General features: G+C 44.7%; 4 protein-coding genes across 13 annotated transcripts in view; all 4 read right to left on the reverse strand.

Annotated features, from left to right (window-relative positions):
- Positions 1 to 85,849, reverse strand: part of LOC124046352 (rho guanine nucleotide exchange factor TIAM2-like) — a 106,528-nt gene extending 20,679 nt beyond the window's left edge. Inside the window, exons 1-17 of one of the 8 annotated variants that reach the window (XM_046366644.1) lie at positions 85,629 to 85,849; positions 53,927 to 54,047; positions 52,034 to 53,188; positions 51,799 to 51,834; positions 45,533 to 45,998; positions 43,915 to 44,078; positions 40,767 to 40,991; positions 37,592 to 37,777; positions 37,193 to 37,339; positions 33,416 to 33,472; positions 26,039 to 26,206; positions 23,181 to 23,285; positions 22,966 to 23,044; positions 22,735 to 22,824; positions 22,372 to 22,605; positions 14,929 to 15,032; positions 1,654 to 1,839 (exon numbers count right to left, since the gene is read on the reverse strand). In XM_046366644.1, the coding sequence (XP_046222600.1) occupies positions 1,654 to 1,839; positions 14,929 to 15,032; positions 22,372 to 22,605; positions 22,735 to 22,824; positions 22,966 to 23,044; positions 23,181 to 23,285; positions 26,039 to 26,206; positions 33,416 to 33,472; positions 37,193 to 37,339; positions 37,592 to 37,777; positions 40,767 to 40,991; positions 43,915 to 44,078; positions 45,533 to 45,998; positions 51,799 to 51,834; positions 52,034 to 53,182 (3,396 nt within the window). In that variant the 5' untranslated portion in view covers positions 53,183 to 53,188; positions 53,927 to 54,047; positions 85,629 to 85,849. Of the gene's footprint in view, positions 1 to 1,653; positions 1,840 to 4,175; positions 4,440 to 7,958; positions 8,401 to 14,928; positions 15,033 to 22,371; positions 22,606 to 22,734; positions 22,825 to 22,965; positions 23,045 to 23,180; positions 23,286 to 26,038; positions 26,207 to 33,415; positions 33,473 to 37,192; positions 37,340 to 37,591; positions 37,778 to 40,766; positions 40,992 to 43,914; positions 44,079 to 45,420; positions 45,442 to 45,532; positions 45,999 to 49,045; positions 49,287 to 51,798; positions 51,835 to 52,033; positions 53,189 to 53,926; positions 54,048 to 60,541; positions 60,673 to 67,928; positions 68,074 to 85,628 lie in introns of those variants that run through there. The other 7 variants (XM_046366646.1, XM_046366645.1, XM_046366647.1 and 4 more) reach the window with 7 other exon arrangements.
- Positions 85,850 to 101,838: 15,989 nt separating this feature from the next.
- LOC124046353 (SR-related and CTD-associated factor 8-like) lies at positions 101,839 to 144,236 on the reverse strand. Of its 3 annotated transcripts, XM_046366653.1 has the most exons (21): positions 144,060 to 144,077; positions 142,559 to 142,642; positions 135,473 to 135,557; positions 114,316 to 114,360; positions 114,013 to 114,174; positions 113,605 to 113,755; positions 113,277 to 113,404; positions 112,642 to 112,824; positions 112,422 to 112,501; positions 111,610 to 111,709; positions 111,372 to 111,503; positions 110,646 to 110,758; positions 110,301 to 110,497; positions 109,658 to 109,758; positions 109,261 to 109,374; positions 108,872 to 109,028; positions 107,662 to 107,822; positions 106,128 to 106,266; positions 105,962 to 106,018; positions 105,578 to 105,790; positions 101,839 to 105,426 (listed from the first exon to the last, which is right to left on the reverse strand). In XM_046366653.1, exons 5-21 carry the CDS (start codon positions 114,136 to 114,138, stop codon positions 103,256 to 103,258), a joined length of 4,323 nt encoding a protein of 1,440 aa, XP_046222609.1. In that variant the 5' UTR covers positions 114,139 to 114,174; positions 114,316 to 114,360; positions 135,473 to 135,557; positions 142,559 to 142,642; positions 144,060 to 144,077; the 3' UTR covers positions 101,839 to 103,255. The 3 variants fall into 3 exon arrangements, with proteins under 3 accessions (XP_046222609.1, XP_046222608.1, XP_046222611.1); XM_046366652.1 differs by lacking the exon at positions 135,473 to 135,557 and having other exon boundaries at positions 144,060 to 144,236; XM_046366655.1 differs by lacking the exon at positions 144,060 to 144,077 and having other exon boundaries at positions 135,473 to 135,554; positions 142,559 to 142,609.
- A 157-nt stretch (positions 144,237 to 144,393) lies between these two features.
- On the reverse strand, positions 144,394 to 154,412 carry LOC124046355 (interactor protein for cytohesin exchange factors 1-like). Its single transcript, XM_046366657.1, is given in 12 exon segments — positions 144,394 to 146,070; positions 146,249 to 146,439; positions 147,010 to 147,364; positions 147,549 to 147,667; positions 147,822 to 147,883; positions 147,981 to 148,052; positions 148,301 to 148,374; positions 149,564 to 149,689; positions 149,691 to 149,734; positions 152,170 to 152,209; positions 152,877 to 152,930; positions 154,243 to 154,412. Coding segments are annotated over 12 exon segments (1,443 nt in total). The 5' UTR covers positions 154,348 to 154,412; the 3' UTR covers positions 144,394 to 145,869.
- A 6,887-nt stretch (positions 154,413 to 161,299) lies between these two features.
- Positions 161,300 to 221,586, reverse strand: LOC124046354 (connector enhancer of kinase suppressor of ras 3-like). The gene is made up of 13 exons (XM_046366656.1): positions 221,183 to 221,586; positions 191,141 to 191,304; positions 178,285 to 178,487; positions 177,493 to 177,580; positions 170,315 to 170,356; positions 168,601 to 168,720; positions 168,401 to 168,460; positions 167,525 to 167,593; positions 167,167 to 167,313; positions 165,249 to 165,382; positions 164,424 to 164,617; positions 164,209 to 164,295; positions 161,300 to 163,595 (listed from the first exon to the last, which is right to left on the reverse strand). The coding sequence occupies exons 1-13, from the start codon at positions 221,241 to 221,243 to the stop codon at positions 163,294 to 163,296; spliced, it is 1,671 nt and encodes a 556-aa protein (XP_046222612.1). The 5' UTR covers positions 221,244 to 221,586; the 3' UTR covers positions 161,300 to 163,293.
- Positions 221,587 to 223,363: the final 1,777 nt, after the last annotated feature.

Raw genomic sequence — 223,363 nt, forward strand, 5'->3', positions numbered from 1 at the left:
GACCTGGGCCCTGACAGACCTGGGCCCTGACAGACCTGGGCCCTGACAGACCTGGGCCCTGACAGACCTGGGCCCTGACAGACCTGGGCCCTGACAGTAAATCTCAGTAAGACCAAAATAATGGTGCTCCAAAAAAGGTCCAGTCGCCAGGACCACAAATACAAATTCCATCTAGACACTGTTGGCCTAGAGCACACAAAAAACTATACATAACTTAGCCTAAACATCAGCGCCACAGGTAACGTCCACAAAGCTGTGAACGATCTGAGAGGCAAGAAGGGCCTTCTATACCATCAAAAGGAAAATAAAATTCGACATACCAATTAGGATCTGGCTAAAAATACTTGAATCAGTTGCCATTTATGGTTGTGAGGTCGAGGGGTCTGCTCACCAACCAAGACTTCACAAAATGGGACAAACACCAAATTGAGACCCTGCATGCAGAATTCTGCAAAAATATCCCCTGTGTACGTAAAACACCAAATAATGCATGCAGAGCAGAATGGGTAACCAGATGAAGAACGGCAACCAGTGAAGAACAAACACCACTGTAAATACAACCCATATTTATGTTTATTTATTTTCTCTTTTGTACTTTAACCATTTGCATGTCGTTACAACACAGTATATATACATAATATGACATTTGTATTGTCTTTATTCTTTTGGAACTTCTGTGAGTGTAATGTTTACTGTTCATTTTGATTGTTTATTTCACTTTTGTATATTATCTACTTCGCTTGCTTTGGCAATGTTAACATATGTTTCCCATGCCAATAAAGCCTTGAATTGAGAAAGAGGGGCTAGAGAGAGAGAGAGAGGGGCTAGAGAGAGAGAGAGAGGGGCTAGAAAGAGAGAGAGAGGGGCTAGAGAGAGAGAGAGAGGGGCTAGAGAGAGAGAGAGGGGGGCTAGAGAGAGAGAGAGAGGCGCTAGAGAGAGAGAGAGAGGCTAGAGAGAGAGAGAGAGAGAGAGAGAGAGAGGCTAGAGAGAGAGAGAGAGGCTAGAGAGAGAGAGAGAGGCTAGAGAGAGAGAGAGAGAGGGGCTAGAGAGAGAGAGAGAGAGGGTAGAGAGAGAGAGGGTAGAGAGAGAGAGAGGGTAGAGAGTAAGAGAGAGTAAGAGAGAGTGAGAGAGAGAGAGAGAGAGTGAGTGAGTGAGTGAGTGAGTGAGTGAGTGAGTGAGTGGTGAGTGAGTGGTGGTGGTGAGTGAGTGAGTGAGTGAGTGAGTGAGTGAGTGAGTGGTGAGAGAGAGAGAGAGAGAGAGAGAGAGAGAGAGAGAGAGAGAGAGAAAGAGAGAGAGAGAAAGAGAGGGTTGTATAGGACAATCAGCCGACTGACACAAATGAAGACAGACGAGGTGGAGATCATGAGAGGAGGTCCTTAATGTGCTCTGAGAAAAGGGGTGAGATGGAAAGTTGAGCTGTACAGGGCCTCTGAATGATGAGCCTATGTACTGTAGAGCATAATGAAACAGGCTACTGCTGTGCGGTAGGTAGGGCCTTCTTTGTTACTCCCCATGACACCACAGAAATAGATCATGTCTTGTTACTCTTCAGTGGCTTTGCTTTCCTATGCCCTGTCTCTTTATCCTGGCTCAACTAAATAGACTGAATTGGGAAATTGGCCATTATCTTCAAGAACTAGAAAAAGGAATGACCTTGACGTAGGACTTCTCTGTGTCCACCAGCTCCTGGATGACCTTGCTGAGCCTCTCGGTGGAGCTCATGTGTCGGGGGCAGGTTCTGAGTAGGGTGGGCTCGGCCCCTGGGTTTGGGGGATCTTTGTGGCCCTCCATCAGGCCCCCGGAGCCCTCTTGGAAGGTGTGGTACAGCGTCTCCACGCTCTGCAGGGGGCGATAGAGAAACAGAGTGGTTAGGGACCACAGGAGAACAGTAACATGTAGACACAAAGCTTATTAGGATCACAAGGACTTTTGTTAATACATCAATCGAAAAACAATATCCCCATCAATCAGCACAGTAATACGGTATCAGACAGAGCTGTCATCGGCTCCTGTAGCTCTATGTTTCCAGGACTCACAGGCTGCTCTCCACTGCGGAGGAGCTGCCAACATGCCCTGCAAAACCTCTACTCAGACCTATCGCGCCGTGTGTGTGTGTGTGTGTGTGTGTGTGTGTGTGTGTGTGTGTGTGTGTGTGTGTGTGTGTGTGTGTGTGTGTGTGTGTGTGTGTGTGTGTGTGTGTGTGTGTGTGTGTGTGTGTGTGTGTGTGTGTGTGTGTGTGTGTGTGTGTGTGGGGTCCAGTGAGTGTGCATAGAGACACTGCAGGAGAATGCGTTTTTGAGTGAGAGAGACGCTGATTGTTACACAAGCAATTCTCAGAAAATACCCTATCTGTCACCATCAATATTGCACAGCAACAGCGCAGATACATTCACACACACACACAAACCAAATCGATTAACAGCCCTCACAGTAAAACAACCCAGCAGAACCCAGATAGTGTCTAAAACCCAGTGTGGCCTATACCATAGAGACAGGGGACAAATCAAGTCCTCTATTAAGCTAAGCCAGTAGTTCATCAGGTAATTAGAAACCGGGTGGATTGAGCCCTGAATGCTGATTGGCTGAAAGTTGTGGTATATCAGACCGTTTACCATGGGTATGACAAAACAATTGCTTTTACTGTTCTAATTACATTAGTACCCGGTTTATAATAGCAATAAGGCTCCCTCGGGGGTTTGAGGTAGTTGGCCGATATACCACGGCTAAGGGCTGTATCCAGGCACTCCGCATTGTGTCATGCAAAAGAACAGCTCTTAGCCGTGGTATAATGGTCATATAACACACACACACACACACACACACACACACACACACACACACACACACACACACACACACACACACACACACACACACACACACACACACACACACACACACACACACACACACACACACACACACACACACACAGGGCCTTATTGCTTAATTATAGCATGGTTACTCAGGAGGGTGCCAAAGCAGCTTCCATACTAATCTGTAGAGAGGACAGAACTAGGCAGCACTATGGGAGCAGCATGGCTATGGCAGGGGTCTTGGGGCAGGGGGCTGGTGGCTCAGGCCCCCACTGAGGGGAATGGGATTCAGGCTAGGCTTGGCTGGCCTCTAGACACGACCACCCAGCCAGCAGCTCTGGGTCTCCACGTGAGCTAGGATAATTAAGCTGACCCACTGTGTTAACACACTGAAGGCTGTACACTGTAGATACACAAAAGAACAGACGCAGGGCAAGCATCGGCATCCACAGACACACACACAAGCTCAAGCACACACACTGAATGTAGTGAATATGTTTCACCCACACACTAACACAGACCAAAGCTTCTCCATATTGCAGCTGAAAAGGCTATGAGACTGACTGAAGGATAACTTGTTGACATACTAATCAGATACCCTGCGGCAGCTTCAGAGGCAAACTAGCCTCACACAGACGGATAACGTTATTTTCTGATGCCACACTCACAGGCGCACACACACAGAAGGATTCTCCCAATCTCGCAGCATGACTTTTCAGCAACTTAATACGGGCGACCTGTGAGAACGACTAGGGGGGGTATGACTCAGAAGTCTCCCTGTCTCACACAACAATCTGACCAAGTCTGAGCCGAACGCCTGACGGCCAACCCAAATATCCAATCAATTAAGATCCGCGAACAGGCCGCTCGGAGAATGGAGAGGGAGGCAGCAATGCACCCGGAGAATGGACAAGCACATCCGACAGTGCTAGTCTCAACACTCCCTCCCTATTCTGCTTACGCTGCTCCCGCTACATCTGGGCTCCTCTCACAGTTTTAGCGCTTATACTAAAGCCCACTTACACAACACAGGGAACGGACTGTTTTCTTCTGATTAAACAACCATGAAGCCTGTGGGGATTCTAAGAAGAATTATCTAAATCCTATCCTGCCAATTAGCCCATCTGCTCTCCCTGTTGTAAAGCCAGACATCTCCCTCTCCCCATGAGGAATAGTTTTAACCTCTCTGTCACAACACCTACAGCCCTAAAACATGTTGAGCCCGAGGTTGATACCCATCGCCACACTTAAACAACTAGACAGTGAAAGGCTAAACCCCACTAATGCTGTCCTTCCCTATTCGGATGGTCATTTCTACTCCCATGGCAAAAGCCTCTCGTCCCTCTCTGTCCTACTCACCATGAAGAGTAGTCTGTAGAGGAGCCTCCAGGCTGCTGTGGCCTGTCTCTGGGTCCTACAGGCCAGATTACAGCCTTTCCTATGCAGCCTACCTGACCTGCACGCTGGCATCACGGCTGGACTGGACCTGACCACTAAAATGGCAATTAGTTGTTCTTGACTGGACAGTACTAGATAGTCCCAATCAGATCCTCACGTTCAGTATTCCCACACTCCGCCTCTTCCTCATTAGTGACTGAACCCCCGTCTGTCACGTCGTCTTCCTCCTCCTCCTCCTCCTCCACCAGGCCAGGAGAAGCCTCAGTCTACAGAACACCTCACTCTCCAGGGGCAAGGGGCCATTTGATGGGAGCTAGCCATTGATCCTGAGTCTAGAGGTTCTGTGAGCGTAGGCATTTGACTAAAAACTGCTGCCCGCACCAATCTGCATATCTATCAATCAGACGGCCGGACCGAGCGGACAGTGCGAACGGAGGGGAATTCCTCCCTCGCTCTCTTTTTCTTTCTGTCAGTCTCTCTCACCCCATCTCTGGTCCACGTGACCCTTGTCAGCTTCCAGAGGGTATAATGCAGAGGTCAGGCTGCCAGTGTCATGCTGCCACAGGCCTGAGGCCTGGCCTCCCAATACATCAACACAATGAGGACTCTTCTGGCCCGCAAGCCTCACTGTTGCACTGTTACACGGTCAGGAACAGCAGTGTCTGTTCAATAGGCCAGAGGTGGTCCTCGAATGAACAATTGTTGGTGCTTTTCAATAAAAACATGAGTCCAAACCTATGTTAAGAAGCTATGCTTCCTTGTAAACAACATCATACTGAGGGGTGTCCTGCTGCTGGGTCTGCTGTTTGCAGACAAAGCCGAGTGACAACTAGCTGATTGTTCCAAATCCAATCCAGGACTGGAAGCTTAGGCCTGTGTGGGCAGACCATTCCAACACAACAACACAATTAACTAGCCTAACTACGGTCTCAGTATAGAAGCAACATATTCCATTAGATTCCACTACGTCCCCACCCCTTGAAGTGAACAGCATTCTCAGAACGCAGCACAAATATGTGTCTTAAAAAGGTGTCGGAATGTCTGAAAGTGTGTGGATAACTGCACTGAACATTTAACACTGGAAACAGTTGGCTGATATGTATTTGGGTATTGTTCATGTGAAGTCCTAGACGTGTTGACATGGGAGATGTCAGAAGGAGCGGTTTGTGAAGAGGAGTCGTTTGTGGAGAGATTATCGCTCCTGCTTGACGTGTCAACAGTGCGATTATCCAGTCTGGTATTTTCCACCCACGGGCAAGGTGTCATTCACTCACACACACACACACACACACACACACACACACACACACACACACACACACACACACACACACACACACACACACACACACACACACACACACACACACACACACACACACACACACACACACACACACACACACACACACACACACACACACACACACTCTCTTCTGCTCCCTCATACACCCAGTGGCAGCCCAACACACCCAAGAGGCTCCTAATCCAAGGTCAAAGGGCCTCCACTGACATCATATTCAAATAGTACGCAAATACAGTGAGGTTAGAAACAAACCCCGCCCAAAGAGAAACAAGAGCTGTCAAACAGTGGAGTGACGCCGGATACTGTCCATTCTCCCGTATCTCTGCCAAACATTAAAATAGAGTAATTAAAAGCAAAAGGCTAAGCCTACTTTAAGAGATGAATCGCTTTCAAATTAAAGAAAAGAATCCTCCCGGCGCCAAAAGACTCTCTTTAAGAAAATAAACAATCCCAAATGGAAAGTCTAAAGTATAAAGCCAGGGATAAAATATGGGGTGTCCCTCGGGCCGGCTCAGCCCATTGCTCAAAAGAGAGTGTCCTGTCACACCACAGTAAGGCTCTAACAGAGGCTGATTCATCCCTCAGGTTAGGCCTATTGTGCAATGTTGCCATCTACTTTTTAAAGCTCAATAAATAAAGAGAGTTTCTCATAAATCAAACAGGGAGGGAGGGCCCCAGTCTTCTATTCCCATTATACGCTTTCTTTTTCATTCTAAACAAATATTATTCCACCGGTTCTTCAGAGTGCATGGAATACTTCAGAGAATGTCGGAGACTTCAGAGTGCATGTTTCATGATAAGTCCCCATAGGGGTGTGAGACAAAAAGCATTACCCCCCCCCCCCCCCCCCCCAGATCACATCAATATCAAATGACAGCAGAGGAACAGTAGCATAGCAGCAAACCACTTCCCTCAACATGAAACCAGGTCCAATCAATTGAAAGCAGTCGGGAGCAGTCAATGATGGGTAAGCCTTCCCCTAGCCACATGACCTGGTGCCTGGACAGAACATGTAGCTGGGTGATAGCAAACACTACCTACCGCTGGTCCAGAAACCTGCCACAGGGGATGTCTGAGGACATCTGACTGAACATCAGGCTACGGAAAGGACAGACTCGGATATAAAGCAAAAGCATAAAAAAAGAAAAGCCAAGTCAACCCTCCAGAGACAGGCTGGACAACCGGTGGACTGAGTACAATAAATAATACTAGCGAGTGAGAAGAGTGACACAGTGACTCAGTTGTAGCAGCACACCCTCAATATCTACTGCAGTATGACAGTGACTTGACCATTTCTCCCATGCGGAGCTGCTACATGTACTGTATACAACATACTTAACTATAAACTGGTTGGTTCGAGCCCTGAATGCTGATTGGCTGACAGCCGTGGTATATCAGACCGTATACCACAGGTATGACAAAACATTTATTTGTACTGCTCTAATTATGTTGGTAACCAGTTAATAATAGCAATACGGCACCTTGGGAGTTTGTGGTATATGGCCAATATACCATGGCTAAGGGCTGTATCCAGGCACTCCGTGTTGCGTCGTGGCTAAGAACAGCCCTTAGCCGTGGTATATTGGCCATATACCACACCCCCTCATACCCTGACTACACCGCTCGCGTTGCAAAATAAATGTAGAAATCTATGTTATTCAATTACTGCACCCACACTGCTCCTGCGCGCCAACGAGCGTCTGCGTTGCCAAGGGTTCAAATAGAAGTCCTTAGTATTTCTGACGCAGATCGCGCTGCAAGTCCTGCCTCTCCCATCTCCTCATTGGTTTATAGTAGCAGGTACCCACGTGCCATCTCTTCATTGGTTATACCCACGTGGGAGATTGAAAGACAAACTGTGTTGCCGGTTGATGTGGTAATACTATGAAAGTTTAGATGCCAATCACCATATAAGTTCAAAGATGAAAAGGCCTGGAAGGAGGAGAGATGACTAGAAACGAGTCGGTTGACCGTTTTGTGTGTGGATTCATTGTCCGAGTAGAGTACCTTGTGCATTTCAGGTAAAATAACAACTCAATGTTATATAGGACAAATTAGCTAACAGCAAGCTAGCTAAATAGGACTAATTATCTAGCAAGTGCAAGCTAGCTAGCTAAATTGACATAAATATTTAATGCATTTCGACCTGTCCCCAAATGAATGTAATTGGTTCGGAGTTTGTTTTGATATTTTAAACTGCGTGTCGTGATCGCGTTTGGTGTAGGGGAAAATTAATTTATACATGATGGCGCACAGCCGGTTTGGTTTTCATGTCAGGCCTTATTGCTTAAATTATTCATTAGTAGAGGCAGGTTGGACAAACAGGGACGTGTCAGCACATAAAAACATTGACGCCTACTAACACTATGTGACCTGTCCTAAACATACTAACTAAAATAAACCTGGCCAAACAACTAGAAAGGACAGTGTTGGGTTACCAGGAGTCCAGCGCGTGGGTCGGGTACTGTAGGTTTCTCACAGGCCACACATCCAGCCATGTCGTCCAGCAGCAGGTCCAGCTTGTCTTTAAACAGCTGTCTGAGGGTGAGCAGGGCCGAGCCCAAAAACAGATCCTTCTCCTCGGCCTCACAGCCACCTGACCAAAACCAGCACATGGCCAAAATGGAGCACAGGGCCTGGGCTGGGGACTGGTCCCTGATGAACAGCTGGATCAGGGTGGTGAGGTAGACGCAGGGCCTGGCCTCTTCCTCCTGCTCCTCCGCCACCGTCCCCCTCCTCCTCTCAGCAATCAAACCTCCATCCGGCCCTGAGCCACGGTATAGGGCTGCCATTCCAATGCACACCAGCTCGCCTCTTCTTCTCCTCCTCCGGCGAGCCCTCTTAAGCCTCTCTCGATAGGTCTATCCCTCCTCTCCCTCGGTCTCTCTGCATTAGGGCCGCTCCAGACGCTGGGGCAACTTCCCAGCAATAAGCCCAGATTATTAGGCTAGTCACAGCCATATGGTGACTGATAGACTTAGTCATCATCACCACCACACACTACACCCCCTCCAATAGGCAGGTCCTGGAGGAGGGACTGGGGACGTCGGAGTTTCCCAAGGAGGAGGTAAGTAGGTGGGAGAAGTTTAATGAGGCTGTAGGTCTTTCTAGAGTCCATTGGTCTTTGCTGGCTGTTGTGGTTCAAAAGATGTAAAGAGGAGAGTAGTAATAACGCAGTAACTGGAGAGCATGTCTCACCTCTCACATTCAGACAGTTTAAATAGGTGATGAAAACGCCCTTCTTACATTCTTAGCCTAGAACAGAGCAACGGATTTCTTAACGGGTATAGCAGCCAAAATACACGCTGCCATTTACAGTACGCTGCCCACTCAGTTCCTGTAAGGACCATTTGTGGATTTCCCACAATCACTAAATCATTGGTGAAGCAAACCAAGTGATTGGATTAGGGCTGACCCCATTTAGTGGTTGATTGTTTGGTTGGTCGATAGGATGTTGGTTGACTGAGATTTCTTTAGTCGAGCAGTAGAAAACAAATCATGGTGTACAAGACACTGGTCTGATTGGCGCCTGTCTGAGTGGACTGATCCATTGTGGAGACCGTGGGGGTGGCACAGTCCATCACTCTAAGACATGTGCTACTGAAATTGTATATGGTTATATTACGCAAGAACAATGGTGCAACAGAAATGGCTGTAATTATGTTGCAGCTTCAGCAACACGGACAGCCCTGTACACACTGTTGATGTGTGGTGGTCGCTGCAGCAGGGAGGAGAGGGAGACAACACTATACACACTGTTGATGTGTGGTGGTCGCTGCAGCAGGGAGGAGAGGGAGACCACACTATACACACTGTTGATGTGTGGTGGTCGCTGCAGCAGGGAGGAGAGGGAGACAACACTATACACACTGTTGATGTGTGGTGGTCGCTGCAGCAGGGAGGAGAGGGAGACAACACTATACACACTGTTGATGTGTGGTGGTCGCTGCAGCAGGGAGGAGAGGGAGACCACACTATACACACTGTTGATGTGTGGTGGTCGCTGCAGCAGGGAGGAGAGGGAGACCACACTATACACACTGTTGATGTGTGGTGGTCGCTGCAGCAGAGAGGAGAGGGAGACAACACTATACACACTGTTGATGTGTGGTGGTCGCTGCAGCAGGGAGGAGAGGGAGACAACACTATACATACTGTTGATGTGTGGTGGTCGCTGCAGCAGGGAGGAGAGGGAGACAATGGGTGCTAGTCACAGTCACTCACTGTCTTTTTTTAACACAGTGCAGCAAGTCTGAGCCCGGCCCGGCACAATCAAATCAATTGCGGTCGGACTCCCTCTAGTCATTTGTGTGTGTAAATGATTGAATCACACAGTGTGCTTAGAGCATCAGACAAGCTCAGTGAATAGAGCTAAATGTGATTAAAACACATAGGATGTGTCTATATGGAAAAATGGGACAGGCCTACTTTCGATATTGGCGGCGAGCGAGGCTACAGTAATGGAAGGATGTGGTTACTGCTCTATGCACTGTCAAATCCCTCTTAGTTAAGGGTTGGAGGAAGTTAAGGAGCTTACTCTACTCAGCCTGTTGGCAAATGGTATGTGTAGCACAACAACTTCACGCCATCACCAGCCATTTCATACAGTTGTACAGCTCCTGTTGGGAGTTATGAGGTTTACTACACACCCTCATGGAGCTGGAAAAACTATCACGAGGACTGTGCACTGGAACCTAACGCACTGGAACCTAACGCACTGGAACCTAACACACTAGAACCTAACGCACTGGATCCTAAAGCACTAGAACCTAACACACTGGAACCTAACACACTGGAACCTAACACACTGGAACCTAATGCACTAGAACCTAATGCACTAGAACCTAACGCACTGGAACCTAACGCACTAGAACCTAATGCACTAGAACCTAACGCACTGGAACCTAAAGCACTAGAACCTAACGCACTGGAACCTAAAGCACTGGAACCTAAAGCACTGGAACCTAAAGCACTGGAACCTAAAGCACTGGAACCTAAAGCACTGGAACCTAACGCACTAGAACCTAACGCACTGGAACCTAACGCACTGGAACCTAACGCACTGGAACCTAAAGCACTGGAACCTAAAGCAGTAGAACCTAACGCACTGGAACCTAACGCACTGGAACCTAACGCACTGGAACCTAACGCACTGGAACCTAACGCACTGGAACCTAACGCACTGGAACCTAACGCACTGGAACCTAACGCACTGGAACCTAACGCACTGGAACCTAACGCACTGGAACCTAACGCACTGGAACCTAACGCACTGGAACCTAACGCACTGAAACCTAACGCACTGGAACCTAACGCACTGGAACCTAACGCACTGGAACCTAAAGCACTGGAACCTAACGCGACGTCCTAAATAATAAGGTGACTGTCCGAGGCAACATCATTCCATATGGAGCAATGTGATGAAAGAAACATGGTAGTCTAGTAGCCAATGAAATGCTACTGGTCAACTATCCAACCTCACAAAGTCCAATAAGAAACATTACACTGGTATTAATGACTACAACAGCCTGGTGTTACAACAAAATGTGGTTTAAAAAGAGTTTTGGTTGTGTCATGGTGTTGATGTATACAGTGTCGCTGTAGCAGAAGTATCTAGGTGATATTCTGTGATATTCAGTGTCAGCTCCCTTAGTCAGGTGTGCTGCTGCTGTGTGGGCTGGCCAGGGTGTCAGTCTGCTCCAGGCCATGGGACCTACAGTACCATACTACCGGGGGGGGGGGGTCCCCAAACAACAACAACAACAACTTGGCAACATGGCAGTGGGGAACCTCATCTAGTGTCAGAGCACTAGGGTAAATACTGAGTTAACTGTGCTTTGGTAGCAGCTGCTCACCGTTTTAATATAAGAAAATTGGAAACCACTAGACCAATTAATCAAAGTCAGTCAGTGTTCCGCGGCAGGCGATTACATGCTGTGACAAGAGGCTTGAAATGAGTCTTTCCTTCCCATCCATCTCCATTCAGTCACAGGCTGGCTGGCAGGCTGCGGTGGGCACTTATTCTGCCTGAAACACAGGTGATTTTCTACCCATTGACTAGATTGTTTTGTTTCCACTCCGGGGCACAAACTGACTCCGGTAGTGAGGCGAAATTCCAACCGTTCTTGACAGCTATCAGATTTGCCACAACAAAATCTCACAGCGCTCGCTTTTACTGCATGGTACCTATTTGTCTCAGTATCTCTCGTTCACACACGCATGCAATTGTACAAACACTCCTCCCCACACACACACACACCTACCACTTACACACACGCCCGCCCGCACAGCCTCCGGTACCTCTCCGCTGGTACGAAGACAAACACTGTGTCCGGTGCAGCAGCAGTCAGAGGTACTGCAGTGCAGATCCCAGTGCAGCGGGACTCATTCTTGTCACTGGGCAAACAGAGCGAGAGCTGAAGAGCCGGTCTTCTCTAATCCACCTCTTCACTGACCTCAGACCTGCTATTACAGAGACTTAACAGAGCCCACTGGGACATACCATGCCTATATGGTTTAGTGCATAGTATCACTGTAATGTCTAATGGAACAGTGTATATAGGGGCATTACATAGGGAACACATTGACAACCTGTTGTCTACAAGTGGTAGACACAGGGGTGCAGGCAAATGGTCAGCCTAGATATTCACTATTTCCAGCCAGTGTTTACAGTCTCGAGAGGGAGATTTTTATGAGCATCAAACAGCATACAGATCGTTCTCTCTCCTCTGAGCTGCAATGTTACGTTTCAGTCCACTGAAGTGAGGATCATTAAAACCTGGCCCTCCAGATGACTGGTCTCATTAATGCAGCCCTATAATAAAGCTTGGCATAGATACTTTTCCCCATCTCTAAAATCGGTCGGTTTTATTACCATAATGCAGAAAGCTTTCAAACATGACGCATAAATACACTCTAATGACTTAAATGAGTTATTATTCACATATATTTTTTTTTTAAACTGACAACAACAAAAACTCCCTGGGACAAAAATAAACATCAATTGAATCATCACTGGACAGCAGCCATTTGCATACTTACAGTAGGAAAAGTGGAGCTGTGATGAAAGCTGAGGTGCACTAGCCGTCACCTCGGTCTATTCTCCCTCTATGCCAGGGGTCGAGCCAGAGAGCTAGCAGAGGGTCAGGCTTTCAGGTTCAGTACAATGCCTCTGCTGCTTCTACTGAGGGCTAGGACCCGGCATGGCCAACCCTGACTCTGTCATTAAAACTTCCTGCTATTCTGGGTGTCTATCTAGGGTGTTGGGGCCTCAGACAATGACAGAGTGAAGGTTAGTAGCAGGCAGAGGGAGTGTTGACAGTATGGGCGTTAGACTGAGACAAAGGGCCTCTCTCTCGGAGTGTGACAGTAATAAGCTGTCTGTAGACTGAGGCCAGCGTAATTATATAGAGATCTTTAAGGGTGGTGCCAAGACTTCTTCAGCCCCGATGCCACAGCTGTCCCTGATGAGGGGTTCCAAGCACACATTTATATATGCACAGCTCACACACTAATTTGCACACATATATACTTTATTAGGTACAACCATCGAGTACTGGGTCAGACTACCCTTTTGCCTCCGGAACAGCCAGAATTCTTCGGGGTGTGGATTCTACAAGGTGTGGCGTTCAAATGTTGCTCATTTGGTATCAAGGGACCTAACATGTGCCAGGGAAACATTACCCACACCATTACACCACCGCCACCAGCATGTACCGTTGACACCAGACAGGATGGGTCCATGGACTCATGATGCGTACTTCAAATTGTGGCTCTGCCATCAGCATGACGCAACAGGAACCGGGATTCGTCGGATCAGGCAAGATTTTTCCACTCCTTAAATTGTCCAGTGGTGGTGATCGCGTGCCCACTGGAACAGCTTCTTCTTGTTTTTAGCTGATAGGAGTGGAACCTAGTGTGGTCGTCTGCTGTGTAGGGTCCCAAAGACCCTCCCCAATATTGATTAATGGGACCTTAAGATTCATATGCTTGTACTGTTGCTATGTGTCTGAACTCTGCCACTATACTTTGCACAAGCCATCTGTATTAGTCTTTGCGGTTAAGCCCGAGCTGTTGCAAGAGTGTGCTAGGCGTGTGTCTGGTTTTGACATTTTGATCTTGGGTGACAGTGGACAATGCTAATGAATTCAGAGAAGCTACTGTCCTAAGTTACTTTATAAAAAGGTAACCTCAGCTTATTGCTGCACAAATACATTGACGTAGGTGATCACACCACCAGGGAGTGAGCACGTATATAATCAGCTGTGCCCCTTGGTTGGTTGCAGAACTTACTGAGACATACGCGCCGAATTTCTATTTTCAACTTCTGTCTGCCCATTGCATTAATAAAGGTCTGATTGATTGACTTATTGTCTGATATTGTCTGATTGATTGACTTATTGTCTGATATTGTCTGATTGATTGACTTATTGTCTGATATTGTCTGATTGATTGACTTATTGTCTGATATTGTCTGATTGATTGACTTATTGTCTGATATTGTCTGATTGATTGACTTATTGTCTGATATTGTCTGATTGATTGACTTATTGTCTGATATTGTCTGATTGATTGACTTATTGTCTGATATTGTCTGATTGATTGACTTATTGTCTGATATTGTCTGATTGATTGACTTATTGTCTGATATTGTCTGATTGATTGACTTATTGTCTGATATTGTCTGATTGATTGACTTATTGTCTGATATTGTCTGATTGATTGACTTATTGTCTGATATTGTCTGATTGCTGATTTCCCCAATAAGCCAATGATTGACAAGGAACCTACCCCGACAGCTGCAATAGCTTATCCTATCCACTGTGGTACTGTGCCGTTACTTGCCCGTTTGTGGCACACCTGTTAGTTTGCAGGATTCGTGCCATTCTCTTTCGACCTCTCCCATCAACGATCTGTTTTCACCCACAGGACTGCAGCTGACTGGATGTCTTTTGGGTTTGTCGCACCGTTCTCTGTAAACCCTAGACACTGCCAGGACACCGGCTGTTTCTGAGATACTGGAACCGGTGCACCTGGCACCGATGATCATACCACCCTCAGAGTCACTTCGGTCACTCGTTTTGCCCATTCTAACGTTCCATCGAACAGTAACTGAAAGCCTCGATGCCTGCTTTATATCGCAAGCCACAGCCACGTGACTCACTGTCTGTAGGAGTGAACCATTTCCGTGAGCGGGGCGGTGTACCGAATAAAGTGTGTACATTAGTAACTCTTTTTCAAAATTGCTTGGGGCCTGTAGTGTGTTGGTTCATGTTCTCAAAGCTCTTGATTATTCTATCTCCCCCGCTCTGTCTCTAGAGCTCTCCGACTTCCTCTCGGTATGTTTATGCCGACTCATTGAACCCAGTGTGGGCGGTGCCAGCGGGCGCAGCTTTCATTCAATCTTACCTTGCTGTGTTGTACGGCCCTGTGGCTGTGGCGGGAGTGTTGTAGACGATTCTCCAGCCCAGAGCCTAGGGACTCACCAGGGACCTCTGGCACCAAAGAGACATCTGAGGAGAGAGAGACACAGCAATGTTCAGTGTTTTTTCAAGGGTTGACCATCTTGGCCAATTCATACAAGCACTGCTAAGTGCTGTTGTCGTCGAGGCTAGTCCTGTCACACACCAGTTCCCCTGAGAGGGAGAGATGTTTACAGTTCAGCATCTACTGACCACAGAACAGAAACACGTCTCTAGTAACAGTATACCACGCCATCATAGTTGTCCACGGGTTAGAAGGAAGCATTCTAACAACCGTCACAATAAACATCACAGAGAAGAAGTCTTCCCACTAGTCAGACAAGAAAACAAATCCTCTAGTTTGTTAGACGTGGTCTTAGGAGAAAGCTGTTGATAATATAGTCTTGTTGTATCTTTCCTGAAAATCCCATTTTGGGAAAGGGCTCAGCCACACGCTGCTCCTGGTTAAAAAGGCACCTGGCTGGATTAACTGGGGCTAGATCGGATTACAGTTACTGGGGCTGGTAGGGACATCTACCCTCCCTCCCTGTTTCTAACAAACTCACAGGCTTGTGGGAAATCAACTCAGCACATGAGCACAATCAACGGGCTTGACCTTTTCATTGTATTCTGGGAGATAAAGACTTGGTTAACACTTTACTTGACACCCAGCGTCACAACACGTTGGCACAGTCATAACCAGGTCATCATATGTCATAACAGCTGACATAACATGGTCATAACACTGTCATGACATATATTTAGACCTGTCATGACATATATTTAGACCTGTCATGACATATATTTAGACCTTTAGACCGATATGTACGGCTGGTTATGACACCTACATAAGAGTGCCAAAACCCACCACACATGGCAACAAAAAAAACATTACACCATAGCCTATTTGTCAACACTATGTTCATGTTATATACAATTTTCTGAAATTGACCATATTAAAATGAATGTTATTGTAATTGTGCACACATTGATGTCAGACACGCACTAAGTAAAGTGACACAGGATGGTCATAATGCTTTGACAGTGTCATAAAGTGTATTTCCTGTAAGCTATTTAAAATATGATGAAACAAACAGGACTGTAAAGAATTCGTTACAACAACAACAGAGGACTTAAGAAGCAACCTAAAAACGAGAGGAAACGTCTTGGCAGGGAAAAAACATTTGAATAAACGTTGGTTTTAACCCTCTTATATAGGTGTTATAACCAACCGTGCAGTGTATGTCACAACAGGTGTAAATATATGGCTGATGACAGTGTTACAAACATATTATTTCAGGTTATGACAAGTTATGACTGTTATAACCCTGCCAAGCACATCTCAAGTCAATATAACATGTCGCAGAACATTTCCAATACACACCAGGGGTGCAGCCTTCTACTATAGAGTGATATAGCGTGATGTTGGCACACTCCAGGATGGTTCAGAGTTTACCTCTCATCACCCTCATTAGCCTGACTGGGATAGCACCCCCTCTAGAGGTAGAGGAGGAAACTGCACCCATGTTGCTGGCCTCTATCTCATCTCTCACTAGTGTGTGTGTGGGGGGGGCACTGTGTAAGATGGTTTTTATCTTCAACTAAGTGATAAGCCAGTGGCTACACAGTTTTCGGTAAATTTTACTGCATGTCATCACCAGTCCTGCAGTGTGAAGTGTTGCCTGTGGTTTTGGTTCAGGATGTTGTCGTGACAAATGACTGTATTTAACTCTCTCCAGTACAGTGGTTTTCAAGTAGTTGACGGCAAGATATTTTATATTATAAATATTCCGCAACCACGCAAATGGTGGTCCGCAAGAGCTTTTGATGGGGATTCGGTGGTCACCAGAACGGAAAAGGAAACGCTTATCTAGTACAAACTGTGAGAACTCAACACCCCAAATACTCGAAAGAGAAACCTTCTCAGGTCTCATACTCAGAATAAATGAAGCATAATGACATGAAAACCCCATCTGTATAAATAGCATGGTGAGAAAATCCCTCATATTTAACTTGCTGCATGGAAATTCATCCTAATTTCACTATCGAGCAAAACTACACAGTGTTCAACGGATTAGGAAGTCTTCCCATTTCATATACTGACCAGGTGTATCCAGGGGAAAGCTATGATCCCTTATTGATGTCAGTTGTTAAATCCACTTCAAGCAGTGTAGAGGAAGGGGAGGAGACAGGTTAAAGAATGATTTTTAAGCCTTGAGACAATTGAGACATGGATTGTGTATGTGTGCCATTCAGAGGGTGAATGGGCAAGACAAAACATTTAAGTGCCTCTGAACAGGGTATGGTAGTAGGTGCCAGGAGCACCGGTTTGAGTGCGTCAAGAACTGTAACGCCATTGGGTTTTTCACGCTCGACAGTTTCCCGTGTGTATCAAGAATGGTCCGCCAACAAAAGGAAATCCAGCCAACTTGACACAACTGTGGGAAGCATTGGAGTCAACATGGGCCAGCGTCCCTGTGGAACGCTTGACACCGTGTAGAGTCCATGCCCCGACGAATTGAGACTGTTCTGAGTGCAACTCAATATTAGGACAGTGTTCCTCATTTTTTTTGTCCACTCAGTGTAGAAAGACTATAGACTGAAGCATCACCAGCAAAAGAAATGACACAAACTTCATTTCCAGTCTATAACAGACACTTCTTTAAAAGACGTGATACATATAGATGTGTGGCAACAAAAAAAACATGTCCATTTACTATGATACCCTTACCTTTGAAAGTATCGCCAACCAGAGAAGTGAAATGTTGTGCAATTTAAAAAAGACCAAAGCCTGCTCATCCAACTGTGACTGTCCCAGCTGGCTGCATTGGTAGAGCATGGCGCTTGTAACGCCAGGGTAGTGGGTTCGATCCCCGGGACCACCCATACGTAGAATGTATGCACACATGACTGTAAGTCGCTTTGGATAAAAGCGTCTGCTAAATGGCATATATTAGGTAGGTTTTACTCCAGAACACTGCCTCACCGTGTCAGTCCTGGAAACTACGCCTTCAATACAGAGAACATCAGTAATACTCCACCTTATCACAACACTGCCTCTCTCGCCTGAACACACGTGTTCCAGGCCTTCCACACCTTTTTTGCTGCGGACTTCGGTCCACTTGACTCTGAAGGGCCAATAGGGCTGATGGGTTCTGAGGAAGTATTTGACTCTCAAAGCAGGAAGTCTGTGGTTCATTCGCAGGGCGTAAGTGACAAACAAGATCATCTAAGTCCGCATCTCTACAGACATAAGCAGACGTAGGGAGGACTGTGTGTGCGGGTGAGAGTGAGAGAGTGTGAGAGAAATGTCAACCAAATCCTTTGTTAAATGATTGATTTGTTTCCTTTTAATATAATGTTTAAAATGAGTTTGTTTTGTTGATTGTGTTTTGTGTATGTTTATGTTTGTCTGTGCAATATGTGTCCTGCTGTATTTTACTCGTTTTATGTCGTATTCATTTTTTTTGTCCTATGAAATTGTATATACAGAGGCAAGAAAAAGTATGTGAACCCTTTGGAATTACCTGGATTTCTGCATAAATTGGTCATAAAATGTGATCTGATCTTCAACTTAGCCACAATAGACACAGTGTGCTTAAACTAATAACACACATAGTACTGTATTTTTCTTGTCTATATTGAATATATCATTTATACATTCACAGTGTAGGTTGGAAAAAGTTTGTGAACCCCTGGGCTAACTACTTCCAAAAGCTAATTGGAGTCAGGAATCAGCTAACCTGGAGTCCAATCAATGAGAAGAGATTAGAGATGTTGGTTAGAGCTGCCTTGCCCTATAAAAAAACAATCACAAAATGTGAGTTTGCTATTCACAAGAAGCATTGCCTGGTGTGAACTATGCCTCAAACAAAGGAGATCTTAGAAGACCTAATATGAAGAATTGTTGACTTGCATAAAGCTGGAAAGGGTTACAGAAGTGTCCCTAAAAGCCTTGATGTTCATCCGTCCACAGTAAGACAAATGTTATAAACTGAATGTTCAGCACTGTTACGACTCTCCCTAGGAGTGGCTGTCCTGCAAAGATGACAGCAAGAGCACAGCGCACTAATCTCATTGAGGTTAAAAAGAATCCTAGAGTGTCAGCTAAAGACTTACAGAAATCCCTGGAACATGTTAACATCTCTGTTGAGTCTACGATACGTAAAACACTAAACAAGAATGGTGTTCATGGGAGGACACCACGGAAAAAGCCGCTGCTGTCCAAAAAAAAACCATTGCTGCACGTCTGAAGTTCGCAAAAGAGCACCTGTATGTTCCACAGAGCTTCTGGTAAAATATTTTGTGGACAGATTAAACTAAAGTTGAGTTACTTGGAAGGAACACAACAACACTATGTGTGGAGAAAAAAAGGCACAGCACACTAACATCAAAACCTCATCCCGAATGAAAACTATGGTGGAGGGAGCATCATGGTTTGGGGCTGCTTTGCTGCCTCAGGGCCTGGACAGCTGGCTTTCATGGACAGAAAAATGAATTCCCAAGTTTATCAAGACATTTTGCAGAAGCATGTTAGGCTATCTGTCTGCCACTTGAAGCTCAACAGAAGTTGAGTGATGCAACAGGACAATGACCCAAAACACAGAAGTAAATCAACAACAGAATGGCTTCAACAGAAGAAAATATGTCTTCTGGAGTGGCTCAGTCAGAGTCCTGACCTCAACCCGATTTAAAATGCTGTGGAATGACCTCGGGAGCGGTTCACACCAGACATCCCAAGAATATTGCTGATCTGAAACAGTTTTGTAAAGAGGAATGGTTCAAAATTCCTCCTGACCGTTGTGCAGGTTTGATCCGCAACTACAGAAAACGTTTGGTTGAGGTTATTGCTGCCAAAGGAGGGTCAACCAGTTATTAAATCCAAGGGTTCACATCCTTTTCCACCCTGCACCGTGAATGTTTATATGGTGTGTTCAATAAAGACATGAAAACGTATAGTTGTTTGTGTGTTACTAGTTTAAGTCGACTGTGTTTGTCTATTGTTGTGACTTAGATGAAGATCAGATCACATTTTATGACTAATTTATGCAGAAATCCAGGTAACTCCAAAGGGTTCACATACCTTTTCTGGCCACTGTACATGGCTCCAGTGGAGGCTGTTGAGGGGAGGACGGCTACCAATAATGGCTGGAATGGAGTCAATGGAATGATATCAACCACATGGAAACCTCATCTGTGATGTGTTTGATACCATTCCAGCCATTATTATGGGCCATCCTCCCCTCAACAGCCCCCACTGGAGGGCTATCTTGAACAAGAGACACTGGTCTCAATGGTGACTTCGTGCTAAAATAAAGGTAAAAAATAAAATAAAAAACATGGTGTGGTAATTTCATACCAAAAACAAATTTCCACAGAACCCATCAGCATTTTTCTGATATTCTGGCATCATTTCAATTATGATATCACACTGGTGGAGAAAAGCAAGGCAGGGCAACAGCTTGCCGATAGACTGTTTCCAGAGAACGTGTTGGTGGCACCCACACATGCTGACAGTAGGCTCAGTCCTCCCACACAGTAGCTGCCAAGTCGAAGCAATTCTGTGGAAGTATGACCCTGACTCTCTCTCACCGGCCACCTGCCACAGCCAGGAACACTTGCAGTATGTTTACTGCACTCAATGAACAGTAGATGCAGTATACAATACTAAGCCAAGGTCAACATCAATGCACTATCAGTCTGTCTGTCTACTGTGATTGTTGGTGACAACCCAGCTTCACAGTACACCAGCTGATGCTGAGCTCCATCACACAATTGATGCCAGTTCTAGTAACTGTGTTAAGATCTGTGAAGTGATGCATACCAGCCTTTTGGCAAAGACACAGTACTGGGTGTGTGTGTTAGTGAGTGGGTACGCACAGTTGAAGTCAGAGGTTTATATACACCGTAGCCAAATACATGTAAACTTCGTTTTTCACAATTCCTGACATTTAATACGAGTAAAAATTCCCGTCTTAGGTTAGCTAGGATCACCACTTTATTTTAAGAATGTGAAATGTTAGAATAATAGTAGAGAGAATGATTTATTTCAGCTTTGATTTATTTCATCACATTCCCAGTGGGTCAGAAGTTTTCATACCCTCAATTAGTATATGGTAGCATCACCTTTCAATTGTTTAACTTGGGTCAAACGTTTTTGGTAGCCTTCCACAAGCTTCCCACAGTAAGTTGGGTGAATTTTGGCCCATTCCTCCTGACAGAGCTGGATTAACTGAGTCAGGTTTGTAGGCCTCCTTGCTCGCACACGCTTTTTCAGTTCTGCCCACAAATTTTCTATAGGATCGAGGTCAGGGCTTTGTGATGGCCACTCCAATACCTTGACTTTGTTGACCTTAAGACATTTTGCCACAACTTTGGAAGTATGCTTGGGGTCATTGTCCATTTGGAAGACCCATTTGCGACCAAGCTTTAACTTCCTGACCGATGTCTTGAGATGTTGCTTCAATATATCCACATAATTTTCCTTCATCATGATGCCATCTATTTTGTGAAGTTTATCCAAAAAGTAGCATCTATTTTGTGAAGTTTATCCAAAAAGTATGATCTTTGTCCCTGTGTGCAGTTGCAAACCGTAGCCTGGCTTTTTTATGGTGGAGCAGTGGCTTCTTTCTTGCCGAGCGGCCTTTCAGGCTATGTCAATACAGGACTCATTTTACTGTGGATATAGATATTTTTGTACCTGTTTCCTCCAGAATCTTCACAGGGTCCTTTGCTGTTGTTCTGGGATTCATTTGCACTTTTCGCACCAAAGTCTCCTTCCTGAGCGGTACGATGGCTGCATGGTCCCATGGTGTTTATACTTGCGTACTATTGTTTGTACAGATAAACGTGGTACCTTCAGGCGTTTGGAAATTGCTCCCAAGGATGAACCAGACTTGTGGAGGTCTTCAATTTTTTTTCTGAGGTCTTGGCTGATTTCCTTTGATTTTCCCATGATGTCAAGCAAAGAGGCACTGAGTTTGAAGGTAGGCCTTGAAATACATCCACATGACATCATTTTCTGGAATATTCCAAGCTGTTTAAAGTCACAGTCAACTTAGTGTATGTAAACTTCTGACCCACTGGAATTGTGATACAGTGCATTATAAGTTAAATACTCAGTCTGCAAACAATTATTGGAAAAATGACTTGTCATGCACAAAGTAGATGTCCTAACTCACTTGCCAAAACTAAAAACAAAACTGTATGTATGTATGTATGTATGTATGTATGTATGTATGTATGTATGTATGTATGTATGTATGTATGTATGTATGTATGTATGTATGTATGTATGTATGTATGTATGTATGTATGTATGTATGTATGTATGTATGTATGTATGTATGTATGTATGTATGTATGTATGTATGTATGTAGGCCTTCTCACCTGTGCTGGACTTGGCGCGGTGGTGTGTGTCCAGGAAGTCCTGCAGCAGCTGTGATTGGTTGAGAAGTGGGGTCGGGGTCGAGGGACCAGAGTTTAGGGGTGAGGTGGACACGGCTTCCCGTCTGAGGGTCAGCTGGAGGGTCTGCTCCGAAAACAACATCTGGATCAGACCCAGGTCCAGAGTGGACACGCCTCGACCGTTCAGAACCACAATCTCATCATCTGGTCTCAGCCCTGGGAGAGGAACGAACACAAAACAAACACAGGAAGAAATAAGGGCACACTATAATTACACAGTACCATCGAGATACGCATGAACACTTCAATATGAATCATGTTGAAGTCAAAGTCAAGTGAACATACCTTCACTAAAGGCCAGTCCATCAGACAGCACCTCACTGACAAATATGCGGCTGTTCCTCTGTCCGTCTATGTGGCCTGTCACAGCAAAGCCTGACAACAGAGACGAGAGAAGAACGATGGTTCGCAGGGTGCAATGACCATAAGTAATTACATACAGCCAATTATTTATAGGATGTCTGTGGCAATGACACACATACGGTTCCCTGTCTGCTAGAGAACAACAACACTCACCAAAGTCCCCAGTGCAGGCAGGTCTGGTCATCTGCAAGGTGAACACATTCAGCAGGAACACCTCAAGCTCATCATACAACTGCACAAAAGAGGGACAACTCAGCTTAGAAAGCACAACTCCACACGTCAACTGGTGATGTTAAACACAACTTCAACAACGTTAGTGTTCTATGCATTTCCAGGGAAGTATTATGCTGAATAGTGTGTTTTCTCACCAGGTCATGTAGTAGTTCGCTTGGTGCAGGGGTGCGGACCTCTACGTTCTGGGCCAAGCATCTGTGTAGTCTGAGGCAGTGCAGGCTAGGGTCCAGCTGATTCAACTGTGACAGGAAAACACTGTCAAGCACCCTGAATGCAGCAATACACAGCAAATACAACTAGTCTAGGCCAGATACCTGGTCTCATGTGACATGGGATGTCTTCACTTACAGCTCCAAGGTGATTAAGATGAAGTGGCATCGAGTATGACCTGTGGAATTAATAAAGTGTGTGTGTACATGTGTCTGTGCTGTGTGTAGGGCTGTGACAATACCAGCGTCGCGAAATAGAAAAAATGAAAACACGGTCCTTTAAAAACCTGCTGTATAAATATTGTGTGCTTTAGCTTGGAAAACAAATGTGACTCTGGATTTATTTTTTATTTCACCTTTATTTAACCAGGTAGTCTAGTTGAGAACAAGTTCTCATTTGCAACTGCGACCTGGCCAAGATAAAGCAAAGCAGTTCGACACATACAACACAGAGTTACACATGGAATAAACAAACATACAGTCAATAGTACAGTATAAACAAGTCTATATACAGCATGTGCAAATGAGGTAGGATAAGAGAGGTAAGGCAATACATAGGCCATGGTGGTGAAGTAATTACAATATAGCAATTAAACACTGGAATGGTAGGATGTGCAGAAGATGAATGTGCAAGTTGAGATACTGGGGTGCAAAGGAGCAAGATAAATAAATAAATACAGTATGGGGATGAGGTAGATTGGATGGGCTATTTACAGATGAGTTATGTACAGATGCAGTGATCTGTGAGCTGCTCTGACAGCAGGTGATTAAAGCTAGTGAGGGAGGTAAGAGTCTCCAGCTTCAGAGATTTTTGTAGTTCGTTCCAGTCATTTGTAGCAGAGAACTGGAAGGAGAGGCAGCCAAAGGAAGAATTAGCTTTGGGGGTGACCAGTGAGATATACCTGCTGGAGCTCGTGCTACGGGTGGGTGCTGCTATGGTGACCAGTGAGCTGAGATAAGGCGGGGCTTTTCCTAGCAGACGCTTGTAGATGACCTGGAGCCAGTGGGTTTGGTGACGAGTATGAAGCGAGGGCCAGCCAATGAGATCATACAGGTCGCAGTGGTGGGTAGTATATGGGGCTTTGGTGACAAAACCGATGGCACTGTGATAGATTTTGTAAATGACATCGCCAAAGTTGAGGATCGGTAGGATGGTCAGTTTTACAAGGGTATGTTTGGCAGCATGAGTGAAGGAGGCTTTGTTGCGAAATAGGAAGCCGATTCTAGATTACATTTTGGATTGGAGATGTTTAATGTCAGTCTGGAAGGAGAGTTTACAGTCCAACCAGACACCTAGGTATTTGTAGTTGTCCACTTATTCTAAGTCAGAACCGACCAGAGTAGTGATGCTGGACGGACGGACAGGTGCGGGCAGCGATTGGTTGAAGAGCATGCATTTAGTTTTACTTGCGTTTAAGAGCAGTTGGAGGCCACAGAAGGAGAGTTGTATGGCATTGAAGCTCATCTGGAGGTTAGTTAACACAGTGTCCAAAGAAGGGCCAGATGTATACAGAATGGTGTCATCTGTGTAGAGGTGGATCAAAGAATCACCCGCAACAAGAGAGACATCATTGATATATACAGAAAAAGAGTCGGCCCGAGAATTGAACCCTGTGGCACCCCCTTAGAGACTGCCAGAGGTCCGGATAACAGGCCCTCCGAATTGACATACTGAACTCTATCAGAGAAGTAGTTGATGAACCAAGCGAGGCAGTCATTTGAGAAACCAAGGCTGTTGAGTCTGCCGATTAGAATGTTGTGATTGACAGAGTCGAAAGCCTTAGCCAGGTCAATGAATACGGATGCACAGTACTGTCTCTTATCGATGGCGGTTATGATATCGTTCGGATGACAATGTTTATTTCCAACAATAGGGCTGTTTTCCTAAAGAAGTTAAAAATCATCTTTGTGTCTCCTTGCCATGATACTAACAAGTATCGCAATCCTGGTATCGTCCCGGCACAAGAAGTGTGGGTGAGAATGAACTAGCTAGCCATCCACTCTGTCACACACCTGAGAGAGACAGAGTGAGGGCAGGTGAGTGTGCCAACACACAGGTCAGAGAGTGCAGTGTGTGTGGGCCGGGAGACAGACGGACAATGAGACAGAGACGGCCAGACAGACAATGAGACAGAGACGGCCAGACAGACAATGAGACAGAGACGGCCAGACAATGAGACAATGAGACAGGACGGCCAGACAATGAGACAGAGACGGCCAGACAATGAGACAGAGACGGCCAGACAATGAGACAGAGACGGCCAGACAATGAGACATGAGACAGGCCAGACAATGAGACAGAGACGGCCAGACAATGAGACAGAGACGGCCAGACAATGAGACAGAGACGGCCAGACAATGAGACAGAGACGGCCAGACAATGAGACAGAGACGGCCAGACAATGAGACAGAGACGGCCAGACAATGAGACAGAGACGGCCAGACAATGAGACAGAGACAGTAAACATCTGGAACATTCTACAGAGTTCTACAATGGGCATAACAATAAATAAATACATGAGTGTGTCACAAATGGCAGCAGAGTGTGGGTTGGTCAAATTACTCACAGATTGGAGCTTTTAACATGATTACATTGACAGAGTGTCGTTTAAAAAATAAATAAAAGCAGGGTCAATAAAAGCAAGGCATAACCTAAAGTAAAAGCTTCTCTCTTAAGTGCCTCTATTCAAATCAAAGATATATCTGCCATAATATTAACACTCACAGGGCTTCGTTCTGGGAACGTGAACATCATAACAAAATCACTTCTCTGTGACTCTCACCTTGCAGGCTAGGGAGACGACATCAGCCACTGTATGGTCTCGTCTCATAGGCACTTGGATGGCGTGGCTGTCGGGCATGTACACACAGGTCAGTGTTTCTCCACTGCTCTCCCAAAGGCCACTCTCGGGGGGAGCCAGAGAGTAGTGGTTGGCCAAGCTGTCCAGTCTCTGAAAGTAGAGAGATGGCGGGAGAGAGAGGGCAAGAGAGAGAGAGAGAGGGCGAGATGGCGAGAGAGAGGGCGAGATGGCGAGAGAGAGGGCGATATGGCGAGAGAGAGGGCGAGATGGCGAGAGAGAGGGCGAGATGGCGAGAGAGACGGAGAGAGGGCGAGATGGCGAGAGAGAGAAAGAGGGCGAGATGGCGAGAGAGGACAAGATGGCGGGAGAGAGAGAGGGCGGGATGGCGGGAGAGGGCGGGATGGCGGGAGAGAGAGAGGGCGAGATGGCGGGAAAGAGAGAGGGCGAGATGGCGGGAAAGAGAGAGGGCGAGATGGCGGGAGAGAGAGAGGGCGAGATGGCGGGAGAGAGAGAGGGCGAGATGGCGGGAGAGAGAGAGGGCGAGATGGCGGGAGAGAGAGGGCGAGATGGCGGGAGAGAGGGCGAGATGGCGAGAGAGAGGGCGAGGTGGCGAGAGAGAGGGCGAGGTGGCGAGAGAGAGGGCGAGGTGGCGAGAGAGAGGGCGAGAGAGAGGCGAGGTGGCGAGAGAGAGGGCGAGGTGGCGAGACGAGGTGGCGAGAGAGACGAGGTGGCGAGAGAGAGGACGAGGTGGCGAGAGAGAGGGCGAGGTGGCGAGAGAGAGGGCGAGGTGGCGAGAGAGAGGGCGAGGTGGCGAGAGAGAGGGCGAGGTGGCGAGAGAGAGGGCGAGATGGCGAGAGAGAGGGCGAGATGGCGAGAGAGAGGGCGAGATGGTGAGAGAGAGAGGGCGAGATGGCGAGAGAGAGAGGGCGAGATGGCGAGAGAGAGAGGGCGAGATGGCGAGAGAGAGAGAGAGAGAGGGCGAGAGAGAGAGGGCGAGAGAGAGAGAGGGCGAGAGAGAGAGGGCGAGAGAGAGAGAGGGCGAGAGAGAGAGAGGGCGAGAGAGAGAGAGGGCGAGATGGCGAGCGAGGAGAGAGGGCAAGATGGCGAGAGAGAGAGGGCAAGATGGCGAGAGAGAGATAGGGCGAGATGGCGAGAGAGAGAGAGGGCAAGATGGCAGAGAGAGAGATAGGGCAAGATGGCGAGAGAGAGATAGGGCGAGATGGCGAGAGAGAGATAGGGCGAGATGGCGAGAGAGGGTGAGAGAGAAAATCAGTCAGCGGACAGATCAATAGGCTTCTATTAAACCGATGCAGAAACTGGCAGTGACTCAAAGTTCAGTGCAGAGATGTCATGCAATTAGCCATTTAGACATCGCAGGGTGGAGTCGTTTCATATAATAACCATCATAATGATGGTGGACACAAGAGGATTGATTACAGGGGGCTATTGGCAGAGTTTGCGAGGAACGTGTCTAGACGGGCGACATCTGCACAGATCTACAAAAAGACCTAGCATCATCATGATAATAATAGCCCCATTTAGTTCTAAGTGCCATCCAGATGATTTCATGTTTAGTGACGGATTAATGGCTGCCTTTACAGGCTCTTTCCAGGAGACCATCTGAGGCCCTTAGGCCAATTATTCCCTATCCACATTAACAATGAGGTTGGGGTTAGCATTAATGCTGGGTTGTGTCCTGCCACTGGGCCTCAGAAGCTGCAGTATTTGGCTTTTGGTTGCGACTCCATGTCTCTGAAGGGAAAGAGATTGTGGGCGACGCCACAGTAACACCACAGACCACAGCTGCTATACAGGCTCCACAACGCGAAGAACCACTCAAACATGTTTCAAAAGTCACAACGAGATAGACATTTCCAGTTGCTATGGTAAGGTCTGGAGGAGAGAGGTGGAGGTCTGCCACTTGGAGAGCCAACAGAGTGGTGTGTGTGGCTCCTGGATGCGGTCTGTCTGTCTGCTGGTGTGTCACAGAGGAAAACCTTGGGAGACATTCTCCCCCAGAGACCTGACTGGGAGACTAAGGTCTCTTTGACTCGGTCTATGTTTGTCGGGCATGTTTGTCTAACCCTAAAATAGTCTTTATCCCCAGGTCCCAACAAGGGACAATTTTCCTTTTTTAACTATCCTTGTGGGGACTTTTGGGGATTTCACACACACACACACACACACACACACACACACACACACACACACACACACACACACACACACACACACACACACACACACACACACACACACACACACACACACACACACACACACTGGCTTTCTGACCAAGGTGGCTAGAAAAAAACAGTCATTGAATTTTCCAACAACATGTCCATTTGGAAAGAATAACCTGACAGAACACTGCCAGCATAAAGCCTACCAATGTTTTGGCCAATGTGTTGCTCAAACCTTTGGGTAGACAAGCAACAGAGAGCTGGTTCTTCTACAACTTTCTGTCCTCTCCTGTGGGTTAATGAGGCCATGTTTATACATTCAGAGAGAAAAACGGGTTGTCATGGCAAAGGTTGCATAACATCCACCCTGTCTGTCTGTCTGTCCATCTAACACGGTGTGACTGGAAACTAAACGTTCAGTTGGCGCTTGGTGACCAGTCTGCCTCTTCACCTCAAGCACAGTAGCTGCCGAGTGACTGTGCACTCATTCATGGCCCCAGGCAGGGTTGTAATGGCCTGGTCAACTTTCCACAGGCCAAGCCAAGCCTCAGCATGCATCAGCCCTCAATGTGTGTGTGTTTGTTTGCAAACCCAAACTTCAGTATTTCCTAACTTAAGAGGGGAAATCATTTCTAGCAGCCAACAACCATCCGGTACCTTCTAAAATGGAATCAAGAGTAATGGACACTTCATGTCAGCGCTAACCACCACTCCAAAACACTTTCAACTCTGAACAGTACCTTCTAGCAACAGGCGAACATACAAACACTACAGCTCGGGCAAATCTTCGTGTAACATAGAAATGTACAATTTTTTTTAAACAAGAGGAAATGTATTAACTTCTTATGGATAGGGGGCAGCATTTTCGTGTGTTTGGATGAAAAGCGTGCCCAGAGTAAACTGCCTCCTACTCAGTCCCAGATGCTAATATATGCATATTAGTAGTAGTATTGGGTAGAAAACACTCTGAAGTTTCTAAAACTGTTTGAATGATGTCTGTGAGTATAACAGAACTCATATGGCAGGCAAAAACCTGAGAATAAATCCAACCAGGAAGTGGGAAATCTGAGGTTTGTAGGTTTTCAACTCAGCCCTTATTGAATATACAGTGGGATATGGGTCATCTTGCACTTCCTAAGGCTTCCACTATATGTCAACACTGATGAAGATCATCAAAGGTAAGTGAATATTTATAATGCTATGTCTGACTTATGTTGACTCCAACATGGCGGATATATTATTGGGTTGTGTATGTCATCTGGGACTGTACTCAGATTATTGCATGGTTTGCTTTTTCCGTAAAGCTTTTTTGAAATCTGACACAGCGGTTGCATTAAGGAGAAATATATCTTTAAATCTGTGAATAACACTTATTTTATTAATGTTTATTATGAGTATTTCTGTGATTTGACGTGTCTCTGTGCAAATTCACGGGATGTTTTGGAGGCAAAGCCAAATGTAAACTGGGGTTTTTGGATATAAATATGAACTTGATCGAACAAAACATACATGTATTGTGTAACATGTTGTCCCGGGAGTGTCATCTGATGAAGAATATCAAAGGTTAGTGATTAATTTTATCAATATTTCTGCTTTTTGTGACTCCTCTCTTTGCTTTTTGTGACTCCTCAAATCGCTGTATGCTTTCTGTGACTAGTTGCTGACCTAACATAATGTTATGTTCTGCTTCGCCGAAAAGCTTTTTTGAAAGCAGGGAGAAGCTAACATAACCGGCACTTCCTTACCTCTGACCTCACATGCAGTAAGGTGGCGGTGCTCACGGGTAACAAAGCGTGGCAGAAAAGGAGGGATGGGGGCGGCAACAGCACAGCGGCAGAGGAAGGGGGTGAGAGGTCAACTACAGTACAACAGGTCAGAGAACTGCTGGTTGAATAGAGGCGGTGACAGGTGGAACAGGGGCATGGTGGGGGAATTGGGGTCAGGGGGATCTCACAGGACTGACATGGTCTGTCACAGTCTCTGGAGAGCCAAAGATTTGTACAGGAGCACCATGATGCCATTCATTCCTAAGGGATACAGGTGATGAGGGTTCGCTGGCAGCCACCATCAGAGCCCTCCATATCCCTCATCAACAAGCTGAAGCTCCCCCCGATTTGCAGCATTCCTTCCTAGCCTGTTTAAACAATGTCAACACATCACCAGCCTGTTGAGACAGCTGTGGAGAAGCCCATCTCATAAAAGAACATAGCCACACCCCCCCCCCCCCCCCCCCCCAATCCACCCAATCCTTCAGTGGGTTATGAGAGTTGGAGATGATTGATTAATAGAACCATTGCTGAAATGAAGATCCAGAAAGACCCCAAAACGGTAGAGAACAAGTCAAAGCCATCAAACAGGAGACAGTGTGTTGACTGGATAGAGAACAGAGAGGCAGGTTGAAATGCAAATGGGGCTGGCTCGTCTCTTCTCTGAGCCATTAGATCATAAATCTCTTCAGAAATTAAAAATGGCCTCTGGGAAAGACGTGTCCTCATCCAACTCCCGGGTGGAGGGGGAAACGGGTAAAAGATTGTAACACTTTCCCAACAACATTGAAAGCTCGTCTTGAAGAAAGGCCACCTTTGTCCCTTCTTCAGCCACATCCTACTCTGTGGCTGGGTGGAGCATTTGGTGTTAGAGGTGGCCATATGGTTGTAACATTGGCCACATTCACCCTGGTCCGCTACTCTCTGACTCCATCTCAATGCAGAGCTTTGTGTCCAGAGGGGTGACGGGGGAGGCTGCCGCACAGATATACTGCTCTCGCCGTGTGTTCATTGTGACCAGACCACCCGTTTGCATGTCAAACTATCTGTCCCATAGATCCCAACACATTCAGGACAAGTTGTTTTGTATGGATGAACAGGGGTGCAGAAGAGCTACAGACAACAGAGGTACAGTTCTATCTGTGTGAGAGAATTCTAGACAGTATTTGGAACTGCCTGACAACAGGTGTGTTACCAAAGGGGGTTTACAGTTGCATCTACATTATGTTAGCGCTCAGATAGTGAGAATTTGTGGTATTCACTCCCCACTTCCACACTGAGAGAGCTTCTCAGCACTGTCTCGCAATACTTTAGAATGATCACCTTGGTGTTGTAAAGAGGAGCCCCTAAATACACCACCTGAACAAGTCTGGAGGTTTAACCCCCAGCTGCTTAAGGCGTCCGCATAATTCCTATCCCAAACAGTTCGGGGGGGGGGGATTCTTCAATAAGGTCTTCGTTGGCATTCAACGAGAGACGATTCCTTTTTTTTACATTTTTCTATTGCGCGACTAAGATCTCTTTGGCAAAATGAATGACAGATTTCTTGAGTTATCTTAGATTAATTATGAGTATTTTGAGGAGGTATATACTAGCTACAACACCTGAAACCCCACCTCTTTAAGGAATACCTAGGATAGGATAAGTATTCCCTCTCACCCCCCCCCCCCCCCCTTTAAGATTTAGATGCACTATTGTAAAGTGATTGTTCCACTCGATGTCATAAGGTGAATGCACCAATTTGTAAGTCGCTCTGGATAAGAGCGTCTGCTAAATGACTTAAATGTAAATGTAACATCTCAAAAAATTGGCAAACATTATTATTGGCTGCTTTTTTCTTGTTTTTCAAGCGAAAGTCTTAACCCTGCTGTGTTCTAGTCAAATAGGACCGATTTACAAGTTTTCTCTGAACTGTCATAAAGTCCCATGACTTTGTCCACACAGGGCATCTGAACACACAAAATACATTTGGATGATTTTCATTACATTTTGGGTGTTTTATTTAACTTTTGTACACCTGTGGTGTTCCCAGTCAAAAATGACCGGTCATTAGAAATGAATGAGTGAGACTACAATTAGTGTAGAACATTGAGTTCAGGCACATGCCCATTCATCAGATGGAAACACTTCCTCTCCCAGACCCCCACATGCATGTGTGTTTGAGCACAAACACACACACCCCTCAGTCCCCTTCTTGGCTTCCATGGCAACCCCCACGGGAACCTTTCCCCAATAGAATCTTCCCCCACGGGAACCACGCCTGCTGGCATTCTCACAAACAATCGCTGCATTGTTTCAATAATATATAGAACTTTTCTCGCAGCTTTGGTACATAAAGCTTTTTAGAGGCCTTGCTCACAATTCATTCTGTGGCAGCACAATGACCAAGCGATATACTGTATGTGAGGCTCTTGATCAATCTTTGATCATGACTCTGGTGAGGAGGAGAGAGTCCTTGTTAAACTTTGACACACAGTAGTCAGTGATAAATAGCGCAATATGTTATAGTCTAAATAATCCATACATTATGCTTTTTTTTAAACTCAAAAACTAGTTGTATGAGCTCAGGTCAATGAGGCCTACAGGCCATAAATAGCAAATAGAAGTTCAAAACTTATCAACTTAAGTTGATAAAAGATCTAACACGACATTAGGTGATAATATATGTATTATTATGGATTCATAATCAGCTATAATGGGTCGGTCATTTTGGACCGGGAACACAGAATGAATTAACATGAAACGAACACAACAGGACGGTGAGTATGCGAGGACACTCGTTCGGTTCGGCTAGGCACCAGCCCAACTCCAGCACGCCTTTAGACAGCGAGGGGTAGAATGTCAGCGTGGGCTTCTATCGGACACGGTGTCTAAAGGTTACTCGTGGGTAAGACGCTGAAGGTGACCAATTGGTTCCGGTAGGTTAAATAACTCACTTTAGAGCTCTATGATCTTGTCTTTGTATCGTATCTCTTCTTGTGGTTTATGTTCCCCCTTAGAACCACTGGGGTGCAGGTTTTTCTCCTTTTGATGTCCAGAAATGGCAGTCGAGTTAGACCACTGCAGATGGCAATAGAGGAATCTCAGCTTTCATCCTGATCACGCCCTACGTGAGACACGACATGCAGGCATGACCCTTAACCCCTGACCTGTGATAACACCTGGGAGAGGTTATCACGCGGCTTGCCGTCGTAATTCGTATCCATGAAGCTGGCTGAGACGCATCATTCTCCTGTTCCATGTTTCAGCCATATCACTTAGAAAACCTGGACGGTAGACGATCAGTCAATGACCCAGAAGATTGTTTGACACCTTGTTTGATATCTAATCCGAAGCAGGCATCAAACATTTTTTTTTGGTGTATTTTAACATTTTGGTATCCATATTTCTGAAAAGGGTCATAGACTCACCTCAGAACTAGTGTGTGGGAGGCAGAAGGCCTGTCCGCCTTCATCACTTTCAAAGATCTGCAACGAAAAGAAACACGCATTGACTTGACTCGTAAAAAAAATCCCCTCAGTCACCTATTAAAACAGCAGTGGCCCATAGCAGCAGACGTATTACAAAGACACACACACTGTTATTATGTAGCTAATTAAAAAGTGAGCCGTGAGGGCCCGGGGCTTTGATATCATCCCCACGGAGGACGGAGCAGAGGCACACGGCAGTAATAAGCAGTGTGGAGATCCAGAAACAGGACCGAGGATAATAAGACTGGTGTGTGGCAGGAAGAGAGATGAAAGGAGAGACCGCCCACCAGGGCAGAGAGGGGTGTGTGGGACACCTCTCCCTCTCCAGACCCTTTACTCTAGCTCTGGAGGGGGGGGGTTATACATTAGTAAAATATCCCTCGTCAACATCAGATTTGAAACTTTTCTGTTTACACATACCACCCCAACAGATCCACAGATGACGCAATCTCTATTGTACTCCACACTGCCCTTTCCCACCTGGACAAAGGGAACACCTATGTGACAATGCTGTTCATTGACTACAGCGCAGTGTTCAACACCGTAGTGCCCTCAAAGCTCATCACTAAGCTAAGGACCATGTGATTAAACACCTCCCTCTACAACTGGATCCTGGACTTCCTGACGGGCCTCCCCCAGGTGGTGAGGGTAGGCAAGACATCTGCCACGCGAACCCTCAAACGGGGGCTACGCCTCTTCCCCCTCAGGAGGCTGAAAAGGCATGGGCCTTCAGATCCTTCAAAAGTTATACGTCTACACCATTGAGAGCATCTTGACTGGCTGCATCAATGTGTGGTATGGCAACTGCTTGGCATCCGACTGCAACGCGCCACAGAGTGTATTGAGTACGGCCTCAGTCCCTGCCACCCAGGACCTCTATACCAGGCGGTGTCAGAGGAAGGCCCTAAAAATTGTTAAAGATTCCAGCCACCCAAGTCATGGACCGTTCTCTTTGCTACTGCATGGCAAGCGGTACCGGATCGCAAAGTCTGTGACCAAAAAGAACAGAACAGTTTCTACCCCCTTATGCACACTCACTGGACCCGACCCACACGCCATACTCTGTTCATTATTCAATTCATCCTGATTGCCTAGTCATTTTTACCCCTACCTACATTTACACATTACCTCAGCTACCTCGTACCCCTCGACATTGACTCGGCGCCGGTAGTCCTTGTATATAGCCTTGCTATTGTTCTTTTATTGTGTCGCTTTTGCTTTTGTCGTACTTTGTAACTCATGGTTGGGGAAGGGCTCTTAAGTCAGCATTTCACATTAAAGCCTCCACGTGTTGTATTCGGCACATGTATCAACTACAATTTGACCTGGACAAAGCCACATTCAAAGCCTCCACATGTGAGTGCATCTATTAGAATACCGTAAATACCCCAGTATGTAGACAAACAAAATTAGGATAGCAATTCAAATTATACAGGAACTTCTCATCTAAACCATGTTGCACATCACGTTGCACACTTGATTAATGCAAGGATTCACAAATGTGTGGCTATTTTAAAAGCCTTTAATATCTTTCCTGGGACTAGTATGTGTCGTCAAAGTTGTGTAGTTAGCCCTCTAAGGAAGGGTGAGTCTGCAGGTTCAGAGGGATGACCAATAACTATTCTACTGTACTTCAACCTAGCTAAACCTAAACACTCAGCCTCGCGACAGATGAGACTCGGATGAGAACATGGCCTCTCCAGACAGAAAGCAGTAGTAGTGACACATACAGTACTCCACTGACCTCTGTCTACCTAACCCATACTGAATGCAGCACAGAGCAGGCCCTGTTACAGTAGGTGTAATAACCACGGGTTGACTGTTGTAAAGCCAACTCCGTCTAGAAGTCTTAAACCTCCTCGGCCTTGTCTACTACAGCACCTAAACCCTGGCCAGGTAGCTTCTAGCGTAAAGCTACACCCTCTTGTCTAGCAGAGAGAGGAGAGGAGAGGGCCTGTCCTGTGCTGAGGGAGAGGTTCTGATTTTGGAATGACCAACCAGAGTAAATTGGATTTGGGCTTAGTCAAGGGAGATGACTCAATGTGACGTCCACACTACTCCCAGCCCTGCCCACACTACCCCCAGAGCCCTGTCCACACTACCCCCAGCCCTGTCCACACTACCCTCAGCCCTGTCCACACTACCCCCAGCCCTGTCCACACTACCCCCAGAGCCCTGTCCACACTACCCCCAGAGCCATGCCCACACTACCCCCAGAGCCCTGTCCACACTACCCCCAGAGCCCTGCCCACGCTACCCCCAGCCCTGCCCACGCTACCCCCAGTCCTGCCCACGCTACCCCCAGCGCCCTGTCCACACTACCCCCAGCCCTGTCCACACTACCCCCAGCCCTGCCCACACTAACCCCAGCCCTGCCCACACTACCCCCAGCCCTGCCCACACTACCCCCAGCCCTGTCCACACTACCCCCAGCCCTGTCCACACTACCCCCAGCCCTGCCCACACTACCCCCAGCCCTGTCCACACTACCCCCAGCCCTGCCCACACTACCCCCAGCCCTGCCCACACTACCCCCAGCCCTGCCCACACAAGACAGCAAATGTACCTGGGGTCATCCTTCTACAACCCCTTTGAAGCAGTCACTCTTAACAGGAATCAACATCATAGTGGAGCAGAAAAGTATCCCAACTGGAGAGCTACGCTTAGGAGGGAAACCTGTGAAAAATCGTGGAGCTGTTTTAATATTTAGTGGACTTACACAAACCATCTGTTTGTCGCTGCAGGGCCCGGTACAGCAGGCTGCAGTTTACCACATATGGCTTTTAATAATTCATGTTACATCACTGCTTCAACAAGCCGTGTGACACCTCAGCCTTCTGCGCTGTGAAACCAAACTGGGTCTCATTAGCTAACCTGCTAGAGCTTCCAAACACACCCTAAACAACATCATATAACACCACACACACACACACACACACACACACATATACTGTAGCCCCCCGCAGAGGGGGAGGGGTGAGGAGCAGGAAAGACCCTGCTGTTGGCATTAAGGACACATGGCCTCTTATGAAGAGGACTAAGGAGAATCAGGGGCAGGAAGTTAGCAGTGTCTACAGTTCAGATGGGTGCTTTATGTTGCCTACAATCACAGACACACCAGTCAGTCAGCTCCAGTGACAGCCACGACACGGCAGGAGAAACATTTATGAATCGACAAAGTGAAGCCTCCCTCACAGAAGAATTACACCAAGGGAAAGATCGTAGTGGTGTCCTCAAAATATTCACCTACTTCGGTCTAGGAACCACACCATTATCTAAAATACATGGATTTTCCTAATAGGCTTGATCATGGGAACCAGGTCTTTTTCCTGGTCTTAAAATAGACCACCTACTGTACTGACACTCCTGGGCAGTACCTTCAGGGTAGAGGGGGGTGGACGGACATCTACATCAATAAATAATGAACCTGTGTGGAAGTGTAATTACTAACCTGAGAGACTTAAATCCCCCTGTACCTGTGGTTGAAATGCTCTCTGTTTACATAAGAGTGGATTATGCACTTAATACTCAGAGAAAAATATGAGTTTAATGAACAAAATCTTATTGATGGGGGGGAAAAGTACCCCGGGGCCACATTTGAACTTTCTCCAAGAATTGTGAGAAAGTCATGATTTGATTTCCTCGCAGGAGTGTTATTGACTGGGCCAGTGTGTGTGTTCAGTGTGTGTGTTCAGTGTGTGTGTTCAGGTACTGTACCTGTTCTGTAGACGGCCTCTTGTCGCGGCCCTTCTTGGTGAAGTTGTCGAGGCCTTTGAGGGAGGAGAAGAGGCCTCTCTTGTTACGTGATCTCTGGCTCAGGGACATGGAGCGCCGCCTCAGTGTGGCCTCATCCCTGGAACAGATCTGACGACATAACACACCGTCAGCACGAGGATCGAACGCAGCAGCTAGACTTACAGCAATCAACCTGCTTCAACTTCAGTCTCCTACAGCAATTTGAGAGTTTACACCTTAACTGAACATCTTTAACTACTGTAGAAAACCTTTCGCGCCAGACCAGACTTCTAAACGACAAACTCTGGTCAACTAGAGTACTTTCTATATCATTTGGAGAGACAGCCCTACCCCTCAACCTTGCCATATGAAGGGCCTCACCAGAGCGTGGAAGGAGGACACAGAGAAGATACCCAGGCGTCCCAGGGCGGTTTTGGAGGGCCGGCTGGCTGCAGCTAACAGGCTCTTGGGGTTGGGCAGCTCGCCCCCCTGCAGGCTGGCCAGGTAACAGCGCATCCTGAACAGGTCCATGTTAAACTTCTCCAGGTTCTGCTCCCACTGCTGGATCTGTCGGGAGAGCGGGACGGAGGAGTGGTGATAAGGGACAGTTGGAGAGGTGGGGAGATGAGAACAGGGAGGGAGGGACAGTTGGAGAGGTGGGGAGATGAGAACAGGGAGGGAGGGACAGTTGGAGAGGTGGGGAGATGAGAACAGGGAGGGAGGGACAGTTGGAGAAGTGGGGAGATGAGAACAGGGAGGGAGGGACAGTTGGAGAGGTGGGGAGATGAGAACAGGGAGGGAGGGACAGTTGGAGAGGTGGGGAGATGAGAACAGGGAGGGAGGGACAGTTGGAGAGGTGGGGAGATGAGAACAGGGAGGGAGGGACAGTTGGAGAGGTGGGGAGATGAGAACAGGGAGGGAGGGACAGTTGAAGAGGTGGGGAGATGAGAACAGGGAGGGAGGGACAGTTGGAGAGGTGGGGAGATGAGAACAGGGAGGGAGGGACAGTTGGAGAGGTGGGGAGATGAGAACAGGGAGGGAGGGACAGTTGGAGAGGTGGGGAGATGAGAACAGGGAGGGAGGGACAGTTGAAGAGGTGGGGAGATGAGAACAGGGAGGGAGGGACAGTTGAAGAGGTGGGGAGGTGAGAAGAGGAGGGAGGGACAGTTGGAGAGGTGGGGAGGTGAAAACAGGGAGGGAGGGACAGTTGGAGAAGTGGGGAGATGAGAACAGGGAGGGAGGGATAGTTGAAGAGGTGGGGAGATGAGAAGAGGAGGGAGGGACAGTTGAAGAGGTGGGGAGGTGAGAAGAGGAGGGAGGGACAGTTGAAGAGGTGGGGAGGTGAGAAGAGGAGGGAGGGACAGTTGGAGAGGTGGGGAGGTGAAAAGAGGAGGGAGGGACAGTTGAAGAGGTGGGGAGGTGAGAAGAGGCAGGGAGGGAGGAACCGTTGGAGAGGTGAGAAGAGGGAGGGACAGGCAGAGAGAGGAGATAGGGAGGGGGAGATAGTTTAGGGTGCATTCCATCAAACTGGGATTGCTTACAGATGTGGTGGTAAGGGTGGGGGTGGCACAAGCTGCCGCTGGGTGAGGGCAGGGTATTAAGGTTGATGATAGTGAGGGGGGGTTGTGGAGCGTGTATGTGGTGTGTGTGTGTGTGTGTGTGTTTAATGCAGTCTCTCTTATTCTCTGCAATAAAAGTCATGGAAGGGAGATGCCAAGCACCAGACCACCATATAACCCTCCCCCTAAATACACACAGCACACTCACCAACAAGCACACGCACAGAGAATGAACACATGCCCTTTAACACTAAGTATGAGAGGGTGCTTCTTTTGTTAGCTTCGGAGGTTCACTTTAACGAGAGAACCGTGGAGTTAAACGACTCTCTATATAATTGACTTTAATAGTGCTGGTCTGAAGAGAGTTCATTTACAATACAGAACAGTATGGAGTCCTCCCGTGAAGGCTGATTCACATTGATGGCATTCTTCATGGTTGGGAATGACTTGGGGAGGGGAGCTGTCTGAGCCTAGAACATTCCACCATGACATCAACAGGACTGCAAAGACCAACAATGAGCCTGCTGCACAATGCTGTGTGTTCAGACAGCGCTAACACACATCAGCCCAATGACATGATCAACATCATGCCCTTCAGGAGCCAATGTGATCCTGGTGTACAGACATCTCGTGTATGGGCATGTGTCATTAATATAGTGTCATCCAAGGGTCAGAGTCTGGGCAGGGCTGTCCTAACCGTCATGCTTGGTACATCTGCTGAGATAACCCTGTATCCCCATGGCTTCTCTAAAGCCATAATGGTGTATTCTGGGGGACAGGAGAGGATACACATGGGGAGACAGGCGGATTAGGGTTTGATAGTTGATACTGTTTAATATTGGACACTGCACCGTCACTAATGGAAGCGCCACACTCAAATGTCTGATTGATTCTGCCAGGCAATGTTAATCCGTCATCGTATCAAAGAAGCATGGCCATTATCGGATTGAGAATCAGAGAGAGGTATGTATGTGTGTCTCTGTGCAGCTGGCAAAACCTGGACTAAGGCAGAGAGACGCTATCATCACAGTGAAGGCATGCTGCACCCATCTGGCTTTAGAGAAATCCTACCTAGTCTCTATTTAGTCCCATATCAGGCCCATTAAAAAAGGCAGGAATGGGCCTTCCCTTAGAGATACAGCCTCCTTTGATGTTCCTCTGCAACATCTTTTCTCCCCCCCGCTGGCACTGATTTTGAGAAGGGGGAGGGTAAACATCAAAGTGCCCCTTGTTGCACCCCCTGCCCTCTAACCTCCCCTCATCAACAGCCGTGGGCTCCCGTCTCGGGGCCTAACCCCGCCCTTTCCCCTCTGACCCTATCATTGGCTCCAGAGTGCTCTGTCTCTCTGTCCCGAGGTGCCGCGATAGCTAACGTGGAACAGACACTAAGTCAGTTGGGAAGACAGACACTGCCCTCCATGTCATTCCCACGAGCCATTCATCTTTTTCGCGTTTTCAGATGTTGAGCTCTCATGTCTTGCTGTGGAAGTAGATTCCCTATGAATCTGATATATACTCTTAAGTAGGTGGGGAGTTGATAAGCTAATCTTTAGCCATCGCCGTTACATGTACAAGACAGTTTTAGCTGTGGGGAGAATCAGTGATTGGTTCTGGTTTCTCTCCTCAGACAGGCTGTTTACAGGGGATAACGCATGTTGAGAGCCCATTGTACACAACATCTGGATTCCCAATATGATGCAATGGGAAGAAGCAGCCTGCCTCTTCTCTCCCCTGAGTATGTGTTTTGACGGCCACTAGCTACATATAGGCCACTTCTACCGCTTCCAGAAATAAGACGACATGGGATTTTAGTCGCATGGTGTGATTCACGTCACATATTTTTAGGGCTGCTAGATTCCCAACAAAACAACCTTAACAGAACAGGACATTAAAACAACAACGAAAACATGTTTCTTTCAGGGACACTAACCAATACTTCTCTGTGACACCACAACACAATCGCTATAACAACCGCCGATCCTCATCATCCTCCTCACCTGGTTCTCGATGGCCTTCCTGTTCTTAGGGTCACTGACGATGGACAGCTGCAGCTCAGCCATCTTCTTCATCTTGCCGTCCATGTCTACCTTCTGCAGCAGGCCTCTGATCTGGCTCCTCAGCAGACGAAGCGTGTCCTCCTTCCCATGGCGCTTAGCGAACAGAGAGGCACTGGCAGAGTGGATGGCTGTCACCCAGTTCTCCATGTCTGTCTGGTTGCTGGCCTGACCACACAGAGGTGAGGGTGGGACATTAGACGATGGGAGGTATGAGATTAGACCATAAAATGTACAAACTAGACTATTACGGTAAAATAATCTGTTCTCAACGGTTATGCGATGGTAAGAGCACTGCAGGACGCAGCCATAATAGTGACGTCATGAACGACGTGTTAAGGGTTGGGGCTCTAAATCCGGATGATTGACAGCTATAACGCATATTGTGTTCCTATACTCCTCACGGCATTTCACCACAATATCACATTTCCCCAATCTATGGGATAATACGTAACTTCAGTCAATACAGTCAACCTATACAAAAATGACCAGAGGACATGGTATGAAATCTGCTAGAAAGCTGAGGGAGGAGTGACTCGTGCAGGACACAATGAGAGAGAGAACACAGGGTTCTACAGTGCTCCAGTTTAAACCGCCAGTGGTTTCCTGACCTCTTAAGACTCCAGAGAAATGTTAAGTCCACTTCACCATTTTACTAGCTTTACCCCGAACACCACAACTGGGATTTCATGCAATACACTCAGAAAAAGCTCAGAAACGTGAGAGGGGAAGAAAACTACCGGGGGGTGGGGGGGGGGCAAGTCAAGGCCTCAAGAATCTCTGTATCCAACAGAGAAAATAAGGTCAGGGAGTCAGATGCTCTTCAAAATATGAACACAAACAGAAACCTTCCAGCTGGAGTTGAAATCTTCTCCATATAATCATTTACGAGCTAGAATCATTAACTTGAACTACTCGATTATACAGCCTAAAACTACACAACAAGTGTGTGCGAGTGCGTATGTGGGTAACTACACTTGTAAAACATCTCCGTCCACTATTATACAGCCTGATTATGCTGAATAGCGTGTTTGTTCGCCTCACACTAGGGATTCATACTTTCCTGAAAATCTACCAAATTTCAATACCGGGAGCAATTCATATAAATATATTCATATTTCTCCCGAGAGTCACGGGAAATGCAGCAAAAACCGGAAGTGCACATGTACAGCTTTTAAAACCAAGATGCCAGAGCTCTCGGAATAAGAGGGGCGCGGCGCCATCTTGTCGACCTGGCTGCGCCGCTATGTAAAGGTTTCAGAGCAAATTAAACTGATATTTAGTCATTACAGAGTAATTATCTTTGTTCGTCAATGACCTTGTTGTGAATTATGAAACAGACCATTCAGAAATTCTGAGCGTTGACATGTTTCCTCAATTAATTCAGCGCATTTCTAAGACTGCATCTCAGTGCAAGAGGCATCACTGCAGTACAATTGGCCCAGCGCCGTCCGGGTTTGGCCGGGGTAGGCCGTCATTGTAATTTGAATTTGTTCTTAACTGACTTGCAGAGTTAAATAAAAGGTTCTTCTTTTATTTTTAAGAAAAACAATTTGGCAGAAGGTTCTCTTGACACAGAGCGCTTCCCGAGTACAGCGTTGTCAAAGCATACACACGTTGTAACAGCAGTCAGAAAAAAAGTGAAATGGCCAACGCATAATAGACACCGCCAGACCGCACATGCAACCAGAATGCAGTAAATTAACCCTTCAGGAAACCTCTACTGTATAGACTATAAAAGGAGGTGTGCCTCTTTGAGCTGACATTGTGACCCTTCAGACAGTACCCAAAATGGAAGCCTGCTAGATAACCTCCGTCAATATGGCAAAATATAGATGACGATTATACATACAGCAGATCTGCTCATGAATAACGGGGAGATGAAGAGTGGACATTTAAATATCAAGGTATCTTAATGAGGAACAACTCTTGTTTTAAAAAGACCCATTCCTACTCCCATAATACGGTTGGTTGATCGCACATTCTCTACCGACACTCTCATACGGGCAGGAAGTACGAGACAGTGCAGAGAAGTGGGAGAAACGTTATCGCGGTATTTTGAATAGGCAAGAGACAGGCTTTGATAATACAACCTATGGAATAAAAAAATAACGTTAGGAATTTTCATACGAGACAGGAGTCAGGATTTGGGGCTTCAGTGGGATTGGGACTGCTCAAAGAGGCACACATACTTTTATAGTCTATACAGTAGAGGTTTCCTGAAGGGTTAATTTACTGCATTCTGGTTGCATGTGCAGTCTGGCGGTGTCTATTATGCGTGTGCTGTCAGTTTATGGCGATTTGGTGTGAAGTAAATACGCTAAAGGCTTCCATGAAACAACCTGTTTGGATAATGTACATGTTTTTGCTAATCTGATGCTGAGCATGTTGTGGATTTGCATTCTTTCTGACATTGGGGGAAATGTTCATTTGCCGGGTCTTGTCCTTTTATTTTTTTCCCGGGAAATGTGAAGAGTTCCCAGGACAGTGCTGGAATCCCAGTTACCCATGTTAAATCACAAAATGACACAGTCAGTGTAATCTAGCAGCAGACAAAAACCACTGTGGACACGTCACCAGAACACGTTCCGCTTGACTGGCCAAGCAGGAAGAGGCTATCAAACCAGGTTAGCTGCCACAGCAGCACAAGACACACGTTCCTTTCAGGGTACACAAAACATTCCCCACTAAGTGACAGCTTCTGCTCCTTAATTGTGTGTTGAATTAGCTGGAACACTTAGCTTGACAGGGAGCCGAGCAGAGCGATGGGGGAAATCCGACCGTCAACACCACGACGTGCTCAGTGAGCTGACGCCGAGCTAACGCCACGCAGGCAGTAACTGTGGAGGAGTGACCAGCTGGACTGAGCAATGCAGTTCAAACAGTGGTGGTATGACCTAGTGTGACCTCTGTGAGCACATGGCGACGTACTGTATGTATACAAAACACATGGATTTTTTCCCAGAACAGACAGTTTAGCATCTACAAGCATCTACAGCTTCTCCGGCATCTCCGTCAATTGGGGTAACTACTGTTGGCAACGACAGTACTTTGTTCAGTTTGGAGAGTGAGGTAAGTCGGCACGCATCACCTGGAAGAGGTAGACATCGCCGTAGTTGTTGCTGAGACAGAAGACGTTCTCCTTCTTGGGGTGCTCAGGAACGGCCTGGACGATACTGTCTTCTGCGAACAGGGCGTAGCGCGGAGACAGCTCCTGCTCTGGAGAACCCTTCCCATAGAACAACAAGGTACAACCTGCAGGGAGAGGAAGAGGATGGTTGTTAGAGGGAGGAAGACCACACCTCAGAAGAATGACTTCTAACGGTCATTTATTTGTCTCTGCTGATCTTGAGTCATTTTACAGTAGAGTGGAAGGAAGGCTGAGGGTGCACATACCCATTTAGCACCTGGTCTGAGGTTTACCCATTTAGCACCTGGCCTGAGGTTTACCCATTTAACACCTGGCCTGAGGTTGACCCATTTAGCACCTGGCCTGAGGTTTACCCATTTAGCACCTGGCCTGAGGTTGACCCATTTAGCACCTGGCCTAAGGTTTACCCATTTAGCACCTGGCCTGAGGTTGACCCATTTAACACTTGGCCTGAGGTTGACCCATTTAGCACCTGGCCTGAGGTTTACCCATTTAGCACCTGGCCTGAGGTTGACCCATTTAGCACCTGGCCTGAGGTTGACCCATTTAGCACCTGGCCTGAGGTTGACCCATTTAGCACCTGGCCTGAGGTTGACCCATTTAGCACCTGGCCTAAGGTTGACCCATTTAACACCTGGCCTGAGGTTGACCCATTTAACACCTGGCCTGAGGTTGACCCATTTAACACTTGGCCTGAGGTTGACCCATTTAGCACCTGGCCTGAGGTTGACCCATTTAGCACTTGGCCTGAGGTTGACCCATTTAGTACCTGGCCTGAGGTTTACCCATTTAGTACCTGGCCTGAAGTTTACCCATTTAGCACCTGGCCTGAAGTTTACCCATTTAGCACCTGGCCTGAAGTTTACCCATTTAGCACCTGGCCTGAGGTTTACCCATTTAGCACCTGGCCTGAGGTTTACCCATTTAGCACCTGGCCTGAGGTTTACCCATTTAGCACCTGGTCTGAGGTTTATCCATTTAGCACCTGGTCTGATGTTTACCCATTTAGCAGGTAAATACACCAGAATAATTCCCTGTAAGCTTTTAGGATAGTGAAGAATCAGTCTATGGTAAATGTAATGCACAGGCTATGTAAAGGAAACCACATGAAGCTGCTGTCCTCACTTAAGTGGTATGTCTGTACTCTCTTTAAGAGAGAGTTTTACTTAAACCTGTCCTTCTCCTCTGTCCCCCAGCATAAATTACATTTCAGTTGATGTATTCCATGATACAGTGGTCATATCAACTGGACCTGTAAATTGGAATACCCTCTCCTCTCCTCACACCTTTAACTCACCTTTCAATGTGACCCAACCTAGAGAGCATCAAGCTCCACTCCATTTCAGTCAGCTATTCAAGGTCCAATTAAATTCTGACCGACTGGACCTTAGACGGCAATGTGCCAAACCCTGTTTCCCTCTGCTCACCCACCCCTACAGTACTCGCCTTTCAGGGTGACCCAGTACTGTTTCCCTCTGCTCACCCACCCCTACAGTACTCGCCTTTCAGGGTGACCCAGTACTGTTTCCCTCTGCTCACCCACCCCTACAGTACTCGCCTTTCAGGGTGACCCAGTACTGTTTCCACTTCCTGCGTGTGACCATCTCCAGCTTCCTGTCCTTATGCAGGGTGAGGAGGGGTTTGAAGGACAGCCAGCCGGCCCTGCGTACCACCCCCTGCTCCTTCTCAAACAGCAAGTCCAACTGCTCCAGAGAGCCCCCTGCAGACTCACTGCTGCTCTCCCCCTCTTCTGTCCCCGTAGATGGGTCTCTCCTTTCACCAGCTCCCCCTCCTCCACTACTGCCCTGTCCAGTCCCTGTCTCCAGCTCACGCATGAAGTTCTCATAGATGTTCTGACGAAGGGCATCGTTGCTGTGGTGGAGAGCCCCTGCCGACTGGGCCCGGGAGGCCCCCACACCGCCAGGGTACCACAGGCTGGATACTTGGGAGGGAGAGCTGGTGTCAGCTGTCAGGCCATCCACTCCACTGTCAAAGACCTCGCTGCCATCCTTATACCGGGGCTCCTGGAAGCACATAGATAGAGGGAAGAAGAGGGTAGGGAGAAGGGGTGGGACAAGGTGAGAGTGAGAAGAGGGTAGGCAGAGACGGTGGGAGGAGGTGAGAGTGGGGAGAGGGTAGGGAGAGAGGGTGGGATGAGGTGAGAGAGTGAGAGAGTGAGAGAGTGAGGAGAGGGTAGGGAGAGAGGGTGGGATGAGGTGAGAGAGTGAGGAGAGGGTAGGGAGAGAGGGTGGGATGAGGTGAGAGGGTGAGGAGAGAGGGTGGGATGAGGTGAGAGAGTGAGGAGAGGGTAAGGAGAGAGGGTGGGATGAGGTGAGAGAGTGGGGAGAGGGTAGGGAGAGAGGGTGGGATGAGGTGAGAGGGTGAGGAGAGAGGGTGGGATGAGGTGAGAGAGTGAGGAGAGGGTAAGGAGAGAGGGTGGGATGAGGTGAGAGAGTGAGAGAGTGAGGAGAGGGTAGGGAGAGAGGGTGGGATGAGGTGAGGGTGAGGAGAGGGTAGGGAGAGGGTGGGATGAGGTGAGAGAGTGAGGAGAGGGTATGGAGAGAGGGTGGGATGAGGGAGAGAGAGTGAGGAGAGGGTATGGAGAGAGGGTGGGATGAGGTGAGAGAGTGAGGAGAGGGTATGGAGAGAGGGTGGGATGAGGTGAGAGGGTGGGATGAGGTGAGAGAGTGAGAGAGTGAGGAGAGGGTGGGATGAGGTGAGGGTGAGGAGAGGGTAGGGAGAGGGTGGGATGAGGTGAGAGAGTGAGGAGAGGGTAGGGAGAGAGGGTGGGATGAGGTGAGAGAGTGAGAAGAGGGTATGGAGAGAGGGTGGGGATGAGGTGAGAGAGTGAGGAGAGGGTATGGAGAGAGGGTGGGATGAGGTGAGAGAGTGAGGAGAGGGTATGGAGAGAGGGTGGGATGAGGTGAGAGAGTGAGGAGAGGGTATGGAGAGAGGGTGGGATGAGGTGAGAGAGTGAGGAGAGGGTATGGAGAGAGGGTGGGATGAGGTGAGAGAGTGAGGAGTCCCACAACAAAAACACTTAAATTCCTGAACCTGGAATTCTGGCGACTAAAGGTCTTGAGACTGAGACAATTTAATTGAGTCTGTGAGGGCACCCTGGTTTCCTGACCCCAGTAGAACACTACTTCATGGGATTGAACTCTTTCTCTTTCAGGGGTAATGAAAGCCCACCTGCACTCCAATAGATTGCAGCATCTGGTCTCCCCTGGCAACTGGGTTGAGTGCACTTCAAACACAGTGTTCTGATGCCCTTCCCCAGTCCCTCGCTCAGTCTACTCTCTTCCTCCCGTTTGTCCGTCAGTCTCCCTTTCCCTCTCAGTCTCCTCTTTCTTCCAGCAGTCTCACCTTTCAGGGTGACCTAATCACCCCTTTCCTACCACGTCTACCCCAGCTGATTCTCATAAGGACCTGGACTGGACCTAAGAGGCTGGCTTGGAGGGCGCAGTGCGCCCCTAAACCACAGCTGAGCTCTGGAGCCCAGCTGGAGGGGAACAAGAGCTGGAATTAGTCCTGATTTGGGTTGACTCGTTGAAAAGGGGCTGTGATGCTGTGATTTGGTGATATATGAATCAATGAGCCAACTGGAAGCTGTGGGTGATTAAGTGGCCTTGGTGAAACAAGAGCCCCAGACAGGAACAGAACAAGGCCAGGGTGGGCCCCTGAACGGTCTCTGTCCTGGACTCCAGAGTCACCAGAGGGCAAAGAGACCCAGTGAATGTGTCAGCACGAAGCTATAAAAACTCTGAATGGCTCCAATTAAACTATCCAGAGCTCAGTTGGAAACATCACGCTCCAACATTTGCCCATGAAGAATTCACAGTTTGAGTCAGAACACTGAAAGAGACCATTTATCTCTAAAAATATCCCTCTGCTCATTACTAATCTGTCCTGAAGGCCAGGGTTGCCTAACGCCTACACAGGACACACATTTGAGGTAAGGTGGAGTTTAAAGGAGAATGGGGGTTTGAGTGTTACTCAGATTGACCAGGGTTTGTTGGAGAGTTTCTCATGGACCTATGAAGCTGCGCTGGGAACCAGAACAACTTCAAATCACAGTCCTCCATAAGCCCTCCTCGTTCTCACTGAAAAGGTCAACAAGTTCAATAGTGCAGGGAAGCTGTGAGTCCTAGGTCTCTTCCCAAACCCAACACATGGCAGGAGATTATTAGGGTTTAGGTGAGGTCTAGTAGTTTAGAGTGAAAGCTTTACCCCCAACGTGGGTCAAACCCAAATTAATGAGCACATATCCTTCTCTGTGCGTCAGGGAAGTCCTTTTACCTTCCCCGATTTCCTTTGTCAGACCCTAATGAACGAGCACCTATCCATACAGAACATGGACTGGCTCTCTGGAGAGCAGGACAGGGTGGTGAGTAGAGCCCAGAGCAGCTCCACCATATCTTAATCACCATGACAACCTCATCACGATGAGTGTGTTGGGGTTTCTAAATCTTGAGCTGGGACATATTTTCACTGCAACAGAGATTTAAAGTCTTACAGCAATTATCTTGGCATTGTCTGAAAAGTGTGTTCAAGTTTAAAAGAGCTATTGAATTGGTGCATAATGTTTGATTTAAAGACAAAGTCACAGAGGGCCACGTTTTCGAGCAGTTCAACTAATTTGGAAAATTTTACAGCGCGCAGTTTTAGCAATTACCTACTTAGCCTTTGTTGCAGAAAATATGACTATTGTGGTTCCATTTATGGGGCTAAATGCTCTAAATAAGCTATTGCAGATCCATAACACAGATTTACACAAACACACTATCCAGTGATTTGGCATACAAGTCATGGTTATTCCTATCCTGTACAAAACAGCCTGGTGTCCTTCTACAGGTCCAGTTCTCAGTCGTCTGACCCATGCTGCAACACTGAACTATACGTCATACAGACCTGCTGTAAACTGGTAAATAACATGCCATTTCAACCAATCACACAACAGCAAATCACCTACAATGGCAAGCTATGCATCCAACACATGGCATTTAGCATATTCCCTCCATCAGCATGGGGTTAGCAACAACACTAAACTGACATGATCTCTTGTACCCACCCAGACGTAGTCATGGAATCTGCAGACCCCTTGGCTTCTCATCCTTCCTCTCGGTTTCATGCCTTACTCTCCGTTAGACGACTGCCTCTCTAGTCCCTACACAATGCACCATCCGCGTTGCAAATTTCATTTTGCGGTACCCTGTGGTTTTCAGTCCGCAGACAGCTGGTATTGTGGTCCTCGGGACCGGGGACGACGTTGTGTTCCTGGCGAGACCACACCGACCACTGAGGCACATGGCCCTGGTTAACCAGTGACAGTCCCCAGCCAAGAATATGCCAGAGAGTTGCTTCCTCTTCCCCCCTCCTTAACAGGACACTAACAGGGTTGGAACACTGGTCTGTGCCAAGCACATAATAACCATATTTTCCTGTGGAGCTACAGACATTCATATCTCAAACAGGGAAATTCCAAAGGAGACTAGACACACCTGATGCAGCTAAGGGGGTCCCGTGTGGCTCAGTGTGTTGAGGATGGCACTTGCAATGCCAGGGTTGTGGGTTCAATTCCCACATGGGGACCAGTATGAACTAAGAACCCGGTCACCAGTTGAATGGTGTTTCCTCCGTCAGTGTTGTGGCTGGCTTCCGGGTTAAGCGTCCGGGTGTTAAGGAGCGCGGTGTCATGACGTGGCCCTTTCTGGGTATAGATTGTGGCTTCCCCCTCTCTCCTACGCCCAGGTTCTGTTATCTGAGGTCGTAAATTCCTGGCGGAGACTCTCTCCCAGTTTCATGCAGAGTTTCACAGTAGAACAAAGGAACTCCCGCCAAATTCTACTACATCACAGAATTTGAGAACTGAACAATATCCATATTTTGGAGAATGTGTAAATTGCCGGTGGAGAAGCCAGCTACGACCCGGTCCATTTTGTTTCATGTTTGTGACCTCATGAAAGACAATACAGCCACAATACCATAACTCTGTTTATACAGGTGCCTCAGTTATGAGGTTTGCATCTAATTCTTGTATAAAATGAATGAGTAAAGATTAAACTATTTGTGAAATGACGTAATGGGATGTTAAACCTTTAATGTGAGAGAATTGTAATTCCCAATAAAGTTTAACTAAGTCATTGGCCCACCACCGAGAGCACAGACATGATCTGGCGTCATGGAACCACCTTTTCTATGGTTACGAATAAAACACCCTCCCCAGAAAATCATCTTCAGACTGAGCAAACCCACAGAGTGAGCTGTGATTGCGAATAGTTATTGAATTCCTAAACATACCACGTGGAGCATTGGCTACACGGCTGGAAAAGATGAAACTGAGACTCTCGATCCATACAGAATAGGAGCAAATCTTAGGTACTAATTACTAGTCTGCAGCTAGAAATGATGTAAACCTGGAATGCGAATACCGACAACCGCCGAAACACCTATTCTATGAGAACATTTCTGAATGGTACTCTGAAGTATCCATTCTAACCACGAAAGAGCGAGCGATTCGGATGAACTCTCCAACAGATGGACTGACGATTCCAACAGAGATCACAATGACACATGGGCGTAAATATATATTGATTGCAATTATTCCCGACTGAGTGAGTGTTCATGTGCAAAGGATTAGCATTTCAATTAATATAATTATCAACTGTGTGTAGTGATCCCTTTTGTCTTTCCCACTCTCTCAGTCCACACCCACTTCCCTTTGTCCACCAAGCCGTCATATCGGCTTAGCCCACAAGGGAATCATCCCTATCCTTGTAACCAATATCTACTGTTTGTTTATGCATTTCTGTGATTATTTAGTTCGTAAATACATGATTAACCAATTGGTGGATGATTCATAGTAAAGTCTGGGTTCGTGCAGATAACCAACAATTTATGACGTTTGGAATGAGACTGACATGAGGTATAAAATAATTCATTAATAGAAGACTAATTGATCAGATATTAAAATATCTGAAGAGTTATATTCGGAAAATTCTAACTTTGTAATCTGAAGATTTTCCGTGGTGCCCCGACTTCCTAGTTCATTACATTTACATGATTAGTTTAATCACGTAATAATAATGACAGAGAATTGATTTGCTAAAATAACAGTCTTCACTTTTAATGATGCCAAAGACACGACAGCGGTTAGGCGGGTCCTGTTTCAGAGGACGAATCAAAATATATACCACAATTATCAAAAGAGAATGTCCTTCCTGGGGGTTCGATGAGAAGAAAATCTTGTAAAACACAAGAGTCGTCGAGGTGAAAACAGAACAACATGCTGTGCTTCTGGTTGCTGCTCTAGAATATTCTCCCTCTCCCCCTCTCTCTCTCCCCCCCTCTCTCCCCCTCTCTCTCTCTCTCCCTCTCTCTCTCTCTCTCTCTCTCTCTCTCTCTCTCTCTCTCTCTCTCTCTCTCTCTCCCTCTCTCTCTCCCTCTCTCTCTCTCTCTCTCTCTCTCTCTCTCTCTCTCTCTCTCCCTCTCTCTCTCTCTCTCTCTCTCTCTCTCTCTCTCTCTCTCTCTCTCTCTCTCTCTCTCTCTCTCTCTCTCTCTCTCTCTCTCTCTCTCTCTCTCTCTCTCTCTCTCTCTCTCTCTCTCTCTCTCTCTCTCCCTCTCTCTCTCCCTCTCTCTCTCCCTCTCTCTCTCCCTCGGGGAGTTGCAGCGATGAGACAAGATCAAAATTAGGGAGTAAAAAAAAACAACATGTAAATCTAAGGCAATACCTCTATTACAGACTACAGTTGGACTACATAGAGACTAGCAATATGCTATGGCTACAGAACTAACTGCAAACAAAGCTGTACTGGTTGTACATACCAAGCCATGAAGATAGTTCATAGATCTGTATACACCCTGTGAAGAACATCATTAGTTTAGAACCTGAGCGGAAGTGTTTCCTTGCCACTGTCGCTTCCGTTTGCTCTTTGTGGGGTTATTTACTTAGGGACATTGACAAATGTTTCTGAAAAAAACTTCACAATTTTGAATGTAGATCATTTGAGCTGTAGGATCCTGACCTACACAGACAAGCCCATACAACAGCCCCACTCACCTGTGTCTTCCTCTTCTTCCTGCTAAGACTTCCAGTCCAGTCGCTGAGGCGTCTCATGCGACTTCTGACTGCGCCAGAGCCCTTCTTCAGGGTGGAGCGCTCTCCGCTGGGCCGGGCCTTACGGCAGGGCAGGGTGTAGGACGAGTACTGCCTGGCCTCCGGGCACTCCTCCTCAGTAGGCACGTCCAGGGCCGAAACAAAGGAGGCCCGGTGCTGGATGTGATGGGGGGATTCCCTGTACTGGGCCGACAGGTCCTTAGCCGTGGGGAAGGTGGCAGCCATACTAGGGTCCCTGTAGAGATCTGAGATGGACACTAGGGGAGACTGTTGGCCAAAGGCCTCTAACTGGTCAGCCCCACTGTTCCCCATAGTCCTACTGGGGGAGCAGGTCTGGTCCTGGTCGCAGAGGTCCGCACTGTGCCCCCAGGGCGAGTCGTACCAGGACCCCTCGGAGCTCAGCGAGCTGCCCTTGCTGGTCCTGGTGGTGGAGGTTGAGGCTGGCTGCGGAGCTCCGTGGTGGGCCTCGGGCCTCCTGCTGCTGCCAGGAAGGCTTGAGGTGGACTCTAGGGTGGGGGAGAATTTGAGCAGCTGCACCGGCCCAGAGGCCTCGTCCAGAAGCAGACCACTGTTAGTGTTGGTGAACTCCACCCTCAAACTACCATCCTTCTTGATGACCACCCTGGGACTGCTTTGCTCCTCCAGCCCCTCACCCTCTCCTGGCATCCTCTCTGGGTTCCTGTGTCCGTTCAGAGCATGGTCGTTCAGCTCCCCTGATGCTCTACTGTCCAGGCGTCCACTGCCTTCAAATGGGCAGCAGCCATTCTCAGACGGGAGTTGTGAGCCGCCTCCTGGTGGGGAGTCATGCCAACGACGGCAGTTTGGACTGCCCTTCACCCCCATGGTGACATAATCGTAGTGTCTGGTGACGTACGGTTCTCCTCTCCTCTGCGGGGGGGAGAGGCAGCCTCGGCCAACAGTCCTGGCTTTGTAACCCGAGCCCCCTGGCCCACCTTTCCACCACGTATGGGGGGAAAGAACCTCCTCTTTGGTTGAGCGGAACTTTAGTGAGTAGGGTTTTTGTTTCCCGGGGAGGATTAAGCTGGTGCCCTTGGGCCCCTGAAGGCTGTATTGGCTCTCAGAGTTTCCCATTGCGATCTGGAAGACAAAGGAGACCAATTCTGTCAGAGATACTATGGAAGGCAAGGCAGACATGTGTTGGGTGACATCATTTCAGGTGTCGTCACACTGCTGTGCTGAGAGCTACTGAGCTACTGTAACTCCGATTGGCCATGGTTGAGCAGACTCGTTCCAAATAGACATTACCACACTACACTTACCGACTAATGATTCCTATGGGAAGCCATCAGTCACGGACTAAGTTTAATCGGATAACATCTGAGTGAAAAGACCAAAGAAAAAGGCATAATTGCGCAGGAGAGCATCTAATAATTACAAAAGACAGCCTGTTCTTTTTATTTTAGACATTTTCCAGGAAAGGTACCAAGGCGGCACCAGCGCCAGTGTGACCAACAAGCCTTCATGGCTGTTATGTGTGAAATGACTTCCAGGGAACCTCAAAGGGCTTTAGATTCGGGAAGGATGGGGCATGACCAGCCATCTGAAGGGAGTGAATCAAAGCACTGTAAGGTGCGGTTTGAGACATAGAAAGGCTTGATTTGACAACTGCTTGTCAACTGTCATGTGTTACTGAAGATAGCTACGGCTCACTTACTGTAAAGTCGCTGCATTATCAGTCTAGTTGGCAACACTACAATAGCTATAATCTTCCACTCCCTGCACTGCTTAAAATGTACTAAGTGACTTACCTATAATCACTACCACTTATAGAAGCACTGTTAATATCTCTGATAGGAGACAGAACGGTAGACTCACCTGTGTGTCCTACAGTGTCTTGTCAGAGTGTGGCCTTCCAGCGGGCATGGTGGTCCTGAACTCCTCCGCTCTCAGACAACTCAGACAACACTATGTCCTCCTGCTGCACAGCCAGGATCATCTGAGGGACACACAAAGGAGAGCGCTTGGGATTAGTGACTGGGTTATCGCTATGCCAACACAGATTTGTTAACTGCCTGTGACAAACTCCCATGTTTGATGACAGGTGTTGCAATTAGGGCCGAGTCCTAATCCAGCCGTCGGGAGAGGACTTTGGTCTTTCAGTGGTTAAGAAGAGGACACCCAAGCTTTGATCAGAGGACTACTCTAAAGTAGGGCACTGAGGAGCAGATTCACTTTACAAAATCCTCAATGTCTGTTGACAAGAGGAATAACACTTGCCCTGCATGCATGGCATACAACACACCAAAATTGAATTAGTATCTACAAACTTTAGCTGTCAAAGACAGCACAAAAATGACACGCTTCCATGTGTTAGGCTCAAACCTGCACCCGGTTTCCATCACAGTGAACCTAAAAGAGCCCAGATCTGTGCTGCTGTGCCATTCTGGGTCTATGACTACTGTAGAAACTCACTCCTCCCCTCTGACTCAATGCCTCCTTATATCACTCTCCAAACTAAACATTATTTCCAACTCTGCAGAACTCAATGACGTCTTCTTTGATCAGTTGGGAAAGTTTTTGAAAAGCTGACTACAGTTTGCCCCGCTGTTTATTTTTAACACTGGAAATCCAGCCATTTCTTTTTGCGCCCCAACAGCCAAATATGTCCAGGGGCGGATTCAGAAAAACATAAACCGCTGCAGAGCTTTCTTACTGTAGTTATGGGCACAGCTGATGAAAGAGCACAACCCTTCCAGTATACTATTACACATCTACATGCGTGTAGCTCACAGTCCAGGAAACAACTGGCATGATAGCCATCCTCCACTGGTGTAGCAGCACACGTACAGCCTGTGTGAGAGGACATAGTGTAAATACCCTGCTGCCAACAGACTAACCCCGGGGATGAACTGATCTGTGGCATTACTGCTCTTTATCTCGCCTTCCTACTACACGCATGTACCTTGACTTTAGTGACCTTAGAGTCAAGCAGGGGATAGTCTGCTGAATGACTAGATGTAATGTACAGCATATAGGCTGAGGGTAAATGGAATCCAGAAGCTCCAGCTTGAGGGTAAAGGTGGTATTGTGGCAGAAGACTGATGTCACAGTCATAAAACATTTTTGGGGGGTATCTCTGACCTTTCCAATGTGTTAAATCTTGGACATGAAGTCTTGGTTATGATAATGTATAATCAGGTTTCTATGAAGCGGGTCAGTCTGGCACAAGGTTAACAGTTTAGCCATGTTTGTTTTTATGTATATATACAGATACATACATACATGTATGTATGTATGTATGTATGTATGTATGTATGTATGTATGTATGTATGTATGTATGTATGTATGTATGTATGTATGTATGTATGTATGTATGTATGTATGTATGTATGTATGTATGTATGTATGTATGTATGTATGTATGTATGTATGTATACAGATGTACATACATACATACATACATACATACATACATACATACATACATACATACATACATACATACACATACATACATACATACATACATACATACATACATACATACATACATACATACATACATACATACATACATACATACATACATACATACATACATACATACATACATACATACATACATACATACATACATACATACATACATACATACATACATACATACATACATACATACATACATACATACACATAGACACACACATATTATATATTATATATACACATATATACATACACACAAAAGTATGTGGACATCCCTTCAAATGAGTGGATTTGACTATTTTCAGCCACACCTGCTGCTGACAGCTGTGTAAAATCAAGCACACAGCCATGCAATCTCCATAGACAAACATTGGCAGGAGAATGGCCTTACTGAAGAGTTCAATTTGGTACCGTCATAGGATGTCACCTTTCCAACAAGTCAGTTCATCAAATGTCTGCCCTGCTAGAGCTGTCAACTGTAAGGGCTGTTATTATGAAGTGGAAATGTCTAGGAGCAATAATGGCTCAGCTGCGAAGTGGTAGGCCACATAAGCTCACAGAACGAGACCTCAGAGTGCTGAAGAGCGCAAAAATAGTCTGTCCCACAGTTGCAACACTCACTACCGAGTTCCAAACTGTAAAGCTCGCCATCATTGGACTCTGGAGCAGTGGAAATGAGTTCTCTAGAGTAATGAATCACGCTTCACTGTCTGGCGGATGAATCTGGGTTTGGCGGATGCCAGGAGAACGCTAGGAGAATACAGTGCCTACTGTAAAGCTTGGAAGAGGACTAATGGTCTGGGGCTGTTCTTCATGGTTCAGGCTAGGTCCCTTAGTTCCATTGAAGTGAAATCTTAACGCTACATCATACAATGACATTCTAGACAATTCTCTGCTTCCAACTTTGTGGCAACAGTTTGGGGAAGGCCTTTTCTTGTTTCCGCATGACAATGCCCCCGTGCACAAAGCGAGGTCCATACAGAAATGGTTTGTCGAGATCGGTGTCGAAGAACTTGACTGGCCTGCACAGAGCCCTGACCTCACCTTTGGGATGAATTGGAATGCTGAATGCGAGCCAGGCCTAAATCGCCCAACATCAGTGCCCGACCTCACTAATGCTCTTGTGGCTGATTGGAAACAAGTCCCAGCAGCAATGTTCCAATATCTATTGGAAAGCCTTCCCAGAAGAGTGGAGGCTGTTATATCTTCTGTTATATCAGAAGAGTGGAGGCTGTTATATCAGAAGAGTGGAGGCTGTTATATCTTCTGTTATATTAGAAGAGTGGGGGCTGTTATATCTTCTGTTATATCAGAAGAGTGGGGGCTGTTATATCTTCTTTTATATCAGAAGAGTGGGGGCTGTTATATCTTCTGTTATATCAGAAGAGTGGAGGCTGTTATATCTCCTGTTATATCAGAAGAGTGGAGGCTGTTATATCTTCTGTTATATCAGAAGAGTGGAGGCTGTTATATCTTCTGTTATATCAGAAGAGTGGGGGCTGTTATATCTTCTGTTATATCAGAAGAGTGGGGGCTGTTATATCTTCTGTTATATCAGAAGAGTGGAGGCTGTTATATCTTCTGTTATATCAGAAGAGTGGGGGCTGTTATATCTTCTGTTATATTAGAAGAGTGGGGGCTGTTATATCTTCTGTTATATCAGAAGAGTGGGGGCTGTTATATCTTCTGTTATATCAGAAGAGTGGAGGCTGTTATATCTTCTGTTATATCAGAAGAGTGGAGGCTGTTATATCTTCTGTTATATCAGAAGAGTGGAGGCTGTTATATCTTCTGTTATATCAGAGGGGTGGAGGCTGTTATATCTTCTGTTATATCAGAAGAGTGGAGGCTGTTATATATTCTGTTATATCAGAAGAGTGGAGGCTGTTACATTATACGAACTCCATATTAATGCCATGATTTTGGAATGAGATGTTCGACGAGCGTCCACATACTTATGGTCATGTAGTGTATTACAAACCGCTGCTAACCATCACCAGCTATAAACGTTCCCACATCTTGTACAGAGACACTGGTGGCAATGATACTGAACTTGACTTCAAGTGAGAGTAAACAGAGCAAATAAGACTCTGGCATCTATTCTCATGAGAAATAACAGAGTGATAAAAGAGACACTTGTTACAGAGATGGCACCACTGGGTCAATGGAAATGTGTCTGCCAGGAGGAGGCTGTTCTCAGAGCAGCTTTCCTGACAGAAAGTGTTCTCAGGGTTGCCAAGTCTAAGGCCTTTAGCTCTGACAGATACAGTGAGAAGGGTTGCCAAGTCCAAGACATCTAACAGCCAGAATTACCAGGGTTGCCAAGTTAAGGCCAGAGGCCACGTGTCCAAGGTTAAGAGCCGGCAGCGGTCGGCCACTCCACTAGGCTAATAGTCCCTGACCTGCCCTCCACAGCATTCTGGATCTGTGGGAAAACCAAAGCACCATCTATCACGGACGGATTTACAATCCCACTTCCATAGTCTCATCTCCCCCCTCAGACTTTCTCTCTGATTAGCATTGACAACGATTAGCCCCTTGAGTTTGAAGTAGGGAAATGGCTCCAAATCCCTCAAAATGAATTAGGAGAACCTAAACAAAGGCTGTTCGGGAGCAAATAGACACATCCCGCTGGCGTGCTGCAAGAGTCAGAAGAAAGGCTGTCACAATAGCTACCCCCAGTTCCTTTCAATGCTTTTTCTGACACAAAGCTAACGTCTGACTGTTTATTCAGGTAAGGCTGAACGTTTGAAAGGCTCAAAGCCAAAAAATACACACATTCATGCAGACGTCAACCTGCTGATGTGGGCTGAACCGGAGCATTGTAACAATGTTTTGTGAGGGGAACACATTTTCCTTAGCCACAGCACTGAACCCCTGGCCGAGGCTCTGTGCTCCTCAACAGCCCCTCCGATAGGCCATCTGTTCAGGCCCTCCCTCCCCCAACACCCTGTGACCTGAGATTCTCCTGCTAATGGCCCAGGAAGACTCCCACGCCTCTCCCTGTTCAGTCTGACAGCGTGTCTCAGGGATGGAGCCTTGGGCCAAGTCAGTGAGGACACAATTCCACAGGGTATAAACACTACATAGTTATGCTGTAGAAACGAGTGGGAGGGGGTGTAGTAGTGGGGTGTCTATGTCATCACTGAATTTTTCCTTCATGAGCAAACTTCATTTCCTTGAGACAGGAGCCACAAAGCCCCCATATAACTCCTTACAGACATCTGCATGCCTCTGCAATCTTGCGCACACACACACACACACACACACACACACACACACACACACACACACACACACACACACACACACACACACACACACACACACACACACACACACACACACACACACACACACACACACACACACACAGCCAAGTCTATATCAGGAAAAACCCCTCCTGTCCTTCAAGGTAAACTTGAGAAACAAACCCTCAGAAAACCCTAGACACAGCAGTGTGAAACATGAGGCTGGGTTGGGCCTTCCTTGGAGGACACAGCCCCAGCACTACAATTCCATGCTAGTGGAATTTTTTTTAACCCACTAAACTACAGAACCCTAGAGATTAGGAACCAACCCCTTAGCATTTCTCAAAAGGCTAGGCATAAGTGGACACAGACACGTGAGGTACAATATGAAATCCCAGCATGAAGAATGCATCTGCATAGCCCTATCAGGGGAAATGATTGATCCATCAGAAGCAGACAGACAGCTTGGTTTCGGCTTCAATCTGACATGAAGTACACTAGAAGAATACACAGGTAAAACTACTGTCTCATTAATCATTTAGAAGGACACAATGGATGTATTGAAAAGGTTTCGGGTCTCATGAACTCCATTGTTCCCTCAGACCCATACCGTTGTCGATTATTATAACTAGCTATCCAGCTCTCCTTCAGGTTACCTTTCCCTTCTGTCAAATTAGTACCCAGGGGACTTCTCCTTTCTCACTTATCACCTTCCTGTGGCACAGAGCCTAGCTTAATGCTTAGCTAACTCTTAAAGGAGCAGTACAGTATAAATTGATCCCACATCTGTTTTAGAAGCAGGAAAACACTGTCCGAGAGTGAGACCCACTCTCACCAGACAAATTCACACGGACTGACAAAAACCGGAAGTAAACATTAAAAGTCGGTAGAATGTTGTTGGAAGGTGGAGGTCTGACTCACGCCTGAGCTCTGTCATACATGAATACAGAGGATCCTGTGGACATTCAGTCATAAAGGAGGAAACAAAGTCTGTGGATCAGAGTGCAGGCATATATTACCATTGTGGTAGATTGTACTGTATTGCCAAAGCCACTGAGCATCAATCCAACTGCTTGTTAGTGTCTTTTGGGCTTTTTCATTATACATTTAACAAAGGCCTTCTTCGATGTGCTCTGATCCAAGAATGACATGACGCCCTACAGAGATATTGCGGGAGCCATTTCAGAATCAGACAAATGCCAAGAGAGTCAAAACAGTTCTTAAAAACAATTCCTAAATAACAGAGCACTGAGTATACCAAAAGCCAATGTTGCCAACTTCACTATAGGATCTAAATCATGGGCTATGCGACAGACCAGAAACACCACAGAAAATGTCAAATAATCCATCGTAGCAAACAGCAGCAATAATCAGTGAGCCTGACGGACTCGGCTGTGAATGAATATAATGCTGGCAACAGTGAAAGGCAAGGAGTTGATAACGAGGTCCCCCTGTGGGAGAGAAAGGTCCCCTTACATAATAAAGCCCGCTGGGGTCTACAGTAACAGAGCTAGAAGAGTTGTAGCCTACACTACAGCTGTAAACATGCCAACATCCCTAAACAGTACAATAGACGCCGTGTTGAAGTCTGTTCGTACACAAACAAAGCACCAGACACACAGACCTGTCTACACCTGTGCACCTGGATTAAAGACAACCGTAGTAAAAGGTTTTTCCCCCTGTTTTATCTTAATCCTAGTAATAGAGCAAACAAAGGGAAGGATGAAATGGAGAGATAAAAACAACCCTTACCTCAGTCCAAAGCTTTAATCTAAAAGCTCTTTGAAGAGCAAAGCAAGGAGAACCTAGAGCGCTCTGATCTTAAAGTGGAGTCAATGAAGTCAGCCTGCCGGTCTTAAAGTGACACGCACACACACACTGGCTGAGGCACATGTGGAAACTTCCTCTGCTTCCACCCAGCTTCTAGGCACAGCGAATCGTAATCCCCCAGGGTAACGCGGGGCAACCGAGCGAGGTGAGGAGGCGGAAAAGTGCTCAAGCCAGCCTCACTCACTCTCTCCAGTTGGAAGTTAGGACCAGATATGTTTTATTTAGTATAGGAACACCCTCAGTGTTGTTTCTCCTTTCGCCTGCTTTTCCGTTGGCCACAGCAGAGGATGCAGGAACTGAAAAAGAAAAAAAAGAAAAGCCCAAGGCAGTTTTCCATGGGCACTAGATATTATTGGGCGAGACAAGTTGGCGTGTGGAGCTGTATAATGCCTGGGAGGCACCAGGGAACGCTGCTATGACTGGGGCTCGTCTGACCCAACATACCACAACAACCCCAAGAGAACATGGTGATAGAACGCTTTGAACCCAGGCTGAGGAGATCCGTCAGAGCAGAAACAGAGAGAGGAGGAGGATAAAGACCTCCGCATGCTTGGGTTGGCACCTACTGGAACTCGGTTAGGTGAACTGAACGAGTGTGCTCGCATAGTCCCTTAAAAGATATTCGCTTGACAAACGATCTTAAGATGCCTCAAAATAGTAAGAATTATTTTAAAAGATAATTGAAGAAACCTGTCATAAATTGACATTATCACAGAGGAGATCTTAGTCCCGCAATTTTACATCTAAGATGTTTGGTGCACTATTTCTCGAGTGAAAACTGGACAATGAGTCTTCTATCGTTGAATGACAACAAACACTTCATTAAAGGATATCTACTGTTGACCAATGACAGTCGAAAGGGCGGAGACTTCGGCTACCAAAATGTGTCTTGCCACGAGAAAAAAAGGTAATGTGCACGAACAGCCAGAAAACCCTCGCTGAAGACTAAAAATAACAAAAACGTCACAAAATGGTCATAATACACAGAGTACAAAACAGTAGGAACACCTGCTCTTTCCATGACAGACTGACCAGGCGAAAGCTATGATCCCTTATTGATGACAGCTGTTAAATCAGTGTAGATGAAGAAGAGACAGGTTAAAGAAGGATTTTTTTAACCTTGAGACTTGGACTGTGTATGTGTGCCATTCAGAGGGGGAATGGGCAAGACAAAAGATTTATGTGCCTTTGAACGTGGTATGGTAGTAGGTGGCACCGATTTGAGTGTGTCAAGAACTGCAACGCTGCTGTGTCTTTCACACTCAAAAGTTTCCCGTGTGTATCAAGAATTGGTCCAACGCCCAAAGGACATCCAACCAACTTAACACAACTGTTGGAAGCATTGGAGTCAACATGGGCCAGCATCCCTGTGGAAAGCCTTTGACAACCTTGTAAAGTCCATGCCCCAACGACAAATTGAGGCTGTTCTGAGGGGGAAAAGAGGGTGCAACTCAGTATTAGGAAGGTGTTTTTTACACTCAGTGTACATGCACAAACTGTTACGAACTACTTATGATGGGAAGCATGCGGAAGCCTTAAAACAGATAGAAAAACTAAGGCCTGGATGAAGAGAAGGAGAGGAGGAGAGACGAGAAGGAGAGGAGGAGAGACGAGAAGGAGAGGAGGAGAGACGAGAAGGAGAGGAGGAGAGACGAGAAGGAGGAGGAGAGACGAGAAGGAGGAGGTGAGACGAGAAGGAGGAGGAGAGACGAGAAGGAGGAGGAGAGACGAGAAGGAGAGACGAGAAGGAGAGACGAGAAGGAGAGGAGGAGAGACGAGAAGGAGAGGAGGAGAAATGAGAAGGGAGTAGTGAAGGGAGACGAGGGGGTTGGGTTGAATAGTATGCAGTCAGAGGGCCAGATCTGTACCCATTTTAAAAAGCTAATTAAGGTGAATGAGAAAAGGCACAGAGACAAAAGTCCACATTCATTCCCCAGGAATCAACGTCTCTGAAACACAGACCAAATGGTGTGCTTTCCTGGCGGGTCCAAATTGTGACCACCTTTCTAAAAACACACATGCTCCTCTACACAGAACCTTCGTTGAAACTGGCCCATTGAGAAAGCCACAGCACAGCAGGGCCAGTTGCTGGTCTGAAGTATGCCAGACATTTCCAAAGGCTGTTCCTTCTTTTCCCCACCAGGTTGTGTGAGCCACTCCTTTATTTTCCAAGTACCGACAGGAATAGAGTGACCTCTGGTGCTCAAAACAAATGCATTGCTTAGATTTAAACCGCACAGGATTTAAACCGCACAGTCAAATTGATGTTCAGCAGGTAATTAGAAGCTAGAAATGTTTATCACATGACATCAGAAGCCAAACGTTGCATCTCATTGTGTCGTTGTAGTCCGGTGGCTAGCTAGCTAAAATAGTCCCTTTCCCAAATCAGTCACGGGTGGAGATAGGGATTTGAACTTGTGGTTTTGCTTAATTCTTCATGCTGGCCAATGATTATAACTGTGATTCTGATCAGCCACGGGTGGAGATAGGGATTTGAACTTGTGGTTTTGCTTAATTCTTCATGCTGGCCAATGATTATAACTGTGATTCTGATCCAACCATAAATTCATACATTGTGCCCCTGGCCTGAGAAGATGGAAGTTCAACATGTACAGAAGATAGAAGTTCAACATGTGCTGTAGCTAATGCTAATGGTAACTAGCTGGCCTGGCGCATCGTTGCCCATGAAGTTAGGCTAGCAAGACAACAAAAACTAAAAGCGTGAACTGAATGACAGAGTCATAGACAGTTTAAGCAACATGAAAGAGGATGGCATTGGCATTTCTCTACAAGTAGGGTGAGTCAACATGTTTTTTCTATTTGCATGCGCACACTTAAAAATCAGTACCATGGACAGCCACATCATATTTAGCTTACAGTGATTGGACTAAATTGCTTATGGTCTTTTCTTTTTTTAGTTGTCACGGTATTAGACTAAGCAGAGGTGATTAGATGATGTTGAAGTTGAAATGTTTTCTTATTGACAACTCTCCTTGGTTCTAAATCAATAGTTTAGTAGTTCGAAAATGTCGGAAACATTTTGTAGGTCATGTGACTGTTTGTTAAATGCAATATGTTTTGTGGACTTCACCGGACTGAGGTTGCGCTCCGGGTTTTGTGATGAAACAAAGGTGTGGTTGAATTTATTCTGCCACTGTGTCTTCTTATTGTCTCGGCTTTAGGCCTATAGATCACAGTGTCAAGGCATACGATCTAACAGGTTATAGAGCAAACAACGCAATTATCACAATACAGAGGTTGTAATATGGCTTTTCCCCCCTGGCTTGGCTTCCCTGGTAATTTACCCACGCCACCGCTACTGTACTTGAGACCAATCAAAATGATTTGTGAAACTCTTACAAATGCCAACATTGTAACCTAATATTTCAGAAAAGGATCCACTAATGATGCTTGTAGTTGGCCCATTGTCCACGAATAGCTGTAAAAGAATAAGCTGTTCTTGGCCGGCTGCATGTGCAAGAGGAGTCAGGTTCACAATGTTGGCAACAGTAAGAGCAGCATTCAGAGGGTCCAAACAATGTCAGCAGCATAATGGCCCTCGTGGACTCGTCTGGGAAATCTCAAAAGGCTTTTGTAGAGGCTTTAGAGTGGAGGGGGTTAGCCAACACACTTTCAGAGGCAGAGAAGCAGAAAGAGAGACAAAGAAAGGAAGGAAGAAAGAGAAAGATCATACCAGTGACAGTCAAAACACACATCCAGAAGCATAGAACCATAATGAAAAGAGTGTGAGGAAGGAAGCGAGAGCAGCATAATACATATTCACACAGAGCAGGTGTGGGTAGTTCCGTTGAGCTCAATGAAAGGACTGACCATAATTAGGCTCAATTAACAGGCTGAATGAGCTCTGAGGGGGCAGGATCTCATCGGGGGATAATCTCTCTCCCCTCTCCTCTCCTCTCAGACAGGAGCCTCGTGCAACGTACATCCACATGCCATTTGGGCTGACTCCTACTCAGCACCTTGACAGATAAAATCCTTGAAAAGTGCAGAGGCACATTGTAGTACATAATGATAGTAATGGACTGCATTTATATGGCGCTTTTCACTAGCTAGGTCTAAAAGTGCTTTACATAGCAATGGGTTTGGGCGTGCAGGGCTGGGAGAGTGTGAGGGCCGATGTTTGGTGAACTGTAGGGTTAGTCCTTTCACACACCACCCTGATAACGCGTCCAGTGATACCCCTCAACCCGTGATAGCCTCCACCGTTCAATCCTCCCGCTCAGTCAGAGGAGACACACTACCGGGACAAAACTGCAGCATTTACCACCCACCATCGATGACCTTCCCCCTCTCCTCCCCTCGCGCTCTATAATCGCCATAGTAGGACCAACCCGGCTTGCCCTCTCGTCCCACACTGAGACAGTGAGTGAGGGTTAAGGAAATTAGGGAGTGAATCACGGTTTCGCTCTATCCAAACTGTCATAAGGAACCAAGAGAGAGCAGTATAGATGCCGATGCACGAGTCTTCTGGTGATGCTTTTGCCAACTTAATTCAGACTTCCCAGGTCAGTGTGCTCCAGGAGACAGGACCTAGTAAACGGTAGACATTTTCATTTAGGGGATTGTGTAATGGCAGTTCATGGAAAAGCCGTCAAATTAATTTCACACCTCATCTCAGCCCCATTGATAATGTCTAAACCTCCCTGCAATAAACTATCGGCTGACACTGAACCCCATGGGAGAGAGAGAGAAAACAGAGAGAGAGAGGCATTAACTCAGCATGCTAATAACCCAGTGTCTCTCCCCAACACTGTGACAGATGCATTCTGGTAGCTGGGCGCCATTTGTAATCTGATGCCATTGATTATACAGCTCGTGGGGGGATTTGAGTAGCAACACCCAGCGGGATTGAAATATTCACAACATGGAATATTTGATGGAAATTACAGCTTTGGAGGGAGGTAGGATGGGAAGATATGGGAGAGGGAGGGATAGAGAGAGTACGAGAGAGAGCGAGAGAACAAAAGAAAGTGAAGGTGGAATTCAGACCCCATGATGTCAATGATCCAGGGTCAGAGTTTAGAGGTCAGGTCTCTTGTTCTTGTCTAAACTGAACTACCTCCCTCCTGTCTCTGGCCATGTTGGTCTGGCTCTCCTCCTGAGAGGAGGATGTCGTCTGTCTGCTAGCACCAGGAAGACAAGTGGAGACCGATGAATCTCAGCACATCCTGACACTAAAGCTCTCCGATGTGGACAAAGCAACTTAAAACCCAGGTAATTCTACACTATCAATACATTTGGGATGAACAAAGCACAACCACTAAGAGTCATCATATGTCCCTTTCTCGGGGCCATGTTGTGAGAACTCTATATTACCTCCCTGACTTCTCCTACTGTCTGTTAGCTCTCCTCAGTTATACCAAAGTGGAAGCAGTAAGCCCAGATCGACAGCCTGATCAACCTCCTTTGTCAAGTCCCCTGTCAGATCAGGCCCCAGTGGAAGGAGTCTACAAAGAGCTGCGTGTCAGAGATGCTCTCGCCCCAGAACTACTTCAAGGCAGCCTGTGTGTTTTCCTCTTCACTGACAGAGACGGTACTAGACCCGAAGTCGGAGCTGGGAGTAAACAGCACATCTACTGCCATGTTCAGTGGAGAGAGAGCCTTATGATCCGCCCAGGAGTGTCACTATCCATTTAGCATGGCTTCTGTCAGCAGTGTGTGTGTGTGTTTAGCAGAGAAAGGGAATGCTGCATGCATAGAAAATACACACCTTCAAAGTTGCAATCAATCAACTTGATTGATCAAAAACAAGTGTGTGTGTGTGTGTGTGTGAAAAGTTTAACCCCCCAAGACAACCTTCCTCTGTCCATTAGGCAGCTTAATGAGGACTGAAGCTGATGGAACACTGATGTACGCCTGCCGTTCTCCTGCTGTGGGAAGGAAGATGACACCCTAAGACACTCAGAAGAGAAGCTGTGACATGTTTAACTCTCATAGTTCGAGCTGGAAAAGACACACCTCAATCTCATTATCGCTGAGGTCGAGGTGGGAGCCGACACGACATCCCTCCCATGGGATAGCAGTGAAGCCACAGGCTCCATGGTCTAGGTCTGAGGGCTCTCCTTGCCAGAGAGCCAGCTAGGAGGCTAGAGGGGCCCAGGGAAACAGTTCTCCACCCATCACTGTGGGGCTAGCCCAGGAAGACACGGCACGGCTGTCAAACACGCCAGTTTCCTCCTCTACAGGGTAGATGGGAGCTACAGAGGCTGTAGCAGATGCTCACATCCGTGAGATCAGCTTTCCTTCAAATCCTCAAGGTCAACTTCAAACCCAAACAGCCGTATCCCCAGCCCACACCGCCATCCCGCTCTTCCCCGCCCCTACAATATAACACATTGGGCACGTGAGTCGTGCTGGCGGGGTGTCTATAAACTGTTCTCTGGTCTTTCAATTGAATCGGGTTGACTGGGTGTCCGGCGTATGTAGGAAGCCCAAAGGACAGGTTGACGTTAACTGTTCCAGCTCCACTGTGCCAAGTGGGTCCATATTTTGCCTGTAGGTTTCCAGTAGGAGGTTTCTGTTCCCTTTTTGAGGAAAAGGAGTGACCATTTTGGCTCTAAATAGAGCCAGAGTCAAGCCACACAGACATTGAATCACTAAAGTCACTATTTGATCCAATTCACCACGGGCTAGATCACAAGCTCCCCAGAGGCACCAGGTTATACGACTTGGACACACGAGCAGATGGTAAATAATTTAATTGAATTAATAAAAATGGGAATTGATAAATATATGAATGACAATAAAAAGTAGTGCAAAGGCAACGAAAGGATCAATGTCAGAGACCCTTCCATGTCCGCACTACGCGGTCTCGATGGGCACTTGTGTAGCTCTGACCGTGGCATGCCTGGGAGTCGCCCGGTCTGCTGTGGCTGTTCCACACGCATATAATGGAACACACTTTAGGTTCTCTCAGAGGAGAGGGCAGGGATGTAACTAGATGGCTAGCGGTGTTCTGACAGGGTCTACATCAGAGCCGTGTAAACAAAAGGCCAGAGACAACCCTTTACAACATAAACCATCCATCAGGACTCATTTAAGCTGTTTGGAGACCCCGACATGCTGCGCCTGGTCTACACCACTTCTGGAGTACACAAACAAACAGACACACATAAATAGCCTACACACACACACACGCTAAATGAGTAGACGCCATGGTTAAAGTGGTACGATGTAAACAGAACTCTATACCACCCAGGAGAGAGACAAAAGGTCACGGAAATCTCCACTGTAGCTGAGCTTATGTCACAAATAAGGACTTTGGTTCCGAGAAGTGCAACTGACAAACCTGCTGTATGCTTCCGTTCTGTTCGCAGCAGGATAAGACCTGCCTTTGTTCTCGGGAGTTGTACGAATTAAGTTGTCATTTATCCCTGTGCCGACCACAATAACGATGAGCGAGGTATGCAAAAATATGTGTTAAACGAGGACAGTTAAACACCATCAATGAAGCAAAGTAGCCCTGTGTCATTAAAAAGGTGTCTCTCTATATTGCGGTTCAAAGTCCAGTGTACCTGGTAGATGAACAGATACAGGCTGGACTATAGGCATAGGTCAGGAATGTGATCCACTCTGCCTGATCATGCCAAAGGCGTGGAATGCGTGATGGCCAGGAGCCAGCCTCAGTCCATCTGTACACACGCTTCAGAGAGCTGAGCTGACTGAGGAATTCTGCTGACCACACCGGAACGTCTCTCTGAAGAGAGGTTACCCTGCCTGCAAAACAACTCTCTCCACACGCCAACGGACGGGACACTGACTCACAGCAATTGTGTGTTATGGAGAATTTTCCAGAATAGTTCAACGAATGCCTTCACGTTCGCAATCCATTGACAAGCTGCTGACTTTGATACCAGATGGGAGGACCAGGACTACGATTCCCTCATTGCCATCTCATTATCTGTAATCAGTTGGATTGGACTTTACCTCATTCCACCTGGTCATAAACGCACAGCTGTGAGTGGCTATTCCATCCAGGTTGTGGGAGCCCCTGGTTGTATTGATATACAGAAGGCTGGTTGGTAACAGTCTGAGAAAAGGAGGCCACACTGGACCGTCCCACAGAGGAGTGTTCAGCTCAGCCCCACGAGCAGAACAGCTTGACCACCTGCAGAGCTATACAACAGATGCTCCACGTCCAACCAGCAAAACAGATTACTTACAAGAACTGTGTCAGGGTCAGCCTACAAGCTATACACACTGGTACTCATGCAATGTTATTTACTTTCGCTGTGTGTGTGTGTCCGCGTGTGCACTTTTCCTCAGGCCTCTTCTATTCAATTTGAAACACATTTAGTCTCCTCTGTGTTTCATTTGGCAGAAAGGTCATAAAACCAATCCAAAGAGCAGGGCTAAAAATGACTGTTGAATAATTATCACTTCCAATGTCGACTTATGTGTATTTATTAAAATATATAGACGCCCTCGAAATATAACCCAAAACAACTGCTATTCGGCAAACCAGCAATGGGATCAATCTTAGAGGCTGAAAAGGACAAACACAGGCAAGCAAACACTGACACTAAAAAAAACACTTACACCAGTTTCTCTGAGTCTGGGACAAGGCAAGTGTCGGCTGATTAGATTTAAACCACGGTCAAACACAAGTCTTTCATACTCTCAACAGAACCTATCACTCCAAAAAAAGGGCGACAATGCAGCTGACGTAGCGGACGCAGAACCAGACTGGCACTTCGGCTAGGGGGTAAAGCACTAGCAGCTGTGCCACATGTGCAGCCCTTTTACTGACGCGATTGAATTAAAGCCGATGCCAAGCCCATTATTAACCCAGCCATGAAGAGCCCAAAGAATGTCAGAGACCCACACTCGTTAGGCAGCCATGCAAGGCCTCTGACGAGGAAACGCACGCTAATATCACCACGAGGTTGAATACTACGAGACAGCGGTGCTTAGGGAACATTTAGAGGACAGCTAAAATCTTAAGGCAAGTCAAATATACTAATTTATAGAAATGAACAAATCGGATGTCGTATTACTGTGCTCTGGCAGATGCTCTGGCAGTCTGGCAGATGCTCTGGCAGTCTGGCCTGTCTGTGGCATGTAGAGCACGCTGCTAATGGTCAGGCAGATGCTTCAGCCCTGGAGGTCAGAGGGGTCAAGCTGATCCTTCATAAGAGGACAAGGGGGGTCTTTATTCTGCGCCTTCATTCCTTAATCTGGCGTGGGGGGATACAGAACACTTTCTGTTTGGCTTCTCACAGGTGGGCAGATCGAGAAAGCAACTGGTCCGTCACTAACCAGAGAGAAAGAAAGAGACAGACACTCTCTCTCTCTAGCTCCAGGTTATCTACCCCTAGACTAGCCTATAGCGTGTTCTGTCATCCAGCCTCGGACTCGTCGACTCCTGAGAGGGTGTTGAATAATGACAGGAAAATGCAGGAAATAAGAGAATTTGATGTCACTGGAAAGCATACACACGGCCAAACATCAGCCAGGACAGCAGTACAGTCCAACTCTGCAAGCTCTAATAGTCAGTCTGACACACACTGTGGTATGCCTACAATGTCTAAAGTACAAACTGCCTGCATTTCTAAGTTTCTCTATGTTGATGAATGTGTGTGATTGTCTGATGCAAGGCATGTTGAGTGAGCGAGCTCCTACTGTGGAAGTGTAGCATAGAAAGGTGGTGTGTGACTGTGTTATAAATATGTAAGCACAGTTGTAGCAGATCTAAAAGCCCAGACACTTGGCAGGGAGGGGGGTTAGCCGTGAGAAGCCTGTGGGACTACAGGATAGCATAATTAGCAGAAACAGGCAGGCCTGGCATTAAACCATCCCCCAACGGATGAAGAGTAACTCTCATGGACTTTCTCATCGCCATGTCAGATATAGCTCCCAAGTGGCACTGCATCGCAGTGCTAGAGGCGTCACTACAGACCCTGGTTCGATCCCGGGCTGTATCACAAATGGCCGTGATCGGGGGTCCCATAGAGCGGCGCACAATTGGCCCAGCGCCGTCCGGGTTTGGCCGGGGTAGGCCATCATTGTAAATAAGAATTTGTTCTTACCTGACTTGTCTAGTTAAATTAAATTAAACATTTATAAAAATAGCCACCTGGTGTATAATACATACTCTGAGTGCATTAAAATGGCTTCTCCGACTATCTTAGACCAGGAGGCTCTGCATTAACAGCACTCTCTTACATCAAACCTCCAATAGATGAAGGTAATAATGAAGGTAATAATGAAAGTGATGAAGAGAGCGGGAGAATGAAGGCAGTAGAACAGACAAACCAGAGAGAACATTCCAGGAATCTATAATGTTTGCTTTGGACTGAGGCTACAGCTAAGGAAACCCTAGTTCCTGGCTTTTCACTACACTGTTATTATCAGTAAATGGACATGGATATGAAACTATTTACTGTAAAATATCATTGTTAGTATGAAAAAGAACCACAAGTTTCCAGCGAGGCTGACCTCTCCACGCGAGCAGCTAACCACAGAGCCTGCTGCTTTTCCTCCAGTGTCCTGCCCAGCCCGCCTGCTTCTACTGAAAACACACAGCCAGCCTAAATTAGCCCTCAGGAGTCAGACTATCGGCTACAGAATGACTTAGAGGGACAAAAATAATACCTCATGGAATCATTCCATCATAATAAGATTCTGTGCTTGCCAGTAATAAACATTGGATATCAGATAAAACGGGCAAATCTGTACAAATAAAAATCTGTCTGCTAACTCCGCATCACAGAGACTACTGAAGCCCAAGCTAAGATTGACAGAAACAAGCCAATGCCAAAACATATTAGGCTATATTTCACTTAAATGAAGACTTGCCACACCTAGTACTGTCAGACATCCATGTCTCCTCTCCCAGACAGTTCCAGCTGACATCAGGCTTATGAGTCGCCTGATAGGGTGTGTTCCATTAATCACTGATCTCATCCAACTGTGAATAAATGATTTTACACAGCCAGGAGTTGAGTCACACACATTATAATGTGAAGATGAGATGAGCACTTAACTAGTAAACATTAGGGCTGGGAATTGCCAGGGACCTCACGATACTATCACTATACTTTGGTGCCGATAATATGTGCATCGCAATTCACGATTCTATATGTACTGTGATTCGATACTGTGGTTTTATTGCGATTGGATGTTACAAAATATTTTGCTCACCATACGTCTGCTGCAGAGGGACAAGAAAGAGCTTAGACCAGTCATGGAAATAAGATCGCTGAAAACAAAATTGGCTCCCTAATTTAAAAAGATGAGAACAAGCTATGAAGGCAGGTACAGCCAACTAGAGTTAAAATAATACTCTGATATTGTCAAAATGATATGTCATCAAAAATAATCCCGATACGTAACTGTATCAATTTCGTCCCGCATCTCTAGCAAACCGTCTGCTGTTCATTCACAAACACATCTGGGACGGCACTGCAATCGAGTAAGGTAACGAAAGGTAACGAAACACACACAAGATCACAAAATGGAAGAACTCAGAAACACACAGAATGAAGGACGTTTTTAAGCATAGTTGGCAATGGAGTTTCCATTGAGAAACGCAGGATTGAGGAGACCATAGCCATACGGCTAGATGACAGCCGTTCCGTCGTCATAGGGGATGCCCATGGTAGGCCATAGGGTTTTACACACAGTTCCTATTATTCAGTTGGGTGGAGTGCAGTTAGACGCAGTGCCACATAACACAACATGTGCTACTGCTACCGCCCCACACACTCATCTCTACCACTTCTGAAGAGAGGGTTTCTCTCACCAGAAGAAAAAACACACATGGTCACACACTTCTCCAATGGCCAGCAGTTGCTTAACTGCACACAGGATATGCCAACAAAAAAAATCATTCGCCTGTGACTCAATCCTTCCGTTCCCCAAGAGAGCCAGGCTAAACTGAAGGCACTGTGCCCTCGCACCCCCCCCCATCCAGGCCGGCCCATCTGGAGCTGCCAACAAAGAGCCTGTTGAGTGTGGACCAAACCACGAGGGACTGTGAGAGATGACCCGCAGCCACTAATCCTAAAGGGCAGCAGAGTGTCAGGCCTGGGCAGAGAGAGGGGTATTACATCACAAATGCATGGACACCAACTAACTGCAAGCTTCTCGGAGAGGTGAGCATTCTGCTCTTAAAGGGACAGTGGCTGGACTGAGGAGTGGAGGACAGTCCATAAAGGAGCTTCTCAGAGAGGTGAGCATTCTGCTCTTAAAGGGACAGTGGCTGGACTGAGGAGTGGAGGACAGTCCATAAAGGAGCTTCTCAGAGAGGTGAGCATTCTGCTCTTAAAGGGACAGTGGCTGGACTGAGGAGTGGAGGACAGTCCATAAAGGAGCTTCTCAGAGAGAGGTGAGCATTCTGCTCTTAAAGGGACAGTGGCTGGACTGAGGAGTGGAGGACAGTCCATAAAGGAGCTTCTCAGAGAGAGGTGAGCATTCTGCTCTTAAAGGGACAGTGGCTGGACTGAGGAGTGGAGGACAGTCCATAAAGGAGCTTCTCAGAGAGGTGAGCATTCTGCTCTTAAAGGGACAGTGGCTGGACTGAGGAGTGGAGGACAGTCCATAAAGGAGCTTCTCAGAGAGAGGTGAGCATTCTGCTCTGAAAGGGACAATGGCTGGACTGAGGAGTGGAGGACAGTCCATAAAGGAGCTTCTCAGAGAGGTGAGCATTCTGCTCTTAAAGGGACAGTGGCTGGACTGAGGAGTGGAGGACAGTCCATAAAGGAGCTTCTCAGAGAGAGGTGAGCATTCTGCTCTTAAAGGGACAGTGGCTGGACCGAGGAGTGGAGGACAGTCCATAAAGGAGCTTCTCAGAGAGAGGTGAGCATTCTGCTCCTAAAGAGACAGTGGCTGGACTGAGGAGTGGAGGACAGTCCATAAAGGAGCTTCTCAGAGAGGTGAGCATTCTGCTCTTAAAGGGACAGTAGCTGGACTGAGTAGTGGAGGACAGTCCATAAAGGAGCTTCTCAGAGAGGTGAGCATTCTGCTCTTAAAGGGACAGTGGCTGGACTGAGGAGTGGAGGACAGTCCATAAAGGAGCTTCTCAGAGAGGTGAGCATTCTGCTCTTAAAGGGACAGTGGCTGGACTGAGGAGTGGAGGACAGTCCATAAAGGAGCTTCTCAGAGAGGTGAGCATTCTGCTCTTAAAGAGACAGTGGCTGGACTGAGGAGTGGAGGACAGTCCATAAAGGAGGCGGTCTCTTTCTTTGGTCTCGTACCTTTAACAACTTTCGGATTGAGTGGCTACAGATTAGGAGCCACCGTCTCAAATGACAGCTGAATGTCGACAGACAGGAATTGCCCGTCATATACTGCACTGTGCTACTATACACCACACACACACCTGTTATGTACTGTTAATGTCTACTCAACGATGGTTGTTCATCTTTACTGTACTGTTATGGGAAGGACGGTTCAGTGATCATCACAGGCCTCATATCTAAATGAAAAGGGCACAAAGCAGAGCCTTCTTAAATAGTGACCCGGCAGTGAACCCTCTCTGGCTAGACAACTAAAATGTTAAAATATGGCATTTTAGAAAATGGAAGCACTTGGCTGTCCTCGATAACATCATTTGAGGGTATGAGATTCATTAATATTGCACCAACGGCTGGGTCAGTCACAATCAAGGTAGGCCTAACACCCAGGGTCTGCACGACCCTCCACTGCTGGACACCAACAGAAGGGGGTGACGAGACCGACGATGACGAGATTCACCCCGTTGATTCTGTTTAAAAAGGTAGCACCCTTCCCATCTCTGTTGATCTGGAACACAAATCACTTGAGATACAAGAGCCATCAATTACATGAGAACAATTCCTGCGGTGGCTGAAATGAAGTGGAACACTATGAGCAGGTGAACTGTGTGCATTGCAGAGTGCAGACTGAAACATATTCCGTGTCACACAGTAGCACTACGAACGTAATCAAGAGGAGAAACAAAACATCTGTCTCCACTCCTCCAGACCACCTTGTCCCGTCTCAGCTCAGCTGGTACGGACTCATTCATTCCTGGAGAGGAACTAACTAAATGTTCCCCATTCGCACCTGTAACTGCTGAGAAAATAAACCCAGCCGAGGGTCGAGCAGGGTGGGTCGATCAGGCTGGTATGGATGTATAGAGACCATGAGCCAACCCGCTATGTCCTGCTAGCCAGGAAACAGTGATATAGAGTCAAACCGTCTTATGTAACGATTCTAGAAAAGGCCAGCCTTGGGCCTTGGCACAGACAGTGCATGCTGGGGTGTTCTGGCCTGGGTGGACTGCGTTGAGAAACACAGGATGGGGCGAGTCTCGTGACATCTGGAGGGCACAGACAGACACACCCACACAAACACACATTAACAGCTCCCGTTTCCCATGAATGCCTCTCGACATTTCTAACAGGACGTTGCGTTTGTAAACCAAAGCAAATCTAAACCAGCCATCTACGCAATCATTGTACCTGAAGCTCCTCCGATGCCAAACAGGCTCCCCTACAGCGGCTGAGCTTCAGGCCAAACCAGGCATAAAGACAGTATCTCTCCAGGAAACATGACTTTGATACATTTTGCTTCTTGATTCAATTCTAATTGAGCGAATTCAGTGTTTTGGATTTCAGGGTTGCTGATGACCGAGAGCAATCAAGGCCTTCGCTGTTTACATTGGTCTGATGCCAAATGACTGAATGACAAAGTCTGAGACTGGGGGTGGAAGGAGCTCTCACTCCTGCATCAAACTAAGCTGCTAATGTGAGAGAGTGAGAGCGGCGTTAATGAGGCTGAAAATGCATCTCACATTCCACACAAGTGCTGCTGCAGCCAAGCTCTCAGACAGTCTCCACAGCTCTTCATTTCTCAAAAAAAAAGCCAGAACCCTTGAGCCGGAGACTCGCGCAAGCTGTTCTGCGTGGTAGGTGACTGACAAAAGAAAATCAAGTGTTTATCATCAACCCACATCAGTAGCTTTTACACGTGAAAGTTTACTGTGGTCTGTTTTTTTACTAGAGGTGTCGGCTGCTCTTAGCCCTGATGGTGGAGATAAGAAAGGGTGAGTCGGTGGAGATCGGTCATCAGAGCCTCACTGATGAGCAGGTAGGAAGAGACTCATCCGCATCCATTACATAGAACAATACTGGACAATACATAGCGCCTAACGGAGCCCTTCAGCCAATAGCGTCCCAGCTGTGCTGTGTTTACTCTTCCAATAGAGGTAGATGGTCACTGGGGCCTGGTGGCTACTGGAGGGTTCGGCTAGCTCAATCACAATTACCATTGTTGTGCTTGACTGGTAAAGTAGGTTAGGAAACAGGGATGGGGGTGCACACTATGGCAACTACCAACTGCCTTTCTTCCTCCCATCTGGACTAGTGTTCATATGTTTAGATATTCCCTGACACACACACACACACACACACACACACACACACACACACACACACACACACACACACACACACACACACACACACACACACACACACACACACACACACACACACCTGGCAATGACAAGTATATGCATGCAGCGGGTATCACACCTGTGTTAGTGTCTGTGCTGCTCATTATCTGTATTACACCCCTGGCTGTTACCCGTGGCCCTCAGCACAATAACGCTACATCACTGATACCATGTGGAGCTGACAATACAGGGGCTCAGTCAGAACTGCAGCTTGTGCAGCAACCTGAAGTCCCGTTACGGAGGTAGGGCTTTTACCAAAATGTACACCTTATCTCACACACACTGCTGTTATGTTAGCTGCCACTCCATAGTCTATAGCCTTGGCTTGGGATTGAGGTTTCAGGTGATCTACCACATTATGACAGGTAATGGATGGGAGGGCACATAGATGAGCATTTGTGATCCTCTGTAAATGTAAAGAGTCCTGCTGCAGGATAGAGGACAGGCAGGTATTGAAGTAATCCTGAGCTTCGATGAGCTTAGGACTCGACACGGACATCTCCACTCCGTGACAAGACTCAGGAACCGTCCATCTTCTGCACCATGAGGCTTAACCTTGCGAGCTCACTTGGCACGTCGCTTAAAACCCTCTACTTTTTTTTAACCTTTATTTAACCAGGCAAGTCCGTTAAGAACAAATTCTTATTTTCAATGACGGCCTAGGAACAATGGGTTAACTGCCTGTTCAGGGGCAGAACGACAGATTTGTACCATGTCAGCTTGGGGGTTTGAACTTGCAACCTTACCTGTTACTAGTCCAACACTCTAACCACTAGGCTACTCTGTCGCCCCCTCATTCGATCTTCGTTTCCCCATGCAAGAAGCCCACTTCAATTTGAACGAACACATTAACATTGTATATAGACTGCCCATTTTTTTCTACTGTGTTATTGACTTGTTAATTGTTTATTCCATGTGTAACTCTGTGTTGTCTGTTCACACTGCTATGCTTTATCTTGGCCAGGTCGCAGTTGCAAATGAGAACTTGTTCTCAACTAGCCTACCTGGTTAAATAAAGGTGAAATAAAATAAAAATCTCCTCAAAGGCTTCGATCTGTAGCCATTTAGGGGTGTCAACCTGGACATGAATAAGCCATGGACTATTCAGCTGGACACCAGTCCCGCTAACCAACAATAAGCTTGTGTAGTAATGGATCAAATACTGGAACAGATTGCTACAGACATACTTGGGGAAATCGTTCATTGTAGTCATGTCTCAACGGTCTGACCAATGAACAAAATTAAATGAATAGATCCCTAGTCCCAGGGCATCTGGCGCGCAAGGCCTTTCGCAGAAGTGATTTTAGGAAACAACTGGGCCGTTTCACAGACGGATATTAAGCCTAACCCTCGAGTGAAAAGCACTTTTAAATCTTAAATTGAAGATCGAAATCTTACAAGAGAGACTTGATTTGAAAGGGCTTTTCAGGCCAGAAGTCGGATTAAATCTGGGTCCGGACATCCGCCCCTATGAGTGAGCCAATGACAAACTATGGTTTGGTGTCCTGTGTCCTTTTCGCGATGGGAGGGAGCCAACGGGACAGGAAGTGGTGGTCGTGCCAGTCATTTGCCTGTCAGTATGGTAACCAGGCCGGTGGTGAAGTCCCTGCCAGGACACTGTTGACACCAGCTTGAACTCACCTGCTTTTAATAGCTCTACTCCACACACAGCTGCCCAAACTACATGCACATCACTCTTCTCCCATTGCCTCAAAGGCCAAATATAATTCCAGCCACAGGGGCAAAAAACAGCAATACCGTGCCATTATGCTTGTCCATGGTAGCCAAGCAGCTCAAGTAAGTCAGTACAGTGGTCCAATCGTGTAACACTTGAAATGGCCTTGAATAGACCATCAACAATAGTGGAGCAGAAAAACAGGGTTGTTTTCCATTGTGTCAGAGTCCGGATGTACAGCAGAGAGAGAGGGAGCTTCTGTGGTTCCCCTAACAGTGCCTCTACCTACAGACAGTAAAAGGCCGTGTGGAAACGTGACAATAAGCACAGATATTACCAACGCCTGATAAGTCCCAGCCAAACACCCTTATATGGAGAGAAATGTGCAGAGGGAAGGCATGAAACATTTGTGCTTCTCTGAGAGTTGCACTTCAGAATTAACGATGGGCAGTCGCAGCACACAGCCTTCCAAATGGCTTATGGGGAGGAGAACAACCATGCATCAAGATGTCTAGCTTGACATGGACCTAAAACACTAACTGTTGGAAGTCCATAGCTCCTTTCCCTTTGGCTAAATAGGTTCAGTCTAACAGATTATACATACATGAGCACACTATGTATTAGGAAATAACTTGAGTAAAATGCTTGTTTTATTTATCTTATTGTTCCATAATGTGTCAACACGGATTAAGTGAATTAACTTGAGCGATGAGTTGCAGATGCCTCGAGACCATATGTGCCATCCAGCGAGAGAGTAACATTACAGCCACACTTTAGAGCCTCTTTGAACTACACGACTTGGACCGACAAACTAGGTCCAGGAGAGATACTTGTGTAGTGTAAAAAGACATAGCTAGACTCAAATCTCTCTTTAATAGATGTCTCGCACACTACTCTGGGAAATATCCACACATTCGTGAATCGTTGCATTAATCATGTGTGCAACATGTGCAGTATGGTTTAGATGAGAAGCTCCTGTATAATTTGAATTGCTATTCTTGTGTTTGTCTATATTCTAAGAAACACTACATGGCCAAAAGAATGTGGACACCTGCTCATCAAACATCTCATTCCAAAATCATGGGCATTAATATGGAGGTTACACTTTACAGTTGGCACTATGCTTAGGGGCAGGCAGCGTTCTCCTGGCATCCGCCAAACACAGATTCATCCGTCAGACTGCCAGATGGTGAAAAGAGACCGTGTTTCCACTACTCCAGAGTCCAATGGCGGCGAGCTTTACACCCCTCCAGCCATCGCTTGGCATTGCGCATCTTAGGCTTGTGTGCGGCTGCTCGGCCATGGAAACCCATTCCATGAAGTTCCCGAAAAACCGTTCTTGTGCTGACGTTGCTTCCAGAGGCCTTTGGAAGTCAATAGTGAGTGTTCCAACCGAGAACAGATGATTTTTACATGCTCCTCGCTTCAGCACTCCTTTTCTGTGAGCTTGTGTGGCTTACCACTTCGCGGCTGAGCCGTTGTTGCTCCTAGGTGTTTCCACTTCACAATAACAGCACTTACATTTGACTGAGGCTGGTCTAGCAGGGCCAAAATTGGACTAACTGACTTGTTGGAAAGGTGGCATCCTATGACGGTGCCACGTTGAAAGTCACGGAGCTCTTTAGCCATTCTACCGCCAATGTTTGTCTATGCAGATTGCATGGCTGTGTGCTTGATTTTATACACCGGTCAGCAGCAGGTGTGGCTGAAATGATCATTTGAAGAGGTGTCCACATACCTTCGTATATAGTGTATTTATGATATGCTAATAACTGCACACACATGAAGCAGGAATGTGGCTTTCACACCACAGGCAAGGCTAGTATAAACAGAAAAGTAGGGCCTCCCGGGTTGCGCATAGGTCTAGGGCACTGCATCGCAGTGCTAGCTGTGCCACCAGAGACTCGGGGTTCCCACCCAGGCTCTGTCGCAGCCGGCCGCAACCGAGAAGTCTGTGGCACAATTGGCCTAGCGTCGTCCGGGTTAGGGAGAGTTTGGCCAAGCGACTCCTGTGGCAGGCCTGGCGCAGTCCACGCTAACCAAGGTGGGCAGGTGCACGGTGTTTCCTCCGACACATTGGTGCGGCTGGCTTCCGGGTTGGATGCGCACTGTTTTAAGAAGCAGTGCGGCTTGGTTGGGTTGTGTATCGGAGGATGCATGGCTTTCGACCTTCGTCTCTCCCGAGCCCGTACGGGAGTTGTAGCGATGAGACAAGATAGTAGCTACTAAAACAATTGGATACCACGAAATTGGGGAGAAAAGGGGGTAAAAAAATAAATAATAATAATATTTAAATAAACAGAAAAGTATAACTGATGTTGAAGAGAGATAGATCTCACTAGACATATTTTACTCATGTAAATCCACCTTTACTTTGTCACTGGTAAACAAAAGACAGCAAATGGTAGGGGCAGATGCGAGGGGAACACATCCCATTCTTGAAAGGTCACATCGAGAGCGCGAAAATAACACAATCATATGGTTTGGTATGTTTCCATAAAGAAAATCAAGGAACTCTGTCCATATCAATTCTGACTGCAGACCCTATTTGGGCAGTACAAATAGAATGCAATGTTCCTTGTGGTCACACATTTCTCTGCTGTAAAAAAAAGATGATCCGCATGCCTGGGTCTTTGTGGTTTTGTCTCTAACTCCACGGTGGTGTTAAAGCCCTCTGAAAGAGTTGGCCCCTCATGACAATAACAACAATTATGTGAATGAGCATGTGCTGTGTAAAGAACGGCAGGAAGGGGAGTAGAGTAGAGTTGCCTGCTGAAATATAAACCCCTTCAAGTATACAATCAAGAAACATTTTTGGATAACAGTGAACTGCACTCCATTTCTGGACGATGTTCCTTGGACAGACATTAACGCAAGCTTCACAACTTCTAAATAAGCATCGAGGTCCCTTCTGTAGTTGATCTTAAATGCATCTTTGTGTGAGTGAGGGTGCAAACTCAATGAGCAAATGTTCAGTGCCAGCCAGGTGAGTTCTCTACCGTGGCAAACAGTACCAATGCTGCTTCTCAACTAACACCAGTGTTACGGCGTCCGTGGCAAACAGTACCAATGCTGCTTCTCAACTAACACCAGTGTTACGGCGTCCGTGGCAAACAGTACCAATGTTGCTTCTCAACTAACACCAGTGTTACGGCGTCCGCGTGCTTCCCAGCCGAAACTATTTGGATACATACATTATGACAACATTTTGTGACGTTTTTGTTCGTTTTGGACTCCGGCAAGGGGTTTTGCAGCTGTTCGGGCACAATTTTTTTTCTTGCAATTGTGTTTCCATTGATAGGGCTGACAGTGTGGACTTGTGAAGAGCAGAAACAACATCTGCATAATCACAACGTATCAGTGGCTTGGCTTGGGCCCCAAGAGAAAGCAGATCTGCAGGAGCCATGGCTCACTGAGACACGGGTGCCAGCCCACGTAGAGGGAAACAGAAACGTCTGAGCCTTTTGGGTAAAATACTGAGGTAAAATCCTGTATGGAATGCGCCACAAGGACTCATAACTCCACAGGAGACTTCAGACAGACAAACACCAGTAATAAGCAGAGTCTCCCAGTAAAACATTAGGCTGTGGTTTAATGAAACCCCTTCTCTAGGCAGCAGCATGTAGCACTGAGGGTGTGTGACAGTCAAACGGACACCAGGTTGCTGGGTTGCCATGACAGAGAGCCCACTGCGCCAAAAGGCATGCCTGGCCCATCCTCCAGTCCCTGCTTTCTGCTCCTGGGTGTGTTTGCTCTCGCCAGCCCTGCACTACAGGGTTCCAGGGGCCCTTTTGTTGCCTCTCTGTGGCCCCGGAGCACCTCGACAGGGCGACAGCCACCATCCCAGTTCCCCAACATCAAAGACAGAGGGTAAAGGCATCCGCAGGCTTCCCAGCCGAAACGGTTTGGGAGAGTTTGTGCAAATATTATGAGGACATTTTGTGTCGTTTTGGACTTCGGTAAGGGTTTCTTCGGCTGTCCAGGCACACACAAAAAGCCAAGCCGACGTCGGTAGCTGAAGTCTTCGCACCTTCGTCTGTGATTGGTCAAATGTAGGGATTAATAATAAGTCTTTGTTGTCATTCGTTGAGAAATACTGCACCAGACATCTTAGATGCATGTAAACTTGCACGACTAAGACCTCCTCTGCAAAACTACTATTACCGCTTTTTTCTTGTTTTTCCAAGCGTCCTTTTAAAAGAGTGCATACGAGCACACTTGTTCGATTCTCCTAGCCGAGTCCGGCTAGTCACCAGCCGAACTGTAGCATGCAGACGCCTTAAAATCAACCCAAACAACTCACCGAGGAAGGGAGCAGGCAGGCCCACTGAAGTTTACGGTCACGCTGGGCTCATTTCTGGCCACATAAATCAGCGAAACAAAAACGGAAACAATAAACACCCTCTCAGAATAATGTCAGCTACGTGTTGAACATCCCCGGGCCTTTCATAGTCACAGGTTGATGCATTTGCACTGATCTATTGGGGGTTTGTTATGCATAGCAGAATGCCCAGTGCTTGACTTGGTTTTAAATCGGTGCCGGTACTCACTGTGGGTGGCGGTACCGTTTTTAGTGAGGTGCTGGAACACCATACAACTTCTGAGCTAATATCCTTTAAGAGGTGCAGGAACTCAAGCCTTAGAAAAATTGAGGTATCAGCACTAACAGTAGTTATTTTAGCTGTTCTTGTCATAATATGGACTTGGTCTTTTACAAAATAGGGCTATATTCTGTATACCAGCCCTACATTGTCACAACTCAACCGATTAGCTCAAAACGCATTAAGGAAAGAAATTCCACAAATTAACATTTAACAAGCAACACCTGTTATTTGAAATGCATTCCAGCTGACTGCTGAGTAACTCATGAAGCTGGTTGAAAGAATGCCAAGAGAGTGCAAAGCTGTCATCAAGGCAACGGGCGTCTACTTTGAAGAAACTCAAATATAATTTGGTTTGTTAAACACTTTGTTTGGTTACTACATGATTCCATGTGTTATTTCATAGTTGTATGTCTTCACAATTATTCCACAACTAAGAAAATAGCAAAAAATAAAAAACCTGGACTGAGTAGGTGTGTCCAAACTGTTGTGAGCTCCTGCCCAAGGCAAGCACTGAGAACGCCATTGCATGGAGCCTAATTATTTCAATGCAGTGAGTGTGTGTTTTTTTTTTATGTAGATAGAACTGACTATGGGCTCCTCAGGTGGCATTTGATCATTATGAAGGCCTACAGCAAAGCATCCACTTAGCAGCAGCAGGATTGTGTTATAATGTTAGAATCACATAAGAACACAGCATAAGAACACATCATAAAGCCACGGCAAAATGTGTAGAATTGCAGGAAATTACAGCATCTTGAGAAAGTATTCAGACCCTGTGACCTTTTCCACATTTTGTTACGTTACAGCCTTATTCTAAAATGCATTAAATAAGAACATTTCCTCAGCAATCTACACACAATACCCCATAATGACAAAGCGAAAACACGTTATTAGAATTAAATGTCTTATTTACATTAGGTATTCAGGCCCTTTGCTATGAGACTTGAAATTGAGCTCCGGAGCATCCTGTTTCCATTGGTCTTCCTTAAAGTGTTTCTACAACTCCATTGGAGTCCACCTGTGGTAAATTCAGTTGATTGGACATGATTTGGAAAGAAGCCCACCTGTCTATATAAAGGTCCCACAGTTGACAGTGCATGTAAGAGTAAAAACCAAGCCATGAGGTCGAAGGAATTATCCGTAGAGCTCCGAGACAGGATTGTGTAGAGGCACAGATCTTGGGAAGGGTAGCAAATCATTTTTGCAGCATTGAAGGTCCCCAAGAACACAGTGGCCTCCATTCTTAGATAGAAGAAGTTTGGAACCACCAAGACTCTTCCTAGAGCTGGCCCACCCGGCCAAACTGAGTAATCGGGGGAGACGGGCCGTCAGGGAGGTGACCAAGAACCCGATGGTCACTGACAGAGCTCTAGAGTTCCTCTGTGGAGATGAGAGAACCTTCCAGAAGGACAACCATCTCTGCAGCACTCCACCAATCAGGCTTTTATGGTTGAGTGGCCAGGCGGAAGATACTCCTCGGTAAAAGGCACATGACAGCCCGCTTGCAGTTTGCCAAATGGCACCTAAAGATTCTCTGTTCTGTTGAAACCAAGATTGAGCTCTTTGGCCTGAATGCGAAGTGTCACATCTGGAGGAAACCTGGCACCATCCTTAGAGTGAAGCATGGTGGTGGCAGCATCATGCTGTGGGGATATTTTTCAGCGGCAGGGACTGGGAGACTAGTCAGGATCGAGGGAAAGATGAACGGAGCAAAGTAGAGAGAGATCCTTGATGAAAACCTGCTCCAGGACAACGACCCTAAGCACACAGCCAAGACACCGTAGTAGTAACTTCAGGACAAGTCTCAAATGTACTTGAGTTGCCCAGTCCTGAGTTGAACTTCTCTGGATCGAACATCTCTGGAGAGACCTGAAAATTGCTGTGCAGCAAACACTCCCCATCCAACTTGACAGAGCTTGAGAGGATCTACAGAGAAGAATGGAAGAAACTCCCCAAATACAGGTGTGCCAAGCTTGTAGCGTCATACCCAAGAAGACGAGGCTGTAATCGCTGCCAAGGTGCTTCAACAAAGTACTGAGTAAAGGGTCTGAATAATTATGCAAATGTGATATTTACTTTATTTTTTATAAATTTGCAGACATTTCTAAACCTGTTTTTGCTTTGTCATTTGTCATGGGGTATTGTGGAGATTGGTGAAGGGGAAAAAACTCATCCATTTCAGAATAAGGCTGTAACCTAACAAAATGTCAATGGGTCTGAATACTTTCCAAAGGCATTGTAGCTAATTCTCTCAGCCCCATGTCAAAATGTGTAGAATTGCAGGAAATTAGCTTTAAAACTGCAATTTTAATATCAGCCCCATGACAAAATGTATAAAACTAGCTTTAAAACTCTAAAATAGTATCTCTGTCCATAGCAACAACAACAAATTTGCAGGAAATTAGCTTTAAAAAAATAAAATGTCTCTTCGGCCAGGATGATGGCCTCTAAAATGTTTGGTCATTGACTGCCATTATTTCAATGCAGTTAGTGTGTTTCGCTACAGTCGCAATAACATCTGCTAAATATGTGTATGTTACCAATAAAATGCGATTTGATTAACTATGTCCCCGGCTAACTTTGCCACCAGTGCTATAATTAAAAATAAATAAATAAAAACACATTGAAGTTTGTCATAGGATTTAAAAAATATATATCCATCTAGGAATAATTTGGTATAGACCCTTAAGTGACTCAAATGATGCATTCTAAACCACACGAGCCAAATGATGAATGTAATCCCTCCTCACCCTAAGTTTTAGATGCACTATTGTTAAGTGACTGTCCCCTGATGTCATAAGGTGAATGCACTGGAAGCAAATATAGAGACCGTCTCAGACACATCACCAGTGATTCAACGTTTAGTTCCAATGAGAACGACCAAAGGGGTCAAGAGGAAAGTACACTGAGGAAGGACACTTGCACACACTTCTACGCAATCTTGTGAGAGAGATCACCACCACATTACGTTTAAAATAGTCCCTTTCAGGTTAACTTGGTGAGCAGCTAGTCTAACAGCTGGTAGCTAATGCACAAGTAAGTATAACGCTTTGTTTGGGTACTGCTGCAACAGCTATAATGGGCACAATTACAGTACTTTGGTTTCCATAAAAGTTAACAGAATTATTTTCTAAAATTCATTTATTAATAATGCAACTCAAAGAAACGCAATTCAACGAAATATTAGCCTATCGTGTGTTTACTGTGGACGATGTGGAGACGCGCACGATTGCCTAAATGAAAGAAGTCGCTCCTTTTACAATTGTAAAATAAGTTCGTTGATCAACTTACCGGTTTACAATATTGTCAAGAGAAGACTGTTCTTAACTCCCGTTGAATAGTGTTCCGTATTTTGCGTAAACTCATAAACAATGGCTACACTTAGTGGTCTATGTAATTTGTCTGATAACACCAGCGCTGTCTCCGGGTCTCACCCACCGTGGTCCCATGCTTTCCAACGCAGTCTAGGTTACGAGTCACTGCCAACGCCGAGATAGTGGACTCCTCCCAGATGTGGAGGGACTTCACCACGCCTCTAGCTGACGGACACCAGACTTGACTAGACTACCAAGCGAAGTCATGGAGCAAAATGTACAATTACTTGGAAACGCATGCATCTCCACTTTTATTCATGGTTTCTTTTGATTTATTGATGTATTTTTAAACTGAAAGTACTTGTCGTAGTAATAAAGGCTACTTTACAGCGGTCTATAGACCCTAATCAGAATCCAGCAGACTGAGCATATTTTCAATATCCTTTTTACAGCTGTGTCTTGTCTGTCACGAAACATTTGTGTGATCAACAGATAAGCACACCAAAAGGAAACAGACAGGTTTTTTTCACGACAAAGAAGATAGATAAGGCATGTTATGTGGCTGTGACTCAGGTAAACTGCATAAGTGGGCCTACAGCAGCAGAGCACGGGTAGTAAACGCTTGTCAGATAACACTACCAGAGGGACAGGTATTGCTGGTATCCCATACTCATAAACATGATCTGGCCTTGTGTTTCATGTTCTGCTGTGAGCCACGACTGCCACCAAACACACACACACACACACACACACACACACACACACACACACACACACCTATGGTTTGCCTCCCCCCTCGCAGCCACAAGTACTGTAATCTGCACATCATATTTACAGCAGCTATTGAGGGCTGAATGGAGATGTTTATCTGTGGCTGGTCTATTGTTCTGGCAGATACTGTATAGCTCTGCCCTTTAATGTAGGACCATCATCATTCTGCACACAGCTGCCAGGGGGGGGGGGATTTACATGACTATACAAAATGCCCTCTGGCTAATAAACTAACTAGATAATGTTATTCATTTGATATGATTATGCCCGTCAAAGAAATCCAAAAGGATTACAATATGTTAACATGATAAATTGCTAAAAGGTTATATCTGAATACATACAATAAAACAAAATGTAGTTCTGTTATTCGGTGTAATACACTCACTATATAATTTGGCTCAAATAGGACCAGTTTTCTTAAATACAGTCATAGAAATCTTGATGTATATATGACAGATAACGGATGTTATAATAAGTTAAACATATATGCAGCAATTGATGTGACACAGATCCCCATATGTGTAGTGTCCTGTAATCCGTTCCATTCTGGACAGTGACATGCAGAGCCTTTGTCTGCTGTCGTCTGGCAGCTTTCAGGAGAGCTCCTGGCTGCTCACAGTCACCCTGCATCTCATTACCTCTAATAGGCACTGACGGACATCCTGTCTCCTATCAGGCCCTTTTTCTGTCCCCAGATAGTAACACTGTCCTGGTCTGGACAAGGTTGAGCCTGTGCATGTCCCAGTCCAGGCCAGCTAGACCGTTAGTACTCACCCTACACGCACAGGCACACACCTCTGTCTACCCTGCCCAGCTATCAACCTTCCCTGTTTGAATTGAGGCTGAGACTTGAGAACGACTCCGGTACAGGACATTCAGTCCCACCATTCACTTCCGGCATTAGTTTCATCTCCAATTCTGGCTACTGTAATAATAGGGTCGTCAGGGGGGAGCAGCCCCCTGCTAAGTGATTTTTCTCACCCTTCCCTTCTCGCCAGTGGCTATTGTACAGTGTGATCCAGTTATTATTACCCACTACTAGACTGTAGTTTGGCTGTTCACTGTCTGTAATTGCCATGGTAATTTATCATGTGGTGTGTATAATAGGGTAGCTGGGGAAAATGAGTGGGCTTTGTCTGGTGCAGTCTTTGTGGGATAAAATGTGCATTTGAGTATTTGTTATTTAAATGCCCTTTTCTGTGTATTTGAGTATTTTTTAATACACAGCCCAAAACAAGTACTTATGAGTCTTTTTCATGTTTTTTTGTTGTTGTAAAAAACAATTTGTCAACCAAATTGTATTTGGAAGTATTTTCCAAATACGTATTTCAAATACCTGTGTTAAATGCAAGGGAGTGTATTTGAGTCCATATATTTTAGTATTTTCTTTCCAATACTTTCCAAGTATTTACATTCAACAACTAGTTTTTTTCAAATATAGTTTATCTGAATACTTGTTTGTGAAATGCATTAAATGAATTGAAATACCAGAAATAGTATTTGAACCCAGGTCTGGTGTGAGTGAGTCTACTGTATGACTGTAATCAGACACATAAGTCACTCACCACACCCAAAAACAACTGGTTGCCTGGGTCCCGTTTCTAAACGGAGCATTCTGTATAAAAAGCCCCTTCTATATACAACCTCTGTGCATCTGCGGTATACTACAAATGACATTGCAGAGATTCCTAGCTTAGATTACAACAATACAAAGTCTGTGAACGCACTCAGGGGTGCGGTGTAAAAACCGACCCCTTTGAAATGCCTTTTACATGTAATTGACCAAGACAGGTCTTAAATGCAGTCCCATTAATAGAGCATACAGTCTCCTAATGTGCCAGCTAACTAGGAATCAATGGTGACAAATAGAGAAGTGCATCAGAGCATCTCGTCGACAGTGACATCCAAGTACAGGACAGTTAAAAGGGTTAGGACAGTATCTGTGGTAGATGTCCTTGTAAGTGACATCCAAGTACAGGACAGTTAAAAGGGTTAGGACAGTATCTGTGGTAGATGTCCTTGTAAGTGACATCCAAGTACAGGACAGTTAAAAGGGTTAGGACAGTATCTGTGGTAGATGTCCTTGTAAGTGACATCCAAGTACAGGACAGTTAAAAGGGTTAGGACAGTATCTGTGGTAGATGTCCTTGTAAGTGACATCCAAGTACAGGACAGTTAAAAGGGTTAGGACAGTATCTGTGGTAGATGTCCTTGTAAGTGACATCCAAGTACAGGACAGTTAAAAGGGTTAGGACAGTATCTGTGGTAGATGTCCTTGTAAGTGACATCCAAGTACAGGACAGTTAAAAGGGTTAGGACAGTATCTGTGGTAGATGTCCTTGTAAGTGACATCCAAGTACAGGACAGTTAAAAGGGTTAGGACAGTATCTGTGGTAGATGTCCTTGTAAGTGACATCCCTTATTGTGTTTGGATGCTGTCAAGGTCTGACATATTAAACTGTATGGACTTAACCTTTATTTTAACTGGGAGTCAACACTGAGACCGAGGGCCTCTTTTCCAGGTAAGCCCTGTGTGCACGATACACATCGAGATACACATTTAAAACTACAGAAATACTCAATAAGCAGGATGAGTGTGAACAGGAAACCCCGAGACCTGATGGGCCTCACGGGTGATATAACTGTACTGTAGTCATCGCCGTGTCACTACTGAGAGAGATGGGGGGAGAGGACGTGTTCCTGATACGGATACCCTGTGCTCATGTTGTGGGAACAAAAACTAAAACACAGGAGAGACAGAGCGAGAGAGAGAGAGTGAATGATTGTGACTGCTCCCCTAGTGACACAAAACCACAAGTCACGTTACTGGTGCAGATACAGTAGTGATATTTGTTTTTTTATAGGTTTGATGGGAATGAGGTAACCTATTGACCTGAGGCACACTACAGGCTTGGAGCCCGTGATCTGACTAGCGATACCCTCACACCGCAAGTCATGCATTTGTGTCAATGGAAGGTATGTGGGAGGTTGGAGTTATTCATGAGAAGCTCAAGTTGTAATGTAACCCTTGCGGCTTGTGTCGAGATCTCAAAGCCCCACTACATTATCAAACACATGATATCGTCCGTAGAGGGAACATTTGTAGTAGAGGTCCCCTGCTGTTCCAGTGCAACATTGCGGGGAACCAATAGTACATGACTTTGCCACTGACGCTCTTGAAAATTGCCCGTCGGAAAAATGCTGTTGGTCTTTGCCGTTAGACCATCACAGTCTGGCAGTGGCACACAGTAGCAGGTCAGACATGTCCAAAAATGGGAAAATAAAATATAACGTTTGGTGGTCAGCATGATGTGTGGCCATGACATCACTCGGTAATCTAAAAATGTCCTGAAGACCATGTACAGTAGTGGCCTTTCCGATTCCCCCTCAGCTAATATATAAGTCAACATTAACACTGTAGCTTCACCGAGGCATGTAGACATCCAAATATAACATTTTGCATGAGAAAGTCTTCCGTCTTGAAATAAGGGCCATTTGTGATTCAGAGAGAGACTGCAGAGCCCAGAGAATGTTACTTCAATGAAAGCTAAATCATTTGAAGCCTTTTAAATAGCTGGTGCCTTAGATGTGTCAGTGATAGCTTGAGAGTTGAAATGACTAGCTTATCATGTTAACCTACTTCTAGTTCCATGACTCATTGTATAAACCCAATCATTTATTAGTTCACTGGAGTCCATAAGGGGCTAGTGCAACAGGTCTGGTACACTTATACAGTGTCATAGCCAATATTGAGTTAGTAGAATGTTCATAGCTTATAGTCAACAAGAAATATAGTGCAAATAAACAGTGATTGGGAACTGAGGTTACGTTATGTCAGAATTGGACAAGCCTGATTCCAATGAGCTAAATTCCATGAACCACTTAGGAGCTTAATATGATTTAACATATCAGGCATTGGCACAATTATGCCCTATTCTAACGCTGTAAGACCAGCAACAACCTAAACTTAACTACCTTAAAAAGGCTATTAGGTTTGAAAATGAAAAACAGCCAAGACAGTGATTTGCACAAAATGAAAATATGTATGACGTAAATAGAGCTCTTCAACTGGATAGTAATGAGTGACTAAACAAAAGAAATGGCCCGATGTAAAGTGCTGCATTGATAGAATTCTGACTTCCGTTTTATGACAGTATGTTTTGTTGTTGCAAGCTAACACTCCACACCCCCATTACCCAGAGTTCCTGCTAAGCACCACTTTCACACCCATACAAAATGAGTAGAGCAGAGGCCCTGCTAAGTTACGTTATTAAAGTAATGCGCTGTGGCCGTTAATTTCCCTTTCACTAATGAAGAATGAACCAAATCCCGAATTCAGAGTCAGAGGCGATGGAAAAGAGTCAGTAATGATAACCTCCACATGCCTGTCTGTCACGGAGACCGATCACCTCACAGACATAGGAAATGACTGACTGACCAGGAGGAGCTAGTTGTTAATATGGCAACAGCATGTCGCTAAAACGATCTGACACGGGCTAGCCTGTCTCTAGCCTGTCTCTAGCCCGCATGTTAATAGGCATTGCGGGGGTGTCCATGGCAACTGTGTTTACAGTCCAAAAAAACTTTTACACCAACAGGTTTCAGCTGCATCCGGGTACAGAAAACAACAATTTAGATAATTACAGGCTTATTGTAAAAGGTGTTTAAACCTAATACAACTATGTCTTCATACCAATTCTTACCTATTTATTATGCTATTAATAGATAATGAATGTGCTACACGAGGCTCTGAAATGTTTTCATTCAGGCTGTGAAATCTGCTAATCTTCCCAGTGGTGGAGCTGCTGCGCTGGCCCACATTGGGCTGTCTGACTCAGTCAGATGATAAGAGTGTGTGTGTCTGGCGCTAAAGTCTCCTTGAGAAGGGCAAAGGACGCGACCACTCTCCTATCCTCTGACCGACAGCCAACAATAGCAGCGAGGGTCTGCGGCTACCACTGTGTGGGATACTCACTCCAACCCGGTGTGTGTGTGTGTGTGGTTATCTGGGGGTGCATGTTGAGTTTGGACATGTGTGTATGCTTCTGTGCATGGATGTAGAAGAGATAACAGGACAACCTGTGTATTTTATGGCCACTGCAGTAACCTATTGCATCCCTTTCCCTCATGTGGCACAGAGCTTTCCCTTCCAGTAGCATTGGCCCTAGCAGCTTGACAAATGTCTACTCTTCCCTCCCAGCCAGGCCTGACCCGCTCTCCTCTCTGCCCCCCTCACACAGTTACTCTTATTGGAGGCAAGCTCTCGGACGGCGTGTGCCAGGTTCATGTTTCTAATTTTCACCAGCCAGGGAATGGGGTGGGGGTGTAAGGAGGGGTGCAGCAGGCAGACAGACGCCCGGGCAGAAACCTGTTTATTCATGCATAAGCTAACCCCCACCCCTCTCCACTACCGCCTCCCTCCTCGTCCTGATCGATACACTAGGCAGCCCACGCAGAGTAAGTCCCTGTTGTCAGGCCACCTGACTGGGACAAGGAGCGTCTGGTCGTAAATCGACCTGTTGAGGAGGGGAGAGGAGACACTATGCAGCATCAGCACTACTCTAATATGCCATCCCATTACTCATCTGGCATCTCATTTGCCGGGGTGGAACATGCATAGTTTTCCACATACATAGTGCATGATGGGAGAAAATGCCCCTGGGGATGGAGTAAGGCTGAGAGGAGGGGAGAATGCGGCAGTGTGAAAATACATGTTTTTCAATCCTCCATACTCTCTAGGACATAGACTTTCTTCTCTGGCTTGACGGTCTCTGGCATCTGCTCCAGATCAGGCCCTGTTCCTTCCTGTCACAATACCAGCCACGGGCCCTGACCGTCACAGAGGCTGTTGATTCCTCAGCCCTTGAGAGATGTCAGCCCCAGTCCTCAGAGAGGATGGAACCAGGGAAGCTCCTCTATTTAGTGGATACATTTCTGAGGCCTCGTTAACGGACGACGGACATTTCTAGCACTCCCAGTCTCAGAGCTCATTGGAAATGGATACTAAATCTAAATCAGTGTGAAGGAGGGAGAAGGAAGCCCAATCAGATTAAATATGGAGGGGGAAAGGGTTCCCAGGGGACCCCAGATGCCCGCTGGCCATTATGAAACATAATCATTAATGTTTCATCCCCATCAGTGGGGTAGAGGAGCCCTCATGGGCAATATTGACAAGCCACACACAGCAGATTGGAGCACGCCACAGGAGGGGGAGGTGGTTTGAAGCACTCCACATGGGGTTAACTCGTGAGCACGACATTTGATTTCCTGCTTCATGCGAGCGCCGAGATTGAGATATGGCTTTAATTGATTGGATCACAAGGCAGGCTTTTCTCCTGAAGACGTCTACACACTGAGATTCAGGGTTCCCAAATCAGACTGAGTTAGCTGTCCATCCTTCTTGGAGCAAAAGTATTTTCCTGTTTGAACCGATTACACAACACGCAAAGATAATGACTTTCAACTTAGAACCTGGAATTGAGTATAAATAATTTGATTTTGCATCAGTAACCTCAATGTGTTTATGAATCAAAACGACTCCCGAGGTCGTTGATGTTGACGTTTTTAAAGAGTGTGTGTTTATGCTGAGTGAAGTCCCATTCCCACGAGGCAATCTGCTCCGCCCCCTTATAAACAAAACAGCAAAAAGGCACTCCTCCAGGGCTAATCACCAGTTGTGTGTTTTATGTGAACGCAGTGAGGGAAAGGGACAACCTCTGACGGGGCTCACACAGACATTCCCTAATGGAAACAATGAAGTGTTATTCTCAGAGGCTGCTGAACCAGGTGGCATGTCCTGAGGCACTGTTAGTCAGAGAGTATAACAATCAGTTTTTACAGACAGTTCCTTGACAGACTCTTGGTGTTCCGAGGTCCTTTGTTGGATATGTGTGTGTGTGTGTGTGTGTGTGTGTGTGTGTGTGTGTGTGTGTGTGTGTGTGTGTGTGTGTGTGTGTGTGTGTGTGTGTAGGACTAACACAAATGTCCTGTGGCTCGTCAATCCCTCTGTCAATCTTGCCCTGCAACATTTGAGGTTTAGAAATTCCCAATGTTCATGGCTCCTGTACTGCGCTGTTGAGCACTTGCTTGCTTACTCAGCATCTTCCCACCTCTCCATCCCTCGCTCCCGTCTTTCACTCATTCCCTCGCTCTCGGAGCACGTTTAATAAACTCCCTACCCCTGTGCCTGCAGAGAGATATGATCGAGAGAGAGAGGGGGGAGGACTCAAAGATTGGGAGTGCTTAGCTTGTTAAATGTAGTCTCCTTGACTGCGGTCACCTCCCTGCTCCTTTCTCAGAGTCCTCTGCTCTTCCACCCTGAACCTGCTGAACTCTCAGGAGGGGTGATGAACAATGAACTCTAACCCCAGCCTCTCCCTAAGACCTGCCTGTCCGTTTCAGACAAAGGACAGGACCGCAGAGAGGTGGTATAATAAGACGGACAGCCTAACTGGTATTGGAGAAGCCAACCATCCCTGACAATGTCACCTCTCTGTATCTGTCTGGCATACAGAGGACAAGGTCGTATGCAAATAGCTGAGATATGGGTTCACTGATATTTCCGCAATCCATGCACAGAAACAGATAGAAGGCTGTCCCTAACAGTGAATGTGCACACGTGTCTGGAGTAGTAGTAGTAGTAGGGGTTCAAATTGTGGTGACTGAAATATTGTATTCAGGCTGTGAAAGCAGGAGTTTACATGGTCACGTCTGCTAACAACCCCCCCCCGTTCTGCAAACATCCTACGAGACTGATCTGCAAACAGAGCGCTTCTCTGAGATTGTGAGCTGTCTGCATGCTTCTGCTCAGAGCTTTTTAAAATATTTTTAATTGAACTTTCATTTTCCAAGAGTAGCTGACACTCAGAGCAATATCAAACTGCTGCTCAACTTATTCACTGTGTACTTCTGAATGTACGATTCGAGCCCTCTTCATTTAAATGACTGTTCTCGGTAACTAGATACTATACCCATACTAATTTGATGAGACGGTAAAGAGCATGAATCTTGACTCAAATACCTTCCTCCTTTGTCTGTTAATTTGCCATCCCAGATATATATTGCGGTAGGTGAATCTTTGACTGGTCTTTAACTCGGAGCAAGGTGAGGTGCGGACGGCTCTGAGGGCCGTGAGGTGGGGCCCTAGCCAAGCCTGCTGTGTGTGATAACAGACCCTATCCAAGTCCTCCTGGAGACAGCAGTTAAACTGAGTCCCATAGAGGGAATAATTACTCTGCCAGCCTCTGAGCTCAGATGGAGATTCCACCGACGGCCCTCAGTGGACTCTCTCTCTCTCATGCACTGAGGCAGCTACAGATATGCAGGCTGATTTCAGTAAAGATATTCTGGGCGGCAAGGAATCGAGATTCTCCCTATTAAACCGGTACAATCTGTATAAGAGGTGAGCATAGCAGATTTCCAACACTGTCCGTTTGTCACACACAAGTCACGACTGAAGAACAAAAAGGCCACATACCGGTAGATGTGACTGCAGTAGCCCCACACTGACCCCTGATGGACAACTAGTGCACCTACACTGTCTTCTACACTACAAATCACAAAAACTGGATTCTCAATCCAAGGTCCTCATACTCCTGTACCGTAGACGTCATATGCTCATTAGTACAGCGAAATAAGGAAGAAATAGTATTTGTAGATCTCTGGAACAGAGATGGAATTATGAAGAGATTGTGAAGAGGAGATACGGTGATTCCTCCTCATGCAAAAGTTTTTTAAAAACTATTTGCAAAACAACCTACTGCAGTCTGTGTTCCAAAGACTAATGAAGTTCCTCACAACAGGGAACTTCTCTGCCTTAATCTAACCCAACAGATAATCACCTCCACCTGGGTACCACTGCCAGCTAGGGAAGGAATGACTGCTGTTCCTGCTCCACTCCTTTTCATTCTGGTGCCAGTCTCCCCCGCTGAGTACTCCAGCCTGGCAGAGGTCGGCCTCTGCTATGCCCCTCTGGGCCTGTGTGGGGGTTGTGTGTGGCATGTACCCACTTGGCACAGACCAGACACCCTGGCTGGTTGGCACTGGAGCTTCGTAGGATTCCAGTAAAATGAGCGGTCTATGGCTCTGGGCAGAAACAGGCTCTAATATACTGTAGGGATGGTAATCAAGGACTGTCTGAGGCTTGACATAGCATGGAACAGTATAGCCAGTATAGCCACATTCATACATTCCCACGCTACGTTCTTATTTACAGACACCATCTCCCTCCTCCCTTAATCAAATGGTAAAGGAGGGCCTGGGAACCAGTAGGCCTATTTCATTAACACCTTTGGCTGCGTTGGTTATACTTCAGACAACAAAACATCTTAGTTCCCCACGTTTGAGATGACCTTCAAATCTCTGTGTTTTATTAGTTAGGCCATCTGTGAATGCCAGTGATTCCTGAGGGACACAAACTGAATCGCATGATCAGGGCTGCCGTTTTCCAATAACTGTTAGTGTGTTAGTTCCCATAGATGTTAAAAACTTGTATTGCAGTGTGATGGGAGGGCTGGCTGGCTGGCTCTGTGTGTTTAGTGTGTATAGGCCTGTGTTTGTGTGCATGCATGTGTGTATTACTGTGTGTGTGTGTTTGTGTGCAGGGCTCTATAGTCCAACCATTTTGGTTAAATATGCTCCTAAATATTTTAATGTAAGACCTGATAATTTTTATTTGGGAGCACCAGTGCCCCCCTCCAATAATTGATCTAATGATTAGGCTTCCCTGTACAGTAGTTTCCGAGTGCAAGAGAGAGAAAAAAGTGAGCGCAGATCAGTTAGAGTCATGGTTAGAGTTAGAGTCATGGCTCCGAGGTACCGGTTTGGCTACTATGGTGCTGAAATGGACAGAGCTTTCTAAAGGTGCTGATTAATTCAAAGCATTTGACGCATATGCATATTAGTGCCCAAGCCCCCAAAGAAAGCCTGAATTAAAACATTATGGTACCATTATACAATAGCTTCGGTAAGTATTCAGACCTCTTGACTTTTTCCACATTTTGTTAGGCAACAGCCTTATTCTAAAACTGATTAAATCCCCCCCCCCCTCATCAATCTACACACAATAGCCCATAAGCACAAAGCAACAAACAGGTTTAGACATTTTTGCAAAGTTATAAAATACTGAAATAACACTTTTACATAACTATTCAGAACCTTTACTCTGTACTTTGTTGAAGCACCTTCTGCAGAAATAACAGCCTCTAGTCTTTTTGGGCTTGTCGTTACAAGCTTGGCACACCTGTATTTGGGGAGTTTCTTCCATTCCTCTCTGAAGATCCTCTCAAGCTCTGTCAGGTTGGATGGGGAGCGTAGCTGCACAGCTATTTTCAGGTCTCTTCAGATATGTTAGATCGGGTTCAAGTCCGGGCTCTGGCTGGGCCACTCAATGACATTCGGAGACTTGTCCCTAAGCCACTCCTGTGTTGTCTTGGCTGTGTGCTTAGGGTCGCTGTCCTGTTGGAAAGTGAAACCTTTCCCCAGTCTGAGGTCCTGAGCAGGTTTTCATCAAATATTTCTCTGTCCTTAGCTCTGTTCATCTTTCCCTCGATCCTGACTAGTCTCCCAGTCCCTACCCCTAAAAACCATACCCACAGCATGATGCTGCCACTACTATGCTTTGCTGTAGGGATGGTGGCTGGTTACCTCCAGACGTGATGGTGGTTTCATCAGACCAGAGAATGTTGTTTCTCATGGTCCAAGAGTCCTTTAGGGGCTTTTTGGCAAACTCCAAGCAGGCTGTCATGTGCCTTTTACTGAGGAGTGGCGTCCATTTGGCCACTCTATCATAAAGGCCTGATTTGTGGAGTGCTACAGAGATGGTTGTCCTTCTGGAAGGTTCTCCCTTCTCCCTCTCCACAGAGGAACTCTGGAGCTCGGTCATAGTGACCATCTGGTTCTTGGTCACCTCCCGGACTAAGGCCCTTCTCCCCCGATTGATCAGTTTAGCTGGGCAACCAGCTTTGGGAAGAGTCTTGGTGGTTCCAAGCTTCTTCCATGTAAGAATGATGGAGACCACTGTGTTCTTGGGGACCTTCAATGCTGCAAACATTTTTTGGTACCCTTCCCCAGATCTGTGCCTCGACACAATCCTGTCTTGGACCTCTACGGACAATTCCTTCGACTTAAAGGCTTGTTTTTTGCACTGATATGCACTGTCAACTGTGGGACCTTATATAGACAGGGTGTGTCTTTCCAAATCATGTCCAATCAATTGATGATCAATGAAAACAGGTTGCACCTGAGCACAATTTTGAGTCTCATAGTAAAGGGTTTAAATATTTGTCTGTTAATTTTTTATAAATTAGCAAACATTTCTAAAAACCCGTTTTTGTTTTGTCATTCTGGGGTATTGATGGGGGGACGACGACTATTTAATCCATTTTAGAATAAGGCTGTAACATAGCAAAATGTGGAAAAAGTCACCTGGTCTGAATACTTTCCGAATGCACTGTACATAGCCTTCCGAATATTTTGCACGGCAGAAAAACAAAAAATACCATATATTTTATATTTTCTTAAAACTGCATTGTTGGTTAAGGGCTTGTAAGTAAGCATTTCACGGCTAAGTCTACACCAGTTGTTTTGGGCGCATGTGACAAATAACATTTGATTTATTTGGTACATAATTGGTCGAATGAACTTTTTTACCAACTAGTAAATCACCTTTCAGTGTGGAATGTATTATTATGTATACTGTATGGACTGGGATAGCTTATTCTACACTGAAACGTTCTATCCATGAGGCTGGGAGAGAACACCGTAGCACAATGCTATTGGTTCATTGATTGTACTTAGTTGGCCTACAATAGTGATTTTTTATTTTATATAGTAATAGGGTCTATTTAACTTTTATCATCATTAATAGGCTGAAACATTACCTTACAGAATCTCACCACTGCATGTTTCCATCGCAGAAGAATATTATATATTTTTTTTATATTGTTCACGCCACAAAAAAGGTACCGAATCCTGGCAAATAGGTTCCGGAACGCAGCAGTCTAAAAAACAGAGGTACCGAATCCTGGCAAATAGGTTCCGGAACACAGCAGTCCAAAACAAAGGTACCGGATCTTGTTCCAGCAGGATCTGGCTCAAAATAGGCACATGTATTTCAGAAGTAGCTAGAATTCATAGCACTAATATAGGCTGTGTCAATCAATTAAAACGATTGTTTCTGGTGCTCCTAAATTGAATGATGTGCGCCTAACTTTAAGTCAGTGCTACCAATTAAACATGTTAACTTATAGCCCTGTCTGCTTTCTGTGTGTGCACTGCAGCCTCCTCTCCTCCACCCCTGAAGCCAGATGTTGGTTTACTGCGTCTCAGCTTGCATGTCCCCTGCTGGGAAGTAAGTACTGAACAGACCTGACTGCCTGGATAGATACAGTAGGTGGTGGGAGGAAGGATTTAGTAACCTCTATGACTCTGTACAGATTTCATCTTCGCAACTCAGGTGCAAGCCTCTTGAATGAGAGGACAAGCCCTGGTCATGATTCCATAATTCATCTGCATTGACTGACTGAGTCGGAGGTAGAACAACTACTGTAGTAGGTTGGATGCTGCATCGAGATACACTGCGAGTAGCAAAGGGCTGCTCTTTTAACTTGGCTGCTATACATGTTTACAGTTGAGTCATTTGGCAGACGCTCTTATCCAGAGCAACTTACAGTAATGAGTGAATACATTTTCATATTAGTTCGTACAGGTCCCCCGAGGGAATCGAACTCACAACCCTGGCGTTGCAAGTGCCATGCTCTACCAACAGCCACACAGGACCGTCTCTCAGTTGGTAGGGAATGTATACTAGAATATATATATATATATATATATATAAAAAAAAAATATATATATATATAAATATATCAGTTATAACCTACAATAACTAGGCCTAGAAATCTATGAGACAGAATATGATTAGCATGTATCTGGGAAACACTACAAGCTAACTATAGTCAATAAAGGATGTTATTTCCTGCCATTAAACAGGGGGAGATGTGCTCAGACAGAGAGAGCTCTGCTGACTAAGCACTTCCTTCAGCCAGGCACAGAGCGCCTTTCTGGCATCGCTGCGGGCTGGAGGAGATGCGGCGAGCAACACAGCACCCCCCCCCATTCTCTCTAGCCTATCCCTCCTCTCTTTTTGTTCTGCTATGCGGCCGTATGGCAACAGCAATATCCAGATGGCTGGTTTATGCGTATCTTCTGAGGAACAATCCTCTGCCATGTCAATAAGACTTGTTGCACTACGTATGTAATGTGCAGCGATGAGAGTGCTAGGTCAGCATATTGCCTCAGTGCTGAAACGTTTAACCGTAAGTACTGAGACATGATGTACAGGGTGGAATTGACCTTTAGATAGTGCCTGACAAGGTCCTTGATTGGGCCTATTGAATTTCAAAAATGTCAGCCATGAAAACATGTTCTAAACTCAATTGAATATATAAAGAAAACTAATGGCTGAAGACTCACAGGCGGTAACGTACCTTTATTACAACGTATTAAGGCGGCAATTATCCTTAGAAAGGTATGATTAGGAAAGTATGAGTTGGTTCCGTAAGGAGAGTTAAGGGTTCAGATATAGTGGTGGGCTGTCTTCTGTGTTCCATCGTGTTCCAACTGTCTTTCGCCCCTCCAGCCTGCTTTGTAGGCCAGAGGTTGAATGCCAGGGGGTGTAATGGTGTGTTCACTTGAACTCAACGAGTGAACACACAAACTCAGGATGCAGACAGTAAACTGTGGTCCACCCTCCCCATCTCCCAGAGTGATCAGCCAAACTAAGCCTTACCATCAAGGCTCCCAGCTCTGGGCCCGGGTGATATGTGGGAGAACGTGAGGCTCCCAGTAGAGAATATGCAGGGGATAAGCTTTTAATTCAGTGTCATTGGATTAATGCCAGTGACATCTATAATTTCACAGCCTTAACTAATAGGAAGGAACATGGGCTAGTTGTCAATGCAGAGACACTTCCTGGAAGTCGAAACAACCAAGTCACATGATGAGAAGTGGAAGCACTGGCAGGTGGAATCTTCAATGAACATGGATTAGAATAAGTTCTGGAGGGGAAGAGTGACCGACAAAAACCGTTGACCACTTAGAGAGATTCTGCACCATTCTAAAGCCAGGCATGAAGCCCGTAGATAAGTATGTATTCTGGTAGGGCGTGAGAAACACGGGTGAAGTTGAAGAGGACAAGGACGGGAGAGCTGTAAGAGGTGCCGAACACAATCGGACCTACGGTGGCAGGGATTTCTACCCCGGACAGCTGCTATGTTGCTTCATCAGTAACATTCCTGACCATCAAGACAAATAATGCACAACCATCAAGTCCTGGAGCTGTGGATCCCTTGAACACAAAGCCAGAGAATGTAACACCAGCAAATGGACACTGTGATAAAAACGGCCACCCCTCCTTCGATTGCACAGTCCTATGCACATAGGGAGAAGGGAAGAGGGAGACCAAGTAGAACCACCTATAGCCCACCCGACGGAGAGAAGACAGCTTCCAGCGAAGAGCCAGCAGGGCAGGAACGCAAGCAGCAGAAGCCCGAAGACAAGCAATCTGAGAGAGACCAGTCAGTCATCGAACGAGAAGGAGCGTGAGAGCACAGGGAAAGACTATTTTGACATCGCTTCCTATAGTGAATACACCAGCAACTCTTTTCTTCCTGAGAGCGAGGTTAACATAGGTGAATGGTACACCAGCAACTCTTTTCTTCCAGAGAGCGAGGTTAACATAGGTGAATGGTCCTCCAAAGGGGACCCAGAAGGAGTCGGAGACATTGACTGGGACGTTCAAATGGAACTAAAAGGGAGAAGACCCATTTAAATGAAAGTTGGAAGGGGTGAACAATGGAATATATAGATTGTTATATTCCTTAAAGGGATACTTCCCTTTATCTACTTCACCGGAGTCAGATAAACTGTGGATACTATTTTTGTCTCTGCATGTGGTTTGAAGGAAGTTGCGCAAATAGTAACTAGCGTGAGCGCAATGAATAGAAGTCTATGGGTATCTTATACAGATACAAGTTTATCTGACTCCAGGGAAGTAGATAAAGGGCCTCGTTGCTAAAATTGTGAAGTATCCCTTTAAAATCAATTATCTTTTATTATTATTATGAAATGTAAATGTACTGTATTGATGTTAATCACTTCTTAATCCCAAAAACTAGCTAAATGAACAAAAACTAAGAATCTAAAGCTTACTGAATATGAAAGATCTTTTTTTTACACAAAAAAGTAAGAACCACAGATGATGCAAAGCAAATATCTATCTCATGAAAGAGAAAATAATCAGAGCGCTGTGAGTTAAAGCTGATCTTGTTCAACACAAAGATGATGGTGTGTGGAAACGGGGTCCCTGGTCTCTAACTTGGTCCCGATTAGGATTTACCACAATAAGAAGAAAAAATATATATGCTGATGTACCTTACACTTTATTCAACTTCACAACTCTGTTATAACATTTGCTTGTCTGATAAATTCAGACTACTGAAACGTTCCTGGTAGTATAGTGTCTCAACAGAAATGCACTGAATAGTATGGAGAACAAGACAAAGGAGAATAAATGGCTACAGGCCTGCATGCACACAGCTATGGAGTAAACAGACTGGTTGGTTCCCCCTACACACAGGCTAAGCGCTGTATAGACTGGCCAGCTTTGATCACACAGACAGACAAGGGAGATAATTGTCTGTGTTACCAGCTTGATGGACAGACTGCCGTCTCCCTGAGGGGGCTGTACAGTCTCAGGAAAATCAAAGCAGCACTTTGAGCACGTGTGGTGTATTTGGAGGCATCATGCTGAACAATAATCAATTCAAAAAGGCACAATCCGATCCCGAATAGTCACCCACCCAACAAAAGCATAGGAAAGTACAGAGTGAGCAGAAACTAAGTCATAAACAAATGAATCCATGGTCGCAAACAACAAACTAAAGAGCGGTGTAGATAGAATAGATTGATGTCAAAGCACTGGCACGTGCCTGACATCCTGCCTGACTTAATGGGGTACGACAACATCAAGTCAATGGCTTTAACTACTGCAGTGACACAGCTGTTTGTATGTCACACCACCGCAAAATGCATATAGCGTCTGTGTAAAACATGACTCCACTGGTCCTGGGTCAGAAAATACACTCCTAAAGCATGTTAACAAACAAAGCATGTTTATTTCAAACTAAAACAGAATGCACCCAACATCCACCCTCTTATTTTGTTACGTTTTTTGACTTTGTCCTTTGAATTCACTGCATTATGATGCACAAATCACAGACATTTATTTTAGGGATAACAGGTCATGTTTTTAATCTTTTAGGATGTTCCTTTTTAGAAGCAATTGTACTGGTCTCACTGTACGTAGGCTATATTCTGCTTATAGACAAGAAGCATATAGGACACCACAAAGGCATTCATTTAAAACGTTGCGGCAGCATCATTTAAAAGAAGAGACAAAACAGGCCAGCGACAGCTGTTCTCAAGTATTCCCTCATCTGGATTCAATCCATTGGAAACAGCCAGGATCCGTACACTCTTCCATAGGAAGGTCAACGCTCTTTTTCTCATTTACAACATTTTGGCAAGCAATTTTCATTAAAAGTTCACCTTGCTTAAAATCGTGAGGGAGGCATAAAAAAAGAAAAAAGAGAAAACAAACAAAAAAAATCACCTACCATTTAATCAGCTAGCGAGCCATCTACTGAAGTACACGTTATGTGAGAGATAAAATCAATTGTTAGGTTATCAGACAATATTATGTGAAATACTACTCAGGGTCCATTGGGTTGCTGACATGAGTACAGAGAAGAGACAACTTTACAAAATTATCTTTACCTACTGAGTGATGATTGTCCCCTCAGTGTCTGTTTTCTCTACCACTGGCTGTTTCTCAGCTTCCTCCATCGGCTCACTCAGTCCATTGTCTACATCCTTTGTGGAGGAGCAAGAGGCGACATGCTGCAAGGGATGCTGCTGGTCCAGCGGCTCCGGCAGGCATTGGGGCTCCACGGGGCTGTGTGTGAGGACCAGTGACATTGACAGGGCAAGATTGGGGGACGGGGTAGTGGTGGGCTCAGCCACTGCGTCAGTGTCCATCCTCGACCCTGTTCCATTGACCCACCGAGATGGAGGTTCTACCATGGGTTCAGGTTCTTTCATAGGTTCTTCCTGAGGTTTCCCTGACTCGTTGGCCCACCGGGGCTTCTCTGGCTCCCCCTGGGTGTCAGTGATCTCCTCTGGGGTGCGGGGGGCCTGTGGGGACAAGGCCTGGGGTGGGGACTGTGCACGTGATGATGACTGGCCCTGGGGAGAGGACTTTGTCTGGAAAGGGAAATGGGCAGGGTGCAGCAACTGGGCCTGAAGGGAAGCCTGGTTTTGGGGTGGTGACTGGTTCTGAGGAGAGGATTGGGTCTGGGGTGAGGACTCAGACTTGGGGTACACATGTGTCTGGGGAGAGGAATGGAATTCTGCCTGGGGCTTAGGACCGGGGCGAGCTTCATTCTTGGCTTGAGTTGGAAACTGGGTGAACTGGGGTGGAGCTTTAGGTGGAGACTGGGATGACTGGTGAGAGGTTAGAGGTGGAGACTGGGATGGAGCTTGAATAAGAGACTGGGATGGGGCTTGAAGAAGAGACTGGGATGGGGCTTGAAGAAGAGACTGGGATGGGGCTTGAAGAAGAGACTTGGTTGGGACATGAGATGTTGACCGAGTTAGGAGAGTTGGAGTTTGAAGCAGACCCGGTTTAGTTAGGAGTCCAGGTTTAGGTTGAAGCTTGGACTGTAGTTGCAGCAGGGCCTGAGGTTTGCCTTGGGTCAGGGAGAGGGTTGGGGTCAGGGTAGGAGTAGGGAGCAGGGGTTGTGGTAGAGGAAGAAGGGGTGTCCAGGCTCCACGCTTGTTACGTTCCCTCTCACGTTCCCTCTCCCGATCCTTCTCCCTCTCCTTTTCACGCTCTCTCTCCCGGTCACGCTCCTGCTCTCGTTCACGGTTGCCACGCTCACGGTTGCCACGGTCCCTTTCTCTCTCGCGGTCCCTCTCCTTCTCACGGCTGTCTCTCTCACGCCGGTTGCCATTCATCTCCTTCCTGAAGTCAAAGTCCCTGTCCCGTTGCTGCCTGTCCCAAGGGCGCCGGCACTCATCCAAGTCCTGGGGCATGTTAGCATCAGTGAACTGTGCTGCAGCATCAACTCCACCACGACTCCACGCCGGGCCCCCTCCAACACCACCAGGACCACCAGTACATACTCCTCCTCCTACCCCTCCTACTGATCCAGCGCGGTTCTGGTTCTCAAAGCGGTTGGGAAAGTTCTGCCCTTGGTTAGGGCCAGGGCGCAATTCCTGGAAGCCCTTGGAGACCGCGGCCGGAGAGCTGCGCATGTCACGCTCATCAAAGTCCCCTCTGAGTGGCCCCCAGCGACTCGAGGTCTGGGGGGTGAAGCCGGCGAGGGCCTGAAGCCGCCCTGCCACGCTGTCTCTAGCTGGCTCTCTCACTGGGGTCTGGAGCAGGGCAGGTCTGCCTCCGCCCAAACCCCCACCACCAGCTCCTCCACCCATGGACTCTCTGTGCTCCAGGGGAGGGGTCCTCAGTAGGCCTGTGCTCTGCTTCTCCTGGGGCGGAGGGAAGCGGTAGTCTTGGTCCCCTCCCTGCTGGCTATCGTCAGCTCCAGAGGAAGGCTCCTCCTCAGCCTTGGACATGCTTTCGTTTGGGGGGTTGGGCCCCCGGTTGAAGGCCTCCTCGGCCCTGTTGAAGCGTTCCATCTGGGAGGCCGCTCTGGCGCGTGCCTGGGCATGGAGGGACGCTTCCAGGAGGCTCTGTTGGGACAGGCCCTGCTGCATCAGGAGGGGGAACCGGGCACCGGCACCCTGGAGTATAGTAGGCCGGAGGTCCAGCGGCATCAGCCCAGGCATCCTCTGGCCAGGCAGGCCCTGCTGGTGCAGGGGGTGGGGAAGGGAAGCTGAGGGGTGCATCCCCAGAAGACCCATACCACGACTCATTGCATTCTGCATACCTAGAGAAAGAGGAACACTAAAGATTATTTAACAGTAAAAAGCAGGTCTTATCAGTGAAGTCTTGAGAATGTGAGAAGCTTTTCAAAAGTCATTAAGAACAAACAAAAGAAAGTCAAAACTTTCCTAGGTTATTGTTTGGTATCCTTTTACCTTGCAGTACTAACTCTGCAGCTGCATCCATGCCGTCAGCAGATTGGCCCATCTTGTCATTGGCTGCTTGCTGCGTCTGGACTCCAGGTTGAAGCTGGTTGAAGACCCCTTGTCCAGGGAGGGCAGAGGGCATGAAGCTCCCCGGGATAGTAGCTCCGTATGGGGAGTCCTTCATGCTGTCCTGAGCCTGCGACATGGAGGCCGGCACCAGAGCTGCAGGAGCGGGACAGAACATATAGGGCAGTATCTTTAAAATAAATCAATTATGTTTAAATAAAGCAAGTCGCTGGCTTCTTACAACAATTTAGGCAATATTTACTCCAAATGTAATGCATGTAATGACTTTTGACTTCTATAGACTCAGTCAGGTCATGCAGAACTTACATATAGGAGCTGAGCCCATGCCTGCTTGCTGAGGAACACCTGCTGTCTGCATGAAACCTACGGGAGGGAGAAACAACACCCCATTATCTGGATTTCTAAACAATATATACATATTCTTTAATTCAATACTCTTCACTGGCAGCTGCATCCGACTGCTGTGTTTTACCTGGAGGAGGCTGGGAGGCGTTGAAACCCGCTCTGAGGAAGGGGGGCAGGGGGCCATAGCCTGGCGGGGGCATCGCCATGGAAACAGGGAAGGATGGAGGCACAAGACCCACGGCAGGGACAGCCTGAGCCACAGGGAGCTGAGAGGGAACAGACAGGGGAGTTTAAACTATTGAAATGAGGGATGAGATGAACATGCAATGATGCGCTGTGATTCCTGTAACATCGTTTAACAATCAAATCACAGAATGTAGAGGAACAATAGTTTCCCACTGATAATCAGGTTAAGACCAACACTGTGAAAAAATACAACAGCAACATTAAAATGCTCTGGCTGTTGAGATGTTATAGCTGACTGACGAGTTGAATAAGGCCTTAATAAACCTGTGTGTGGGTAGGTATGCATGTCGGAGCTTAGTAGCAGGGATGAGCATTTGAAGTCATTTCACTATTCAAACAATATAATATATATTTTCGGTCGGTTTCAGCAGAAGGATGGGGAGGGGTGAGAGAGAAGCAGGGGTGTGTGGGTGAGTGAGTGAGGCGCCATACTGGTTAGACAAACTTGTTCTTGCCATAGGTTATCATACCATCTGATGGTGCGCCTGTCTTGACTGCATCAAATCACTGTAAAATAGCTAGCTAACTACAGTAGCCAGCTAAAGTACAACAGTTCCATAGGAAACAACGGCCTACCGGTTGGTTGATCATTGTAGCTTACCCCTTCTCATTTAGCCAACTTAAATCCACCATTTTTATTCCCGTTTGCGTCGACTAGATATCTCCCACTTCACTTGCTACACATGGAGCCTCTGACTCTAGCGCCACTGATTGACCGACAATAACAACAAGATAAAAGTGTGTGTGGGCTGCCGGTGAGTCTTTATGGGGTGCACTCATTAAAACTATCGTTTTATACAAATGTCATCGTCTGTCTTTCTAGGCTATATAGCAATGTCACATATTTTTATACGTTTATTTTTTAGACAATGTCACTTCATTGTTAAAATAGGCCTATATATTTGGGGTATTTAGTAAATCGAATACCAACGTCCGTTCAGATATTTGAATAACCAGGCATATCCCTACTTAGCAGACACAGATTAACTCGAGGTGAGTTGAATACTAATTACCTAAACACTCCCCCCACCTACTGAGCCAAACCTTCTCACGAGGCCCACCCAAGAACAAAGAAACGGGCTGGGTATCCTGCATTCCCTCAACAACCCCATCACAAAGGAGTCAGGAAGAGAAACCTGAGGCCACTCTAAACACTTGAGGCTAAGCACCCCACAGACAGGGCAGGCAGCTAGCACTAACCACAGGAAGACTATGGTGTTCAGTTTCACACCACTGACTGGCCTCATGGTAGACGCTTAGTACAGAGGAAATGGTAATGTGAGGAGCCTGGTAAATTCCACCCTCTCACTCACTCACACACACATTTAAAGGATGATGAAAGCAATGCACAAAATAACATATTTATGCTTAAACGTTGAATGTTAGTTATTGTTAGATCTCTGAGGTTTGGGTACCTGTACAGGCATCATGGAGACCTGTTGGCTGAAAGCCTCCTGTTGGCTGAAAGCCTCTTGGTGGGTCTGTTGGGTGTTGGTGGCTGTCATGGGTTCAACACTCACAGCCTGGCTCACAGCTTCCTTCATTGGCTCTGGCGCATTCTTGGCTGCTTCCCACTCTACAGTTAAAATAAAACAGAGGATTAGAGAATGAGATTGAATGTACGAGACTTGAATGTTCGTTTTTTGTTACTTTTATTTCTTATCCGTATATTTTTTAAACTGCATTGTTGGTTAGGGGCTCAGTAAGTAAGCATTTCACTGTAAGGTCTACCTAAACCTGTTGTATTCAGCGCATTTGATTTGATAGTCACATCTATCCTGGCCTGCTGGGGTCTATTTATCCAGTGTCATGTTTCTCTGTGGGAAGTCCTTCTCTGATAAACCCAAATCGTAACAAAAATAAGCAAATGCCAGGAAATATGTTTAGTGTCAAGAGAGTTAATGTGTGTGGGTGAGAGAATGTGTGTCTCCTGTTTTTTTGTGTGTGTCCAGTGTGTGTGGGTGTGTATATCCAGTGTGTGTGTCCAGTGTGTGTGTGCGTGTATATCCAGTGTGTGTGTCCAGTGTGTGTGTGCGTGTATATCCAGTGTGTGTGGGCGTGTATATCCAGTGTGTGTGTGCGTGTATATCCAGTGTGTGTGTCCAGTGTGTGTGTGCGTGTATATCCAGTGTGTGTGGGCGTGTATATCCAGTGTGTGTGGACGTGTATATCCAGTGTGTGTGGGCATGTATATCCAGTGTGTGTGTGCGTGTATATCCAGTGTGTGTGTCCAGTGTGTGTGTGCGTGTATATCCAGTGTGTGTGTCCAGTGTGTGTGTCCAGTGTGTGTATATCCAGTGTGTATATCCAGTGTGTGTGGGCGTGTATATCCAGTGTGTGTGTCCAGTGTGTGTGTGCGTGTATATCCAGTGTGTGTGGGCGTGTATATCCAGTGTGTGTGGGCGTGTATATCCAGTGTGTGTGTCTAGTGTGTACATCCAGTGTGTATATCCAGTGTGTGTGTGTGTATATCCAGTGTGTGTGTAGTGTGTGTGTGGGCATGTTTATCCAGTGTGTGTGTCCAGTGTGTGTGTGTCTTTTGTTTGTTTATAAGTCATCTCTAGTGTTGATCCTGCGTGCCCTATATGACAGGGCATCAGCATGTAGCCTGCTGTGTCTGCTCACCGGCGTTGACAGTCTCCTGGTCGATCATGCCTCCCTCAGCAAAGCCGTCCAGGTCGTCCAACTTGACCTTCTCCCAGGGGATGTAGGTGACCCCCAGGTCCATGTCCCAGAACTGCTTATACTCCTGCTTCACTCCCTTATTCAGCGCCCACGCAATCTGAACACACACATACATACAGAACATATCATTGTCAGGGGATGCATAAAAGAGCAGAAATATTGAGGCTATTTGAGTCCCAAAAGGAGAGTATAAGATATGTACCAGCTGGGTTGCTATGAGGTGAGTGGTATGGTAAGTGAGAAGCCCAATCATTTAAAAACATTACACACACCTCGGCGGCATGGTATAAAAATGAGCAGGAACTGTAAGGAAATACAACGGACTTCACCTTGATGATCTTGGAGACGACCTTGAATGAACCAGTGCTGAGTTTCTGTCTGGCGCAGTAGGCATCCTGTCTGTGGACCATACAGATGTAGGCACAGCCACGAGGAGGGATCATCTATAGAAGGAAAGAGATAGAGGGATGTAGATAAAGAGTGGATGAAAGTAAGATGGTTAGGCAGTTAATAACCCACAGTAAAGTCAGAATTTGCTAATAAAAAGTGCCTGCTCTGGCTTACAGAGCCAAGTTAGTCCTTTAAACTGGACACAGTTGTGATGATTCACATTTCCTCAGGTCAGAGGTGACAAACGCCTGCTAAACCACATAACGAGCAGAGGTTAATGGAGTCAACTCAGGCTCACTCGGAGACGGAGAGAGAGAGAGAGGACACTCTACTCACATTGATCGACTCAATCTGACCAAACTCTTCAAACAGGTTGGTGAGGTCCTGCGGACTGGCCTTCTTGTCCACCTGTCCCACCCACAGAGTGGTGCTGCACACTGAGGACAAGGTAGAGAGGAGGTGGTGGCTTAAATCATTAAAAAGGTGGTAAGTGTGCACCAAGTCTGGAACCAACAGGACCCTGAACATATTCTACCCCCAAGCCATAACACCGCTAAGTAGTTAACCAAATAGCTACCCGGACTATCTGCATTGACCCCCCCCTTTGCACTGACTCTTTTTGATCACATACCTGCTGCTACTGTTTATTATCCATCCTATTGCCGTACCTATATGTACATATCTACCTTAATTACCTCGTATCGACTCGGTACTGGTACCCTGTGTATCTAACCAAGTTATTCTTACTCATTGTGTATTTTTCTATCATTTTTTCCCCTCTGCTTTGTTGGGAAGGGCCCATAAGTAAGCAATTCATTGTTAGTCTACACCGGTTGCTTACGAAGCATGTAACAAATAACATTTGAATAAAATGGACATTTCTATGATTAGGGCTACACAGAAACAGGGTAGGAGTTATTAGTCAAGGTGAAAGGGTCAGTGAAGAGGAAAAAGGTGCCGTATTGAAAGCTTGTATTACCACTGAGAAACCTGGATCGGATGGGAGGCAGTCCTTTCTTCTGGCGCTCTTTCTCTCGCTCGCGGGCTTCTTGTCTCTCGCTGGAGTAGGACCGCGACGACTTCCTCTTCCGCTCTCTGGAGCGTGACCGCGACCGCTTACGGTGTTTCCGTTTCCGAGAGCCTGACCGTGATCTGGACCGTCTCTTCCTGGGAGATCTAGAGTAGAGGGTTATTCTGAAGGTAATTGTGATGCCAGTAGTCGTGGTAAGATCAACATGGATGGTGGTGTTATAATCTGCGACTCTGCAAAGTGTCTCAGGTACCCTTATGGACTGTTTCTCTCAGATTGGGTCCCTCGACTCACCTTGATCGTGACCTAGAACGTGTTCTTGACCGCGTGTCGACCGTCTTGGACTTCTTGTCCTCTGGTTCGAAGCGCTCTTCCTCCATCTCTGGCCCGTCATCCAGGTCCATGTCCTATAACACAGGCATCATTACAACGGAGCTCTACTTACAAAGACACCAGTGCTCAAACAATCGCAGAGATTATTTATTTATTATATACACACACACACACACACACACACACACACACACACACACACACACACACACACACACACACACACACACACACACACACACACACACACACACACACACACACAAAAGTTTGGACATACCTACTCATTCAAGAGTTTTTTTATTATTATTTTTTTTACTATTTTCTATATTGTAGAATAATAGTGAAGACATCAAAACTATGAAATAACACATATAGAATCATGTAATAACCTAAAAGTGTTCAACAAACTTTGGGGAATGCCAAGTGTGTCCAAAGCTGTCATCAAGGGAAAGGTTGGCTACTTTGGAGAATCTCAAATATAAAATATATTTTGATTTGTTCAACACTTTATTGATTACTACATGATTCCATATGTGTTATTTCATAGTTTTGATGTCTTCACTATTATTCTACAATGTATAAAAATAGTAAAAATAAAGAAAAACCCTGAGTATGTGTCAAAACTTTTGACTGGTACTGTAAATATCTGTTCAGCCAAAGTCAGTGAGGGAAACAAGGGCTTACCTGCTGCTGGTTGTCAATTGAGTCATCCGTCTTGTTTTGCGGCGCCGGGTGCTGTGATTGGCTGCTGCTCTGATGGGGCATGGCCGTGTTCTCAGACCCAAATATTCCATCCTGCCCTTCCATGTTCATGGACTGGAAGAAAGTCAAAAGGTTACACTGTCAAGACGGCTTCAATACATAGATATGACAAGCAAACAATAATTAACCACATAAGTCTCTGGAGGTGATATGTAGGTACCTTCTGCTGGTGCTCCATGAGCTGCTTCTGGAAGTGCTCCAGGTTCTGCTGCTGCAGCTGCTCAGCCAGCTGGTGGAAGATGGAGTCAGACACCATGGGCCTGGAGGGAGACGGGGAAGACAGACAAGGTAGACGGGTCAATAGTTCAGTTAACTACCGTTCCGTCACACAGGTAGAGGGCAGACAAAGTGCATACACACAACCGGTGACATATTCCACAACAGGGCTCTCCAACCCTGTTCCTGGGTTGTCCAACCTGGGTTCTCCAACCCTGTTCCTGGGTTGTCCAACCTGGGTTCTCCAACCCTGTTCCTGGGTTGTCCAACCTGGGCTCTCCAACCCTGTTCCTGGGTTGTCCAACCTGGGCTCTCCAACCCTGTTCCTGGGTTGTCCAACCTGGGCTCTCCAACCCTGTTCCTGGGTTGTCCAACCTGGGCTCTCCAACCCTGTTCCTGGGTTGTCCAACCTGGGCTCTCCAACCCTGTTCCTGGGTTGTCCAACCTGGGCTCTCCAACCTGGGCTCTCCAACCCTGTTCCTGAGTTGTCCAACCTGGGCTCTCCAACCCTGTTCCTGAGTTGTCCAACCTGGGCTCTCCAACCCTGTTCCCGGGGAGCTACCGTTGTGTAGGTTTTCGCACCAACCCTAATCTACAGCACCTGATTCTAATAATTAGTTGGTTGATAAACTGAATCAGGTTAGTTTACAACTGAGGTTGGATTGAAAACCTACAGGAGGGTCACTCTCCAGGAACAGGGTTGGAAAGCCCTGTTCCACAGGATCTTAGATGTTTTAGGTTGATGTTCACGCTTACATCTGGGATGATTGGGCGTCCTTTTTGGTGTCTTCAGAGCGTTCTGAATCGTTCCCAAAGTCAAAATGGCCCAACATTTTCTGCAACACATGGAGAAAGACAATGAATAAAATACAGATCTGAGAGTCACGTAGTACGTAGTTATCACACAAAACATTCAAAAGTGAACAACCAAACATACTTCCATTCCATGTATGTGTCTGTGGCCTTGATCTCTCACCTTGTTGAAGGAGGAGATCCTCTGCTCCAGGGGGTTGAGCTGCATGGGGTTGGCTGTGGCGGCTGCAGTGAGCTGGGCCGTCAGAGCCTGCAACTGGACCACCAGTCCTGCATCCAACGCCTGAAGCAGAGATGGCTGGGGCTTCTGCTGCTGCATCTGCAGGCTCTGCACCAGCTGCTGGAGCTGATGCACAAACAGATAGACAGGGTTAGAGTAGGAGACTTTGCAGGGCTCCATCTGGTCATTTTGCAAAGGAAAGTTTTGTAAACAAAGGAGCATCAGAAAGGTCAGAAGTTCAAGATCAAAAGTGTTTGTGTTCACTATCATTAGTCTCCATTATATATAGACTCAAGTCGAAACAAAAAAAAAGGGATACTGCGAGATTCTGGCAATTGAGTAGTTACTGTATCTCGAGACTTCATGTTACTGCGCTAATGCTAGTTAGTTTTGTGAGTCAATATTATCTCCAACTTCGGTCATAATGCACTCAAGAGTTCATCTGACTCTGGGAAAGAAAAACTTAATTGCCAGAATCTTGCAGTATCCCTTAAAAACATGACAACAATCTGAGCAGAGCTTCAAATTCGATATTGAATTGACAGGCTGAGGATCAGGGAGATGCTGTGCAGACCGACCTGTTGGCCGTGTGGACTCTGCAGGATCTGGGCCACAGCAGCTACAGTGTCTGTGTTGGAGAACTGTGACGCCCAGTCAGGCAGACTGGATACGATGTTGGCTGGGGTGGCCGGGGTCGCTGGTGTACCTAGACACAAACACAGAACATCAATCATGAGAAATCAATAACAACAAAACAAACATCTACATTTGAAGCTGATTAAAGAGCCAATACCTAAATCACAAGGCAGCCTCTGAGTATTTTGTGTCAGTTCAGGAGAGAGGACTATTTCGCCACTAGGTGTCAGTATAGAGCTATATGTCTTATGGATATGTTGTGTGACTGACCAGGTGTGTTGACTGCAGCATCGCGGCTGGTCATGACTGGGGTGACACTGGGAGGGGGAAGTCCTGCAGCCATGTCGAGCAACGGCTGGATGATGTCACTCTTGAAGACAGCGTTCTTCTGCCAGAGGTTGAGGACCCTGACAATCTTACTCTGGAACACAACGGACGGAAGAATAAGCTCCTAGACAAGATCCGACTGACACAACCAATTAAAATTATGCCTACCCAAGTTGTTTATCCCTATTAACATATTCATTGTTAATATAGTTTTTCAAACAATGCTACAGACCAGATCTATCACTAACCGTACAGAGGATATGTGTCAGAGCTAGAAGAGGAGGTGAAAGCTAGAACAGTGTTTCTGAATAGAGAAACCAGAGAGCTGTCTTTGTTCCCACTGTGACCCACCTTGTCATCTGAGGGGCAGCGGTAGAGATGTTGGAAGGTTCCGATGATGTTTTTGCTGAAGCGCGGAGCAAACACATCCTTGTCCTGGCCAAACTGGTGCCGTGACTGCCGCACGATGGAGTCCATGACATACAGGCCTGGGACCTTATACTCTGGCTTGCACTGTCAACACAACAAGGCTGTTTAGCGTCTGTGGGGCGAACGACCTATGATTGGCAAGTGTCCCATTCATATGGGTAGCACAGATTTGTGTTCTATTTTACTCTGTTTGGGACTGGTAAAACTAAAAGAAGAGAAACTCACTTTCTGAACAAATTTTTCCACGCCCTGGACAACATGTTTGTAGTACTGAAATAGAAGGGGGAAAAAATAAGAAAAGACACATTGTGACAGACACCCCACCAAAACATCAACTACAAGCATCCCTGGAGACAAAGACCTGAAACTGGTAAAAGACAGCGGTTACAGCATTACCAACAGCAGTATCTGTGAAACCAAGAGCAATTACATTATGCCAAGTGACACAAACTAGGGATGGGTACTTGAAATAATTTCACTATTTGCAAAATATTGCAGCAGTGCGATTGGCAGGGAGTTTTACACGGGAGGGAGAGTGAAAGAGAGTAGCCATACAGACTCACGGTATTTAGACAAAATTATAGATTCCATTTGTTATGTAGGCTACCTGGGCGGCAAGTAGCCTAGTCGTTAGAGCGTAGGACTAGTAACCGAAAGGTTGCAAGATCAAATCCCCGAGCTGACAAGGTAAAAATATGTTGTTCTACCCCTGAACAAGGCAGTTAACCCACTGTTTCCCCAGTAGGACATCATTGAAAATAAGAATTTGTTCTTAACTGACCTGCCTAGTTAAATAAAGGTCAAATAAAAAATCCTATCTGGTAGTGCATCCATCAAATGTATGTAAAGAAGCTAGCTATGTCAGCCAGCTAGCTGGCTACCTAAGCTAAAGGCCATTTTGCTGATCTTCCTGTCCTCAGCTCCCCAACCTTGTAGTTGTTGCCAACTTATCTAACTAATTCTGTAAATTGTAATTGACAAGAGATTTCCAACGTTGGAGCCATTGAGTAGACAGTGCCACTTTTATTGGCCGACAACAACAAATGTGTGAATCCCATGTAGGCTACTACGGTATGTATTTTTACGGGGCTCACATCATAAAATCCACAATCAAAAGTTAGCTGTTTTACTGAATTAAGAATTTCAAATGCCATGGTATATGCCATTGTCTTACGGACGTTAAACGTGTCAATTCCACCTGCACTGATCGGTTGAGGGACGAGCTTCGCGGAGGAGTGACACCATCTGACGTGAGATTGTGTAGCAATGTCACATAGATCACTTAATTTAGACAAAGCGTTTTCATTGTTAAAATACACCTATGATTTTTCTTTCTTCAAAAATTAATAGCAGCCCCCATCCCTGAATAACAAGCAAGGGCTGCATCCACATTAGGGCTGCATTAGTTTATTAATATTTGCGTAATGAATTACAGTGCATGACCAAAAGTATGTGGACACCTGCTCGTCAAACACCTGCTTGTCTCCATTCAAAATCAAGGGCATCAATATAGAGTTGTCCACCCTTTGCTGCTGTAACAGCCTCCGGTCTTCTGGGAAGGCTTTCCACTAGATGTTGGAACATTGCTGAAGGGACTTGCTTCCATTCAGCCACAAGAGCATTAGTTAGTCCGGGCACTGATGTTGGGCGATTAGGCCTGGCTTGCAGTCGGCATTCCAATTCATCCCAAGGGTGTTTGATGGGGTTGAGGTCAGGGCTCTGTGCAGGCCAGTCAAGTTCTTCCACATTGATCTCGACAAACCATTTCTATATGGACATCGCTTTGTGCACAGGGGCATTGTCATGCTGAAACAGGAAAGGGCCTTCCCCAAACTGTTGCCACAAAGTTGGAAGCACAGAATAGTCTAGAATGTCATTGTACGATGTAGCGTTAAGTTTCGCTTCAATGGAACAAAGGGGCCTAGCCTGAACCATGAAGAACAGCCCCAGACCAATATTCCTCCTCCACAAAACGTTACAGTTGGAGCTATGTGTTTGGCAGGTAGCGTTCTCCTGGCATCCGCCAAACCCAGATTCATCCGCCAGACAGGGAAGCGTGATTCATCACTCCAGAGAACGCGTTTCCACTGCTCCGTAGTCGGCGAGCTTTACACCACCCTAGCCAACGCTTGGCATCATGCATGGTGATCTTGTGTGCGGCTGCTCAGCCATGGAAACCCATTTCACCAAGCTCCCGACAAACAGTTATTGCGTTGACGTTGCTTCCAGAGGCAGTTTGGAGTGTTGCAACCAAGGAGAGACGACTTTTACAAGCTACAGGCTTCAGCACTTGTTGGTCCCGTTCTGTGAGCTTGTGTGGCCTACCACTTCGCGGCTGAATTGTTGTTGGAAAGGTGGCATCCTATGACGGTGCCACGTTGAAAGTCACTGAGCTCTTCAGTAAGGCCATTCTACTGCCAATCTTCGTTTTTGGCGATTGCATGGCGGTGTGCTCAATTGTATACACCTGTCAGCAACGGGTGTGACTGAAATAGGCTAATGTACTAATTTGAAGAGGTATCCACGTACTTTTGAATATATAGTGTATTTTGGGAAATACTGTGAAAATGTTGGGATACATCACAAAAACAATTAATTGGGAATTAAATTGATTTCATGGTTTCCTTCCAAAACTACGGTATAGGCTAAATAGGCTTATGTCTTGATGTCTCAGTCTAGCTAGGCCTATTTCTCGCGCCCTGAAGGGGAAAACACGAGAAGACCAAATAACTGATTCACAATAGGAGAAAATCAAGTTGACCAATGAAAAACAGAAGTTATACATTGGCATTGAACCTGTTGAAAGTAAGGTCATTCCTTTGCATTCAAGCCATGTTCTCAGTTGCCTGCCACCATATTAAAGAGGCATTGATTCATTTGATTAATTGGTGCTGTAGTGTTTAGGCAACACGCTGGTACAGAGGGGAGGAATGGTGGGGACTGCAAAGACCTTTGGGGTGACTAAAGTATATGCAGAGAGGTAGGCTATGCTGTCTTAGACATAGTGCAGCCTGGGTTATTGAAGACTCCACAGAACAGTGTAGTCTGGAGGATTGTGCAGAATCATTTCACAAGGCTTATAACACCACAAAGGGAGAGAAAGAGGGAGAATAAGAATAAAGGAGTGAATGGGAACATCACCAAATAGAGGAATTGCACACCGTCATGTGTTTGAATGAGTGACTCGTTCAATTTCTTTGCCTCATCCAGAGTTAATAGATACTTGCCGACTCGTGATGCACTACACCTGTCCCATTACAGCTAGTGATGTAGGTTTACTACAGTGCAGCTGGGATAAAAATATTAAGGAAAGCAAAAAAATTATAATAACTGGCTTCAGCGCTCAACTACTGCGCTTCTGGCCAACAGGTGTAATAGTATTCATCAGTGAACACCCCGTGAGGTGATGCCAAAAGGTACATTCCCATATTGGGGATGTAAATAAATAAAAATAGGCTACACCTTTCTTATCTAATCATGATTCCCAGCCCATGCATCCCTTCTACTCTCTTTACACACACAGTAACATGTTCACCCATCTTATTACACACAAATCTACAGTGCAACTTTTACTTGATAATTGAGAGCTCTCAATAGATTGTGTGAAAGGTAAAACAAGTGATTCATACATACAAGGCAAGCACATCAGGCAAAAGTGGACACAGGGCCAAATGGGATAAGTGGTGCCATGCAACACTAGCAGAACTGCTAGCAGATGGCGCTAAATGCAATGTATTCCTCCAGATTACAGAACAAAGTATTTCCAATGGTTGCCTATACTTTGACAAACACGCATTACAGTGCGGGGCACTTTGGACACACGAAGGAGCTATAAAAAGTGCCAAGGAAATATTACTTTCGATGCCATGTCCTGCATATCTTTCTTAGAGCTAGTAGTGGGTCTATATTTTGCACTGTGACATCTCCAAGGCCGTGACAGCAAATATACATTTCAGTCATCAGCACACATTCTGCAAGCAAGTTCACATCCATTCTCAGGGTCAAGTCAGAGCTGCTAGACGTCATATAAGACCAGTTAATATTACTAATATTTGTTTTTTTGTTTTCACTTGCAAACAGAAATGGAGGCACACACAAGAAAAGTATCTTTGTCTCACCGAAGCAAATACATTAAACACATAATACTAGTGAGTGAAACTCCCAACATGGTATCCATGTAGAATAGCCAGGCTAAATTGAGGGAGGGTTTTGAATGGGGCCAAACGCAAGCATTGAAAACTTGAGACAGACACTGCTCACAGATGCTTTATAACAATAGGATTAAGGAATGATTCAACCTATCAGTTGCCCGAGTTGTTCAACTACAACCTCTATAGGCCATTCAAAAAATGTTTATGTTTAAATGACTAAACCAATGAAGCCGATAACATGTAGGCTAAATGAGCACATAGCTCTGTCTGAAACTAGTTCAGTGTCAGTGAGCCAAAAAGACAGAGCTCCAATCACCCCAGCAACACAACACAGTCAGAAAGCTATGATGAGTTCTACGTACATTCTTCAATACATGGCCAAATTTGCACAGAATGGGGTTTGTCCGGTTTAAGTCCTAATGATTTCTACAGTGTGTGAAAATAGTAGGCCAACATTACTTAGTCAATCCTTCCAATGTTATTTGTACCTGGGTTTCTAAACTTGTAATGCAAGGCAACATAGCCAGAGTTGTTTATGCCTACCCAAGTTGTTTATGCCTACCCAAGTTGTTTATCCCTACCCAAGTTGTTTATCCCTACCCAAGTTGTTTATCCCTACCCAAGTTGTTTATGCCTACCCAAGTTGTTTATGCCTACCCAAGTTGTTTATGCCTACCCAAGTTGTTTATCCCTACCCAAGTTGTTTATCCCTACCCAAGTTGTTTATCCCTACCCAAGTTGTTTATCCCTACCCAAGTTGTTTATCCCTACCCAAGTTGTTTATGCCTACCCAAGTTGTTTATGCCTACCCAAGTTGTTTATGCCTACCCAAGTTGTTTATCCCTACCCAAGTTGTTTATGCCTACCCAAGTTGTTTATGCCTACCCAAGTTGTTTATCCCTACCCAAGTTGTTTATCCCTACCCAAGTTGTTTATCCCTACCCAAGTTGTTTATCCCTACCCAAGTTGTTTATGCCTACCCAAGTTGTTTATGCCTACCCAAGTTGTTTATGCCTACCCAAGTTGTTTATGCCTACCCAAGTTGTTTATGCCTACCCAAGTTGTTTATCCCTACCCAAGTTGTTTATCCCTACCCAAGTTGATTATCCCTACCCAAGTTGATTATCCCTACCCAAGTTGTTTATCCCTACCCAAGTTGTTTATCCCTACCCAAGTTGTTTATCCCTACCCAAGTTGTTTATCCCTACCCAAGTTGTTTATCCCTACCCAAGTTGTTTATCCCTACCCAAGTTGTTTATCCCTACCCAAGTTGTTTATCCCTACCCAAGTTGTTTATTCCTACCCAAGTTGTTTATTCCTACCCAAGTTGTTTATTCCTACCCAAGTTGTTTATCCCTACCCAAGTTGTTTATGCCTACCCAAGTTGTTTATCCCTACCCAAGTTGTTTATCCCTACCCAAGTTGTTTATCCCTACCCAAGTTGTTTATCCCTACCCAAGTTGTTTATCCCTACCCAAGTTGTTTATCCCTACCCAAGTTGTTTATGCCTACCCAAGTTGTTTATTCCTACCCAAGTTGTTTTTCAGTCAAGCATTGTAGCACAAACTGCACACTATGTGGGGCAACAGAACTGCCATATAATTTAGGCTAGGTTTACTTACCCTATCATCATCATCATCATGTTCTGGGAATAAATCACATTCTCAAATGGCTGAACCAACTTCAAATTCACGCAACTCAAATGTTTGCAAAACATCTCAAACGGACATCAATCCATGGTTTAGGCCCGACTTCTCAGTGCACAAATTAGGCTAGATTTTGGGGGATTTTAAATGAACATACCCTATTATCCCATAAGAACACACAGAAAAAAAGTATTATGGAAACTTTGATACAAGTGGCAAGTAGAGAAGCAATAACCAGAAAACGTACTCACTCAAAACACACAAATGTTGAGTGAATAATGAGATGAGTCTTTTTGCAATTGGAAAAGCTAGGCCTTATCTTTACATTATGTTGGAAATCTGGACCGAAAACCTGAGCAAACTGGGTTACATTTAAAAAATGTTACTCCTTTAAAATTCCCCCACAATATCTGTGCCGAAATGGGCCAATTAGGCTACAGTCACAAACAGCGGGGGGGAAAGGAAAATGGTGCTGGGAGTGACAGAGAACATACTCTTGCTTTCAACAAATGTGTTAGACAGGATATGTCTACAATGACTGACAGTGAATGTGTAGACATGCCTAGCATGTAATTCAATGCTAGCAAAGTTGTAAATAAAACACAATACCAATAAAACTGAACAGGGGCCCGTTTGACTGATGCATTGGTAGGCCATATCGATATCAGTCAACTCTGAATGGGTTATTGTTGCTCATGTATTTCTTCAGTGACATGTTGGATGCAAAAAAACCTCTGTGGCAACTAGGCCTACAGTCCAGTAAAAAAACGGATTAAAACATTATGGTCATGGAATAGGCTATTTGGTGCAACATCATAGTACTCAAGACACAGTTTGCCACTCTCTGTAGGCTGGTATATCATCCCCCCCCCCCCAGGCTAGAATAAGACTGGGCTAGGGAGAGATCGTGTGTCAAATGTCAAGATGACATTCAGACTGCAATCTTGGTACACACTCATTTTCAAAGACATGAGCAACACAGAGTTGACTGATATCAACCTATAAGTGAAGGCCATTAATCAAATGAGACCCACTAACGGAGAGTAAACACTGCGTTTTCTTATGGGTCTTCCTATAAAGAAATGGGACCAACGTGTGACACTGGGATGAACATTTCAAAATGTTTCGAAATTAAAATAAGAATTTATGCAATTCCAAATGAATACAGAGGAATAAAAGTTAATATATGCAAATGTACCCTTAAATTCAGCTATACAACAACATAGGACTATACATCCTTTAAGCAGGGCTCAAACAGATATTGGCAAGTCAAATTCAAGGACTTTCAGTAACTATTTCACGCTATTAATTGTAATTTTCAAGGACCTCAACCTTATACAATTGTATCATTTATATAATTGTACATACAGTGCAGTCGTAAAGTATTCAGACCCCTTGACTTCTTCCACGTTTTGTTTACGTTACAGCCATATTCTAAAATGTATACAAATATTTTCCCGCCTCAATCTACACACAACACCTCATGACAAAGCAAAAACAGGTTTTTAGAAACTTTAGCAAATGTATTAAAAATAAACTGAAATATCACATTTACATACAGTTGAAGTCGGAAGTTTAGTCCACACTCCACAAATTTCTTGTTAACAAACTATCGTTTTGGCAAGTCGGTTAGATCTACTTTGTGCATGACATGTCATTTTTCCAACAATTGTTTACAGACAGATTATTTCACTGTATCACAATTCCAGTGGGTCAGACGTTTACATACACTAAGTAGACTGTGCCTTTAAACAGCTTTGAAAATTCCAGAAAATGTCATGGCTTTAGATGCTTCTGATAGGCTAATTGACATCATTTGAGTCAATTGGAGGTGTACCTGTGGATGTATTTCAAAGCCTACCTTCACTTCAACCTCAGTGCCTCTTTGCTTGACATTATATGGAAAAAACTTTGTAGACCTCCACAAGTCTGGTTCATCCTTGGGAGCAATTTCCAAATGCCTGAAGGTACCACGTTCATCTGTACAAACAATAGTACACAAGTATAAACACCATGGGACCATGCAGCCGTCACACCGCTCAGGAAGGAGATGCATTCCGTCTCCTAGAGGTGAACGTACTTTGGTGTGAAAAGTGCAAATAAATCCCAGAACAACAGCAAAGGTGCTGGAAGAAACAGGAACAAAAGTATCTATATCCACAGTAAAACGAGTCCTATATCGACATAACCTGAAAGGCCGCTCAGCAAAGAAGAAGCCACTGCTCCTAAACTGACATAAAAAAAAAGCCAGACTACAGTTTGCAACTACACATGGGGGACAAAGATTGTAGTTTTTCGGAGAAATGTCCTCTGTGATGAAAAAAAAGAAAATAAATGTTTGGCCATAATGACCATCATTATGTTTAGAGGAAAAAGGGGGAGGCTTGCAAGCCGAAGAACATCATCCCAAACGCGACGCATGGGTTGGCAGCATCATGTTTTGGGGTGTGCTTTGCTACAGGAGGGACTGGTGCACTTCGCAAAAAATATGTCATCATGAGTTAGGAAAATGTGGATATATTGAAGCAACATCTCAAGACATCAGTGAGGAAGTAAAAGCCTGGTCGCAATTGGGTCTTCCAAATGGACCAGAGAATCTCTTTAATCATGGTCTGAAAGTCTTTATGTGCCTTTTGGCAAACTCCAGAGCTCTGTCAGAGTGACCCTCTGGTTCTTGGTCACCTCTCTGACCAATGCCCTTCTCCCCTGATTGCGCAGTTTAGCTGGGTGTCTAGCTCTCGGAAAAGTCTTGGTGGTTTCAAACTTCTTCCATTTAAGAATGATGTAGACCACTGTGTTCTTGGGGACCTTCAATGCTGCAAACATTTTTTGGTACCCTTCCCCAGATCTGTGCCTCGACACAATCCTGTCTTGGAGCTCTACGGACAATTCCTTCGACTTAAAGGCTTGGTTTCTGCTCTGACATGCACTGTCAACTGTGGGACCTTATATAGACAGGTGTGTGCCTTTCCAAATCATGTCCAATCAATTGAATTTACCACAGGTGGACTCCAATCAAGTTGTAGAAACATCAAGGATGATCAATCGAAACAGGATGCACCGGAGCTCAATTTCGAGTCTCATAGCAAAGGGTCTAAATACTTACGTAAATAAGGCATCAGATTTCTTATTTTTTATACATTTGCAAACATTTCTTGTTTTCACTTTGTCATTATGTGTTATTGTTTGTAGAATACTGAGGATTTTTAAAATCCATTTTAGAATAAGGCTGTAATGTAAACAAAAATGTGGAAAAAGGTCAAGGGGTCTGAATACTTTCTGAAGGCACTGTACAGGACCTAATATAGAACTCCCTGCCCCACAAAAGCATGCAAAAAAGCGAAGAGAAAAAAGTAGTCCATTACCACTAAGAATAATGCATGTTTTAGGCCTTGCCAATGCATTGATATTCAAATTATTTTTACATACTAAAATATGTGAGAATAATGTGAGCATCACCTGACTAAATAAATTGGATGCATACACAGCGATTTTTCTGTTGCATTAATCTCACTATTTGAATCTCACCTTCGCCGTTTTTAAAATGAGTAAGTGACAAAAAAACAAAGTTTTTTTTAAATGGAAGGTTTTGTATGGAAAGCAAACAGATGGGGACATTATGAGGATGACAACAACAGTAGCTGCAAATTCAGGTTGGCTACTTCAAGCCCCTTGTATTGTTTAAAATTGTAGGTGGACCATGGAAAACAAAACGTATTTGTCATGTTATTTCATTATCCGATAATACTGTTAATAAGCCCACTTGGCTATGTAATTTGTAGTCATTATATCTAGAATAAATAATAGGAAGAGTGTTGGGTGTTGCGCAATAATCTATCCTACACAACTGTGCTCAGAAGACTGTCCAATCTGAGGTACAAAAACATGAACACATTACCTTGATGCGTTCTCTGGTAAATCTAACGAGACCCTGCTGGAAATCATGCAGACAACAGATGATCAACATCAATTCGCTAGGGATATTAGATCCAACGTGGCTCCAGGAACACTGGTGTAACGAATGAGACATTCCTTTTTTGCATCACATGCGCTATCACAACAGCTGTTCATCATTGGAATATCAATCGAAAGATTCCTTCCTGGATCAGAGGATGAGTGAAAATATCACAGCGTAACTATTCAGCTGGACACTAAATGCGCATCCACCAAATATTATGCAAAACTATTGAAGAACCACATTAAAGTTATCAAGGTAATGTGACACTTTCGGATAGATATATTTGATTTTGCATTCACATATATTATTTTGGATTTCTGTGCCCATGAAAACTGTTTTCACCCAGTAACATAAGGAGACACTAATTGTTACATAGTTACACTGCATTTCTGAGATCTCTATACAAAAAAAAAAAGTCCCAACCGCTAGATCCAGGATTCTTACAGGGTTGAAGTTCAATGTCTAACTTAACCGATTAACGCTAATGCTTAATATATGAGATAACGACAACTTACACTGCCATAGACGCAAGGACAAAGAAGCAATGTTTTAAGTCACGATTTTGGACAAATCTGTCGAGACACCAAACATGATAAAAAAGTTAAACAGGTTTTAAATCAACTCGTGAAATTGATTGAAAATAGCTATGATTCTCCATAATATCTTAATATAATGACATGGAAATCAATTGCAGATTATAATCAATGACCAAGTTGTCCAGTGTAGGAATTCCTCACTGGTACCCTCGTTTATAGAAAGACCTTTACGCAGAGCAGACACATAGCGTCAAACGCACACGTAAGCACATTCTGATGCACTGGAACTAACTTTAAAAACATAACTGAGCCGACACTTTCTGGAAACGTTTACATTCAGACAAGGCAGATAGCCAAGCCAGAGGTATTGGCACACAGCATGAGGTTTTGCGGCGGTCATGTGAGGTCTACTGCGGTATGGATGGGATTTGTTTGTTGTTGCCATTTTGCTCCCATTCAAATTAGCCCAGGTTATCTTGTTCAATCTCATTTGTTCTCTTAAACTAAATACCATGAATGGTTTCTCATTAAGTAGTAATGTGGTTTGAAATGTCAAGATTCAACATAATTTGGCTGATATAGTTTTCAACAAACTGCATACCCCGTAGACAAGAGGAGGGGGTAGAGCAGAGGAGGGGGTAGAGAGGATAAGGGTGCTTAATGAGGTCTGTGGGGATAGAGTCCAGCCGGGCTCCCCTGAACCCCAACCTCCTTCCCTTGACAGAGAGGCACGTACCACCCGCTCACAAGCTCAGACAAAGATTAAAAAGACAAACACACACGCCATAGCCCTCGCTAAGTAGGGCTGTCTCCAAGCAAATCCCCCCCTATACATGATGTACTACTCTGTGTGGTGGTGAAAGGTCAGTCTGCTTTTAGTGAGTACATGCCTTATGCTAGCAGTAATCATTGTTTGGTTCCTGTATATTTAGAACTGTTTAGGAAGAAGCAGTGGGATGGAGTATAGACTACTACAGCATATTGTATGTTATTAAAGCTCCACTCAGACCTCTTATTGAGGTTTCATGTTCAAGAATTGATATGCATTACAGTAGCTATACCAGATATAATAGGACATAGAAGACGCTTAATAATCACCTCACTCTACACTCTATTTAGCTGCAATTGGTAAGCAGTGAATTTCATACTCAAAATGCCGCTCGCTTCAAGGGTGTGTGTGTGTGTGTGTGTGTGTGTGTGTGTGTGTGTGTGTGTGTGTGTGTGTGTGTGTGTGTGTGTGTGTGTGTGTGTGTGTGTGTGTGTGTATATATACGTACTAGAGAACAAATGTATCATTCATTTGATAAGAGTGAACGAACACTGGCTAAATCATGAATGATAACTTTCATTGTGACATGAGAAGTGGCTGATCAAGGAGCGACTAAAGCTCAAACTGTAACAATAGGTTACATTTCACTTTCAGTCAAATCATCCAGTTTCAATGTTCTCTATATCTTTCCAATCAAATGTCAAACATGTATGTACAATCTTCTCCATGAAAGCTAAATTGAAAAAATATAACTTGAAATGCAATTGAACTTTAACTGACTGTGGTAAATCAATTTCATATATTCAATGCCAACAAAGCATTTCCTGGCTGCACCTGCAGTATAGCACAGTATCAGCAGCATTCCCTGGCTGCACCTTCCAGTATAGAACAGTATCAGCACCATTCCCTGGCTGCACCTTCCAGTATAGAACAGTATCAGCACCATTCCCTGGCTGCACCTGCAGTATAGAACAGTATCAGCAGCATTCCCTGGCTGCACCTTCCAGTATAGCACAGTATCAGCAGCATTCCCTGGCTGCACCTGCAGTATAGAACAGTATCAGCATCATTCCCTGGCTGCACCTGCAGTATAGAACAGTATCAGCATCATTCCCTGGCTGCACCTGCAGTATAGAACAGTATCAGCAGCATTTCCTGGCAGCACCTTCCAGTATAGAAGAGTATCAGCATCATTCCATGGCTGCACCTTCCAGTATAGAACAGTATCAGCAGCATTCCCTGGCTGCACCTGCAGTATAGAACAGTATCAGCATCATTCCTGGCTGCACCTGCAGTATAGAACAGTATCAGCAGCATTCCCTGGCTGCACCTGCAGTATAGAACAGTATCAGCAGCATTCCATGGCTGCACCTTCCAGTATAGCACAGTATCAGCAGCATTCCATGGCTGCACCTTCCAGTATAGCACAGTATCAGCAGCATTCCATGGCTGCACCTGCAGGATAGCACAGTATCAGCAGCATTCCCTGGCTGCACCTTCCAGTATAGAACAGTATCAGCAGCATTCCCTGGCTGCACCTTCCAGTATAGCACAGTATCAGCAGCATTCCATGGCTGCACCTGCAGGATAGCACAGTATTAGCAGCATTCCCTGGCTGCACCTTCCAGTATAGAACAGTATCAGCAGCATTCCCTGGCTGCACCTTCCGTATAGCACAGTATCAGCAGCATTCCCTGGCTGTACCTTCCAGTATACCACCGTATCAGCAGCATTCCCTGGCTGCACTTGCAGTATAGCACAGTATCAGCAGCATTCCATGGCTGCACCTTCCAGGATAGCACAGTATCAGCAGCATTCCATGGCTGCACCTTCCAGTATAGCACAATATCAGCAGCATTTCCTGGCAGCACCTTTCAGTATAGCACAGTATCAGCAGCATTTCCTGGCAGCACCTTCCAGTATAGCACAGTATCAGCAGCATTTCCTGGCAGCACCTTCCAGTACAGCACAGTATCAGCAGCATTTCCTGGCAGCACCTTCCAGTACAGCACAGTATCAGCAGCATTTCCTGGCTGCACCTTCCAGTATAGCACAGTATCAGCAGCATTCCATAGTGATTCTATAGTCACAGTGGCATTAGCTGGTGTTTTCCAGAAGCACATGGAGTAGCCAGCCAAGCTCCTCCTGTTTCTTTTGCCGAACAAGCTCTACTTTCATGGCCTCTGGTACATTCTAATGCTAGATTGTATTTTCAACCTGCAACTACCAGGAAATAACACTTTTACAGTGTTAGTTTAATCAGCGGTTGTACAATGAGATATAAAAACACAGGAAAACATTTATTCTGAATCCACAGGTCCTCTAAAGAATCCTGTAAGAGTCTGACTTCCACAGGTGTCAAGCTTCTTCTCAAGAGGCATTTTCTCAGCTATCAGAAATACAGGTATGATTGAAGAATTACGCAGGTGTTATCACAGGCTTTGCGACACAGAAAGTAGCAGTTGACTACTCAATTGTCAACATTTATTCAAATCAGTAGACCTACAGTAAATCCTATTTAGGACCTGAATGAGGCTCTCTCCACTAGCCTACCTATTGTTCCTGCAGTGAGGACTCTTCATACAATGTTTTCAAAATTATCTGCAGATAAATCGCAAAAAATCTAACAGTTCCATAAAAGCCTACCAGTTCCAAAAGAACAGCTCTCTTATCGATTTCATTTGGTAGGCTACTGACGAGTCACTCAAGTGAATTGACTTCATATCGAAAATACCTTTAAAAAACAGTATCAGCAGCATTCCCTATCTAAAAAAAAAAAAATAAACTTTTAATCACCCCCTTTCCTCCCCAATTTCATGGTATCAAAATTGGTGGTTACAGTCTTGTGCCTCTCCCGAGTCCATACCGCTGCTCCGGTATGGACTCGGGAGAGGCGAAGGTCGAGAGCCTTGCGACCTCCGAAACACAACCCAGCCAAGCCGCACTGCTTCTTGACACAATGCCCGCTTAACCTGGAAGCCAGCCGCACCCATGTGTCGGAGGAGACACTGTGCACCTGGCAACCGTGTCAGCGACCGCCCGCCACAGGAGTCACTAGTACACGATGGGACAAGAACATCCCTGCCGGCCAAACCTTCCCCAATTGCGCGCCACCTCATGGGTCTCCCGGTCGCGGCCGGCTGCGACAGAGCCTGGACTCGAACCAGGATCTCTAGTGGCACAGCAAACACTGCGATGCAGTGCCTTAGACCACTGCGCCACTTGGGATCTTTAGTTGACGTGTCTCGATGTGATATCATGGATATATAACTAGGTTGTATGATTCATGACCGGCAAAAGAAATGAGATTGACTTTAGCCAGTCAGGTCGACACATTATATAAACTAGTCAAGCTGACTGTTCCTCACGCAAAGCACAGTAAATAGCCGATGTGTACCATTCCGTGGCTGCATATGAAACACGCCAGGGTCCAACGTTAACTGGCCCCCCCAAAAATCTACTGGCCGAACATAATTTCTACTGGCCTGGAAATGGTGAAGTTGTTAAATGCATTGGTCATGCAGGGCCTATACGTTGTCATGCTTTCTCTTTATATTCAGCTATTAATAGGCTACATTTGGTTATTATCATACGTATTAAAAAGCTGTGTAATATAATTTAGCAACGCAAGTCATTACTCTATTCTTTGGAGTTGCATTGAATTAATTGCATACATTTGTTTCTAAAGTACGTAATTAAGAAGATTTAAAAAATAGGATGCACCCATTTTAAGACGAACGTTTCAAAAGAGATGACATTTAGCCAATACCAATGATAGGCTTTTTTTGTAGCTTTCCTTTTTGCAGACTATCAACCGTAACCAGCATATTGCTAGTATGTTCACTATTGAAGGTTTACTTTGGTAAAGAACTTTCCCTAAAATAGATAAGCTCAGAGAGTAGATATATACGGGCACTTCTTTTTGCTCTAGATAGCTCCTGTGTGCTGTGTTAAGGCATCAACTGGTACTGCTCGAGAAGTTGTCTCGCGGGAGCGTGGAGGTGCGTGAAAGAACAGCCAATCATATGCTCAAATACAAATAGAGTGACAATTACGAGTGTAGTCGTCAATGGTAGACTGCGACAGAGCTGGTAAAAGTTGGACTGGAATGCAAAAATGTACTGAAAAGTTACTGTCCCTATGTGAATGAAGAGATCCACTGGCCCGAAATGTTTTTACTGGCCTGGTAGGCCATAATCAATGTCGGACCCTGCACGCCAAACAAAATAAACCAATGTGGTAACGATGAGTCGAAATCTGACACATTATATGGGACGTGCAAATTCACGCGCTCTCCCTCCGTGTAGGAATTTGACTGCAACCACAGCGCACACCAAACCCCCAGGTACCGAGAGGCGGGACAGACAGCAGACTGTCAAACCAGCAGTGTTACTACTTGATCCCTATATGACTACACAAAGCCAAAACAACTAGACCTACTAGCTACCACTACCATGCACACCACAGTGATACTTGGCTGAGATATTTGTGTGTGATACAGTAACCATCTTATTGTCTGGATGGAATACACCTAGTAGTGTGAAGCAGGGGTACTGGGGATAATATATTGTCCATTAATCACCCATCAAGAAACCAATGGAGGGTACTGCCACCCTCATTGGATGTAGCCTATAGACAGCCTGCTTGCAGCAGTACCAAAGTAGACTGATAAGTGTTCCTCAGACATTACACTGGCACAGGCGGCATATACACGCCAATCTGATGAAAACCTCAGGTGGATTTGTTTGGAGAGCGCTAACGTTGCATTATGGTGTGCACAAATATGAAGTGTAGTACGATCATCTGAACCGGCCACGATAACGCTATAAAAAGGTGCATTTTGTACCATCAAAGTTCCTTGTGCTTGGGTGCTTTCTCAATACCATAAAGGCTGCATTCTACTTTAAATCAGCAAAGAAGGGTGTGAGTAATGTGCTAAACATCCTAAACTATCAAACAGATGTTGGGCCAATATTAAACACTATGAAAAAAATAAATAAAGCTCGCAGACAGCATGTGCTGCTTCCAAGTGTTGCAGCTGCAACGTATTCTGTACTGTGGTGTAGGTTAAACAAAAGTACTTGGGAGCAGCATATACCATAGCCATGAACAGTTAACTATGCATTTAATAAGTCTATTATGAAGCAGATTAACTTGAGACTTGAGCCAAACAATTGCTGAACTAATATTGTGCAGCAGCACACCAATTGAGAAGAGACCCATAATGAAGAGACCCATCATGAAGAGACCCCAGAACCCAAGATTCTTCTCTAATTGCTGTAATAAAATGACCCTGCTTATCTTTTGGCCTGAGTAGAGTCAAGTTCTTCCAACCTGGTGAGACTAAGCAAACTGACCCACACTCCTTTGCAATGTAGAGGCCGAACTACTGTAGCCTAGGTAAAACATTGCTGCTGTGCTCTCGAGTTAAAAAGCCATACTTTTTCAAGGGTTGAAAGATTTTTAGGCCACCGTTAACCCACGTGGCTCAATAACGGCTTAGTAAGTACAGGATCTGACAGCAGCTCATGAATGTAATCTAGCCTACATCAAAACAACATGTTAGAACAGCCTCTATGTCACAGGCAGCCGAGACAGGGAGACCTGAAGGGCGGTGCACATTTGGCCTTGCACCATCTAGGTTCGTCAGTTGCAAGGTGTTTCCTCCGACACATTCCGGGTTAAGCGAAGTGTTAAGGGGAGGACCCATGTCTCGAACGGCACCTCTCCCGAGCCCATTGGGGAGTTGCAGCGATGACACAAGGTCATAACTTCCAATTGGGTATCACGACAATGGGCAAAAAAAATACATGACTAATAAATGTAGCAAATATCTTACCCAAAGATATTGTGAACAAACATGTAACACCAGGCTTTGGGAAAAGTTAAATAAACAATTCCCTACTAAGTGCTTACATTTCCGAGATGTATACATATCTACTTCTGGATGTTTACTGTGAGGAAGCTATGACCCAACTAGCTATTCAGTTCTGTAAAAATATTTCAAGGATAAATACACAACGCAGAGGACGAGAGGTCAATAGAGTACTAAAGGTCAAGAGTAGTAAAAGTCAATAGAATAATAACGATCAATGGTGTTTTTTCTGTAATAAGGGATTAATGATCAATTGGTCAGAGACATGGGAGGCATTTCAGTCTGGGACTCATAGCTACATGGCAAATTCTCATTGGTTCAAATTGTTGAAACATTGAGCCGGAAATAGGATACTTGTTATTTGGCCATTGGCCCAGTTTTATTGCAAGGATTTCTAATTGGACAACCACAGGCTAGTGCTGGGTTATAAAACTACATCCTCTCCTTTCTTCTGTGGAGAGAATCACTGAGGACATGAGAGAATGAACATCTACCTCTCAGCATAACATCTATGATTTGTCCACTTTGAATAAACCTATTTTTCTCCCCCTGATTCGCTTTGGGTTCTGCGTTACTGAAGAGTAACATCAACTTGAACATCAACCACCAACAGTCCGATGTGGCCGCAATGAAGCGCAAAAAAGGGGGCAGTGCGTTTAGAGCTTTGATCAGCATGAAAATTCAAGCCTGGTGCTACCTGAGCCCTACGTTAAAGACACTGTATGAGCCCAAGACCAAAACATAATAATTGTGCTGTTAATTGTAATTCTCCGAGGTCCCTCTTTGTGGCACCTGACCACACTACTGAACAGTAGTTCATGTGCGACAAAATGGGGGCCTGTAGGACCTGCCTTGTTGATAGCGTTGTTAAGAAGGCAGAGCAGTGCTTTATTATGGACAGAATTCTCCCCATCTTAACTACTGTTGTATCAACATGTTTTGACCATGACAGTTTACAATCCATTGTTACTCCAAGCAGTTTATTCACCTCAACTTGCTCAATTTCCACATTATGTTTACATTACAAGATTTAGTTGAGGTTTAGGGTTTGTCCCAAATACAATGCTTTTAGTTTTTGAAATATTTAGGACTAACTTATTTCTTGCCACCCATTCTGAAACAAACTGCAGCTCTCTGTTAAGTGTTGCAGTGACTGCACTCGCTGACTTGTATAGTGACGAGTCATCCGCATACATAAGACACATTGGCTTTAATCAAAGCTAGTGGCAGGTCACTAGTAAAGATTGAAAAAAGCAAGGGGCCTAGAGAGCATTGGCTTTGCCCAACGAACACTGGTGGAGTTTGTGCTTCCAAAAAGACGCCACTACTATCGTTTTCTATTACTTTTCAGAATATTTATCCACAAGGCATACATCACTTCCTGTCTCTATTGTTGCTTTGTTCCTTCCTTGCTCTCAACAGTTAAATGAAGTGGTGTTGTCCTTTTTTTCATTATTGTAATTACATGGTTGAAAAATATCAGACTAGAAAAAGATGAAGACTGCTTCTCGAGGATGGAATTTGGATCTGACTAAATAACTGCTATATGCATTCAGACCATCGCACACACTCTCAAACTGCCCATGAGTTCTTTTGGCTGCTGTATTTTACATTCAGCAAACTTGAATCCTCCTTTGAATATATATTTTTTTATTACCTCAAAATAAAAAAGGTCTGACGAACTATTCTAGTCTAGAATTTTTCTTGGGACTCCACGGGAGCGAAGGAGAGGCCAGTCGGGGGCAGGTGCATAATTGAGAACAGTGAAGACAGTAGTGACGGGGGGGTAAAAGCTATATGTCAAAATATTATTTTTAGACAATATTATAGCGATATTTGACTCAAAGTAACTTTGTCAACAAAAAAAAAAAAACTACTGTAGGCAGCACTAGTCGGCTGTACCTGCGACAAAACTCTGAAACTCTTGTTCATCTATTTTTAAATACTGGGCCAACATGTTTTCTGCACTTATTACGTGAGGTTCCTGGAAATTCCCAGCCCTAGAAGACAGAGGCTATAAATTAGAAGCTACAAATAAGGATAATACTGCATTGAATTGATTACCTGCACTATGCAAGAGAAAGGCTGAAACATTACCTTCAGATTAATTCCTCATACAGTGTATGCGTTTCCATCACGGGCCATCACTTGCTAGCATTGGCGCCTTTTCTTAATATTGTAATGACATTCTTGAATAATACTGTATATGGCCTATTTGGGACTAGAATAAGGTGCAGACAGAATTTGCTTCTCATCATGACTGAATAAATAACTGCTTTAGGCCATGCATTCAAGGCTACTTGTTGTTGGTCATAAATGTGACAGGATTTTCAGCAAAATAATAAGCAAGACGTTGATTTGACGAGGGAAAGATTCCAGGAAAATGGATGGGTGACCAGAGGTAGGCTATGACATGTTTTTACACTGAGTGTACACATATTAGGTACACCTGCTCTTTCCATGAGAGACTGACCAGTTAGGTGTAAGCCATGATCCCTTACTGATTTTACTTCTTAAATCCACTTCAATCAGTGTAGATGAAGAGGAGACAGATTAAAGAAGGATTTCTCAGAGTCGAGACAATTGAGACATGGATTGCATGTGTGCCATCCAGAGGGTGAATGGGCAAGACAATTTAAGTGCCTTTGAACAGGGTATGGTAGTAGGTGCCAGGCGCACCGGTTTGAGTGTGTCAAGAACTGCAACGCAGCTGGGGTTTTCACGCTCAACAGTTTCCCGTGTGTATTAAGAATGGTCCACCACCCAACTTGACAACTGTGGGAAGCATTGTAGTCAACATGGGCCAACATCACTGTGGAACGCTTGACACCTTGTAGAGTCCATGACCCGATGAACCGAGGCTGTTCTGGGGGCAAAAGGGGGTCCAACTCAATATTAGGAATATATATCAATCTTGAACAGGATTATCTATTTTGGTTGCATTTTTAATGGAATTGATGGCAAGAGAGTGATGTTCATTCATATTAATCCATCATGGAGATACTGTATATCAGGCCTATTATTACAGTAGCATAGGCTGTGGCTACAGCACAAGACATTTTTTTACCAGCTGATGAAATGATACATGCATTGTGAAGTCCATACCGAACTGTGCTCCATACCGAGATGCGCTGTCGGTCTACACCCCAATCCCCACGGGCCACCAACTTTCAAACACCACCTCACTCTGTGGTGATTGGCTTGTGATATGCTAGTGTCAAAGGAGGCCGAACCAACGAGAACAGCAGATTCTCCAGAAGAATTTCAACCAATAGCCCCCACACTCCAGACAAGAGTATAGCAGAATGCCCATTCACAGGGATTTGAAGTGAAAGGCACTCACACATTCAGAATAGGTTATTTGTGGGTGCATTGTAGATATGAAACAATAGCTAAAGATGCACTACGGAGAAATATCTAATAGTTCGCCTAAGCTCAGTTTGTGACACAAAACAAGCAAGTACAGTGTAGAGAATCATTGTACCATCTGAACCGCGTTGAAATATATTTTCCATAACCAAAAATATTGTATTTACAGCTGTTTGAAGCTGGTGTACAAAACCAAAAAGTAAAAGACAGAAAAACAAAATGGGAAGCATAGAATTAGCTCACATAGAACATATCTACCGCTTCTTAGAATAGCTTTCAATGAGAATGACAGATCAATAACACACATTTCCATGTGCATTTGGTCGGGTCGCCCAAAAAGTTACATATTAAAGCTTTAAAACTCCTGCACACTGAGCACGCAAAGTATTTTTTTATGATGCTTTGGTTTCGGCCTCTCGACTGTCTTCAGAGCCTCAGAGGTCGAAAGGGTGAAATGTTAGCAAAAAGTGATCATTTGCTAGAGTAGTATGTAGGAATCTCATGGAATTTGAGCCAGTGGTCGCGTGAGTCCTGACAAAAGACTACTATCCCTGAACATCAAGCCATGCCAGCCTCTGACAACTTCAACACACCATACTAACAACATGTTTCATCTGTCAGTGATAAATCTTCACCTTCTTCTGCAGTGTTGCCCTAATGTCAACTGTGACTCTCCAGTGCATGGTGTCCAACGGCTAATTCGCATTAGTATAAAACATTTAAAAAGGAGATACTATTCTAAGTCCACCTTGGCCGAATACTCTCATAAGAATGGTGGGAACAGTCATCTTAACTCAGGCAGCCACAGAACATTAATTAACCTACACTATGGACTGAACACGGATTACCAACTTTCCAAGTTCAAACAACAGCTAGGTTTATTCAACTCAGTCCTAATTCAGTCAGAACTGACCACGTATGAAGCCAGAGAAAAGAGAAAGCGTTGCTTGGGTACTGAACAAGACCCAGGAAGCCAAAAGCTCTGCAGCCAGCCCCATCTCCCTCTGTGAAGGAGCCATTTGAGTCTCATTGATTTGGCTTCTTCCATGTTCCTTGTTTGAAACAGCCCATCTCCTACCTAAGCTGGTTAGGGGTTCCCTTATCTCTCTGTTACTCTCTGCACCCCATCCTCCTGCTTCACTTTCAGTGCTTTGGGAGAGCTGCTGAGGGAAGGGGAAACAGGAGTTATTCACAGGCAACACAGGCAAAGCAATACCAAGATTACACTAATTCGTACAGATTTAGAAACACAAACACATTGAATGACCATCCATAAATGGGTTAGTTTTGCACTTTATTGTGGTGCACTTTATTTTGTTATTTGCAACAAAGTGGGAGGAGCCGGTCTAGAGACCGAGAAAGATTTGCGAGAGGCGGGCCTACAGCAGAAAGACAAAGACGATAAGCGCTAAGATTATTTTAGTGATAGAATGTCTTTGTAATACTGGTCTATGCCCCACAAAAGTATTATGACTGTTTAAGTGTAGCTAACCAGGAAATGATTGATTAGGATGAATATACTATGAAGTATTTCAGTTCAACGTTTAAGCCAGCAGTGATTTACTTGCACTGTGAAAGTATCGGAGCTGATAAAGTACACATCCCTGAAATTGGAACCAATGCTAAAAATAATGCATATTTTGTGTTGTGCTATATTTCCAAAGATGATGTTGTTAATAATGCATTTCTCCTGCATTTTCATAGCCACACACTATTTGTGTTTGGTGGAATTTGGGGGAGAGCTCTGCAATAGTTGATGGGCTCACATCATCACAGGCACTAACTACACAGATGAGCTATCAAATTATGTTTGTGAGTGAGCTGGCAACAATCTTTTGACAACTAAAAATACTCCTCTATACAGGCTGCCTATGTGATCTGGACAAAAATAAATAGCTTATTATTATTATTCATAAACCTAGTCTGTAAATGTTTTCCTCTTGTTGAATTAACGGTGTTATAGCTAATTAGACTGCATGCTGAGCCGAGTAGACTCAGTACAATCATTGGGCAACAATGCACAGGGGTGGACTGGCAAGGCCTGTAAAAGTATAAAAACAGCAGCTGAAAGATTCAGAGAAAATCTACACGAGGAGAATAATGTGATACCAAACATACACACCCTCTTCATAACTTTTGGTGGTTATGACATTTTCAAATCAAATAGAAGCAGCTTATCTGCATCATCTTAAAATAGGCGTCTACTAGAGTTTCAACCCATTGCTACTCGTCAGCATAAGGCACCGTCATACCAGTATGGAAAGGAAACACACGAGGACTTATACCATAAAAGGTGGACGCATGTGATCCTAGAGAAATAAGGCTGTGATTTAGACCTATTGAAGCGGTCACCAGTCCTAGCATTGATTTGTGCTTCTTACTTTGTCTAGGCCTACAAATGTGAAGTTGAAGAAGTACTCAAACAGCATAAGTTACTATATAGCATAGTGGCAAAAATAAGAACTCTTCTATTTGTGGCGAACATGAGTTGGAGTTTAAGTTGCCAACAACACCCGACAGTAGCACCCTATTATAATTATGTGTACAGATAGTGTTCTCAGTTGCAGTGAAAAATGGCATTGGGCCACAGGACAACTGTAATAACTTCTCCATTACCAACCAAAAATAGTTGCTTATCTACGTAGCTACTGGTACTAGTTACTTCAAATGGCATGATCAACATTGCGGCACATTCTTTAGTGGCACTTTCAAATTATGCATTTTATCAGTCCTAGTTATCAGCATGTTTTGCCAGTGTTTAGGACAGTAGTTTATGACCCATTTTGAAATTAGCATTATCACATACAAATGACAGAATTTATCAGTCCGACAAAAAGGTGTTTCAGTTAGGAAAAAAGGTTTAAAATACGAAATGTGCTTTTTTGGCTGAAAGACTATGCCCATAGCTTGCCCATGTTGCTGCACAACAATTTAAGTCAATAAGTCAGCGTTTTAGTCAAAGTATGATATATTTGGGCTTGAAGTTGGAAATTCAGATATTTTCCATGTCAATGGCGTGTTTCATCTATGAAATGACATGCTAATACTTTTCCATCTACGTTCATTTTCAGAGCTGGGTTTTATTTGAATATTACCACCCTCCAGCATGGTATTGTTTATTAATCAGAAACAACTGCAAAGTTCTACCTCTTCACAAATCGGGATTGAGCTGAGCCAAACAGCTTTTCGCCATAGCCTGCCTACACATATAATTTTCTCCATGGCTCAGGTGACTAACTTTTTCACCAACAAATTATCATAATCCATTGGATAATTTGTCAAGTTTTTTTTAAAATAGCTAGTCTATATATATATATATAGCTAGTCTATATATATATATATTATATTTAAAAAAGACAATTTCATAAATGGTCAAATTGTGTATGATATGATTGCATTTTTGAACCACGCAACCACCAAGATGAATGGTTTGACCATACTCCACTGCTTTGATTGGTGCAGCTAGAAACCACAAGTGTTTATCCTATAACAAAAAGGAACCCGGGAAAGAAAATTCCACTATCATGTTTATCTATTTTGTTGTGCTGTTGTTACATTTGTATTGGTATTGTCTTGTTTCGTCTCTGATATGCTCAGGGTGTTGTTACACATCATTTACGGCGTGCATCATGAGCAAAGTCATTGTAGTCCATCATTTCACTTCCACTAGCTGTGAGAACCATGGCATGAGCACAGGCTGACTTGGTATTGCTGTAGCGCAGCTGAATAGCCTGCCAACACCCTACCAAAGGTTGCACTGTGTCCATTATAATGTTGAAAAAAATGCATCTAGTCCAAACCGTTCAGTAGTTACGGTATTCATATTACCAAACCGTTCAGTAGGTATCCTACTCATTACCAAACCGTTCAGTAGCTAGGCTATTCATATTACCAAACCGTTCAGTAGTTAGGCTATTCATATTACCAAACCGTTTAGTAGGTATCCTACTCATTACCAAACCGTTCAGTAGCTAGGCTACTCATATTATCAAACCGTTCAGTAGATAGGCTATTCATATTACCAAACCGTTCAGTAGCTAGGCTATTCATATTACCAAACCGTTCAGTAGTTAGGCTATTCATATTACCAAACCGTTCAGTAGGTATCCTACTCATTACCAAACCGTTCAGTAGCTAGGCTACTCATATTATCAAACCGTTCAGTAGATAGGCTATTCATATTACCAAACCGTTCAGTAGCTAGGCTATTCATATTACCAAACCGTTCAGTAGATAGGCTATTCATATTACCAAACCGTTCAGTAGATAGGCTACTCATTACCAAACCGTTAAGTAGATAGGCTACTCATATTACCAAACCGTTCAGTAGTTAGGGTACTCATATTACCAAACCGTTCAGTAGTTAGGGTACTCATATTACCAAACCGTTCAGTAGTTAGGCTATTCATATTACCAAACCGTTCAGTAGATAGGCTATTCATATTACCAAACCGTTCAGTAGTTAGGCTATTCATATTACCAAAACTTTCACTCAATAGCATTGGTTTTTCTAATGACTGCCTCGCCTGGTTTACCAACTACTTTGCAGACAGAGTTCAGAGTGTCAAATCGGAGGGCATGTCGTCCAGACCTCTGGCAGTCTATGGGGGTACCACAGGGTTCAATTCTCGGGCCAACTCTTTTCTCTGTATATATCAATGATGTCGCTCTTGCTGCGGGCAATTCCCTGATCCACCTCTACGCAGACGACACCATTCTTTATACTCCTGGCCCTTCCTTGGACACTGTGCTAACTAACCTCCAAATGAGCCTCAGTGCCATACAACACTCCTTCCGTGGCCTCCAACTGCTCTTAAACGCTAGTAAAAACCTAAATGCATGCTTTTCAACCGTTCGCTGCCCGCACCCGCCCGACTAGCATCACCACCCTGGACTAGAGGCCGACCGATTAATCGGAATGGCCGATTAATTAGGGCCGATTTCAAGTTTTCATAACCATTGGAAATCGGTATTTTTGGACACCGATTTGGCAGTTTTTTTTTTACAACTTTATTTAATCTTTATGCAACTAGGCAAGTCATTAAGAACACATTCTTATTTTCAATGGACGGCCTAGGAACAGCGGGTTAACTGCCTTGTTCAGGGACAGAACGACAGATTTTTACCTTGCCAGCTCGGGGATTCAATCTTGCAACCTTACAGTTAACTAGTCCAACGCTCTAACCACCTGCCTCTCACTGCACTCCACGAGGAGCATCCCTGTTACACGAATGCAGTAAGCCATGGTAAGTTGCTAGCTAGCATTAAACCTGTCTTATAAAAAAACAATCAATCAATCAAAATCACTAGTTAACTACACATGGTTGATGATATTACTAGTTTATCTAGCATGTCCTGCGTTGCATATAATCGATGGGGTGCGTATTTGCGAAAAAGGACTGTCCTTGCTTGCTCCAATGTTTACCTAACCATAAACATCAATGCCTTTCTTAAAATCAATACACAGAAGTATATATTTTTAAACCTGCATATTTAGCTAAAAGAAATCCAGGTTAGCAGGCAATATTAACCAGGTGAAATTGTGTCACTTCTCTTGCATTCATTGCACGCAGAGTCAGGGTATATGCAACAGTTTGGGACACTTAATTTGCAAGAATTTTACATAATTATTACATAACCCTGAAGGTTGTGCAATGTAACAGGAATATTTAGACTTATGGATGCCACCCGTTAGATAAAATAAGGAAAGGTTCCGTATTTCACTGAAAGAATAAACGTCTTGTTTTCGAGATGATAGTTTCCGGATTCTACCATATTACTGACCTAAGGCTCGTATTTCTGTGTGTTATTATGTTATAATTAAGTCTATGATTTGATAGAGCAGTCTGACTGAGCGATGGTAGGCACCAGCAGGCTCCTAAGCATTCATTCAAACAGCACTTTCGTGCGTTTTTTCAGCAGCCCTTCCCTGTGCTTCAAGCACAGCCCTGTTTATGACTTCAAGCCCATCAACTCCCGAGATTAGGCTGGTGTAACCGATGTGAAATGGCTAGCTAGTTAGCGGGGTGCGCGCTAATCGCATTTCAAACGTCACTCACTCTGAGACTTGGAGTAGTTATTCCCCTTGCTCTGCATGGGTAACGCTGCTTCGAGCCCAGGTAGGGGCGAGAAGAGGGACGGAAGCTATACTGTTACACTGGCAATACTAAAGTGCCTATAAGAACATCCAATAGTCAAAGGTATATGAAATACAATGGTATAGAGGGAAATAGTGCTATAATAACTACAACCTAAAACTTCTTACCTGGGAATATTGAAGACTCATGTTAAAAGGAACCACCAGCTTTCATATGTTCTGAGCAAGGAACTTAATGTTAGCTTTCTTACATGGCACATATTGCACTTTTACTTTCCTCGCCAACACTTTGTTTTTGCATTATTTAAACCAAATTGAACATGTCTTATTTTTTATTTGAGGTCAAATTGATTTTATTGATGGATTATATTAAGTTAAAATAAGGGTTAATTCAGTATTGTTGTAAATGTCATAATTACAAATAAATAAATCTGCTTTTTTGGTCCTCCAATAATCGGTATCGGCGTTGAAAAATCATAATTGGTCGACCTTTACCCTGGACGGTTCCGACCTCGAATATGTGGACAACTATAAATACCTAGGTGTCTGGCTAGACTGTAAACTCTCCGTTCACACTCACATTATACATCTCCAATCCAAAATCAAATCTAGAATTGGCTTTCTATTTCACAACAAAGCCTCCTTCGCTCACGCCGCCAAACTTACCCTAATAAAACTGACTATCCTACCGATCCTCAACTTCGGCGACGTCATCTACAAAATAGCTTCCAATACTCTACTCAGCAAACTGGATGCAGTCTATCACAGTGCCATCCGTTTTATAACCAAATCATCTTATACCACCCACCACTGCGACCTGTATGCTCTAGTCGGCTGGCCCTCGCTACATATTTGTCTCCAGAACCACTGGCTCCAGGTCATCTATAGTTCTATGCTAGGTAAAGCTCTGCCTTATCTCAGTTCACTGGTCACGATAACAACATCCATCTGTAGCACACGTTCCAGCAGGTATATCTCACCGATCATCCCCAAAGCAAACGCCTCATTTGGCCACCTTTCCTTCCAGTTCTCTGCTGCCAGTGACTGGAACGAATTGCAAAAATCGCTGAAGCTGGAGACTTATATTTCCCTCACCAACTTTAAACATAAACTATCTGAGCAGCTAACCGATCGCTACAGCTGTACATAGTCCACCTGTAAATAGCCCACCCAATCTACCTACCTCATCCCAATACTGTTTTTATTTGATTTACTTTTCTGCACACCAGTATCACTACTTGCACATCATCATCTGCTCATTTATCACTCCAGTGCCGATCTGCTAAATTATAATTATTCGCTCCTATGGCCTATTTATTGCCCATCTCCTCATGCCTTTTGCACACACTGTATATAGACTTTCTTTTTTCTACTGTGTCATTGACTTGTTTATTGTGTTATTGGCTCGTTTATCGTTTACTCCATGTTTAACTCGGTGTCACACCTCTTTGCTATATCTTGGCTAGGCCGCAGTTGCAAATGATAACTTGTTCTCAACTAGCCTTCCTAGTTAAATAAAGGGGAAATAAAAAATAAAATTCATATTAACAAACCATTCAGTAGTTAGGCTATTCATATTACCGGAGCTTAATCTTATTATTTCTATTTCTACGGTGGATTCGCTGTCGCAACTTATGGAAGATTACAAAACTTGAGAAAACAATAGATTGCAAAGTCAAAGATACCCAATTCGTTAATATGTATTAGCAGCCTGTGTAATTCTTCAGAGGCAGAACCTAAACAAGTATTTCCCAAGCTCATGAATTACATCGAAATAGGGGCAGGGGGCATCGCCCACTGGTGGGGCCTTTAATGTAGTATCTTCATATGTTTTGGTTAGAGTGAATAGAAGGATGCTGGCTGACATTTGTATACCTTCCAGAGTTAGAATTTAATCAATCTATGCAATTGAACCAAATAGTGCATTGCAAGAACATGTCAGACTGACTAGGAGGTTAGTTAGTTCAAGTAACAAGGGTTATTTGAACCCCATTCATTGTACGGCTGGGAGATGGACTCTCTGTCCACGATCACTCCAACTCTTTAGTTTAATTTCTACATACTTACTTTTATAGCTTTTATTGCAGACTTGGTAATATTGGTCATTTTCGCCTTGGAGATTGGAGGTTTGTACTCGTTCAACGAGAAGAGCTGAAAGACATAAAGTGAAGGAAACAAACCGTTCAAACACATTTTAATATAAAAGTGTTAAATAAGACAAGAAACACATTACTCAGGGCTAAGACTTAAGAGGAGGCTAAGACTTAAGAGGAGGCTAAGACTTAAGAGGAGGCTAAGACTTAAGAGGAATGGCAAACATTTAGTTTGTACAGTAGGCTACATAGGCCAGGGAAAGGGTGTCGTCAAAAAAGTGTTTAAAGACACTTGGGGCTGTCTTTATTATGCGCGCAAATAATATTAAAGCAATAGCCTCCAGTGAAATACTATTAGCTGAAAAAGTAGTGCGTGTATTGGGCATGATGCTGGTGTTTTAATTCGCTGTATGTTGTCGATGATATCTGATTTTATGGTTCATGTTATGTAATTCTATACAGGCACACCGTGTTGTGGCCTCATTCCCTTTTTTCTTACTCGTTTAGTCATGCATTATTACTACAGAGATCATAACTAGATGTGTGAATGAATGCATATCACCTACTAATGACTATGGAGACTCGATTTTGCGAATATTTACTGTCATCGTTTGGCTTCAGCAACAACCGGGCCACACAGAATGCTTTTGACATTTGGCAAACGAACTGAAGAACAGACCCAGTTGCAAAGTCTGGCACATTTCTACCAACCTTCGTTATTTTGGAAGAAAGAAATCAGCTAGCTAAACTAACCAACGGACCAGTAAACCCGTCCTGCCCTTGCTAACTGAAGTGAGACGAATGACTCGACCAGTGTGACTTGGCTGAAAACTACTGGGCCCCCCACAAATTATTCAGAACAAAATACAATAGCTTGTTAGCATGCTATTTTGGTTACCTACAAAGTGATACAGCATCAGTGATTGTTTTACTGCATAATTTTCTAACTAACTGGAATCATTGCACCGGCCGCCACGCGAAAACAGCTAACTGTCTCACGTTTACCAGGCCTCGCTCCCTAGCTATTGTCTGGCTAACATTGTTAGCTAGCTAGCCAGCTAACCTTTACAGTTGACTGAGTTAAGAAAATAGCTAAGTAAATTAGGGTGACGTAGATGGCGACAGGGGTTGTTTTGATTTTGAAGTTCAATTGAGTTAGCCTCCTGTAATCTAAATTAGCTAGCTAGTTAAACATTATTAGCGCGCTCTACCAGATGGAAATCTAACTAGCTACAGTTCACCGAGTTTAACTTAGTATTGCTGACCAAATGACGGTGTAGTAGCGCTTACATTGAAAAGGACTAACTGGGTGATCAATATTCATGTTGGAAGCAAACCGTGTCTACTGAAAGGATGCGGCCTTGTGTCTAGCTGCCCTTCTCCTCCTTTCTGCTTTACGCTAGCTAACGTTAATCATACATTTCATTAACATTACAGTCACTTGCATTGAAAAGTGGGGGATAAATCATACAAACCTCGCCGTTGAATGCTTTGACAGCCTCCATGGTGTTGTATTTGAGTCTCGTTGTAAGCTGTAAAATGTTTATATTGTTCTTCTCGACAACCGGTTTGATGCATGCTCTACGTTAGCTTGGTGAGATGGAGAAGATTGCCAATATGGCGCACAACCTCAATGAAATCCGAACAGCAGCGCAGAGACTAGCGAACCCAAGTGTCACACACTTGTATTGCAGGTCCAATGAAAGTAGTTAACTGGCGACGACTCGTGGTCAAAAGACGCTCCAACACCCCCGCTGGATTATTTTTTTAAATCATGTCTGAAGAAAAAGAAAATGCTGATATTTATAATGCAGAGCATTTGAACTCTTTATTACTCTTTCGATACAGTCACTTAATGAAAAATGTACCAATTAAAATACAATAGAACTGTACACACTTTATACCTATGTACAAGGACTTTATTTACAATGCTAAAACAACAAAATATTTTCCACAGCTAAATCATATAAATTACAATTCAGGATTCATTGTTGCTGGCACAAAATGGAATGCTTACATAACAACGTCTCCATGAAAGTATCAGGACCTGAATGTAACAGCTATCACATACAGCAATGTTGAATGATCAAATGTCTCTAGGAAAACCACAAAGATATCATGATCAAAATATAACCAAAATAACAGTCACAGAAGTTTGTATCAAAAGCTTACATACTGTACATTTCAAGGCAGTGCAAGTCTGTTGAACTGTTTGTAAAACTATTAGAAAATAAACCCTTGTCCTATAGGCAACCGAACATGTTGCAAAATAACAAACACTTATCGAAATTAGCTTTCAGAGATGGACACATCTACCCAATGTTCCATCACTCACTACTTGAGATAACACAAATGCAAGCAAAACACTGTATATATCACAATAGACGAAAACGTAAATTGTTACATCTCTAAACCTAAAAAGATAAATGACAACATAAACTATATAAAACCATATAATGTCATACAATCAACAATACAATGTTTGCATCAACTCCAACTTTAAAAAATACACTTTCCTCTTATGATTCCACTTAGTGGAGAGTCAACACATGAGCTGCTTCCAATCATATGTAGTTAGATAAAAATGCGGCCTGTGTCAACCTGGACATGGTGGTAGGAGTAATAGTAAACGTAAATCATAGAAAATGTAAATCTGTCTTTCTTCATTTAGTATGATATGTATTAATTTGTGGCTGCCAATCAATTTTGGATGATATGCCATGAATTACAATTCATATGATATGTTACGAATTGCAATTCGTTAGGTTAGCTAGGTGGCTAATGCTAGCTAGGCTAAGGGTTAAGGTCAGGAGTTAAGTTAAAGGGTTAGCTAACATGTTTAGTAGTTGCAAATAGCAAAATAGTAGCAAGTAGTTAAAGTTACTAATTAGCTAAAATGCAAAAGTTGCCTTTGGTGTGATTTGAAGACGTAACCGTTCGCATTGTACACCCACTCATCCATGATCCACCCCGACAAACCACCCTCTTTGTTTTTTGGTCTTAAGTAATATTCTATCTTATGTAACCAAACGTAACATATCATGCTAATTTCAGCATCCTGGATTTATGTTTACTATGAGACCAGGCTGCCTGTGAACAACTCTTAGTGCTACTGGGTTATGGGTAGACATTAACGGCAGTGAGTCTTAAACATTGAGTAAAAGTTACCCATAGGCACATGAACACAATCTGCTCATCCATCCCAAATCTTAACCATAAGCATTAGTGGGGTAAACTCAACACTGACCTTAGATCAGTGTTTAGGGGCAACTTCATCCTACTCCATTATAAACTGGTCTCTACAAAGGGGACAGCAATGGCATTGGCTGCTGCTGCGGAGGGCTCTACCTCTGCTGCCACCTGGTGTCCATGCTTGAGACAGATCTCCTGGAGCAGAGGCGTGTTGACTTTTTTCCATTCCCTGAATCTGGAGGGGGTGGGTTCTAACAGCACCTGCTCAATGGTCAACAGGTCTGCCTCCTTTGCCTAAATCAAAGGGGAAGAACGAAAGAGTGTGTAACTATGCTCAAGGGTCTCAATACTAAACAGCATATACAATTTGTACATAGAAAACAAGGACATGCATGTGATCCTGCCACCTATGTGGTGATAAACTGATAAAAACAAAAGCATATAGTAATTCTAGTCAAGTTGGCAGATGTACCTTTAGCGTGCTGTTGAGGGTCCTGATGAGGTGCAGTTTCTCGTTAACATCCTGGTTTTTGCATCTCTTTATAAAGGAGGCTCTGAAGTCCCTCTTGGTGGATGGTTTGCGGTCTCCTATGGGAGAGAGGTTGGCCTGCTTGATGTGAATGTACAATCTCTCCATCTCATCAGATGTGGCTTCATGGTTCACTGCAAGAACAATACAATTGACTTCAGGAAATGTATGTTTCTGCAGAAACATATTTATAAGTTTACCACTTAAAGAAAGTATGATAAGGTTTGAGGTCAGTACTCTTACTCAAAACAGGTTAAAAATAACATTGAACTCATTGACGGGATTCAAATAGTGTTGACTATAACTCCACTTTGTTTCATATTTTTTTCCAACTAGTTGATTGACAGTTATGAGACAATGTAATGTTTGACAAAACTGTGAAAACAGGATGAAGACTAGGATGTTTTGGTATTCAAATCTGTTTAACAAATATTCCAAGGCCAAGGCAGGATGTGTAGGCAGACATTCAAACTAACTCACATCTTACAACAAGCACAGCTACCAATGTGCTGCCAAAGACAGAAGCTGTGACATTGCACAACAGGAAGTGTGGTCTACTTGCACTTCTCCTATCCACAGGTCTGATCAAGTAAGAACTAAAGGCCTCCAAGGAGCACACAATAGTTTTTCCTTCACAATTTGTATTATGATTAATATGTTCCCCTTATTTAAGTCAACAGCCGTTAAGAAAAAAGTATTCTCACCATCTTCTGTCCCTATTTCTAGCACAGCCACCTCCTCTATCTGCTCCCTGGGGTTAAAGTCCTCCTCCCTGGCTTTGCTGCCTGGAGGGTCCTGGTAGGATGAAGCCTCCTGGTGGTGCTGTAGAGGCCCCTCGTTCTCTTGATTATGTGGGGGCCGATGTGTGTGGACCTGCACAGAGCACACCACCGTTTCCCCGACAACAGGAGAGGCCTGCGAGACCAGGTCCAGCCAGGACTGACGATGCTTGGCCAGTGAGGACACGGAACTCTGTGATGTCATTGTGCTGACAGGTGAGGAGAAGGAGCCATTGGTCTCACTGGGAAGGGGAGAGGAGTAGGGGGGAGGGAGGGTACCCTGAGAGAGAAGAACATAAAGGGGTTGTTCAGCAAGGTTAATACTCAACACTTTGAAATAAAATAATGTAAGTCAGTGTAACTAGGGCCCAGAGGTTATCTTGGTCACGTCACACGGTTAGGAAAAACTTCTGGCCTTAATTACCAGAGCCTACTCGGCTGCCCGGTGCATACGGCCTACTGACCTGATGTCCACTGCCAGGTGGACCATCCACAGAGCCCTGGTTCATCTGCTCAGAGTATGGGGGAGGGGGAGCCTCTGTCGTCTCAGCCTCCTCGTGATCACTTTCCTCACTGTAGCACTCTGGACACAGAGTCAAAATGCCATTAGGCTACATACTTGACAAACAAATATCAGCAGTGATACTGAGGCAATAGTAGTAAAGAACAGAATGAGTCAATTGGTGGAATGGACCACAGCTGATAAATCATGCCGACTGATCAACATAAAAGCTTACCAGCAGTGTTGCTCTCTGTTGGTACGTATTGTATTGAAGCAAGCCCAAGCTTATTCAACCAACTACAACAGATAAACAGAGAGAGACTGTCACATTCCTCACTGTCTCTATGATGACACTCTTAACATGACTCACATTAGACTTTTTCATGCAACTTACACGTTCATCTCCTCGTAGGTATCAGCTGCAAAGTAAAACATCATGACTTGCGGGTGACAGGCTTTGATGGCACTGCAAGAGACAGGGGAGAACATGACTCAGATGATTCAGTTTCTCACGTTGCGTTCGATCATTTACACTGTGCTCAGGAAGTTACACATTCACGCGACCTATAACTTCCTGTCATTATGAGAGTTGAAGCGTTCTTGTCAAATTGAAAGTGTGGCAGTAAATGGTCAGTAGTTACCTGGAATAGATGTATTGACCAGTTTTACACAAACAGTAACATGATTTAGTGAAATAAGAAACAAGTTTCTTACTATTTTTTCTTGCACTCCAAGGCTCTGTCGATGATGAAGTCAGTCAGGTTAATGTATCCCTCTGCTTTCTCTGCCTGAAAATAATATGGGATTGACAGATTATTAGCATTAAAAGGTATTGGCATTATTCAACCTTTTATCCATTTCTAGTTCCCTCAAATTAGTTTTGACTCATGGTAAACAAAGGCTTAATTAATTCCTCCATCTTGCCAGTAATCATGCCTCTGTAGAAGAAACTGACAGACACTTTCAGCTCCAGGAAACACCATGTCAGACTCAGACGGACTAATTCCCAGCAGTGACGTAGCAGAGGCAGCAAGCAGCTGTGGAAATGATACGATGACTCAGCATAGAGGGTTAAATTATGAGCTCTCTCATGCCGTCCCTGCAGGGGGTGCGTCACCTGAGTGGGTTGATTCACTGTTGTGGTCATCCTGTCTGGGTTGGCGCCCCCCTTGGGTTGTGCCGTGGAGGAGATCTTTGTGGGCTATACTCAGCCTTGTCTCAGGATGGTAAGTTGGTGGTTGAAGATATCCCTCTAGTGGTGTGGGGGCTGTGCTTTGGCAAAGTGGGTGGGATTATATCCTTCCTGTTTTGGCCCTGTCCGGGGGTGTCCTCGGATGGGGCCACAGTGTCTCCTGACCCCTCCTGTCTCAGCCTCCAGTATTTATGCTGCAGTAGTTTGTTTCGGGGGGCTAGGGTCAGTTTGTTATATCTGGAGTACTTCTCCTGTCCTATTCGGTGTCCTGTGTGAATCTAAGTGTGCGTTCTCTAATTCTCTCCTTCTTTCTTTCTCTCTCTCGGAGGACCTGAGCCCTAGGACCATGCCCCAGGACTACCTGAAATGATGACTCCTTGCTGTCCCCAGTCCACCTGGCCATGCTGCTGCTCCAGTTTCAACTGTTCTGCCTTACTATTATTCGACCATGCTGGTCATTTATGAACATCTGAACATCTTGGCCATGTTCTGTTATAATCTCCACCCGGCACAGCCAGAAGAGGACTGGCCATCCCACATAGCCTGATTCCTCTCTAGGTTTCTTCCTAGGTTTTGGCCTTTCTCGGGAGTTTTTCCTAGCCACCGTGCTTCTACACCTGCATTGCTTGCTGTTTGGGGTTTTAGGCTGGGTTTCTGTACAGCACTTTGAGATATCAGCTCTGGATAAGAGCGTCTGCTAAATGACTTAAATGTAATGTAATGTAAATGTGATGTACGAAGGGCTATATAAATACATTTGATTTTATTTGACGAGTGTTACTCACCAGTTGAGTAGTGTACCAGTACAGGGAAGTCTTCTTCAGCACAAACCAGTACTTCTTCCATTTGAAACCCAGGAAGGCCTTTCCTTCTTTCTTCCTGTAGAGCCAGCCCTGGTAGTCCGACTCCCCCCAGCTCTTTAACCGAGACCCTCCGTCTGCTCATTGCCACATTGCCTGAACACAGAGGAGATCGTTCCTGAATTCATGCACCGTGGTTGCAAAGCAACAATATACCCTCTAATATACCTTTATTGCTATGCAGACATTTTGATATGACACTATGATTGGTTAAATAAATCCTCTTTAGCAAGTTCAGCAAGCTACAAACAATATTACAATGCCACGACTTACAGAGGGATACAAGGTAATTCAAATAGTCCAATGACTCCAAATTGAACATTCTACGCAACAGATTTATGGTTCACCTGCTGATTGATTTTAAGCTACAGTTTCCAAGTATCGCAGATTCAGAATCTCTTTCAGCCTACCTGTGTCAGATGGTGGCCAGACAAATCATTTTCAAAGAAGTATTCCAAACGGTATACAGGTAAATGCCAAAATGAAGGAAACACTAACATAAAAAGTCTTAGTAGAGTGTTGGGCCACCACGAGCCAGAACAGCTCCAGTGCACCTTGGCATAGATTCTACAAGTGTCTGGAACTCGATTGGAGGGATGCAACACCATTCTTCCACAAGAAATTCCATAATTTGGTGTTTTGTTAATGGTGGTGGAAAATGCGGTCTCAGGCGCCGTTGCAGAATGTCTCAAAAGTGTTCAATTGGGTTGAGATCTGATGACTGAGACGGCCATGGCATATGGCTGAAAAAAAAGTATGCTCATCAAACCATTCAGTGACCACTCGTGGCTTGTGTCATCCTATGGGGGTATGGCCATGGTAGCTATGGCAGGTTAGAGCATTGGGTCGAATACCCGAGCCGACAAGTTGAAAAATCTGTTCGATGTGCCCTTGAGCAAGGCACTTAACCATAATTTGCTCCAGGGGTGCCGTACTAGTATGACTGACCCTGTAAAACAATGCATTTCCCTGCACCTATCTGGTGTATGTGACAATAAAAATGTACTTTTTTTTGCGGGGCAAAATAATCACCTGCCCAGCATTTTTATACATGGCCCTAAAAGCATGATTGGATGTTAATTGCTTTCCTTAAGTCAAGAACTGCACATGTGGAAGCACCTGTTTTCAATATACTTTTTATCCCTCAGTGTATCCATTATTTTGGCAGTTACCTGTTTATCACACACAATGAAGCACAGACTGCTCAGCATACAGTAACTGCCCATAAAGGCTAATAATATTGGAATCTCTTGCTGAGCCTGTTCTTAACCTTTTACACTAGTGGGAATTGGCCTTTATAGATAGGGCTAAACTGAAATGTTTCTTCCAGAAGACATATGAAAAGCATGGTAGCAATTGAAAGGAAATAGTTTGGAGATCTTGGGAATATCATTAGACGACAGTTCAGGACACAACAGTTCAACAGTACCGGCGCATTTGTTGATAACTAAATCAGAATATACTCTGGATACATTCAGTAACTTTCCTGGAAAATGTGGGGTAGGTGCAACATAAACCCCAAACATGACATGGGTTGAGAGGACTAACTGGTGTCTCCAAGTGGTCACACACCTCTCCAAAGTGTGCACAGTTCCTAAGTCATTTCAATGCTCTTTTATGACTCAAAGAAGAGTCTACAAACAAAAGTAAAAAAAAATTGTTCTCCTAGCTGTGCCGTTGAGGAACTAGAGCAAGCACACTTGTAGTTGTTTTGAACACAGCCCTGCAATCACACAATTACTGTTGTTGTTTACGCAATCCAAAAACATCCCATTATCAATTGCAATCTGGGTCAGGTGGGCATCATTTAAAAGCTTGTTCTATTGCCAACATGACTAGCTAATTTATAAAATATGATCTTACAGTGTTAGACTTTCACAAGGCAATTCATAGAAACAGATCATTTTGGTGAGCATAGAAACGAGTCATGAGAGCACACAGGTGCTTTTTCCGCAGCAAATTCTCTTCACAATAGACAAACAGGTTCATTCTGTTCAGAACAACCCAGGGTATGACGCCAACTCTACACCAATCATGGGGATCATAAACGGTGACACTGTATATGACATGGGTTTTATGATATGGAAATGTGAATTGTACATTTGGACTCAAAGCAGTATTCAATGCAATCCTCAACGTCTGATCTTTTAAAATAGATTGAGTCCTCTTAAATTTACAGCATTTCCCGTAGACAAGAAAACATTTGGAAAAGTTTCCCAATTAACAGGAGGGAGGGGGACTAAGTTCAGAACAGCTGTCAGTCAAAACCCAATCACAGAGCCTAATCTCTGACGTCATTTATAGCATGTTACTGTATAACCACTGCATTCCAATTTAGACGTTTATCAGTGCCCAGATCTGCAATTTTCAGTGTGTATACAAGTATAAAGGTCTACGGCATTATCAACACAACCCTCCACACAGACACTCTAATCGTCCTGACACTTCACACACGCGCAAATCAGTGGGGCCAAATTACAGTTGAGGGCACAGACAGCAAGCAGCAGAATCAGGCCTGGACACCAACTTACCTCCTCGAGTCTTCCTCTTGGGTTTCTGTCTCAGGGAAACCTGATAGAACAGAAGGTAGTGAGAGGTCAGATAGTCCCTAGTTCACGAGATGGGTGATTGAAGGTAGAGCTTCCCCAGACAGTGCAGCTCGATCAGACAGTCCCTCACCCTACCTCAGCTATAGTCTTTGAAACATCCTGTTTCACACCACCAGTGTCACTTGTGTGTGTGTGTGTGTGTGTGTGTGTGTGTGTGTGTGTGTGTGTGTGTGTGTGTGTGTGTGTGTGTGTGTGTGTGTGTGTGTGTGTGTGTGTGTGTGTGTGTGTGTGTGTGTGTGTGTGTGTGTGTGTGTGTGTGTGTGTGTGTGTGTGTGTGTCTGTCTCTCTCTCTCCCTCTCTCTGCAGTAGTCACATGCAATCAAGTATAACAGTGGTTTGCCAACTTAAAAATATATATATATATATATATATATATATATATATATATAGTACTTTTTTTAAACAAATATGCTTTTTATTTAATTTCATTGTCCTCCAAGAGTTGCTGAATCTCCACTCTACTATATCTTGTGAGATCTCTGAGGAAGCTGTAATGATGACACCATATGAGAAAGGAATTACAGACGCAATTTGTGACTACTGCCTGCCTCAGGAAAAAAAATGCCCATTTAAAAAAAAAACATCCTTAATAACATATAAGAGACCTATAGATAATCTCCAGTACTTACAGGGTTGTAGTCATCACCTGCCATGGAGGGAGCCAAAGATATAGGGAAGGCAGCCTGCAGGCAGGGAGAGAGAGAGAGAGATACCTTTTCAGTTTATCGACAGACCATTCAATTCAAAACATCATTTACCCCCATGTTAAATGAATAGACTGAGTACAATAATTCAAGTCTCAAAGGGTCCACTTTGACATCTCTCCTGATTTAGAGAACAGGGGGAACTGCCTTGCATCATGGATGAGTTGGTGTCCATTTATAGCATGACCCTTCTACATTGCATTTAGTCTTCATAAGTGAACTTGCACAAGATTGTAGTCAGCCCTTTTTAGAACAGATTATGACCCATAATGTCTTCAAACCAAACTGACATTGTCACTGACATTGAGAAACAGTTTCCTTCACATTGGCATTATTGACAAACTTCCTCCTAAAAAACCTCCTCAGGGGGACTGCGTTCCTCACAGAGAACATTGACGAGTCTGATGGAGGGACCCTCAGACCCTGGAGCCACACAAACCAAAATGTAGGTCACATCAGCTGATAAAAACATGCAAACTAACTCTTTCCAGGTCCATGGATGGACAAAGAAAATGCCTCCAATTCGACACCAGATTTTTGAAAGAACTGGTAGCTCAAAATACACATTCCTACCATACAGTTCCAAAACGCTGCAATGAAAGACCAATATACATATTCATTAAGTCTAGATGAATCCCTGATAAATCAGTATCTGTTGCTTTCAAAATAGGTTAGTAATATATTAAGAGTGTCAGCTTCATAAGGCTGGTCTTCACCAAATGACACATACTAAAGACGAGAAACATATCTAGGCTACACTTCTCTGTCCGTCTTGCTCAACACACTTGCATCTCAGTCAGCAACATGTTTTGTTAACCAGCTGATGACTGTGATCCTAGTGATGCTTCATCACACTATAACCACAACTGCACCAGTATGAACTAACTGCACCTGTTATCAGATGACAAATAATATAATCAGTTTAACAGAGCATCAAGAACTGTGAGTACTGACTGAAGCAGAATGGCACATCAGACAGATCAAGAGTTCAGGAATCAAATGTGTCCGCACCAAATATCTGCCATGGTTGGAACTAAACAAGAATCAGATATCACAAAAACAAAATTATTTTAAAAGACTAGCTGGACTGAACGGGGTTCAGGGAAGTCATGTAGGCCTATAACCGTTTACTCAAAATGTGTCTTTCTTTGATGGATTGACAGGTTAAATTGATTGACTCAAGCTCTGTGTTTGTGTTAGTATTAAAAAACGTGTAGGTAAACGAAAAACACAGTTTGTCTTCAAACATTAAGGTGATAATCTAGCCCTCAAAAATCACCCTGAAACATACCTGCAATTTAGATATGAAAATACGTATTTTAGTGCGGATAACGTCTCTGTTGAAGGACAACTTGCTCTTACAACGGCGAATCCCCGCTAAAACTTTGGTGAACATTAGGTTGCAATAATAGTAGCAGTGAGTCTGAAGTTGTCCGCCGAGTTAAAGTATGCACCGCAACCCAATAACCACTAGATGTCACTCTTGTGCATCAAATATGGAAATTAGATTGTAGGTCACACTTGTTCATCAAACCTGTTGACATGACATTCGTTGAATTGTCACAGACTCTTGCTGTTGACTATATACACTACATGTATGTGGACACCGGCTAGTTGAACATCTCATTCCAAAATCATGGCATTAATATGGAGTTGGCACCCCCTTTGTTGCTATAACAGCCTCCACTCTTCTTGGAAGACATTCCACAAGATGTTGCTGGGACTTGCTCCCATTCAGCCACAAGAGCATTTGTGAGGTTGGGCACTGATGTTGGGCAATTAGGCCTGGCTTGCAGTCGGCATTCCAATTCATCCCAAAGGTGTTCCATGGCGTTGAGGTCAGGGCTCTGTGCAGGCCAGTCAAGTTCTTCCACACCAATCACAACAAAACATTTCTGTATGGACCTTGCTTTGTGCACAGGGACATTGTCATGCTGAAACAGAAAAGGGCCTTCCCCAAACTGTTGCTACAAAGTTGGACGCACAGAATCGTCTAGAATGTAATTGTATGCTGTAGTGTTAAGATTTCCCTTCACTGGAAGTAAGGGGCCTAAACCATGAAGAGGACAGTTCATTTTAACTCGCTACGCGCTTCAGCGGTCCCATTCTGTGACTTTGTGTGGTCTACCACTTTGCGGCTGAGTCGTTGTTTCCCCTAGATGTTTCCACTTCACAATAATCAGTAGTGTAAAGTACTTCAGTAAAAATACTTTAAAGTACTACTTAAGTAGTTTTTTGGGGTGTCTGTACTTTAATGTTTTTATTTCCCCCAACTTTTACTTCACTACATTCCTAAATAAAATAATGTACTTTTTACTCCATACATTTTCCCTGACACCCAAAAGTACTCTTTACATTCTGACAGGAAAATTGTCCAATTCACACACTTATCAAGAGAACATTCCTGGTCATCCCTACTGCCTCTGATCTGGTGGAGTCACTAAACACAAATACTTTGTTTGTAAATTATGTCTGAGTGTTGGAGTGCCCCTGGCTATCTGTCAATACAAATAAAAACAGACAATGGTGCCATCTGGTTTGCTTAATTTAAGGAATGTTAAATGGCTTATACTTTTACTTTTGACACTTAAGTACATTTGAACAATTCCATTTTCTTTTGACACTTCAGTATATTTAAAAACAAATATTTTTAGACTTTTACTCAAGTAGTATTTTTCTGGGTGACTTTCACTTTTACTTGAGTCCTTTTCTATTAAGGTATCTTTTCCACAACTGACAATAACAGCACTTACAGTTGACTGGGGCAGCTCTAGCGGAGCAGAAATTTGAAGAACTGACTTGTTGGAAAGGTGACATCCTGTGACGTTGCCATGTCAAAAGTCACTGAGCTCTTCAGTAAGGTCATTGTACTGCCAATGTTTGTGTATGGAGATTGCATGGCGGTGTGCTCAATGTTATACACCTGTGTGTAATAGGTGTGGCTGAAATAGCCAAATCCACTAAATGGGGTGTCCAGATACTTTTGTATATATAGTGTATATATCCACAGTCTGTTTAAACAATTAAATCATGCTGGTATTACAGACTGGTAAAACCATCATCATTAAGTGAATTTCACAAAATATACCATTATGGAGGTGCCTTAGGAAAAAGGAAAGAAAAATGTGTCATCATGGTCCACTTATGGTTTTCTGGGAGGCAATATGAGAGGAAACTAAAGAAGCCTGCAGCATGGCTATCAACACTCTTTTCTCCCTGTTGGGAGCAGAACCTGTAGCCATAACATTTGTCTAGAGCTCTGACAGTGGCTATAATGTGTGTGGGTGGTAGCTGCTATCTGCTAAGAGGATCGGATGTGGTGGGTTCTCCCTGTGATAGAACACTAGTGGTAAACTAGACACATTCCTGGACCTGGAGAGGACAACTCTCTCTGTCTCCCCCCGGACCTCAACCCTCATGGGGATCCTGAGTCCTGACATGCCCCACTGTGCCCATACAGTGACAGGCAAACTACAGGGACATTCTCTCGCTCTCCCTTGACCCTCTCTCCTCCTGTCTCTCTATATTTCTCACATCCCCCTCTCATCCATATCAAGTAACACCATTGTCATCACCAAGTTACAATCATCTGGGCCATGGCTTTTGAAATGGATAGAAAGATGGTATTTAAAGATTTACACTCAATTCTGTTCCTATTGTTCTCATTCATTCTAGAACAAAAGTCTAAGCATGTCACATTAGAATGATTTATTGTTTTGGTACATGAAAAGGCACAGTGGGGGAAATAAGGTAAGCTCTCCACCACTCATGTCAGAGCCCAATAGACTTCCTGGGAATGTGGATTCGTCACACCATTGTGGACTAAATCTCCCATCATGTTCCATGCTGAGAATTGTCACAGCACTTAACTAATATCCCCCAAGCCCTGCTCCAGAGCAAGTGGAGCGAGGGGGTTTCACTGGCAGACACAAGAGTGGCCATTCTTTACTCGGGGTCTCTCACGCTGGGCCAGGGCCCCGGGCCGCAGAGCTGGTATCAGGTTCTTTACACTGCTCAGTGTGCTGCGACTACAGGAGATTGGCATAGGCCCCAATGCGCTGTAAGACCCTGTTTATGGTAATTGCACTGTTGCCTCACACTGTGGCTCAACCCTCTCGACAAACACAGTTGACAAATTGATTTAAAGATCCATTGCAGTCAGAAACGTGAGGTCCAGTCTGTTTTGTTGGGATGGAAAGACCACATGAAATTTCAGCCTGCTTTGGTGAGATGGAGTTTTGGTCTGCCTGGTGATGTCAACAGGCAGGCCAAAACTCCATCCCAGCAATAACAGCTAGTTTTCAGTTTCCCCTCCCCACTCAGACCCCTCCCAGACAGTTCTAGCAACATTCTTGCTTGAGAATTTGCTCTTTGCTAAGAAGCCATTTTTGTTTATTTTTGACCATTTTAATTGAAAACAATAATTTCTGTTACCCAGAAATGATTTGATATCGAGATAAAAACAGCTGCGTTGGACCTTTAACTCTGAGTACTGCAGTGGTCCATAATTCGCTGAGCAATAAATATTCTCACTCTCGCCTACATACCGTACAGTCTCGTGAAAAAGCATTTGCTCCCTTTCTGATTTTCTATATTTCCTCTGTCATGCAGCAAGACAATGATCCAAAACACACACTGAAGTCTACCTGAAAATGGTTCAAAATAAACAAATCAGAAAGTTTTGGATTGGTCTAGTCAAAGTCCAGACCCAATTCCAATTGAGATGTTGTGGCAGGAACAAGCAGTTGATGCTTGAAAACCCACAAATGTTGCTGAGTTAAAGCAGTTCTGCATGCAAGAGTGAGCTAAAATTCCTCCACAGCGACGTGAGAGACTGATCCACTACAGGAAGCTTTTGGTTGGAGTCATTGCAGGCTAAAGGTGGCACAACCAATTATTGAATATAAGGGGGCAATTACTTTTTCACACGGGCATTGGGTGTTGCATAACGTTATTTATGAAATAAGTATGTACTTGTTGTGGTATTTGTTCACTCAGATTCCATTTATCTAATATTAGGTTTTGGTTGAAGATCTGACAACATTCAGTATGAAAATGTTCAGCAATTTAGAGAACATTAAAAAGGGAGCAAATATTTTTCACGTCACTGTACATGATTCCACACTCTTGAAATTATTCAGAGGAATTTAAAAAAAGTAGTAATGTATGTCTATAGCACCAATTTCTCGCTCTCCCTGTGCCTTGACAAAGACTTGACTTTTATTTCAAGGTTTTCTTGTTTGTGCACAATAAGTCTCAGAGATCACGAACCTGTGGAGTAGTGATTTGTTCCTTTGTCACTAGCTGCTCTGTGGCCACATATCTGACCCCACTGGATGTGTATGCCTGCTAAGTATGACAAGTATGACACAGGGACGGGCATTAACATGGTTCTCTGGGATATGACAAGAGGAGAGGAGGCAGGAAAGTGATTCCCAGAGGCTTGGCTGCTGAATGTTCAGATATCCCCCAGCCAGGTAATCCAATGCCCACATCGGTCATGGCCAGTAAGGGACAGATCAATTTCCACTATGGCTCCTTTTTGAGACTATGGGTTATGTCCAGCTGCTGATAATAGCCTTCAGAATGCCCACATTCATGGTTAGCTATTAACTGATATTGACTGGCAATGAAATGGCTCAAGATTGTGATGAAGAAGACCATAAAGAATATGGAGGATAGTTTTGTGTCAGTGGTTGAGTATATGTACCATGCCTCATGTTCAATGTCTTATCTGTGTGATATAATGGGATTGTCTCAGAGGCCAGAGACATTCCTCACATAGCAAGAGGAGATAGATTATCTCTCTCTCCACTGCGGTTAAAGGGAGGGACACATGGTGCAAACACCTCAGTAGTCTCTTCTCCGAACCACTGGACCTCAAAAACAACCCTTTAATTGATAGAGATTTATAATTTTGCCATATATTATCATTGTTCATTGAATTGTGTAAACAATGCTAAGTCTGTGTGTTTCATTCATCCAATAGAATGTAGGGCTTCTCATCACCACTGGGTGTGTGTGTGTGTGTGTGTGTAGATGAACAGGATCATGGGAGATTGGGAAGTGAGGATGGAGACACGGAGCCAGAGGAGCCACTCTGAACCAGTGGAGTGGAGACTGAGTTTATGGACACAAAACAGATTATGTCCTTACCGCTTGAGAGAAGGACCAGGTTCGAATATGAGGTTGGCTGTATCTGAGGAGGAGAGAGGAAAGAATGAGGCAAGATTAGGAAACAAAGCATCTAGTGTTTAATCTAGTCTAGACCAATGGCACATTTAGTCAGTGGGCAAAAGGGTTACTTACATTGACTAGATAAAACCACTCATTCTACCCTCTGCATCAACCTCAACATACCACAGAGGCACGTACTGTACCATTTAGGTTTGGGGATGACAAATACAGTAAGTAAAACATCTATAACACATACTTAGTGCATCCTTGGCTCATACACAGGCACTCATTATCTTGGTTCCATTTCAGTTAACCTTCACATATAATTTGCTGCAATAAAATGGATCTTGTGGCATGTAATAAGGCAGTTGTTTTCTGTCTGTGTCGGGACAGTGGTGATATATCAGGCAGCCACTTCAGTATGGTACACAGATAGCTATCGGCCAATTCTCAAAATACATAGATTTACGTCAGCAGGCTACAGGCCTCGCCCTGCAATTTCAGGGAATGAAGTCGTCTTCACTTGTTTTTCCTGTCTGTCAATTGCTTCCATCTTTCCCTGCAGAGTTAGAGGTAAAAGGTCTGGATTTGCTGTCTCATATGGTTGGTTTAAGATGTCTGAGTGGTGAGTTAATACTTCTGTGGAAGTGCCTTCATCTGCTTTTTGGCTGTGGAAAAGAATGAACTTTGTGTGTACAAGTGGATTAGCTAGCTACTTTTGAGTGTCCTAAACATATTGAATATCCATTATCAAGTATTTGAATGTGTTTCAATGAAAGGCCATGGAACCTCTACCAAACAAACAGAAGGGGGGGGGGGGGACTGTTCCCTCCACCATCGTCACAGTCAGTAGGTTGGGGCAGATGGGAAATCATAATTTGTCATACCCCGTCATTTTGGATTCCTCTTGTAGGACGTTATCCAAGTGAGGTTCATTTGATTTCAATAAGGGGAATCAGATGTCTTGAATTATTTAAAATCCCAAAATAGGAACTGGTCTCATTCAGAGCCTTCTATTTCCAAACAGAAGGATCTGACCCATTCCTTCTGGGTCTTATTCATTTGAAGAATGTCATGCTTGAGGTTGTAATGCTATTTGAGGCCCTGTCGGTCTGTGGTCTAGCATGTCTCCCAGTAGTGCATCTTGTCTGGTCCTCTGAGACGGAGGTTCGTTTTCTACCACATACTTTCACTAGTTGTTAAAATCCAGTTCAGACCACCCACCCAACCCCCTGGTTAAAACATGCCACTACTCCCTGACTGACTGGTGGCTCCATAAATGAGATGACACAAACTATGAGGCGTATTTAAACTATACCCCTCCAGCATATCCCATTTGACATATAGACTTCATACATCACATGCTTACAGTACAGCGCAACTAAGTGAGAATGGGTTGTAAATGAGAATGGGTTGTGTTGCGAGTTATGGTTGACTAGGAGTCAGATGAGTGACCCACCTGTTGAGGAAGCCACTGCTGGAGCACCAGTCGGACACCTGTGTGAGTGACGGACACAGAGAATTTAACTCATTCATTACCAGGCACTGACCAAATTGGTCACTTTCCCTGGATCTTCAGGCTTGTGGGTTGGTTACCACATTGGATTGTCTTGCTCAGATCATTGAAAGGCAATGGAGGCAAGAACTGCTCTACAGTAGCCCCAGAATTGGATATTCAAAACCATCCTTGATGTTTTAATGACATAACACCTAAGCAGCTAATTACTATCAGTGTTGATTTACTAATGTGTTAAGTGCATGGCACAATTGCTGATTTTCCCCAAAGCTTATCGCACATATAAAGAAAGTAGGGAGCATGTCACTGAACCCACCAACAATTCTCCTGCTAAGAAAATGGTGAATAGAAGAGGGCAAATCTGTCAACATACATCTTTCCCTTTTCACATCAACATCATGCAAGGCTGTGGCTTTTGTTAGACGCAAGTAAATCTAGCAGGGAGAAGCAGCAAAGAGCAGGTGGTATACTGTTCCACGGCAGACACTCAGCACATGCAGATTAGTAAGGACGGCAGGTTATCATAGCTGGGCAGGCTAGGGCAGGGCATGGCTCAGAGAAGGTTAGGAAGAAGAGACATTAGATCATTAACAGGTGGCCCCCAGACAAGCAGTAAAATCATGCAGGGAAACAGAAAGAGGCAGAGGGGCAGGGAGATGAATGAATCATTCCTTTTATTTTCATTTAGAAATGTGCCAAAGTCAGTGTCTTTTCTAGTGTTATGATTTTCTAAATCTAATTGGTCTGCCAGTTTTTTAAATAAATTGTAACAAATAAAAGAACAACGCGAGTCCTGAGTGTAATTCAGATGTAGGTGAAGGCATACAGGGGATTAAAAGTCTGAGTGAGCCTGAGTGTAATTCAGATGTAGGTGAAGGCATACAGGGGATTAAAAGTCTGAGTGAGCCTGAGTGTAATTCAGATGTAGGTGAAGGCATACAGGGGATTAAAAGTCTGAGTGAGCCTGAGTGTAATTCAGATGTAGGTGAAGGCATACAGGGGATTAAAAGTCTGAGTGAGCCTGAGTGTAATTCAGATGTAGGTGAAGGCATACAGGGGATTAAAAGTCTGAGTGAGCCTGAGTGTAATTCAGATGTAGGTGAAGTCATACAGGGGATTAAAAGTCTGCATATGTCAAGCAAGATATCTTGACAGTCCAATAAGACATATGCATAATTCTCCCTAAGTAGAACATATGTTCATTTAAGTATTTTTTTTAAATGCAGTTGCATAATAAGCATGGCCACAGAGACAGAGGGAGAATGTAACTTTAGCTTGGCTATCCAGTTTCACCACATGCTTCGAAAACCGAAGTAGAGTTCATTCTCAAAGGTCAAGCAAATTAGGCCAGAGTCCGGAATAGGTTCATGCCCCTGAAGTGCTCCTCTATGGTGAATACAGACACAGAAAGTGACAATTCTAACTAACACTCAGAGGTTTTGGACAAGTACCAATATAACAATACATTTTATCTAGTTCGTCAGTAAAAAAAAAAAAACATTAAAATAAAGACAAAACAAATTAAAACTGGAATCAACTGCACCTTTAATAACATACTATCGAAATGTTACAAAAGGCAGATAAAAAAGGTACAATTGTATTTAAAATTTAAAATTAAAAAAACATTGTGACATCATGGTATTTAATAATACTGTCAGTTAAACTCGTGTTTTAATTCTTGTTATAAGCCATCCATAGTATCTCGCTAGGCTATCTGTGCTGATTACAGAAGACTTTCTAGCCAGTGACTCCAGAAACATATTTAACCTACACATCTTTGTTAACAAGGCTAATTGTCGGCAAACAGCTGTGAGCATCCTTTGAGCAGGGTGATCACAGAGCAGTGTGTATACAGCCTCCAGAACAAGGCAGGACATGGGACAGTACAGAGAAGAGTGCATGGCTTTGAACACAGGGAAAATTAAATCACTGGTACGTCGAAACAGTATTTTGTCACTCGCCAATGCAACATCAATCTGTCAAAGGACAGTAAAGAGTTCCTATATGCATAGCTTTTAAAAGAGGCAACCACTGGCAGTGTATAGTTTAACAATGCTAACAAGGTCATGACATGAAATAAACAGCTAAAAGCTAATACAAGTACAGCAAAACCTGAAAAAAAGCATTTTTTCTTTCTCAAATAAAAACACACCATTGGCAAGTTAAAATGTAACAATTTCGCAGGGAGTAGCCTATCTCAGCGATAACTTAAATTTTTAATTTTTTAAAAATTGTTCCTGTGAAGGTACAAGGCCAAAATGTGCTAAAAACCTGAATAACTGTCCAATAGACAGATAGACATACATTTCCTATTGGTAAAACCTCTACCTCCAAATACAAGTTTGCATGCATGTGCTGGTGTGGCAGCCAACTCACTGAATATTCCTATGTTTATCTGACTGTGCAGCTGTGATGGGATTGGTTGGTAGGGGACTGGGATTGGTTAGAAGTGATGCAACAGAAGACAGTGAGTTAACTACTAACTCATGGTGGTATAGTAGTACAGTAGTAGTAACGCTGGGGAGGCAGGGAGGCAGGGAGGCAGGGAGAAAGTGTGAGAGGGGAGAGCCCATTGCAAACAGCCGGAGGACAAAAGGCACTGAGGAGGAGACAGACAGGAACAGGAAACCCCGGACAGGAAGAGCATCATCAATGAGTCAATAGCTTAAGCCGCGTGATCCAACTGACCAGTAGCGAGGGCTCTGCAGGGGGGCGTTTGGAGGCGGGGGCTACGGGGGTCTTTTTGCTGCCCAGGTCATGGTCCTGGTAGGGGATGGTGGCGCTGTTGTGGAGGTCCTGGTTGGCATAGTAGCGGCTGCCCCTGATGTGGTCCACCCCTCGGACCAGCTGCTTTTCCCCCACTGGCCTGTACGGCGGCGCCACTGATGGGACCTCCTCAGCAATGGTGGGGATCCGCTCGTTGCTCAGGTATCTGTACAGGAGATCCTCGCCTGGAGGGGAAATGCACATCTTTAGTACAATTATCTTACAAAAAAAAGTAATACTTTGTACAAATGCACGTTATTGGGTATATCTTCAGTAGGCCTTAAATGTATTATAGAGAAGCACTGTCCCATTAAAAGAGGAGGATTCTGGATCTCTACAGCATGTGTTGGCTGTGGACGAGAATTGCACAGGCATCTCAGCCAATTAAAACATTCACCCACTCCTCTACCATTGTAGTATAATTGGGTCTCCAGCAGAGAGACAGTTTGAAAGCTCTGTCTGTGCATTCATAGCCATGTGTCTGTTCTCTCCAAGGAGACCAGAGGATGAGGAACTGATCGTGTAGGTGTAAATTCTATTTACTCCAATCCAGGCAAGAGCTAGAGTATGGCTCTCAGTTGACACTAATCACATGGTTCATTCATTGGTAAGTTAAGCAGAGCTACCATGCCTCCAAGGTCATTGGAGGGGTGAATTCTACAATTTGTTCTCATGTATTTAGCTGTTGAAGGTGTGAACTGGATAATCTGATTTAGGTTGTGGTTAATTAGATTTCTGGTGGTTAAGTTGTTGTTCTGCAGTAACTCAGAAGATGGGTCTATGGTGTGTGTTTGTTACCTTTCCGGCCTTGTGTCCAGGGCTTAGCATAGGTGTCTGCCACTCCAAGACAGGTGTCCACTGGCATGGAGAGGGGGCGGGGCTTACCTAAGCAGAAATACAAAAAGTTTGAATATTTTGGTTCACTGGTTTGAATATTGCCTTGAATTCTATAACAAGTGGGCCTTGTGCGTGTGTGTGTGTGTGTGGTTACTGTGGGGTAGGATACTACTAACCACGAGACGAGTTGATGCGTTCTCTCATCCTGGGCTGAATTACATTGGCCTCGATAGGGTAGGCCACGCCCATCTTCTCGTAGTCTGCGATGGTGAAGCGTTTTCGACTCTCCAGGTCCAGGAAGGAGTTGGGCGACTCTGAACCCTTTGGTCTGATCTTACTGATGCTCGAGTACGAGCTGATCTTACCCTCTCTGTGGACAGAAAATACTGATTAGCATCAATGTCCCATTTCATATAGGTGAGAGCACAAGGAAGGAGATGAAGAAAAAAAAAGAATCAGTCAAATTTGCTTTATGCTTTTGCTCAGTCCCTAACTAAAGTTGCTGTGGATATGAGAGTCCACTAAAAGGCAAAATAAATATGATTCACTATCTGGTAAACATGGTGAATGCAGCAACAGCCTGGTCACTGGCATACATGGACAGAGAGGGAGGGAGAGATACAGCGAGAGAGGGAGGGTGTCTGAGGAGGCAGATGAAACAGAGAGGCTGTTGCATAAGGTCTGTCTGTGGCGTGAGCGGAGCTGGATGGAGACGGCACAAATTAATGTGCTCTGCTGTGGGGGTTTATAGGCAAGAGGAGAGTGGCGAATGATCAGGGGGCTGAACCACTCATTATCCAGACTTCAAAGCCAGGAGCATGGAGCTGGAGAATGAGTGTAGGCTGTCTGTGGGCGCACGGCTCCCTCAATGCAGGGTAACAGGGGGCCCACACAGACCCCTGACTCACCCTGTAGCATAGGGCCAGAACACAGCAAATTCTAAACCTATAACTTGAGCCTAAGGTTTTTCCTGGTAACCCTCCTGAGCATAGTGTACTTACAGGGGTACACATCGTGGGGTGTAGGGTACTGAGGGGGGAAGGGGAATGTACAGGTCTAGGATGGCTGGTTTCTCCTTGGTGGAGCTGTCTGTGGAACAGCCTGGAGACTGGGTTTTGTTCAGGGAAGGGGTGCTCTGAGAAATAAAAAAAATAAAAAAATGTCAGAAAAATGCTCCCCTCATAGGACCTATTATAATTGACGGTGGGCAAACAGCCGACAGCCTAGCTACATCAAATGGATAAATGTCTTAGGTGTCTACTATAGAAATCTAAACATAACTTGTTGGCATGGAAGAGTGTTTCCCCATTTGTCACATCCTATAGTCTACTCTAGCCGATGACTTTTGTCTTTTCAAACTTCCAACATTCATCACGATAACAGATGGTTGATAACCTAAAGTCTCTTCTGCTGTATTTACAAACCCTAACAAAGTCATTCTAAACACTACTTGTTAGGAAGGAGCTGGATTATCCTACATACGACAGGTCACTGACTAGGTATCCCCCTTCCCCTTATTATATTTGCCTATGGCTCTTTAAATCTATACAACCCTATTTAGAGAATCAAACCACGTTTTATTGGTCACGTACACACATTTAGCAGATGTTATTGCGGGTGTAGCTAAATGCTTGTGTTCCTAGCTCCAACAGTGCAGTAGTATCTAATGAATGGAAGGATTTTGAGGATAATTCAAAATAGCTGCAGCAACAGTTTTAAGAAACCATACTATTCTACCACAGCTTATGGCGCTATTTTAAAACCACACTACTTGGTAAATTGACCATGTTCAGTTTCACTCTGCATCAAACAAAGTAAATACTGGTACGTCTACGCTCACCTCCTCCCCTATTACCAGGATACCTGTAGAACCCAGTGTCACTCCTGAATCACTGTGTGTGATCCACCATTGTTTAACACACCGACGCCTATCTCTTATCATTAAACCCCAGATGTCGTGCTTTGATTCCTGACACCCTGTTCAAACACGGTGGTGGACAAGTCCAGAGTGATCTGGTATCTTGGTGATGAAAGGTTCTTTGTTCAGTGAAACCATCTATGGTCTGACATTATGTGAACTGATTTTCCCAAGGTAGAAGCAGCCTCCAGAGGCATAACGAGGCAGTGCCAGGACCAGAGCGCAGGTTTGGTTACAACAACCTATTGTTCCCTTTGGAGCCCCAGTTACTGCAGTCATGGCTCAGGTGCATTGCTGTGGCTAAGAGCTTAGCCAGATCCTAATTGTCCCCATATGAGAAAAGTGGTGAATTGGATTACCATTACATAACTTTATTAACACAGGATTTGTTTGGACCCTCAGAGACTTGATTCTCCGCTAACGCAAACCTTTGGGGATTGAACGTTCTCAAAAGAGGGTGTACCCAAGCCCTTTGTGAGCTGAATCACTGAGCGACCTATTGAAATACTTGTCATCCATGGAGACTGGCTGACTAGCCCCATCAATGAAGGCCATACTGAGGATTCCCACCCTACTGCTGGATGTTGATCTGATTATACGCACACACCTACACAAACCACTTCCAAAGCAGCTATATTCTCCACTGAAGGAGATGCTATCTCCTGTCTCTGCAGACTGACTCACAGACTGCTGGCTGCCACTACTGATGACCCAGTCTGAGTGACATCGTCACCAGTGTGTGAGTACAGTAGCTGTTGTTTTATTTGGATGCCATCACTGAATGGAGAACAGCTCTGCATTGTCCTCAGCCCTGCAGCTTCCGGGATATTTTCCTCCAACTCTCAAGCTGGTTCCTACACTTGTCTAGGCTTGTTACACTCAAACATTTCTTCCATACTCCATCATGAGTCACATCCAACAAAAGGTAATATGAACAATAACCTAAACACTGCCTTGGTAAGAACACCAGAGTAAAAGATTAAGGGGTTTGGAGTTGGCACCTGCGCCATGGGCGGTTTCCAGCGCATGTTCTTGAGAGGGGCAGGTGTGAACCCGCAGGTGCCTGTAGGTCTCTTCTTCAGCAGCAGGACTACACCTTTAGGGTCCTCTCTCAGCTTCCCCACCAGGTTCTTCAGCTGCCAGCCCACCTGAGACAAGGCACAGCAGCACAGATCGATCAGTGTCAGGACATCATAGCGGAGGACAACAGAAAGAGGCACAGCAAGAAACTAGGCGGAGACTTCCCCCTGTGACATCATTATGTCACACTGTAGTCAGGTCGACTGCAAGGAGCACATTCCAACTGCTGGAACCTTTCTCTGTGACAGGTTTCAGAGGAAACAGGTGCCTGGCGCTCACCACTGTCTGCTGGTTGACCTGGATCACCTCATCACCTCCATGGATCTTCCTGGTCATGTCTGCCGGGGACTGACAACACAGAGAGGAGAGGACAGGATTAGTATACAAACCCCCCTAGCTCAGAGACAACGCCTTCATGTAGTATTAGCCCCTGGATAACTCCACCTTCATCTGTTCGCTTTGTCATCAGAAGTGCCATGTATGGGCTTGTTATGAAACAGACCACTTAATAAGCCCCTGAGGAAATATACGTTTTACATAACTCTGACTAAACAACACAAACGCCCTCTTTATGAATACGTCGTCACATTATGCATGTGAATGTCAAAGGAATGAATGAGTCATATGATGAGTTAAGGTTTGATTCATCCTTAACGACTGGGGGCATGATAATTAGGCTGTAATAGCACTGCTGCCAACGTTCCTCTGAAGGAGGATGCTTTACTGTTAAAAGTTTGTGATTCTTAAATGGATGATGAAGACAGGAACAGCTATATTATTTAACCTCTTAACGCCTCCCTCTCTCCACTGCTTGGTAAGGAACACATTTACACTGTTATCCTAGTTCAGTGGTAAACAGCAATGCCCTTGAGCACCATCAGAATGGGGGGGGGGGGGCAGGTTGGGTTGGAAAGAAGATGTACTGTTTGAAGCCCAACCTTAACTTTCTCCCCATCAGAACTTGGCTACTATTGTTTATGCATAACATTAAGAGTTTCTATACCAACAGGATGTATATTGAACCATGAGAAGTGGATAAGACCGACAAAAAGGTGCACACATTTAGACTAACTGAACAAAAGCAGCAAGGTGCGTTCACTAGGATGGTTTTCGCCAAGATCTACTCATTTGTTCCTCTGTGGCCACCATACTTACATGCTCTGTGGTTCCCGTGATGACATGAAGTCCATCATAGGTGGATTTGATGTACATACCCTGTAGGAATATGAACATAAGGAACATGAATTTCTGAGACAGTTTGAACTTGTGAGAAAGTTGAGGTGCACTACATAAATGTAGCTTGTAATTCAGTGGGTTTGGGGTTAAACTGGAAACTCCCATGCAGCATTCCTCACCAGTCCCTCCCCAGGCTTGATGTTGTTGAGCTGAACTTCATCCAAGCATGCTGATTGGCTCATCAGAGGGTCAGAGGTTGTTCTCATGGTCTGGTCACAGATGCTGTTCAGAACCTTGGACTGTAATGAGAGAGGGGGAAGGAAACCCCTTTAAGCAAGACAGGAAAACCAAACAAACAACCCAAAGAATGAAAACAAAATATCATGGAACTTCATGAATACACCTCATCAAATTAATTTAATTTAAGTTTTATTGTCAAACAGTGACCGTGTGCTTTTATGACTGCTGTGATTACATGGCCAGTCCAGTAATTTAATGTCCTGTCACGTGATTATGTAGCTACCGCCTGTCACCAGAGGTGTTATTGACTGCATTCAGTCAGTGTTAGAGAGGTGGCGGTCTGGTGACGAGAGGCCCTGTCCTTCAGCAGCAAGTCTCTGGGGAAATTATCACCCTCCCCAGGGAAGAGGGGCTGAGGGGGAGAGGAGGGGGGTGAGTGTCATAAATGCCCCCCCCCCACCACCACCCCTTCTAGGTCATTATGGACAATCACACCACTTTGTCATCATTAGTGGGGGCATTTTAGTGACGCTCAGAGAATAAAGAGCTTTTTCTTCTCAGGCGAGTAACAAGCATCATGTCTGAACACTCACAACAACACAGTTGTGCCTCTACATACAGACATGGACAGTCAAACGTTAAATCAAACTTATTTTAGCTCTAATTGAATTGTCGGTTGACCACAGAAGTCTATAACCAGATCACTTGACAGGAATTTGTAAAGAAACAAGAAATGACTGAAATGCTACTATTCACCATTGATTGGGACCAGGCTGTAACTAGAACAGTTTTTCCGGGATAGTTCATTGAACAACAAGTTTGGCATGGAGAAGACTCTAAACAGTGTAGACAGAAGTCTAGCTATTTTGTGTGTCTGCAGCAGAGTTCATCAAGGGTGTCAGAGGGGGACCTCCCGAGTAGTGCAGTGGTCTAAGGCACTGCATCGCAGCGCTTGAGGCATCACTACAGACCTGGGTTCGATTCCAGGCTGTGTCACAGCTGGCTGTGGTCGGGAGACCCATGAAGCGACGCACAATTGGCCCAACATCGTCAGGGTTAGGAGAGGGTTTGACCGGATGGGATTTCCTTATCCCACCGCGCTCTAGCGACTCCTTGTGGTGGGCTGGGCACCTGCAAGCCGACTTCCCTCGCCAGCTGGATGGTGTTTCCTCCAACACATTGGTGCGGCTGGCTTCCGGGTTAAGCAAACAGTGTGTCAAGAAGCAGTGTGGCTTGGCAGGGTCATGTTTCGATCGCCGCCTTTCCCGAGTCTGTAGGGGAGTTGTAGCGATGGGACAAGACTAACTACCAATTGGATATCACGAAATTGTGGAGAAAACGGGGTAAAAGTACCAAACAAAAATGATTACATTAAGGTTGCCAGAGGGAAGAAGTCCAGTGTCAGCTCAGAGTCTGGAGAGTGTCGGGGACAGGAAACTGATTGATGGCCAGGGTGCATTTTACACACCTCTTTTACCAAAGTGCAATAGCCCCTGCCTATACTATTAACACTGAGGGAGACTGCCCTGTAAGCATGTCACCTAATCTCCATGTAACGGAGCTCCGTCTCCCCAAAGGTTCAAACTGACTTTCCCGGAGTGCTACCATAGAAAGCGGGAATGTGGAAACAACAAAGAGGGGAGATGTACTTACAACATCCAGGATCTTTTCCTCCATCTCGTAAACAGTGCAGTCCTGTGGAGGAGGAGAGACATGTTAGCCGGGCTGCATCTCAATGCTCCACGTCAAAACACAGGAAGAGGTTATTTGACAGCAAATAAAGTAAATAAAAACCATGTATAAGGGATAGGCAAATATGTGATCAAATATTCAGATATACACTATATACAGTTTAAGTCGGGAGTTTACATACACCTTTGCCAAATACATTTAAACTCAAGTTTTTCACAATTCCTGACATTTAATTCTAGGACAAATTCCCTGTCTTAGGTCAGTTAGGATCACCACTTTACATTTAGAATGTGAAATGTCAGAATAATATTAGAGAGAAAATGATTTATTTCAGCTTTTATTTATTTAATTTCTTTTCACAGAAGTTTACAACACTCAATTAGTATTTAGTTAAATGTTTTGGGTAGCCTTCCTCAAGCTTCCCACAATAATTTTAATTCATTTCATTCCTCCTGACAGAACTGGTGTAACTAAGTCAGGTGTGTAGGCCTCCTTGCTCACTCACGCTTTTTCAGTTCTGCCCACAAATTATCTAGAGGATAATTGTGATGGCCACTCCAATACCTTGGCTTTGTTGTCCTTAAGCCATTTTGCCACAACTTTGGAAGTATTCTTGGGGTCATTGTCCATTTGGAAGACCCATTTGCGACCAAGCTTCAACTTCCTGACCGATATCTTGAGATATTGAAGCAACATCTCCACATCATTTCCCTACCTCATGATGCCATCTATTTTGTGAAGTGCACCAGTCTCTCCTGCAGCAAAGCACCCCCACAACATGATGCTGCGACCCACGTGCATCACGGTTGGGATGGTGTTCTTCAGGCTTGCAAGCCACCCCCCCTCTTTTTCCCCTCCAAACATAATAAAGGTCATTATTGCCAAACAGTTATATTTTTGTTTCATCAGGCCAGGGGACATTTCTCAAAAGGTATGATCTTTGCCCCCATGTACAGCAGCAAACCGTAGTCTAGCTTTGTTATGGCAGTTTTAGAGCAGTGGCTTCTTCCTTGCTGAGCAGTCTTTCAGGTTACGTCGATATAGGACTCATTTTACTGTGGATAGAGATACTTTTGTACCAGTTTCCTTTGCTGTTGTTCTGGGATTGATTTGCATTCTTCGTACCAAAGTATGTTCATCTCTAGGAGAAAGAATGAGTCTCCTTCCTGAGCTGTATGACGGCTGCGTGGTCTCATGGTGTTCAAACTTGCGTACTATTGTTTGTACAGATGAACGTGGTACCTTCAGGCATTTGGAAATTGCTCCCAAGGATAAACCAGACTTGTGGAGGTGCCCATTTTTTTTCTGGGGCCTTGGCTGATATCTTTTGATTTTCCCATAATGTCAAGCAAAGGAGGCACGGAGTTTGAAGGCAGGCCTTGAAATACGTCCACAGGTACACCTCCAATTGACTCAAATGATGTCAATTACCCTATCAGAAGCTTCTAAAGCCATGACATAATTTTCAGGAATTTCCCAAGCTGTTTAAAGGCACAGTCAACTTAGTGTATGTAAACTTCTGACCCACTGGAATTGTGATACAGTAAATTATAAGTGCAATAATCTGTCAACAATTGTTGGAAAAATTACTTGTGTGATGCGCCAAGTAGATGTCCTAACCCACTTGCCAAAACTATAGTTTGTTAACAAGAAATTTGTCGAGTGGTTGAAAAACGAGTTAACGACTCCAACCTAAGTGTATGTTTATTTTTATGTATTTTACCTATTTTACTAGGCAAGTCAGTTAAGAACAAATTCTTATTTTCAATGACGGCCTAGGAACAATGGATTAACTGCCTTGTTCAGGGGCAGAACGACAGATTTTTACCTTGTCAGCTAGGGGGTTCAATCTTGCAACCTTTCGGTTACTAGTCCAACGCTCTAACCACTAGGCTACCTGCCGTAAACTGTAAACTTCAATTGTATACACAAAAGTATGTGGACACCCCTTCAAAATTGTGGATTCGGCATTGTCAGCCACACCCATTGCTGGCAGGTGTATAAATTCTAGCACACAGCCATGCAATCTCCATAGACAAACATTGGCAGTAGAATGGCCATATTGAAGAGCTTAGTGACTTTCAACATGGCACCGTCATAGGGAACCGTCATAGGACACCAACTTTCCAACAAGTCAGTGCATCAAATTTCTGCTCCGGTCAACTGTAAGTGCTGTTATTATGAAGTGGAAACATCTAGGAGCAACAACGGCTCAGCCGCGCTGTGGTATGCCACACAAGCTCACAGAACGGGACCACCGTTTGTCCTCGATTGCAACACTCACTACAGAGTTTCAAACTGCCTCTGGAAGCAACGTCAGCACAATAACTGTTCGTCTGGAGCTTCATGAAATGGGCTTCCATGACCGAGCAGCCGCACACAAGCTCGCCGCCATTTGACTCTGGAGCAGTTGAAACACTTTCTCTGGAGTGATGAATCACTCTTCACCATCTGGCAGTCCGACGGACGAATCTGTGTTTGGCGGATACCAGGAGAACGCTACCTGCCCTAATGCAGTGCCAACTGTAAAGTTTGGGGGAGGAGGAATAAAGGTCTGGGGCTGTTTTTCATGGTTTAAAAGCTACAGCATACAATGGCATTTCTAGACAATTATGTTCCTCCAACTTCGTGGCAACATCTTGGAGAAGGCCCTTTCCTGTTTAAGCATGACATTGCCCCAGTGCACAAAGCGTGGTCCATACAGAAATGGTTTGTAGAGATCGGTGTGAAAGCACTTGACTGGCCTGCACAGAGCCCAGACCTCAACCCCATCGAACACCTTTGGGGTGAATTGGAACGTCAATTGCGATCTAGGCCTAATTGCCCAACATCAGTGCCCGACCTCACTAATACTCGTGGCTGAATGGAAGCAAATCCCAGCAGCAACATTCCAACATCTAGTGGAAAGTCTTCACAGAAGAGTGGATGGAGGCTGTTCCAGTAGCAAAGGGGGTGGGGAAGGGGGTAGGGGGGACCAACTCCATATTAATGCCCATGTTTTTTGGAATGAGATGTTTGATGAGCATACCTTTGGTCATATAGTGTATCGGACTGTGGGAGATGGACAAGGCCTAAAATAAACAGCTTTCTGAATCAAATTACATCTCTATAGAAACTTGGGGACAATATAATTGCAGAACTTGTAGTGGGGTTTCAGTGTAAATAAAGGAACCTTACATCTAGAAAGCACAACTTGGTACATTGTAAGAATCATATCCTCTAACTTCAAGGTGACCAACAACCCACACTCACCCCACTTTTTACTTTTTTTTTTTAATGGGGAATATTACTTTGGACACTTCAGTAAACAAAATACTGTTTAGCACTGGGTTCACATGTATTTGATAGATAGGCAAGACTCCTGCAATTACAATAAAGAAACAGTAGCTGCTGTGTGACTACCAGGGGGGGGGTGGAGAAGTTGGTAACATCCTATAGTAACTGCTGTGTCATCCACAGACAGAAGCCCCTCGGCCCTGGCCCTCTCCCAGTGTCCCCCTTCCCCAGACTGCAGCTGGGCCTGCCTGGGCTCACAGCTGAATTAAGAGCCACCTAAGACAGCTGGAGGACTTGGGGCCTGTGGTCCGGTGGTGAAAGGACCCCCGGTTATGGCTGGTCAGAGGGGGCCACTGTTGCTTAGACACTGCTGTGAACCCCCCCCCCCCCCCCCCGGCTATGGTATGGCCTCTACGCATATCCCAAAAGGCAAGAGGAAGCCGTCCTTAAACTCACAGGTGAAATGGCTCTGCCATTACAGAGGCGGAGGCGGAGTTGGGAAATTATGGAGTTAGACAGGTCAGTATCTTGTATTGTATTGAGGCGTCACTGCCATTGTGTTGCTCAATGTCAACAAACAAGAACATGAGGAGCCAGGATTTGTAAACTAGCAGTAAGGTTATTGTGTGTGTGTGGACATATATTGTCCATAAATGCAGCTCTGCTGTTCTTCAGAAATCCTTTGTGCAGAGAACGTATGGGGGACGACCGAGAATTTCCATATTCCCCTACCTTGCACATTCCTGTGGCCCAAGGGGGAGGAGTATCTGTCTGCAAATACACTTGGCTTGTCAGACCATTGTTGTATTTGAATGGACAAGATTTGCTAGCTTATCTGTGAAAACCATGAAGGCTGCCGATAGAAGAGCACTGGTTTGTCCTTTAGCGCAATGAGTTTTTCCAGCAGTCTTTCTCTCTAGAATCGTCTTATGATCTGCACTGAGCTGAGTGGTTTCTTTTGGGATACTGATGCACATACAATAAGTCAAAAGTTTGGACACACCGACTCATTCAAGGGTTTTTCTTTATTTTTAAAATGCTCTACATTGTAGAATAATAGTGAAGACATCGAAACTGCGAAAATAACACATGGAATCATTTCGTAACTAAAAAATTGTTAGCCACCCTTTGCCTTGGTAACAGCCTTGCACACTCTTGGCATTCTCTCAAACAACTTCATGAGGTAGTCAACTGGAATGCATTTCAATTAACAGCTGTGTCTTGTTAAAAGTTAACTTGTGGAATTTTTCCCTTCTTAATGCATTTGAGCCAATCAGTTGTGTTGTGACAAGTTAAGGGGGTATACAGAAGATTGCCACTTTTACCAAATAGGGCTAACTGCCAGAACAAACATGGAGGGAAAACTAATAAGCATAAAATACCAACATAGGTTTCAGTTTTGGTACCAAAACACGCTTCCCCCTCAATTACTTTCCAACGTGGCCAAGGACGTGTGATGGTTTTGGAAATAATTTGGCATGACTTCCATCACAAACCAGTACATATTTTTGCCATGAATAGGTCTATATTTGGATGACTACATCAAGTTGAAATGCACTCTACATGTCAAGATGGATATGCTAAAAAGACAAATTTATTGGATTTGAGGTCAAAAACATTGACTAAACAGTATCATAATATGCCACGGATTTGATTTGTATAAACTGTGCCAAAGTGAATCACATGCAGACTGTTTTATATCAAAAGCAGAAAATTATTGCATAATATGAATGTAATATTCTTGGACATAATCTTTCAGATCTGTGTTTTTTTACATAATCGCTTGGAAGATCTGTGGAACACAAAATCATCTCGTATCTGCATCAAACACAGAACTGAAGCAGTCGTCATACATATGCCAGATTGAAACCAAGACCAGAGGGAAAGACTGAGGAAACGTTCTCTGGGTATACCAGCGTGTCCTCAGCCTCCTCACGCCCTGGCTGTCCTCCCACAGCAGACTAGGATCAGATGACTCCCCAGACGGCCCTGCAGCCTTTCATCTGTAACCAGAGATTTGTCCAGCCGAGAGATGAAGTGGCAAAAAGAGAAGACTGCTGGTACAACATTCCAACATGGAGCCATTCATACAGCTGACCAGACTGGACTGTTGTACAGGATCTTACAGAACATGATATCAAAACACCATGAGGACTCAGACCTGCCCTCCAGACTTCCCTTTCCTCCCACAATATCTCTCCACCTCATCACTTAGTGTTTGACCAGACTGCCGTCATGCAGGAAGACAGAGCAAGCTCTCACCTCACGGGTCAGATGAGATGGCTGCATGTTCGCTGTTTTATTGGGGTGCTCTATTGTGCGTGTATACATAGGGTTCATTCAGCCAGCAGGACATAAATTGTCCATCCTGAAAGCCCCGTTCTTGGTGGAGGTTCATGAAAAGGTCATGTCACCTCATGAAGCCCGCCCACACCATAAAAATCACAGTGATTACTCCCCCACAGCGCGTTTGGGAGAGTTCAAGAGTGTCTAAAGCCTATGTGAGATACACTGGTCCATGCATTGGAGGTAACCTCCTGCATGTGTCTGTGACAGGATAATGTAGCCCCTGGGTGAACTGTAGAGATATCCACCTGGGCCTCTCGCACAGCTGAGTGCCATGGAGGCCAAGGAGTCTCCTACAGTACAGCACAGCAAAGCTGCAACAAAAACCCTTCACTTCAAACGCCTCCGTGGGAAATGTCTCCCCTCAGTTCCCCCTCTCCTCCTCCACACCCAGGGTGAGACCCAAAACCGTAAATCACCGGGCCGCTGAAATCCCAGACATCGGTGAGGCAATCGGCACTCTGGGAATGGAAATTACTCGATGCAATAACCCTTCAAAAGCGGCACCTGCAGTCTCAACAGCCATTTTCACTACGTGTATAAAATGTAAACGCCTGTTAATCAATTGTTGAGATACCCTGGGGAAAGAAACTGTCAAAAAGAAGCTTGGCACTGTGCTACTCTGTTGGGTCTTTATTAACTAACCCCTTTCATTTTCTTTCAGAGCATGCATGCATGCATACATGCATGCATGCATGCATGCATACATGCATATGCATGCATACATGCATACATGCATACATGCATACATGCATACATGCATACATGCATACATGCATACATGCATACATGCATACATACATACATACATACATACATACATACATACATACATACATACATACATACATACATACATACATAACCAGTTTGGAAAACAACCTGGAAATATTCATTCTATAAATCTGATATAAATAGACCCTTAGCAATCTGACAGCCTGTGGCCAAATCAAACACATTTAACCTAGAAGGATGTTTGCTGATTTGCTACTTTTTAAAAGGAGGTAAACATCTAATATGTGGCAGTGAAGGAGAGCACCGTACCACTACCCCACCGTGCATTAATCCTCCACAGGATGAACACACAGATAGTATGCTCTCCCGCTGGGGGGGAACTGGAACCACATGGCCAGGGGAATAATGCCGCCTAAGGAATGTTGGCAGATGCTTTTTAAAGAGCACCAGAGGTTTTTATGAAACTGTAAACGCAGAGGCTGCGATTGCTGTTAAACACCACCACGGTTGGGGGTCTCCTCATTAGCTAACCTGTACTGTGTTCTGACAGGCTACTGGCTTCAGGCTGATGTCATATCACAGCCCCCACTCTCCCCAGTTCCCATAGCCCCCTGCTCATTTACTTAATTCTACATGTGTATGCCTACAGGCTAGTCTGCCTTGAGTGGAAAGAGGTAAGAGGTGGTTTTTCAGGGTAGAGCTTCACGTGCACTGTTGTGAGTGAGTGAGTGAGTGAGTGAGTGAGTGAGTGAGTGAGTGAGTGAGTGAGTGAGTGAGTAGACCTGTTGAACTGTGGTGGTGAGGTCCAGACACAGCTGAATGATCTTATTCTTGGTGGTGGTGAAGTCACTGATCCCAGTCAGGGGCGTACTGCAACGAGAGAGAAGATTAAAAGGCCATTTTGGCATGACATCCTCAGGTCATGTCCCTGACAGCACTGAGATACAGTAGTTGTCAGGAGAGCTTGATAAGGGGGTAAATCTTACAGTGGGACAACAGAGTGACATAGAGCCACCTCAAGGATGCAGTTCATAGGAAAAGAACAGTACTGGTGAACCTTTAGTCACATTATATACATTTTGGATCTGGAAACAAACCTCAGCAGAAGAAAATAAAATAAGGTCAACATGTTAACATGACTACTACTACTTTCAGAAAATACTGCCTTTGGTTAAATTAACTGACAGTGATCTTGAAAACAAATGCTATGAAAAGAATGTGCATCTGTATGGCTAGATTTATTCTGAAATCTCATCTGGATATTCTCTGGACAATGACTAGACAGCGGTAGAGGAAACCACCAGACTTGTACTCCTTTTCCCTCATATGTCCTCAAACCTGAGAGAGAAGAGCTGCGTTTCTGGTGTAGTCTGTAGAGGCCGAGGAAAACCAATGCCTGTAATGTGTAGTGTAGCAGCGTATTGTCGTCATTAGGGGATTCAGTGAGCTCAATGATGCCTATGCGTAGGGAACACTAACGTTACAGCTAACCCCAATGGCAGTCCGTGGGCTAGAATATATAGAGCAGATTTTATGTAGCTAGGACTATCGTTACCATGGAGGTTAGGTCTTACCTGTCCAGCCAGGCCAGGAGGCTCTTGGCTGCTCCGATGAGCTCCACTACAGAGGTTAGGAAGTTATTGGGAGGTTTCCGGGAAGTGCTGCCGTCGTACGTCGGGCTCTTCCTGTGGTCTGACGTGGACATGTGCAGGCCGTTGGTGGCCGCTCTCATCCTCACCACCAGATCCTTTAGGTTGTCGGTCTCCACTCCATAGTTCTGAGAGGGGAAGAGAGGAGAGAAGAGTTTGAGAGGTTATCATTTTAGTCATATAAGAAAGTGTACAGTATGTTACAGTGATCACAGTGAATGTCAATCAATCAATCAATCAATCGTCATAGCAGCCACATTCTTGATCGGAACAGAGTTTCCAGATTTTTATGGCTCGATTTCATTTCACAGACAAACATGTTGTTTCCTGCAGAGTAAATGTGGGTTATTAATTGTAATTCTATATGACACACATGATTTAAAAGAAGCCATGTCTCACTCGGCACCTCTGGGGTGAAATTCCCCTGCATTCTTCATGTCCATCTCTGGCTCAACCCTCGGGAAGGAGGGAGGCGTCACCCCAGATTCCCACACCTGATTCCCATATAGCAGGCAAAGTTTGCATTCCTGTGCCAGGCCATTTCCTCCTTGCGCAATCCACGAATTTACAGACCCTTCACACGGTCAAAAGGAAGAGGCTTCAGAGGTCATGAGCAGCAGACAGACAACGTGTAGTGTACTGTATTGTAGGCCTACTGCTGCTGTGATCAGACTCTTAACAGAAAGGCGTGGTGCATCGGAGGGCAGAAGCGCAAGTGAAGGCATAAAGCGTGAGGGCAGAAGAGTAAGCCCGGCCCCAGATCTATATACTGTTCATTCATATTGCCCTTACAACCCTGACTTGCTCCAGGAAAAGTGATTAGGCAAATGATTGACAGACACACCCAACCTAGTTTTCACTTCAACTGTGTAGAAAGAGATTTTAGCTTTCAGAGATATCGACCCTGAAAATACCAAGCTGATATAATGGGTACTATTTGCCAAAGAAATACCTTATTTGAGGCAATTTTATGCCCTGTACCTGCCCTCATGTGGCCCTAAAGACAGTCATAGCGAGCGTTCAAACAACAAACCAAACAAGAATCCAACAAAAATATATATTTTTAATCTTTTTATTTTATTTTTTACACTCCAGATATCAACTTATACAAACAAACAACAACTTACAGACACAAACAAGGACTACATCTCATCTGCCAAACTCGCATGCTCACACCCCCATCCCTAGTACCTGCATTAAATTGTACCAATTTGTTTTTCTTCAGTCACCCTTGCTGTTTCAATACTAAAACATGAACCATTTTTCCATGTCAATGATGGTGGATTGACTGACTTCCAAGATTTTTCAAGATGAGTGATAAGAGAATTGTCCAGCCCATTGGGAAACTAACTACACCCCCATATGCCATGTCTTAAAATATGCAGAGATGGATTAAAAAGTACATTTACATTGTAATACTTCTGACAGCCAACTTTCTAGCTATGCCCACAATTTCCGGACTTTATAGCATTCCCAGAAAGCATGGATTATTGAGTTATTCATTTGTTTTACACTTAAGTCATAACTCTGCAGTTGTGCTGTAGAATTTTTGCATTTTTTATGTTGTACAATACATTTCATACATGAGTTTATACTGGATTAAGCAAATTCCCCTCCATCTTGTGCCAACATCAGGTATACTGTTTAGAATTAATAACTAGAACTAAATACTTTGTAGATAACTAGCTGGCCATGAGCTTTTTTTCTCCATAACCAAAACATGACTTTCTATTTTTAGCTGGTGTGGGAATCAATACACAAGCAGTATATCAAACTGGGGTAATGTTTTCGGTTACACTGGCAAGCATAAGAATCTTATTTTAATTATAAATCTGATTATTTCACATGGAGATGTGGGAAGCTAAAAAGGCTAGCCAGACTGCCAGCGAGCCAGACTGCCAGCGAGCCAGACTGCCAGCGAGCCAGACTGCCAGCGAGCCAGACTGCCCGCGAGCCAGACTGCCCGCGAGCCAGACTGCCCGCGAGCCAGACTGCCCGCGAGCCAGACTGCCCGCGAGCCAGACTGCCAGCGAGCCAGACTGCCCGCGAGCCAGACTGCCAGCGAGCCAGACTGCCAGCGAGCCAGACTGCCAGCGAGCCAGACTGCCAGCGAGCCAGACTGCCAGCGAGCCAGACTGCCAGCGAGCCAGACTGCCAGCGAGCCACTTCAGTAGCAAGGGAAGGTGACCCTTCTTTGCTTTCACAAAATGAAAATAACATTTCTTTTTTTACAACTTTGCTATCGCCCCCTTGTGGATGGGAGTGGGACTGGCAAGGATATCATGTTATCAACTGTGTAATCAAAAATCCCATTCCACCCGCATGCAGGTAGATCAAAGGAGTGAAGCTTGTAGTAACCTTAACCAGGGCCAGAATACCGCATTTGGGCCCCCAAATTTGAAGTTTTATGCTATTCTACACATTTTGTCATGAGGCTAAGATAAAATGTTGCAGAGCAATTCTACACTTTTTGCCATGATGCAGATTTGTTGAGGTTTTACAGCTCATTTTATGCTTTTGTTCACATTTTGTCATTAAGCCGAGAGAATTGTGCAGATTTAAAGCTAATTTCCTGCAATTCTACAAAGTTTGTAATTATATACTAACTATGTTATCAAATAAAATTTTATTACAACAGTGAAATGCTTACTTACAAGCCCCTAACTGACAGTGCAGTTTAAAAAAAATACAGATAAGAATAAGAGATTAAAGTAACAAGTAATTAAAGAGCAGCAGTAAAAAAAATAACAATATATACAGGGGGGTGCCGGTACAGAGTCAATGTGCGGGGCCCTGGTTAGTTTAGGAAGTAAATTTAGGTAGAGTTAATTAAGGTGACTATCCATAGATGACAGCAGAGAGTGGTAGTGGTGTGGAGAGTGGGGGGAGGCAATGTGAATCATCTGGGTAGCCATTTGACTAGATGTTCAGGAGTCTTATGGCTTGGGGGTAGAAGCTGTTAAGAAGCCTCTTGGACCTAGACTTGGCACTCTGGTACTGCTTGCGGTGCGGTAGCAGAGAGAACAGTCCATGGCTAGGGTGGCTGGAGTCTGACAATTTTCAGGGCCTTCCTGACACCGCTTGGTATAGAGGTCCTGGATGGTAGGAAGCTTGGCCCCAGTGATGTACTGGGCCGTTCGCGCTAGCCTCTATAGTGCCTTGGGGTCGGAGGCCGAGCAGTTGCCACACCAGGCAGTGATGCAACCAGTCAGGATGCTCTCGATGGTGCAGCTTTAGAACCTTTTGAGGATCTGAGGACCCACGCAGAATCTTTTCAGTCTCCTGGAGGGGAATAGGTTTTGTCATGCCCTGCTTCACGACTGTCATGGTGTGCTTGGACCATGTTAGTTTGTTGGTGATGTGGACACCAAGGAACTTTAAGCTCTCAACCTGCTCCACTGCAGCCCCGTTAATGAGAATGGAGCCGTGCTCTGTCCTCTTTTTCCTGTAGTCCACAATCATCTCCTTTGTCTTGATCACGTTGAGGGAGAGGTTGTTGTCCTGGCACCACACGGCCCAGTCTCTGACCTCCTCCCTATAGGCTGTCTCATTGTTGTCGGTGATCAGGCCTACCACTGTTGTGTCATTGGCAAATGTAATGATGGTGTTGGAGTCGTGCCTGGCCGTGCAGTCATGAGGGGGCTGAGCACGCACCCTTGAGGGGCCCCTGTGTTGAGGATCGGCGTGGCGGATGTGTTGTTACCTACCCTTACCACTTGGGGGCGGCCCGCAGGAAGTCCAGGATCCATTTTTTATTTTTATTTCACCTTTATTTAACCAGGTAGGCTAGTTGAGAACAAGTTCTCATTTACAACTGGGACCTGGCCAAGAAAAAGCAAAGCAGTGCGACACAAACAACAGAGTTACACATGGAATAAACAAGCGTATAGTCAATAACACAATAGAAAGAAAGTCTATATACAGTGTGTGCAAATGGAGTGAGGTGGTAGGCAATAAATAGGCCATAGTAGCGAAGTAATTACAATTTAGCAACTTAACACTGGAGTGATAGATGTGCAAGTAGAAATACTGGTGCGCAAGAGCAGAAAAATAAATAAAAATAATATGGGGATGAGATGGGTAGATTGGATGGGCTATTTACAGATGGGCTATGTACAGCTGCAGCGATGGGTTAGCTGCTCAGATAGCTGATGTTTAAAGTTAGTGAGGGAAATAAGTCATCAGCCTCAGCGATTTTTGCAATTCGTTCCAGTCATTGGTAGCAGAGAACTGGAAGAAAAGGAGGCCAAATGAGGTGTTGGCTTTGTGGATGACCAGTGAGATATACCTGCTGGAGTGCACGCTACGGGTGGGTGTTGTTATCCTGACCAGTGAGCTAAGATAAGGCGAAGCTTTACCTAGCAAAGACTTATAAATGACCTGGAGCCAGTGGGTTTGGCGACAAATATGTAGCCAGGGCCAGCCGATTAGAGCATAGAGGTCGCAGTGGTGGGTGGTATATGGGGCTTTGGTGACAAAACAGATGGCACTGTGATAGCAAACTGGATGCAGTCTGATTAGAGTGTTGGAGGCTATTTTGTAAATGACATCGCCAAAGTCGAGGATCGGTAGGATAGTCAGTTTTACTAGGGTATGTTTGGCGACGTGAGTGAAGAAGCTAAGTTGCGGAATTGAGAGCCGATTCTAGATTTAATTTTGGAATGGAGGTGTTTAATATGAGTCTGGAAGGAGAGTTTACAGTCTAGCCAGACACCTAGGTATTTGTAATTGTCCACATATGCTAAGTCAGAACCGTCCAGAGTAGTGATGCTAGTCGGGCGGGCGTGGGCAGCGAACGGTTGAAAAGCATGCATTTAGTTTCAGAGGGGGGTGTTCAGTCCCAGGGTCCTTAGCTTATTGATGAGCTTTGAGTGCACTATGGTGTTGAACGCTGAGCTGTAGTCAATGAATAGCATTCTCACATAAGTGTTCCTTCTGTCCAGGTGGGAAAGGGCAGTGTGGAGTGCAATAGAGACTGCATCTGTGGATCTGTTGGGGCGGTAATGCAAATTGGAGTGGGTCTAGGGTTTCTGGCATGATGGTGTTGATGCGAGTCAGCCTTTCAAAGCACTTCGTGGCTACAGACGTGAGTGCTATGGGTCGGAAGTCATTTAGGTAGGTTACCTTCGTGTTCTTGGGCACAGGCACTATGGCAGTCTGCTGAAAACATGTTGGTATTACAGACTCAGACAGGGAGAGGTTGAAAATGTTAGTGAAGACACTTGCTAGTTGGTCAGCAAAGGCTGATGTATATTGACCTGTCTTAAAGGCCTTACTGACATCGGCTGCAGAGAGCGTGATCAGTCTTCCGGTACAGCTGGTGCTTTCATGCATGTTTCAGTGTTATTTGCCTTGAAGAAAGTATAGAAGCAGTTTAGCTCATCCGGTAGGCTCGTGTCACTGGGCAGCTCTCGGTTGTGCTTCCCTTTGTAGTCTAATGGTTTGCAGGCCCTGCCACATCCGCAAAGCGCCAGAGACCGTGTAGTAAGACTCAATCTTAGTCCTGTATTGATGCTTTGCCTGTTTGATGGTTTGTCAAAGGGCATAGAGGGATTTCTAACAAGCTTCCGGGTTAGAGTCCCGCTCCTTGAAAGCGGCAGCTCCAGCCTTTATCTCAGTGCTGATGCTGCCTGTAATCTATGGTTTCTGGTATGTTCATACGGTCACGGTGGGGACGACGTCATCGATGCACTTATTGTCATTGAAGCCAATGACTGATGTGGTGTACTCCTCAATGCCATTGGAGGAATCCCGGAACATATTCCAGTCTGTGCTAGCAAAACAGTCCTGTAGCTTAGGATCTGCATCATCTGACCACATTTTATTGATCTAGTCACAGGTGCTTCCTGCTTTAATTTTTGCTTGTAAGCAGGAATCAGGAGGATAGAATTATGGTCAGATTTGACAAATGGAGGGCGAGGGAGAGCTTTGTATGCATCTCTGTGTGTGGAGTATAGGTGGTCCAGGGTTATTTTTCCTCTGGTTGCACATTTAACATGCTGATAGAAATTAGGTAAAACTGATTTAAGTTTCCCTGCATTAAAGTCCCCGGCTACTAGGAGCGCCGCCTCTGGGTGAGCGTTTTCTTGTTTGCTTATGGCGGAATACAACTCATTCAATGCTATATTGGTGCCAGCCTCTGACTGTGGTGGTAGGTACAGCTACAAAGAATATAGATGAGAACTCTCTCGGTAAGTAATGTGGTCTGCAGCTTACCATGAGAAAATACCGCAGGAGAGCAATGGCTCGAAACTTCCTTAGAGCTGTTGTTTACAAAAAATACATAGACCGCCGCCCCTTGTCTTACCAGCCGCCACTATTCTATCCTGCTGGTACATTGTATAACCAGCCAGCTGCATGTTGATATTGTTGTCGTTCAGCCACGACTCCATGAAGCATACGATGTTAGTTTTTAATGTCACGTTGGTAGTTTAATCTTCCCAATAACTCTGCCATTTTACTGTCCAAAGATAGCATGTTTGCGAGCAGAATTTAGGGGAGTGGAGGTTTATTCGATTGCCGCCTACTCTTCAGAAGGAAGCCTTCCTGCCTCTCTTTCTCCACCTCCTCTTCACGCAGATCACTGGGGTCAGGGTCTGTTCCCGAGGGAGCCGCATATCCGAGGGGAAGGGTGCCCCTTGGGGGTCATGTGCCCTGTGTGCAGTTTGGTAATACTACAGCCCCATTCAGACTGCAATGCTCTTATCAAACATCACATCGGCTACATTCATCATGACGTCAGTCAGCTGCTTGTTCTGGTTAGTGTAGCGCTGCATTAACACTTCTACATTTTAGATTTTAGTCTGGCCAAGTTCCCCCCCCCCCAAAAAAAAGAAAAGAAAGTAAGATGGCTCACAGGTTGTTGCATCCACACCAGCCTCAGCCTGACTGGCACGGTAATGGCTAAATACGCTAAAGAGCTGAAAATAGCCTGCGCTCGCTCGGACCAACTCCACACTGAGGAAACCTGCAAGTGATCAGCAGCTAACTCCACTCAGCTGCAGTTTTATATCAGGAGCATTTACTCAGGAACAGATTACTTACCTCATCCTAGAGTCGTCCCTATCGAGCTGCATGGGGCTGAGGTAGCAATCAATCAAATGTTTTTTTTTTTTACATCAGCAGATGTCAAAGTGCTATACAGAAACCCAGCCAAAAACCCCAAACAACAAGCAATGCAGATGTAGCAGCACGGTGGCTAGGAAAAACAGCCATATGTGCAAACTCATAACACGTCAAATTTACCACATCTCAGTATCCAAATTGCTCTTTCAGAAGGCCACTGAGACACGCAGAGCCTTAAGGTCATTATGGAAACTTAATGAACGTTAGGCAGATTTATACCAGGAGAAGAAGATGAAGAAAAGATGTCTACATATCTCAGGCGCTCTAAAAGACCACACGGATCACGAAAAGACACACAGCAACTGTGTTGAACCAAAACAGAAAGTGAGACTGACACTAAGCTGTAGAGTGTGAGTTAAGATCAAACAGCACCTCTGGCTTTGTCATTAGCAGGCCAATCACACACAGAAACACCAGCTCGGACTGCTATGCAGAAGTTCAATACCTCCACTTCGGCTGTAGCAACTAATAGGAACAGTCACCAGGTGAATAGTGTGCGTATCAAATCAAATCCACTCCATTTGAATCAGTCTTATTATGCTGAGCTAGTGACTGTTCTGAATAGGATCTGCTCGGGCCTCCAGATAGGCCCTGTATCCTGACAGACATGGAGAAGTGTTCACAGGAGACCTGAGGAGGCCCATCACAACAGGTTCTTCCTGCCCCTCACCGCAGGGGCCCAACGGTACGCATCACCTGACACCACCAGAGGAACACGGCAGGAACATGGCCATTCCCCCCACCCCCGTCAATCAGCCAGGTGGGGGCCACATCTGTTTCCTGCTCCTGAAGAGAGTCTGGTACACTCCTCGAAGGGACAGGTCCACAGTGGACAGTAAAACACCACGCAGCAGTTTCCAACCGCACTACTTAGCCACTGTGCCTTTAATATCTATTCCATGGCTCTGGGATACAATAGGGGGGGGGGGGGGGGGCTCTTCTCCTATGAGCAGGCTGCTGGGGTTCCAAAGGAAAAACAGAGGTGTTGGGTTTCAAGATGGATCTCTGCAGAAGTCATTATGTTTCTGAGAGTCCCAGTTTGAATAATTAACATGTTCTTCCTCTGTCTCCAGAGACCAGCTTGCTCAGATGACTTCTGCCTGTGTGACCTGTAATTTGAGTGGTACCGAAGGGCTACATGAAGTCAGCCAGTCTAACATCCTGCTGAGGGAAAGGGACTATGGCAACAAGAGCCGAGTTAAGACACGTGTGATAGAAGGTTCTACTCATTTACGAGACGAGAACAGATACACAACTCTGATGTAAGAACATGCTTCTAAAAGCATTCAACAGCAGAGAAGGTTCAGACTATCTCATGACCATCGACCATGTGGCTCCATGACCAGTACAGGGGATATCCCGTCTACTGTGAAAGGACTGTTGTGTAACCACAAAGAGAAGAGATGGACTGTTTGACCCCCACAGCGAGAGGGGTCTGGTGTTTGTCAGCTGGTTGTTCCACTCATAAGCCGTGACCTCTCCCCAGTTAAAGTTAATTGAAACGAGGGTGTGTCTTCCTCCCGCGGGGTCAGTCAGACAGAGGCGTCTGTTAAGAAGAAGAGCCACAGCAGATCAGCACGACCAGCTTGTTTACCCAGGGTTCCTCAATCGGGGGTGCGAGGAGCGTTTCCATGCCACTGCTGGCCCGGCATTCCAAACCCAGGGTCACTAGCGGGGGAAACGAGTACGACTAAACATCCTCTCGGATCCTCTGTCTGAATGACATAACATAATCATCCTCTCCTAACAGACTCAAGTTATTTTGAGAAATAACAAAGGCTCTGGACTGGGGGAAGATTTATTAACCATAACAAACACATGCTGGGGAAACACGAGGGAATATGGGTTAAATTTATGAAGCTCATCAAGAGAAAACAAAGAGGTTTCACTAAATCTGGGCACAATTACCCTGAGCATAGAGAAAGGGATGCTGGACTCAGTGTTGGGGAGTAGTGAACTATATTCAAATATTGGTAGTGTTGCCATGTAGTGGTGTAGCTAACTATTGGAACGACAACTTTTTAGCACAAATAAAATGTGTGTGAAGTAGGCAAGAATGACCTGCCCAATTCACACGTGAAAGACTATGTGCCCAATTCTTACCTGTTATGTTTAATAGGCTAAATGACACATTCTGTTATCTTATGACTCCAGAGTGATATGTTACTTCAGTTAAGTAAACTATATTTTTCTTAAATGGTAGCTTAAGTGTAGCCTAAATTCTTCCAGGATGAAGTAATTGGTAACTTGGAAAAATGTTCAGAGTAGCTTCCCCAACACTGGCTGGACTGAAGGATGTACGCTATGGTGCATAAGGTATGACACAGATTCATCATAGCATAAGCATTACCTTCTACCCCTGTAAAAAGCATTTCCGTGTGTCCGTTCCCAATGATCACAGTAACCGCCCAGGGTCTTCTCTTCAAGCGGTTATCACCATCTCTGCTCCAGAGAGGGATGCTCAGACTAGAGGTCGACCGATTAGGATTTTTCAACGCCGATACCGATTATTGGTGGACCAAAAAAGCCGATGCCAATTTTATTTATTTATTTATTTATTTGTAATGACAATTACAACAATACTGAATTAACACTTATTTTAACTTAATATAAAACATCAATAAAATCAATTTAGCCTCAAATAAATAATGAAACATGTTCAATTTGGTTTAAATAATGCAAAAACAAAGTGTTGGAGAAGAAAGTAATGTGTGCCATGTAAAAATGTGTGCCATGTAAAAATGTGTGCCATGTAAAATATGTGCCATGTAAAATATGTGCCATGTAAAAAAGCTAACGTTTAAGTTCCTTGCTCAGAACCTGAGAACATATGAAAGTTGGTGGTTCCTTTTAACATGATACTTCAATATTCCAAGGTAAGAGGTTTTAGGTTGTAGTTAATATAGTATTTATAGGACTATTTCTCTCTATACCATTTGTATTTCATATACCCTTGACTATTGGATGTTCTTATAGGCACTATTGTATTGCCAGTGTAACAGTATAGCTTCCGTCCCTCTCCTCGCCCCTACCTGGGCTCGAAACAGGAACACATCGACAACAGCCACACTCGAAGCATCATTACCCATCGTTCCACAAAAGCTGCGGCCCTTGCAGTGCAAGTGGAATAACTACTCCAAATCTAAAAGCGAGTGACGTTTGAAACAGTATTAGCGCACCAGCTAACTAGCTAGCCATTTCACATTGGTTACACCAGCCATTTGGCTGATAGGCTTGAAGTCATAAACAGCGCTGTGCTTGCGAAGAGCTGCTGGCAAAACGCACAAAAGTGCTGTTTGAATGAATGATTACGGGCCTGCTGCTGCTCAGTCAGACTGCTCTATCAAATCAGACTTAATTACAACATAATAACACACAGCCTTTGCTCATTAATATGATCGAATCCAGAAGCTATCATTTCGAAAACAAAACGTTTATTATTTCAGTGAAATACGGAACCGTTCGGTATTTTATCTAACGGGTGGCATCCATAAGTCTAAATATTATTGTTATATTGCACAACTTTCAATGTATGTCATAATTACGTAAAGTTCTGGCAAATTAGTTCGCAATGAGCCAGGCAGCCCAAACTGTTGCATTTACCATGACTCTGCGTGCAATGAACGCAAGACAAATGACACAATTTCACCTGGTTAATATTGCCTGCTAAACTGGATTAGTAGTTATAACTAGTGATTATGATTGATTGTTTTTTATAAGTTTAAATGCTAGCTAGCAATTTACCTTGGCTTCTACTGCATTCGCGTAACAGGCAGGCTACTGGTGGAGTGTAATGGTTAGAGCATTGGACTAGTTAACTGTGCGGTTGCAAGATTGGAACCCTGAGCTGACAAGGTGAAAATCTGTCGTTCTGCCCCTGAACAAGGCAGTTAACCCACAGTTCATAGGCAGTCATTGAAAATAAGAATGTGTTCTTAACTGACTTGCTTAGTTAAATAAAGGTATACATTTTTGTTGTTTGTTTTTAATTAAAAATAAATACTCGGAAATCAGCGCCCAAAAATACCGATTTCCGATTGTTATGAAAACTTGAAACCGGCCCTAATTAAATCGGCCATTCCGATTAATCGGTCGACCTCTAGCTCAGACACTATCCAACAATACTTTCCAATGAATATTACCTAGAGATGATGAATCAAGGAACAACAGGCTTCAGAGGTCCGTCTCCGACCTTTTCTCAGACAATCCAAGGATCAGGATTCCACAGCTGGGCATAGACTCAGGGTCCTTAGACTGTCAGCTACCATGCTGGGATTAATCTATGTGTTGCTCTCCCCATCTGAATCTCAACCTTAATCAGAAGCAAACTAACCAGGATCAGATGACACCACTCATGTCTAACCAGACAACACCAGGCTCCTCTGGCATTTAGGTGGTGGTATTTAGCAGTGCCAGCTAAATTAGATATGTTTGGGTAAAGTGACCTGTTGGTCTACTGCTTAAAGTTTGCTTAAAGTTTCCTTTTCTACAGAATAAATACAAGATCAGGGAGAATTGCAAGATAAAATCTGAATGGAAATGCTCCTTTAAGGACCTTGATAGAGGAAAAATCAGTAGTGCGAGCCATTTTAAAGGAGCATAAGGATTTCACAAAAATAAATGCTGACACTGATCAAAACTTAAGACCGCAATCTGGGCTGACACAGGAAACGATAAAAACCCAAATCAATCCCATCTGTTTGAAAACCTGGTTCTGTTTCAGTCTGAGTTTGGTGATGTTTTAGGAGCACCTCTCCCTCTGCTTCTGTCCCGCTCTCTCCCTCTCTTTGAGCTTTAAGACAGTGGTATTGACCATAACTCTTCTCCTGGCAGCTCTTTTGATGGATGGCCGGACGCCAGGCTAGAAGGCCGTATCAGCGTTCCCATGAGCCACTGGGGTGAGAGACAAGGCCGAGGCCAGGAGTGCACTGGGAATGCAACAGCTGACCTGACATTTCACCCTCTTTCTCTCTGTGTGTGTGTGTGTGTGTGTGTGTGTGTGTGTGTGTGTGTGTGTGTGTGTGTGTGTGTGTGTGTGTGTGTGTGTGTGTGTGTGTGTGTGTGTGTGTGTGTGTGTGTGTGTGTGTGTGTGTGTGTGTGTGTGTGTGTGTGTGTGTGTGTGTGTGTGTGTGTGTGTGAGAGAAACAGAAGAGATATAGCTAAAGAAAGAGCACAATAACCCCTTTCTTCTCTTCATCCCCTTCATGTCCTGTGATGTCTAAGTGATGTGATTCCCCATCTGACCACTACTAATCACCAGCACAAATCTAACCACCAGACCTGGAGCCCATAGAGCCTGATTACAAAGCCTGGTTTCCCTCCATCTGGACTGAAATACAGCTTTCCTACTCTAATGTCCTGGAGTAGTGTTCTACACCCTACTGAGTTGTGTGGGAAATGAGAGATTCTGCACCACTGGTTGCCAACTACAATCTGGGCCTATTTCAAACACGCACACACTGGCACCGAGAGAGCGGAAGAGGGGACAGCAGGGCTGATGACCTTAGCTCCATCCCCAGAGATTCTCACTGAACAACCAGCGAGCTCCTGGTCCCTTTTTCACACAAGGGCTTTCAGGATCTGTCATGCTTTTATTGACCTGCAGGGGAGGGGGGGGGGTGAGCGAGAGATTGAGATGTGAGCACCATGTACGTACCAGAGCACAGAGCAGGTCGACGGACTCCAGCACCAGCTCCTGGTGTCCGATGCGGGCCACACCCAGCTCCTCCAGGTCCTGATGGGAGATCTTCAGGAGCTGCTCCCCGCTGATCTTCTCCCGCTCAAAGTTAGGCACATACTGCTGCAGGCTGTCATCCAAGCCTGGACACAGAGAGGGAGAAGGAGAGAACGAGTGTCAGTACCTTGAGACAAAGACCACCGATAAGAAATAGCTTTTACTGTTATTTCATGTTATCACATAAAGGTGTGTTTTTTTAATGCAGGCCTCTAACATTGAGTGATACAGAGGCCTGCCCACAGTAGAGACGCAGCACATGCATCTCCTTAAAGACGCAACAGGAGGAAGTGGAAGTCTGTCTCCACCTGTCTCGACACAAGCCCAGTTCTAATAACGGACCTGACACCTGACGACATGTGTAGTACACAGACCAATAGCAGAGAGAGAGAGAGAGAGAGAGACAAACAGGTGCATCAGATCTAGCCCCAAGATAAACACGCCATAAACTGAAGAGCGGTTAAACCGCTCCTAACTCTTTTGGGACAGTTGAACAATGGGCGGCTCTTTGTCCAATTACAGTTGGGGGATGTCTCTTAGCTGTTTTTTAAACCCCCACACTGTTGGATGAGTTTATCACAATAGCAGCCACTCTGCCCACTCAAGGAAAGGCAATTTGTTCTACATTACACTCACACCTACTAAGGGCTCAGCTGGATGAATTGGTCCAATGCAATTTTTATATTTTACGGCCCCATTAGCAGAAGTCTGTGGGTAACATGCAGTGCTTTCGACAAGACAACTGCAAAAAAAAAAAAGTCTCCCAAGTGAGCCAAACACAAATGCTTCTTGTTCACAATAAACCATTTAGGGGGTGGGGAGTAAACACCATCTAGTCCATCAATGAGGGCACAGAGAGGGGGCAGCTGCAGAGCTATGGCCCTGAGCCCTGGCCCTCTGAATGGCCCGTCAGCTGCACAACCCCCCTGATCCTGACAGATGTACACACACACACACAGACTTGCTGTGAGTATGGCCATCCAAAACCCATCCATTTCTCCGTTGACAAGTATTCAAGGAAAGAGCTTTGGTTTCGTACATTCTTTCCAGTCTAAACTGCAGCCATATTAACAACACTCCATATATGAATACACTATGTTGAGCATTATGTGTATGCAGAAGGGGTATGTTCTGTGGTAAGGAGCCTTCTTTATAAATGGTACCTCATTTTCACACCTGTGTGGCATTCAATGTGTGTGTGTGTGGTGTGCTGTTGCAACATGTGTATGTGTGTGTCAGCATGGTGAATGGCTTAGTGCTGCAGGATATCCAGTTGCAGATACCAGAGCAGACTGTTAATTCGTCTGGCCTGCAGAGCAGAGAGCCAGGGGCTCCCAGGACACACCACAGAGACTGCTGTGCCAATCATATGTCTACTGGGTTGCAACAAGAGTAGCATACGTTGCTGTGACTGTCCTATTCACACACACACACACACACACACACACACACACACACACACACACACACACACACACACACGCCAAGTCTTTCACAAAATACTACAAATCTGCAGAAGAATCTCTAACAGTCCATTAACTGTGCTTTTTACATTGAAGTTATTTAACGACCTCTTATAAAACCTCAAAACGCTAGAAAGTCTGCAAGGCTTCTGCAGTGAAATCAACAAAAGACATCAAACTGCTCAACTATAACCCACAACGCAACCAGTCAAGTTCACTTACTGTCTAAACATTTTTCACATTCCTGGCTTGAGAATTCCCAGGGCAGACTTTATGCAATTTGGGCTTAATCCCTAAAATGGACTGAGTTTTGGCAGCACAGAGGGAGATCACTTCAAAAGGCCCAGTGGAGGAGAGTATGAGAGAGACCCAGTGAGCGCTGTGTGGCGGAGGGGGACTGAACGCAGCCCAACACAAACACAGCCTCAGCCTCTGACTGGGCCAGCTGCTGGTAATGGGATTAAAGAGAAACAAAAGAATGGAAACACAGGGCTAAGGTTTCTCCTTCCTGCATTACCCTCGGCGTGTTAAGAAGGCATTTCCTGTGGAACGATGCCATCCTTCTGCGGAATCTCTCTACGGATGAGTTAAGGGGAGAGGGGAAGGAAAACTAAGTTTGGGCTACTAGGCCTGCTCTGACTGTGGCAGTTTTCCTTCCCATTATTAATAAACTCTGAGATGAACTTCTCCTGAACAGCCTACAGGCTTATTACAAAGCTTTGGGTAGACAAACAAAACATCTTCCCAAAACATAACTTCCCTTCCACCCTCAATACCTATATAAATTGCTTCATTCGTTTCAGTGTTTTTTTTTACACCTCCCCAAATCCGTCTCCAAGAGCACTGCCCTGACTTTGGAATTCTGGGTCAGATCACGGTAGGGTCCAACCTGACTAGCCTGGCGGTCTAATTCGGAGAGTTTGAACAAAAGCTGCCACTTCAATACAGCCTGTGTGTGTGTGGGGGGAGGGGGTCCCCTCGGGGGGAGGGGGTCCCCTCGATGTGACTAATTGAGAGGATCCCGCTGGGGAGAGAGTGGGAAACATGGGTACCCCCAGTAAGACTGCATTATCCCAATAGGTATACAAGTCGAAGTGCATTTATCCCATAGAAACCACAGGCTACATTTGCTCCCAGAGTCTTAAGGGACAATACCATGATCTCTCTGGCCTGTACTCTTGCCACATCCAGAAGAAAAGACGCACCTTCTCACATAGACCTGATAAAAGTATATAGAGCGTAGACCAATGGCTACAGGGTGTGTGAGAAACTATTCACGTTCATTAAGGACATAAAAACAAGTGAGGGAGGTGGGTGTCACACTATAATGAATTGATGAAGGGAGTGGAAGTGGGAGAATTTGTGAAAGCACTTCAAAAAGGCCAAACCAGGCTTAAAACATTTTAACGCTATCCTGAAAACAGAATTTAACACGCACTTAAATGCCAAAGCTGAGATGAAGTGTGAAGAAACATGCAGAAACACAAAATAAATTCTGTCTCACAAAAATGTTATGCATTAACCCAGGCTTCTCCTCATTTGAACATCAGCAGAAAATGGAGCTTATGGTCTGTGTGTGTGTGATAGTGACATTAGTGAGTCCAGCGGAGACTGAACAATCCAATTGAGTAAATGGTCCAGCATAAACATGTGTTTTCAATGTAACATATTAGGAGGAAGTTCCGTTTCAAAGCACTTTGAGTGATCGACTTTCACAATATAGGGGATGATTAGTAAACCTCGACACCCCCCCCCCCCTGTCTGTCATTACCTCACCCACTCTGGAGCAGGGGGCTGGATAGACGGGCGCCTGCTGTTACTGTGGGGTCCTGCTGCCACTAGCTACACCTATTAATTGGGGCCTGGAACTACACTACATTTATTCATTCATTCATTTCATTGGGGACAACACACATTAATTAACATCCATATTACAATAATGCAACATCCCATGTAAATGTGCCGGGGTTAGCCGAAAGATCATTTGCACCCGAAGTCCCAGGGCAGCTAAGGACAATTACACAGCCACAAAGAAATACACACTAAAACAATACATTACATCCAATAATATATTATTCTAACAACTACACTATTATCAACTGTCGTCTTACGTATGAGGAACCACAGATAACTCAGGTTTGTACAGGTTTGGATAGATTTAAGCCATGTTTTCAATTGAAATGTAAAAGTACAATAAATCAGTGCAGCTTCTCAAGTCCCTGGGCACTGCATTCCAGTATATTGTAGCTCGAACAGAAAAGTCCGATTGACCGATTTTACTGTGTTGAAAAGGGAGGTGCTTTCTTTGAGCATGATATGCTGGCATAGGGGTGGAGGGGCAAGACCATGCAGGATCTTAAAGACAATGCTTACATACTGTTAAAAGCTATCCAGACTAAATCAATTATGTTTCTAAATGATATGACAATGGCGGTCACTGTTTGGTTTGTTGTCAAAAATCGTGTTTGTTTGTAGAGTGATTCAATTGGTTTCAGAATAGTAGCTCCTGTTTGTGACCAGTATGTGAGGAAACATCTCAGATGTGAGAAGATCATAGCATGTATATATAGTTTGGCGGCCTCCAGAAGAAGGAAAGGTCTTATAAACCTAAAGTTGGAGAATCCAAACTTGACCATATTCACCACCTTCACATGTTTCTTACATGTCAAGTTGGAGTCCAAAATGACACCAAGATACCTGAAGTTAGACACAACTTTCAGATTCTCCCCATTCTCCAGATTCTCCCCAGTTTCTCCCCACAGCTCGTTGGGAAGAATCAAAGGATTTCTTAGAGAAGAAGAACAAACAGTCTTGTCGATATTTAAATGCATGCAAGAATTGGTCATCCATTTTTGAAACATGTATCATAGCTTCAGTTAACAACTAGTTGTCTGTATCGTCTAGAACTGTATCGTCTGCATACATCTACATGTTACATTGGGGGCCTAATATTGACCCTTGTGGGACTCCAATGTTATAGCAAAGAGAGTCCGACTGAGTGTCTCCCCAAACGAACCCTTTGACTTTAGTTTGTCAGATAGGAATACATCCAACTAATGACTTCATTAAAGGGAGGATAGTTTGGATAGGAGGACCTCATGATTCACAGTATCAAAGGCCTTTTTAAGATCCAAAAAGACTGCGCCGACTTCACCACCTATGTCCAGTTGAGATTGAATTCACTCCACAAAATAGCAATTGGCTGTTGTTTCGGTAGAATGGTTAGATCTGAATCCAAATTGTATTTGATGGATGACGTTGCCCTGAATGAGGTGATCAGACAGATGTTCAACCACCCATATTTCCGCTACTTTCGATAACACTGGAAGAATGCTTACATGTTTTCCACCAGTGTTGGGTCACCAGATTTTTAAAAACAGGCATCACTGCAGCAGACTTCCAAACACCCATATTTGGGGGTGCCGCAGGGTTCAATTCTCGGGCCGACTCTTTTCTCTGTATATATCAATGATGTTGCTCTTGCTGCGGGCGATTCCCTGATCCACCGCTTACGCAGACGACACCATTCTGTATACTTCTGGCCCTTCCTTGGACACTGTGCTATCTAAACCTCCAAACGAGCTTCAAGGCCATACAACACTCCTTCCTTGGCCTCCAACTGCTCTTAAATGCTAGTAAAACCAAATGCATGCTTTTCAATCTTTCGCTGCCTGCATCCGCACGCCCGACAAGCATCACCACCCTGGATGGTTCCAACCTAGAATATGTGGACATCTATAAGTACCTAGGTGTCTGGCTAGACTGTAAACTCTCCTTCTAGACTCATATCAAACATCTCCAATCCAAAATCAAATCTAGAGTCTGCTTTCTATTTCGCAACAAAGCCTCCTTCACTCACGCAGCCAAACTAGTAAAACTGACTATCCTACCGATCCTCGACTTTGGCGATGTCATCTACAAAATGGCTTCCAATACTCTACTCAGCAAACTGGATGCAGTTTATCACAGTGCCATCCTCTTTGTTACTAAATCATCTTATACCACCCACCACTGCGACCTGTATGCTCTAGTCGGCTGGCCCTCGCTACATATTTGTCGCCAGACCCACTGGCTCCAGGTCATCTACAAGTCCATGCTAGGTAAAGCTCCGCCTTATCTCAGTTAACGATTGCAACACCCACCCGTAGCACGCGCTCCAGCAGGTGTATCTCACTGATCATCCCTAAAGCCAACACCTAATTTGGCCGCCTTTTCTTCCAGTTCTCTGCTGCCTGTGACTGGAACGAATTGCAAAAAAATTGTTGAAGTTGGAGACTTATCTCCCTCACCAACTTTAAACATCTGCTATCTAATTGGTGAACCAGGCAAGGCAGTCATCCGAAAAACCGAGGCTATTGAGTCTGCCGATAAGAATATGGTGATTGACAGAGTCGAAAGCCTTGGCGAGGTCGATGAAGACGGCTGCACAGTACTGTCTTTTATCGATGGCGGTTATGATATCGTTTAGTACCTTGAGTGTAGCTGAGGTGCACCCGTGACCGGCTCGGAAACCAGATTGCACAGCGGAGAAGGTACGGTGGGATTCGAAGAGGGGGATGACTGCGGCAGCTTTCCAATCCTTGGGGATCTCAGACGATATGAAAGAGAGGTTGAACAGGCTGGTAATAGGGGTTGCGACAATGGCGGCAGATAGTTTCAGAAATAGAGGGTCCAGATTGTCAAGCCCAGCTGATTTGTACGGGTCACTGATCATCCCTAAAGCCAACACCTCATTTGGCCGCCTTTCGTTCCAGTACTCTGCTGCCTGTGACTGGAACGAACTGCAAAAATCGCTGAAGTTGGAGACTTTTATCTCCCTCACCAACTTCAAACATCAGCTATCCGAGCAGCTAACCGATCGCTGCAGCTGTACATAGTCCATCGGTAAATAGCCCACCCAATTTACCTACCTCATCCCCATACTGTTTTTATTTATTTACTTTTCTGCTCTTTTGCACACCAATACCTCTACCTGTACATGACCATCTGATAATTTATCACTCCAGTGTTAACCTGCTAAAATTGTAATTATTCTCCTACCTCCTCATGCCTTTTGCACACAATGTATATAGACTCCTTTTTTCTTTTTTTTCTACTGTGTTATTGACTTGTTTATTGTTTACTCCATGTGTAACTCTGTGTTGTTGTCTGTTCACACTGCTATGCTTTATCTTGGCCAGGTCGCAGTTGTAAATGAGAACTTGTTCTCAACTAGCCTACCTGGTTAAATAAAAGGTGATTTAAAAAAAATAATAATAAAATGTACAATAGGGGCAATCAGAGAATGTGTCCCTCTTCAGGAAGTCTAGATCAAAAACATATTGTTCTATAGCTCCTGAAGAAGCTAATAATACTGAATATTGGTTTATTGTTACCTATGGGAGTGAGAACTGTGGTCTGTGGTTGAAAATCTTTGCGCCAGTTCCCTTACAAAGTCAACAAAATACTTTTTTTTTTAAAGATGGTGGATATAAAAATCGGAGTCTTGAATTAGTATCCCTTAACTCAAGTTGTTTTTGGTACTTTTCAGCTCCTTTCCCTGTTAGTTTGTTGAGGTTTCCCAAATCACTTTGCCATTTCCAATTGCTTCATTGATCACTAAGAAAGAACTCTGGCTTTTTTTACATTCCTTTTACCACCTTATTTCTCAGTGCTGTAAATATACATCCGTCATCATTCTGACCATACTTCAGTGCTTTTTTCAAGGAAAGATCACGTTCTCTCATCTGCCTCCAGAGGTCCCCGTTGAGCCATGGTAGAGAAGTTTCCCGTCTTGGCTTACGTTGAAATTTCCTTGTCAATAGCTGATAGAAATGTTCTGTATGCAGACAGAGGAGGTTCAGAGGAGAAACCAAATTGATCATCGAATGATTGATCATCGAATAGATGTGAAAAACACCTTGAGGATTGATTCTAAACAACATTTGCCATGTTTCTGTCGATATTATGGAGTTAATTTGGAAAAAAGTTTGGCATTGTAATGACTGAATTTTCGGGGTTTTTTCTTAGCCAAACGTGATGAACAAAACGGAGCGATTTCTCCTACACAAATAACCTTTTTGGAAAAACTGAACATTTGCTATCTAACAGAGTCTCCTCATTGAAAACATCCGAAGTTCTTCAAAAGGTAAATTATTTTATTTGAATGCTTTTCTTGTTTTTGTGAAAATGTTGCCTGCTGAATGCTAGGCTTAATGCTATGCTAGCTATCAATACTCTTACACAAATGCTTGTGTAGCTATGGTTGAAAAGCATATTTTGAAAATCTGAGATGACAGTGTTGTTAACAAAAGGCTAAGCTTGTGAGCCAATATATTTATTTCATTTCATTTCCGATTTTCATGAATAGTTAACGTTGCGTTATGGTAATGAGCTTGAGGCTATGATTACGCTCCCGGATACGGGATTGCTCAACACAAGAAGTTAAACTACTGTACTGTTGGTGAAGAAAATATTTACCAAATACACACAAATAAAAAACAACAAAATAGCAATAACGAGGCTATATACACAGGGGGCCCTGCAAGTTTTGTTTTCGCAGTTTATATTGAAAATCGCCCATGAAGATGGATCTCCTTCTTATGATAATACAGGTTACTCAAATATAGATTTCAAATCATTCATGTTCCACCATTCATCAACGATTTCGAGTATATGGACACCTGGTCGTCGAACATCTCATTCCAAAATCATGAATATGGAGTTGGTTCCCCTTTTGCTGCTATAACAGCCTTCACTCTTCTGGGAAGGCTTACCACTAGATGTTGGAACATTGCTGTGGGGACTTGTTTCCATTCAGCCACAAGAGCATTAGTGAGGTCGGGCACTGATGTTGGGCAATTAGGCCTGTCTTGCAGTCAGCATTCCAATTAATTCCAAAGTTGTTCAATGGGGTTGAGGTCAGGGCTCTGTGCAGGCCAGTCATGTTCTTCCACACCAATCTCGACAAACCATTTCTATATGGACCTCGCTTTGAGCACGGGGGCATTGTCATGCTGAAACAGGAAAGGGAGTTCCCCAAGCTGTTTCCACGAAGTTGGAAGAACAGAAACGTCTGGTGCTTGCCTACGGAGCTGTGAGGGGAACGGCACCTCAGTACCTCCAGGCTCTGATCAGGCCCTACACCCAAACAAGGGCACTGCGTTCATCCACCTCTGGCCTGCTCGCCTCCCTACCACTGAGGAAGTACAGTTCCCACTCAGCCCAGTCAAAACTGTTAGCTGCTCTGGCCCCCCAATGGTGGAACAAACTCCCTCACGACGCCAGGACAGCGGAGTCAATCACCACCTTCCGGAGACACCTGAAACCCCACCTCTTCAAGGAATACCTAGGATAGGATACGTAATCCTTCTCACCCCCCCCCTTTAAGATTTAGATGCACTATTGTAAAGTGACTGTTCTACTGGATGTCATAAGGTGAATGCACCAATTTGTAAGTCGCTCTGGATAAGAGCGTCTGCTAAATGATTTAAATGTAAATGTAAATGTCTGGGATGTCATTGTATGCTGTAGCATTAAGATTTCCCCTTCACTGGAACTAAGGAGCCTAGCCCGAATCACAAAAAAACAACCCCAGACCATTATTCCTCCTCCCAACTTTACAGTTGGTACTATTCATTGGGGCAGGTAGCATTCTACTGGCTTTCGCCAAACCGAGATTTGTCCGTCAGACTGCTCTATGGTGAAGCGTGATTCATCACTCCAGAGAACACGCTTGCACTGCTCCAGAATCCAATGGCGGTGAGCTTTACACCACTCCAGTCGACTCTTGGCATTGGGCATGATCTTAGGCTTGTGTGCAGCTGATCAGTCATGGAAACTCATTTCATGAAGCTCCTAACGAATTGTTATTGTGCTGACGTTGCTTCCAGAGGCAGTTTGGAACTCATTCGCGAGTGTTGCAACCGAGGACAGACAATTTTAACAGTACCGGGTAGTCCCGTTCTGTGAGCTTGTGTGGTCTACCACTTTGCAGCTAAGTCGTTGGTTCTCGTAGATATTTCCAATTCATAATAACAGCACTTACAGTTGACCTGGGCAGTTCTAGCAGGGCAGAAATTTGGTGAAATTTTACTTATTGGAAAGGTGGTATCATATGACAGTGCCACATTGAAAGTCACTGAGCTCTTCATTCTACTTCCAATGTTTGTTTATGGAGATTAAATGGCTGTGTGTTCGATATTATACACCTGTCAGCAGCGGGTGTGGCTGAAATGGCCTAATACACTAATTTGAAGGTGTCCACATACACAAAAGTATGTACAGTTGAAGTCAGAAGTTTACATACATTTAAACTCAGTTTTTCAACTCAGTTTTTCACAATTCCTGACATTTAATCCTAGAAAAAAAAATGCCCTGTCTTAGGTCAGTTAGGATCAGCACTTTATTTTAAGAATGTGAGATGTCAGAATAATAGTAGGGATAATGATTTATTTCAGCTTTTATTTCTTTCATCACATTCCCAGTGGGTCAGACGTTTACATACTGATTGAGTGTATTTGGTAGCATTGCCTTTAAATTGTTTAACGAGGGTAAAACATTTTGGGTAGCCTTCCACAATAAGTTGGGTGAATTTTGGCCCATTCCTCCTGACACAGCTGGTGTAACTAAGTCAGGTTTGTAGGCCTCCTTGCTAAGACACGCCTTTTCAGTTATCCCCACACATTTTCTAGAGGATTGAGGTCAGGGCTTTGTGATGGCCACTTCTATACCTTGACTTTGTTGTTCTTAAGCCATTTTGCCACAACTTTGGAAGTATGCTTGGGGTCATTGTCCATTTGGAAGACTAATTTGCGAACAAGCTTTAACTTCCTGACTGATGTCTTGAGATGTTGCTTCAATATATCCACATAATTTCTCTCTCATGATGCCATCTATTTTGTGAAGCACACCAGGCCCTCCTGCAGCAAAGCACCTCCACAACATGATGATGCCACCCCTGTGCTTCACGGTTGGGATGGTGTTCTTGGGCTTACAAAGCCTTCCCCTTTTTCCTCAAAACATAACAATGGTCATTATGGCCAAAGAGTTCTATTTTGTTTCATCAGACCACAGGACATTTTTCCAAAAAGTACAATCTTTGTCCCCATGTGCAGTTGAAAACTGTAGTCTGGCTTTTTTAATGGAGGTTTTGGAGCAGTGGCTTCTTCCTTGCTGAGTGGTGTTTCAGGTTGTTGATATGGGATATTCACTGTGGATACAGACACTTTTGTACCCGTTTCCTCCAGCATCTTCACAGGGTTATTTGCTGTTGTTCTGGGATAGCACTTTTCACACCAAAGTACGTTCTTCTCTAGGAGACAGAATTTGTCTCCTTCCTGAGCGGTATGACTGCTGTGTGGTCCCATGGTGTTTATACTTGCGTACTATTGTTTGCACAGATGAACGTGGTACCTTCAGGCGAAATTGTGATAAAGGATAAACCAGACATGTGGAGGTCTACAATTTTTTTTCTGAGGTCTTGTCTGATTTCTTTTGATTTTCCCATGATGTCATTCAACGAGGCATTGGGTTTCAAGGTAGGCCTTGAAATCCATCCACAGGTACACCTCCAATTGACTCAAATTATGTTAATGAGCCTATCAGAAGCTTCTAATGCCATCACATAATTTTCTGGAATTTTCCAAGCTGTTTACATACACTAAGTTGACTGTGCCTTTAAACTTCTGACCCACTGTATGTATGTATGTATGTATGTATGTATGTATGTATGTATGTATGTATGTATGTATGTATGTATGTATGTATGTATGTATGTATGTATGTATGTATGTATGTATGTATGTATGTATGTATGTATGTATGTATGTATGTATGTATGTACAGTGGGGATAACAATTTGATAACCTACAAAATCTGCAGTGTTTCCTACTTACAAGCATGTAGAGGTCTGTAATTTTTATCATAGGTACACTTCAACTGTGAGAGACAGAATCTAAAACAAATCCAGAAAAATCACATTGTATGATTTTTAAGTAATTAATTTGCATTTTATTGCATAACATAAGTATTTGATACATCAGAAAAACAGAACTTAATATTTGGTACAGAAACCTTTGTTAGCAATTACAGAGATCATACGTTTCCTGTAGTTCTTGACCAGGTTTGCACACACTGCAGCAGGGATTTTGGCCCACTCCTCCATACAGACCTTCTCCAGATCCTTCAAGTTTCGGGGCTGTTGCTGGGCAATACGGACTTTCAGCTCCCTCCAAATATTTTCTATTGGGTTCAGGTCTGGAGACTGGCTAGGCCACTCCAGGACCATGAGATGCTTCTTACGGAGCCACTCCTTAGTTGCCCTGGCTGAGTGTTTCGGGTCGTTGTCATGCTGGAAGTCCCAGCCACGACCCATCTTCAATGCTTTTACTGAGGGAAGGAGGTTGTTGGCCCCATCCATCCTTCCCTCAATACGGTGCAGTCGTCCTGTCCCCTTTGCAGAAAAGAATCCCCAAAGAATGATGTTTCCACCTCCATGCTTCACGGTTGGGATGATGTTCTTGGGGTTGTACTCATCCTTCTTCCTCCAAACACAGCGAGTGGAGTTCAGACCAAAAAGCTATATTTTTGTCTCATTAGACCACATGACCTTCTCCCATTCCTCCTCTGGATCATCCAGATGGTCATTGGCAAACTTCAGACGGGCCTTGACATGCGCTTGCTTGAGCAGGGGGACCTTGTGTGCGCTGCAGGATTTTAATCCATAACGGCGTAGTGTGTTACTAATGGTTTTCCTTGAGACTGTGGTCCCAGCTCTCTTCAGGTCATTGACCAGGTCCTGCTGTATAGTTCTGGGCTGAACCCTCACCTTCCTCATCATTGATGCCCCACGAGGTGAGATCTTGCATGGAGCCCCAGGTTGATTGACCATCATCTTGAACTTCTTCCATTTTCTAATAATTGCACCAACAGTTGTTGCCTTCTCAACAAGCTGCTAGCCTATTGTCCTGTAGCCCATCCCAGCCTTTTGCAGGTCTACAATTTTATCCCTGATAACCTTACACAGCTCTCTGGTCTTGGCCATTGTGGAGAGGTTAGAGTCTGTTGGATTGAGTGTGTGGACAGGTGTCTTTTATACAGGTAACGAGTTCAAACAGGTGCAGTTAATACAGGTAATGAGTGGAGAACAGGAGGGCTTCTTAAAGAAAAGCTAACAGGTCTGTGAGAGCCAGAATTCTTACTGGTTGGTAGGTGATCAAATACTTATGTCATGCAATAAAATGCTAATGAATTTCTTAAAAATCATGTTCTCCCAACTGTATGTATGCATGTATGCATGTATGCATGTATGTATGTATGTATGTATGTATGTATGGTAGAGCATGGCGCTTGTAACGCCAGGGTAGTGGGTTCGATCCCCGGGACCACCCATACGTAGAATGTATGCACACATGACTGTAAGTCGCTTTGGATAAAAGCGTCTGCTAAATGGCATATATTATTATTATTATGTAGAACAGGTTATCAACACAACAGCTTTAGTCCAGATTTGACATACAGACATACAGGGTTCTGGACAGCTGGGAAAGCAAAGATCCCAGAGCCAGAGGCTCCGTTTGGACTGTAGAAACAGATCTGGCTCACACTGAAGGCCATGGAACTTCAGCCTACTTAAGGCTATAAGCACAGGTTTTTGGCAATGTAAACAGTGAGTTTCCTCTCGGCCTATAACGGACTGGCTAGTCCTGTGATAATCCTAACATTTCCTGGTTCACATCTGTACAGAAGCACTAAAAACCGCAGGTTTCCTCTCAGTTGCCAGAACATGACAGCCCAGGGAAAATCAAGGAATGACATTGGAAATGAAGTAGAGGCAAAAAAAGTGCCTCACAACATTGAGTCAAGCTGGTATTATACTGCAAGACATTTAGAAGCAGATGTCATGTGTAAGGTAATTTACTGTAGGCCACAATGAGAGCATTCTGAATACCTTAGTGTGTCCTTTTACAGAAGAACACGCAATCATGCAATTAGATAATCCAGGTCTTGTCCTTGAAGGCCCAGTGCAGTCAAAAACATGAATTCCCTGTGTTTTATATATTTCCAAGAGGCTGGGATAATATTGTGAAATTGTGAAAATTATGATAATGCACTTTTAGTATTAAAGCTCTTTGAAAGGACCACCTGAAATTTCAGCCTGTTTTGGCAGAATGAATCTTTGGCCTGCTTGGTGATATCACCAGGAGGTAAAATAGTCCAATAAGAGTTCCAAACCTCTCTGCCAATAACACCTAGTTTTCCATTTTCTACTTCCCACTCAGACCAATCCCAGACAGTCCTAGCAAAATTCTTGCTTGAGAAATTGTCCTTTGCAAAGAAGCTATTTTAGTTTATTTTAACATTTTAATTGAAAACAAAATCACAGTAAGGCACTTAAGTGTTCCCCAGAATTGTTTTTATATTGCAATAAAAGCAGCTGCATTGGACCTTTAAGTATCTTTGTTCTCTGAAGCAGACCTGCAGACATTGATCAGATCACCGGTAAATCATACATAATTGATTATGTGCTGCAGCTTTAGGATGACCTGCACATCTGTTCCTTCCAACAGTATACGAACACACTGGTACATGCATGTTCACACACCCCTCCCCCCTATCTCCTCTCAACACCAGTCTCACATCCGCCACCAGGCACAGTGTATAGACTCAAGCAGGCCTAGCTTGGGTTCTCAGGGGTTTGATTACATGGATGAGAGCACTCTTTCACCTCCCACCGAAAGAAAAGGCCTGCCCTCCTCCTCTCCCCCCTGCCTCCCCTCTCTGTTTTCCCAGTGGGGGCTCTGGCCATCTGCCCCCTCCTCTTCCCCTCCCATCCTATCCCTGGTCCTACCCTGCCAGGGCAGGACAGTGGGAAAGCTGCTAGGCATACAATAGCAGGGCCACTGTAACTCTCCATCTTCTTATTTAGCTCGGCAAACCTGTGGGGAATCGGAGGAATTCAGCCACTGTTCTCAGGAGTTCCATTGTGGGAATTCCAGCACAAAGGCTGGGGGAAGCCTGAGCTGTAATTAGAAGAAGAGACAAGCTTTCCTCTGATGCATGACTTCCCATCACAGGAGCAAAACAAAGCCCATACAAAACACAGTGGCCACTGTGAAAGGGGCAGTTGTACAACAACAGTAACACCCCCACTGAGCATCTAACCGCAAATGTGTATGTTGAGCTTCTTTAAACTATATCACTTTTTCCCCTAGTGCTATAAGGAAAACATGTGGGTAGGACTGTCCAAGTGTACATTCTGACATCATGGACCATCCTGTTTACTGCATAAACTTGTCCTGAATATGCTTTTGGTGAGATTATCATCAGCTGATCTGTTGGTGTGTTTCTGTACGCTATTCGTGTTTGGTCCTTGACTTTAAATGTAATTTGCCATGCAGGGCCAATCTTGAACAAAGATTACACTTTTAACCAGGGTCTCCAACAAGACAAAAGTAACAGTCGAGGGACTTGTGCTAATCTGTGGAGGGTGAGATAGACAATGCCTGATAAGGGAGCAGACATCACACTCCTGGCTTGTGTTAAACAGATCAACAGGCTGGCTCTAGCTCTAGGGTACAGCCAACCTCAGTCACACTAGGGGAACCTGACAAAGTAAGCAGCTAATGAGAGAAGGGGGTGGGATACTGACAGAGGTTGGGGAGGTGAGATTCTATGGCTGGGGGGGTGGGTTAGACCTGTGAATGTACACGCTGTGTTCGGCATGTGAAAAAAATTATAAATAATAAACATCAACAGAACGATAGACAGAGAAAGAGACCAAGGGGAGAGAGTGCCACAGACACAGGAAACCTCCCTGACAGTTACTCCTGGCTAGTCTCCGAGCATGTCAGTCACCTCCAAGTTTCAACAGTACGCAAAATGGAAAGACCAGTTCTGGGTCGCCGAGTTTGTTCCTGTACTCCTATTAAGTCCTTTTTCACAGCTCTGGCTTCCCCTGCATGGGCTGGTGAACAACAATTGGAGGACATACACGGCAATGGGCAGTTCTGTGGACATTCTAATTCAGTGAGGTCTGGAGCTGTGCATAATGCTGGTGGTTTTAGAACTACCTCTCACCCTCACATAAACATGCATCCCTCTGCAGCCAGCCACGCTGCTCATAAACCTTGCACAAACAACCTCTAAAGACAGTAACAAAAGAGCCACCAAAATGTCCGAAAACTCTGTTGCGCCACAACCCCACAACTCGTCTTTTTCCTGGCCCTCCACGCTCATATTGTTGCAGGTCTGTTTTTAACAATAGTCTTATCGCAGCCAAATTCGACTAACACACCTCCCAGAACTTGCCAGTCGCTTGAAAAACTGTTTTGACCATGTCAACAACTGCTCTCAGGCTCCATGTCAACAACTGCTCTCAGGCACCATGTCAACAACTGCTCTCAGGCTCCATGTCAACAACTGCTCTCAGGCTCCATGTCAACAACTGCTCTCAGGCTCCATGTCAACAACTGCTCTCAGGCTCCATGTCAACAACTGCTCTCAGGCTCCATGTCAACAACTGCTCTCAGGCTCCATGTCAACAACTGCTCTCAGGCTCCATGTCAACAACTGCTCTCAGGCTCCATGTCAACAACTGCTCTCAGGCTCCATGTCAACAACTGCTCTCAGGCTCCATGTCAACAACTGCTCTCAGCCACTATGTCAACAACTACTCTCAGCCACTATGTCAACAACTACTCTCAGCCACTATGTCAACAACTACTCTGTCTCTACTATGTCAGATGCTATACCATTACTACATCCCTCCAGGCTAAACCATAATTGCATTCTTTCTGAAGTTGTCCCTTCAGTCTTCACAGAGAGAGAAAACCGCCAGGCCTCATCCCAGCAAGGCAGAGGACACCTACACTCGGCCCAACCATAGGCTCATACTGTAGATATGGCAAGGAGGTTTTCCTGATGATGAAACCTGACCAAGGAAGAACTCTTGACCCTACTCAGACAGCTAAAGAGTCTGCCTGTACAGTCAACTGAGAACAGTGGCCTCTTCTCTCCGTGTCTGATCATGGTGGCCTGTTATGCTGATTACAGGCTAGTTGAATAGGTCTGTCATGGAAGTCAACAGAAACCACAACAAAAACATGCAGGCTGGGGAGGGAGAAATGTGCACAGCTCATTTAGGTGGTTATTGACAAACAACATTTCTATGGGAACCGTATATGGTTCAGACTTTAAAAAAAGACACTTGTGAAAATATCAGCTGCCATTGATGAAACGGGGGAGGGGGAAGAGAACAGACATCTTGTTTGGAAAGATTTACAGCCTACACACATCCAGGTCAGGGATAGAGGAGAGGGGGGGGGGGACCATAAAGTCATCAGCACACACAGGACAGAAAACGCAATGTCATTAAACACGAGTAAAAAGGCAATATGCTGGAAATCAACACCACAATGATGGGCTATATCGCTTTCATTGAAATTTCACAGTCACCCAAATACCCTCTTACTCAGATTATACACTGTACATTGGAACTGAAATGAACATTTGAATGTAATAGGAGTCCCGACAGCTTGCGCTCAGATCCTTCGGAAACAGAGGGAGATGAGTTGATCCTGTTCTCTGTGTGGGAGACTGATGGTGAGTCACCTTCAGTGGTATGCCATCTGTGAGTGACAGCGTGACCAGCCAGTGTGACACAAACAGGGCACAACGCAGACAGACATCCAGATCACTGCCAGGCAGTGGCACAGCACACAGGCTCCTTCTCTGCCATGTTAATGACATGCCTGGGTCCAGTGGTGGGGAAAGTACCCAATTGTCACAATTGAGTAAAAGTAAAGATAACTTAATAGAAAATGATTCAAAAGTGAAAGTCACTCAGTAAAATACTACTTAGATCAGCCACCTAAGTCTAAAAGTATTTGGTTTTAAATATACTTAAGTATCAAATGAACAAATAATAAAAAAAAATAAAAAAATCCTTATATTAAGCAAACCAGACTGCACAATTCGTGTTTTATTTACGGATAGTCACACTCCAACGCTCAGACATCATTTAAAAACAAAGCATGTGTGTTTAGCGAGACCGCCAGATCAGAGGCAGTAGGGATGTTGGGCCATTTTCTGCCCTGCTAAGCATTCAATATGTAACAAATACTGTATGGAGTAAAAAGTATATATATATATTTTTTAGGAATGTAGTGAAGTAAAAGTACAAGTCAAAATATAAATAATTTAGTAAAGTACAGATGCCCCCCCCCCCAAAAAAAAATGACTTGTAAAGTACTTTCGTAAAACTACTTTATACCACTGCCGGGGTCTCACGCTCGCTCTCTGACACTCAACGTGTTTCTAGATCTCTTATGATGCATGTGAGTGACACACACACAGATAGGAATAACTCCCACAAATTCTGAATGATCGACCAGTTCCTTCTGGCAGTGGAACAGTAATACGGCAATAATCTTCTTTTTTTTAACCACAAAAACACACCCTTGTCATTTCCAGGTGTGCTTCTCTTGTTTGAACCTTTCTACGCACCTGTTCCATGTCTCTCAACACTATCATGACAAAACAAAAATGATTAAAAGATTATTGTAAATTAAATCCATTCCATTCTGTCAACGTAAATTTACTGAACAGAGAAGTCTGCTCACCTCCTCGATTACCTACTTCAGCAGAGAATGCACAAGAGCATCCTTTTAGGTGCTAGCACGGAAGTGTTTGAAATCCTCCATTACCCCCCCTTTGAATCAGCGGTTTTCTCTGAGAAAAAGCATCCGCATATTTAAAAATGATACGCTACTTATCCTTTCATCTATAAAATGTCTTGCACATCTAGTTCAATTTGCTTTTATAACTTTAAACATTTATTTTGGGATTCCACCCCATTAATGATAATTTGCCTGATGACGTGAGAGTGGAATAAGAGAGTCATTTCAATCAAGAGCATTTGTTTCTACGTTTCCTGCCCTTAGCTCCTGTATTACCTCTGACCTTTTTCAAAAGTAGGCGTTGAGAGGACGGAGGAGAATGGTGATACGAGTCGAGCAACACCAATTGAGATTTTCTCTTTGTCTGAGTCAGGCCGCACCCCTACCCTTCCTGTTTAAACAAATGCAGGTGCTGCTGGGTAGCTAAATATTATAGTTCGACCATTCAAAACACACCTCAATTCTTTTGTAGTGCCCATTCAGCGTAGGTTGACAAGGAAAAGTGTGTTGTTTAAAATTCAAGGGCTTAGTACTTCTGTTTGGGGAGAGGATTAGTATGAATTTGACATGATATTAGCAGTTGAATTCATCAGATAATAGAACATAGCAGGCCATTCGGCACCGCTGCAAATACCCACACAGAACATGACACAGCACTAACAAGTACTCTATGAAGGAGCAGACCTCTGGAAAAGCAAATGTGCCAGTGAATTCTTCCAAGATATTGGTGGAAAACTAGGTTGATGGTCATTACATGAAAGCCCAGTCCCTGGAGGGTAAAGGGGAACCCTGGTGGAAGGAACTAAAGACAAAGCCTTTAAAGCATGTGTCAGTTTTTCCCCTGAAGAGGTATGACTTCAAATGGGAGGTATTTTGAATATTTCTCTGTGAAATTTTCACAACTCTCCTTTAACTACAAAACAAAAACAAAGGTGACTCCCAGTCCCATCACATTTGAATGAAAACTGAAGCGTGGCACATCCATGTTGCCTTATCTACCCCTTGTTAGTGATGTCATAAAACTGTAACACACACACACACGACTTTTAATTAACCAAAAAGACAGTGGGATTTCCCAAGGGTCCACCAGGTGTTTTTCATATCCTGGTTGAAGCCCGCCAAACCTCCCTCATCCATCCATTTCTCTCACCACCCTGCTTGCCATGGCCGTAGGGCCACAGTAAGGAGAGCCACACCAGGGAGCCCAGGGACTCAAAGAACTGCTAGAGGAATGTGGAAAAAGGGGTCCATCACAGCTGCTTTGTACATCAGGACATTTGAATGTAGGGAGTCAACAAGAGGTGGCTGATCTAAAGAGGCAATTACAGTGTGTAAACATCTCTAGCTAGATATGGATGCTTGCCAACACTTAGAGTACATTGACAGACCTGAATGGATGGAAAGAAGCACATTCTGAATGAAAAGAAGCACACACCAAGCCTAGTTATAGGATTGTGTTGGACCACTGAAAAGGTAATATTCTCCAGGAGATATCAGTAGTCTGAGGGCTAACGTATCAGTTAAACTACAAAAGGCAGACATTACTAGGGCTGTCTTCGACTAAACAAAAAACTTGGCCAACGAAGAGTCGTTTGTCATTTCGACAAGTCGATTGGTCAAAATGTTTAAACATGTATTTTCCATATGTAGACACATTCTATGTTTAAAAAAAAAAATCAACTATTTTCAATGAGCTTGTCTGATGCTTTAAGCACACGGGTTGATTAAATCATTAGGACACACACTTGACTAGAGGTAGTACGACAAGCAATTGATTTGATTGTGCCGGGCCGGGCTGTGTTTAAAAATGACAGTGAGTGACTGACTAGCACCCATTGTCTCCCTCTCCTCCCTGCTGCAGCGACCACCACACATCAACAGTGTGTATAGTGTTGTCTCCCTCTCCTCCCTGCTGCAGCGACCACCACACATCAACAGTGTGTATAGTGTTGTCTCCCTCTCCTCCCAGCTGCAGCGACCACCACACATCAACAGTGTGTATAGTGTTGTCTCCCTCTCCTCCCAGCTGCAGCGACCACCACACATCAACAGTGTGTATAGTGTTGTCTCCCTCTCCTTCCCTGCTGCAGCGACCACCACACATCAACAGTGTGTATAGTGGTGTCTCCCTCTCCTCCCTGCTGCAGCGACCACCACACATCAACAGTGTGTATAGTGTTGTCTCCCTCTCCTCCCTGCTGCAGCGACCACCACACATCAACAGTGTGTATAGTGTTGTCTCCCTCTCCTCCCAGCTGCAGCGACCACCACACATCAACAGTGTGTATAGTGTTGTCTCCCTCTCCTCCCAGCTGCAGCGACCACCACACATCAACAGTGTGTATAGTGTTGTCTCCCTCTCCTTCCCTGCTGCAGCGACCACCACACATCAACAGTGTGTATAGTGGTGTCTCCCTCTCCTCCCTGCTGCAGCGACCACCACACATCAACAGTGTGTATAGTGTTGTCTCCCTCTCCTCCCTGCTGCAGCGACCACCACACATCAACAGTGTGTATAGTGTTGTCTCCCTCTCCTCCCTGCTGCAGCGACCACCACACATCAACAGTGTGTATAGTGTTGTCTCCCTCTCCTCCCTGCTGCAGCGAACACCACACATCAAGTGTGTACAGGGCTGTCCGTGTTGCTGAAGCTGCAACATAATTACAGCCATTTCTGACTATAAAGTTGTTACTGAAATCCCTCATTTGTTTAGGAAAAACATTCCCTATTCCCTCAACCCAAGCTCTCTTTACGTGACACATGTATGCATCGCATGCACATGGCCAATATGGCCTGGCATGTCAATCACATCAATAAATTGGTTATAACAAACTCTGAACACCATAACGGAAAAACGGATGCAGAGGACGTGACAAATAAACTCAAAAACTGAGGAATGTTTATGCTACTGGTTGCTCATGAGGTAAAAGGGGAAGTCAGATGTGTGGAATTGTTCTCAACACCAATATAATGGTTAACTGTTCCATTATGCAAATCGCAACATGGTCTAGGAAAAGGCGCCAATTCAACAGCGCACCGATGTGTTTCTGAACCGCAGACACCGACCACTATCCAACGCGGGAGAAAGCTCATTTGTCATAAAATAATATTATTTTTATTAGTGTTGCACCATTGGTCCTATATAATATAACCAAACACTTTCAGTAGCACATGTGCCATCCCCACGGCCTTCACAATAGATTAGTCCACTCAGACAGGCACGAATCAGACCGGTCTTGTACACCATGAGATAGATATCTATTATTTTTTTGGGCTACTGCTCGACTAAAGAAATCTCGGTCGAGCAACCACCTTTCGACCAGTCGACTAAATGGGTGTAGCCCTAGACATTACTAGGGTTGCAAAGGGTCGGAATTCTTCCGGAAATTTTTAATGGGAAGTTAAGCCCTGGAATTTTGCTTAAATTCATTTGAAAAAAGTTAGCTTATAACAGTGAACCTTTTTTGTGGGATACACGTAAGGCAATTCTAGGTATTGAGGAATATTTTGTTTAAACTATTCCCAATTCAATGGAATTGCAACCCTCTGCATGCACAGTGTATTCTTCCATCACATGTACAGCGGATTCTCAAGATCTCACACACTAATGAGATGCTATTGAGCCCGCACTACTACACTGTCTGAGCCAAGGACTACCTGCTTTCTAGTAAGTTTTGATTACAATACTGGGTGGGGTGAATATATTTTATGTGACATACATAATTTTCTGTTAACTTATAAATAGTAGCCTACAGCAAAGAATGTTTAAATCATTTCTAACTTGTTAATTTCTGCTAGTTAGCTTTTGCTACCATGTGGGTTTTAGCTTGCTTAAGCCTGCTAACTGAGGAGTGTTAATTCACCTGTTTCCATACACGTTTCATTTTCAAACGTTTATTTTACAAAGGAGTTGTTTAATCTAACTGCTTAACTTTTTATCTGTTCATGGAATTGTATTTTTATTGCTAATTTTTTTCTGAATCTTTACAGGAAAATGCCATGGGCACTATCTGACGTGTGGATACATTTCACTGCAGCTAATGTAGAAGGAAAAGCTGTGTACATTTGCAAATACTGTGCCAAATCATGTGAAGAATGTAACAAATATGCAGAATCCTCTGGCCATGTGCATAAAGCTCACAACAAGCAACCTCTGATAAGGGTCCCTTTACTTCTATTTGAGGTGACACCTTATCGATAGCAACAGCTCACGGTCCTCCTGAAATCAGTTTTTTTTTTTTACAATGGAGGAACGTAGTCAGAGAAATGCTGATGAGTGTCTTGCTCTAACTGTGTATGCAACTGATTCCAGTCTGATGCTCACAGGCAATGTGTATTGGAAGAGATTTCTGAATGTTTTTCACCCAGCATACGCCCCTCCAACCAGACATGCTGTATCTACTCATTTGCTGGATGCAGAGTTCAACAAACTTCAAGTGAAGGTCAAGCAAATCATAGAGAAAGCAGACTGTTGCAACCATCTCTGATGGGTGGTTGAAGGTTGTGGGCAAGGAAAAATTAACTACATCATCGCCACCCCTCAACCAGTATTTCACAAGAGCACAGACACAAGGGACAACAGGCACACCAGTCTCTACATTGCAGATGAGCTGAAGGCAGTCAATGACCTTGGACCACAGTAGGTATTTGCACTGGTAATAGACAATTCTGCAAACATGAAAGCTGCTTGGTCTAAAGTGGAGGAGTCCTACCCTCACATCACACCCATTGGCTGTGCCGCTCATGCATTGAATCTGCTCCTCAAGGACATCATGGCACTGAAAACAATGGATACACTCTACAAACGAGCCAAGGAAATGGTTAGGTATGTGAATGATCATCAAGTTATAGCAGCAGTCTACATCACCAAGCAAAGTGAGAAGAATAAGAGCACCACATTGAAGCTGCCCAGCAACACCTGTTGGGTGGTGTTGTCATCATGTTTGACAGTCTCCTGGTGGGGAAGGTGTCTTTCCAAGAAATGGCCATATCACAGTCTGCCAATATGGACAGCCACATCAAGAGGATCCTCCTGGATGATGTATTTTGGGCGAGAGTGGTAAGCAGCCTGAAACTCCTGAAACCTATAGCAGTAGATATTGCACAGATTGAGGGAGACAATGCCATCCTGTCTGATGTTCAGACTCTGCTTGCAGATGTAAGAGAAGAAATCGGTACTGCCCTGCCCACTTCACTGTTGCTCCAAGCAGAGGAAACTGCAATTCTGAAATGCATCAAAAAGCGTGAAGACTTCTGCCTGAAGCCCAAACATACCGCGGCATACATGTTGGACCCCAATTATGTTGGCAAGAGCATACTGTCTGGTGCAAAGATCAACTAGGCCTATGGTGTCATCACTAGTGTTTCTCGCCACCTTGGCCTGGATGAGGGCAAGGTTCTTGGCAGTCTGGCGAAGTACACTTCCAAGCAAGGGCTTTGGGATGGAGATGAAATATGTTGTCACCACTGCCATATTGCATCAGCCACCTGGTGGAAGGGACTTTGTGGATCTGAGGCACTTTCCCCTGTTGCCTCAATCCTCCAAATCCCACCAACATCAGCCGCCTCAAAGCGCATTGGGGATCATTCAATATTCCCTTTTGTTGTTGTTCAGTGAAATCATCCCATGTGATGAGTCAACTCATTTAAAGTTCAATTCAACTCATTTAAAGTTCAATACCAAAAAATGATAATTCTATTGGAAGGATTTAATCATTTGCAATGATGTCTACTGATGATAAAAGTAAAAGGTTTCCGTCTCCATATATGGTAAATATATCCAATGAAAAAAAAACATCTACATTTAAATGGTGTGAATACTAATTTGCATACATTTTCATTAATTCCCATGGAAAGTTTCCACCTCTGAATATTCCCCAAAATATGCACCCCTAGACATTACATGTGTTAATGTCAGCAGTGGGGATAGCCAACATGAGGAATGCAATCTCTTGGGACAGCCTGTGGTTGGTAGAATGTAGACTTGCCTAGACATGTTCTCAACATGCAGTCTCACATATCATACAGTATATATGACCATCTAGGCATACTTGAGAGCCACGAAATATTGCTCAATTCCCAGTATACAACATATGTTCATTTGGTTGTAGCATGAGAGCGCTTAGGATAAATGAGCGAACAATAACAGTGTGAGGGGGAGTGAGAGGACTTGGACTTGTATGTGTATATGCAGTGTGTTCTTTACCGAGAGAGGCTGAGCAGTCATTCTGGCTCAGGCATGTAAATCCTCTAGAAGCAACTGGTGGGGCAAGTGCATAAAAGGACATTCATGCGTGTTTTCACTGCTGATTCACTGAGGCAGTAGTTTGGTTCAGTAGCAGAAAGCCAGCCCAACACATTCCTGTCATATGCAGTGACTGTTATAGCATAGCTGACTCCATAATACTTTGGTATTACCAGCAACACCACTGTAGTTTGCACTTCCTGCCCTTATCGAACAGGCCTATTTGTCACCGATGGCTTATTTGTTGTCACTGTGCATAACACAAAACACAATTAACAGACATTCTATTGTGAGGTCAAAATAAATACCAACCATTTCAGTTGTTTACAACACTATGTTAAGTCTAGAAATATCCCTCAGATGATTCCGAAGTTGAGGTACACCATCTTTCGCTCTCAAGCGCACACACAAACAACTCTCTGCATGGGCAGTCAACTACTATGCTGCAGTGACCCGTGTGTGCCCTGTGCAGTGCCACCTCAGGTTGCAGTTCTTTTCAGTCCAAGTGTTAAGCTCTGTGTGTGTTTGAGGCCAATACTCTTAGGGCAGACTGGGGCCAAACCTCTAGCAGCACTGCAAAACTCAGATGATCTGGGAGATTTGCGATGCACATGAAACGCAAACTGCCGCTGCCCAGTTTCCAGAGCATCATAAAATGAATGTTGGTAGATCATGCAAATGTCAACGGATTCTGGTTTACAGTTTGCAACCTTAATTGAACCTCAGAAAATGATTAAATCCTTGGCCTAACCACCAACTCACCCAATCCAACACTGTTGCACACAACTAGGACAAGGGGGAAATATTAACGATGTATTAAGTCCCCATATGGTGAGGTCTTACCGGTCAGGTTAAACACATGAGCCTGTGAGGAACAGGACAGGCAGGGCACAACCATCGTCATCACTTTCAAGTCCCTGCCCCCCGGTGAAAATCCTCTTACACAGCTTCCCAGAGGTCTAAAACCCTTCCCACTAGGAAGTCCCACAGATCTCTCTAGATCAATAATGCTGCTCTAAAGAGAGAATGACAGGATGACTGGAAAATTGGTTAGTGACAAAGGACATGGTTTTATCTGAATGATTTCCATGGAAAAACCTGCCTCTCATTCTATGAACGGGACACTAGTAGGGTGGAGGGGAGTTCCGTGGCGCTAAGACCAGTTCAGGTGACATGAACACCTGCCTCTCTGCTGGCTGTGTACACAGTCGATGCAGGTTATCATAGGGGATTAATAAAGCCTTCATTGTGAGGACTGTTCAAACATGTACCAGTGTACGGGAGGAGAGAGAAGTGCATCCTTATGTGTAGTAGAGAGACGCATGGCTTAATAAGGGTCAACACTACGCGGCGACACGATTGTTGCCTGATAAGGATCATGAGAAGGCCTCGGACATGCTCTATAAGCAACGGCACTGGGCATGAGTACACTGCATACATAGCCTCGAAAAAGGTATTGCAGCACCCCCCCACCCCTAAACATCTTCTTGCGGCTATGGTTGTACACTTCCCGCATGCACAATCCAGTACACACATGCTAATAATCGGATTTGGCATGCCAATGCACACTCTTTACTTTTGACATTTCCATCCTGTTACCTCATTGGGACAGATGTAGGCCACTAGATCAACCACTTGCTAATCGTGGCCCATTGCTTAAAAATAAACCTGTCGCTACATTTCTCACACCAATTACAACAGTCGGCATGCAAGAGCAGTTGCGATTGGAGTATTTCGTTGTCAAATTATGAAGACCTTGGAACATATCGTTACTGTAACAATACACTGCTGATATGCATCTTCAAACTACAGTCAGCAGACAGTAATGGGAGTTGTACCACACAAACTATGAATGCCTCTTCTTACTCACCAACTTGAACAGTATGTGTAAATTTACATATTCAGAATGCCTGAACAAACTTGACACAATTTCCCATGTAAGGAGGAGGTAGGGTGAAAATAATGTATCGAGTTGAAAGTGTGAAACTACTCAGCTGAATTTTGAACAAAACATTCTCAGAATATCATTAGCTCACCTCAGTCTGGGCATTCGTCATCGATTCAAGACTATATTTGGAAAATGACTGGAGTCTGCCATCAACTTCTAAACCCAGTGTGGTGTGCTTCTGTGTCTGTGTGCTTTTGTTTGTTAGTACCTATTGCAAATGAACATTTGAATTTGAATTCAAACTTTATTTAGTGAATTTCACTATATTAGTGCATAAGGTAGTAAGGTGAGTGGTGTCAGGTAGTTAGAGCATTGGGCCAATAACCGAAAGGTTGCCAGTTTGAATCCCTGAGCTGACAAGTTGAAAAAGCTGTCATAAGCAAGGCATTTAAACCTCCACAACAGCAGCTCCCCGGGAACCCAATGTGGCAGCCCCCGCACCTATCCAATTCAGAGGGGTTTGATTTAATTAAGACCCCCATTAGCCGGCGCCAATGGCGACAGCTAGTCTTACTGGGGTCTGACAACGAAAAATAGCTGACATGCATTACCATGTAGTGTGTGTGTGTGTGTTTCCATCTGTCAGTTAAACATACATGTCAGTACATACACACAACAAGTAGGTCACATTGGGGAAAGGCGTTGTGAGGTGTTGCTTTATTACGAGACAGTTAAAAGAGGAAGTCAAGTTTCAGTTGGACCTTGTGTGCTATTGACAATAAAAATACATTTAATCCTTTTAATGATCGCTTGACGACCTGGTGAGAATGGTGCCACAGGACATCCAGTCACGCACAATGTTAAATGGAGAGATTTAACTAGCCTTTCAGTCACAATAAACATTCACGGACCACAACTAATAAGCTTCCAACAATCAAGTCAACAAACGTCTGTTGATCAAAAACACACTGAAGCAACCATGATCCCTCTGAAGAAAACAACCTTAGGGCAATTAGCACAGGCATCACTGGTGTTTGTCGAGTTCAAACCGCATGTTAGGCACAAATGGCCCGTTGTCATTTTAGGCACAGTGGCTGTTCATTGGCTGTCCACTGAACAGAGCCCTCTAAAAATCCAATGGTAAGACCCTCCAGTGGATAACTGCTGAGTCAGACAGGACCTGCTCGTTCTTCTCTCTGGCTGTGTACTGAGCTAATCCACCCTCCATCCACTGAACTGGCTCTATTCATTGGGCGCACAGAGTAACCCCCAACAATCCCTTTAGCACATCTACACACTGAACAGGAAGAGTAGGTGGCCTACACACCAGGTTTGCTTCATTCAGCAACTACATAAGAGCGGGCGGCTGTAGATTTTCAGTTCAGGGCAGTGAAAGAAGTAGAAACTATCAAATAACATTACTCTGAAAAAAATCAAGACCCTAGGATATATCAAACCATTTCAGATCTGACTTTTCTCTTGACATACAGATACTCAACCTGGTCTTATTCTGTACGTAATGGAGACACACCATTTAGTATGACATGTTATGTTTGGTATTGTTACTTAAGGCAAAAAGGAAAGGGAGGGTGGTTGGTCGGGTGTATAACCCAAACATCAAGCAACCCAAAGGTTACGAGTTCAAATCTCATCATGGACAACTATTGCATTTGAGCAACTTTTCAAGTTAGCAAACCCTTCCCCCTAACTCTAACCTAACTCCAAGCTAATGTTAACGAACCAGCTAATGTTAGCCACCTAGCTATACTTCGTAACATATCATACGTTTTGCAAATTCGTACCATATCGTAAGTACTTGGGTGATGGACATCCACAAATTTATTAGATACCATAGGAAACGTAACATATGATACTAAATGGTGTGTTTCGGATTTAAGTATAGAATAATATGAAATGCTCTGAGACCAGGTTGAGGTAATTCACTGGCAGATGGCCTTGGGTCATGCTGACATATTGTACTTGAAAGTTGAAACACCTTTTGAGCCTTCAGATTTTGATAAGGGCGAGCACAAGAGGCACTTATATCCACCTAAAATGTTTCATATACTTCCCATGACATCTCTTGAAGCAAAGGTGGAGTGTAGCTGTGTATAGGGGACTGTTGATACTTCATATACCAGTAGCAGACAGTCACTTTACATAATATATAATAATATAATATATGCTATTTAGCAGACGCTTTTATCCAAAGCGACTTACAGTCATGTGTGCATACATTCTATGTATGGGTGGTCCCGGGGATCGAACCCACTACCCTGGCGTTACAAGCGCCATGCTCTACCAACTGAGCTACAGAAGGACCATGCCAACGTTATGAAAGGGCTCAGGTAGTTCAAAGAAAATAGTCCTTTGGCGATGTCATACATTTCCATAACCAGCATTCCAGATTGAAGTCTCAGAGCAAGAACCTGCTGGGTGTTCCATACCACATTTATATATGATAACTTCATGAGCACCTATTGACGATAGTATCTTCTGGTCAGGGGGGGTCATAACTAGCAGGCATAAGATCTCGGTGATTCTCTGAATGTTAAAACGGATTGCTTGAGGCATGGGTTTGGAAATCAGCAAAAAAATATTTTCACAAAACCAAAAGGTTAAACTACTACACACCTTTATTAGGGTCAGTGTTCCCTCGTAGCCTTATCTGCATGTTTACATCCCTTGTTCATGGTAAGACATAGGATGTAACCGGTGGTAATTAGCTATCTAGTTTGCGCCGAACACCTGTGTGTAAGCCTAACTTGGGAGGAAGTGTAGTTTGACAACTGGAGACACACACAGCTTGTGGATCTGTGCAAAATTGATACAGTAAGTGTATCTTTTTTATTTGAAAGATTACTTCTTGCTGATATGAGGTATGAGGGGCATATCAGCATGTTTCGAAAACCGGTTTGAAAGCGATGATTACTGATGTTTCTAAACGTAAATACACTGCGTCTGAATTGTAACAACGTTAGTTCACATGGAGCCCACAGTTGGTGAATGTAAGGGCTGAAAACTAAATATGGATTAAAGTTTGAGAGCTAGGTGTTCCAATACAACATTTTGCTAGTTGTGTTTGACCCAAATATCACAGTTTTGAGTTGAGTCCAGTGTTTCAAGCATTTTGTCATAACTAGCTGACTGGGACAATTCTACTTCATTAAGACTCATATTCAACTCAATTATGCCTATAGTAAAAAATAACTATTGTAACACATTGTGCTTGCTAAGTTGTGAACCTACATATGACTGCACTGTTTTTGGTTATTACTCTAACAGTCACAATCCAAAATGTATCGCGGTCTGAAGTCGACTTCTCAAAGAACAGTGCAAGTGGCAATACTGCGCCCTTCTCAAACAATGTTGCAATCTGTCTGGAAACGTTGTTCCACTTGTCACAATCATTTTGAGTGTCTGTCAAAGATAACACAGCTGTTACTTATAATATATTTTGAATCAAACTTAAACATTAGTACTTTACTATGTGTATATAAGAATATCTAAATAGAATATGCATATGTTTCCCTTTGTTCTATGTGCAACAAGTTGTCAGGGACGACAGTTTGCGGCTGCACATAGTGGTTAACGAAACTTGAAATAACAAAAAGCGCGTTGCAGGGAATGGCGAATATGCGGTATTGGGTGCTGGTTTCAAGTTTCATACAAGGGTTAACATGGGAAATTATTGTGAAAGTGATCCATACCTTTCATCCAGTCGACAACTTGCTTTGGTGTCCACTTCGTTATTGGATCCATTGCTTGCATCTCAAACTAACTTGAACAATAATTAGAAAACGACCATACAAAACACTTTCGGTAGCCTACGATTGTCACTTTATTAATTTATTATCAAACTCCCATTGCTTCTTGATCTTCTCTGTATAGCAGCGGTCTCTCTGTGATTCTCTAGCTCGTATCCTCGGCGCACTCAGTGACTGGGAACTCTTTCACACGCATGGCTAGAGGCAGGAGTGAACCCCCCCATGGTTCTTCACCAGGCTTGAGATCAAGTTGCACAGTTTCTGCTCAGCTAAAACTACCCAACGGGGCGGAGCAATCAACACCACCACAAATAATGTGCGACGGGTGCAATTGCGGACCATATTTCGGGGCGTTCCTGCATATCTTTACACTTACATGGTACATTTTTAAATTAAGACAGGCGGGAGGCGTGGGTGCTCCAGAATAGTTGGTGGCGTTAATGTACAATAATGTGTCCTTTGCCCCTGCCAGCTGGCTGGAGCAACACTGTGTCGCCATAGCCTCCCGTCTGCTGTGCTAGTGTAACATAACTTTAGACCGTCCCTTCGCCCGAACCAGGGTATGGGCTCCGCACACATCAACAACAGTCACCCACGAAGCATCGTTACCCATCGCTCCGCGGCCCTTGCAGAACAAGGGGAACCACTACTTCAAGGTCTCAGGGCAAGTGACGTCGCTGATTTAAACACTATTTAGCGCGTACCACAGCTAACTAGCTAGCTATTTCACATCCGTTACACTAGCGGAGACGATCGGTAGACAAGTGTCCTTCGCCCCCGTCGGGCATGTTTTTCTCCGGTACACAGCAGCCAGGGGTGACACTGTGTGCTAGCTAACTATTAAGCTAGCACACAGTCTCTAACTCGCTAGTTAGCTAGCATACGTGTCACCCCAGCCTTTCATCTGCTGTACTAGCGGGTGCGCCCGGTATACAGTGTCCTTCACTCCTCCCTGTCGGGCACTGCTTTCCCACATTTCGATTAACGATGGTGAGGGCAGGTGTTCGGCAGGCAGGAGCGAAGGACACTGTCTACCAGTGTTGCTCCCGTTAGCTAGCAAGAGGCCTCCGGTGGAGAGGGGTGAAAGAACTCAGATAATACTATAATTTTTTTTGACCCACATTCAAAAGTGCCACACAAACATGAATATGTCATGCTCCGTGGGGGGGGGGGGGTGTTCATACAGGAACCAATGGGGTGCTCGAGGAGAGGGAGGTTATTCCCACATGCAGGAACACCCTGAATTGCGGGCTGCGGTTGTACATTCTTGAAAAATGTTGGCAAGGGCCATGTCTGAGACATAGATATCAAATCCATAAGGGATTGTGGGTAATTGATGACTGATTGATTGATTTACAAATAATACTGAGTAGTTATTTTTGGTGCACGGTGATTTGTAGTCGGCAGCTGCCTGCTCTTTCGGCTGCCAAGCCCACAGACAGTAGCAGGCCTATGCTATAATAAAGTGTTGCATTCACAAAAGTTTGAAAATAATAACATTCTTGAATTTTGTTTACCGTGTGTTTCTGTCTCTGCAGATTCATATATTATGCGTGATGTAGTCTGTTCTTTTTTTAACAAGATAAATATTATAGACTATGTTTCATCACACCACAACTTTTCAGCTGAATTTTCTTCACTAATTGGTCTTTTGACCAATCAGATCAACTCTGATAAAGATCTGTTGTGATTGGTCAAAAGACCAATTAGTGGGACAAAATATCAGTGTAAACACAGCCTTCACTTTAACCTAACTAGCAGGCTAAAAGAAAATTCCTGAGTGGAGTTCCCACATCTGGTTTTCAGTGGAAAATGAAGCTAGATTGAATTAGCTGTATCCCTGAAAACTTTATACTCCCGGTTGTGCCTACACTTTGATCAGATTCATTCTTATCAGGCCTATCATTGGTTACAACTCACGGCTGCGCTCTGTTGGTGAGCTATTACTCTGCAGGCAATTATAAGCCACTCACTTCTGAATTGTCCTACTACAAGTTATGCTTTGCTTATTATAACAATGAGGACTTCTTGTCACATTGGAAAGCTACTTTTATAATAGCAAAGTTGTGATTGGATCTGGGATGTTTGTGATTGGATCTGTGGCAGTGTAACGGATGTGAAATG

This window comes from Oncorhynchus gorbuscha, linkage group LG10 (assembly GCF_021184085.1).
Source record: "Oncorhynchus gorbuscha isolate QuinsamMale2020 ecotype Even-year linkage group LG10, OgorEven_v1.0, whole genome shotgun sequence".
NCBI classification, from domain to species: Eukaryota; Metazoa; Chordata; class Actinopteri; order Salmoniformes; family Salmonidae; genus Oncorhynchus; species Oncorhynchus gorbuscha.

Bases quoted from the DNA above. Each gene is read 5' to 3' on its own strand.
- LOC124046353 (XM_046366652.1), bottom strand. From the start codon at position 144,089: ATGGAGGCTGTCAAAGCATTCAACGGCGAG. The intron at 105,791-105,961 runs GTAAGTTCTGCA...CCGCTCCTGCAG, and splicing joins CATGGGCTCAGCTCCTATAT to CTCTGGTGCCGGCCTCCATG. The intron at 105,427-105,577 runs GTAAAAGGATAC...CTCTTTCTCTAG, and splicing joins TGCAGAGTTAGTACTGCAAG to GTATGCAGAATGCAATGAGT.
- LOC124046354 (XM_046366656.1), bottom strand. From the start codon at position 221,243: ATGCAAGCAATGGATCCAATAACGAAGTGGACACCAAAGCAAGTTGTC. The intron at 167,314-167,524 runs GTGAGCGCCAGG...GCCTTGTCTCAG, and splicing joins AGGTCAACCAGCAGACAGTG to GTGGGCTGGCAGCTGAAGAA. The intron at 163,596-164,208 runs GTAACAAACACA...TTTCCCCTCCAG, and splicing joins CTGGACACAAGGCCGGAAAG to GCGAGGATCTCCTGTACAGA.